This window comes from Corvus hawaiiensis, chromosome 9 (genome assembly GCF_020740725.1).
Source record: "Corvus hawaiiensis isolate bCorHaw1 chromosome 9, bCorHaw1.pri.cur, whole genome shotgun sequence".
Classification (NCBI taxonomy): domain Eukaryota; kingdom Metazoa; phylum Chordata; class Aves; order Passeriformes; family Corvidae; genus Corvus; species Corvus hawaiiensis.
This window is the reverse complement of record NC_063221.1, coordinates 6,884,795-7,167,858: the sequence shown is the minus strand read 5'-3', so window position 1 is coordinate 7,167,858 and position 283,064 is coordinate 6,884,795. Positions and strand designations below refer to the sequence as shown.

Below are 283,064 nucleotides of genomic sequence, written 5' to 3'. Positions count from 1 at the left end.
TAAATTTTGACTGAATACAGGGCGGCTGGCTTAGGCCAAGCAAACTGAACATCTGGAGCCACCACAAAATTTTCCGAGCCTCTTGGAAACCGTGAGGGAGAAGACCCACAGGTGTCCTTACCTTTGAGCTCCATCCTGCCCGTCCTGCTGCTTGGTGAGAACTCTGCTGACAGCAGAGATGCTGGTTCCCCACCATGGCTGTGGAGAGAAGGAAGGCTGAGCTCCCCATCAGTGCCTTCAGCACAAGCACAGCTGTAAATCCAAAGTGCAGAGGAGGAAATCACAGAATGGTTGTGGTCAGAAGGGACCTTAAAGATCATCCAGATCCAACCCCCTGCCATGGGAAGGGACACCAAAATGTGCAAATGGCTTTGCTTTCGCCCCTAGGCACTGAACCCCCATTTCCTTTATGAGCAGAAATACAGAAGCACCTTCCTAATGAAATAAGGCAGATTTTCACCACAAAATGCAGATTTTATTTCAGAGCTGAGCACATCCACTCATTTGCACAGCCCCTGGCACCCACGCTGATACCATTTCTGGTGGCACCAGAGCATTTTGATACTGCATCAAATGAAAATGCAAGGGTTTTGTGATTTTTTTTTTTAAACCATATTCCATAAGGGGGGGGGGGGGGGGGGAGTGGGAAGAGAGGATTTAATCTAAAAGTTTCACCGTCTGAAAGTCTCGTTTATTCCTGAAATGTTAGTGCCCACTGTGCAGGGCTGACCCACGGGATTCTGGAGCAACGCTGCCGCAGCATCGCCCGTAGAGGGAGCTTCCTCGGGGAGCCGGGCAGGGCTGACACCTTTTCATCAAAAGTGTTGGGCTTCTAAAAAAAAAAAAAACAAACCAAAACTATAAGGTATTGACGTTAAAGTTCTTGTGGTTTGGGGGTTGGTTTTGGATTTGTTTGGGTTTTTTTCCCTGTCACAGCCAGCTCAGGGTTAAACCTATTGAAAATGGATGTTTTGTGAGGGGAGGAAAAAGGAATGGGGAAAGAAATACTTTGCCTAGCACTGGGTGTTTGCAATTGGTTTTTAGTTGGATTGAATCAAGCAAATGGTCACTTTTCCATTTCATTTTGTTATAATGAAAGGGGAAAGAGCACCAATATTTTAGCGAAAATAAGATTCTGCAGCCTGTGAGCCAGTGCTCACATGCTAAACAGCTTTTCAGACCTACTGGATACCACTCTGAGTTTGAAATGTGAAGCCCCACGGCTGTTTTTCTACACATTTTTAGTTTAATTTCCTTGCAAACAGGCTCCTAGGCTCCAGTTACTTCTCTGTGATTTCCCCCCTACCCTTTGGGCACAGCCACAGGATTCCCACAGCATCTGAGCCAGTGGAGGAATGTCCTTTTAATTCACCCTGTGGACAGCCCAGTTAGCATTCCAGTAAATGATTACCTCGGGGAACACTTGGACCTCAGGACTTGGCAGCCAGCTGCGAAGGCAGCCAGCGCTGGCCCTGTGTCCCTGACGGCACCAGAGAGCCGGGAAGAGGGAAGGCATTTCCTCACTCAGGTGGCCGGGCAGCACAGTTAGGCAGGGAGAATTACAGATTATTCCTGGTTTGTAGCTCCCTGATAGAGGGGAGGGGGAGAAGCACAATAAAAACATGATCAGATCATTTGTTCTGCTGTTCAAACTTCTGGACAAGGTGAGAGATAAGCACAGCTCCACCCCCCAGCTGCATTTGATCTGTTGGGCTTTGAAATTAAATATTCTCCCTGCAATAGGCATAGTAGCTGTGTCCTGGTGGAAACTGCTCCTCCAGGCTCTCCCACAGTGTGGGGTTTGGGGCTCCCTCTACTCAGCAGAATGAAAAGCCTGAGAAGTGGCTGAGACCCCTCTGGCTCCAGGTGCACCACGAGCAAGGGATGGTCTCACACCAGGTTCTTTTCTCCCTGCAAGGAGAAGCCAGAGCCCTTGTTTGCTTGGACAAGGGGACTGGAAAACACCAGGGGACCAGGCCAAGGCTGTGTCAATCAGTGACCCAGCAGGGACACAGCCCAGATGCCAACACGGCCCATCACAAAGCTGTCGTTCCCCCTCTGTAACCTGTTGCCACTTTCTTCTTCTTCTGATTCCTCTCTCTGTTCTCTCCCTTCAAAATGCTCCTGGGCTGTCAAAGTTTCCGAAAGGGGACATTCACTCCTAGATCTGGATTTATACTACAGTGTCTCCATCCGTTCTAGTGGACCTACACTTGACAAGGGCACGATGGGAAAGGGAGAATTCCATCCCTTAACCATGTACCACATTGGTTTGAGTAAATGTCAGAGCTCTCCCTGGCCCAGGCTTTTGCAGCTCTAGAATAAGGCACAACCTGCAGAACATTTCTTAATGCTGTGCACGTTTTTCACCTTTTTTCCCCAGTCCTTCCTGAAGTGGGATACTTGAGCCACTTTCCTTGTCCTGTTTGCTAGCTGACCATGTCCATTCTCACTTGCTCTTCTCTCCCTACAGAACCCCCTTTCTCTGTCAGCCAGCCTCCCCCTCTATGTATTTTAGTCCATCATCTCATTCTCCTCACCTACATGGAAGCAACATCTATTCACCTGCACCTGCCAGACCAAAACTCTCACTAAGCTTATGTCTAAAAGCCCCAAACCAACACTGCTCCAGTCACAACTTTTTTTCCCAGGTCCTTTCTCCCATATATTTGAGTTATTATGCCTGTTAGTGTGGTTCTCCAGCTCAGCTAGGCTTGTGTCAGTTGGAAACAACTTCAGCCCCATTCCACCATCCTGGGTCACAAATGAAAACATGGAGCATCACCAGATACCAGAGTTGGCCTGTGCACACTTGTTCAACAAATCCTTTCTGTACAAGTCCGAGTTTGAATTTCTGGCCACTTTTTTAGCCTCTAGAATTTCATGAAGATGAGAAAGTTATGAGACCACGCTGCCAACCACATCTGGCAAACCCAGGATGCTCAGCTTCTGCTGTTTGCCTTCTGACACCTGCTACTCAGAATCACAAAATGGTTTGGGTTGGAAGGGACATGAAAGATCACCTCATTCCAAACACCTTCCACTATCCCAGGTTGCTCAGAGCTTCATCCAACCTGGCCTTGAACACTTTCAGGGATGGTGCACCCACAGCTTCTCTGGACAAAGGCAAGGAGATCCTACTGGGCTACACAATTTCCCTTGAAGCTACATGTGTTACCTATTCTCATAGCCTTGTTTTCTCCTGGGTTTTTGTAAGTTTGACTACAGGCCCCGGTACTTTTCAAGGAACGACTGTTAGACTGAAATCTTCATAATTATCCCTTTGCTACTTTTCTCCCTTTCTAAAGGCAAGTGTATTTTTCCCTAGTACTTAATTAGGATCATAGCCGACCTTCTTAGGAGAAAACAAATGTGATGCTGCTTGTTTGGCATCATCTGCTGAGTGCTTTCCCTGTCCCCAAATACCAAACCAACACCTCTGTGGTCCTCCAGCAACTGCTGAGGTACCGCTAGAGCAGCCTCTCGTTACACTTGATGTCCCCTGCTAATTGCATCTCACCATGTGCCTTGGCTTCTCTGATCTTGTCTCTGCATGTGCATGCTGCACTTCTGTACTTGATCTTCATGGCCTGACCTACTTTTCATTTCCCCCAGGTTTCTTTCTCAGGTCTGAGCTCTCTTCCTGTGCTTCCTTTCTCCTGTAACACCATGGTCTGAACTGTGCCCACAAGAAGTTGTGACTGGCTCTTCTCTCATTAACAGCTTTTTCCCCCTCAAGATCAGCTTCCCTGAGGGCCTTACCTGGGCATGGTCAGTCAGTGCTGGAGTCCAGGAACCTCCACATAGATGCAGTGCTCTCCTTCCTCCCTCCTGACCCTCTGCACCAGTTCAGTCATTTCCCAGCAGCTCTAGGAGGGCATCTTCCACATCCCTAGCCAGCTTCTGCTGCAGAAGTAACCATCAGAAATAGGCTCTTCCCTGTTCTCCCACCCTTGGTGATGGAGACGGTCACCCACACAGCTCCAAGACTCTTCTTCCCCCAGGAACAGATATCCCACATTAAGCCAATGATGCTACCAACTCTTCACTAAAGCCTCCTTTACCCGGTGTGCTTGACCCCCATCGGTGTTTTCCTTTTAACCACCAGCTGGAGACCTCCAGGAAATCTAATCCCCCCATTTCCTGTGCCTCCATGAAAACACTTGCACCTTTGACATGGAAGACACCCCTTCTCCCTGATGCCCCTGCCTGCCTTCTCTGCCCCAGCCACATCCCTTTAGTGCTGTGATTCCAGAAACAACTTCTCCCGCTAATTGAATCCCATGGCTTTGTTGCAATCCCAAGCCCCCAGCTCCCCCCCACTCCTCTCCCATTCATCCTCCATTCAGCTCCTGGGCACAACAGCCTCATCTCTCTTTCTTGGCCCTCCTTTGATCTTGCTTTGAATAGGAGAGGTCAAGCTACATGGCCACAATTTCTTTTTTCCATCCCCACAGCCCATGGCTCCGGTGGGGACACCTGGCACACCAGACGGTGCTTCCAGCAGTGGGTCAGGGCTCGTGCTCCCCAGCAGGACTGCCAGGCTGCCTCCGTGGGGGAGCACACAGCCCTGGCCATCCCTGTCCTTAATGGGGCCCTGACACTTGGCTCTTTCTTTCCGCCTCAGCTGCGCGATTCAAGGCCCATTGAAGGCCAGAGAAAGGCTCCCATTAGCTTCAGCAGGCTCCCAGTTGGGGTTGTGAACCCCAAAGGATGAGATTTTCTACACTGAGGCTGCAGGATCAAGTCAGTAAAATGTCCTCAGCAATCAGGTGCCTGCTGGGTCCTCAAAAACAGCTCTAGGCTGTGTGTCCTGGTGCAGGAAGCAATGGGCCTGGGAGTTCTACTCTGCTCTATCTCTGCTCCACAAAAGAAATCCTTGCTAACCCCACTGGCAGCCACGAGGGCAGTGTCTCGGCCAAGAGGCAGGAAAGAGAGAAAAGAGAATTACCTTGGTTTAAATCCTCTCAGCTGCTCACACCAAAAAGATTTACCTTCCGAGACAGGATCCTGATAGTACTCGGAGCTGAATCCCCTGCCTGAAGTGTATGAGGTTTAATTACTGCGGCTTTGTTAAATCAGCTCAGCTAAGCCCCTGTGTAATTGCTTTCTTCTGGGCCCAGCAGTGGCTTATTTGAGGACAGCGCAGGCTGATTTTCAGACTACTTGAAGCTGTTCCTGTGCTGTTTATATCCCCTCATTTCTATCAGTTTAAACACTCACCTCTTGAGAAAGCACCTTGAAAGAGGTCAAGCCTCAGCCTTTGCTCTGGTTTGTTCTGGGACAAGTCAAAATGCTTATTTTTTGCTTTAAATACATGAAGCTCAGTGGGACCCCGTGCTGTTGGTGTGCCCTGGAGAGCACATGGTACCGTCAGCCCCAGGGAGGATGTGTAATGCATCCCAAAAAAGGGAAATGTCACCTGCTGATGTGACCAGGGCTCTTGGCCATGCACCATGGAGCGCACAAGAGCCACATGCCCAATCCCGTTGTGCTTCCCACCGCCCTCGTCTGGTTGGAGAGAAACCCAGGACACGTGGTACCCCGGTGATCCTTCCCTCCATCCCTGCATCCCGCGCGTTCGCGCTGGTTGCTACGGTTACGGGTGAACCGGTGCGTTTGGCAGGGTGGGAGGGGGTGGTGGACAGGAGCTGGGGTGCCGGGGCTGTGAAGGAAATGGCTTTTTTTGGGAGGGAGGAGCGTCCCCCGCTCCTCGGCAGCCCCGCAGAGCCGACCCGCTGCCGGCGCCTTGGAAATTTGCATGGAGCTGACAAGATGACAAGGTGCAAATACGCCAGGCTGCTCGGGAGTAATTTTTACGGGAGCTCTGCCTTGTGCACGTTTTTATTGCAAAGAGGGTAATCGGGCCTCTTCATTATTGAAAACATATTTACTACCCCTCGGCCGCTCTCTCCCATTTTTGCCAGCCCCTTCCTTCCCCCCTTAAGTACCCTGTCCTCCACGAGATATGATCTCATAAATTTACAGTGTACTTGCTGTCGGCAAAGTGGATGTTCAGTTTCATTTTTATTGGACTTTATGATACAGGCGGATTGCATTTTATTTGCTGCACGGCTACCAGAAGGCCTGGAACAGTCAGAAAGTGCTGGTTACAACAGGGATTTGGCCTGGGAAAAGGGCTGTGGGATGGGCTCTGCAAGACATGGATGAGCTGCCAGCGTGGAATACATATATATGCAAGCAGAAAGGCTGCAGGAGAAGGTAGAATTACAGAATGCTTTGGGTTGGAACGGACCTTTAAAGGTCATCTAGTCCACCATGGGCAGGGACACCTTCAACTAGATTGCACAGGGCTTCTACAGAAAGCTGACTTCCTCTTCTGCTGGAGATACTGCTCCACCCACCCTGCGGTCCTCTCAGTTATTTTTGAAAGGACTGGAACTGACACAGGATCATAGCTCCCCCACCAGTCAGTGTGATTAACAAGGGATATACACCTGGAGCACAGTAACAACTTCTTATCATTCACTACTTGCAGCAGCACACATTGGCTTCAGCCACTGTCTCCCGTGAAGAACTCAAACCACCACCTGTGGTGGTCAGCAACCGAAATTTAGTATATCACTCAGTTATGGTGAGAACCCATGATTCCTTTGTTCTGATGTTTGCATGTTTTCCCCTGATTGGTTAATGGTTTTCCGCCTTCCTGTTTTATGTATGAGGTTATGTATATTCATTTCCCTTCTTTAATATGTATCAATTCTAGAAAGTTCTTTGTTCTTTGATGCCCCATTGGATCCTTCCCTAAGTCCCTCCTATGTGTTGTTCCCATTGGTTCCCTTCCTGTCAATCCTATCTGCTTGCCCCTATCCCATTGGCTGTGATCCCTTTCCCCGCCTATTCTGTACCCGCTATAAAAATCCCTGGACCCTCCCACCAATTTGTCTCTTTGTTCCTGTTCACCGGAATAAGCCTGTGTAGGACACGTACGGACATAGAACACATTTTTCTTTGCCTTTGCCTGTGTGCCTGCTTAACAGCGACAGAAAGATACAGCCCCTTTTGGGTGAGGAGCTCTACTCTTTTTTATTGTGTGATGGGCATAATAAAAAGTGCTGCCTTCCAGAGGGGTTTCAGCGTTGACCTCCGGGCTTCTTTGTGACGGCACATGAGGGGTAAACCCCCTTCAGCTTCCTCTAAGCTGCAAAACCCCTCAATCACTCTTTTTTGTGGTTGGCACCCTTTCCAAAAATGCCTTTCCCAAGGCTTTCTCAGGCTAGACAGGCTTATCCAAACCCACCTGTCCAGCACTGCCCTTAGTGTGATGTTAACAGACCTTAACAAAATTGCCTGAAGCCACAGGGAACAGTAGAGATGTGCAGGACATCAGGGAGGTCAGAATCTATGGAAACACCTCCTGCAGCCAGTGCCATGCTCCAGACTTAGCCCACTGTCACTGCAAGCAGAGAATCACCTCATCCCCTTGACTTCAAACCCCTTGGAGTTAATCCTACTTGCTGCCTGGCACTCAGGCAAGACCTCCCAGCCACCGAGGGAGCCCTGGCTGGATCCTGCCCCTCAGGCAGGGGCAGAGGGAAGCCCCTGCTCCGACAGGGATCAGCTCCGGACTGACTGCCAGGCCAGCCCTGCTGTCAAACTCCCTGTGATCAACCCCTGGTTCATTATTAAAACTCTCTTGCTGGTGCACAGGGCATTTGTTATCACTCAGAGAGCCACAAGCCCTCTCAGCATCGAGTGTGTGGGCTGGCACCACATCTGTCCACAGAGGCACCTCCTTCTCCAGGGAAAAGGACTCTGCAGCCCCTTCAGCAGCTGCCCAGCAGTGTTGGGAGCCCAACTCACTTTGTATCCACCTCATCTCACCGCAGCACAAGGGAAATAATTAACTTGTGTTATTTCAGTCCGAAAAAAAGGAAGAATGTTGGTTTTTTCTTTTCCAAGGTAACAGGGAGAGGCCAAGCAAAGCACCGCAAAGCAACATAAATGATTTAGCACCCAACGATTTTGCCAGGGAAACGCTAAAGACAGAGTCTAATCCTTTCATCTAACCCTGGTCCTTCTAAAAGCTTTAAGCTAGGAGTTGACTCAGCATGTCAGTGCCAAAAAGATCCATTGACCTCAAGTTCAGTGCTGAGAAATTGAGAAATGTTCTTTTTAATGTCTATTCAATAAATACAGCATCACCCTCTCCGTGGGCTAAGCAATCCGCTTCAAATCCATTACGGCACGTTCTCGCAGACTGACAAGTTGTCCTGAGACAATAGTGGCTGCTAGATGAGGTTAACCCTTGCTGAGGGGGTGTAAATCTTTGTAGCCACAAGCCTTTTGCTCTCAGAAGTCCTTGAGAAGAGGGGAGGGGGGTATTTGAATTGATGAGGCCCAGCTGCTGCGTGAGCTCCTTGTTGGACCAAGGTGATCTGCATTAGTAAAAAATATGCCAAGTCAACCAGCAGCCATTAGAACATCTTGATGGGAAGGAGGGGAGTTCTGCTGCCCTTTGTTCCCTGGTGGACTGGTGATGTTCTCAGGCACTCATGATCCCAGTTCTGTCTGGTCATCATAGCCCATCTCATTGGCAGCAGGACCAGTACTGCTGAACCATGGTTTTCGTGGGAGGCACCACACCATGGTACTACCATCACTTGTGCTGCTCTACCAACAACCAAGAGGAGCTCACAGTGCCTGGGGAAATTTGGAGCTGACTTGGAAACCTTTGGCACAGGCACACTGAGCATGGGCTCCATGCTGGGCTCCCTCAGGGACGTCCTCTGGGCTTTGTGGCTGTGGTCTGGGCAGCACTAACCTGGCTGCATTAAATAGGAAACGGCCTCAAGTTACGCCATAGGTTTAGACTGGGTATTAGGATAAAGTTCTTCATTGAAAGGCTGATCAAGCAGTGGAACAGGCTACGCAGGGAAGTGGTGGATTCGCCATCCCTGGAAGTGATCGAATAATGCATAGATGTGGTGTTTAGGGACATGGTTTAGTGGTGGGCCTGGCAGTATTAAGTTATGGGTTGGATTCAATGATTTTAGAGGTCTTTTCTAACCTAAATAATTCTATGAAATAGCATGGTCAAGGAGAACAACAGCACAATTCACGAAGCAGCTCAGCCCACCTAGGTCCAACCACTCCTGGGAGTGGGTTGTAGCCTCAGCTCCCAAATAAATGTACCTTAACAGAATGGCTTTACCAGTGATAGCCTGGGTCTCACAGCAGCACAGATCCCTGCACAGAACATTGGACCTGCAGCTTGGGCTTTGTCCAAGAGCACATCCATGCAAGGAGTGACAGCAGTATGACACCACTTTACCCACCAGCACATGGCTGGAACCCTATTCAAGGCTAGCAAATGGAGGGTGTGTTTTTCACTGACTCCTGATTCCCAAGTCTCCCAACTGGTGCGAAGACGAGAGGAGGGTCCCTGCAGCCAGCTAGACCTTCGTTCTGATGGAAAGTCCTGGACTCTGCAGCTTCCAGCAGCAAGTCGTTAATGAAAATTATCAGCTTAGTAATGGTAATAATGCAATAATTCTGAAAGGTAAAGCTATGGGAGCACAGTCAATCTGCAGGAAATTGGAGCAGAGGCAGCAGGGGAGTCCTATGTCTCTGGGTTTATATTCAGTTACAGGTATTTTATTGTTCCCCCTTCATCCTGCCCCCCGGTTTCATGCTGTTGAGCCAAAGCTCAGCAACTCACAGCCAGGCTGGAGGCTGTGGCAGTTTTGGGGGGACAGTGGGGTGCTGCAGCAGCCACCCAGCCTTTTCAGGCTCCTCCAGCATGCCAGGGTGGAGGAGGTCACATGAGCAGGTATTTGAGGCTCTCTGCTGACTCAGGGATGCTGTCCTGCATCGTGTTTATCTGGGTCGCATTTACAAATTCTCTTTTTGGTTTTGGAGGCTGTGAGTTTCTATTTTTTCCCCTCTCTCCCTGTGTTTGGATGTGACAACGGAAGGCAGCTTTGCTGAGATCTGCAGCAGACAGAAGGCTGGGCCGTGGGTTGTGCTGGTTAATTACTGTTTGCTGGTTAACTGGATCATGTTTTCATTAGACTGCAAAACCTGTGCAGCATTCCTTGCTTGTAGAGTCTCAAAAGATACAGAATTGTTAGAAATCAGCAAAAGGCTTTTGTTTATAGAAATAAAGCTTAGATATAAACTGCACCCAAAAGTTAAAGTCTGCGTAGGCACAAAACAACACCTAGATTTTATTCCAATGTCCCTGAATTGAATTAAATTAAAAATCTCATGATTTCTTGGGGAAGAGTAGGCACACTTGAGGCTTTTGTACAGATGGGTACAGATGGGTAACCCTGGCAGCATCATCCCGCTGAGGGACTTTTGGGGCACTTGAATGCATAGACAATGTTAGTAAGGATTTCCATACTAGTATATTCTGCTCAGCACTCTTCTCCAGCACTACTTTGGAAGTATTTAAGGCTATGCCTACTTCTTCCACAGGCATAGCCTTAAATATTTGCAAAGAGCCAAGGCCCCTCGTGTAGGAGGGCAGAGCACACAGTGCTTGAAGGCTGCCCCAGCAGCATCACTCCTGTCCACATCACCATTAGGAATTGCCCCAGAAATTACACACATATCATATCCTCGTTGATCTGATCTGGTTGGATGCTCTGGCCCTGAATTTTTTTTGGTGCTCCAGGCATTGTGTGGGGAGTCCTGCCCAAAAAACCCACAGCCACCATGTGGGGAAGTTGCAGCTGCTTTAAGATAGGCTTTGAGATTGATCCCAAATCTTTCTGAAAGGTACCTAAACGTCCTGAGGGCAAAGACCACCATCACTGAGATGGTGGCATCAGAGACACTGCTGGCTGAAAGACCAACACTGAGCAGTGATATTTCAGTCCTTCCCTTTCTCTCTCCTGCCACAACAGCTAAACGGGCCATATGGTAGATATGCTAACACAACCATTTCCCTCCCAATGTTTTAAATTCTCCACGTGCACAACAATACACCATATGTATAACCAACAAGGAGCGTCCCCTAGATTTCAAGAGAGCCTGGGTCCAGCACAGCCGTGCAGCAATCAGAACTGCACATGAAAAGTCACATGCAAGGGCAGCAAGAGTCTGGATTCAAGTGCCCTGTTCAGGATTCAGTGCCCCACTTGCTAGGTGTGTACTCACAGATAACATCTGCTTAAGGTGGAAGACTTGCTTTGACCACACTCCCAGCCTCATCGTGGGAGGAGATCTCCAGGAGAGACTCCTTGAAAGGCAGGAAGCCTTCAGCTCGCTCCTGGCTGAATTTCACTGGGAGAGACAAATCAGAAAAATCGGGTACTGGACATGGCCCATTCATTTGAAGGCAGGTTGCAAGGCCGAGCTACCACCCTGTCACCAAAACTCCCTGCTCAGGTCACCTACACCGGCCAGTATTTTGTTGCTCCATAAACCCATGGCCCATTGAGCCATGTTCTGCTGAGGAGACAGGACATCTTGTTTCCACACAGGAACAGGAGACAATACCATGGTGGAGAATCAGGCGAGGGACTGTCTCCATGATGGTTCTGAGATGTAGAAAAGGACTGGGATGGCAGTGCCCAACACATCCATCTCTGCTGCCACCCTGACCCACACACCCCACAGTAGCTGCCTGCCCATGGGGCTCCTTTTTAGGACCCAGACTTTAGGAGTCTCCTCCAGGACATCTGCTGACACCACTAATTACAGGCCAGGCTGGCAGCGGCCAGCACCACAAGGATTTCTTGATTGCTTTTTTGGGGTGGGACAGGAGCTTTCCTTCTCCCTTTGTCTCCCCGGTGAAGGATGTGCTCTCGGGCTGAAGTCCTGACAATCCAAGCTGCTGAAATGAATCCTCTTCAGTCTATTTACTTGATATTTACCAAAGTCTGTGATCAACAAGAAAACACATCTCAGCAGCTCACTTGGCAAGAGAACGAATTGAGGCAGCACTGCAGCTGTCATATTTATTTCAGTGGCAAAGCAGGTCAGGAAAATTGATAAAATTAATCATACAAACTAGCAAACACCGGGAGTGAAGGAGAGGGAGAACGAAGGGGAGAGAATGAGAGTGAAGGAATGTTTGCAGCACCAGGCTGCACCTGCCTTTATTTCTTTTAATGGATTTTTTTTTTTTTAATGCGATGTCACAGATAAAATTGGTGCAAGGTACAGTGTTTTATAAGTAGGTTTGGGGAGGGGTGTTGAGATTACTACAAGCAGATGCCTATTACACCAGGGATGAGCCCTAGCCATGGAGTTTGCAAGGAAATAGGAATTCAAGGACAGAAGTGATTTTTAAGACAGTCCCCGCAGACCAGATGGGGAGGTCTTTGAGAGCAGTACCTAGAGGTGCTCTGACTGGGCTGAGGCATAGGCCAGGGCTCCAGGTGACTCCTCAAGGTGCTCCCAAGGTTGTGCTTGGGGTCATGCCCCTGTCACCTCTGGCACCTGGGTGCAGATGAGCCCAGGGCTTGTGGCAGCTGCAGAAACATTTCCCTACCCCCAGCTTTCCTCTCTCCTGCAAGTGAGCAGCTCTGGGGACATCTCACCAAACACATCCCTGCTGTTTTCTGGGCCTTGATCTCAGGAAGCACAGATGAGGCACAGCTCCAGCAAGTCCCTGTGCTCCCTGGGCAGCAGCATCTCTTCTTCTGTGGCCACTGTGCTGGGTTAATGCACCTTTACAATGAGGATTAACTCCAAGTTTGTTCTCAGAACAACTTAAGGGTCCACCTGGAGAAAGAAACTTGCAGAAGCCAAGTTATTGTTATGGGCTCCTCTTTGGGCAGGCACATGCCTCATTTCAAGCAAGGGGTAGGCAAGCCAAAAAGAGTCCGCTGACTCTGGGAACACCTTTGAGGAAGGTTTCAAACATCGAGGTTCAAGCATAAAGCCACCCCCTCCCCCCATTTCCTTAAAAGAAAATGTTTTTATCCCAAGATTTAAATTTTAAAATTTTCCATTTCAGAATGAAAAGTGCACGAGTGCATTTCTAAGATGCTACCAAATGGCATTTTGTTATTTCTACTCCTTAGTTTTCTGTCATAAAAATAGCATTCACAAAACTCAACCCAAATTCAAAAATAACATTGGTCCCTCTGAAATGTTTCCTTCTTTTCTCTTTTCTTCACTTTTCTTTTTCCTCCTTTCTTTTCTCATTGTCCCTCTCACAGACTGAAGATTATTGAAAAATACTGCCGCTCTAATTTTGCATCCTTTTTCTCTGGCTTTCCATTCTCCTCTCCCACACCTCTCCAGGCCCTCACTGCACATCCCTGTTCCTACCGTGAATTACTGTTCTCATTGCTCCAAGCACATTAAAAGTGAAGCTAATTAACCAGCAGAACAATTTGCCTAACAACGTAGTAGCTTCTCCATCACTTGCAGCCTTCAAGTCAAGCCTGAATGTCTCTCTGACAGAGCTTTAGCAGGGTGGGGGAATTTGAGGGCAAGGGTCTCAGGCCCATGGAGGGCTGCAGGACACACAAAATCACTTTAGAGACTTTGGGACACTAAACCGGGGGGTCCCACCTGCCCCTGGGGAGAGGGGCATCCATCAGCTCCAACTTGCTCATCTGATGCCTCACACCTTTGTCCTCAGCAGGGATGGGACTGCTGAGGGTGACAATGGTGACAGTGGGGGTCTTGTTGAGCCCTAGCTGAGGAGGGATGGTGAATCTAGGGAGAAGGTGACAAACCAGCCAGAAGCCACCATAAACACCAAGGCTGCCATGGAAATCGTAAGAGTTAACGAGCATTTTAGGACAGAAATCCCTCTATAAGATCTTGCTGACAAGCACTATTAAATATTCATTCTATAGACTGTGGAGACATCATTACACACATACATTCAGGCTCTCCATACTCCTGGCTCTGGCACTTGTTTTATGCAGCTCCAATGAGCTGAGGGGACCTTGGGGTGGGGGGAGGGGAGGGGGGGCAGCTGGTGCCTGCCCCCCTTAGCACAGCTGGGATCCTTAGGGGCAGGCGTGGCTTGCAAGTGAAAACCTGTCCTGGAAGCCCTGATGCTGCCCACAGGAGAGAGGCAAGAGAGTTTGGGAGATGCTGATGTTTAGTGAGCATTGTCTTCCCTGCTGAAGAGCAGCAGCAGAGATTGGAGGGATAGCCATTCCCTGGGAAGTCACTCTGATCCCCAGGAGCCACAGACCCACCAGTGACCTCCCCCCAGACATCCCCTATGGATGTGAGGGTGCCTTGCTTCCAGACCCTGCCCTGCATGCACAGGCAGAGGCAGCACTCCCTACCCTACAAACCCTGAATGAGCCCTTCCCAGCCGGTCACTCCCACTAGGGACCAGGGATGGGTCCTATGGATACCCTGGGAGATGCCACAGCCCTGCCATCAACCTCGGCACCCTCACCAGACCAATGCCACTCCCACACATCTCCTTCTCAGCTCAGAGCCACCTCTCCTGCACCTTGGGAAAGCCCATGTGCTCTCCCTGTCCAAATCCAGCTCTGCCCATGGGAGACAAAGCTTGCACACATGCCTCTGTGGGTATACATACATACACATATATGTGTGGGGTTTTTTGCACACATTTCTATGACGGTACCCTTTTTTTCCCAAACAATCCATCCATAAATGTCACCGAAAATCCCGATCTCCTTTTATTAAACCTGAAAAATATGTATAAGTGTAAATAACAAATGACTGATACAGGGAGAGGAACCAGAGCGTCTGCTGGCGTCACCCTCCCTCCCTCCCTCATGCTCTTTCCTCCTCGTGTAATTTGCATTAATAAAGAGGCTGTTCCTTGTCGGAATGTGTTTCATCCGGTTTAAAATCCCAGGGCGATCCACCAGGAACAGCTCTGGGAGAATCCGACTGTCAGAGCCGACAAGACAAATGAATCCCGGTGTCAGGAGCGTGTGGTTCAACGATGACAGATTGAGAAGAACTGTCCCCCTCTCGACAGGCGGGCTTCATTTTCAAATTAATAAATCTGAATAAAATATTTTCCCTTTCATTACGAGCCGAGCCCGGATGACAGTTCCCGTGACAGGAGGGAGTCGCAGTGTTGATGAGGAGACTTTGCATGAATTCCACCTGGGCTTCTTCGGCTTTATTTTTACCTGCAATTTCATTCCTGTTTACTTCTCTCTCCCATCCCTCCTCCCCTTGCCCTCTCTCTCATGCTCCCCCTTCCCTCCCTCTCCCTCTTCCTTCACCCACTCCCAGCCACTCTCTCCCCTTCCTCCTGCACTGCTCCCTTGCCCACTGTCCCATGGTGATTTGGGAGACGAGCCCTGGACGTCATACCTACAGCACAGGCAGCAGCAGCTCTCTCACACCTCGAACACACAGGAGTTGCACCAAGGTCTCACGGTGTCCCTGCATGAGAGCTGTTTCATTTCCACACATGCTCGGGGTGCCTCGATCCTGCTCAAACCCCACAGCCCGTGCACCTAAAGAGAATCCCCCTGAGACTTTGGTCCTCTTTACTCAGGGATGGGGCTTGGCTAGGGGACTCTGGCTCCTCCAGAGGGGCTGGTCCCAGGGCATGGGCAGCTGGGTCCCCAAGGGCTGCAAGTGTCCAGCAGCCTGGTCAGCTCCAGCTAAACCACACAGCTCCTGCCTCATTGTCTGGACAGACCCACCACCTTGCTCCTGAGCGTTTGCAGATGCAAGTTCGTTGTAACCTTTTCCTGGGCAGCTGCCTCAGGTATATAAAGTCTCCCAAGCATCTTTCTGTGAGGCAGCATCATGTCAGCCATGGTCACACACTCTGCACAACAGCATGACCCAAATCACTATTGAGCTCTGCCTCGGTGCGGGAACACGTTTCCTTCCCAACACCAGCATCCATACCCAGGAGTCCCCAGGGATGAGCAGTCTGCAGCAGCACAGTGAGGTTCCTCTGAGCTGCCCCTCAGTAGCCGTCCCCACATTTTCTGCGACTGCCGCAATACCCAAACAAGTCCTTGCTCCAGAACATGCCTTTGGATGCTGAGGGCAGGCAAACAGTCAGGCTGCAGCCAAGCAGTCTCCATTCCACCTTTGGGTCCCACAGTGACCCATAAATATGGCTGTCCTAAGGATGCCATGGGGATTATTCAATAGTGCTCCTCATGCAACCTCTGCTAGCCAGTGCTAGCCTAGGATGAGGGCTGAAGAGTCTCTTTCCACCCATGAGGGTTGTTCTGGTTTGGATAAAACTCCCAGGCCTCCCACACAAAAGTGGCTCTTTAGTTTGGATGGTGTCCTGGATCACCCAACCAAGACGTGGCATCAATGGAAAATTATACAAACCCAAAATTTTGACTGAGTGGCGGCATGGAGAGAGACTGCAGTGGGAAACAGAATGTCTGAGCTGGCTTGGGAATTGCAGTGACTCTGGGGCGCATTATGGAGAAAGAATTGGAGGCACTGTCTGATTCTTTGCAAGCCCAATATCCCCCTCCGAAGAAATTAGAAACATTCCAGCAGCTATAGCAGTGCCTGACAGTAAATTTGATTAACTTGCCCATGGAGTTAATGATATAGAGGGCCGTGTGGATTTTGTTGTAAAGAACACAGAAAAGACAGATGAGAAAATGAGAAAACAAGAAAGTAAATTTAAGCAGCTGGAAGCTTTAACAACTGGCATGATAAATCCAATAAAGAACTACTCAATAAAACCCAACCACTGGAAAACCAAACATGGGTTGGGGGGGGAGTGGTTGTGCTTTGGATTCACAACCAAAGAGGCAGCATGTTTCACTCATGGTGGGAAATGCTCCCAGGCCATTGGTTACTTGGTCCCAGAGCACATGGCAGCAACACTCCTGCTACAGCCATCCTACACCAAGCAAGGCAAAGCCAGGGACCCTTTTCCACTCTTGTTCTAGTTTTCCTTGCAGTCTCTCAGGACCAGGAGGAATCTGCCGAGGCTGATGAGAGCCTGAGGGGATTCACACCTCCCAAGCCAAACCACACTAACTCCAGAAGGCAGCGCAGCATCACAGAGGAGCTTGCCAACCAAATGCAGGCCAGGTACTGCCAAAAAGCCTGAAGTAAAACCCAACATTTGGACATCCATATTCTTAAATCCTATCTACTTTAAAATTTAATTCTGCTGAACCCTGCTGGAAGTCACAGCCAAGAGGAAAACCTCTAAGAGAATGACTGATGAGGACTCATCTCTTCCCATCTCAGTAGCAAGAGCTGTGGAGCAGCATCCCATAGCACCCTATTGTCCAACACAGAGGCAGACTTGGAGCATCACTGTATCCCAACAGACCCTGCAGATCCTTGCTGTCTGCACACAGAAGAAATTTTGCTATCCCCACACCAAGCTCATTGGTGTTCCCCAATCCAGTTAGCCACATCATTCAGAGATGAGGCACCACTACCAGCCTGGTCCACCTGCACCACTGTACTCATGCCAGGGGGAAGGCAGAGGCACGCTGTGTGTGGATCCAAGGACCAGGAGAGGAGGGAAACGGGGACCAGGGCCACCCATGCAGTACCAGATGCAGCTGGCAAGAGTCCAGCTGCTGTCTGCTCTGGTACAGCTTCCCCAGAGCTTCGCATTGCAGGGGGGTGTTGTCTGGGCACAGTCTGATTGCCTTCAGCCAAAACAACCAGCTCTGCTGGGACCAGCCCAACAGCATTTAGGCTGGGTCCATGTAGGACTACACAAATATCTCAGCCCAGCACTTCCCACCATCCATATCCTCTGCACCTTCATTCTTCCAGCCATCTGTGGCCCCAGGCAGCAGAGAACCTCCCTGTTCCCGCACAGGACATTCAGCCTGGCCTGTTGACCCAGGCTGGAATTTGGTTCTTGGGCTTGGCAGACCGATACCTGCATTGCTGCATCACCAACATACAGCTTTGATGGGTCACAGGCAACCACAAGATATTTGCTACAAGCACTAATGGAGAAAAACAGCTCCAGATGATCTCCACACATTCCCCAATGGAGCAAAGACACAGATGAAACCCATCTCCCCAGAGTCTTAAATTGCTGCTATAGCCCTAATTCCCAAGAACATCCCCTAGGTCTCACTTCAAATTTGGAATTGGATTCCCAAAAGAGGGAAGACATCATCATGAGCTGCAGACCTGCTGTAGCTGGAGACTGTCAGGGCTCTCAAGCCACATTTAGTGACCAAGGAGAGCAAAGCATCCCTTTGGAGCCTTCTCCGCATCTCCTGCCACTTTTGTGCAGCTCAGCCAACTGCAAGACCAAGTGGCTGGAAATGTGCAGAGTGCTCTGAATTGAGCTGTAAAGAATGAAGGTGAAGTTTTAAGCTGCTAGATTCATGGCTGGGATTTTTATACACACATAAAATATGAATCTCAGTTGTATACAAAGCTAAACCCATCGTGCCAAAAGGATCCCAGTCAAGCAGGCCTGTAAAATGAAATCCTCTTGGACTAATTTAAGGAGACCCAAGCAGTATAAATTCTGGCCTGCTCAAATGCAGGAAATAAAAAAAAAAATCTGACTTGAATACAGGCTTCGCTCTCACTGCGCTTGGCAGCACCAGCGTGCAAACAATGGGAACAAAAAAACAGAGTGAGAAGTTAGCTCTAGAGTTGTGAAAAACACTTTTCCAACCCCATTTATACCAGTCTGGTGGGCCTAATGAAACTTTCTTTGGTGAAAATTTAATGCAGAGATAAACTTTCCAATAAATGAGGGCTGCTTGTATTTGCTGACTCCTGGTGACTTTTCTGACCCGCACACTCACTTCCACTATGCATGGAGAAAATACTCATGAAGATGTTTCTTATAAAAGAAAATACTAACTTTTCTGCCAGTGAGTGAATCTTCACTTGCACGCCTTTATCTCCTCACAGGTCCTCTGGTTTTAGTGGACTAAGAGTCTCCTTGACAAGTCGCCTCCCTGGAGGCTGAGAAGGACTTCCTTGCCCAGCTCCTGCTGACGAGTGTGGCTGAAGGGAGGCCACAGGGCTGGAGGCACTTGCTCTGAGCCATGGCCACCATGGGTCACGTACATCAGACAGTTTATGGCCAGCCTTGGGGAGCCCATGGGTCAGCCAGCAGGGATAAGGAGTGGGTGAAATAAAGCATACACGGCTCCTTTTCTCAGGCTGGGCACTGGGGCGAGAGAAACTGAAATGACCTTGCTCAAGGTCAGAGAAGAAGCCTCTGGTCTGGGAAATGCACCCAGATCTCCCTGCAAGGGCCAGAGATAATATTATCCTTCCCAGCAAAATAAAGAGCCAGATAAAAAATATCTTATTGCAGGATTAGAAATGCCTTAGCTGAAAACACTGTCTCTTTTCTGTAGAGAGTGTGTGTGGCTGGTTTTTGGAAGGCAGGGAGGAAGAGCAGCACTCAGACTTGCCTCGGATTATCTGCCAGCTCTCAGGGACCAGAGCACATTTGTTTGGGCATGTGCCACCAGGCATGGTAGCTCCCTGCCGAGTAAAATCACCTGGAGACAACTTGGGTGAGCTCTGTTGCCATTGCTGGTGTCCCCTCAGCACCTCTGGAGTTCAAATACCCCGTGGTCTCCTCGCCTCAGTATCCTCACCACCTCTCCTGCCACAGGAGCCTTTGTCTCCCTCGTGTTCTTAGTGTCCCCCTCCCTGTGTCAGCCCCATCTCCCCATGCTGTGGAGGCCTGAAGCAACCGGGAGCACTGGGGAGCCTCTGAGTAGCTGATCAAAGGTATGAGACATCCAGCAAAGCTGTACAATAACACAGGGGACATTCCTGTGTGGCAGGATGATATGGTAGCAAGTTTTCTGGGGCTATTTTTCCAAGCTTTCTTCATTAAAAATAAAAATAAAAAACCAAAGCAAAAAAGCCGAAGCCAAGCACTAGCCAGGAAAAACCTCCTTAATGAATGCATCAGCTCCAGCTCCAAAGCTGAAGGCGACTTCCAGCCCAGCCCTTCTTTGCTCCTCAGGGCCTTGTAGAAAGATCTCCTCTTGGGCAGCCAAGTAGCAATTGGGTCACAGTGCAGGATTATCTGCTGGTAACAAGCTGCAAATGTGCTCTGGGACCAGTGATTCATTAATGCAGTTCATGGTGACATATGAACCAGAACCCGAGGGAGTCTTTATTTCTGCCCTCTCTATCCATTCAGTTGAAAGACAGGGAAAAAGGTTCCAGCCCTGCACTGATTTCGAACACTGATCAAATTAGCACTACCCTACAACCAAGGTAACTTGGTTAATCAAGGACAGCGGGGAGAAGGTGTGGTCTGAAGTGCAGCAAAACCCTTGGTCTCTGAGTAATGTTACGAGACAAATCCTTGCTGAACAACGACTGGGAGGAGAGAGGACTGGCGAGGCAGGATGGGGTTTGCAAGGAGACAGTGCTGCAGGGAACCTGTGGTGGATCCTCACATATGTCTTTTCCATCCTCCCCCAAGCTTCTCTGCATGGACCCCATGGGTGCCAGTGGTGCTTGGGCAAGTGAGCTTCACCCCAGGCACTGCCCATCAAGCACACGAAAGGAACAGCGCCCACATCAAGGGAAAACTGTGCCCACGTACATAAGTACAGCCTGCACCGATTTAACAGTCCTGTAGGAGGCTTTAAATATTTTATTTCCGGACTTTGATGCAATTTGATTCTTAACCATGATGCTTCATTGACTTTTTAATCTTATTTTTCCCCCCGACTTTGCCTCCCGCTTATCAGAGCACTGCACCAGGGTGGGCTCACAGCTGGCCACACCCAGTGCCACCTCACCAAAATCCATAGGGGCTGTCAAACTGGATGGTGATCCAGAACCATCTCAGAGTTTTGGCACCAGAGGGGCTCCCCCCACCCCCATGCCTGGCTTGGGTGCCCATTGTGCTGTCCTTTCCAAGGTGGGACCTGCAGAGGGTATAAGCTGCCAGCACCTCTCCGTCCTCTCCTGGTCTTGCAGAGGCTGCTCTCCCATTACACAGTGTCACCCTAAATAAGGCTGCAGAGGCAGAGGGGGCACCCACCTCCCTGGACACCATCCTGAGCCTTGCAGGAGGAGGAGGATGGCAGCAGGTCCACAGGGCTAAACCACACAGCTCCTCTACCCCGAGTGACCAGGGCGGGATGCACATCCCATCAATACAATGGAAAGGTTAATGGGATCATCTCCTTCCGACTCGATCACAGTAAACGTGGGATTTATAGCGGCATTAAAATACTGACCTCTATCTGTTTTATGCTGATCATTAACTAAGATTATCTCACACCAGAGATTTGCTATACCAAAGAGCACTGACATCACTAACTGCTATTAAGTGTATTATACTTAAACTCCATAAAGGGGAGCAAAAAACCCATTGTCAGCAGCATAGGGAAAGAGGCACATGACCAGGCATGCTCAGATTATATATTTAAAATAAATTTTAAAAAAGAGTTGCCTGCAGCTTCCTATGTGTGCCTGGCATTTTGTGACTGCAATATTGAGAAAAATCCCTGTAAATGTTTGCAGACTCAGAAAGAAACCCGGCTGAAGCCCCTGGAGCTAGAAGACCACAGTGGGAATGGTTCACTCTGCGTGAGCCTCATTGCAAATAAGTGCCATTGCATGGGGTGTATCAAGCAGTGGGTGAAGGCCCCTCATGTCCCCAGATGACTCAGGCTGTCCCTCCACAGCCCATCACCCACCCTGGCTCCACTTGCCGCCCTTCTCGGCTCTCCCAGTCGCAGGGCTGTTTCCGGGCAGTGGCATATTTGTTGACTTGCTCTTTTGGTGACATCTTCTTTTAATAAGGAAATCTGTCTCTTAGCAGCTTCTTGCCTAAGGCTGTGCTTAGCTAAAGTGTAAAATGTCAAACTTTAGCAAGGATGACAATAACCGTGCTGCGCGAAGAAGAGCCAACCACTATATTATTAGCTACTCGAGGGAGAGGGGAGGAATATTGACCCATTCCATGGAGGAAAAACACTAAAATCTCCCAGTCTACCCACCCACCCCCTCCCACATGGAAACCAGCCTCAAATCTGCTTCCCCGTGATCTTTCCAGCAGCCAAAGCTCATAATTAAAGCTGAAGAGCAAACAGCAAGCCCTTCCTATTTGATCAAATACATGTACATATGCAACTATAGTAGGTCAAAGTGTCTTGGATGTGCCCTTTCATCTCCCAAAATTCCCCAAAGGCAGATCAGGATGCAGATACAATGCTGGGATAACCCAGGACAGAGGGAAGTCGCTGCAAAGCCTCCAGCAGAGAATTGAGCAAAGCCCACTGGGTGTCCTGGTGGGTTGGGCAGAGGAAGGAAAGGCCAGTGGGGACAATTGCTGGCCATAACCAAGGGCAACTGCATGGAGACGGACAGCTCCCAAGGGATTGTGAGCTTTATTAGGGTTATGGGTCTTTGGGCAACACTTCCGTGCTGCTGGAGGACTCCTTTGCACTGCGTTTACCTTCACACACACTCTGATATACGTAGGTGCAGCCTTGTGAGGAGAGACAAGATAGAATTGAGCTGTGGGCTGTGGGATATGCCTGCAGAGGCACATGGCAGCACAAAGAAGCGCATGGCAGAACAAATGAGCACATGGTGGCACAGAGAGGCTTGTCTCCACTGGACCGTGGGAGGAGGAGGTGTCACACAGCAGACCCCTACCAAGAGGAGCCTGCTGGGAGCTGACAGACAAGTGAACAGTGAGTGACCACCCCATAAAAGGACATTTAGAAAGTGCGTTGCTGATGTGGCAACATGAGATAGGTCACGTAGTGAGAATTACCAAAGGAAATACTGTGCCTTGTATAAAACCAGTTCATGTGTTTGAATAAACTGTTCAGATCCCCTGCCGGTCTGGGTCCGTGCCTCAGTCACCGACACAACCTTTTGCTTTAGAGCACATGCGATTGGGACTAACATCATTTTCTCTCCAGATCTGTCCTGAGCTACAGCAGAGCAGGGCCATAAATTCGCAGCCTCAAATTTAGGAAGGGAGAGGATTTCTGTTGTAAAGATCTGAGACTGGAAAATGTTCACCATTAGACTATACTCTTCCACCAGTGGGCTGTACTGAAACAGCAACAACTGGCTTTGAGAAGATTCTTCACTTTTGGATCCAAACCTGCACCCCAGCTATGTAAGAGCATATCTGTTCCTGGCTCTGTGCAGGAATGCAGCCTCCAGATGCACAGAGGTACTGGAAGGAAAGGAGTGAAGTTTTCATTACTCCCGGATATCACACATCTGTACTCATCCTGCAAGCACAGGACCTCTTGTGATGGATGTGTCCCCCAGCGGGTGCCACTAGAACCAAGTTAGGCCTGAAACACCAAACAGTCATGGGATCTTCCTTGTCCTTTCAGATTTCCAATCCCTGGTCCAAAACAGGGCCACCCTTGGAGTGCCCCTCCACCTCTCAGATCCATAGGAAGTTCCCATCAGTGCCAGAGCTGGCAGGGAGCCCCCAGCACAGCTCTGTTCTTTTCCTTGTATTCATAGAATCATGGAATGGTTTGGGTTGAAGGGGACCTGAAAGATTATCTTGTTGCAACCCCCCTGCCTTGGGCTGGGACACCTTTCACTAGACCAGGTTGCTCAGAGTCTCATCTAGCCTGGCCTTGAACACTTCCAGGGATAGGACAACCACAGCTTCTGTAGGCAACCTGTGCCAGGGTGTCACCACACTCACAGCGAAGAATTTCTGCCATATATCCAACCTGAATTTTCCCTCTTTCTATTTGAATCCATTACTCCTTGTCCTATCTTGTATTCTTTCTCAAAACAATATTTTAGAGAAACAAAAAAACCCAAATTCTGCAGTGTACCACATCATCATCATCATCATCTCCTCCCCAGGCAAATGTGGCACCACTTGGTATTTCTGGCTTGGGTTGGAGTGTGACCACAAGCTAGCAGAAGCACAAGGATCTTATCCAAGGTATTGCCACAAATTTAGGTCCCCCCTCCTCCAACGTGCAGCAGAGCCACGGGGCCCTCCAGAGCCAATGTACAGGCTGGATGAGACAAGGTTTTCCCAGCTTTTCCTCCATTTTTTGGAGACATCTCATCAGTCTCTGGGAGAGGAAGCAATCTATTCCCTCCTCCTCTCCAGCTCAGGACCGAGGCAACCCAGGGGACTGCCTATGTGCACAACACAAAGTGCTTTGGCAGAGGCAGCACTTGTGACTCTCACCTCTCACCCAAAAGTGACCCTCACAACACTCTACGCTGCACAACAGTCCCAATGTGTAAAAAAAAAAAAAAAAAAATAATAAAAAAAAAAAAAAAATATATATATATAGTGTGTGTGTGTGTATGGTGCACACACAGGCGTGTTGTGTTTTCCCAGCTAACACGTCAGGATCTGTTTAAGCCTTGCTTTATGCTCAAATGTCACCCTGCCAGAATTCATTACATCCCATTTATTAATTAATTAAAATATATTTATACAGAACAGGCTTTATGAGACAGAGATAAAAATAACGTTTTGAGAGCTGTCCCCTGGACGGAGCGGGTGCTCTCTGATGGCAGCAGCAAGGACAGTAGCCACAGCCTTCCCTGTCAAGTGCTGACTCGCAGGGAATTGATGATATGGAAATTCAGTAATTAAGGCTGGGGGAAAAAAAAATTTAAAAAAAAATCAGAAGCAGGGTCCAGAGCTGGTGCTGGCCACGTGGCAGCTCCACAGCCCCATCCTCTACTTGCCATTGAGTGGTGGGATTATGGCATCTCCTCCCCAGGACAGTCAGAGGGACAGGCAAAGGCTGGCTCTGACACCTGTGTCACCCACCCCACACCCCAGGGCTGTGCAAAGGTGAGGAGATGCACAAGCTTCAGTAGCCCCCTCCTCACTGCCCACCAGGTACCACACTGGAGCCTGCAGCTCTGTTGCCCCTCCCTGCTGATGGCCCCAGGGCTGGAGGGGACCACTGACAGCCACAGGAGGTGACAGGCTGACCAGTGAGCTGGGGACACCAGCACAGTCACGGCGAGGGGCAATGGCTCACTCGGCCATGTTTTGTATGGGGACAAAGCTGACCCAGCCCCTTCCCCAGGGCCAGGGAAGCACGGCTGGGTGAGCCTGCCCTCAGCCACTTGGCCTCATGCGCTTTGGCTCCGTGATCCTTTTGACAGAACAACAGTGACATTTCTACTTAAAACTCTCCATGACCTTTCCCTGTGAGCCTCTTGTGCTTCACTTGTTCTGGCATCTCCTGCCTGCCACCCCCCCAGAGCACCTTGGCCTCACCCTGAGGAGAAGGGGAGGCACAGGCTCCATCCACCAAGGCCAGTCCTGGCTTTGTGGGGCCCAGCTTTACCTGTGGATTGCCAGCAGCACAGGGAGGATGAGCCAACCTCCCTGATCCAATGGTGCATTGAGGTGCATTCCTACCCCAGCGCCAGGGCTGCGGATGTAGGCGCAGGGCCAAGCAGCTACCACCTCACTGCAGCATAGTGCAGGCTTCTGCAGCATAGCCTGACCCCAGCTGGGGTCCCCATGCCACTCCTGGACATCAGCCAGCCCCCCACAGCACCCTGGTTTGCAGGCAGAGGGGCAGTGGGTGGCCAAGGCCAGCAGCAGGTCCAGCTGCCTCTTCCCAGGCGCCAGCACTGAGTGCTAATGATGCCCTGCAGCTCCTCCAGCCAAGGGATCCCTCAGCCTGTCAGTGCACATCAACTGATGTGCTCACCTGGCATATTGGCAAATGCAGGGTTTCTCCTTTGCTCTCCCAACTGCCTAGGAGATGCCACAGTATCCTTGGAACTCAGATCTGAGGAGGTGGGTGACAGATCCAGGGGTTTGAGGGAAGAGATGGCAGCGGGGGAGAACTTGTCATCAGCACCACCATCCCAAGCTCCCCAAGGACCACCCTGATTTAGCCAGAGACCAAAACACAGTATGAAAAGACCAAATGATGCTGGTAGCAGCTGTCCCAGCACCCACACTACCCAGAACAGGCAGAAGTGCCCCCAGGAGGTGCCAGTTTTTGCCCACTTGTAGGTTACTGGCGGGACGGAGATGGATGGAGACGAAGAGATCTCTATAGTCAGGTCTTGGGACACAGGCGGTTTATTGCAAAGGGCGTGGGTATAGGGGCACTGCTCAGAGCTGCCAGACTCAGCTCGGAGCAGGCCCAAGAGAGCAAGAGAGTAAACGGGTGAGAGAGAGAGAGAGAGAGAGTGTAAGAGCAAGAGTGGAAGTAAGAGCAGGAGTGGAAGTATCTGAAGTCCTGGTTACAATACAATAAATCATCTTCTGTACTGAATATTCTAATTGTCACTAACCAATCTAATACAAGATACAAATCCTATAGCATTTACATACAGCCTATAAGAGTTCTTATATTACCATAGAGTGTTACATCTTAACTTCTAAAAACTACTCTTTGGACCCCTTCTGCTGAGCTAGTAGGGTCTGCTCTGACCCTTGGACCTGCTTGCAAGCAGAGGGTATTGTTCCATCAAGAGGGGATTACCTTCAGTCGGCCATACCATTGTTTTCCAGTTGTTCAGTAACTAAGACTTGGTATTTCAAAAGTGGCTTTCATTTCGATGTTGCCTGTAGTTTTCATATTCCCAAAATCTTTTGTCAGGCAATCATATTTATAAGGCTTTCCTGTTTCATCTTCCCCAACACCCACTGACTATCAAATCGTGGTCCATCATGAGGTGCAGACCACAGCTTTGGCTGAGATAACTTGTCCCAGGTCTCCCAGGACAGAGGCAGGAGCTACAATCCTGACCTCTGTGAACAGGGCCACCTTCCTATCCATTCTTTCCCTACCCAGCTACTGCACATCCTCCTTGGAAGGACCAGGCCCTCTCCTCTGGATGTCAGCCAGCACAGCTCTGCTGACCCTGGAGGAACTCTGCCAAGCCTAGCCTGGCTGAGGACATAACCATCTATTATTTAGGTAAGGAAATATACCTGCAGGTGTAAATGGAAGTAAATCCACCCTACTTTTTAAGCAGGCAAATATATCTCAGCAGCTCCTTACTGGACACTGACCAGAAATAGTAGCAGCAATGAGACTCCTGAGCCTCCAGCTCTCACCTTCCCTTAAAGCAGCAGGGAAGCAGAGGGAGGGAAAGCATTGATGGAACAAGCAGCCCTCACCCACAGCAGCAGCACAGACTTGTGGCTGTCTGGACATCAGCAAGAACCAAACATCCAGCCTCACCTGCCATCCCTGTCCCACCCTGTGGGGAATTTTTGGGGGATTTCTGGCAAGAAGTGCAGCCCTGAGCCTGTGGAAACCAAGCAGCCAAGAGGTTCTCTCTTGCCTCAGAGCGTCCTCCATCACCTGATGGAATATCACACCTTGGGCGAGAACACACTGTCCCCTTCACACAGCCCAGCCACCCCAGTGCACCCCCAACCCTTCCTTGCACCTAGCACAGCCTTCCCAATTCCCACCAAGAGCCCTTTTTCGCTGCACAGGGATGTCTGCAAACCATTCGTCACCACCGGGGCTGGCAAGGCAAGGAAACCACACGCACGAGGGAAGAGCTTCCCTGACTCAAATGAGTCTCATTTTTTGAAGGGCAAATTTCCTTACTCTGCCCACTCAGTCTTGACAAGGACAGCAGGAGACCCACCACATGAATACTAATGGCAGTGACAGTGGGGACACGTGAGGATGGGGAGTGCCTAGGCTGGGCACTGCCGGCAGAACAGCAGGAAGACCAGGAATGAGAAGCATCACAGGTGCTGCTGTGGGGGCTGCTGGGACCCCCAGAACAGCACCCAGAGAGCAAGGGATGCAGGCAGCACCCCAGCAGCAGCCAGGAGGTCACATCGAGACATTAGGAATGCTGCATCAGGTCCCCCTCTGGAGCAGAGGATGCCAAAGCGTTACACTCTCCCCAACACCATCTGTGGCCTTGACCCCTTGGGCCCCCCCCAAACTGCTTCGATATCCCTTGTGCTGAATTCTTATTCAACTTCAAACTGACAAACTGTTTTTAATCTTTTCCTTCCATCCAGCTTGGAGATTGGGAAGCAAAAATCAATACAGGCTGGCAGGTGATCAAGTTGCTTGACAGTGGCGCTGAGGAAAGAAACAGAGAGAGGGGGGCAGAGGGGGGGGCGAGGACAGGCTGGAGGATGGGGAGGACCAAGCACCTGTATTGCAGCCCACAGCTGGGAAGGTCCCACTTGTCCCCATCTCTAGTGGAGTTGCTTGCAAAAGCAGCTGGTGTGAGGGTGCTGGGTGCCCATGTGCAGCTGGTGGGGTGGAAGGAGAGGGCATGGCAATGCCACGTTGCTCCTATTCCTCCAGGATCGCCAGCACTGTGTGCCTAGGGCCCCATTTACCAGCAGGGTTTGACCACACAGCTGGTTCCTGGCCACAGTCCTCATCAGGGACCCCCAAAATGCCTCCCCACCTCTCATCTCCTGCAGCCTGGTGACAGCATCACCTCAGGGAGCCTCTTGGCACCTTTAAATGTGGATTTGAAGTGCTGCTCCAAGATGCCTTGGGCATCAGGAGAGCAGCACTTATTTCCCAAGCCTACCTGGGTGTTGTTTGGTTCCCAGCCCAAGAGGGTTGCCCAGGCTGGGAGGGGAGAAATCACAACAAACTGTAAATTTCTCAAAAAATTCAGCCATTGTCCTTCCTGTAGCTTCTGCTCCTGCCATATCCCAACCTGGTCCCCACCACTCTCCTTCCTCCAGTGCCCCAGAGCTGAGAAGGGTGAGGGAGGCCAGAGCTCCCAGGCAAGGAGCTGCTCCAGGGCTGTTTGACGGATGCAGAAGGACCCAGCACCCAAAGAGGGGCAGCAGTCACAGAAGCACCCAGTGACCCCCCAAGGATGGGATGGCAGCACCAGCCCAGGGTCAAGGATAAAACCCCATGGAGCTACCCAGAGGGAGCAATGGCTCTCCAGCCCCAGGGAATGAGCAGGACAGGGCTGGCCTCCTCCATCTGCATGCCTCCGCCTCAGCTGCCTCCTGGCATTTCCCGAAGCCATGGGCTGGCTCCCGGAGCCAACAGAGCCCCCGAGAGCAGAGTTGACATTTGAAAACGATCAGTTTAGGAACTTCCCCCGCTGCTTTCCTTCGCGTCCCCCTTCCTATTGTAACTGTTCCTCTGAGCTTTCATCGTCTAACTCTGTAAATCTCCGGGAAATACGGCTGTGTTTCTGTTGTCAGTTCTGATCAGAGGGATGCCAGCAGGGTGAGGGAAGTGGGGAGGAAGGGGAGGGGGAAGAGAGAGGGGAAAAAAAAGATTGCCTGGGGCCCCACACAGAGCTGGCATGCAAATGAGTGCCAGCTCCATAAAAATAGCCGCAGCAGTCACATTTTATTACAACCGAATTATTGGACCTGGGTTACTGGGAACTGGCACTGGGGAAGGCGAGAGAGGGAAGGGAAGAGAGGGAGAAAGGGTCAGGCATCATTTATTCTAAATATTTGAACTTTGAGAGTGCCAGAGTGTGTTTTCCCCCTCTGATCCATGGATATGCCTGACACTGCTGGGGTGCTGGATGTGCCACAGCCTCCCTCAGCTGTGCCACACTCTCACGGCCTGTGCAGCACCAGCAAAACACACCCAGGGCCTTTCAGCCCTCTTGGGTTTCCCACCCACCCCTCCAGACTGGCACCAGTTTGCAGCAGGGACACCCACTGCAGGCATTCGCAGAGGAACTGAAAGTATTGCACAAGACAGAGGGGGGCCAAGGTTATGGCCAGGTGAGTTTGGTGGTGGCTCCTTGTCCTGGTGATGAGGGGATGGCCAAGTGACATTGGAACCCCTGGTATAAGGACGTGCTGGAGCAGGTGCTGCTCTCATCCACACCCCAAGGGCAGCAGCAGAGTCAGGTCTCTGTTACTGCCCTGTCCAGGGCTCTGGGCACCCCCCTGCCCTGCAAGCACCTGTTTAGTCAGCATTTCCCAAGCAGGGACACTGCTCAGGGAACTGACTTTGTCACCACCACAGCCACCCTCCCCAGCACTTGAACAGAGATGTGATGAACCAGGCCCAGTTTTCCTTCTGAGGGCAATCGCAGGAGGAATGAGAGGGAAAAAAAGAACCTCAGGACAAGCTGCAGACTTTGGAAAGAGCACCTGCATGCACATGAGTCCCAGGTTCTTCCAAACTAGAGCAACCCAAAACATTCCTTGTGGCTTTTCCACCCCCACCACACCTGCCTAACTGGGGTATTTTTGGTTGCATTTCTTGCAGGAACAGCCCAGCCCTGCCAAAGCCGAGGCCAGGCTGGGAGAGGCAACGCCCTCCTCAGGACAGAAATTCCTGCAGGGATTTCTGGAGCCCGGCACTGCTCAGGCTTGCAGAGGAGCTTGGCAGGGACACAGAACTCCTTAAATGCACTGCCTCCCAGTGCTCCAGAGAAAACTGGGTCAGGATGTTCTAAAGACAGGAGCTCAGTGCTCACCTCCCTCCTGTAGGGAGCAGCATCCCCAGCAGGGTGGGAGGTGAGCAGGGATGGTGGGACTCTGCCATCGGAAAAGCCAGACACTATGGAGCAGTGGGAGAGGGGATGTGATAAACTCTTCCTCTCTGCAGCCAGAGGTGCTCCAAGGATGGCTGGTGCTTCTAGGAGAGCCACTACCCACCCAGCAATTCCCTGCAGGCACTCTCCCTCCTACCCAGCTCAGCAGTCCAGCACACCCCAAAACCCCTTTGCCATTTATTATTTTTTTTAAATTAAAACAAATAGATAAATTGGAAAACTCTGAGGCTGTGCTTAGGGCTCATCCCTGCCCTCCTACCCCAGCTGATGCCACCCACCCCATTCCTTCAGTATTGTGGCAGTCAGCAGCTGCATATGACAGCACAGGGCAAGGCTATGGGATATAGAGAAAGGATCTGCCATCCTGGAAATGTTTTCCTAGTTTATTTGTCATCACTCTCCTTTTTTCTCCTCCCACTCCCTAGTGTTGCAGATGTCTCCAGTCATCTTTAGATTTTCACCAAAAAAAAAAAAAAAAAAAAAAAAAAAAAAAAAAAAAAAAAAAATTACCACCAGCAAATCTCTGTCTGTGATGCCAAAACCTTCATTCCCGAGTGCATCTGTTTGGGGGAAGCCTCAATTTTATAAAAGTCCCTTTCCTGCAAAATTCAAAGGAGAGGGGAGGGGAGGGGAGGGGAGGGGAGGGGAGGGGAGGGGAGGGGAGGGGAGGGGAGCTCCACCCTGGGCCTTACAGTTGGAAAAGCTGGGGTTTGGAGCCAATTTGGAGAAGGTCTGGCTGAAATGCCCAGGGCTCATCATCTTGCTGATGCTGCAGGAGCAGGAGAGATGCCAGCCAGCTCCTGTTATCACCTCTGTGGGACTGGCTTGTGATTAAAGGCATCTGAGTTGCAAAGCACAGAGTGAGCAACATATGGACAGGAGCAAAGGACTGCTTTCCCAGCCTTGCATCTCCAGACTGTAACTGCATTTGCAAGAGGATCCCAGAGCCACAGTGCAGTTCTTATTCAGTGCTATTAAACTTCATTAACTGATATATTGTTTCATGTTGACTCAACAACTCTTAAACCCTCTTCCGAGGGACTTCCTTGAACATGCCGTAAATTGCCAGTAACTGCCTTCCATCAGAAGCAAACTGCTCCAGCCCTGGCATGGTCCCACTCCCCACCCCGGGATGCAGAGGCACTGCTGGCAGTGATTCTTCTGTGAGCTCCTGTATTTATCCTCCTGCAGCCCAGGGGAGGCAACTAGAGACTCAGGGACTGCAAAAAAATCCACTCTCCTGACTTTCCTCCAAACAGGGATGAAACCTCCCCAGCAAGTTCTAGATCTGCAGTAGAGGAAAAACTCCAAACAATTCTTCTCCCAGTGATCAAAGCACTTCTTTGCCACAGAATTGACAGCTCTGCTTCCAGCTGAATGCTTTCAAGCTTCGCATTGTCTTATGTAAACTATAATCCAAAATGATCTCAAATCCGAAATAAATTCAAGCTTTTGGGCCCAAACCCAAATGGGTCATTTTGGCATCATATAATTCTGATTTTTAGCATTTCTTCCACCATTCTCCACCCCAAATTAAAATGTTAGTGAGGCTGACCCCCTTTCAGAGAGCTCTTTGACTTTGATACTGTGGCATACACAGATGGAATGTATTTCTGCATATTCCAAGACACTCTGGGATGGCTTTGTTCATGTAATTATTCAGATAAGCTAACCTGAAACCAAGAGTGTGAGCAAGTCCTTTGCCAAATCTGAGCGACTTTGCTTTCAAAGCATTGGTAGGTGCTTCTCCCATCACAGGTGACAACTGCCATGTCCCCAAGTTGTCCCCAGTGGGCAGTGGGTGCCTAGGGGGAGGCGAGGAAAGGGGGATAGCACATAACCTAGTGCTTGGCTTTACCCCCTTTCAGTTTGAGGAGGAACAGCACACACAGGGAGGGATGCTAAGGCTGAGATTTGGCATTGGCGAGAGGGCTGGATGGAGAAGCTTACACTGAGTGTGGCAGTGAGTCAGAGCCGTGTTTGACACGGGTGGGTGAGGCAGAAGGGAGGCTCACCTCTGCCATGGGGTCCCCTTTATGGCTGCAAAGCCGGCCACCGACACAGCCCGAATGGCAGCGACCACTAGTGGGGCACCTCCACTGCAAAGCAGAGCGCTTGTTCCCCTCCCCGTCCTCTAAAACTGAGCATGCTTCAGGGGCAATTTCCGAGTGACTCCGAGGTCACCAGAGGATGGCTTTACTTTTGATGATGAGGCAGGGCCAGGGTAGTATCAGGCAGGATAATAGCAGGGCTGCATGAGTGGCAGGTGGGCCAGCGCGCTGTCCATTTACTGCGTGCCTCAGCCAAGTGCTGGCTGCAATTATCTCAGGCCACTGTATCATCAGAAAGCACCTTTCTGCTGAAATTATAACATGTCACTTTTAATTATGCTAATTGTTAATAGGGATTCTAATTTTGGGTTCATTTTTCACTGTTTAAAAAAAAAAAAAATAGGTGAGGCAGCCCAGGTTTTTCTGCCTTCCCTGGGATTTCTCCTGGCATTGCTAATTGAAACGTCCCCCCACACTGCTCCACGCTGACAGTGGTTTTGCCCCTTGTCACAAAATCAATGGTCTTCTTTTGCCTACCCCATGCCGGCTTCTCTCTGGCTGCCAGGGCTCCTTTTCCCACTTGCCGGCTCCCTCGGATCATCAGGGTTAAATGATCTTTTCGTACCGCCCAGCCAGACTGTCAGGAGGCATTGAGTGACTTTTGAAAATGAACCATGTTAAGTGGACTTGATGGGGGTTACAACCGCCATTATTGCTATCACCACTGTGATAAAATGGAGCCGTAATGATGGGGGAAGGTACTTATCACTGTCTTTTGGAGATCACTTAAGATGGTTTGGGTCTGAAGCTTCTCACTGGAGATAAATGGAATGTATGGAAGACAAATGGCACCAGGACACAGCCTCCCTCCACAGAAGGGACACAAGACAGGAGCGACCCTGCTGTGGTGGTCACACGAAATGATTAAACAACCAAAAGACATGTTGCCTTTTCCTTCAGGAGCCACCAGAGGAGGTGATCAAAGCCACCTGTGCAACAAGGTTCTCCCAGGTGCCTGCTGGCAGCTGGGTGAGCAGAACCAGGATGGGAAAGAAATGGGAAATCAGCCTCTCACATTGCAGCCTGCCTGTGGGAAGCAGCAGTGATGATATCCCAGAGCTGACCTGGAAAACCAGGTGGTGTTTCCTGGCTCTATCCTTACCCAGTCCCTGACCAAGCTGTGGTGGGACACCAAGGAGCCCCTTCCCTTCTCTCCACTGGGTTCTTCCCCGTTCACCCTGCCCAGGGCTGGACCACGAGCAACACTACACCCAGAGTCAGCATCCAGCCCTACAGCACTCTCTGTCCTTTCTCTTACCCCATCCCCAGAACAGGGGGGATTTTAGCTTCATCAAAAGGAGTACAGCAAATCCCACACCCCCTTGCTTCAGCACACAGCTGGATCTGCAGCACGAGAGCCCCAGAAAAGGCATTTGTACAACACAGAGTGCACATTAAAGAATTTCCCATGTGGCATTGCTAGCGACAGATGCAGCAGGATGAGACCTTTGGTGTGTTTATTACTGTTGGTACTATTGCACATCAGACAGAGCCAAACCTGAGCTGCTCCTAAACTCTGGGGGTCTCAAAGCCCCAGTTAAAGCAGCTCAAAGCAGCCCCTATTGCCCAGCCCAGTGCCAGCAAAGAGGGCTCACACCCTGCTCCCAATCAGAGAAATATAAATTACACCAAATGCTCTTCCACATCCAAGCAGGGAATCCAACAGTTTTTAACAGGCAAGGAAAATATCACATGCTTGGAAAACACTAGTCAAGTATCATGCACCAGAGCAATAGGAACCCAAGCAGCATTACCAAAACATCCCCCTCTCCAAACAAGCAGCACCCCACAACAACCCCCCCATCCCCACAATACCCCACTCACAGTTTGTAATGCACAAGCAGGAAAATGATCCCTGTGGGGCCGATGGCTCTGCTCCCCCAGGTCTCCAATAGCTGCACAGAGAAGCTCCCTGGGCACAGAGCACCCTCAGGGCACACCTCACTGCCATAAAGAAGGGGAAGCAGAAAAAACCAGGAAGCCACCAAGAGCTCCCTATATCACCTTCTCACCACCTTCCTCCTTCCAGCTGCTTCAGCTGAGTTGCTTTATATCACTTCAGTATCACTTAATTGAGATACAGGTGGTTCCCTTCTCTTGCTGGCCACCTGGCAGCTAAGTTGCCTTCTCCATGTCCTGGAAGCATGGGAGAAGACACCTCCAAGTCCAGGCCACCCCAGAAGCACCATTCCCAGTGAGAGTCCTGGCTGCTATTGCAAGGGAAAGAGAGATGGTGGATGAGGCAGGGATGCCGACCAAGTCAGCAGATCCTACATGACTGGGCAGAGCAGATCCCCCTCAGGCCACCCTGCTCCCCATTACCATCAGTGTTTCGTGAATGTGGAGGTTTCCCCTGCGAAGACATAAAAGGAGCCCCTCTGCAAAAGGAGGAGCCTTCGGGCAGGGAGAAGGGCTGAGGAAGGATAAATAACGAGAATAATCTGTCTGGGGAAGTTAGAAAGGGGCAAGAGCTGAAGAAAAAGACATTTTCTGGGAGTTTCAAAAACTCATCAACCCAAGTCTTGTCACGCTGGCTGTGTCAGCTCTGGTTGGGTGTGAGGCTGAGATGTTGGTCTCGGGGTACCTGGTTCCTGCAGCCCCCACTGACCCCCCTTTCCCTGTCATGGCATTGGTAGCACTACTGGCAATATTGACAGCCAGAAGGATTTCTCATTTCCCACAGCCCCACAAGGTAAATTAAAAAAAGGAAAAGTCAAAGCTATCTCTGGCTGCTCGCACTCAGGGAGTCCCAACTCAATACATCTTGGTTACTCACAAAAGATGCTTAGTAATAAGCTAGAAAGGCAAAGTTAGTCCTGCAGGCTGTGGGGTCACCGGTTAAAGGATCGCTTACTTTCCAAAGACTTTGTGGAGTCAAGTGCCTGGACAAAACCAGGAGCTCTGGCTGCTCCTACAAACTCTTTCCCATGAGGGTATTTTGTAATGCCACATGTAAAGCTGTAGAGATAAACCAATATTTGCCTCACTCAGCTCCAAGATCCCCACTGTATGAACACCACCTTCCAGGCCTGTGCAAATATGGCAAAAATTCCACTTTAGCTGCAAGCCAGGCACAAGAAAAGCTGCAGCCAGAAACCATGGAAAGTCTGTGAAATTTTATCCACCACAAAATTCTGTTTCCAGACCGACTTCAAGGCAGCAGAGCCTGCACAAGTCATACTGGTGGCCATGTGCCTTTTCTTCAAGCAAGAGTTTCCTGCTGTTTTCTAACCTCAAGGCAACAGAGAAACATCCATCCTTTCACCAGCTTTATTTCCATCCCAGATGAAGAGCTGATCCTCCTTCTTTTTTTTTTTTTTTTTGGTGTCTCAGTGTCTCTGAAGTGCTGCCTTCCACCGGTGCTGGTGGGAAGCAGCTCGCCCAGGGACAGCCAGATGCCACTTCGCCAGGGATCTGCAGGAAAAACCCAGCTGGAAGCTGGCTGTACACACTGGATTGTTCAGCACAAGGGCTGTGGAGCAGGAGCTGCCCAGCCTGACAGCCCTGGCCAGTTTTGTTTTGAGGCACGGACCAAATACGTGGTTTGGCAAACCAAGAAAGCTGTGAGGACAGAAGAGGGCTTTTGCTTTTGAGCAGCATTTGGGTGTCCCACACTGGGTGTCAAATTATCTCCATGTTATGAGCCTGGTAAAATATTTTGCTACAAAGACTGTTGCTTGCATCAAAACTCACAACAAAACAGTGTTTCCCATATATTGATGTGAGTTCCCCATTCCACAAAATCCCAACTAGGAAAGATCCCCCAGTCTTCGGCCCCAGTTATCCAAACATGGGTCATTTAGCCATAGAAATACTCTACTTTCCTTTTTTTTCTTCTCTCTACACAACAACAGAGGAGGAAAAGAGCTCTTAGAAAGCCAAACAATTTAAAGGTTTGCCTTCCACTAGTGAACTGGGCGGAGGAGGGTAGAAAACAGGGTGAAGGAAACTATAGGGCTGTTCAGAAGAAAGGAGGCGGCACCACAGCCACCCTGAGTTGCAGACAGGTGCCTGTACAGCCCCTCTGCAGACCAGCCTGGGCAAGTTGATACCAGGCAGAAGTTGAACCATAAACATGCAGCCCAATGCACAGACCTTTATGTGTTTCCAGAGACCCTTTTCATGATAAAAATGGTTGTCCCAAAAGGTTTAAATCTCACATGAGTGAAAGCAGGAGCTGAAGACCTGGAAGAGCTGGTGGATGTCATCCCATGGGGACTGCACCACAACATTATGGTCTCACTGGACCTCTGCTGGGTGGTCCTCACTAAACCCATGACCTCTGTGTGGCACAGAATATCCAGCAGCAACAGCATCTCCTCCTCCCCAGGACCACTAGTAGCCAGCTTCACAGAGCTCCTTCTGCAAGGGACTGGTACAGCTCTGACAGAAGCATACCACTGGCCCACCAGTCATCTGCCTCCCAGCATTTTGTTTATTTTCCCCCTGCCACCCAAAACTCGGCTGCAGAGCAAAACGCATCCAAAGCGCTGAGGCTGTGATTTTCATGACACCACTGCCTGGCTCATTTCTCTGCTGTCCTCTCAGTTTTGTGAAGGTTAAAGGCATCCTTCCTCAGCGACTGTCAGGCTGTTACCTGGGCTGGAACCGGCTGCCCGAGCTCCATGAGGAATATTTTATGCAGATTCTCCGCTGCACCTCGGATGGCTCATCAGTAACCACCCTGCTGCTGTGGCTTTATTTCCTCTGAGCCCACCTTTTGCATCCGCACTGCTTCTCCCCAGCCCAGCTTCATTTTTACAGGTGTAAAACTGTGAGTATCCACATGCAAGGAATGTAAAGACTCCCTTGGGTTGATGCAAGGAGGAGTTGCTGTGTGCAAGGGGCTTTTTGGGAGAGACTGGGGAGAGCTGGTTTGGAAAGAGATGTGTTTTTTCCTCTGGAAGACAGGAAAATCAGGAGACTCCTGTTACTCTTCTTCAGAGTTCTAGTCCCAGCACTCTCCTCCCAAAAACCATGTCAGGACAGAAAATATCCCGGCTCTCTCTGCCTTCCCCTTGGGAGCTTCCAGGCAGGCACAAAGAGAGCCACAGGCAGCACTGGTCTCTGGGCCTCCTTCCCTTGCCAGAGGGGTGTGTGAAGAAAACAAGGGGAGAGTCCAGCTTGCTTGGGCAGGTGGCCTGGCAAGCCAAATGACAGCCTGTTGTCACCCCAGCTGGCTGCATGTTTTTTGGGTGGGAGCTCACCTCAGCACAGCAGCTTGAGCACCAGCCCAGGTTGGAGGAGGTGGGGGACATGCACCCACCAACATCCCCACAGGCCCACTCCACCTCTCTGAGTACCAGGGCAGAGTGTGACACTTGGGAGGCTTCCCACTAAATGCTGATTATAAATGTCATGATTTCAGGGGGGAAAGAAAACAGCTGGATTCATCAGACAGCAGCACTGGCAGCTAAAAAAATACCATCTTTTAATGTGTGAGCTGAGTACAGAGAGTGGCAGAATAAACAGGAGACCCTGTGGTAACATTTTTACAAGTCCCCTGGCTGACTGTTAGAGCCCTTTAACTAAAACATGACTGAGTGTCCCCGTTTCGGGATCTCAGCAGCACACCCAGCTCCTCCAGGGATCAACAGGCTTCAGCAACAGATGGATCTAGGCAACAAAGCTCACGTCTAGATGGAAACTCAGCAGGACTTGCTTTTGGACCCGTCCCCACCTCTGCTTTTAAACTGCACTGGCATGAGAGGCTGTGCTCCTTTGGCCATGCTTCCTCACAGCCATAAATCCAATTTTATGGCACCCAGTCCAAGGCTGAAAACAATGCAGAGCACTGAACAGATATAAACTCTTTCTGCTGCTTCACAAGATCTCCAAAGGGGCCAGAAGACTTTCTGCTGAATCAGGTATTGTTTTGTGCTCCTGCCGTTGGCAGGGAGCCAGGTGCACACCATATTGTAGGAGCCGGGTAGTTTGGCAAAAATGCGATCATGTGCTCACCCCTGATTCAGTCCCAATTTCTCCCATGGGGTGAGTGGTAATGTGCAGATCTGGTATTAATTAGTGGGAAACCACAGCCCCAGGCTGTGATCTGTCATCCTCTTTTGGAGGCAGCTTGTGCCTGCTAACAGCTTCCCCACCCAGGGCTCCCCCAGCCCGCCCCTCTCTCTCCTGACAGTCACCACCCCAGGTCTGGGGGATACCCCTGCTCTCCCATGTCGACCAAAGACGAAGATAACCCAGTGCCTTGTCTCTGAGAGCCACTAAAGCTGTGCTCCTGCTCCCAGGAATGTCTGCACCCTGTGGGATTTCCTCTTCTGTCTGGGAGCAGGCTTGGGAGCATCAGCATTTCTGAGCTCTTGCCCAGGTCCCCATCCATGGCACAGCATCTCCAAATGAGCTAAAGCTCACACTACCCTGCTGATAGCTCAGACAACAGAGCCCAGGCAGTGCCGAGTGCTTTGGAAAAATATCTCCCAGGCTCCAGCAGAAAAGACAGCACTGATACCCAGCGTGCCAGAGATTATGCAATTTACTGAGTCAATTGTCTTTTTTCCAAGGACAAACATGTGTGATAGAAGATCTCCAGATCTGCTGGCACGCTGTGAGCTCTGGGCCATCAGCCCTTTCACTGTCTCAATTCATCTGTCAGTAAACCACCATGCCCATTAAGGCTGGAGAAATGGAAAGGGATGTTCGTGGTCCACTCAGCAAGGATTAAATACCTTGTTGCACAAATGATGGTTACCCAAGATTTCCCTGTAGAAATGCTGGAATTCTTGTCTCCAGCACATGCTGCCCTCCTAAGAGAAGCAGGAGAGACAATAAGCAGCAACGATATTATTTGGTACCAGAAAGCCCTTGCAAGAGGTGATGTAAACAGGATAGGATCTCACTGCTTCAGGAAAAGTGTGGGAAACTTTGTTTCGGCGCTGTGTGGGAAAACCATACAGTGCCGAAACAAAGAGGGAATTTCCTTCAACACATTGGGAAGACACAAGATGCCTGCTTGGTAAAGGTCAATCAGTGGTGTTCAGCTTTGTCCCATTAAGAAGAAGTCCAGAAGAAAAGAATTTGCCTTCCAGCCCAGCTGGCAGCTCTTCAGGACTTGGTGGAAAGGCTACAGGGGAACACGAGAGGGACAGAGAAATCTCAGCTTTTTGCAGGACACCTCCTGGTCTTCGTCTCCTCCCTGGCTGCCCCTTAACCTTCAGCATGAGCTGCCACCAGGTGATGCTGAGGATAAACCTCGGGGAAATTCAAAGAAAGAACAGGCATTTTAAGGGGGAAGAACATCCAGGGTTGTCACATATGAAGAAATATTTTTGGAAGGATGCAAACCCTCTCAGGGTTACACTACAGGGCTGGAGCACCTCTGCTGTGGAGACAGGCTGAGCGTTGGGGTTGTTCAGCCTGGAGAAGAGAAGGCTCCAGGAGGAACTCAGGGACCCTTCCAACCCCTAAAGGGGCTACAAGAGAGCTGGAGAGGGACTTGTGACAAGGGCCTGGAGTGACAGGACAAAGGGGAATGGCTTTGACCTGGAAGAGGGTGGGTTTAGATTAGGTATCAGGGAGAAATTTGTCCCTGTGGGGGTGGTGAGGCCCTGGCACAGGTTGCTCAGAGAAGCTGTGGCTGCCCCATCTCTGGAAGTGTCCAAGGCCAGGTTGGATGGGGCTTGGAGCAGCCTGGGCTAGTGGAAGGTGTCCCTGCCCATGGGAGAGAGGTTGTAATGAGATGGTCTTTGAGGTCTCTTCCAAACCAAACCATTCTCTGATTCTAATATTATCCCATAACAGCAGCCCAGGATGGATTTGGCAGAAGGAAGGGTAGAGGGATAAATTATCCATTAGGTGCTCATTCTGGGGCAGTTTGGTTTTGTTACTCCTTTATTTGTTTGTTTTTAACAGCTTCCTCTAGGGCACATTCCTGGTACTTGCTGGAGAGGAGACAGAGCAGCAGGAATTTCTCACAGCTGAGCCTCACCTTCGATGCCATCATTTCCCATAGCCACCTTTGCAGAGCCCTAAGCAGCTCCCCTGCCCAGGGCTGGAATGAAAACAAAGTGTAAATTGGAAGCCAGACCTCAGTCAGGCCCTGGGCCTGGGACTCACTTCCTCGATGTCTCCGGGAAATTTGTTACAGCAGGGAAGCAAGGCAAGAGAAACTCGGGATGGTATTGATTTGCCTGTAACCTAAACCCCAGGCCCTGCCCTTTCCACTGCAAAGTGCTTAGGGGAAAAAAAAACAGGAGTGGATTTTTTGTGTGTGTGTGAGTGCATAGCAAAACAGCTAATTTAAAACAATTATGCAACAGCTAATTAAAATCATCTCTGCGTCCTAGGAAGGCAACTGGCCAGGTACTCAGCATGAAGCATTCAGCTTTTCGGAGCAGTGCCTTGTTAAAGGCCTTCATCCCGTGATGGCAGCGGCTGGACCCATCCCGGTGTGCCTGTGGAGAGTGGCTGATGGCCTTCCCGGCCTCAGCCATGTGAGTCCTCCCTCTTTCTCCCTCTCCTCCTGCCCGCCTCAGCACTGCGATGTACCTGAGGCACCGGCTGTGCTTTATGAAGTCTAAAATTTTAAACTGGTTGTGTCTTTCCATGCAAACTCATTAGACACTATTTACACCCGCTGCAGCTGTGCAGAGAGAGGTTTTGAACTCTGGCATTCTACAGTAGGCTTTGTTTCTCATTTACATTTGCATATTAAAGTGTTTTCCTGAAATAGGCTATTGAAATTAATTCAGGATTAATTGGTGTCTTTATCTCATTAGGACAATCTAATTTAAGGATGATGAAATTGTTTAGCCTCCCGTTTGCATAATTAGATTGCTTTGAATTGCTGTCATTATTGTGCTCTTTAGCATCATCTGTAGGCCTCAAACAGACAAGAGTTTCAACCTCATAAAGACCAATCATGTGTTACAGCAGAAAGCTGTTAACCCCTTTTAACCCAAACTCCCTCCAGTGCTGCTGCACAATGGGGTGGGTGCTCTGTGGCACAGTGGGACGCAGAGGTCTCCACATGCCTGTCACAGGGCATCCCCTCTTCCCCTGGACACGTTGGGGCAGCGAGGGGCAGCCCCAGGAGCTGCTAGCGGACAGCCCTGTTTCACCTGGCCTTCCCATGGGAAGGACAGCAGCTCTCCCAGAGGGTGGTGGAACCCTTCACAGTCACCTGGGATCCATGGGCCGCTCCTCCCAAGGGGCTGAGCAGAGCCAAAAGTGCTTGCTCTCCCTCTTATGCCGCTGAAAAGGGCTGGTGGGAGCATGCCCAAGGACTGCCCGATCCCATCCCTCCAGCATGGCCTTAGGAAAATCCCTTGGGCTGATGGCAAAGACAGCTGGGGATGGCTGGGCTTCCCCTCCATTGGAGCTGGGGCTGCAAGGAGTGCTGGTGGCCACCGGTACCATGGTGTTTTGTCCCCTCCGAGGAGTTACCAAGCTCCATCTCCTTCTTGTACAGTTTAGAGGCCGTTGCTGAACCTCCAGCTGAGGAGCATCTCCTGAAGATGTCCTGGCCCAACATGCAGCCCTGGTACCAACACACTCCTTCTGCTTCCAATATTTCTTCTCTCCCCTCTGTGCTTACCTGGATGCTAAAAGGAGAGAGCAGACCTGCACAGCCCTGTGCCATGGGAGCATGCATGTGCAGAAATACCACCAGTACCCACATGGGCTGGGGAGGAGCAAAGGAAAGAGAATGACAGAATTGTTTGGATTGGAAGGGACATCTGGGGATCATCCAGTCCAACCCCCCTGCCCAGGCAGGGTTACCCAGAGCAGGTGACACAGGAATGCACCCAGGTGGGTTTGGGATATCTCCAGATATCCCTCCAGAGAGGGAGACTCCACAACCTGCCTGAGCAGCTGTTCCAGTGCTCTGCCACCCTAAATGTAAAGAAGTTCTTCCTCATGTTGAGGTGGAATTTCTTGTGGTTTAGTTAATGGCCATTGCCCCTCATAGCTGTAAGAAGCAGCTGTAAGGCCAGATTTCCATGCTGGGGCTGCAATCACGATGTGGATTCCCTGCTGCTCAGCGTGTGCCCCAAAACATCAGCAGTGAATGTGCACCAAGGGGGACACAAGGACTGGGGTTTGCAAGGGTAGTGTGTGTGTGTGTGTGTGTGTGTGTTGGGGGGGGTATGAGGGGTGTTAGGGGTGTGTGTGTGTGTACAGGAGACATTAGAGACCTGCAGCTGTCCTGAGGACCCTCACAGCCCATGAGGGACACATTGCCTGCAAACAGCTCTCCACCTGCTTTCCAGTGCCACTTTCCCCTGCCCCATCTCCCTGCCTACCCAGGGGATTTGGGGACCCATGGGCTGGAGCCACCTGAAAACTAGCATCCCAGTCAGCAGCAGGTCCTGGCAGAGGGTACCAGCTCAGCATCCCAAGCTAAGACCTCACTTCCCCATGAGTCTCTCCATTACAAAACAGCCTGTTCAGCCACACAAATGATCCAAAATGTGCATCTCAGAAGTCTTTTTACATGACAAAGCATCCCACAGCATTGTAACCGGCTTCCTTGCTAGCAAGGAGGACCACGGCCTTGTGCATTCCCCCGCTGTACCAGCCCAAACTGTCTTTCCAGATGGCTGCCAGAAGCCAATAGCCACCAGAGCGCCTGCATCCAGTCCTGGAGATGCTCCCCAGGCACTGAGAGCAGGAAGGGGGTCGAGATGGCAGCTCGGTGGTGGCTCCTGGGGCCACTCTCCGTCTGTCCTGGCCCAGCTCAAGGCGAGAGTCCTGCTTCTCATTAGCGGACGGCTGACTCCGGAGGCGGGGGCTGTGCCAGGCAGGCTGTTTCACCAGTCGCTTCACGTATCCGAACATCTGGTTGTGTCTCATCACAGTGCAAATTTATGACCCTGGAAACAACATGTTGATGATGCACTGGGAAGAGGAGCCGGAGATGCAATCCCATGTCCAGAGCAGGGACTAGGGGAATCACCACGCAAGGACTTGGGCGGGGGGAAGAGGTGAGGAAGGGCAGGCCTGCAATTCCACAGGCAGTGGGGGGGTGCAGGGAGGGGGACAGACTCCTGATGGTGCAGCACAGCAATATTTGTCACTCTCAATCTCTCTCCTTTGGGAAAAACAAATGCAAATTCAGCAGCAGCCAACTTTGCACAAGTTCATCTCGATGAATTCCCAACTTCAAACCAGCCAACAGGCAGGAAAGCTTAAAGAAAACAGATGAAAGATTTCATTTGAATGCTTTGAAAGGGGACGTTTCCATTTGCAGTGACTGTCCAGTTACACTTTCCATTTTATGGTTAAAATTATACAGACTTCTAAAATTATTTGAAATGGAAATTACAAGATCATATTTCAGGTCCTCCAAAGGGAGCTTTGTTTGCCAAGGATAAGTAAATGTTTCATTATTTTTTCCAGAGATCAAATATATCAGTTGAACCAGAACATAGCGGGACTTGGGAAGTCTTGTTTGCAGGTTCACACCAAAGATGTTTCAAGTTTTCAGCTTAGCCCCAACAAGTGTTTTTAGCTATGTTGCTTTGTTGCTGCAGTGGAAAAGAAAGAAAACTGGCTCTTGCCATCACAGTTAGGCAACCAAAGAAGAAAAATAAAACCCTAAGAGTCAGTGCAAAAGAAAGGGCTTAGTGTGGGAGAACTAAAGAAAGCTTGCCTGAACCTTTCTGCAGACTATTTTTTAGACCCTTGGTGCTGTTATCAGGTCTTTTAATATATGGGAGAGGACAATCCCTGTATGATGCCATATACACATATAGAGGTGTCTAGCATAGAGAAAAACAGGAAAAAGGATGCTGTTCAAGAGAGGGATGACGTTTCCTCCTTAGCTGTCCAACAGCTCCACAGCACGAGCGCCACCTGGGAAGAGATAAGCAACCAAAGATCACACTGGACCATGGGCGAAGGAGATTCAAACTGCTGCAAAAAATGCCACTGCTCCTCAAACAAGATCGAGCACAAGTGGAGCAAGCCTGGAAAGGAGAGGTGAGGATGCCTGGAGGTCTGGGAAACACAACAAACTTGGACAGGAGACACGATACAAACACACCTTGAATGTACCAGTGGTTCTTCTTCATGTCATCAGTGGGAGATGCCTAAGAATTCATAGCCCAAACAAGCTCCAGAAAAGCAGAGATGAGCCCTCAGGAAAAGCTGCTGGTGGTGGGCACGCAGCAGCCTGGGCACACAGGCTGAAGTATCCACAGCATGGCAGACACCTGGAAGCAGCACCAATACACTTCCCACCACCTTCCATCGTGGCCTGTTTGTGAAACCATGTGGCTTTACCATGGACACACAGGTCCAGGTAGAGAAATCCAAGTGGAATAGCCCAGCTCCGACTGGTTTCACAGCCTGTGGTGTGGGCAGCTGTGGGGAGCACTAGCACAGCTCACCAGAAGCCTGGCTTAACTTCTCCCAGTACCCTGGCATGGAGGTCTTAAGCAAGGACAAATTGATCTTCCCCTGTTCTCTCCAGAGCAGTTGGTCTCCAGAGAACAGCTTTCCTTCCCTTGCTTTGGAATTGCTACAGGCAGAGGAGACATGGCCTGTACTGCAGGCTGCTCAGGAAGCAAAGGCTGTGTAGGAACAACAGCTATCCAAAGGACAAAGCATGCCTCTGGCATCTGCTGGAGCATTGGGATCCTGACAGCAGCAGCAGCAGCAACCACAACTCTTGCCACAAGTCAGAAAAGGGTTCAGGAGCCTTTGACCAGAGACCTACAAGAGCTTTAAATGCTCTTTGGTGGAGGTGCCGGATGCTGTCAGGAAACGTAAGCTGGGTAAAAGATAGAGTAAATGTGCTGGTATGGAGTAGCCAGCTTTGAGCTCCAAGTCAAGTTGTGACCAGTAGTAAACTGCAGTTAATACAGGTTGCCCAGAGAAGTGGTGGATGCTCCATCCCTGGAAAGATTCAAGGCCAGGTTACACAGAGATTCCTTACGAATTGAAGATGTCCGTGGTCATTGCAGTGGGGTTGGAATGAGATCTCTAAGGTTCCTTCCGACCCAAGCTGTTCTGTGATTCTGTGATGTGCAACCAGTATCCACGAACAAAACAATGGGGCTGTGAGGAAGAGCCCAGGGGGGGCTCACCATCCATCAGTGGCCCAATACAAACCTCCGCTGTGGATGACGACTTCCCCACATCCCGGCTCCAGGCATACTGCTAGATGAGGAGCACAATGCCATGGATTTGGAGGGACCACACCATCCCTTGCCTCACCCAGAGCCTGTCTTGGGGGTTTAGCAGGGGCCAGACACAGATTTATAGCTCCCACTTCTGTCAAGCCCATGAGCTTCAGCCTGTGTCTGTGTGGTTCAGGTCTTGTTCCCAAGAGGTCTTTGTTAGCAGAGTTCAACAACAGATCTCTATGTTTGCTTGTAGGATGCTTTTTAGAAAGAAAAAAAATGAAAAAGGAAAAGAAAAAAAAAAAAAAAGCAAAAACCATAACCCTCCAGGGGAGTGAAGTAAAACATTTTCTTCAGTCTTGAGAGTTTGAAAGAAAAATGCAAAACAACCAATTTCTAAACAAAAAGTCTCTTCAAATTAGAAAAATCAGGCAGTCCCCTTAAGCAATGTTGAAATAAAATCTTAGAACTTTTTTTAGATCCCTGCAGATATGCACGTATCCATACTTACGGATGCTGCTTTTACCCCACATTAAGGGACCCAGCAAAACCCATCCAAACAAGGAGAGCTCCTCGATCCTCCCAGCTCACATCAGGGGAAATATGCTCCCACACTCCACTCAGGTCTCATCAGTGCAAGGGAAGGGTCTGGAAATGCCAGTCCTGACTGCAGCAGGGTGATTTACGCCATCAGCCAGAGTGGAGGGAGACTGAGTCCTACCCTGGAACCCACAGGCTCTCTCCTGCCAGAAAGGGAGCTGCCCAGGCGGGAGCCACAGCTCAGTGATGTGCCCAAGGACCACAAACCCATTGATCTTTTCCTGACCATGCCAGCACCCAGGCAGGTGCCCCCAGGAGTGTCTCCAGCCCCTCACAGTGCCCAGAGCTGGGGATGAGCACACTGAGCTGCAGCCCTGGCATTCAGTCCATGGCTCCTGACCCTTGCGGGTTATCGGTCCCATAATGTTTCCGAGTGTCAATCAGGCCTCTCCTTTGATCACTGTTATAATCAGATACAGCACTTCAGCATGGATTATTAAGTTTTAACAGTTGACACATCATTTCTGATACCATAATCTGGCAGCACTTTACAATAAGTGACAGGTCCTCACTAACTCCTTTTGTATTCACTGTAGCAACGTTAATCATGAGTGATGAACTTTGCGTATTCATATGGATGTAATAGGCAGTTCCCAAGGACTGAGACTGTAATTTAGCTTTAACCTAATGGGCACTGATTGTAACAATAAGTAATTATGTCAGCTAAATGCAGTGTTGATGGCAATTGATGACAGCAGAGAAAGCCACGACACCATTTTGGAACTAAGCTTGGAATAGTCATTTGTAAAGCCATAACGGCCAAGACTGGGAACAATGTGTCCTCTCCTGTGTATCCTATCATCCAGCTACCTTCAGCCTGGTGAGAACAGTCCCAGCTGTGACAAACACCCTGTCAGCTCCCTGTTTTACTGCTCTGGCAGCTAATTTCAGGGTAGCCAAAATTCCAGCCCGCTACCTGGATGGGATCAGTGGTGCCCTGAAGCTCAAGAAAAAGAAGAGAGGCACCTCATCTAAAATGGGATGTTGGGATCAATCCCCTGGATCACCTTCAGGTCCTTTAGGGCAAATCACACCAGGGGACACATGGCCAACATCTGGTAATATCACCTTTCCACAGCTGCAGAGCCTGGCTCAGTCTCCAAACAGCAAAGCGAGGCCAAGCTGCAGAGGACCTGAGCCCACTGCTGAGCCCAGAGGCAGCTGAATCCAGCAGATGTACAATTAGGATGTACAATTAGGATATACAGTTAGATGTACCCTTCTCAGGCCTGAGAATGTGCTCCATAACCTAAACCACAGCATAAGTACATCCAGAGAAAGATGCTCTTCCATTACCCAGAAGGGCTGGTGTGACCTCTTTTTGGGTTAGAGAGAAAAATGAGGATGGGATGTTTTTAAGCCAGAATATTTGGATTTGAATTGTTTTCTTTAGGAAGGGGAAGCATGGCAAAGTCATAATAATAATTCTGTTAATGACAGGAGTAAGACTGTAAGTGCTGGTATCATCTTGAAAGAGTGTTTTGTGCTGCCAATAAGAATCCTGCTTCACTGCAATCATTAATGTGGTCAAAAAATGCTTGGAAAACACAAAGTAGTGATAATGAGGTAGAAAGGACATCTTCAAAGAAACAGTTTTGGGGGGCTCCCTCAGGATGATGTCCCTATCCCTTTAAAAAACACACAGCTTAATGCCTCAGAGTATCTATTTATTTACTATTTTAATTAATTTCTTAAATTCAAAAGAATTTTTTTTTTTTTTTTGGTTGAGAGTAGATGAATGAGTTTAAGAGAGGTTGGAAAAATGCCTCCTGGTGTTCCATTAAGCTTGAGGCAGTCATTAAAATGGTCCTTAGCATGGATAACAGTGAGCTGTGGGCAGGCAGCTGCCTGCAGGCCTTGCTTTTACCCCATGGATGAGAACAGCCGGAAAGGGCCATGCTGGACTTGAGGCTCTTGCATGATGCTTTTGGCATCACAGGTCTCTGTGATAGGGAAAAATATTCTAGGATATTTTTCCTCGAATCTTGGAATGGTTTGGTTTGGAAGGGACCTGAAAGCTCATCCAGTTACAACCCTCTGCTATGGGTGGGGACATTTTCCACCAGACCAGATTGTTCCATCCAACCTGGCCTTAAACCCTTCCAGGGATGGGGCAGCCACAGATTCTCTGGGCAACATGTGCCAGGGCCTCGTCTCCCTCAGAGGAAAAAATTTCTTCCTAACATAACATCCAGTCTAAACTACTCTCTGTCAGTTTAAAGCCATTTTTCTTGCCTGTGTGGGCATCCACATGCAATGCCAGAGCCCAGCTCAGGGCACACAGGAGAGAGACTCCTGGGGAAGCTTGAGAGCACAGATGAGATAGATCTCGTGACTGTACTTTTAGAGCTTAAAATCTACCCAGCAAAAGGCAGCAGGGCAATGCTGTGCTTGCAGAGGCACATGTGAGGTGGGAGCTGAGTCCTGGCAGCCCCAGCCCTAAGGAGAGGCAGCCCAGCAGTACTTCCATTTGCTCAGGGAGTGGGAGCAGAGCCATGATGGCATGAGCCAAGTTTTTCAGCAGAGTGGATGCATCAGCAAGGTTTTGATATCCTCCTGGGACCCCAAGATGTGTGAGGTCTGCACTTTTAAATGGGCAATTTGTTGTGGTTTTGTCCCAGAGGTTGCCTTGTGGAAGGGGGACATCGCAAGAACCACAGTGCAGATGTCAGGCAGCTTTGTGGGAGAGAAGGTCCCACTAGTGGGGAAACCATCATGGAAGGCATCACATCTGAGGAGAAACCACCTGAAACCTCACAAAGATCCTAAAGTACTGACATCCTCACTCATTGTGGGACTGACCGAGTATCAGCCTGAAGCACCTGCCACAGAGGGTGGTGTCAGTACAGCAAAAACCACAGACAAATTATGATGCTTTCTCTTGACGACCAGGTTCAAAGCCAAAAACAGTGGCCTTAAGTCCCTGATTTCAAGAGGTTGGGTAAAATACCCAAGGCAAAGAAGCTGTTATTGCTGAAAATGCAGTGGGGATGTGTAAGCTACGGGCAAAAATGCCTCCCAGTAATTGCAGATGTGCTGTCAGGGGGTTGCACTGCTCCTGATACCACACAACCAGCTGAGCTAGAGCAAGCAGCAGCAGCCCTCACCAGCATCAGCCTCCCAGGAGATGGGAAGATGAGAAGGGGTGCTGCTGGCAGCAGATCAGCATGCTGATGATGGAGAAGACAACATTCCCCACCTCGCCAGCCAGCCCCACCGCTGAAAGGGGCTTTCATCACTGTTGTAATCAGTGCTGAAATGTACTGCCACACACAGCCACTGAGACCAGGGCATGAGAGGAGCTGGGGAAAATACGGGATGGGCCCTTGAAAGTGACAAACTTGGAGAAAATCACGGGAGCGAGGTCTACAGGGGGAATGATAAGGGGGCGTGGACTCCAGTGGTAACGTGGAGACTGGCACATCCAGCGTCCCTCCTGTAGCAATCACCTACCTCAAACATACGCTCTCTGCAGCAACTCCTTACTACAGACACACTCGGCTGGGATGCAAGTCCCCATCCCAAAATAAAGCAAGGCCAGACTAGGCCCTAGAAGAATCAGAGGCTGCTGACAGTAGCTTGCTCCTGCTGGGATTAAGGGGACCTCTTGGCACAAGCAGAGCAGGAGCATCATGCCCAGCCCTGGTGCTGGGGCACGTCGGGCAGCAGCATTCACAGCCACAAGGGCATTTAAGCATCTCTAAATGAGCTTGGGGGCATAAGGGGGCAATACCTGCAGCTCAGTGCTCCTGAAGGCATGCCAAGGGACATCCCTATGGCTGGTGCAAGTTGGCAGTGCTGTCAATTCACCCCCTTTACCCCAGCTCAGAGTGTCTGTGATTACAGAGCATCTGCACTGCCAGCATTAGTCAACACCTTGCAGGTCTGACTGCACCCAAAAAGTGTCAGCGTCGGAGCTGCTCCTCAAATGGCTACAAAGTCACTCCCTGCCTCCCCCACGGCCTTGGCAGGTGATGCTGGTGGAGGGGGGCCCAATTACTGCTTGTCACTGCCCTGGCCCGGTGCGGGTGTCAGGCCAGTGTCAGAGCTGTGACACACACCATGACAGAGCTGTGACACTCACCATGACAGAGTTGTGACACACACCGTGACACTGCTGACGTGATGCAGGGGAGCAGGGGGTGATTGGCAGCCTGAGGCAAGCAGTGCCCAAAGCAGGATCCGTCTGCAATTAGCAGTGCCAGAGAATTTCCCCTCCCCACGCGAGGGAGGAGTGGAGACAGCAGCTCCTTGTGCAGGGATGCTGAGCACCATCAGGATTCCTGCCCCAGTCAGGCTCCGGATGAGGAGCTGCCATGTGGGGAGCGGATGGCTTGGCTGGTCCCAGGGAGGTGGACAGTAAATCCCGACTGGCAGCAGCCTCGGAGCCCAGCACTAATGACACCAGCTTGTCACAAGCTCTACTGTCCCCTGTGCAGCAGATGTGACAGCCCCAAAGTAAGCAGGTACCCACCATGTCCCTGCTTCCTCTCACACAAAAGTGACAACTGGGACAGGTAGTACAAATCCAGGCCAAATCCTTGACAGAGATCTGATGGCTGGAGCTGACTCAGGATGCTCTTACCCCCCTGCCGGCTTCCTTTCTGATAAATAGCCACCCCAGCGGGAAGGACAGCCGGCCAGAGCATGCCCCCAAGTGCTGGCAAGAGAGCCCAACACCCCATCCTCACTTCCCTTCAGCTGCCCCAAAGGGTCCCTTCTCTTGCACTCTCAGAGGGGAAATTGAGGCAGGGCTCAGCATCCTCTCCCAGCTACCCCATCTCTGCAGCGGTGCTGTTGGCCAGGCACAGGGAGCCAGCCTTGGAGCACTGACACAGCCCATGTCCAACACCATCCTCTGGCCACCCACAGGTCTTCCTCCCAGGCAGTTTTCAGCCAGCTAAAGCCAAACCTCTCTGCCCTCACAAGCCCTTCTTGGTGCTCCTTTTCTGACTGCAACCCCTCATTTACTCCGTAGCCCAAATTACACCATAGAAATCAGAGCTGTGGTGGTTACTCTTAAATAAGAAAGCAGCAATAGCATCAAGTTGCCAGTGGCTGGGATGGGGTCACTAGAGCTGCTCTGCCAGCTCAGCAGCTGGTGTACAGGGATGGGTGAAGGATGGGCAACAGCCTTAAGATCAGCAGCAGTGGAGGGTCCTTGCTGCTCTGTGCAGCCAAATCCTGCCCAGTGCCAGCTGGGATGCTGAGCAGCCCTGTGCCCCAGCTGCATCCCCTCTGCTCACAGGGCTCTCTCTTTGTGAGCCATGAGATCAGGGGAGTGCTCTTTCCTCCTGATTTGGGTGGATCTGGTCAGTCACAGACCCATGACTGAAACTGACCCTCCCTTTCCCATAAACCTCCCCTTCTGCTGCTCAAACACCTGTAAACTCTGGTTAGTTCAGAGCAGCAAAGCCTTCTGCACCAAGCGTTCACATCTCCTCTCTCATTACTGACCTGAATTCTTCTTTCACTTCAAATTGGAGCAGCAGACAATTTTTAAGGCCAGCTCTAGACTCTCTCATCCCTCTTTCATTCTGTGTCTGCTCCAGCTCTTCCTTCCTGGGAAAGCTCTGAGGGTATTTCTTCTCCCATGGGTCTGTAGCAAGCCGTCATTTGGTACCAGGAGGAGAGAGCTGGATTTCCATCATGGTATCACGTTGTTTCCAATTCAAGGCCTGAACTTCTGCTCTTCTGCCTTAAACGCAGGAGATACAGCTTAGAGCCAAGGAGAGGATGCCTACCCAAATAATTAGCTTCTAAAAGGCACATGAAAGGAAACAGAGGGTCAGAAGCACTGGGGGGGGTGTGAGAAAATCCCCCTTCCAGGCAAGAGCTGCACTACTGGGGGTCACATCCTCATGGGTCACAGGAGGTGTTGGCTGGTGCCACTGCCCCCACTGTGCTGGGGATAAATAAGGAACTTTAATCTCCAGGAATTCACACAAAAAGCTAGAAGTTAGGGTGAGCTCAAAGGCAAAGCTTGTCATTCTCACATAAAACCTCATTCTCCCCACTTTTGCTTCCCTGCAGTCCATCTCCCAGCTTACAAACCTCTTGGCCAGCGTGGACCCTGCTGAGATGACACCAGGTTTCCAGCAAGGGGGACACTCCTCTAGTGTAGGGCAAGCAGCTGAGACACTGTCAGGAGAGACAAAGGCACTGGCAAACTTTGAGAAATGCCTCTCATTATTTACAGAATGACACAAGAAAACTTCAGACTGAAACAAGAAAGGCAATTAGTTTCCTGTATGGAAACAAAGAGACATCTGTGCCAAGTATGCTAACATATACACAAGGGGCAGGTATACAGTACATGAGGAATTTCTTCCAGCTGCAAATCCACCCCCAAATTCTCAAGTCAATCTTGAGTACTACGATGCTCAGCAATCCTCTTAAAAGTGTCCAGATGCTTTAATAACTTAATTCTAATCTTCTCAGACACCATTTTCCATTTAACTGCTGAAGCACTGGAATAAGACAGAGGGGTCAGGTCTGAAGATTGGGGAGCAGCAGGTCTGTTTTGGAAGTCTGAGAAGCCCAGTCCAATTATGCTGGTCCCAAAGTCACCACGGGCCATGCAGAGTGTGCCATGCACTATGTGGACACAGTGACGGTGAGCAGGTTTATGTGCCACAGGGCACAGTCTCCTGCCTGCACTGCTGGGACTCAGCCACAGTGGTGTTGGATTCAAGGCTGGACCTTGCAAACAGAATCATGGAATGGTTTGGGTAGGAAGGAAAATGAAAGATCACCTTGTTTCAACCCCCCTGCCATGGTCAGGGACAGCTTCCACTAGACCAGGCTGCTCCAAGCCCCATCCAACCTGGCCTTGAACACTTCCAGGAATGGGGCAGTCCCAGCTTTTCTGGGCAACCGGTGCCAGGGCCCCATCACTCTCATAGGGAAGCAATTCTTCCCAATATCCAATCTAAATGTGTTCTCCCTCAGTTTAAAGCCATTCCCCCTTGTCCTGTCACTCCACACTGTTGTAAATGAACTTCCCTGGTGGATTGGGCTGTTGGGTACATAGTTCAGGCTGGGCCAGATGCCTCCAGACCCCACCAAAACAGCTTGGCTTTGTGCTAAAAGTGCTAAAAGAGCTGGAGGTCTCCTTTCCCTGAGCAGCTTGATTACAGCAACCTTTTCCCAGAGGGCTGCATGTTTTGGGGGGTGAGGTATCCACCAGGAGGCTGAGGCAGTTGCTGGAACAGGCTCCCTGGAGTGGTTCCTACTCAGCATCCTCAGAAGAATGCAATGTTCTGCTGGACCAAGCTACAGCCAGCCTGGTGAAGTGTTACAGACAGTCCCACTTTCAAGGAGAGTTTGTGCTGGAGACCTCTGGGGATCCCTTCCAAACAACACCTCAATGAGTCTGCTTGGCTTCTTCAGGAACTGTAGCGACAGGACAGGGAGAACGGCTTCACACAGAAAGAGGGTAGGTTTAGATTGGATATTAGGAAGAAATTCTTCCCTGTGAGGGTGGTGAGACCCTGGCATAGCTGCCCAGAGAGTCTGTGGCTGCCCCATCCCTGGAAGTGCTCAAGGCCAGGCTGGACAGGGCTTTGAACAACCTGGTCTCATGGGAGGTGTCCCTGCACATGGCAGCGGGGTGGAAGGAAACCATCTTTAAGGTTCCCTTGCAATCCAAACTATTCTGTGATTCTAAAAGCAGCTCCCCTCCACGCTGTGCTGGGCAGACCTGGCGCAGCCTTTGTTGCACATCACCTCCCACCCCACACACCTCCAGCTCCCGCTCCCAACAGGTTCCTCCAGAATTCCTGTCTCAGCCAGCTACCTTTCAGACAACACTTTCTCAAGATTGTTTTAAACAAAGGGAAGAAATTTTGGTGACACTTTAATACATAAAGTGCCTCTCATTTTCTCTGTGCCAAAAAGAAGAGCTTTCTAACACACTTCCTGAGTTAACATCAGGTGTTAAACAGACGTATGCATTGTTTTAGCAAGAGCCCACGTTCTATAATAGGCTTTCTCTCTTAACAGCTTGATATAGCCTCTTCCATTAAGCATTTATTGCTAATGCTTTGTAAAGTGTAACATGCTATATATGCTATCAAAGAATGGAGCTGGCATGTACTCACCCCTGAGTAATGAAACACTTATGAACGGAACCGTAGGTTAAAGAGGTGTGAATTAAGTTTAATCTCAAGGAGATCATTTAGAGCTCTGCCACTGTATCCCAGCATGCTGTCAGCAGGCGAACTGGGATCCCAGCCCCTGGGGAACCCTTCTTACCTTTGCTTTGGAGAAGTCCTTGGTGAAAGTGCTCCCAAAGCAAGAGTTTGCCTAAATACTACCAGGCTGATGGAGATCTTGAGCTCTTCCTCAAAGGGACTCCCAGAGAGGCACATACCCTGGTTATTGACTCTCTAATAATTTAATAAAAACCCCAATCATTAGGAACCCTTTTAGATGACATACACCTCTGGCTGAGCGTTATCATATTTTTTCCTTATTATTCAATAAAAAGAAAATTAACCTTTTTTTTAAAAAATTGAGCAAATTACCTTCCCCTGGCAAGTAGCTGGGGTTTTTACACAGTCCTTGCCTAGATAAGGGCACAAGGAGGAATAACTTGATACGACAGGGTACAGCCATAAAAGAAAGTGGTGTCAAGACTGTTCCGTTGGAAAGAGAAATCATCTTGATCTCTCCCCTCCTGCTGGTCTCATCCTCCCAGGGATCTATTTATATTCACGATGCTGCACAGCAAGTCCTGCCTTTGCTCCTTTTCCCCACAAAAGCAAGCCCCAGAGCTCCAAAGCCATTGCCCTGCAAACCCTACAGCAGGATCTTGGCATAAGGCAGGAATGGGACTTTTGGTTGGTGCAAGGGATTCACCTTTTTCACACCCAACTGTCCTCTGGCATTCGGTGGCAATGGGATGACCAACTTGTGTGCATGTCCCTGAGGATTTATATGTACTGAAGTGGGACTGACCTTAGGCTGGTTGGGAGATGGTGTATTCAGTTAGGGATAACTCCGTTTTCATGGGGCAAGGATGAAGAATATTCTGGTCTTCAGCAGCACTTGCCAAGCTCACAATGCTGGGCTTTTGTCCTCCATCATGAAATTCGGTACCACTGGCTTTTTCCAGTGTCAGAGCTAAGTGACAAACCCAAAACCTCAATGACATCTCTGGGGTGAAACAAACGGCAAGGCATTTTGGATGGTCTGGGCTCTGATACCCAATTCAAAATGCTTCTGAACAAAAGAACTCTGAATGCCTGGATCTCCCCCATGAAAAAACCCTCAGGTTCTTGAAGAGGCTTCTGTGTGGTGAAGAAGTCAAGTCCTGTGTCTGTTTGGTCTTCCTCGATATTACTGGTGGTTGTCTTGGTGAGAGTTCAAAACGAAAACACCCACTGTGGGCTGTATCAGGCTCCCCCCAGCCCAGCCAGCCCTTGTGCACCCAAGATGTGTCACCTTAGGACACTCTGCATCTTGGGAGGGAAGAGAAATGAGGAGCAGCCATGTGGCTTCCACAGAGCCGAAGAGCAGCACAGGCTTCAGGGACAAAAAACCTCAAAGGGCTCATGAAGTTTCTAGTTGTGTCCCCTGACACAGGGATGGCCGCAATTCAAGAGTGATACCGCAACTGGGGTCCCACACATACACACACCAAGACTCTCCTGGGTTCAGCAGCATTGGGATACTCCTGTTATGCACATGTGCTCAGCTGCTGAAGTGAAACAGGGCGCCTGAGTTAATCCAGAGACAGAGCACACTTGGAAGAGATGGAGAGGTTGAACCCTCTCACCGCATGCAAAACCCCTTCACAGTTTGAAACCATGTAAAAGAAGAGACCTCCACAGGCTCCTTGTCCTAGAAGTCAGATCAAAAATGAATAGTTGTATGTGTTCCCCCTCTTTAGATGATGCATTTTCTAAACTTCTTCCAAGTGTTTCCAAATAAACAGAGGAAAAAGTTCATCCCAGGCTGATGTACCAGTGTTCATAACACTCATGGCAGGCCCTTGCAGAGCCTCTTGGCCCACCGGGCCCTGCATGGGCACAGAGGACCCCATAAAATCTCCCTGGCTGTCGCTCCTCGAGCCCAGCAAGGGTCTTGGTGAGGGATCCATGGAGTTTCCCTCACAACAGTCTCCTTTCTTCCCGGTGCCCGTGGTTCCCTTTGTGTTTACGATAACACAGGGATGCTTTATTGCATTTCGCCCGCCCGCTGCCATGGCAACCAGCAGTTGCTGCTTGCTGTAAAAATAACCCTCCTTCTTTGATAGATTTCACTTGAGTGAAAATAACCCTTAAAAATAGGTTGAAATTTCCATACTAACTCTTCCAGGAGGTTTCAGGGAGGCGAGAATGAATTCCTTCAGCCTTGGCACCAAGCTCTCACAGAGGAGCCCATGAGGATGCTTTTTGGGAGCCCCCACTAGCCAGGTCCCCCAGGGTTATGGTGGTGCTGATGACATAGAAGCCTGGAATTGTTTGGATTTGAAGGGACATTAAAAATCACCTAATTCCAACCATTTTGCCATGGGCAGGGACACTTTTTGCTAGACTCAGGGCCCCATCCAACCTGGCCTTGAACATTCCAAGGGATGGGGCATGCACAGATTCTCTGGGAAACCTATGCCAGGGCCTCACCACTCTCACAGGGCAGAATCTTTCCCTGAACCTATTCTCTTCCAGTTTGAAATCAATCCCCCTTGTCCTTTCTCTAAATACGTTTGTAAAAAGTCCCTCTCCATCTTTCTTGTAGGCTTTCTTCAGGTACTGGGAGGCCAAAACTAGGTCACCCCAAATCCTTCAGTTTTCCAGGCTGAGCAATCCCAATTATCTCAACCTTTCCTCATAGGAGAGGTGCTCCACCCCTCTAATCATCTCAGTGGCCTTCCCTGGACTCAGCCCAACAGGGGCAATGTCCTTCCTGTGCTGGGGACCCCAGACCCCTGAGCTGGATGCAGCACTACAAGTGGAAATATGTACATAGGAAAAGGGCTATGTCCACTACCATGGCCCATGGTGCCATTTTTGCACAGCACATCAATGGATGGGCCAGTGGATGTGGTGGACTTTCTGGGCTTCTTGTTATTTACTGCAAAGAGAAGAGGTGGTGTCCCCTCATTAGCTGTTTGGGGACCTAGTTGGGATAAAGCTCAGCTTCATCTTCTCAGCTCCTGTGCGCCATGGCCTCAAAAAAAAGGCTTTTCCCTTCTCCAAGGCACAGGGACCATGGGAGCTGGTGCTCTCCATCAGCACATTTTGCCACTGGCCATCAGGAAAGCTTCAGCATGGGTTTGGGATAGATAGATCAGAATGCATTAACAGCCAGAACTGGATCTCTCCCCCAAAAAAAGCTCTGCTCATGCCTGGGAGAGCTGTAATGGCCATCTCTCCACAGGCTGCATGCCCAGGCTCCTGGGGCAGCAATGCTGTGAGATTCATGGCTGATGCTGATGCTGATCCTGGGAGAGGTTCAAGTCTCCCTCCTTTGCTTCCAAGCACCTGTACTGGTCCGAGCCAGCAGAAAGGTACCCAGAGCACTGCTCCTGGATCAATGAGGGTGTTGCTCTCACACATGCTCTTGACTCATCCTCAGCCCAGAAGGTCTTTTTTTTCTCTTCTGGCTCATTTCTTTCCTTTTTGTTCTCCCAAACATTCAACTACTCTACCTCCAAATAAAAGCCAATTCACATTTTAGAGGTGGTCCCTGATTCCTCCCATGAGTTTAGGTGAGTCGAACCATAAGAAGTGGAGTAATGAGATTATGATTAAAAGCACACCTTGATAGTGGAGCATCCATCAAGCTGTCATAGAAATCGTATCTCGGAGGCTGCTCTCATCAATCTGACCTTTCAATTATTACCCAGAGTTCATGACTCTAAGTGTATATAATGCCTACCTCAAATCTGGGAACACACGCCTTTGTTTTTTTGGCTTGCCTTCTGCATGGCTGTTCGAGGTCCCCTTCACTGGCACATCAGCGACACTTTATGATGCAAATTAGCTTAAATTAGCTCTTCCCTCACCCAAAAGTTTGGTAACAAGATCAAAACACTACCAGGGCACCTGAAGGCAGCTGTTTGAAATTTTTATCAGTATAATTTTTGCTTTTTCTCAGCTATTTTAAAGCCAGTAGCCACTAAGGCTAACTCCAGGAGTGCTCTCAGCCCACACCCTGCTTTGCCTCGTGTCCCTACTGAGAGAGGAGGCTGCTCCATCTGTGCCACAGCACTTCTCCAACAGGGAAGGCCCCTCCAATCCAGCCAGGACAAGCTCACCCAGGAATCAGCACAGATGATATTTTCTGCCCAAACACCACTGGAAAATCTTGGTTTTGCGAGCTACACCCCAGCTAACCCAGTATTTCAGGAGCAAGATGGAGTCTAATTCAGCTTTCCATTGGCATCATTGGAGAATTCCTCTGCATATCTCTAGGACCAGAGCACCACTCACCTCCAACCAGCTCTATGTATCACACCCCACCATCTGTCCAGTCTGGGGGTTCTCAGGCTGAGATAAGACACAACTTGCTTGGCACCAGCTTGGCACCTCGTTGGGTCCAAGTGAATTTCCATAGGCCACAGAGTTACCAAGCAATGAAATCCTGCCTGAGCCTTTTGTACAGTAACACATGTAGGACATAGGGCTGTCCACAGGGAATGCCTGGCACCTGGGAATGGTGCATCCTCCGGCTCCATGCCAGCTCTGCTAACAGAAGAACAAGAAAGAGCTGGCTCTTCCTACACAGCAAGTTAGGAAGTTGTTTCTAGACTGAATAAAACAAATGAAGCCATTTGCTTTATTGTTTTCCTCCAAAGAAACTATCTGGTTTTTTATAAAGGTAAACTTCCCTGCTTTTCCTGTTTGTGACTTTTCACAAACAAGAAATCGTAGCACACACATTACAGAAGAAAAGAAATCCCTGGTTGGTAGAGAAAAGACAGAGGAAATAGATATGCCTTGATTTGGGATGTTTGACAAATCAGGCCCTGAAGATATTTTCTGGTGTTTGTATTATTGTAGGGTCTGTGCAGCTTTCTTGTATGAGTAACTATGGAATGGAAGATCTTTTGCAAAAATCTCTGTACTGCTCAGGCGCCTGAACTGTGGGAATTTCCACAAGTGCCTGGAAACCAACACCAGACTTCCAGTGTGACCTACAATTCTGCAGCAAAGCTGTTCAGGTGAGGCCAGGTGAGACCAGGAGAGAGTCAAAGACACTCTCAAAAGAGGGAGCAGCTTTCAGCAGTGACCCTGAGGCCAACACAGCATTAGGGCATTTCTCTGCTAACACCTGGTAATCCACACATCCCTTCCCAGTGAAGATGAGGGTGGATCCCACACCTCCCTCCATCGCAGCCCAGCCCAGCTAGCATCACTGCAGACTCATTGCTAAGCCACTGCCATTACTGGCAAACCAGACAAGTTTTCAAGGGAAAAAACACTTAGCAACATTTCAGGCACAACTCTGTTTTGAAAGCTTTACAAAAGCCTAATTTGTTGAAAGAGTAAAGGCAAACAGTAATGCATCCCCAGTGCCCCAGCTCAATGGTGGGGACAGTTGTCCTTCAGCTTCAAGATGAGCACAGGACAAGGATTCATCAGCCACGCAGCCATCACAGTCTCTTTTTTGACATAACTCTTGTCACCAGTCCCATTATGCTGCACTGCAGAGCTCTGAGAACTATCTCACCAAGTCAGTTTAAATATCTCCATAGCATGGGTTTCCCAAAAGCCACCCAAGAGATCCCATCTAGCTGAGCGACCACATGTCTCTCCCTCGTGGTGCTCAAAATGAGCCTCAAGAAGCTGAGCCCAGAACTCACAGTCCAGCTCCTTGTGCCTTGCAAACCTAACCCCCCTGCAGAGGGTTCAGTCTTGTTTCTAGAAGCCCAATGCAGGTTCCCCTCTGTCTGAGGACAAGGCCAGAGAGCCACACACCACTGTCCTTTCTCTCCTCTCTGGCAGCCACATCAACAAGCAGTCTGGAGGCCACTACATCTGCAGTGCAGCCACTGCAGGATCCAGGTTGCTCTCTCCCAGCCTGGCCTCCACACGTCTCATGCCAGCAGAATCTGATGACAGCACCAGCTGGAGCTTCTCTGTCATGAAAAGGAAATGAAACCTGCAAAAGGCCCACTTCCATTTTCCCATTCTCCCTCTGAGACCAAGCCTTCACTCTAAGGAGTGAAGTCTCTGCTGTTTTAGGGAAAAACATTTCATTTACATCTCCGTAATATCCCAAAAGGAAGAGGCTAGTTACAATTATCAACCCTGGCTGCTACACAGAACAAGCTGATGGGCCCATGAGTGTGTCTGACCAAGCAGTGTCCACCTCACCCATACCAAAACCTGTCACTGGAGAAAGGTAGCCCCTTTGGCTGGGCTGGGAGGGGGAGGAGAGGCCACCAGTTGTGCTCCTAGTGAGAGGAAAGTTCCCACTCTCCGAGGAGCAGAGGGGCCGGCACACTCCCACTTCACCTCTGCCCTTAAAACAATACTTAATGCCTCCCTTAAGGTGGTAACTGCAGTCAAGCTGTGCTGTCAGGAATGCTCTAATCCTGTGCTAATTTATTTTATCAAATTAAAAAATGAGCATCCATGGAACACCAGAGACCTCCTGTTCTCAGGGTCCCAGCAGAAAGCTGCATGATCCCTTTGTAAAGAGGGTTGGGGAGGGTTGTTGCTTTGCTTCTTTTTTTTGCCAAGAATATAAAATTAATAAAACAGGATTAAGGGAGATATGGTTTTAACCGATTCCTTAATCCCAGAGAATAATTAATGAGAGCAATGCACCACTTGGCTTGACTCTCCCCACATTTGAATAATAAATAGCATCCCCCCCCAAAAAAAAAAAAAAGGAGGAAAAAGGAACAAGAAGGTTGAGCTGTAAATTCTTAATACAAAGAACTTTTGCCATATGTATGTGTGCATCGCCTTGTGGTCTTGGATCTAGAAAATACAGATTATAAGGAAAGCAGAGACCAGTTTTGGCCACACACAGATGTGTTTAAGCCAAGATTTACGGGAATCTCCACACCTTTAAGAAACAAAATACCACTAAAAGTCTGCATAAATTGCCCATGCTAAGCTCTGCATGCAAACATCAGCCAAGACTGACTTGGGTGCCACAATCCCAGTGCAACGTACCAGCCTCAGTCAGAGCCACTCACTCTTAATATTCCAACCTGCTTAAAATACAGAATCTGAACTCCTGTGACATTCATCTTCATATTCCCAACAACACCATGTGCCAAGGGCAGGGCTGGCCTACTACAGGAACAGCTCTGTAAAGATGTGCAGATGGGATTTAGGCCACTGGACTTGAACCACTGAATAGCTGTTTAAGTACAAGGCTACCTGTAGGGTCTTCTAGTCAACAGAGCAAGGGGTGTGGGGTCCTCCAGCTTAGGCACCTATTTTATGATGGGAGGAACCATCTTTTAGAAGGACAAGGAACCCTCTGAGGGGTACATCTTAAATTCAAATGTATCCCTACTGTCTTGCCTTGGAGATGGAACATGGCTTCCTAGGGCTTACTCCAAGAGTTCCCGGAGACCACCATGTTTCATAATTGTCTCTCAGTTCCTGGCCACTGCTCACCTGCCCTGAGGAGCTGTTCTTCTGAGGAGTCCCAGCATGCAGAAGGAAGTTTACCATCACACAGCTTCTCAAAGGATGGTCTCACCACTCTTTAATAATCTTCTTGACTCCAAGGGGAAACAAGGATCTCTTGAGGAGTAATTTTTTAACTGATAAATAGATACCAATAGTGGACCTATGTCAGACTTTCACGTGACATCACCTTGACCTAGACAAGACAAGGGCAGCCCCATTTAGGGGTAGGAAGCCCTGGATCCTAGAAGAGCATCTTAGTTTTGGAGGCCCACACCAGCTGACGGGGCAGGAGGTCAGGGACATAAGGAGGCACATCTGAATAAACACAGTCCCATCCCTGCCTGCAGCCCTTGTTAAGGCCGGCCTCTGCTTTGAACTCCTTCGTGATGAAATGATTAATGAATGCTGTGCAGACCTCTTCCCTTCCTTCCCCTGCTTTCACCTGCCACACAGAGCAATACCAAACGAGGTGATCATGACAAACACAGCTCTAATTCTTTATTAATATTAATCAGAGGCAACCTTTCCATTGACACCAGAACCCGTGCATGTGTTGGCAGGGAGGGGATAATACCATGGCAGTGACATTTCTTGGGTAGGCAATTTTATTTTATTTTTTTTTTTATCTCGCACCTTCCCTTCCCCCCCTTTAATATGGGCAAGTGATACCTTGTACAAACAGAGGAAGAAAGAAGCTGATTAAATAGCAGAGTTGGAGCATAATGAAAGAAAAAGCCCACTGCAAACATCTGCTGATTGTTTTAAACAGGAGGCACCGGGAGGTGGATTTCAGGTGATACCATGGTGGCTTCTCTCATAATCCCAGCTAAGGCAGCATTAGGGCTTTGGAGCTCAGGGTGAATTTCATCCAGTCCCTGCTGGCAAGGAAAGAGGCTTAGGCAGGATAGCAAACCTCAGTCCCATCTCGGAGCAGGGCTGGGAGAACCACAAAGACACACCATAAAGCTGCCCTGAGACAAAAGGGGCCCTTTCCTTGTGCCACCACACCAAAGGGGAAGTATTATGGGTAGCAGTGTGGACACAGCCATCTCACCGACACACATTCCTACACAGCAAGTTAGGAAGTTGTTTCTAGACTGAATAAAACAAATGAAGCCATTTGCTTCATTGCTGTTCACGTGTGGCTCAAGACAGGAAGCAGAAGATGAAGGTCCCTGGTCACCTACAAGAGGTGCACCTTTCCAGCTGGAGGTGGGTTCACATGAGCAGCCACTTGCTGGGATCCGCACTGGTGAATGAGAGATCACTTTGGGTTGGAAAGGACCTTTGAAAGTCACCTAAACATTAGATTTGCAGGGTGAGAAAAGCTGTTTGTGGGAGAAGCCATCCAATCCATAAGGATGGAGACAACCATGTCCCCTCCTTACCCTAGGGGAGCTGGGCACTTTTCTCCAGCTGGGAGGATGGTCACTGAGCACAGGCAAGACCTACAGGTTTCCTTTGCCGCCCAGTTGTTGATTTTCCAGCTTTCCCCATCCTAATAGCCAAGGGACTGCAGGGAGATCTGTACCGAGAGAAGCCCCTGATTCTCGGCTAAGTGCAACTTCCCTCTCTCTGTCTCTTAAAACAAATAGATTTTCATTGAAATCAACATATCTTTCTGAATTGAATAGGTTTTCATGGGGACAATAAATTTCTTCAAAACAATGCATTTTTATTACAACATATTTTTGTTCAAACCAATACTTTTTGACAACCAGATATTAATGACCAGGCCAAAGCCATAAATTTGCCTCAAACTATGTGTTTACTCATGGAAGGAAATAATTTTTCTCATACAAATACATTTTTATTTGAATCAATCCTCTTTTTTTCCACCCCCAAAAATCAGATACACTTCTGGGAAGGAAGGGGGAAAGCTGCGTACCCAGGAAAGCCCCTTCACTTTGACAGGTATTGAGTGCTTGTGAGGATTGTCTCACTCCCACCTTCCAAAGCCCAGAAGCTCCAGAGGTCACGTGAAGCTTAAAACATAAACTTTTTTTCCATTGCCAACGTACCCACATTGTCACCCAGCTTCAGGCAGGTCCTGCAGAAAAAAAGGTTATGTCTCACTCCCCTTGTTTTGCTGTTTGCTGTTTGAAGTTGTGTTTGCAGAACCCAGTTAAATAATCCAGAGCAGGGCAGAGATGCTCAGGAAGGGCTGTCCATGCCTTGGACTCCTCCATCCACTTTGAGGAAGCTTTTTGTTGCTCTTGGTTTTGGGAATTTTTTTCATCTGAGATGGCTGCTGCAAGGCCCTGGGGACACACACACGGGTCAGATATGTCTCATTAGTCCTGTGTCTTTCCTTGCAACCCACCTCTCAAACCTCCTTGAAGCCCATGTGAGAGACCTGAGCCCCCTGTGTGGGGTCCAGCCCACCAGGGATGTTGGTCCTGCACATCCCTGGCCCCGAAGAGCCCAATCCTGCTCCAGCAGTGAGGGCCTGAGAGGTGCAGGAGGAATGGGGACAAGGGGTTGGCATCAGGGCTGTGTTTGCTGGAGTTGCAAAGGCTTTGGCTGCTACTTTTGCAACTAATTCAAAGCCTAAGCAGGAGCAAATCCCTCATCTCCTCCAGATCCTGTTTCCCCAGCTGACCATCCATACCAGACACATCCCCCCACTTCAGCAGCTGCCCACACTCACGCGCACCTGAGCCCTAATCGAGAAAAATCATGTTTTGGTGGCAAGTAGCTGCATTCAACTGCTTTGAGCCACATTTCCAAGCCTGGACCTGAGTCAGAGCCTGGGGATCCCAGGCAGTCGGAACATTAGGGGCTGACAAGGGTTCATTTCCCGTGGCCCCTGTTGGCCACTCTTTGTTGAGCTTCCCCAGCCCATGTAAACATGCTAATTGCTTGGGCTCAGCACAGGGCTGGATTCCGTGCTGTTTGTTTTCCATTGAATAGGATTAGGGATTCTGACACCAATGATTAATCGCCGTGCTGCAGACGGCTGACGAGCCCGGGGAAGGCGTCCTCTCTGAGCGGAGAGCATGCACAATCTCTGCCAAGCAGCTGCCACTGACTTCTATCTAACCCTCTGCATCTTGCCCTTTATCCTCCCTCTTCTACCAAAATGTCTCATATTCACCAAGCCAACCCCAGGCTCCCAGGGAGCAGTGGGAGAGGGGCCCTGGGCATCCCCTGCCCTGCTGTCAGCCACCTCGATGCCCCATCCTCTGTGCCACTTCCTACACCAGCTTATCCCTCCATCCCGTGTTGCAAAAACCCTCCCAACACACTGCAATGCTTCAGCCAGCCCTTCTCATACTTCCTATTAATGGCCAGGGAGATTCACAAAATTTTTCCAGCTGTCATCACCAGGGCACAGAAACATCACATAGCAGCCACGTCTCTTCACCAAGCAACGTAAAGGCACCAAATGCCCCACCAGTGCCCCTCAATGGGCACAGGGCACCCAGCACTGGCCCCCAGGCCCCTTCCAAGTCCAAAGGATGTCCAGGGATCTGAGCAAGGCAGAGAAGAGCAATGGGAGCACTGAATGCCTTTGCCACCTCTACCCTCTGCTCATGGCTGCAGAAACATTTCTGTGTTCCCATTTTGCCCAGCAGCAGGTGAAGAAGGGATAGAGCAGAAGAGGTGGGAGAGGAGAAAGGCTGGAGAAAGCGGCCTTACAGGAGGCAAACCTCAAATAGTTGCAACCATTGAGATTACCTCTACTCCTGACCTTGCAGAAGGAGTGCTGGAGGCAAATCCACCCATCTCTGCTGGTGCCTTGTGCAACATACTGTCACTCAGACAAGTGATGTTCATAATGGGTTTGTGGGAAAGGCCTGGCCTGCCTTTCCATCTGTACCTTCTGCTGACTCCCCTCTCCAGCACTGCCTCCCCATACGACATTCCCTTGAATTATTTAGACTGGTAAATCTTCCTGCATCTCACATCTTTAGTCCATCTGTTAGCTGGGGCTTTGCCTTTATAGGAACTGTCCTTTATGCATGCCGGCATCTGTCAACAGTACACTTGCCTCTTTTATTCATGATCTTCCGTGGGAGATGGTACAAGCTGCAGAAATGCCTCATTTCTGGTATGCATTTCATTTTAATGGAAGATTACATGACTGGGGCCCATTTTATTACTTCTTGCCCTGCACATTCATCCATCACAAGCCCCATTTGCTGAGCCTGCACTGGGACAGCAGCCATCAGCCTGCTCACGTTGGATTCCTCCCATGCTGCTCTCTCCCCCCCTTCAGGATGGGGAGGAAGCACATTTTGTTCAAGGAGGGGAAGGACAGCAAGGGGAACTGATCCACCACGGGGCTTGGAGTTAAGTCAGGGTGGTGGCTAAGCCCAGTAGTTCTGGGAATCAGGCCTGGGAATCCAGGGGTCTCACCCCAACATGTATCTCCTATACCTGTGTTCAGCTTCACACAGTCCCTTCCCAATCCACACCACCAATGGGTGTTGGGGTGCGGCTGCTGAATACCTCAGGGCTCCTTGGAAACACTCCACACCCCCAAATAAACACACACAAGTTCCTTAGCTCCCTTCCTCAAGCCATCCATGATTCCCTGCACATCCCACTCCCACCTTGCACACACACACACGCTGCTCACATGCAGCACCGGGAGCAGCATAAATAAAATCAATGTGAACCAGCAGTGGTAATTAAACTGCCGGTGGTATTTGCAGCCTCTCTCTCCTGTAAGGAAGGTTGCATGCAATTAGTGAAAACATTTTGGACTGGGAACAGTGCCAGTTTGCTCTGTCCTTTCTTTCAACTCCCACAGAAACCCAAGGACCCCTGATTATGCTCCAGACTGCAAAAATAAAACCCCAGTAAAAACATTCCACTTCTACATTGTGGTTCCCTGAATTAAGGGTTTACTGTGACCTGAGACAGCAAGCAGGGTCAGAGGGGCCAGAAATGGAGGTGACCTCCTCAGAGATGTGGGGACTTCCCCAGCCCACAGTCCTCAGGCAGCATGAGACACAGGTGGCCATTTTAACCCAGAAAACAGTGTCTGTCCTCAAAAATCCCAGCCATGAGACTTTGCACTAAGGAGAATTTCTTCTCCATCTTGTTCAGATGAGATTTCAACATTTTCACTAAAGACTTGCTCCAAAAGTTAGGGCAACCCTGGTGTCTTGATGGGGTTCAGACAACACTTTTAGTTTAACTTGGTTAGAAAATGGAACTTACATGAAGTAATATGAGCCAGTCCTCAGCTGAGACTCCAAGTCAGTCCTTGGTGGGCTTCGAAGCATGGAAAACCTGAACAATAATCATTCAAAGCATGGAAAACCTGAACCATAATCATCACTGTTGGCTGGGATGCCAGTTCTGGCTGGGAAAGAAAAATGAACAGCTTTTGGATGACAAGGAACCCTATGGAAAAGCCAGTATTCTTGAGCAACCTACAATATTAGTACATACTAAAAAAATAGGAAAAAATTGCCATAAATAACGTGCTAACTACCACAGCAGAAATTCAGGGGGAGAGAGCCCAGACATGCCTGGAGAAGAAATATGTCAGGCAACTGTCTCCAAACCAACTGGGATGAGCTGGAAGAGGCCAAGCATCTCCTGCAGACGGGGAAAGAGCCCTTGCCAGAAGCTGCTCCCACGCACACGCACGGTGCTTCAGAGTCAGTGGGGAAACCTGTGAGCGAGAGCTCCTCGCCCAGCAGCCAGGAGGAAACAGCACCACGTGTGTCCCATATGGCAGGAGAAACTGGGAAGAGTCTGGGCAAGCAGCTACAGCAGAGACTGAGGGAAGCAGACAACACATTTCATCGGGTTGCTCAGCTAAATGGTCACAGTAACTTCCACCTAATGTTCAAAACAACCTTAACTCTGCCCCTATTTCACACCCAGTAACCCCCTCTAGTAGCTGCTCTCCGTATTGTCCAACCTGATGGCATAACTCAGCAATTTCCTTTCAGGAATCAATGAGAACAAATGAAAATTTAATACATTCTCCAGACAACCCAACTCCTTTCTCTCCCCCATGGTAAATAAATAATGTGCTAGTCAAATGATGGATGGAGTGCTCAGAAACTGGTGGCCGAGTGCTATTAGGGGTCGGGGAGGATGGTGGAGATGTGGTCTAGCACAGGATGACGTGGTGGCCATGGCTGATTTCAGCACATAAAGAAACCAGGAGCGAGAGGGGAGGCACAGGGAAGTGTCTGGTTGATGCAGGAAGGGAGCATGGAGCAGGCTGGGCTGTCTTGTTAGGGCTTATACACAGGGCTTATTTGGTTTCTCCACATGACTAAATCCAAACCCTGGTGCTGTCAATGAGGAAAAAACCAAGTGAAATTCCTTTTGTCTTCAGCCAGGTTTGGGTCAGGAGATTTGGCTGGATGAGGATGTGAGATTTTGGCTTATCTGGCAGCAAGTGGCTGGACAAGGCAGAGAATGGTCTGAGGGATCTTCAGCCAGCACAACAGAGGGACAACCGAATGCAGATGCACTGCATGTCTCTCAGAGCCAACAGGAAAGGTGGAAAAATGGAGCTAAAAACTAAGGAGGGGAGACCTGACTGCAACATCACCTGGACAGGGAAGAGGTAAAGTTTCTTACTTGCTCCCCAGGTTGGGTGACCTTTTACAACCTGTGTCCTGGAACACATGCTTGTCTAGGAATTGTATCTCACCTCAAATGAAATGTAGAGGTTTGCCTTTTCCCTTTGGGCTGTCAGATGTGTCCCTGGAGCTCCACAGAACATGGCCATGTGGAGTCAAGACAGGGCTGTTGGAGATGAAGCTGGGATGCACTAGCAGGACCTGCTGGAGAAACAACTGTCAACCTGCAGCTCCCAAAGTGTGTGGTGGACAGGACAGATGGTGGCTGCCAGGGACATTAACCTGGGGCAGATCTCCACATCTTCACCAGGACAGGACATTGCACTCATTAACTTGTAATAATCCACACCTTCAAGCCCAGGTTTGGAGCTCAGGTCTAGGAACCTGAGGGAGCAGTACTGACTTCATTTCTCACTGCAAGCCACTGAGCAAACACAACATCTGTACCTCCCAGAGGCCAGGTCCCAGGTGGTGTGTGTGGTCCTCCTCGCATCCCCCTCTCTTGCACCACACAGCTCTGGCTTCTGATCCCCTTGAACTTCAGGATGCACAAACAGTGCCTGCATTGCCTCGTCCCACAGCTGTGCTTATCTCCCAAGCCGACTGTGTACCTCCTTATCTCTGGGGAGAGCCTCTGTGTAAATATTGCTGTAAATTCTTTGGCTTCCCTTCCAAGTAGCGCTGTTCTTTAATGCCTTCCTTGTAAGACCTGCTTGCCCTACCCCAAGCCATTAGCTGTAACAGGACATTAATACGGAGGGGGTTTGGTATCTCTCAGGGATGTTGACCTCTTTCACTAGAAGCAAGGCACCCATTACAGAGCAATGATAAATCACAAGCCTTCCACTCCTTCCCCAGCAGGCACTTCTTTGCATGCATAAATACAAACAAGAGGCGCCCTCGCTCCCTGCATTAACTCAGGCAACACCCAAAAGCTTTGTCAAGCCTGGGGCCAGCTTGTCCCCTCAGGTCTCCCTCACCTCTGTGCATCCTCACAGAGCAAGGCACCCTCCAGCCTCTGGGTCCCAGTGTGGTCTTCCTTTGTGCAGGTCATAGCTACATCCATGTGTAGCTCCAGAATCAGTGAGCCAGAGCATCAACTCTTGAAACCATGGTGCTGCCAGAGACATCACAGTTGTTCACACAGCACCAGGTGGACAGACACCCAGTGGGCCAGGGAAGGACAAAAATCATCACTGTTTTCCTTCACAGTGGGACAGCACCTCCCCATCACCTCTGCCAGCCAGGCTGTCTGAGAGCAGAGACTCTACCCAAAGCTTCCCAAAGAAGGCAGCATTTCTCCAGACAGCCCATTTTTTGTTATATTAAGGAGCTGTTGTGTTCAATGTTGAGCACGAGCTTTGCCCATTGAGCTGACCAAGCACAGAAGACACAGCAGGCCTCATGACCTGCACAGGGAGTGGGACACACTAACAGAAACCTTTGGATGTCACCAGAGCTGGGCTGCCACCATCCCTGTCCCCAAGCTCATAGAATCATAGAATATCCTGAATTGGAAGGGATCCACAAGGATCATCAAAGTGCAACTCCTGGCCCTCCACAGGACTACCTCAAGAATCACAAGCTCTACTCCACCTGAACCAACCTCAGACTCACAACTACAAGCCAGAAAAGAGTCTTACAGATACCAGGCCTCCAGAAATTTTCCTGACATTCTTTAACATGTTTTTCTACCGTGACAGTCAGTTCTTAAAAACCTTCTTCCATTCCTCTCTTTTTTTTTTTTTTGGCATAAAATCAAAAATACACTTGGAGACCTTGCTGGCTTGAACCTTCAGATTCAGACTTTGAGAGCTGACAACCCTGTTTTCACTATTGTTTTTTAAGCAAGGAGGAAAAAGAAGCACCAAGCACCAAAAGCAAGAAATTTGGCTGAAAATTGACATGTTCGGAGAAAAATTCTGCTCTGGCAGGAAAAAAAAAAAAAAAATCAACATCTGTTTGTCAGAGAATTGCTTTTGACAGGAAACTATTGACCAGGTCTAACAAGCAGGGTTGGACCTGTTGGAGTAGGAGCATGGGTTTCCTCATCCATCCCGCAGTCTGTAGTGCAGGAGTGCTGAGTCCAGCCAGCTCCTGTCTGCATTAGCAGCCAATTTGCTCTCAGACCTTCATGGAGGAGCTGGAAAGCTGGAGAGCATCTGAGCCATGCACATCCTTGTCCAGGGTTGTGCTCCCGTGCAGCAGCTCCGATCAGGGAATGGAGTGTGTTCCTGGCATGCCCTCCTCTGCACTCATAAACAGCCTCTTGCAGCCACCTCTGCTCATCCTTTAATTACATTAAGGCAAGATTTCTGCTGAGCCCAGCACAAAGCTGGATGCCTGGTGGTGCGAGGAGAAGCAGGTGTTCCTCCTGGTCCTGGCTCTGCTCACCCCATCCTGGTGTTCTGCCTCAGTTTCCCTGGTTTGACAAGTGTTCCTCACCCTCACACAATGTTGCTGTGCTCTGCTTGCAGCTAAATACTAACCCACCCTCACAGCAAATTTTTTTGCTTAGTTTGAACAAACAAATTAAAAAGCCCCAAATTATCACCAGCTGATTCAGAGCAACAAGTCTGGTCGGAGCAGATTGAAGGGTTGGATCTAAACTGCTGGGAATGAATGAATCCCCTCCATTCCTGCACTGTGTCCAGGCACAGCTGTTTCCTTGGCTGTTGTTCTACTTTGGACTCTGGCTGCCACATTTAAAACTTCTCTGCTTTTCCATGCTCACCTCCTTCCTGGCAGCTCAAGGGCTTTCGCTCCCTGGGGCTATCATTAATCGGTTGTGATTAGAGGTCAGCTATAACCCTTTCACAGCAGCCCCTTGACTTCACTCTCACCCTAGGGAATGCACTCAGGGACAGAGAAAGAAGCATGTTGAAATATGGCTTTTTTTCCCCCCTTCCTTACTGTAAAGCCCTCACTGTCATCAGAGTAAGGAGCTGTTCACACTTGTGACACAAAGCCAGGAAATCAAGGCTCTCTTACTCCAGACTCTGCAGCTGGTTAATGACCTTGGGCAAAGGGCTCCATTTCTCTGTGCCTTAGTTTTCAGTGATACTTTAAAAAAAAAATATGGGGGAAGAGAAGGATTGTATTTCTAATAAGGGCACTGGCTCCAAAGATGAGACCTAGAGGGCAAAGTCTGACTGTGACACCATTAGCAAGCCATGTCACCAGCTCTTGGTAGCAGAGAGAGTTTCCAAGGAAGGTGCTTTCCAGCCTAAATGAAATGGGAAGGCACAGGCTGAAGGTGAGAGCTGGGCTGGGCAAGGCTCATCAGCCCTGCACCAAACATGGTGGTCACTGAACCACACAGAAAATGGGGTGGGGACAATGGGAATTCACTGTAGGATCAAGCTCCATCTAAGTCACTTTTTACAGGAGCATACATGTGCAACATGGGCAGATCACAACAGCCTTTTTGCAGTCCAAGCAGCCCTGTAGGGGCAAACATGACTTCAATTATGTGTGATAAAGGCCGTCTGGTATGGTGGGATCTGCTCTCAACCTGCAGCTGCCTGACCATGAAACCTGTTTGCTCCCAGTACATTTCCATTCCCTGTCCCACCTGGAGCAATTTAGCAGAGGAAGATCTCTCTCCCAAGGAGCAACACAACAAGACCCAGGCTTCAGTAAGGCATTAATGCCATATAAATAACCATGGAGCCATCAGAGGTGCAAATCCGCTTTGCTGTTCTACATGATAACACCCTTATAAAGGGACAGCTCATTTGGCAGGTTATTCCCTGCCAGGATGAAGGGAATGATAAGGACATCGGCTAACCTGTTGGTAAATGATGGGAGGTGGATTCCACACAAGCCCATAAAATTAATCCCTACAGATCAATCTTTCCTCACCTATTTTTCTGCAATTGCCTGGCAGGCAAAAATATGCACAAGTGATGATGAGGTATATCCAATCTTCTCCTAGTAGGATATGGGTTTCCATTCAAGCCCAAGACTTCAGGATGTCCATAAAGGCAACTCTCCAGCCTAGTGTAAAAGAGAGCCTTTAGCATCTCATTATGCAGAGGGGTAAATTATGCCATAGTAAGTCATCAATTCTTCTCGTCTCTACTGGACAAGGATGGCTGAGAGGACCTGGCAATGAGGACCATGTTGGGAAGGATGAGAAAAAGAAGCCAGTCAGAGACATTGGTTTAGGACATGCTGTCTGCCTCTGTGGCTTTCTCAGCTGTGGCCCCAAAAACCATCAAAGCATGCTGCTGCCAGGTCACAGCATGAGGATGCAGCAAGAGTGACATTGTCATACACATACAGGTGTGATGTCACCTATATATATGTTCAGCTGTCCAGACAGATCTTTAGTGGGTAAAAACTTGTAGGTTTTAGACCAAACCCATGGAAAACTGGACCTTTATCAGGAGCTTTGTTCCTGCTGGACATTTAAAATGGCGCCACTGAGCGGGAGCCATCACCATTCCCACTGAGGGATGAGTGAAACAGCAGGTACAACTGGGGCCGGGTAACAGAGCTGGGAAATTATGTCCTGAGTTACACAGAACATTCAAATCCTTTTTATGTGGACACCTCTGAGTGCTGCTGCAGGCAGCAGAGGAGCTCAGAAGCAGGGTTAGCAGTGGGTAGGAATGCCACTTGATCCAAGCACAAGTGCAAGGACTTTAAAGATGAATTTGTACCTGGGACAAGTTCACATTGGCTTCAGAAAAATATCAGGCGTGGTACCTGCCAGAGCCAGGGATCCTCTTCAAGAGATGGGGAAGCCTTCAGCATGCAGTCAAGCAGAACACTCCTTCTAGAGGTATTAAAGCTGTAAATAAATTAATTCACATGTCACTGGTGGCTGAGAAGTTTGGGGAGAGAGTCAGGGATCAAGTGGCATAGGCACAACATGGGGCAGAGCCAGGATGGCTCTGGATCCTGGAAGTCTCCCCTCCTCCTTCTCAAAAGGAGCAGAGAAAGGAGGGACTGTGGCAGGCAGCACAATGGCTGAGGACCAGGCAGAAGAGCCCCATGAAGGGGATAAGAAAAAGGCCAGAGGGGACTAAAGTGGACAAGGAGTGAATAAAAGGTGCTTGGACAGGCTGGGAAAGGGAGGCTGGTTGCAAACCACACCTGGAAAGCCAGACCAGCCCAGGTTAAACTCTTACCACTCACACAGTTTTCCATGGAGATATATTCCCAGTTGCTGAAGTCAGAGACTATGGGTTGTAGGAAGCATCCCACAGATTTCGGAGGTTTCTTGGCTATAGCTCTGCTCAACAATACCTGTTTTGCTGGAAGAAAAAAGCACAAAAAGCAAAGGCTGCTGCATGTTCTTTCCCAGTAGCATGCAAGTATTCAGCCATCTGTAAACATCTGGAAGCTGGTGGAGTTCAGCACTAGATGTACTTTCCCAAAAGAAGAGGACAAAAGTGACACGGTTTTGTGAAAAATGAGGGCATTTATAATGAGATCCTTCTGGAAATCATTGGAACTGGGACCCCCTGGAAGCTCTTGACTGGGTTAACTCCTGTTGAAATGAGAACATCCGTGAACAAGGGCCACAGGGACCCAAACAAACAGAACTGCAAAACTCTGTGCCCACCAGCCAGAATTTGGGCTATTTAATAAAAAGTTGCTATTCTGACCACATCAAGTCCACTTACCTTTCTGGCCTGGAGACATGACTTGAGCAGGTCCTCTCACAGAGGCCACACATGGACAAGTCCTGGAGGTTGACACAGCCCCTGGATCAATTTTGAACCTGGAGGGGGACTTCAACCTCAAAGCAGCACATTTGGGTCACCTCTCCTGCTTACACTGGTACCAGTTCCTTGGCCCTGGAAAGTTAGACCCACTCTGTGTCAGACCTCAGCTTTCCAGAGCCAGGTTTGAACACTTCAGTCCCTGGAGCCTCGCCTGAGCTGTCAACGCAGTGAGGGGGAAGGAGAAATGTACTGTCAGGAAATGTAATCTCTGAAAAGTGCAGAAATCCAACTGTGGGAGGATTTACAGGAGTTCAAAACTAAGGGACGCCAGGAAAGACAGCTAAATAAACACATAGATCATGCATCTTGAAAGCTGATGTCAAGATCGTAAAAAATCAACTCGATTATAGGAGCAGACAGGTGGCGATTGGTGCAACCACTACGCGTCGTGTCCTGGAGCCTCTGGCTGGCCCTGTCCACTGGAAAGAGCACCCAGCAGATGTTTTCCTGATTATAAATGCTGTATAATTTATAATCCACAGCTTTGCACTTAAAACGATCCTGAAGCTGTGGGGAGGCCAAGGGGTAGAGAGGCCAAATCCCTCCCATCCATTAATGCAACCAGGCCCCATCACTGCCCAGTGACATGGAGAACAGGCTGCTCCCGTGATGTGTTAGGGACTGGGTGCTCTCAGCAACAAGTATGGGGGACCTTAGAACGTCAGTTTGATGCCATCGAGTTACCTGCTTTTGCATCCTGCTCCAGAGCCACCATGAACATCCACCATGTGACAGCAGCAGAGGTGTATTGCTCCTGGGAAGAGAAGTCCCTCTCGATGCTATGCCAGGCTCTGCAAAAGGCAATCAAGCTCTTTTCATCCTTTTCTCTCTCTTCAGAAGTTGTCTGAGTCTTGCCAAGATGTCCATGAGAAATTTGCAAGTGTTATGGCTCATATCACTCAGAATTTGCAGAGCAGCACCTTGAAATGGAAAATCCAGCACTTCCTCCCCCTTTAGGAAAATCACATCTAGGGGCCCACGGGGGAAAACAACGAGCTATAAAAGTGTTCTGAACATCTCTTCTCATCTTGGCACAGAACACTGCTCTGGGCTTTGCCAGCAAAGGAAATTGAGCACCTCGAATGCCTGGTTTGAGACGATAAACAGACTTGCTCCCAGCCAGCTGAAATTGCTCCAGTGATCCCTACGGCCTGATGTTCCTGGGCAGATCTCAGTGCCCCCCTTTACCAACGGCTGAAACCACATACCCTGGGCTGGGCACCCAGACTGACACTGGGATGTCAACTGCAGAGCCACGGGACATGCTCCCTGCTGGGACATGGAGGAGCACAGCCTGATGGAAGGATGTCCACCCAAGGGCCAGAAGAGCTGATGGGGTCTTGCCCAGAGCTGCCTCAGGTGGTTTCAGGCTCATGTGTGAGCAAGAGAAGACTTTTTGGGACAACAGCTGGCTCCCAAGTTACAAAGTGCTACTGCAGCTGAGCTGACAAACCCTCTGTGGGCTAGAGGGACTCCCCAGCTCAACTCCCTGCTAACCCAGCACTCCCTGCTCATATGGCCACATTCCCATGGGGAGAAAGTGGAGCAGATGCAGACAGCACGTCCTGGCTTGCAGCACTGTCCTTCCCAAAGGAGATCCCACTGAGGCTGGGAAAGACGCTGGAAACACGCCGAGGGCCAGGGAAAGGCTGCCCGCCCAGGTGGGGCTCAGCCCGAGCCCCCCAGCCGGGCTTCCCTGCTGCCGGCAGCCCAAGCCAGCAGTCTCTGACCCCCCTCTAGTGGCTATAAAACATAGCCAAGTTCACGAACCCACCGCCACAGCCACCTGCTCTGAGCGCCAAGCAGGCTCTGGGTGCTGGCACCCCGGGCTGGGGGGCAACTGGCCCCGGCAAGGCGAGGGCAAAGCTCTGGACCAGGAGAGCGATGGGATGCCCAGCTCAGTTCCATCTCCCAGCCCAAACCCACCCTCCAGCCCCGCTGCGGGGAGGATGCTGAGACATGGAGAGAAGGTGGTGCCAGGGCTATATTCCATCCTATGCCCTCCATTTATTAATAAATAAAGAAATAATAATCTAAAAGCAAAGATCCCCCTCCAAGTCCCCACAGAGTGGTGGAAGAGGCCACCAGAGGCAATCTCCCTCCACACTGTAGAGCAAGGCTCTGCCCTTGCTCTGGAGCACAGGACACACCTGAGGGGAGCAGACACACCTGAGGGCTACCTGCACAGCAAGGCTGGGAGCAACCGTGCCCCTGCTCCACCCCAGAGGCACAGACTTCACCAGGGACAGATTTTCAGCCACTGTCAGCTGGGACAGGACAAGGAACCAGGAAGCACTTCCTTGCTGCAAGGCCCAGAGGAGATCCCACTCCCTGATCCTGAAAGGATGAGAGTCGGAGATGTAACCCTCTCATGGGAAAGCAGCAGCCCTAAGGCAACACAGCACAGAGGCAACAGCATCCCCTGAGAGCTTCTTCCTCCAGCCCCAAGGAGAAAACAGGGGAACCAGGGCGGGTTTGGAGGAGGATTTAGGTGGCAACGGGCACAGCCTCACCAGCAGGGTTGATAAGAGCATCTCTGCAGGGCTGGGATCCCAAATCCCAAAGGCTTTCCTGCTGCAGCAGTCACGCATCCACATACATCCTCCCAAAGAGGCCCATGGGCTCTGTACCCCTCCAGCCCTCCTCAAGTTCACATTGAGACAGTGCCATGAACATCGAATCACAAAATAATTGTTATAATAAGTGCTGTAAAACATGCTGGTGCTTTTTAGCTTCCCAAGGAAAGTGGCTTATGCAATTACACCGTAGGCTTGTGTGTTTCAATTGCTTTGGAACCTGTCAGCTAATTTTAACCCAATTTAGTAGAGACAGAAAACTCAGAGAGTTTTAGTTTCACTAGGCTGTCAGCTAAAGGACAGACACCTTCTTAGTGTCCTCCCTTGAGCAAGGGCTGCAGTGTGAGCTCAGCCTCTTACCAGACACCAGAGACTCCCCGTGACCTTAACAAGCAAACCAGTGCAGGAAAGGGGGGATACAAGAGCTCCCATCCCTCGCCCAATCTCATGACAAACCTGTGGAAAAGCTGCCTTTCCACCTGCCTCAACTCTAACCATTAAACCCCATCACATTTCATTTTTCTCTGGGAAGCTTAGTTCTTTTCATCCTACGTTTTTGATAAACTAAAAAAGTACAGTTTCCTTTGGCTAGTGATTACCATCAAACACCATTAAAAGAAAAACTTGAGAAGGCTTTTCACCAGAAATTAAGATGTTCTTTTTCCTCTTTTTTTCCCCCTCTTTTTAATTGCTCACTAGGGAAGGGCAAGAGAATGAACTGAGCATTTTTGGGCAAAAGTGACAAAAACTGTGATGAAATATAAGGCAATCCAGTCACATTTGGATGGAAGAAATGTTCTACCAGCTACAGAGTGTTGCCACCTGCCAAACATCTGACCTTGAAAGATCGGGCCAGGTTTAGTATGCGTGGTACAGACAGGGTTTTAATACAAGAGTTTCAGCTATATATAGGAACTCATCCATTTTCATTCTTTAAAACAAAATGCAGAAGAAAAGCCTTGGTGGAGCCCGGGTGTTTGGTAGCCAGTGTACCCTGGCAGCACTGAGAGGCTGACAATGCAGGAGAGCCCAAAGGAAGGAGCCTGGGAAACCTCTCCAGGGGACATGGTGTGAGACCATGGTTAGTGGTCAGCTCTCAAAACAATCTGCTTGTGTTTGGCTGGGGCTGTCAAGATGAAATTAATCTTGCCTGGGCAGTCAAAGTTTGGATCTACCTTCGCTAGCCTCTAATGAAAAATGCATAGTGGCAAGCATTGGAAAATCCCTGACACTCAGCACCAGAGGGTACATTTAAGTAATTTTATGAATATAGATCAATAAAACTAATGCACTTACAGCTGCTGTGTGAAGTATTCAAGCTAGAATAAAAGTCATCTTGTATTACAAAGCCCTGTATTAATTCCTTGCACCTATTGTTTTACATATTCAATTAATCTTAGTTGGCAGAGAGCAACTCATACACAGTATTAAAAGCACAAGGCACATGAGGCTGTATCAGAGAGCCCAGACATCTTCATAATCAGGAGTGAGCTTGGAGGAAGGTGCCCCTACAAGAGCCCACTGCCTGCAGGCTGGAGGATAAGACATCAGGTGGACTGGAGACATGAGAGGAAGTCTATGGCCATGCTGGGACTTCCAAATCCCTGCGTGTGTGGTGTCCAGGACAGCACATGTCTCTGGGGACTTGTTCAGAGAGGGATCTCGAAGCATCAGGAACTGCAGGAAGAAACACCTTCACAACTTAGGTGGGGATGGAATTAAGACCTGGAGCACTGGTCACTACAAGACCCGGCCATTTGCCTGTGATTCACTTCCAGTACCAGCCAGAGGAGCAGAGGAGGTGTGAGATAATCCATAAGGTTGGACTAAGAGCCTTTCTCAGCCTTTGTGGGGCTGGTTTGCCAAAATCTCTCAAATGCCAGCACATCTCACTTAGCTGCAGGGAAAAGCTATTCATTGAACAGCTATTTTAGGGATCTCCTCAGGGAATTTGGAACAGAAATCTGTTGGACATGATAAACCATTACATTAGAGGTCCAGACCATCAAACCAGTTAGTCTAAAAGCTGTCAGCCTGGACTTGCCAGCCTCTGCATTTTCAAAACCATACTTTGTGTGGACCCAAAAGCACTTCACACCACATGAATGTTGGTATTCGAGTGCCCCACACTGCTGTGAACCCAGACCAGCCTGAGAGCTGGGCAATCAAATCCAGCCATGTCTTTGGAAAGGTTAGCTCTCAGCTGGTAACTGAGGGAAGAAGAGGCAAAGAGTTCTCTAGTATCTCCCATGAGGCTACAAAGGTTTGGAGGTCTTGACTCCAGCCACACTGCCAGTCCCCTCTCAACAGAGGTACTCCAGCAAAACACCCAGCCCCAACTCATCCACCTCTGACTGTTCAGAGCATCCCCTCTGGAGGCTTTGACCAGCTCTCCAGAGGAGGAAACAGTCAGACATGTCAGGTATGTCACTGCTCTCCCCACTGCCACCACACAATTACCAAAATGGTGTCTGGGTCTCTTTCTCCAGCAAGGGTCATAACCTTTGCCAACACTGTGGCCATTGTGACATTCATTAAGCTGACAGTGCTTAACACACTGCTTGCTGTGATGAATCTGGTGTTGGAGGGCTGCTCTGTTCTGTCACTGGGCAAGAAAGAGAATGCCCTTCAAGGTGGCACTGCTGGCCCACCCTCACAGCTGCTCACCATGTATCACTCCTGACTCACCCAGCATTTTACAAACCAGCCCTGGACTGTTGACCAAAATGACAGCACACTCTACATTGGGAGCAAAACCTACTCAGTGCCTTCAGAAAAGCCCTGTACCTCAATCTTAAAAGACAAAGGAATGGTTAAAAAAATACCCAAAGAAAGCCCACTGAAAGCACAGCATCCAGTGTGATCCAGCAGACAGAGAGCACCATTGATAGAGATCTATGCTAGCCTATTAATAACACAATGCTAGGCTCGCATCTGGACTCATTTCACTTGTATATTAATCATGTACGTTCCATATAATAAGCCCTGTGTGTTGCCACAAGGTAGGACACCCTTATTCCCACATGGCAGGTTTAATGACTTTGCAAGGCTAATAAAGCCCTGCTTTCTGAAAGGATGCTGGAGTTGGGTCCCTACCAAAGTGAGGTTCTCAGAAGGTAATAAAACACCAAGGAGATGCTATCTAGTGGATTTGGAGCATTTCACTCCCTTGAAAGTCAGGTCGACAGCTGATTTAAAGTTTCCAGCTGGGTCATACAAAAGTCAACAGCGGCTCCATCCAGCCAGGTTCAGAGTTTGAATATTTATGGTGTCAATCTGAAATCCAGATAACCACAAATAATCCAAACCCATTAACTCCCCCCTTATCCAGAGAAGAAAGCTCTCTGGACGTTAATGCCCATATTTCTGGGGCTACCACGGGATCATGGGCAGAAGGCTGTTCTTTCTGTTTCTTTTTTTTTTTTATTATTATTCTTTTTTTTTTCCCTAACTGAAGGTTATGATGCAGTGATGGCGGTGTGTCAGGCAGTTCCCGCCAGATCCACCTGCCTTCCAGGAAAGCTGGAGTGGGCATCACGTGAGTGGAGCTGTTTGGAAGCACTGAGACTCTTGCATCCAGGTCAAGTCCAGTCCACCAGGGAATAGCCTGATAAATTGCCATCATCACTGCACTGCAGGGCAGGAGTGCAAGGTAATGATCCCTGCTCGCACGCTGGCCAGGGAGCTGCCCAGCACAGCCATGGGAGGAGGCACGCACATCTCCCAAGGAATGCTGCCCAGGAAGCACTCTCACCCAGGAGATGGAGCAATCCTGCTCCTTTGTCCTGCAGAAATTGGTCTGAGTGTCAGGGCATGCTCCCCTCCAGGGCTCCGCAGACATAGATCCCTGCGCCCCAGGGCTGGGCCCAGCACAGTGATGGGGTACTGCATCCCATCATGGGCAGAGCAGCTTCCCAAGGGAGGCCTAGAGGTGATGTGGGGCAACAGGAGATGCCAAGGAAAAAGGAAAAGAAAAAAAAGAACAGACAAAATGCCAAAAATAGAGGCTGCTCGCTTGGATTATCTGAGCCTGAGCAGGGCTGGCATCCCGGCAGAAGGACTTGCTGAACGGAGCTATAGAGGGAGCAGAGCACTCCTTCCCTACCCACCCACCAGCTGGATCAAGCTGAGGAATTATATTACAGTGACACACCAGCCCTTGGGGGAGGCCATGCCTGAAGCACAGTACAGATCCTTCTGCAGACATCCCGCAGAACACAGAATACTCCAGCGGGTTAGAACAAGGGTGTCATGAACAGGAATCTGCTGCAATACCCCAGACAGGAGCCATCATCCTGGGAGATCTTGGCACACTGCCTCTGGCCTCTCGGCAAAAGCTCCTGAAGAAATCAATCTCAGAGCTTTCAGTGGTGGTTTTGCATCTCTGTTGGCAACTTGGATCCACAATGTCAGCTGTTAACCCCATCTTTATGGCTTCTCCCTTGCATAAAGGCTTGGAAGAAAGTCTTTCTTTAAAGGGAAAAGAAGTGCTGCTGGTTATCTGGTGTGCTCAGGAGACCTTTGTGGGTAGGTATGCGCAAGCCCAGGAACTGGGAGCAAGCACCTGGAGCAACATACAGAGCATGTAGGAGCAGCAGCATTCCAGATTTTGACACGGCCACTACAGGGACAGCCCCACACAGATGTGTGTTGGAACAGATCTGCAACAGAGCTGCTGGTGCTTGCCAGAGCCATGAGCAGTCCAAGGCATTTGCCAAGTCCTGGGACTTGCTACAACAAGGTTGTGGATATGGCAAGCCAAAGGAATCAGCGGGATGCTGGCAAGGAGGGCAGAGCAACTTTAGATAAGAGCAGAACCAGAGTGAACTCAACAGATTATTCTGGCAAATATCTGTCCAGAAATACGCCCCTAAAGACTAGGCTGAGTTTTTCCTCTGCTGCTGGAGAAGAGTTAGTGCTCCTTGGTGGGTTTTAGGAGGATTAGTACAAGTATTAGAGTTAAAAATAGTTTTGTAACTGTCTTCATGGACATAGAGGAACATGCCTAAATATAACATTAATTTCCATATGTCATCCAAATGGCTGCTTAATAAAAGCAGGGACTGAAACAACATGACGTGCATTTTTCCCATCAACTCACGTGGGCTCCAGAGTGCATCCTATCGCACAAACAAAGCAGCTCCTGTTGGAGCTCCATCAGATGCTGTGGGCTGGAAACATTTTGCTTTTTCACCTCAGTTCAGGTGTCTGGAGTGAGGCTGCCATCCTTTTACTGCCCCTCCCTCCAAGCAGCTTTGGGAATGGGCTTTACTGATGTGATGTTGGATATTAGGAGTTTCAAAAGCTGTTTGGGGCTGTTCTAGGTACCCAAACCCAATGATAAACTGGGAGGTTTGTGCAGGTAAGATTGTGAAGACAAAGGCAGGCAGAGACTGTGCAGCACTAAATCATTCTACCCACTGCATGATTGTGAAATTACACTGAAAATCGATTCATCTGAAGAGGAAAGGAAGTTGGTTCCCTCTGTTGTAATAGCAATTTGAGATGTTGACACACATCTCTGTTTTGACAGATCTGTGGGGCAAAGTTAAGCTTGAGCGGGTGGTGGAAGTCATTCAGGGTGATAATCAACACACAATAATTACAAGGCAAAAGGGGGAGTTGGCTGGATACCTTAATTATGCATTTTCAGACTTTCTAAACATTCAAGGATCTCACTAAATCAGTCTGCTATTTTCAGAAAGGAAAATATTATTGTGCGGTTGGAATGCCAACAGAGGAGTACACAGAAATATCGGTATGCGGAGTGCAATTACACTCTGTTCCTTCTGGGCTCAGTGAGATTTAGGAGAAGAATTGCCCCTGTTCTCTCCCGCCTGCACACGAGGGCTACTGGGCTTGACCAGGGTCACCTGCTCAGCACATCAGGCTGGGGCCAAAGCAGAGAAGGGACACGTCACCTGGACCTCAGACCCTCAGGTGAGGGGTTTTACCTCGTGCTTGCAGAAGGGTCAGGCCATCCTCCGGCAGCTGAAGAGTTCAGGCTGGAGAGGACAGGCTGCCTAAACCACCATCCCAGCACTATTAAAACACCCACTTATGCCTTTTTACCAAACTCAAGGGTAAGAGAAAAACTTTCTTTCCTTCAAAACAAAAATTAAAAAACTTCACTTGGACTTAAAACCAAAGTTCCATCTTCTAACTCTTTGTTTCTACTTGAAGCTAATCCTTTGCTTCAGAACAAAATGCTGCTCCTCGAGTGAAACTAAAACATTTCAACATGCCAAAAACTTCTTCCCCAAAAGAGACTGTTTCAGGTCAAGCCAAAACATTTTTTGGACCTGCCAGCAAATTTAGCAACACAATGCTTTGTGCTGCTGTAATTAGTATGAATGGGCTTCCTTAGCACCATTGTTTCAGGAGCAGCTGTGCTGCTTTGATGAATACCCATATTTTTGTGTGTCACATGCATTTGCTATGGCCTGTTTATAAAAAGTTTCAAATCATACTGTTAGGGAGCAGAACAAAAATAATATCAGGAGCCTTGGGCGATAAATCACAAAGTGCAGACAAAGAGAGACGACAGAGATCTTGTTGTGGGACATGGGACAAGGACTCGGAAAACCCAGCTTCAGTTCTTTGCTCTGCCAAAGACTGAGCTGGGCAAGTGAAAAACTACTCTTCTGCTGGCAGGCAAAAATATCCAGAGATTAAAAAACCTGCCAGCTTGTCTATTTAAATTCTAAGTTTTTTCACCAAAGGACTGTGCTACCGACTCATTTACTGTGGAAGTAGGTAAAAAATGTTCCATTAACACACACGCATACTGTGTCTATAACCAGGGAAAAATGCAGATTCAGGAACATCGAAATACTTCTCAAATCACTCTGGATTCCTTCACATTGAAGGCTCTTCACACTGAAATATTTTAATTCTGCAAAATCAAGATGTCTAGCTGCAATATTTCTGAGCCCAGCAGCTCAGTTTTCCTCATCTTGAAATGCCTTTTCTTCAAATTCAATTAAAATTATATTTTGAAAGAAGCATTTCAGTGACAGCGCTTTTTACTAAATATCAACAAAAATATCAGTGCTATTCTATCAAAAAATCTATTAATTATCCAGAATGAAATGCTGTATTTCCTTTTGGCTTTCAGTTGAATTCTAAATCCTTAAACAGTTGTTTTTCTTCTGAACCTGGACATATTTGTAAGATTCAGACTTGCCAAGAAGACAAGCTCAACAAGACGAGGTTTGGCTTTAGCAGAGGGGCTTATGTAAAGGGAACAATAAATAATGCAAGTCAAAACCCAAAGCCAGCAGGGTGGGTTTGAGAGGTAGGAAAGAGCTTCAGGATATTGGGGACAAGAGGGGCCGCAGCATTATCCAACACATCTTTCTCCAGAAACCCAGGATCTGCAGGAAAGTCATGTAAGTCAGGGAAGATCAACAAAACTGACCAGACCAAAACATTTAAGGGCTTAAAAGAAAATAATATCAGACATCTGCTACATTGTCATGCCTCTCTTTAGGAGACAGAAAAACTTAGCAGGATGAACAGAATTACCAGCATCGTATTTTGCTTTCTAGAACAGAGGCCAACACAACCAGTGGCCACATGCGCTCATGTCCAGGGGGCAGCCTGCACAGGACTCCTTTCAGAGCATCCCTCAGAAGCACTAAACCTGTTAACAAAACTTTTAAACAAAGCACATGGCCCCCTCAGCCAAACAGCCTTGCAGCAGGATCAGTCCTGACTTCTCAATATGTACTTGGCTATCAGAAGTCCAGGTCTATCAAGTTGCAGGAAAGAGCAGCCTTGGCTTCTCTTGCCCAAGTCAATAAAATCTGCTGGCCATATTTCATGTGGGAACCTGCAGGTCTCACATGGGGCCATGGAGTCAGATACCAACCAGCAACAGGTCAGAGCTCGCGGCTCTGTCAGTCCCACATTGTAATTCCATGGAAAACACCACCAACAGCAAGAGGTCCTGCAAACTGAGGGCTGCTGGCCCACTCTTGTCAGCTACCCACCATTCCAGTCACACATCCAGGCCAGCTGCCTGCCCACTGACCCTCTGCCCTCTGCCTGGGCAATCTGTCTCCCACCTTGCATCATACCAAAACTCCCATCCAAGAAAAATCCCACCTCACATAATCAGTTTTAATTAAATTTACAGCAAGTATCTTCAGTTAAGCAGATAATTGGTTAATGACCCCCATTAAAATGAGATGCAAGCAGTACAACTGGCCAACATCCCCATGCTTCATTGAAAGGCTCTTCCACCAAGCCTTCTCCCAACACAGAAAGTTGGGATGTCAGCAGGAGGTGACAACTTTAACGGATGAGGAACCAATAAAAATAAAGGCAACCACACGGAGCATGCGGAAGTGAAGCTAACATTTCATTTCTAAGCAGGATGTTTTTTCTCAGAGAGCCCCATTAATTTCTCCAAGGTCCATGGGCCTCACTGTCTCCCATCTGTCTAGCAGGGAATGAATATAGTGCCCTGCCTTAAACGCTTGGAGACCCTAAGTCCCCTCTTTGCTCTTTGCTCAACCCACTGGCTAAGTCACTAGCCCTCTGCAATACGGACACATTAGTACTCAGCACTATGAAGGGAGTTCAAGGCTGATTCATAATTCACCTGGTCCAAAAAGACACTGGGTTTCTTAAGCCTTGGGCCATAACTTTAAAATGTAGATGCTGTCAGGAAAAAGAAAAAAAAAAAACCCAGCAGTAAAAAGCTGCGAAATTTGCACACAGCAAAATTATTCCCCTTTCTCAAGGTTCATTTGAGAAGTTACTGTAAATAGTTCCTGCAATTCACACACAAAACAACATTTCCAGAACATTAATGAACCATTTTTTAAAGCCCCCCTTAAAGTTATTCCTGGCAGAAAAGGGGAAAAGATGCAAGCTGTGGAGTCTGTGACTGCATAAGGGAAGGAGCTGTCAGATCCCATCTGTCGACGAGGAGGATAAACGACTGCACACACCTCTCCCCTGAGTTAGCTCATAGCCTGAGTCTGAGGAGAGGGAACCCGCTCGGTCACAGCTTTCAGCAGAGGAGGCAGGGATGGCAGCAAGTGGGAGTTTGATCCACATAGGTCTTCTCCCACAGTACTTCCACTCACACTTTGGGAGATAACAGGCTCTGGATTGGCTGCAAAATTAACTGGTGGGAAGGAAAACAAGTGCTCTGCATGACAACAGGGACAGCAGGGAAGTTATCCCCCATGAAAAACCACAAGTTGATGAGAGACACCCTTCTGGTGGACCTCAGTGGAGTCAGAGCCTCCCTGTGACATCCCTCCCGTGCCACCACTGAGCACAAACCAGCAGGAGAAAGGTCCAGAAGGGACCTTTCAGTCAGACTCCACAAACTCCCGGGCAGAGAAGCGTCCTTCAAAGCTCTCAGGGAAGAGACCCGAAGCCACAGAGCGGTGCAGACAAGGACAACACGGGTCAGCCCTCCAGCAGATTCCAGCAGTACTCCTCAAGACTGGCATTCCATATACTGGGATTAAGAGCCTGCGAACTGCAGCATTCCTCCACAGCTGTCTGGCTGGGAAGACCAGGAGATACCTAAAGGTCAAAGTGCTGCCAAGAAATGTAGTTAAACAAAGCCCAACGTTTCTCCAGTCAATTGCCCAGGCCTTTAAAGACAGCATTAAACTTACAGTAAGGAATTTAAAATTTGCTTTAGACCTTCTCCTTATTTTAAGAGGCTTTTCTCAGCACCAATACCATTTTATTTCAGTATCCAGCTAAAACCAGCCAACAGTAACTTGAACTTCTGGGGTGGTGAGAACTAGGGTGTCTGCAGTTCACTTTTTATTTTACTTCGGAAGTGTTTTTTGGTTTGTGGGTGTGTTGGCTTTCTGGTGGGAGTTTTTGTGGGGTTTTTTGTTTGTTTTTTACATATAATGCATATTTGACATATCTGTGAGGAGTTCTGGTGGGGTTATTATTTGTGTAACTGGCCTGCAGCCACACTTCTGCCCTCAGTGCAACAACAAAGCAGGAGTCTTATGTTCAAACAAGAGGTGGAAAAATCCTTCATCTCCTTTTCCACATGGTTGTAGTCAGCTGGAGGTGAAACCCTGGCAAGAAGAGCAGCCACAATTCACTACTTCTTTTAACATCATCTCAGCCTAGTCTGAGGTGCTATCCCAGCAATACAGAGACTGGGTTAGCAGGTCCTGGAATCCCTAGGACCTCCCAAAACCCAGAAGACATTTTCTGAAGAGATTTGCCCACTACAATCCTCCTCCTCATAAGCCAACTACATTTATCTGATAGCATTCCTTACACTGCTTTATCTACTCCCAAATAGAAAGACAGATTTCTATTTAAACAGCTCCCAGTCAAAATCCTGCTTTGGGAATCAGGCAATTTCTCTCACAAAGCTCTCTTGTGTCAAAGCTGATTTCCCAAATATTGTAGTCAGAGTGTCACAGGGTCACAGCAGGCCACCAGAGTTCCCACGTCATGGCTTTGCTGGAACAGAGACAACAAACATTTATCCCTCCTCCCTGGGCTTTTGCAGCAAGGAGAAGCAGAGCATCTCCTTCCTGATCTTCTGGCCATCCAACACCAGGTTTCTGAAAACCCTTTTGCACACAACAGACAGGATTTCGCAAGGAACACAAACAGAAATAGACTCTTCTCCCTGTTTTGAAGGTTGCCAATGAATAGAAGAGTTTGCGCTCTACTGGACTTAAAAGGAAATACTGTACCCTGTATTGCATTACCAAACAGACACATTAATGGTTTCCCAATGGCTAGTCTACAGCCAGTTCAGCCCAGTCCCAGCTCAGATGACAGCATGGAAGACCATCTGCAACTCTGTGAACTCAGCAATTAGCCCCTGAGCCCAGGGAAGAGTTTGTCAAGATCTCATTGCAGGCAAACAATAACACAGAAACACAGCTTTGAGGGGGAGATGATTTATCAAGCTGACCACAGACATCTCCCTCATTTTTTCTTTAATAAATCCAGCCTAGCTCTTGGCCGTGCTCAGTATCTTGTCATTGCTTTCGTCTCCTTTCAGGGATGCCTCCCACCTGCAGTCTTCAGGCCCTTTGCAACGCTGAAACCATTTATTTTTTCCAACATTTCTCCATAAAGAAACCCAGACTTTATTTCCATGGAGAGGAGGGAAACTGAGGCACAGCAAGGCAAGCTCCCTGGCCTAAGGCTGGGGAAGGGGACAGGAATACCTGCTCATTTGTGATGGGCTGATTTGTACTGGTAATCTCCTCATCTGCACAAGGAGCATCAGGAGGATTTTGCTCCCTCTCGTGAATAGCTGTTTAAGAATTACTTGGATGATCTTTGCCATCAGATTTTAACCACCAAGAGTGCCTTCCTTGCGGGACTCCATGGGGCTGTTCAGGCAGCCAGCCAAGCTCCTGAGAGCCAGGCTTCGTCTGAATACACGCACTGGTTATAATGGTGGGCAGACACCAGCTTGGTTCCCATCTCATCTCCACCTCCTATCGCCAGAGTGGCATTTCTGTCTCCATTTCCATATCCCAGTGGTCCTCATAAGAGTGCAACGCAGAGCTCCAGGCTCAAATCCCTTCTGCAGTCCTTGGAGACACTCCTGGGAAGAGCCACATGTAGGTGGCCCTTTGAGGTCCAAGGGGAAAGTTCCACTTAGGCTGTCAGCTTTTGGGAGCACTAGGTATCAGCGCCACGAGGCTGCCAGCAGACATGGTTGCCTGGGCTAATTTCATGCCCATCCTCTTCCCTCTCTGCGAAATTCCAGGCAGGCCTTCCACTTTGGCTGACATTCAAAACTGTCACCTCTCTGCAGACATTAACTTGGAGGCCTCTGTCATTCCTCACATTAAAATGCTATCACAGGGAGTCAGCACAGCTTGGCTCAGCCAGCTAAGGGGCTGGCTCTGGCCACGCCACAGGGACAGCCGATTCACGCTTGACATCCATGGTCAATTTGACAGTGATGGACATGCTACTTAGGAGTCATTTGCTGATCTTGTTTCCCCAGGTGGGAGGTCGTGCCACAGAGCTGCCTTCCCTGGGGAGGAGGAGTGGTGATGCTCTCCAGCTTCTCCAGGAGCAGACACACACAGCTGGGCTGCTTCCTTGTCTGCTCACTAAGTAGGAGACAACCCACAGATCCTGCTGTGAACCCAAAATGCAGGTGCCCCATCTGCCACACAGGGAGGTGTCTTTGCTCACAGACAAGCATCTTGCCTCCCAAAAAAGTCATGTATGTTTGTGTGGACATTCCCCACGTCCTTGCTGAAGTGTGTGCTCCTGGGATACCCCTTCCTGGCCAGGACAAGGAAGTCTCAGTCTTCTCAACAACTGCTTGCATTTTCTGAGCCATACATGCTGTCAAAGGCACAAGAGATGCTGTCAAGCCAAGACACACCTTGTTCTCAGACTGGGTCTGGTCATTATACCCTGACCTTCCTCATAGCAAGGGGAGGCAGGGGTGTGATGCTCATTAAGCTCTAAATCAGTATTTAATGGACACATCATCCTCCTTGTTGCAGGTCATGTCTCTGTCTTGGAGGTGCCCACCCTAACACTGTATTCTCCTCTGAGCAGGCAACAATCACAATCACAGCCTCAAGGGAACAGTGCTCCAAAAAGGAGCAGGCTTTTTAAACCTTCACCTTCCAAAGGAGCCCCAGGCATCACCACTGGTGCACCCAGCCCTAGGACGGCTAGTCATGGCATATTGTTGACTTCAGGGCTTTGGGTCCTTTTGCATGATTTTCACACAGACAGGGCAGCAGACTCAGCAGATGCTTAACCCAAACTCAACCACACTCCCCTTTTGCCTGAAGGCCTCCCACCACCTGATGCCCAAGCATGTTACTGCCATAGCTCTCTCTTTGTTCCCAGCAACTCAGGGACAGTGACAGTCTTCAGTACCTCTGCAGGCATCTCTACAAACAAAGCCCACCTGCAGCTCAGGGGGTGCCAGCTTGGTCATTCTGGTGCAAAAATTCCAATTAAACCATGCTAAATTAAACTGAACTAAAATACACAGGGAACTAGGTAAAGGTGCATTGAAAATACAAGTTTCCATACAGGCATGAAGTCACCAGAGCTATGGCTTCCTGCATCTTTATACCACAGGAGAGGACAAAGCACTTTTTTTTTTTTGATGTACAGAGCAATTTACAGTCTAATCACCTAAAAACTCCCTTCCAGTTCTTACTGCCCTAGCACAGTGTCATTGGTAACACACTCAAATCCCAGGGCTGCGAAAGATAATCAGGGCAGGGGAACTCGGCCAGCTACCACTGGGAACCACTTCCCAGCCCTTCCCAGTTTTGGGAAGCCTGAGTTGAGCCCCATCCTAAACACCCTGTAAAACAGATGTCTTATGCAGCATGCCCAGAAGGCCTTCCCCCAAAACTAGGCACTTTTGGATCAGACAAAGGGAGCAAATTCCAGCATCCTCCAGCCCTTGCAGTGAACATGGCTCCTTTGAAAGTGAAGCTTGGAGAGTGCCTGTCCCCACAGCTGTGGCTGCCTGGCTCTGGAACAGTGGCACACTATTTAAGTCACTGATGCCACCTGTCTCTGATGAAGGAGATTGAGGAGATTTATTCCCCCCAGAGATGCCCACAGAGTTGATCCAAGCCCTCAAAGACTTTCTTTCTTTCTCAAAGGTGATCAAGCACCAAGGGCACAGCAACAACATCCTTACCCAGGGTGGTTTGGTCTCTTCCCTGGCCTCCTGTCAGCAGAGATGACACAGCTGGGTGGGAAGGGACCCACTGACAGACAAGTCACAGACCTTTTGCCTTCCAAGCAAAGCCCCAGGCCCTGACTCTGCTACTGCTCCGTGGCTCTGGGACAGCCTGGCTCTGCTCCACCACCCCCATCCCCAGCCAAGGCAGGACAGGACCACACTCGCCTCCCAGTTACTTTTCAGTCCTTTTATGGGGAAGATCATTTTATAGCAGGGTCTGGTAGAGTACTCAGCTTTCCCTTCCAGACTCCAGCAGAAAGAACTTGACCTGTGTCCTCGGACCCTCTTAGTCATCGGGCTGAGCCGCCTCTCCCCTCCTCCCACCACCCTCCTCTTTTATGGAATAGCAGCAGCAGCAGAGCATGGGGTGAGAAGTCAAGGGAAGGACAACTTGACTGATGGAGCTCAGGTTGCAGGGTCAGCGCAAGGCATCGTGATCTGGGCTCAGACAAAGCCATTTCCTCTGTGATTTTATCCACTGTGATTTTTATCTTTCGTCTGTTCACACGTCATGCCACCTGGACATAATACAGAGCAAGCTGAGCGCTCGGCTCCACACTTAACCCCTTCCCTGCTTCCCAGGAAAGCGGGAGGCCCCAGGCACGGCTCAATTCTGCACTTGTGGCTTTCCCTGGCAACAAGAGGCTTTTCTTTACGGGCCCTTTTTATTGCCTGGAACATCTGTATGTGGCAGGTTTATCCTTCTCTGCTGACCCCATGAACCACATTATGATTTATCCACATATTTCACATTCTCAACAGCATTCATGAGATGAGATTTTTGGTATTTGTTTTAGGAGACACACTGGTTTTGGTTCCTGCTCTAAGCCATGTGAGCACAGTCCTGGCAGTTTGCAGGATGGGCTCCTCAAGTGATAGTGCAGACATGAAAGGCAGGCAGAAACAATTTCCTCTTACTACACCAAAGATGTTCCTTAGCAAAGCTGCTTACACAGGGCTGGAGTAATGAAGACCAGCCCTCTGCTCCAAAGAGCCCAAACCAAACCCATGGGTGGAATTAGGTGGTGTTTGACGTGAGCACAGGTGTTCAGGCCAAGCTACACCAAGTTAGACCAAGAGCAAAGAGCATTTTGAAGGTCTACAGGGAAATTGGCAAAAATCCCCCTGCCAAAGTCTCAGCCGTTGGACATGTCAGATCTAAAACTCTTCAAGAGGCAGATGAAAACCATACCCCTGTTCTGTAGGTGAGGACCAGCACAAAGAAGGAAGCAGAAGAAAGGAATATTAAATCCATTACCTCTCCCAAAGCTGTAGCATATGATACCTCACTAACCATTTCATCACCAGATATCAGCTCACCTCCTCAGTCTGGGTGAGAGTCCAAGCATCTTCATGTGACATCCATCGACCTTCCTTTCAGGTCCATGGAGCATCAAATCCCATGGTCCAAACAGGACGCAGCTCAGCAGGAGTCACATGGGAGACCCAGCCTGTAAAGAAACAGTAGAGAAACCTGCAGGAAGCCTGGTGACCCACAGCACACAAACCACTGTTCTCCTCCAGAGAGGACTCACCTTCCCAGCCCTCTGCCTTTCCTGGCTCCTCCAAAGAGCAGCGGGCTGGCTCCCGCATCCGTCTGATTCCACTGCCATAAATTACCACCGGATGGGACAAAAGTAGAAACTGCTTTGAGCAGTGGATATTTTAAGGCGCTTATGGGGGGTTTTTTTGTTGTGGCTTGGTGTTTTTTCCCAAGTTTCCTTATTTGTTTCCTTTCTTGCTCCAGATATGATAACAGGAGAGATAGATAAATGACAGGGAGTTTCCATCTAGAAAGTCCGGGGGAAAAATACAAAGTGCAGCCAACCACAAAAGCTGTCCAGGTCTTGAGGTTATTTTTATTTTAATTTCTGGATTCTTAAAACCAGTTACCTCACTTTTTGAAGTAGACAAAAATATATGGATAAAACAACACATTCTCAAATAAAAGCCTCTTGGCTCTCATGTGTGGTTGTCAACTAAGCAATCTATGGGTGGCAAGGTGCAACATTTCTAATGTCACTTTCACACCAAGTTAAAGCATCTTAGAAGCAGCTCTAACAAGTTACAGTTCGGGTTCCCTTTCAGGAGGACTGTGGCAGAGGACAGGAATGACTTGGTTTTTCAATAAAATGTACGCACAATGAACACATTAATTTCAAAAGGTTAAGTAATTCTCATGCAGAAAGTCAAGTCTCTTCTGACATTAAGAGACTCCTTTATTTAGGACAGTCCCTACGTCAAAGCCAGGTAGATATAGTGGGAAGGATCTGTCCATAAATGCCCAGCTCTCATACACTCCCAAAGCAACTGCTCTTAGCTACTGTCAAGAGGAGTTTGCTGTATCAGAGATGATCCATCCAATTTGGCAGTTCTGATTTTTCTTACAGGCATAGAGAGCCAGGCACACAACTGACTTCAAGAGAAATGGGCCCACTTGGCTCCAGCTCAGTGTTCAACCCGTGGTGCATCAGCTCTTTGAGACAGGGACTTTTTGCCCCATGCCTCCACTCCACACAGCACAGGGGGATACCCAGCCTTGAGAGCTCCCACCAAGTTTGCACATGCCCAGGTGTGTGGAACTCAACTGCAGAATAAGGGCTGTAGTAGAAGCTTTACCTCACACCAAAACTTCACACAAACTCCGATATGCCACAAAATGAAAACAACTCTTTGCCCCTTGTTCAGGAAACTGAACACATAAAGAAATTTGGTGTTGTCATACCTACTTCAACACTGTCTTCAGTCAATTCCCCTCGACATCTCCCCTCTCCTTGAACAGTTTGCATCAGTCACTCACTCTGTGGCTTTGCCCTTGTAGCACATTTCCAGAGACAGAAAGAATCCTGCCACTCTGCTCTGCTGAGGACACAGACAACTGATGTCACTTGTAGGTGTTCAAGCAACCTGCATTCAAAATGTCCATTCCCAGACATGCTTCTCTCCACACACAGAGAAAATCACCCTGAAAAAAAACCAGACAACAAGAACACTCAAAGCCTCTCCTTCTGGACTGTGCCACAGTCACTTTCCCTCCCACCACTTCTTCCTAAAACGACCTTTCTGGATTTTTAAGAACTCTGTGCTTCCAAGACATCCACAGAAACCAAATCCAGGTTTTCGTGGGAAGAATCACATTGTGCCACCAGGCTGGAGGTAGCAAATTCTGCTGTGCCTGCATGTGGACAACACCCCTGCAGAGAACAGTCAGTGAAGCCAACCTCAGACCATCAAACCATTGCTCTTCCCAGCAAGCTGCCAAGGGAGCCCTCCAGCCACATAAATTTTGGGGTGCCCTTGTTCTGTGGTCAGCCCCAGTCAAAGACATCTTATCACCAGCCATTTCCCCATGTGGCACAAATTCATATCCCTATCATTAAAGAGACACATGGTTTATTTACTCATTACCATATCCAGCTGTTGGCTTTTCTTCTCCCCGTATTTCAGGGTAAGTAGTGATTTGACATAAATAATACCCCATTCAGCTATGGCTTGAAAGATATTGTAAATATAAAAAAAGTCTTCAGCTCCAATAGCTCTTTCCAAGTGCTCAGTCCAAATCCTACTTAGTATGAGAGTGGGGGGAGGTCGGGAAAGAGAAAACCCAACACCATTACCTAAATAGCCCCATTAAAAATGAGCCCAGAGTGAGTTACGGCTTTATTAAACAGATGACATTACATCAGGAATGATGAATCATAATGTTTCTTTTCGGGATTACAATGCTGTATAACCTCTTCAGCTGTAATTGTTCGCCTCCTATTCCCAGCCACCACCAGGTGTGGTGGCCCCTGTCCCCATCACATCAATGCCAACACTGAGAACCTGTGAGCATCTCATTCTCAAAGGCTCACAAATTGTTACAAGGAAAGGGACAGAGGGGGACAATCCCATCGGGAAGTCCGAAGGGGATCCTGGTTTTTGTTCCCAGCCCTGGATGGGCAGGGATGCCTTCCCAGGAAAGCACGGGGTGTTTCTCCATGTTTCTAGGCAGGAGGGGGTTTGGATTCTCAGACTCACCCTCTTGCCTTGATTTGTCCTGTGTCAGAGCTGAGCAGGGTGAAGCGACAAGAGGGATCTGTGGTGGGAACCAGATTTCAGAGTTGTGCATCTGTGCTGGTTTCAGCTGGGGTAGAGTTTTGTTTCACAGTGGCTGGTACAGGGCTGTGTTTAGATTTGTGCTGAACACAGAGATGTTTTCGTTGTGGCTGGGCAGGGCTTGCACAGAGCTGAGGCCTTTTCTGCTTTTTATATGGCCATGCTGGTGAGGGGACATGGGGGGCTGGTAGGAGACCAGGACAGGTGACCCCAACTGACCAAAGGGATATTCCAGACCGTGTGACATCACGCTCAGCATATAAGGTGGGGGGAAGGTGTTTTTAGGGTCTATTTTTACTTCTCACCATCCTCCTCTGATTTTGTTAGTAACAAATCCAATGCATATCTCTAATTCGAGTCTGTTTTGCCCATGATGGTATTTGGTGAGTGACCTTTCCCAGACCTCAACTCATGAACCCTTTGTTGTATTTTCTCTCCCCTGTCCAGTTGCAGAGGGGAGTGAGAGAGAGGCTTTGGTAGGTGTCTGGCACCCACCCAGGGTCAGCCCACCACAGCATCTCAAGGCTTTTAATACCCAATTCCCTTGCAAGCTGAGGGCTGCACTGAGGCATGTAGCTGGGATTTCAGGAACAACAGAAGTACGGGAAATTGCACCATGAAAGATGACTGGGACCATGCAGGGTACAGCAAAAGGCTGTAAGAGAAACGACTCCAGACTGAAGCAAGACACAACCTTCTGGTACATGCACTGCTCTGCTGGTTCCCCCACTAGAACAGGAGATCCCCACTCCCAAAACACCACACATCAATCTGGCTGCTCACTGCCTATGTCCTTTGCTCTTCATCAGCTCCTTCAATCCCTCCATCTCTTTCCCTGTGTGTTTAAATCCACATTGCCCCCAAGGCAGGTCACACACATGGATCAGAGAGAAGAGCCCTTCTGAAGATGGACTCTCCTCCTCGTGTCAGTCCTTGCAAGATTGATGGAGGCACCCATTAGGAAAAAACCCAGGGTGGGTTCCCAGTGGGCACCGCCATGGCCCAAAACCACCACATGAAATGTTTTTGACATTTTGGTCTTCCCATCCTTCTCCCAAGGTTTGCCTGCTACCTATAAATAACCAGGAGAGCATGACATCCCAGCTCCCAGATAAAGCACTGCCACGCCACAGCTCTGCGCAAGCCAACGGCTTCTATTTTTGTATCTTTGGTGAGAACCACGTGTCAGCTTTTGACAACACACACAAGGGAGAAAAAAAACAAAAAAGCCCCAGCACTCAGATCTCCACTCCCCCTCCACCTTCTGCTCAGGCAGACCTCAGACAAACGCCCGGCAGCCCCATCTGCTCGTCACCTGCTGGCATTTGGGTAGCAGCTACGTCAAACGCCCGGCTCGCGTTCTCACATGTAGGAGTTTGCTGTCTGAGCGATGAGGCTGTCTGTGCTCTCATTGTGCTTTGCCATCCAGAAGGTTTTTTGGGAGCCTTTACAAAATGCTGTATGCCAGTAGCTCTTATGTAAGTTATCAACCTCTTTGCTCCATTTTACAGACTGGGGAACTGAGAGAAGGCAGAGATACCTGTGACTTCCTGCATCCCCAACCCTCTAGCCCTCTGCCCTGCCAAAACTCCTCCTCTTGCTTTGGATTATTCCTCATTTTCACAACTGTAGCTGAATCTGAAATGAAAAATTTAAAAAAAAAACAAAAACCAACATCCAACAATAAAAACTTGCCAAGGGAGGTTGAGCTCTGGCTTTGGCCCATGGAAAGGTCCAGGTCTCTTTGCAACCCTGATCACATTGCAGGAGGCCAGGGACCAGGACTCCTCACCTGCCTTGGCACCAGCAGGACCCTTTCAGTCTGCTCCAAACAGACACACCTCTCTTCCCTTAAGTCTTGGTTCGACCTCTTACCCTCACCACAAAATACCAAGTCCTAAAAAAACCCAGAGGTACATCCCTAGAAAAGAATCACTAACATGATAAGAGATCAAGCAGTCAAGGTCTCAGCTGGATTCCTACCCTAGATGAGCAGCAGCATTTACAGAAATCTGTGACTGAGCATAACAACAAAAAGAAAAACAAATCCAGCAACTATAAAGTTGTTAAGTGGATAACTTAAGTTCAGCTTTCACACATTAAAATCAACAATGGCAATCATTTCTCTTTCCGCTGTAATTGTTGTAACAGAATTGACTCTAATCTTACAGAATAAAAAATACCCACCCCAGATTTCACTCCAGTCTGGAAGTGAGTCAGCTCTCAAACCTCAGTGAGAAAGAAAGGCACTTGCTAGGAAGGATGTGGGGAAATAGAGGGTTAGACTCACCAGACTCCTCTTGGGTCACGCTAAAATTACTACAATTTAAGTTAATGAATAGATTTCCTTTTGTTCCAGCCCAGCTTCACTCTGCAGTGTTACAGCCCTTATCCCAAGCTGGAAGCAAGAGCTATTCAGATAAAACAAAGCCCAGCTTCCCTTTAGCATTACCACCAAGACTTCTTCATAATAATATTTATAAAATAGCTATTAAGGTGGGAGGGGATAGTAAAACCATGTCAGTAAAAGGCACTCAGGTTATAAAATACCAGGCATTAAATCCGCCCTGCAACACAAAATCCCTTCCCACCCACGTGTTTGCTTGTTTCAAAGCATCTCTAAAGGCAGGGCTGCATCCTGCTTATTCTTTGGGATCTCTGGCTCATCCAGGCTGTGGAGTAAGCAAAGGGGTCCGTGAGGCTCTGCTGCTGCATCTCGACATCTCTTACAGTGCTGCTCCAGTGTCTGCTCAGACCCATTTGGCACTAATTGCAGGGGCCATTTGGGCCAGGGCACATCCACTTGGACTGTCCCCAGCTCCCAACAGAGCAGAGAGAGTCAACCAGGCACTGCTCTGAGCTCCCCAGGGCAAAGAGGGAGGCAGTCACAGAGGTCACAGCAGAACCACAGGCCACCAGGGCAATGGGCCTTGCTCCCTGGCAGGCTGGGTTTGGCACCATCAGTGCTTCTTCCAGGAAGCAAGAAAGCGTTTTTGTGCTGCTTTTGGCAAGAAGAGTTTTCCAAGGACAATCTCATGGGTAGCACTTCCCAGCAGACTGCAGCAGCAGAAGATAGTTCAACCTGGAAAGTACATCTGCCCTCTGATGCCTCCCAATCCTACATACCCACCTCCACCAAAAGGCAGGCTACCTGGCTGCTCCAGATCACTGGGAGGCATTAACCTCCTGGGGAGGTGTTAGCAGTCAGGGCAAGAAGCTAATAAGGTGGAGACTTCCCCCAAAAGGTTAATTTGCTGGAACTGAGCATCAGTGCCATCACCAGGACAGTGAGAGGGAATAAAAAGCACACAGCCAGCCAGCCAGCCATCTCACTGCCAGCCACTCAGGACCACCACACAAACATGAAGTGAAAGCACAAGACCAAGAGGTCAGGCTGCAGATCTGCCCATCCAGTGAGGCAGGACCACAGCAGCATCTCTGCCAGGAAAGTTTTCTGGGCATTTTTCAAGTCTGCAAGGTCCTGATAATCCCAAACCAAGAAGTATCATCTCATTGCAGAAACCTTATGCTGGTCTCCAGCATAATCTCAGCTCTGGAGTTGACCCAGCAAAGACTCATGATGGGAACACACGGAGTGGGGCTGCAAGGACCAGCAAGCCAAGGGCCTGGGAGGGAAGGCTACACCTACAGCCTGCACTAACATTCCCTGGCTTTTTCCAGCATCTTAAAGGTAAGGAGGGAGTGGGAAAGGGGATTTGAGAGAACAGAAAGAACCACTGTATTTATCCAGGCTGACACCTCGAAGAGCACCAGCCAGAGCATCTCATCTCTAACTCATGTGCCCACCAAGCATTGACACTAATAGGACAACAGCTGAGCAATTAAAAGGAGGAGCAACAAGGAGATATCAAGTCAAAAAGGCTCATGGACAAGAGACAGAAAGCCCTAATTTCTGCTTGTTTGCTTTGGTGAGTGAAATACTGTCAGGCACATACCATTCTCAGGAAAAACTACATTTCTGCCACAACCAATTAATGCCTCTTTCTTAGGAGACTGGAATCTTCCTGCCTTTTTGCTGCACCAGGTTTTTTCATGGACCTTATAGAAAGGGTGTCAGAATTTGGAGTGCACAGCATCCATCTGTACAGAGAAATGTCTGAGACAAGCCACTGTCCTGTGCTAACTCTCATTTAAAGACTGTTCACAAACTGTGGGAAACAATCATTTACAGCCCCTTTGCTAGGGATAGAGGCAGGGGGAAATACAGAGGAAAGCCTCTGAATCAGGAGGCAAACATCATCTCCCTGAGGTCTTATTTACACGCTTCCCCAGCAGAGTTAACAGGCAGGACACTGTGGTTGTACTGGTTTGGGGGCCCCAGCTATAATTACTTCAAAATCCCTGTGCATGGGAGTATTCACCTGTAGCTCTGAAAGTCCTGGGCAGCCCTGGGGCCTATGGCTGGTAAGAGGGCCGTGGGGGGAGCAGGGCTGCAGGTTTGGCCAGGTGTCTCTTCTAACACATCATTTAGATGGGCAATGGGAAAAAGCATGCAGCAAGCAAAAGCCCACTCCAGCCAGGCAGGACTAATGCCCCTTACATCCAGCCCAGAGCCTGTTAACCACCATTCTAACAAATCCCTCTGAGGTCTTGCAGGAAAATCACAGCTAAAAGCCACTGAGGACAAGGTCAGGAAGGAAACTCAAGGGCAGGGAGGAGGGGCAGCCAGTAAACATGGACAGACTGAAGAGCTGGACATCAAACCTGGTGTATGGCAGCAACTGAGAAGAAGAAAAGCAGGACTGGAGGCTATGTGTCCAGTCATTGCTTTCTCTAGATTAAAAAATGTAAATTCCCTGTGTACTGGTCTGCCTTGGAGATACCAAGAATAACAGGAGGCAATTAGGAGTAACGGAGTCACAATGATGGCAGCAACAGGCAAATGTCTTCGGGAAAAGAGCAGGTTTGGGTGAGAGGCACAAATCCCCCTCTTTTAAAGATTCATGGGAACAGGTGTCTGGTCCAGCTCCCAGTTTATTTCTCTGCCAGTTCAATGCTTCCTCTCAGGCAGTGGTCATACCAATTTAATCTGGGTTAATAGAATCACTTGCACACTCAAGGGAGACATTGCTGGGAAGCAGCACAGGCAGTGTGACCCATGGGCCTTGGAAAGCGATGGACACACATGGCTTTAGAGCCAGACGTGTGCTTTGCAGCTGGATCCCTAACAAGTGGATCACTGGAAAATACCTTCCAGTGATCCGCTGCCCTGCGCTCCACAAACACAGCCCATGATAGAGCAACACCACATGGACAGCCCATGGCAACACCCCCATTTCCACCCCAGCCACGAAGTTTAAACGGAGAAGAAACCCAAGATTTAGACAAGAGCAGCCACAGCAAGAGAAGGGAAATGCTAGGAAACATTGGACACCTGAAAAAAAAGTACTGGGGGAATGAAAACCCCCAGCAACCTGGAAAGCAGGCGTGAAGGAAATCTGAAAAGTAGGAGATACAGAAGCGCTGGTGAGAAGGAGATGGAGTTACATGGAGGCAACTGGGTTATAGGCAATCTTACATCAGTTTATGAAAATATCCCATTAATCTTCATAGCACAATCTTAATTGCAAAATCTTTCATCAGCCTTGTTATTTGTGCACCTGTCACTGGAGACAGTTGGAGTTGTTTTGTCGTCATTTCTCACACTAATTAGAGGGGCTTGGGGTGGTTTGAGGGGTGGGGTGGGGAGGGGAGGGGGGGGCTGTTGTTTTTTAAATTGTCCTCAAGCATGGCTCAGCTTCATGGTAACGCTGCCAATTAAGGTCCTGCCCTGTGCAGGGCTTGTAAGCCTGCTAGGCACGTTGCACAGGACTAGAGGGGTTGTTTTAATTAAATACCCCCAGACTAGTAGGGAAATATTTAGAGCAATTTAACAATCTGCTGCAGAGTTCTTAAGCCTCCAATATATCTGCTTAATGTTCTTTGGGCATTTGATAATATCCCTACCTTATCTAATTCTGTTTAAATTTAAAGAGATGCATCTAAGCTGGTGAAGTAGCGAGCGCTTATTAACGCACTGGTTATTAAAACATATTTGAGATGTCATCACCAGTGAGCAGTCCCAGCAGCAGGCAGGGGACTTGGAGCCTGCAGATATATTTCTTTCTTAACTGGGGCTGCCCAAGGACAAGACCCAGTGGTTTCCCCACAAGCTCTGCTGTCATTACACCAGTAGTTCCCAGCCTGCTTCCCCTGCCTGTGGAAGGGAAGGTGGTGGCCTTCCAGTGTAATTAGTCAGAGCTACTGGCTGCTTATTTTCAAGTCTATTTTCCAGGTCTGCAGTTACTGAGGCTGGGGCATTTTTAAAGAACTGGATATTTTGTTTTCTCAATTTAATTAAAGTTGTGTTTTCTTCTGCTCAGCCAGCTCTTCATAACTCAGTGGTCCACAGAAAATCGTTTGCTTGAGGACAGCCTACAAGGCCAGAAAGACTATTTTGCAAGGTTTCAGCCCAACTACGCTTACATAATCCATATGTTTGTAGTCTGGCTGCCCTGTATTTGGTAGTCTCCTTACCTCAATTGGATGCATCCATGCTTTCCTATCTCTCCTCTTTTGCCTCCAAATCAGGCAGCTTCAGCGCACTTCAGAGTGGTGCCACTCAAAACTCTGATTAGGGCAGGTCCCAAAATGCTGCTATCACGGACAAGAAGAGGTTGTTATAGAACACACAACTCTCCACTATACAAAGGGAGAGTCAAGCCAACAATTTAAGCTCCTGTGCAAAATGGCCTCCAGGCAAAACAAACAATTTTCAGGACATGAACAGCAAGTCACTCTTAAATCCCATGAAAATGAACAGCCCAGACTATTTCACAAGCACTAACCCACCCAATTTTAAAGTACCTTCAACTGCTGAGGCTGGAAATAACAGCTGTTTAAAGAGAGGGAAAAACTCCGCCAGACAATTTTAAACAAGAAAACGCATCTGGGAGAAATCTGCCTGCCCAACAAGACAGGTGTTCTGAAGAGCTAAGGCCATGATGCCTTGAAGGTTTAATGTCAGCATCTTCAGATGAGAGAGGTTCTCCATATATCTTGTTCAAGCAAGAGTATCTCAGCTTCTTACCTTAAAGGCTGATTTTCATCATAAGTCTGGTGCTCTGCTTTTGGCCACCGTGTTTTGAGACAGAAATGGACCATTTGGAGAGAGTGAGCCCAGAGGTGACACATCTGTCACACACATTGCAGAGGAGCACAGCCATCCTAGTTGGTCCTCACTGATCTGAGAGCAGCTTTCAAACAGCCCCCTAGAAACATGAAGGAAAATGTTTCCTCAGCCATAGCCACCACAGAACATAAACAACAGGCTAAAAATTGAGGCAAAGGAGAAAAGCAAACAAAAAACCCAACACACTTTATATGTTTGTTACATTATTCTTGTTAGAAGTCCTAGAAGAGGCTGAGTAACCTGTATCCCCAAGGGTCCTTAAAAACAGATTAGTACAGCAGTGACAGAGGTAGAGATGATCTTACCTTGGGGCAGGGAGAGAGATTCACACAACCTTGGCAAGGTCCTTCAGATGCTTGTGAAGCACCAGTGACACCAAGCTCTAGCCCATCCCCTCTTTTCCCCACTGCAAGGGTCTGGTTATGGCACCAGTCAGAGGAGTCTGTACACCAAAAAACAAGCTAAAACCAGGGACAGAGACTCCATAACCACAGTCCAGCAGAAGCAGCATTCTGGCCTGCCAGGCTTGTTGGTCTCGGGTGAACAAAGTGAACCCATCCCATATCCCCAGAACCCCAAAACCCCAGCCCTCTTCCATAGTCTCCGCTCCAGACTGGGATGACAGATGACAAGAGAGGACCAAACAGAGCAGATATTTTTATTGGTTTTTCCTTTGTTCCTCATCTCTCAGACACTGGTGTCATTTAGGATTTTTTGTGGAGGAGACACATCAGCACAGTGACGGATCCTGTCTGGTCCCATCAGCACCACGGCGGCATGTCCCCAGAGTAACACGAGAGAACTGCCATTCCTGCAGGGAAGGATGCTCAGCAGGAGGTGTCAGCCCGGGAAACAGAACAATTGTTTCTCTCCCATCAGTTCAGTGGCACTTGGAAACTTTCAGGATGGGGGGGGAAGGCCAAGTCTGAACCCAGAGGTGTGCCAAGGACTTGCTCTGAAGGCCATGGAGCAGACTTCACACCCCGGCATCGTCACCATCTCATTCCTGCCAAGGGAAAATGAGTAAGTGTACTTCAAGTGGCTGTTTCCTACAGGATGTGCCCTGCGGGGTAAGGAACGGAACTTCTGAGCCCTCCTCCCACTAGGTGACACTTCTCACTACACTCCCTCATCACCTGTGTGTGCAGAGCTGCTGTCACAAATCATGGGGTTACTTAGACTCTTAAAAAAAACCAAAAACATGCTTACAATGCTATTTCCTTAATTCTCAATAAAGGATCCTATTTGCTTCCTTCTCCATAAGTCACCTCTGGCTGAGCAGTGTGGGAGCAGGATGGAAGAGATGGCGTCAGTTAACACTCCAGTGCTTTGTAGCCAACACAGCCTTGGCTGTAGCAGATGTTCACATCCTTTATTCCATTAGAGGACTTCTGATTCTCCGTGGCCATGTGGAGAAAAGCCTGGTGGAGTCTGGCCATGCTGTTCTGCTGGCCGGGCAAACAGGGATCTGAGATGCAGAAAGGCTGAGCTATGCGCCAGACGCATGAACAAGCTGAAGAGCACCAGCTCTCCAGACACCCAGCCACCAGATCATCCCTGTTCCCCATCCTGAAGATCTTAGCTGGGGCTGCAGGTATAATTTTATACAGCACATGGGGAAAACTGCCTGTGAAAAATCATCTCTGCAATTGTCTTAGTGGGATAGGAGCAGGGTTCTGGGCTCTCTCCCAGTGCAACAAAGCAGGAAGCACCAGTTTTGAGTACACTTGTATTACGACGGCACATTCAGTCTCATCTCTGCAGCTTAGATCTACCCAGGCCTTGTCTTTTGCCAGCAGGAGATGCCACGACACAGCTCTTCAGCTGGTGGGATGCGCTTGGAGGAGCTGCTCGCAAACAGCAGGCTCAGAGGGATGAACCAGCAGAGGCATGCACAGAGCAAGTGATAATTTCCGTGCTGTGCAATTACAACTGGGAAGAAGTAAACCTCTGGTGCACAAACCTGCCAACAGTTTACTGCCGACAAGGAAACAAAACCGACAGTTGACACTGGAACAGCTACTGATACCCTGTAATCATCTTAAAAATAGACTCTTTGCAAACCTGCTTGTTAGTAGTGAGAACATACGCTCTTTTTAAGGGGGGGGGGGGGGGGGGGGGGGCGGAGAGGAGAGAAACCTCTCAGTATCGCCAAAGCAACATTTGCATTAGCCAGAGCACGTGTTTGGTGAAGCTGAGGCTGGAAGCTTCCCAGAACCTGGTCCCGTGCTGCTGGGTGACTACGGCACAGTGAGATCCTGTGTTGCTACAGCACATTTTGCACCATCAAGAATTCTTCATCCTCTGAGCCCAGCAGCCAGTGCTACACAGCTATTGCAGACCGCCACCTTATTCCATCTTACTGCACATATCTGCTCCCCAGGCTCCTGGTGCACAGCTTTTACTCATGGTGGGTCCTCCCCATGGCTCCTTGTAACCACAGACCCGAGGACCCCAGCTGCTTTACCCCTGACCAAGGTGGACAGAGGAACACCAGAGCCAAGGGCTCTGGAGTCTTGTTCCAGCCTGGAGCATTGTCCATCATGCAGAGCTGCATGACAGCACAACCCTGACCCAGGGAAAGTGCCACAAGTAAGGTGTTCCCATAAAAGATAGCACAGCTCAGGACTAATCCAGAGTCCACCAAAATAGGGACTGGAACCACAATCTGGTCTATTCTAAGTTGGTTTAGTTTCTTGATTCCAGCTTGATTTTGTTGAATCTCTTAGAAGACAGAGCATCCACCCAGATAGACAGGCCTGGTTTTCTTCCTAACACATTCAGCACAAAATTCCCTCACCCACAAGTTTCTGTCCCCTCTGTGCTCAGCACATCAGCACTATACAAGAGAGAGGGACACGTTCCCTCATAAGTGGATTTCATTTTGGTATGAGCCATTTAGAGATTATATCCACTTCAATTTGGGCAGGGATCCAAGGTTAACCTCCCTGCTCTTGTTAACAGAGTTTTTCTTGCAAAAGCCCATCAGCTCAGTTTTACATCTTATTTGGGACAGTCAGGGCAATGTTCCACTGGGCACCAGGATGAGGGGAGAGGAAAGGCAGATCTTGGGGAGCTCTGTGACTGCTAGAGCTGAGAGCAGTTTCCCAGGATTCCTGGACACACATCCCTGGTCTCCTCTGTCTGCCACTCATGACTACAGACATTGCAGACTGTTATTGTACAGCCCTAAGGTCACCTTGGAGACTTTTTGGTGTCTCCATGTGGGCAGGAAGGAAAATCTTTGCCAAACAGGTACAACACACAGCATGAGGGTGGCACCCTCCATCCAGGATCACAGCAGCACACAAAGACACTTGATTGTTTAAAATTCACATTTATGCAAAACATGGTTTCTCAGTTCCTGGAAGTCACATCCATTTCTAGGGGGATGCTACTCTTTCAGGGTCAGGTCAGCCAATGTACACTTTCCTGCCTTGCAATCCCCTTGGGAAGACTGCAGGCTGTGCCTGCACACAACAGTGTGCCCAAGCAGCAACTGCAGAGTCAATCCTGAGGACCGCCCTAACACAAAAACTATTTCAGAAATTTCAGCATTTCAGGCACAGCAGGCTCAAGAGTTCATCTGAAAGTTATGGACTATGGAAAGCTGGTCTTCAACAGTCTGGCTTCTCCAGCCACTTTGCAATATTCCAAAAAGGAGAATGGGACCACGGTCCGGGTAAAAAGGAGCAGTCTTGGCTGCAAGAGCTGCCAGTCTGGAGAGGATCTGGTAGCACACCAGCAGCCACCTTGCCATGGGGAGACTCTTTCCTGCATAACCGCAGCACCTGAGCAGGAAGGAAGCTCCTTCACCCAGGGCAAGGGTCCTAACAGCTTCCACCGAGATGCTCTCAGATCAGCTCCCAACAGTCAATACCTCCAGCATGAATTATTAATCCATATGTCATTCGCCCTTGGAAACTGATACATCCACACCACACAGGAAGAAAGCTTTTAGCAATACGCCCGTGTCAGCAAGCCTGGGGTGAGCTTGCCAGGCACTTCCTCACACCTCCCTGACGAGCTGCTGGGAGCCAGCAGGAGGCACCCATGGTGGTGTTCCCGCTGCCATCTCCAGCATGGAGCTGTGCTGGCCCCGCCACTCCCAGATCCAGCTCCGTGCGCGGCTGTGTGAGCCCAGCACATCCACCTGTCACGCGAGCCACTCGCTTGGAAAATTATTCTGCCAGAGCATCACCGAGGACACCTTGCCAAGTAAAATATCAAACAACATCAGCCGGTGTTTACTTGCTCCAGTGCAGATACTACACATTTATTATTTACACTTTGCAGCATATTTTTGGAGTTATGTCAGTAAGACTGAGGGTTATCAAGTGATCTGTTTGCAGTCTGTCAAAAGCTGCCATGATTCCAGGGAATTTCAGGACAGGGATTTACCTTTTCACATTGGCCTAATCCACAACACAAGATGGGAAATGTTGGGATTTGCAGAACCTCAAACTGAGTTTGTGTCCCTTGCCTTCTCTGCTTCCTGCACAAAGGTTCTCCAATGGGAACCAGTCCCGGGGGGAAAAAAAGGCTTCTGAAATAATGTAACAACAAAGTGTAGATCTTCTCCCTCAGTCCCAAGCATTTGAAGAGATGGTTGGGTGGATTTTTATAGACTGTTCCAACTGCACTGAAAACAAGACAGAAGTGGGAAAGAAAGGCCAAGCTGAACATGTCCTAATCCCTGGTCATGCTTGGAGATGGATGAATCAAAGTTGGTGCATTGGGTACCAGGTTTAACTGAGGAGATCCTGTTTACTACTCATTTGTGGTGATCAAAAAGAAGATGCAAATATTTCCCAGGTAGCACCTCTAGCTTTGCTCTTCTCCTGAGTACAGGAGTTGTTCATGTGATGCTGCTAGCTGCATCAAGGTGGGCCAGAGCCATCCTGGCATCATGGCTGCCCATCTCTCCCTGAGCTGGAGGTCAGCTCTCCCACACAGCACCCCAACAGAAGGATGCAGCACATCCAGCCTGGAGAAACTTGGGAAAGACCAGCTGGGGACTCCCTACACACAGGGAACACAGATGGGTCTGGAGAGTGTGTCATGGCTGCCCCACCTGCAGATGTCACCTCGTGTCCTAGCCAGTATTTTCTCCCATCTTTTCTGCTGTCTTTTGCCAGAGGCGGGGAAAACAATGAGCATTACCAACTCAGCCATGGCATAAGCTCATTATCTCCCTTCCTAAGAGTTTCTTAACAGTAAATTTAGAAGTATCTTCCACAGAACCTGAACATATTTTAAATGTCTTCTTTTGAACTGCTTCTTGAAATGAAATTTTACACTAGAGCTAGAGGAAACAACTTCAGAGGAGCCCACTGGAAGGCATACACTCTGGTAACACAGACCACCCACTATTTTCCTTTTCCAAACCTGGATGCGATGGACCATTGAGTGCCAAAGAACAGTGATTATCATGAGGAGCTTAAGAGATTGTTCAAGGGCTTAGTATAATAGCCAGACTCCAGGTGGCAAGGCATGTATCACACCTGCAGCAGCAGCTCTCTGATATAGAAAGATCAGAATCACAGAATATCCTGAGTTGGAAGGGACCCAACGAGGATCATCAAGTCCAACTCTTAGCCCTGCCAGGACAGCCCCAAGAATCCCACCCTGTGCCTGAGAGCACTGTCCAAATGCTTCTTGAGTTCTAGCAGCCTTGGAGCTGTGACCCTGGGGATCCTGCTCCAGGGCCCAGTCACCCTCTAGGTGAAAAAGCTTTTTCTAATGTCCAACCTAAACCAAGCCATTCTCACACTTTTGATTACCAGAAGTGCCTCCATAGTTCTGGCTGAGAGATCAAAGCATCCAGACACACATCCACACAAAGCCACCAGGTATTTTAGCAGCTGCGATCTGCTGCAACTCCCATTTCCACCATGGGAAATACTTAAGATTTGGTTTCTGAAAAGCCCTTTTTTCATCACTTCTTGAGCTGGGCTGGTTCTAGAATTCAGCCCAGCTCTGCAGTTCAGCAGCAGAGATCTGAATTCTTGGCCTAGTAATGAGTGCCAAGGCAGTTGTTTTCATCTTATTCAGTCAACAGGAACACGGAAATCAATTTTTCCCAATCTCAGTTATGGCTAGAAATCCATTCCTTTTAGGCCAGCTACAAGATTAATCTACTGAATGGTTTGCAGGCGTTTTGCTGACATACTAACATCTGAAGAATACATTATGCTTCCCCCCTCCTAGTATAGCATTAGTGCCTTTTTTTTTTCCCGTAAACATCTTTGTTCGGGAATCCATGAGACAGGATGTGGAAATGCATGTCTGCCTTGCAAACAAGCCTCACGTCTGCAAAGTTTCTGCACTTAAATTGTCGGAGCTTGGTGACTTCAGGAAAAGAGCACAGACGCCTTGTGCTGCACAAGATGTACCAGCAACACAAAGCATGAGCTGACCTGCCTCTTCACAGCCAATGCTGAACAAAGGAGCAGCAAATATAAATGAAATAAATTATATATATTCCAATTTCAGTGGAAGCCTTGACTTAAAGACCTGCCACTCTAACAATTAGTCTCCTCTATTGGCTCCACAGCATCAGGACATGCGTGTAAAAAGCTGTCTCACAGCTACCACTGCAGCAGTCTCATGCAATTCTGTCACCCCAAAAAGGGGGTTCTTGGCCACAGTTTGTTCTCTTCTCATAGAAAAAGGAGAATCTCATCTCTTCTGGTCCTTACTTGGGGCTCCAGAAAGTTTCTTGCCCTGTTCTCAGCAGGATTGCAAGACACTCTGCAAACTTTCTGTAAGAGTGTGTTACAATTAGTGACATTGCTGAATTTTAATTTTTCCACCTGTTTTACAGACATGGAAATAGAAGCAAGCTTCCTTATTTCATCATCTTCCTAAAAGCACTGTACTTTCAACACTAGAACTTTTCCAATTCCCAAGGAGTTGTTTCCCACCCAAACCTGGGATACACCACTCTCTGTTCCAATATCTGCACTTGCCCATAAAGATCTAAATTTCCACTTTTCCAATATCACAGCTTTTCCACACCCAGACTCCAAATATCAGGATTGTTTGTAGAACATTCCACATGTGATGTATTTCAGGCCAAAGGCTAAGATTTGTTTTAAAATGTTCTTCACAAAATTTGATCTGGGCAGCAATATCATAATGGTTTTGGAAGAACAGAGAAGGATAAAGCAATTATATCCCACACAGCAGGACAGCAGAAAGTGAGTGCATCCATCTCACCACAGCTGTCCTTTCTTCCTGCAGCAACCTGGGTCCAACAGAGTGTACAGGTCTATTTCCCACTGCTGGGGAGGGCAGTACAGGTATTTCTGAGTCAGAAAATACTCCCTGTTCTATAATGTGTTCATCCGGCCAGAAGGAATATATCTAGTTGTGAAGATATTATAGCCCTGCTTGCTTACCCACAAAAAGACCCAATGCTCCAGGGCCACAGGGAGGGAGCAGAGCTGCTCCAGATCTGTCCCCACACCTGGACACCCCAGTGATGCAGGCAGCAGTGGAAACCTCAGCATGTTTACAGGACAGCACTTAAAATGCCATAGATACAACCGAGAAAAGATAGCAGAACAACAGCACCAACCACTCAACAGCCATTCCTCTTAGCAACTGATCCATGCTTCAAAATATTCTGTGTACACAGACTTAATGTCTAAATAGTACTACATTCACCTGGAGCATCACATTGTCCACTAAGATCTACTCTAAAGAGCTTTCAAGCTGCCCATGAAATATGGTGACCTTCTTCCCCCAGCTGATCTTTCCCCTCTGTTTCTGTATAATTCACCTGCTGGGCCGGGGCTAAAACAATACGTTGAAGCTAGGAGCAAGTCTCCAAAAACAGATTTATCTCAACAGAGATAAATCTCTGCACTTGCAGCAGTGTATTTACTCAGGTGCCCTCTGCATGGTCTCCAGCTGCCACCAGCAAGACATGGTCAACAGGTGAGTCCCTCCAAACAGCATGAAATAGGTTGGTTCTGACTATTTCCTGCAAGATTTTGTTGCCTGTACCAGGATGTGGTCACCAGTCACAAGCATGAAGGCCTCTGCACCATTCTGGGAAGCAATCCCTGTTGTAGGGAGAGCATTGTGCAACACACCCATGCTGTGTGCTGCCTGGAGGGGAGCAGGTGCTGAAGGGCTCCTTTGTGTTACCACACAGCACCACTAGAGAGCTTCCATCACGTTCTCTCATCTTGCCAGGACATCCAAGACAGATCCATAGTAACTGAATAATCAATTAATCCTCCTGTAGAGCCCCATTTACATAATGAAAACGCAGCCTCCCAATATACCACTATTTTTCAGTTGTCTAGACCAATATATCTGTCCTGTAGTTGGAGGGGGGAAGCCTAACACAGCTTCCATTATGGGTGGCAGAGTTCCAGCTGACATCACGTGGTGGCAATAAAACTTCTATTGATTTCATGTAAGCATTTAACCCTAGCAGAGCACATATTCCTTCAACAGCCCACAGCGGACTCTGGGTCCAGCAACCCAGACTGAATTACAGTTGCACCTCACATGGAGCCTGGGGAATCTCTCCTCTTTCTCTCCAGCTCCCCAGGAAGCCATAGAGAGGCAGAGAGCAGACAGGCTTCACTGCACATCCTGAAAAGTGGCAACAAGTTTGGATTTCTCAGTTCGGTACCTGCAGCTTATCTCAGACCACAGAGGAAGGTCCCACCCTACAGCTCTCAATGAGAAACAAATCAGCTGTAATTCTAGATCCAGCTCGTTTAGCAAACGAGGACCTGGGGTTGAGGTCTGTCCTCAAAAGTCTGCTCCCAGACTGAAGACTGGGACAAGTGGTGCTGAATAATCCCCTTTCCCCACTTCACACATTACTGGCAAAGCACAAGTAGCCAGTGGAGGCTTTAGAGCTGAATTAAAGCCCTTACACTTCCTTCAGCTTTCACCAGCAAATAGGATATGAAGAGCAAACAACCAGTATCTCACAACAGGGCCCACTTGCTGGTCCTGGCTCCTAGTCAAACACGACTGGCTGCAGAGGGGCCAAGAGCAGAGGAGGCTGAGGTTCAGCTGCAGCCCCTGGTCCTGCCACAGACTTCTGCAGGTCAACAGGCAAAGCATTTTGCACTTAACTCCAAACCTACAAAGTTAGTGCAAGACTCTTCATTAATCTCAGACCAGATGGAAAGAGAACAAAATGTCTGGCCAGCACTGCCAACAGCACTGCTGGGCCACTGCACATAAAGAGACAAAGCTGTGTCAAACCTTCTCCTGGGCAACACAGTCCTGCCCATGAGAAGTCCTGCATGAGAAGCCTTGAACCAGCATGCAAGGCTCCCATCACATCAGAAATAGCACTGTATTCCTGCATTTCCATAAGAGCATGGTTTAAGGGAACATGTTCTGCCCTCCTCTGCTTGCTACAGGTTGTCTCTCCAGCCTTTGGAAGTCCAGGCAAACTCATGCATCTGGCCTGAGGGTTCACATTGTTCTTTATGAATGACACAGCCACCTAACACAGCCTCAGGGACTTCTGGCCATTCCCATGACCAGGCGCACACACGAATCAGCTGCACCAGCACCAGGATCTCTGGTTCTCCTGATCGTCCAAACAGAGCCTACATGGTGCTTTCATGAAACAAACTGAACACATCTCTGCTCTGGCCCAAGTGAGCTCTAGGCCTGTTTCTTCTCTTTGTCCTTTGAGGAGCCCTGCCCCACTTGACTTTCACCATCCCTCCTGCTCTTCAAAATGTGAATTCCAATTTTTGCTGTAAAAGGTCCCTCCAGTTGCTCTCTGAGCTCCCAGGGGGGATCAAAGTCTTAATTAGATTTCCAGGGCTAACTCCCTGTATCCTCAGCACAGAGGAGACCACTAGGAACCATATCACTAGGAACAGCACTAAGAAAAAAGCAGGAATTCCCTGCTTCCAGGGCATCCCAAAGCATCAACTATGAAGAGAGCCCTGGGCTACTGTGATCTTATTCTACTCACACAGGAGCACTAAGGCCTGGAGTTTTTCATTTGTCAGGGGCACAGCACTGCCCAAGGATGACAGTGAGCAAGTCAGTTAGCCTTGGCAGCCCTGTGTGTCCCAGGCACAAGATTTGGTACAGACTCCAAAGCCTGGGATGCCAATATCTTCCTAGACAGCAGCGATGCTTCCCTGTACTTCTGTCAATGCTTTCCCTGCTTTGCCCCTCACACCCTACATCCCTGGGGACCTTGGCAAGCACAAAGGCAGCTCCTCCTTCACACGTCTCAGAGCGGCTGCCTCACACAACAACTTTCTCCACAGGTCTGGAGCTCTGGAGAACAGCCTACATCTGGTGTGACGCCATGTTCGGAGTCATCTCCGCTCCAAAAGGACAGCCTGAGCCAAGCTCATGTTATCAGCACCAAGAGCATGTTCCCCACTTCCTAAACATTGCATCAGAGCACGCGGCATCAGGAGAGTTTGGGAATGCGCCGAGGCTGCCTCTGCATATGTGTGTTAGAGGACACGCACGCATACCGTCTGGAAGCTCCAAGGAAGGCCATCTGCCTTTCATCGCCAACTGGTGACGGTCGGAGATTCTCCCTCCCTGTCACTGTGGCTACTGCACGCTGAGCTGTGCCCTGCTCCACAGCGTGCTCCAGAGCCATCTTCTGGCCGAATGGATAACAGTCCTGGAGAACAGCAAGAATGGAAAATAAATAAAAAACCCCTTAACGAACCCGAACATCACCCTCCAAATCCCGGCCCTTTGATTTACAGACGCCTTGCCCTCCATATCAAGTTTCAGCATCACTCCAAACAGAGGCACTACCCTGCTCCCAGTTCCTAACCATGGCCCCAAATCCAGTACAGGGCTGGGATTGTACTCTTGGAGACAGTTTTACCTGTGGTGCCGCCTGCCTTGCCACCCTGGTTCCAGTGCTGGCATGCCTGGTGTTCCTCTGTTCACCCCAGCTTCCACCGAGGTGTCCCCCAGTCACCAACAGGCAGATGGACACAGGAAACGTGGCAGGCACAAGCAAAGTAAAATACTGAGACAGAAGCAGAACTCCTGCACTCAGGCACAGAAAGGTTGGCACTCTCCTTACCCCATCACTTCCCCCCTTTGTGTCCCACTTGCAATTGGCTCATGGGCAGCAGAAACCCACCCTGCTCTCCCCAGCTTAAAATATTCTGTTTCAGCCTCTTCTGCATCTGTCTACACCAGGGTTCTTCCTGCTCTACAGAAGGTCCATGCCATTCCTTTACCAAGCTCAAGTCACACTGGGACAGCCAGGAGCTGCTAGAAGGACAGAGAGGACCACACACCTGGTCCTTGGTCCAGCAATACAGAACAGGAAATTTTTCTCCCAGTCCATAGCACGGCCAGAACCTGCTATTTGATTAGGCTTGTTTTCCAGCAAGGCTGTACAAAACATCCAGGCAACTGAGCTGCCTCAGGGAGAGCAAGATGCAGTTCACGTGGCCAAGTGTCCTCCCCCAGCACTGCCAAAGGCAGGTAAAAGTGCTCCTCCCAGGACCTTTCACTCTGTTGACAGAAAATGCCCTTCACAGTTGATGCAGCTTTGCACAACGAAGGGTGCATTACCCAGCTCTGTAGACAGAGACCAATTAAAGCACAGATTCAAACTCTAAGCCAAGGTTGCACTGTCAAAGACAGCTGATAAAACATCAGATTGAACCTTATAAAAAGATTTTCCCTCTGTAAAGGTGTTAACATCAGTTAAAGGAAGGGTTACAGCAATTTACAGTGATCTCTAACCTGGGTTTCTTTCCTCTCAACCTTCTTGCTTGCTGCCATTTCCAGCTCATCTAGCATAAAAAAGAATATCCCCAACATGAGACGGAACTGAGGTGGCAACCAGACTCAAGAGGTCTGGTGAGAGGAGACCAGAACAGCTACAACCCCACAGGAGGGAAACCCAGAGGCAGCCAGCAGTGCACCCACCAGGTACCCTTCAAACAGGTAAAAAAGCACCAGGAGAGAGCAGTGCAGTCAAGAATGACACTGCAGTCCTTAGGATGTAAAATCCCTTCCCATGTTGCAGCATGTTGACCTGACAACATGCCATCAGAATTTTAAATTATGTATCCGAGCACTCTTCTCCCTGTCAGTGAGTGTTTGAACCTGAAGCAGAGCCGGCAGCAGCGAGGAGCAGACAGGAGAGGTAATTACCCACAGCCTCCTCCAAGAGCTGACAGAAAGCAGGCCCCGTGCTGGAGATCCTGGCCTCATTATAGGCTCTCCTGGAGGCTGCAGCTGCTCCTCTCTACGGTCAGACGTGAGTCACAGCATTTGGGAGGAGAGAGGAATGCTCCCACAGGCTCCCCCAGGGTCCTTAATGGCCACGCGGTCCATCAGCCATAGCACAACCACAGCCACGCCAGTGTTTGAAGCCAGAGCCCTGGTGCTGCACTCAAGCTTCAGCAGCTGAGCAAAAACCAGACGTGAAGCTGGCTTGTTCATCACTGTGGCATTTCTAATTAGGGAAGGGGCTTTTTCCTGACTCAATGTGTGCTTTAGAGCTAACATAAGTGATGGAGCAAACTCTCACTCCTTCCCTCTTTCTCATTGATGGCAGCAAGACAAACACTGTGGGATTCCACAGTATCAATTTCTGCAGCAGTGGAAAAGACATTTTGCTCCAAGAGAGCTGCCACTCCAGAAAATCCAGGGTCTCCATGCTTCTCAAACATTGCCTACACGGAGCAGGGTCTCCCTGTGGTCCACAAATCCCCATCCCATGGCAAGGAAGGCGATTTGCAACAGCACAGTCCAGCAAAGGATAAGACAACTTCACTGGGGTCTCTTCCATGTGCTTCTCTAATGGCTTCTCCTGGCAGTGACCCTTGCTGACCTGACAGTCTCAGGGGACAAGAAAGTAATTCTAGCTCCATTCTCCCAAGCTGCTGCTGCCCATCTTCCCAGCCATGTGTGCACAGGGAGTTTGGGGAACCCACATGATGGATTGCTGTCCAAGGGGCACTGAGCCTCTCCATTTGATGGAGAGACTGCTGGCTTGACATGAACTGCAGACCCAGACAGCAAAAGGTGACCTCTTCCAGACCCCTCAGCCCCTTCTTAGGAAAGGCTTGGCCCAGGAAAGCAAATATCCAGAACAGAAAGGGAGGGGAGAGAAATACATCAATGACCACGTGCTGCATGGGTGTGAAAAAAGCCCTGTGCCCATCTACTCCAGGGGAAGGGACAAAAAGCATGTGAAGCCCCTTGAACATCAAAACAGAGGTACAGTGGTGATGGAGAACTTGCAATACCTGATTTCCTTCAGTGCTACCTGCCCTCCTGGCTGGTGGCCCAGGCTGAGCCACGACGGAGTAACCGATGGGGGACACAGCACACCTCTCTCAGTGAAGTGATGCTGCACAGCTGTGACAGGTCTAGTGCTTCCCATGAAGCCAGGAATTACTATCTTTACCTCTAAAAGGTCCACTATTAACCAGCAGCTTCCTTTGGGAAAATATAGGGCTTACAAAACCAAAACCTGAAGCATCGGTTGTTGTCTCCCTAGCACAGCAAGCAAACCTGGGCTCACAGTGCTGACACTGCCTGTCCTTGGATCCTGGGAGTCCAGGGCAGAGGAAAGATGTGTCAGGCTGTTCCCTCCCCACTCCCAAGGAAAAAGACAGGAGGGAAATGTGTATGAATCAAAAGGGTAATGTTGGCACATTATAGGCAGCAAGTTTAATGACACCTAATCATAATGCTACAGAATTTTGGAAGGCATATAAACCCTTGGGCTTCCAATGACCTTTGAAAGACAGAGAAGAACAGGAATAAGTCCCCCCTGCAGCTGCCTGCTCTACAGTTTCCTCCACCTTCTACTAAACCACACAGGGCTGGAGCCATCACAAACACCAGACTGAATCAAATGGATCTTGGTGCAACTCCCGCCATGCCTTCACACCTAAACAATTAACATGGCAAATAATTTCCTTCCTGACAGGCCTTTACTCAGTTGAGAGCCATTTTCTGCCACCTCTCCTCTTCCCAGTTCTTTACCTCAGCCTTTTTTCCAGTACAAGCCAAATTCTTTTGGCAGCTTGGGACCTGAGCTCCAGGTACAGTGTTGTGCACAGTAACAGATTTCCCACTGAGCTCAAGGGAGTAGGCTCAGACTCCAGATGCCTCCAACAAAGCCTCATATTTCTCTCCACCACATGTCCCATGAGGATCTGTTAACACAGGCAGCTCCTGTGCCATCCTGGTTGGGGCTGTGCTTGAGGAGCCTTAAAATGGAGCATAAACTCCCACCTCGCCCTAAAGGGATCGGTGGGAAATTTCACACAGGGTTACTTTTAATGCTTTAAATATTCTGTGAGGTTTGTGTTCAATTTCTCATCATAAAGTTTTAATGGGAACTCCTTGAAATTGCCAGCTCTTCTGATGCGTCTTCAGACAGAAACTGTCTGTCTCTGCAAAACTTGGTGAGGTGCATCCTGGTTATATTTATCTGGGGTGCTGTCTAACAGTTTTTAGTTTAAAAAAGAAAGCACATCAGATATGCAAGGTTTAGCAACATTTTTAACAAGGATGTGTCAACATTCGTCCCACACTTGCAAGCCTGATAGCCTAAATCCTTGGTGGAGGATTATATATATTTGAAAAAGGTGATTTTATTGTTGTCTCCTGCAATGGGAGACAGGGAGTTGAGGACATCCAGGCTCAGCTCTGCACTGCCACAGGCTAAAACCCACTCCCCTACAGATCACTCAGCTCTCTGCCATAAAACTCTTGGAAACACCAGGGAACAAAAAACTTTGTGGAAAAAGCTCACTGCTATGCTCCCTAATAAGCTCCCAAAAGTGAATCCATGTCTTCTCCCCTGACACCAAGGTGTTGCCAGCATGAGCAGAGCTGTGAGAGGAGAATTTCTAAGAAGCAGTGGGCAGCTTTTCTTAGCACATTCTTACTGTTCAGGGCTGGATCTGCACACAAAATTTAGTCCTAAACAATCAGGGTCTTCAGATAAAAGCAGAGACAAGGAAAAGAATTTTAAGAATTGGAAAAAGGAAAAAAAAAGGAAATGGAAAATGGAGGAGGGGGAATAACTAGAAACCAACCTATCAGCTCACCATAAGTGTCAAGTGTGCAGATCATGCAAAAAAAAATTTACTTATCGAATGAATTTTGTAAAATAGAAACAGAAGCGATGATTCCTGCTCTGAGAGGGGATTTCTGAGCCCTTGCACATTATTCTCTGGATTTGACCCTGCTTCTCACATGCTATAGGACAGTACATCTGCTCTACTCACTCAGCCTGCACAGGATCTCTCTTCCAGCAGCCTCTGCCCCCAGGGAACAGCCACAGCTCCCAGCAGAGACCACTGAGCTACAGAAATGAAAGAGTCACAGAATCACAGCATGGCCTGGCTAGGAAGGGACCTCAGAGATAATCTAATTACCTAGATGGACAGGAACACCTTCCACTAGACCAGGTTGCTCAGAGCAACCCATCAGAGCACCCATCCATCCAGCATGGCCTTAAACACTTCCAGGGATGAGGCAAGAACAGTCTCCACAGTTCTTCCTTGGGCAGGAACATCACAAGGGCACAGCTGGACTGCAGCATCACTTCTCATCTTGCCCCTACCAGCACAGCGGTAGCCTCAGCTAGGGAGGGGGATTTTCTGGTCTCTATCTACCCACTGACCCTGCTCAGTGTTGATTCCCCCCAAATTAAGTAGTCTTTAGCTGCCTGGGCAGCAGATTGGGGTGCACTTCATCCTTCATCCTTGGACAACTCCCAGTCCAGGCAGTGGGGGCTGCCTTCCCAGAGCAGAGCTGCATTTCTCCTGCTTCTTCCCTCTTTTCACCACAAACACTTCATGCAAATCCAATCTCTCTTTGGCTGGCTCCTGCTGTGCTGCAGAGGGTTGGGGAAGGGGAGGAGAGGGGAAGAGGTGGAAAGGAGGGGGGAAGAGGATGGAGCCTTGCTCGCTATCAGCTGCTCAGAAGAGCAGAGCAGAGACAAGATTGATGATGCTCTCTGGATATAAGATCTCCTCCTTGTGAAAAGCTGCTTATGAGGCCTGATAGACTTGTCATCTCTTAATAAACATCGCTGATATGTCGGTGAGGAGAAAGCAGGAGTGAGGGGAGGACACACAGAAAGGCTGCTGACAATTTACTTAGAACACTGCTCCCCTCTCACCTTGGCCTCTACTTGCAATTCCCTCTTCCCAGAGGGAACATTCCCAGTCCAGCCTCACCAGTACCTGCCATCCCACCAGAGCCCAGGAACAGGCTGGACCCAGCACCTGGGCATTTCCAGTGAAACAATTCCTTTCCCTGTAAGGCCTTGGTATACACATGGTCCTAAACCATGAAGCCATAAGGATTTTCAAACAACTTCCACAGTAGTTACAGGAGCAGATCCCAGTGGGACAGAGTGCAAGGGAGGCATTTCATCAGCACCTTGCAGAGTTCAAAGCTGTTTCATTGCTGTTGTGCTCCTTTTCTGAACTGCTCTCCAAATGTAAGTGGCCCAGCTCTTGCTCACATGGCTGTAAATCAGAGGGACTTGCCTGCACTCAGGAAACACACCCCTTGCTTTTATTTAACTTCTGTCAAGCAGCAAGGAAAATTTTAATGCCTCAAGTAGGCATCTGTCCTACCCTGTTCCAACAATGACAGTCACAGGTAGCAAGTGTGGTGTTATCACCAGGAGCTTGTTGGAATACAAAAAACCCACATAAGGCATGCAGGTTTTGTGTGACTACAGCCACATTTCCCCTGCATATCTGGCTCAGTTTGTATTTAATCAAGCTATGCATGGTTAAAAATCCTCCAGAGCATTAGCAGGTGCTTAGTGGTGCTGTGTAAGGGCAGAGCTAAGGAATAACTTGCTGTAAGCACCGCTAACATAAGTGTTCATGGCTCCCTGTGGGGCTGAGAATGGCTGCAAACCAGCTTATCTGCCCCAGGCTTGCAGATGCCCAGAGAGGTTCCTACAGAGACCCCATCAGAAGCAGCCTGGCTAGAAGGCAGGTCCTGAGCATGTCACAGCTCTTCCCTTGCCAGGCTCAGACCTGTCCACAGCTACAGGGATGGTTCAGCAGAGCAGGAGGACAATGGGCTCCTCTGCATGTTTGGGCCAGCACAGCTCCCAAGGAGGAGCGGCAGCTCCCTTCCTGCAGCCAGGCAGGCTGCTGCTGGGAATGCCTTTGGTCCCTCCAAGGTTTCTACTACTCACTCTCCTCCCTAAAGCCTGCCCCAGCACACTGAAGCTTCACAGTATGCTTCATCCCACACTATTTCTCTGTAAAACAGCACCATGCAGTGATTTTCCCTGTCTTACACAAATTCCTTCATCACTTTATTATCGTGGAATAGTTTGGGTTGGAAGGGACCCAGAAAGGCCACCTAGTCCATCCTCCCTTCAATGAACAGGGACGTCCTCAGCTTGCTCAGAGCCTGTCCAGCCGGACCTTGAACTCTTCCAGGGATGGGGCAGCCTGTGCCAGTGTTTTATTCTGGACAGCCTGTGCCAGTGTTTTATCACCCTCCTTGTAAAAAAAATTCTTCTCAAACAACTTCTGAGATAAACTCATTGAGCTACAAGGACTCTCTATATCTGCAGCACCAATACTAATATAGTTAGCTAGTTAAGTCCTTTCAGGGCTTGGATTAATTTTTGTTCAAAACTCAGTATATTTCTCACCATGGAATCTGTGTTTGCAGAAACCCAAAACCAGTTGCATTTCTTCCCAAAAACTTAATTTAGGACCAGATTTCCAAGGGCTGAATTCATCATCTGTAAACATCCATGCTAAATGAGCACAGGAATGACTACCGGGCAGAAGAAACAAATATATTTCTCCCTGTTTTGCACATGACCTTTCTACCATATCTCCCAGGAGAGAGATGTCAGGCCTCCCTCCTCCCCAGAATTAGAGACCCACAAGGAATGAGTTTCTCAAGGCTGGAGCCCACAGCTCAGATTAGACCAGGACAGTCTCAATTTGATTAAAAAGGAAAACAACCCCCTCTCCAAAAGGTCAAAGTGCAGCCCTGGCATTTCCTGCTCTCAGCAGCCCATAACAAACCATTGTCTCCAGCGTCACCTTCTCAATCAAAAGGGCACTTCAGCACTTAAAACCCTCCTCCTCTGCCGCCCAAAGAAAATCAGAGGGATTTTTTGCAACATCCAGTTCCCAGGTCGGCATTCAGACATTGGAGTGGGATCACTCCAGGGACCTGGAGTGTCCCTGCCTGCCTGCAGGAACATCAGGTCACGCTCAGCTCATCTGACTGCAGGTTCCCCACCTTACAAGACAATTCTTGGACAGCCAACACACCATACCCACCTATAAATACACATTGTGACTCTCTAGATCATATTTTAATTTAAAAAAAGCTTATTTTGCAGCTACTGCATGTACACAGACATCTCTTACTTGCCTGGCACCTCAGCCCAGATCCATGAAATAGCAGTTCCACAGCACTTTCAATTAGATAAAATTTCAGGTGCCTAATGCAACATTCCTAAATCCTCCTTATTTCGTTGTCTTAAATTATTTCAGGAGCTTTTTTTTACCCAGCTTCAGTGGCTGGTGGCAGGTGAACACATGAGAATCATAATAATTGTGATAAAGGATAATTATAAGTTTCTAAACTCTGTGGCTATGAAATCCTGGAAACCAGCAACAAATGGAAGGTCTCCAGCTGAATTTTCCTTAAATTTCACTCCCCCACATAGCCCCCAGTGGCCCCTCTCCTCAACTTAGGACACGGAGCTCAGCTGGAGTTTCAGATTCATTTACAGATGCTTGCTTCATTGGGATTTTTCACTGCACTGGAAAAGTGATGTTTAATTCAAAATCCCTGCAAAATCACATACATTTTGTAGTCTTTCCTGCTATTTCCTCTCCAAAAAAATAACACTGAAAATAGAGGGTAAGAGGTTTTCACAAACACAGAAGGAAAAAAAGGTTTGCTGAGGCTATAGACAATAAAGAGCCAATTAACTACCTCATCCAAGAAACTGAATTGCTGGCCATTAAAAAAAGATAGCATCAATCTAAACTCTGCCACCATGATTAAAAACTTAAGGTACACTATATACATTTTCTGCTCAGCACTTAACCTAATGGTTATAATGAGGATATCTAAGTGACTGAGGATATTGTTTGGTCAGAGGGTCACCACAGAGCCAGACAGATAGAGCATAACTAAAAAATACGAGGGTATTTTCACATCACACTGTACAAGTTGTCTTCAAATACAAATAGAGGCACGGAAGGAAAAAAATTGCTACACCATTTAGAAATTCATCACATTCATATACATTTAAATAAACAACAAAAATACAATGAGGAAAAACAGGATTCATGAATGATTAAGAGATTGAGGGTAGTATAAAATTTGGTATTTGGGAAGACTACTTAAAAAAAAAGTATACCTGAATAGAAGCTAGAAAAAGAACCCACAAAGGGGAGGAGGCATTATTCACACTGGGGGGAAGGAAGGAAGGAAGGAAGGAAGGAAGGAAGGAAGGGAGGAAGGGAGGAAGGGAGGAAGGGAGGAAGGGAGGAAGGGAGGAAGGGAGGAAGGGAGGAAGGGAGGAAGGGAGGAAGGGAGGAAGGGAGGAAGGGAGGGAGGGAGGGAGGGAGGGAGGGAGGGAGGGAGGGAGGAAGGGAGGGAGGAAGGAAGGAAGGGAGGGAGGGAGGGAGGGAGGGAGGGGAGGAAGGATTTGGAGGAAGGATTTGGAGGAAAAGAGAGTCTTGGAGGTCTACAGACAGCTGGGGGGATGTATTTCTCCAGCACAACCCTACTTGAACAGCAAAACTCTCAGAAATACAGGATTGGAGCCCTTTGAAAGCTGCCTCCAGCTCACAGCAGCAAAGATTAAAACCCCAGCAGTTCCCATCCATAACTCTCCCCGTTTGGCAGGGGCATCACAGCACTGCAAACACAGAGACAAACGGAAGGTGTCAGTTTAGTAATTTCCCAGCTCTGCAGTGAGCGGCACGGAAAATATGTGAACCTCTATTTCATCCTCTACATCATATCCATACTCAGATCTCCAGCAAGAGAGAAATCAAGCATTTCTTCCCTGTGAGGGTGGTGAGGCAGTGGCACTGGGTGCCCAGAAAAGCTGTGGGTGCCCCATCCCCAGGAGTGTCCAAGGCCAGGTTGGACAGGGCTTGGAGCAGCCTGGGATAGTGGAAGGTGTCCCTGCCCATGGCAGGGGGGTGGAACAAGATAATATTTAAGTTCCCTTCCAGCCCAAACCATTCTATGATTCTATGAACTAAGCTGTTCTAGTTTTTGAAAGACAGGGATAGGAATGTAATGCAAGGAGCATTTTAGAATACATGTTGAAATACCAAGTGGAGGGTGGAACAAAGCTAATGAACTCAAAAGAAGACATCTGAACAAGTAGTTCATTACCCAGATTCCAGCATGCTCAAAAATCATAGATCATTTGCTTTCACCTAAATGTCTATTATCTCTGATTTGTTTGGGTTGATTTTTTACATAGAAAGGCATTATCCCTTCTAAGATCTCCTGACAAAGATTTAATGCTGCCATTTTTTGTGGTTTAACTCAGCCCCACACAGCCTCTCACTCACTCCCACTTGGTGGGGTGGGGGAGAGGACTGAAAGGATAAAAGTGAGAAAACTTGTGGATTGAGATAAAGACAGTTTCATAGGGAAAGCAAACCACACGTGAGAAACGAGGAGTCCATTCACCATTCCCCAATGGGCAGGCAGGTGTTCAGCCATCCCCAGGAAAGCAGGGCTTCATCACATGTGTTTTTGGGAAGACAAACACCATCACTCTGCTGAACGCCTCTCCTTTTTCTTCCCCAGCTTTATATCATCAAATATACGGTATGAAACATCCTTTGGGTCACTTGGGGTCAGCTGTCCCAGCTGTGTCCCCTCCCAGCTCCTTGTGCACCCCAGGACTCCTCACTGGTGGGGCAGTCCAAGGAGCAGCAAAGGCCTTGGATCTGTGTAAGCTCTGCTCAGCAGAAACAAAAACATCACATCATCATCAACATATCCAAAACACAACCCCATACTAGCCACTGTGAAGAAAACTAACTCCATCCCAGCCAAAACTAGCACGCCATTTTGTATCCTTTCATAGATAAGGAAATACCTCCTTCATCATCTTAGCAAAAATCTCTCCCCCCTCCCCTGCTGACACAGTGTAATTCTCCAAATCTGCAGTTTCAAGTGAAAGTGAATCTGATTTTGACTCAGGGTCCAGATGGGTCTAGCTGTAAAGATATTGTCATGTGAAAGATTAGGCACTAGCTTAGACAAAGAGGTGTTCAGCTGCAAGCTTAATAGCCTCTGAAACAGCAACTGCCACCAAAGAGCTTCCAGGTACTGATATTGCTATCCATAATAACCACAGGATTGCAACAGATGATGGAAAGGCTGGAAACTCCCCGTGGGATTCAGTGCACTGCACAGAAAGCTGCTAACCCCAGATAGAGCTCTGAGTCCTTGCAGGTTGCCTTTGTCCACACAGTGACAGTCAGAGTGGAGTTTGCTCTGGGGCATCAGAGGGGTGGGATGCTGTGCAGGGACCATGGTGCAGGTGACCTGCAGCTCCTCAGGGCTGGGGACCTGGGGCACAGGTACCTGCTGTGCTTTCACCTGGCAAACACAAGGCACAGAAAATGCAGAAGCAGAGTTAATCCCTCCCATCCAACCCACTGACCACCCAGTGCTCTCCTTATGACTCTCACCCTTGCACAAGCTCAGCGCTTACATGGCCAAAGCAAAATTAGGGGGTATTAGTGAAGGAGAGATGGAAAATCAGCAGTTGTGGCACCGGCCCTGGAATGGAATTGTCACCTCCTGCCCAGAAACCCCAGAATAGGTCCCAGTTTAGGGGCTGGGAAGAATCCCACTGTACACACTGAATTAGCCTCCTGGCCCCTGCAGCTCAGAGTCATCACACAGGACATTCTTCCTGGAAACCCTGCATCCCAAGTTTGGGGAGGCCAGTTACACCCAAGTCACTGCCCTGAGATCCTAACTCTGCATCCAGCTTAGCCAAAATGAGCTTGGTCTGGTGGTGCAACAGAGAAGCCACAATGCCCATATGCCCTCGACATGACCACAAATTTGAAAGCGAGTCCTTCCTCCCCCTCAGTGGAGACACAAACCTAAACTCTTTGAAGCAGTGGTGAATAGACTCAGTGAGTGCACCTGGACAGGTTCTGCTGGACATGAAGTTTGTCAGATAGGGGCCAGAAGTGTCAAATGAAGCCCATCAGGACCCACAAACCAGGAGCTGGTGCAGCAAGCCAAGCTGAGACTCCCTTCCAAAAATCCCAAACTACCACCATGACACCAATAGTTCTGTGTTAAAAAAAAACTCTTCCGCCTGTTGAAGAAATACTGCAAAGGGAGAAACTTCTCTGGCACTTGCCACAGCTCCTCCAAGGAGAATGAGCATCCTCAGGGATGAAACAAGGTCTGTGGACAACAGGAAAAACTCCGTGTACCTGTAAAATACCAGAGAATCCAGTATAACCACCTCACACAGGTAAACTGCACCTACCAATGGAGAGAGCTCAAACCGGCAGATGCCTCAGCGTCCCTTTCACTTCATCCTAGGAAATCCTCCTGGCTGGTGCTCCTCCTGCTTCCCTGAAAAAATGCCAAGCTGGGAGCTAAGAGCTGGGTTTCCAGGGTATCCCAGGCACGCCATCCGTCACTGGAAAGACACATTCCTTCAGTGCACAGCAGAGGCACAGATGTGACCCGTGATTCCCATGTTACCATAACTCACCCAGCCCCACCAACACCCCCCTGCCCACCCCACATCCCCATTTGTTTCACGCGAAGTGTCACTGCCCAGCCCCATGGAAAACAAATGTCCAGAGGGAGGGGGATGTTAAGGGATCTCCTTTCTTTACCTCAGGTTAATTAATCTGTTCTGCTTGGTAAGGAGCAGAGCCCTGAGTAGCAAGTCATACATTACACACAGAATTATGGAGTTCAGCAATATTCCCTGCCACAGCCATGCAGGTAGAGCTGGGAACCACTAAATTAACAGTGGCAACCATTTGCAGTAGGCAAACACCGTGGCTTTGGGAAACAACAACAAGAAGACAGTATTTCTAGGAAATGCTACAGCAGAGCCAAAACCTGCCGAGCTTCAGATGAGGACTGTTTTCCTTGTTATCCATCTTGCCTCATGTCCAAGAAGCCAAAAAGGATCAGGCTGAAGGTAGACTCTTATTTTTTTTTCTTGGTGGATCATGCAAATACAACATTACTATGGACTTACACCACACCAACACATACACAAGTGTAGTTGAGTGGTTTTTAAATAGACAGCAGGAAGAAAGTTTAGCTTCCCTAAGTTCAGTTTAGGAAACCAGATCTGATGAAATGTGGGGTAAACTTTGTGCAACTCTTCTTTGTTGCAATAGGTAATGAATAGATAATGGGATTTAAGGGCACTGAAAAGGTCACCTGCGTCATCTCCTTGCCCTAAAACAGGAGCCATAAACCATCTCCATGCTTCCCCGCGTGCACACTTTTGTATTTGTGGAGCATCCAGCACAAAAGAGCTCCTTGCTGATGGACACTTTGATGATTTAAGTGTTAAATAACAGATAGGTGCTATTTATGTGGAAATTATTTGTGTTGGGACAGAGACAAGAAAGCAACATTTTCTCCAGTGCCTCTGCCTGCCTCACCTGTGCTCTTGCTGCTCATCCATCTCCCAGGATTGCCTGGAACATTGCACATTGTAGGAGCATTTTCAAACAGCTCACATTTTCTTTAGAAAGTCAACCTGTTCAGTAATGGCTCATTCTGCTCCTCCCACCCCCTGCTACAATACCCTCTTGGGACCAAGAGGGGAGAAGATTCAGCCTGCACTGGAAAACAGCTTTATGTACATTAAAATATCACCACTTGCGAGTCTGATGCCATTGCAACCTGCAAAGCCAGAAATAGCAGCTTTTTCCCAGGGGAATAGAGAAGGACAAATTTCCAGCCTCCCAGAAGGGCTCAAGGAAGGCAGGTGCACTTAGTCCTGCAGTAACACAATCTGCAACAGCAAAAATTTTACAAAAATATGGAAAAACATTGGTTGAGGTCATTTTATTTTATATAATGTCCTTGTACACCTGTACAATGAACCTCCAGCTCAAAGATTAAAATAAAACATTTTACAGAGACGAAAGTAATAATCCCACATCTATCATTTTCCAAAACACTGAAAAAACTTGATGAAGCATTTGGTGGTGTCAAGTACCTCTGCAGGGTCCTTGGGTAGGAAACAAAGAAATCATGGAATTATTTGGGTTGGAAGGCACCTTAAAACTCATCTCATTCCAACCCCCTGCCATGGGCAGGGACACCTTGCTCTACGACCTCGTATCCCAGAGCCTCATCCAAACTGGCTTTAAACATTTCCGGGGATGGGCAGTATTTCCCTGCAATCAGCCATCATCTCAAAATGTCAAACAAAAAAAATTGTTTCATTACCTCCTTTCCCACATTAATCAAAATCAACATTACAATTTTCAAACAAAACCAGTTTTTCTGTCCACAAAGGTGCAAATTCCTGGCTCTGCCACAATCATCCCCTACAACTCAGTCAAACCATTCCAGCCCGGATATGCGGAGGCTTAGGCATTTCCAAACTTATGCAAAGAATTGGGACAACCAGGCGGACATCTCCAAAAACCGTCTGGTGTCTTGTAGAATTAGAAGATGATGGCAAGAGTGCAGCCCATCCCTCCCAGAGGTTAGAGAGGACAGGGAGTTGTCACAGACTATCAATAGAGCTGTTGACAGTGGGAACAGGGATGAGAAAAACAAGGATGAGTCTTGCACAGGCTTTTCCTCCCCACACTGAAGGAATTGCATAGGGAATGTGGGTGTAGATCCTCCTGTATTTACAGAATCATATCCCAAAAAGCTGGTGTGCAACAAAGTGACCCACAGCATCCGGGGCACAAGGAGCAGCTCACTCTCTTCCCTCAGGGGCCACAGTGAGGGAAAAGCCAGCAAAATTGCCTGTTCCCAATGAGGAGGGACACTTCAGGAGGTCATTGGTTACTCCAGCCACTCTGAGACACAAATGGAGGGCAAATCAAAGCAAGCCCTCAGTTCACCCCTTCCCCTGTTGCTTTCCAGCCCTTGTGGCCCCCCAGGAAAGTACTGGCAGACCAGCAGCTTTCTCCAGCCCTGTGACAGGAGACAGATCAGGACTGCCAAGAACTGACACCTATCACAGTTCTCATACACAAAGCTTTGGAGATTTTTTTGAGATCTACATGGCTATAGGAGCAGCAGGCAGGCCCACAGAGGGATGTGCCATGTGACTACATCACCTTTGGGGAAGATTTTACTGTTCTTTGCCCCAGGAAACCTGGAGGGGACAGGGCTCTTTCAACACCTCAGCAACTGAGCTAAATGAAGCAGCCAGAGTTTTAGGCAGGAAGCAGCCAAAAGAGTCCCAGGAGTTAAGACCAAGAGCTACTAACTCCAGATATCTGATCTGCCTCTCAGTGCCATCACAGCAGCACACAGTTTTTCATTTTGCTGGCAAGATGAGAGCCTCAGAGAAGCCAAGCAAAGAGAAAAGTATTTCACTGAGCAGAAACCACTCTTGTATGGCTTTCAGTGACCTTCCCAGTCCTCCCAGAGACACTCAGGTGTGCACACACAGGCACACAGACACCCCATCACTCTGCCACAGCTGGGGTTGTTCCCCTTTTGGCAGCCCCTGGATCCGAGCTGATGGAAAATGCGCTGGATGCAAGAGGAGTGCACAGTGGCACTCCTGCAGAACAGGAGCAGGATGCAGTGGTGGCAGCAGCAGCAGCAGGAAGCACCAAATTCCCATTTAAATAAAATGCCAAAAGGCAGTCAGCGAAAGTGACATTTATGGTGTTACTACAAATGCATTCAGTGGGAAGCTGAGTAGCAGAAGCAGGTTGGGGGGAAAAAACAAGCTGTAGTGAAAACTGCCATCTGTATATTGTGCCCCATTTTTAATATTCTGTATTCTCATAAAAAGTGTTGTTTCTGTCACTATTCAATCTCCCAAACTCACACGGAACACTGTTAAAAGTCAGCAGTGTGTGAAATGGTATTTTAAAATAAATGAAACCCGCTCGCAAAGCTGCGGAGGAATATTGCAATGCCAGGGTGCTGACAGACAGGCATTGAAAAGTAACAACCGTTATCATCTTAAAGCAAAGCGGATTAAATAAAAACCCACAGCTAGTGGTGCATTACCAAGTCTGATATTGACACAGCTGCCGTGGTGGTTATTTTTCATTGTCTCATCAAGACAAAGCATCACGGGATATCAATCTTCCCTCTGTCAGGCCATGCCTGCTGTAAAGTTTTTCGTTTACATTTTCATTATATCCCTTTTATCTCAGCTGCCAGCAAAATATATATATATATGTATTTTATATATATACACATGCATCTACATATATATATATGTGTGTGTTATATATTTGTGTGTGTGTGTGTGTGTGTGTGTGTATCTGTAAGTGTGCATGTATGGATGTACTTTTGGGAATGTTGAGACTGGTTGACCTTCCACATTGCCAAGACACAGCCTCCAGCCAGGATGATCCCCATGCTCCCAAGAAAAAGCCAACCCCTATTTGGTGGGCTGCAAGGACTGGGTTTGATCCCCTCCAGCTGGAGATGGGGCAGTGGTGAGCCGGTAAAGGTATGATCCCCTGTGGGCTTTCTAGACAAGAAATCCAACCCACACAGCTGCCAGTGCTGTCTAAAAACACCCCTTCCTGTAACCACATTTTGCTGGGTGGACCAGCCACATCTGTTCTGCTATCGAGCTCAATTTGGGGCACGGAGAAGAGGAAGAAAATGAAGCAGAAATTGTAATCCTCCTTGGAGGGCACTCGATGTCTCCTCAATAGCAGGAGCTGTTACATTTCCCCCTAGCTCTGCAGGTTGATCTCTGCACCTGATCATTCCACATGCTTCTGTCCATATTCAACTTCTCCAGCTTTGCAGCACCACCCAAGCGTTTTCAGGAGGCTCACAGGCAAGCCTTGCCAGGGCAGAGAAGTCCTCCCGAGTATCCCAGAGGCCCACAGAGCCCACCTGAAAACACAGCCTAACCTTTCACTCCCACTAGCAACCCTGCTCTTTCAAGGCATGAGACAGAGCCAGCTGTTTGCAGCTGGCCACAGCATTCCTCAGAGCAACAGGGACTGCAGATAAAAAAAAAAAAAAAAAAAAGTGTCTTCCCTTATTAATAAGAGAGCTCCATCTTCCAAACCTATTTCAAATAGCTGATGTGGCTGCTCTCTCTGCTTATGATTTAATTAATTACAGCCTATGACATTTCTCGCTCTTCCGTCTCCTCAGAGGCGGCTCAGCGCTGCCAGGTACAGCCCTTTAAGAGTAGGAACTCTGGGAAACGTAGTTCCCAGAGGGAACACAGGGCTAAAGCAGCCACAGGGGGCTGGTGGTGCCCTGGGAGAGCTACAAAAGGGGCAGGAAAAACAGCGAAGCTCCTTGGAAAGGGGCTGCAAACGGGCAAGTGTCGAAGTGACCACCACCAAAACCGTGTGCCTCGCTCCTGTGACCCTCTGATCATCTGGCTGTGGGCTGGCAGTGCAGAATAACACCGCCCCCCGCCCCCCCCTTCCTCAGCTCCCAAGTAACCACCAAATCCTCAGGAAGGTTGGACACACACCTTTGCACCAGTCCACACGTGTTGTCTGTGGTTACAGCCCCCTGTGCTGAGTAGCAGGAGGGAAACATCGATTACACCTTCACTAAGCCAGGAAGGGGCTCTCTGCACTGGCCCGGAAGGTTTTTCCCCATCCAGGCAGGGATTACCTCCAGAAAGCTCATCAGCATCACTGGCACTTGTCCTGAGGTCAAGCCTTTGCTGCTGAAAACCGCAGTGCAAAGTAAAGCAATTCCTCCTCCCACCTTCTGTTCCCTGCCTCAGTTTCCCCAGCACTGTGGGCAGTGTCCCTGGGCACTCCACGATCCCTCTCCTGCTGTATCTCCCGGGATGCCTGCACCACTCTTCCTCACTGTAAACCCCCTGGCACAAACGTCCATCCCACTGAAGGGTCTCTACAACCCTGGGATGTGCGTCATTTATCCTGCTGCCAGAAGCATTCCCTCTCCATCCCCCTAAATGTTTCCTTCTTCCGAACAATAACCAGCCTTCCCAAGGTGTTTTCATTTAAAGAGAGGATCATTAACCCCTACAAAAGGAATACTTCTGGCAGTTCAGTCATGCTCCAGCTCTCACTGCATCACTCCGGGGTCACCTGTGTTCGTATCCACTTGCACCCAGCTCAAATTCGACCCCCAGATAAAGCCCCTCCAGCCTGGGGGCCCAGAGCAGCAGCATTTACACCTTCTCCACAGCACTCGGCACAGCAAAGGGTTACACCCGCTCTTCCAGCAGCGTTCCCTCTCTCTCCCTCTCTTCGAGCAGCAGCAATTGCCATTCTGCATCCTTAATAGCAGCGTAATCAAAAGTTATGATGCATTTTTCAGTAATCACAAGAAATGATCCCCACTTAGCGTTAAGTAAAGCAAATTTGCCACTGGAAGGATTAAAAAAAAAAAAGGGAGAAGAAAAAGAAGAAGTCAAAAGCATTTCAATTTTCATTTGAAACGAATGAGTCAGAGTCAATTTGGTAAAGCAGTTAACAGCAGCTGTGCTCCCCTTCCCAGCCCCTTAACAGGTACAATTTGCTTTTAACAAACAACCTCGCAGAGGTCTCTGGCACCATGTTAACACAGTGGCATTCAACCCCTCTTGCTGTTGTGTATTTAAATTGGGTAATAGAGTCAGGCAGAGGAGATCCACCATGAATCTTAAGAAGTGCAATTTGACAGCATCTTAAAAAAAAAAAAAGTGGGGAGAGCCTTTATTAAAAAAATAATAAATGAGTTTGAGAACAGCTTTTGTTGGGTTACTGCAAAGCAGCATATTAAAAACAACGGAAGTCCTAGAAAGCCCCAGCATGATGGCAAGATCCCAGCAAGTTTGGTCCCAAACTTGGGGTTCTGAGCACTCAGGGCACCTCCACAAAGAGCTCTGCAAAGCAGGGCAAGACATTTGGCAGCCAAAGCACCCCCAGCCTGGGTGTATTTGGGGTACTTTGCCCCACACCAAGAGCTTCAGTGGAAGGCTGTGTGTCAGAAAAGAAGAAAAACAACAAAACCAAAACACAACAGACCTGCACACCCATGCTAAGGTTGCCCTAACCCCTCAGGGCATCCCAGACCATCCCATAATAAAAGCAGTTGCTTGCAGAGAGGGGAGCCCCTGGGCTGGAATGAAAAGTAGAGATATATGATGAGCTTTCAGCACCCCTTCTTGTCCCTCCTGACCCCAGAGCAGCCCTGTCCTTCCCTCACCCCCAAGTCAGGCCCTTGACAATGTCCTCACCCCACTTTTGGTCCAGACAGTCATCTTCTCTCATTACTTTCCAGGCTCCTGAGCTTTGTGGGGTATTACAGGAGGTCAATGAAAAATTCATATTCTCAGTCAGTAATTGGCATTTTTGTTTCCTTTTTATTTAGAGGAAGGATGTGAGTGGGGCAGGCAGCAGGGTGAGTGGGTATCTTCTGCCGGTTATTAAGATGAAGTCTCTCATATTGCTCCTGGCCACTATACTCAGGTGCTTTTCTAAGCAAGCCCTGTAATCCTGCATATTTAAATCTGAAAGCATTCCTGGTACTTTCATTAGAGGGACAAGTAATGAAAGCAGACTGGACCCACACAATTATTACAGTGTAATCCGCTGGAAATGAAGTCAATCCAATCACCCAGCATTCTGCTTTCTTCTCATTTTTTCAACTTCAAGTAAGTGCTTCCCAAATTCCAGCTGAAGTTACTGTTACGATCAATAGCACAAGGGCTCTCAATATAAGACTCAATAAATATGATGCTTGCAAGTGCTCCCCTATTGATCCCAGGCTGGTCTGAAACCCCAGCCAGCACTGGCACCAACCACAGCATTAGCAAGGAAGATGAATGCAAAACTGGGGGATGGCAGCGAACTAAAAGGAGCAGCAGACCTCTTTAAAGATAACCAAGGAAAAGAGAAACCCCTGGAAGCACGAGATGTTCTCCAAAAACCAAAATCTGCCTGGCTGCAATCCACACTGTTGGATTTTCCATCCGTGAGCATGAGACCAGGATTTCACCCACCCAACTCATGGAAAGAAACTCAGCTCAGCCACCCTCAAGGCCCTACCCCACAGAGCTGCGGCCGGGCGGCTCTTCCCACTCCAGCTCTCCCTCCTGCTCATGGCAAGCTTGCTGTCAGCCAGCAAACAGATTGCTCCAGCCAGCACGACCAAGGCTTGCCATGATTAGATCTATTAATGCAGTGCATCTGATTCACCTCCAAGGCCCCCGCGCTCGGTGACAAATAGGGATGGGCTTCCCTGCTTTGCTGAGCAGGGCCCTTCGGTGCTGACCTCCTGCTCGGAGCCCCGACAGGCAGGAGCAGCAGGGACCAGGAGAACAGCAACCCTGTGGGCTGGGGGATTCCTGGGAAGAGCCCCAGCAAGGATAGATTGACAGCTGTCAATCACAGGTGGTGGTCCCAAAGATTATGCCCCAGCAGGTCCTTCTCAGTTGGAGGATATAAAGAGGTCTTTATCTCCTGCCCTTCCTGCAATCTCCTCCAGTCAGGATTGTCCCCAGTCCCACCAAAGAGATCACTCTACTGGCCCAGTCCCTCATGCCTGATGCCAGCAAAGGCCCTTGCAATTCCATATGTTCCCATTTACTGCTGCTTGGGGTCCACATTTCCCTGAGGTCAGAGGAGGATCTGTTCCTCTGGACTTGTCACCTCCTCCAGGATCATCTCTCCTAACCCATGTCCCTCAGCAAGGACAGCCACCCACTGGTAATTCTCCGGGACATGGGTTTCCCTTGAGCTTCTGTGACTCCAATCCCAGGCCCAGGTCCTCCTGGTACCACCTGTTCCAGAGGGTGGTAAGGCACTGGAGGAGGCTACCAAGAAAAGTTGTGGATGTTCCATCCCTGGAAGTGCTTCAGGCCAGATTGTATGGGGGTTTGAGCAACCTGGTCTAGTGGAACACATCCCTGCTCATGGGAATTGGAACTAGGTGATCCTTAAGGTGCCTTCCAACACAAACCATTCCATCATTCCACAGTACCACAGCCTGTCCCATGGCTGTTTTCTCAGAGCAGGGGGAGCATTGCCCTGTGCTTTCTCTGCTCAACATCCCCTTGTACTTCCTCAGCACCTGCCTCCAGATGCCCTTTGTCTATCACTTCACACACTGAAAACCAGAGAGATCACAATTTTAGCACCTCGACCAAAGATGCAAAACTTTCCATGACAAAGTGAAACCCTCCCCATATCCTACCCCACCCCAATCTGCTACCTGACTTGAAGAGATCAGCCAGGCCCCACTGCAGCCTTCAGGACTGATTTACCTGGGATGAGGCTTTCCTGCCTTAACCTGCTTCCCCGCCTTAACCTGCTTCCCCAGCCCCACACCTTGCCCTGCAAAGCTTGTGGCTCTCCTGCCATGCCCTTGGCAGGAGAGAAAAGCCAGACAGGCATCTCTCCAGTGTCGTCTGCTTGTCAGCCAGGGTGACGTCTCCTCGCCAGCAGCTGCAGCCCAGGGTTTGGGCAGGGGGGAGGCACACAGGCAATCTGAAGGTGGACACTTAGCACATTTATTACCTGCTTATTAGCTACCAGGCTCCCATTATGATGAATTGGCTGAGTGATGGCTCCCGCCAGCTCCCAGTGCTCAGCAAGGCTCTCTAATTCTATTTTGCACAAGCTGGGCCAAGGCAAAATTGTTTCCAAGAGGAAGGAATAACCAGTTGTTTTTCTCCTGCATCCAAAACAATCTGACCCTCTGCACAATCTCAGCAGGACCTTTTCTGCATGCACACTTGTCTTTCCTCCTAACCACATGCATGGTTTAGATTAGATATTAGAAAGATATTAGGTTTAGATTAGATATTAGGAAGAAGTTGATCCCTGTGAGGGAGGTGAGGCACTGGCACAGGTTGCCCATAGTAGCTGTGGCTGCCCCATCCCTGGAAGGGTTCAAGGCCAGTTTGGATGGAGCTTGGAGCAACCTGGTCTAGTGGAAGGTGTCCCTGCCCATGACAGTTTTACCCTGTACAAAAGGACTTGTGCCGAGCTCTGCAGTTCAATACCTCATCCATGAGCCTCCCAGTGGAAAAACTGCAGATGGGAACAGGTATCACAAGGTTAAAAAGTCAGTAGATGGTGCAAAGGCTTTTCTGGGAATGGAGAAAGCCTTGAAAGACATTCCAGAAAACTGAAACCCAAAGAGATGATTTTGCAAAGCAAAATTATAAGGAAATTATTGATTGTTTCACAGAACCACTGCTCAGCTCTTTTAAAGGCTGTAGTGAAAGTCACAGTCAACAGGCTGATGGCTTTGGGTGCCTCTCCCAAGGGCTGTCATTACTTTTATGATAATTTCTTCCGTGTTCCTCAGTTCTGTAGAAACCTGTTCCAGTATCCTTTATCCCTCCCTCAGGCCAAATTAAAAACCGCATGCAGGGGCAGAAAGTTCAAAGAATAAGAAAGCTGCATTCTCACCCAGCCACTCCCAGACTTAGTGCTTTACACATTCTTGTGCTTTTTCTGCTACATTTGATCAATGAAAGCAACCCCTGCATGCCGAGTCCAGCAGAAATGGCCAAGCTTTGCTAAGTAGAGGTATTTCATCACCCATTCACCTCTGTTGGCAGGAAAGACATTCCCATGCTGTAATTTCACAAGTGGCACCAACTGCCGGGAGGCACTGACTGAGGGGAGGCAGCACTTGTCCTGAATGACACAGGGCAATGCTTTGGTCGAGGGACACTGGCTGTGAGGTGGTTTGTGACCCTTGAAGGTTGGCACGTGTCAGTTCTTGGTGGCCAAACTGCCTGCAAACCAAGCAGAGTCACTTCTCATGTGAACAGTCCAGAGACAACTGCTCAGGGGCTTTTACCTCCCTCCAGCTTTACCTGCCGACGTCCTGTGGACTCTTTTCCATCAGGTCCCCACTTCACCATTCCAAAGGAATATTCACACAGACGGGATGAGGACCCTCATTCCCAGAGAGCTGAGCGCAGAGAGGTTGCTGTGAGTGAGATGAACACCTGCCCCCCTTAGAGATGGGCTCCATGCTCCAAGTTTCCCTCCCCTTCCATCACTGAAGGGCCCCGAGCCCCAGCCCCCGGGAGGGCCCCACATTCTACATATCCCTGCTGAACAGTTACACATTTCTACTGTGTTCCTCAGGCAGACGACTCTGCTACCAGCAAGCAGGAGAGGAGCTGCCATCTGGGACTGCATGTGCTTCCCAGACAGATGGCTGCCTATTCTCGTCGTGTTTTATTTCGAGCAATGGTTCATACAGCAACAGCGCTAGTGTGAAAATGGGATGTGACAAGATGCGTATTACTTACACCTTCTGGAAAGTTCAGATAAAACCAAGATGTACAGAATGTAAGAACCAATATAATTAGGTAATTAAGAGAAATGAAAGCCCCCTGGTTTAATGCTGTATTGTGCTCGTGTGTGTTACAGACTATATGTGTGTGTGTGATATGGAACATACATATGTATGGTTCCATATTTAAGCGTGTACAGAATGCAAAGCCAATGAGAAATAACGAACATATACATCCAGCCACTAAATAAGCACAGCTACCTGCTCCAGCAGGCTTTTCAGACAGAACTGCTGACAACCACACACTGTTCACACTTTACACGTGGCAGGAAATTCCCTCTGTCGTGCTGGAGCAGGACACAGGGCAAGGTCCTGGTTCTGCCCATGTTCCTCAAACATTTTTTCCTCCATTCTGCTTTGCAGAACACCAACATCTAGAAGTGTCATCAGAAAGAAGAGCAGCATCACATGCACAAGCTCTTACTGATTAAGTTGGGATCATTGCCAGGAATTCAACTCTGGGCAGTATAGGGACACACATCCACAGAGAGCTTGACACATTCCCAAGTACATAGGAGTGGGGAAACACAGCTATAAACCCCATTTCCAAGTTGTTTTGCAGCTCAGGTTGCAATGAAGGCCCGAACTCAACATGTTAAAAGCCCCTGGTCACACATGTGGAGCCTGCTGGAAGCTGACTTCCCTCCCACATGGGAGCCCTGAGAAGTTCAGCTCAACAACTCACATCTCCCACATACAGGTCCTCATGCAAACTCGAAGAGGAGGAAAAAGATGGCAAGAGAAGAATTCAGGACAAAATTACCTGTCCCCTGGCTGCCTAAAGGCACAAGTTCAGGTGTAATGAGCTTCTGGAAGAGGCTGCTGCTGTGCTCAGGCACATCTGAGGCTGCTCTTTCCTCATGTTCTGCTTCTTCAGCCAGCCCCAAGAGCAGTGAGGGTTCATCTCATTTTGCACCATGTGAGACACTGTAGGACTTGGACAGAAGAGCAAATGAAAGAAAGGTATTAATTGAGCCACATCTCAACATACAAATTTCACCCAATAAGGTCCTGTGCTCATGGCCCCACAGCCCAGCTCCTAAAAAGCTCAAGAAAAGCAGAGATGTCCTCTAAAACAGCAATGAGGAGCTGTGCCTATAGTCAAAGTTTGTCATAATGGGCTAATGCAGAGCAGCTGCTGGTAAGAGACCCAAATGAGGTGTAGCATACTGAGGTTATCAGCATATAAAGTCCCTGGCCCTGCAAAGTTATTATCAGGCAGGCAAGAGAAAATTATGCAGCTCTCCTAACATTAACTGCAAGACTGGGGCTCAGTAAGGGGTGGGTGGCAGCCAACACAGGATCCTGGGCCTGTATGCACAAATTTCCTGTACAGGGACACAAAATCATACTCTGAGATGAGCCTGGGGATGCAGAACAGGGAAAATTCAGCTGAGAAGCAAGAGATAAACCAAACAGGTCAAATCACTTGCTGCAGGCAGGGATCCAAGGATCCTGATCAGACCAGCAAGTGAAAAACCTGCCACCTCCATGCCCCCATAACTAACTCTGACTCAGCAAATGGGTTTTTTGTAGTTTCAGTTCCCAAAGTACAGCGAAAAGGACGTTGCATAGAAACCAGACCGTGTTTGGAGAGTTTTGGCAACTCTGTCTTTTCATCACTTTGCAGCTCCCTGGGTGTCACTCAAAGTGGAAACCTTCAATCCGGTTCCCCTTAGGTGTAGATGTGTTTTCACACTTCTGCCAAGGCAGGTACTTTCTGTACTGCTGATGGTTAATTACTTGAGGATGAATCACAGTGCTCAGCAGGGAGGTGGGGCAGGCAGAGTTGGCTGAGCAAGTCTGGAGTGGGAAAGAAAACATCTCTGCATCAGGAGGGTGGGCACACGTGTACAAGATTTGCGAGGAATAAATTCAGAGAGGAACCGCAATAAATCTCCCAGCCTGGCCACTGCGGTGGGAGTTTCTTTTCCTCCCTCCCCACAACAGGGAAATTCTGCTCTTTCCATGGGGGGTGGGAAGTGGCACAGGGCTGCATTGAAATGTAAATTCACTCAAATTATTAAGCACAAGAGAGCAGCTCCTGCCAGCCCTTTGTTCCGCAGTCAGAATGTGTAATCTAGAAGAATAAATATAGTCAGATATCCGCTAAACAAAGAGACCCGGGGCCATGCATATTCAGCGACCCTCTCCCCCAGGACATCTCTCCCCGCTTTATCAGGAAGGCTCTTTCTGCAGTCAACAACTGTAGATCAAAATGCCCTCATTAACTAGGGCTGAGCTGGAAACCTCTTGCTGCTTCATACTGAGGGTGGGTTCCTTTATTTCTCTCCAGAAGAGATCTTCCTAGCCCCTGGTTTCCTCCCCTGTCCCTTTTCCATCCCGGGAGGACAGGGCAGGGTTGTCCCTGAAGCCCATGGGTACTGCACTCCCATCAGAGATGGGGTGGCTGCAGGACAAAGTCCCAGAGTCCAGGAGCTGTGGTGGCTCCAAAAATTGTCTTACACTTAGCTGCCATGCTCATCCCTTTTCCAGCTAGGAGAACACCCCCAAGAGAGGGCAGGCCGACTACAGGTCTACACAGGTGCCCCAAAGAGGGCAAAAGCCACCAAATATACCCCCCCCCCCCCCCCCCCCCCCCCCGCCACTTCAGAACATTCTACCTGGACAGACTGATGACCTGGAGACTCACAGAGATGCTTTTTTTAAAAATGACCACCCAGAGAAACCATTTCAAATGTTTTTTCCCCACAAGCTCCTCACTCCCTGCAGCCACCACAGGAGCTCCAGGTCCAACAGCCTTTGCAGAACTGCAAGTTCACACTGTGCTGTGATGACCAAGGATGTCTTAAAGCGTCCACTCTCTGTTCATATGGGGGCAGGTGACCACATTGGCACAAAGCCATGCTGGTGACAGGCTGGGAGGGACAGCCACAGCTTCCTACAGCCCTTCCAGCAGCACTGGGGAGCAGAATATGGAGCGGGCAGCCAAGGATTGTCTCTGCCCAAGCCACAAGGAGACGTGGCTGGAGGGGAATAAAGCACCACGGGAGGAAAAGAGGGTGCTCTCCCCACCACCTAAACACGGCTTCTAATCTCCAGTGCTGTCAGTCTCCCACCTGTCACTACCACTAAGCCTGCTGCAAGATTTAAAAATGAGGTGGAAGAGGAGGGGAAAAGAAAAACAAAAATCAATTTGGCTGGTTTTGAGTTATATCAATATAATAAACCCTGAGTGTCCTGCTTTTGGATGCAGTTTTTGCTTCCAATAACTCAGCAATATATTCATTAAACAAAGAGAGGTAAAAGCAGCAAGCCATTAAAAATAAAGCACCAGGAGAGGGAAGGCCATACAGGCTGTAAATATCTTTGACTCCTTTTCAACCTCCATTTCCTTATCCCTTCTCATTCACTAATTGACCTCTGGATCCTGCTTCTCAGAACTGTTTTCATCGCTGCACTTTGTCCTTCAACCACAGATGCAACAAAGGATCTCAGGCTCTCTCTAAATGCAGAATAACCCATACACCTCCAAAGCAGGAGACAAAGTCCATTTCCCTCATTAACAGGGGTGCTGTGATCCAACACCTCCTGCACAAGGCTACAAAACCTCCAGTATCAAAGACCAGGTGTCCCAGGTGAAAAAATACACCCAGTTTTAATCTGTTTATGTGCTGGGCACAGACCTTCTACACATGAAACCCTACCTTCTGGTGTTTCAGCTTCATTGCACAAAGTCCACCCATAACTGTAGAGACAGGCTCTTCTTTCTCATCCATATGGAGACATTCTGGTCACAGGGCACTGCTCCCTTTCCTGGCCCAGGGAGGGCTGAACTCCATGTGGCAGCCACCAGAGCCTCACATACTGATCCCAACTGAGGGCCAGCACACACACTGGTACCAAACCATCTGGAAAGGAGGCTCTCTGCATAACCATGGAAGCCCTGAAAAGGTTGATCCTATTACATGTAGACCCTCCAAGCTTAATTCTAGGATCACCAACTTCCCAGCATAGCTCTCAGAAGAATTAATGCTCTGACCCAGCATCTGAAGTTTTTCTTACCTTGCCCAGTCTAAGGGCTTTAACTCCCAAATTAAATACTAATTCCAATCACATACCACAGCAGTGATTCAGAAGACAGCACCTGGCTGGCTCTGCACCCTCCAAAAGCCTCCCCAACAGCTGGGATAGGTCTCACACTGGCAGAGAGGGAAGTGGTTACTCAGCAGGACACTCAGCTCCATCTCCGCAGCATCTGGTTCTTCTCTGGAGCTCATCACCCTCTGCGTGGTCTCATTTCTTCACAAGTTTCAGCAGCATCTCAGAGCATCATCTAACATGACAACAAAACAGCAAGTGAGGCTTCCCTCACATTTCCTCTAATTAGGAAAACTGCTTGCTGGGGGAGGCAGGCTTCAGTTTGGTAAGGGCATATGGGTTTTCCTGCCCCATAACCAAAGTGATGAGATTCCTCTATTCCTTGCCTGCAGGCACTCAGAATGCCACTTTTCCTCCTTTCCCTGGGATTTAAAAGAGCAGCCTTCTCATGGTCTCAATCCCTCCCAAAGCTCACAGCATATGGCAGTTTGGAAGGAAATTGGGTTAAGAGCATAAAGGTTATTACAGGAGTTTTGCTAAGTACTGGCTAGGCAAGGGAAGCTACATGCAAAGGACAGCCTGGGGATGTCACAGACCTTGCTGGGCCTTGGAGAACAGAAAGCAGGGCCAGGAACTCTGTATCTTACACCTCTTTGACGAGTTATTTGCATCCAGTCCCTGCCAATGCTGAGCAGCAGAACAAAGAGCTCAAACAAGCTCCTCTCCCTGTATTCTCTGAGGAAAAAGATGTTCATTGCAAGGAGGGACAAAGGATGGTGCACCCCTCAGGTTCAACAACCTCTGCAGTGCTCCAGGCTGGAGGCAGAGTGGCTGGAAAGGACCTGGGGGTGCTGTTTGACAGCAGCTGAACATGAGCCCAGGTGTGGCCAAGAAGGCCAAGAGCACCTGGCCTGTACCAGCCATAGTGTGACCAGCAGGACCAGGGCAGTGACCATCCCTCTGTGCTGGACACTGGTGAGGCCACACCTCGAATCCTGTGTCCAGTTCTGGGCCCCTCATTGCAAGAGGGACATTGAGGGGCTGGAGCGTGTCCAGAGAAGGGAACAGAGCTGGGGAAAGGTTTGGAGCACAAGTCTTGTGAGGAGCAGCTGAGAAAGCTGGTGGGGCTCAGCCTGGAGAAAAGGAGGCTCTGGGGGGACCTTCTCACTCTCTACAACCACCTGAAAGGAGGCTGTGGCCAGGTGGGGGTTGGTCTCTTCTCCTAAGAACAAGCAATACAAGGAGAGGAGATGGCCTAAGTCACAGCAGAGGAGGTTTAGGTTGGATATTAGAAAAAACTTCTTCACCCAAAGGGTGATCAGGTACTGGAACAGGCTTCTCAGGGAAGTGATGGAATCACCAACCCTGAATATATTAAAAAAACCATGTGGATGTACCACTTGTGGACATTGTTTAGTGCTGGGTGAGTGGTTGGATGTGGTCTTAGAGGTCTTTTCCAACTGTAATGATGCTATGATCCCTGGAGGTCCTTATTCCCCACATGGCCCAAGGCTGATGGGAAATTCCATGCAACCTCTCCCCTCAGGCACAGCACAGGACATTGGACATCTCTGCTTTTATGGGTTTTTCTCCTTCCTTGGGCTGGACTGACTAAAGTCATCCAGGTGTCAAGCACTTGCCACATCCAGCAGCTTTCACAGAACAAGCCCATTTTTAACTACAAATCAGCTAATTTAAAGGAAAGTGCCACTTTCTTCCCCTAATACCACAGGTCTTCCCTCACTGTGATTTTATAATGGTGCAAGCTTAGCCGAATATAAGTCAGAAGCAAAAGAGAGCAGAATCTGGCCTCAGCTACTTGTATTTTGCCCCCTAAACAAAGCCACATTTAATCAGGGATCTCCTTTTCCACCTACTCATCACTGGTACTAGAAGACATTTTCAGAACTACACAGCACTTGGACAGTTTCACACAAGATTTCTTACACTGTATTTTTCAGGGGAGTCCAAAAGTTCATCAAATGCTCCTTTATCCCCAGACACCCTCTGATCCATACACAGGTGTGTGAACTCACACACAGATCTGACACGAAACCATTAGAGAGGAAAAAAAATAATTCAGAGTCTCTCAGTTTGACTCATCAGTGAATATTAATTTCTATTGTCATGCAGTTGACATGTAAATCAACTGGATCATTAACTCAGACCTTTTGTGCAGTAACATTACACGGTGTTGCAAGTTATTTAGACACCACGGTGTTTACTGCACTCCCACTGCTTTGAACACAGAGTTCTGCTCCCAAGGAAAGAGGGGCTAAATGGGTCCACACAAATACAGATAATTCTCTATGAGACTGTCCTGGCTGTCCATATTTGCCAAAGCAAGCGCACCATGCCAAACTTGCTAGCCAAATAGTGCCTTCTGCTGGAACTGTAGGATTGTAGGATTAATGGCAGTCCTGTTTCTGCCAAGACAAAGGTATCCACATTAAGTTTACAGGTCTAGGCAAAAGGCTGAAGTTTTAACTAAGGATTTGTGGCCCTGCAGAGAATAGGCTGCAGTTTCAGGGAGTGAACAGATCTGTATCGATTTACAACATCAAAAGGCTCAGATCTTGTCTCTTTCATATCTATAAATAATAAGTATTGACTATAATAAACCAATTTAGAACAAACTGCTGGATCTCAGGCTGCTGTGAATACTGAATTAGTGGAGTGATGTGAAGCACAGCCTGTTTACTTCCCAGGTTGTTGCTTCCACAGATGTCCCATCTTGCCAAAGGTTTCTGATCATCCTTCTGAAGAAAGGCACAAGCATCCACAATCTCTGCTGGAAGTTCTGATTTTCTCCAGAGAGAAGTTAAACTCCAGGGTGTTTCCAAGTAGTAAGGAATGCTGGCGTAAGATGTGAGTTCGCCTGGGCAACTTGCAGCAAGTTCAGACCTATGGGATTTTATGGGGATTCATAAAAGGAGCTGAGGATTTTCATCCAACTCTCCTTGTCTGGGAATGGCCTAGGTGCAGACATGCCCACAGCAGGGTCAGGATCAGCAGGGCTTGGTGGGGCAGCTCTGCCATCCCCATCACATTGCCTTGGCTGCTGCTCAGCACTACCTGCCTTTGTCCTCTCACAGGCATCCCCAGGGCTAAACAGAGAGAACTCTGCTCTCAACGAGGCTCTGCCAGGGACCAGGGATGAACGAAACAGAGGAGCTGCAGATTGAGCTGGAGGGTTAGTTGCAGGATGTGTTGGTAGGTGAGCAGGGCAAGAAGGAACTGCAGAGAACAGAGCTCAAACACACCGTCCCGAGCTACACCTCCTCAGCCCCTCGCTTGAGCAGCCTCGTGCTGGCCTTTTGAAAGCACGGTCTTTTTGTAGTGGAAAAGCAGCCTGAGGTGTCTCAGGGCTGGACACATTAGAGGGAAGGTGGCCCTGGAGAGTCACAGGGGCTCCATTTCCAGTTCAACAGCGACCTCTGCTCTCGGCAGCCCGAAGCGCAGGTGTCTCTGATCAGCTCGGTTTAGGGACACCTTCGGATAGATCACTTTGGTCTGTTTATCTATGGGGAATAAGGACACATCTTTCACACGTGGGCAGCCACCGTGACCTTCAAATCCCATCAGATGGAGCCCAGGGCTCCACAGCCCCGGCAGTTGCTAAAGCATCCTAGGATTTACCTTTTCCTACTTGGCTGATATTTAACCAGATGCCAAGAGAGACAAGGACACCTGGTTTCTAAATGGATTGTTTTCAGCATGCCCCAAGAGGAATATAGATATATATGCACTCTCTCATACACACGAGTCTTGCATGGAATCTCTGGAACAGAGCCGTGTAACCAAGGAAAAGCAAAAGGAAGGTTCAGCTTCTAAACCTGCCAACTGCCCCTTGGGTGCTGGGGGCATTAATAGGGGTGGTGGGACTGCTGAAATTCCATGGCACAGCACTGGAATACCACATGCAACAAGTCAGTTTGAGCTCTCCAGCCTGTAGAACCATTTCCAATATACCAAGGCTGAAAGATCTGCCTCAGCTCCTCAAAACAGAGCATCCTTAGTTCTCAGCTCTCCCTCCTCTGCCGGTCTCAACTCACACTCCCACATCTCAAGATCTGGGATGTCCAGGACTCTCCTAATACTTCACAAAACATCAAGCCAGATCACAGCTTACACCTATGAGAGTTCCCCACCCACAGCAGCAGCGGATCCCATAGAAAATCCCAACTATGCCATGCCAGGGGTCCAGCACTAAAGATCATCTGTCAGGCTGCAGAAATCAGTGACAGTTCTCACTCTAGCATTTCACTCAAAGACACACAGTCCGTAAGAGCCTGGCATGCTACAGAACACCTTCCCTGTGTGTTCTGCTTGGGAGTGATCCACAGGAGCTGGGATTCAAGAAGAATGTGGTTTTCAGACCCTCTGAGGGTTGGCAGACTAAATGGATCCCTCCCACTGGGAACTGAAGGATGCATGTGCCCATGGCAGCACTTTCAGCTGTGCCTCCCCACCCCAATAAACCCACACAGAGCAGCAGATCCACCCCAGACTCTTCAAACACTGCAGTGTCCAGGAAGAAAAAGGGCAGGTCCAAAAAGCCCCAAGCACTGGAAAAATGTATTTTGGGCTAAACTAAGACAGCAAAGTGAGAATCCTGCACTTTTCAAGCTCCAGAGATATTTTACAAGCTCCCCAAAATATTAATAACAAGCTGAATATCCTAATGCTGTTAGGTAAAACAGCTTTTAGGACTGCAGTGTTCTCCACGCAGGAAAGCTCCGCTCTGCTCCTGCTTTCTCCATGCCCATTCACACTGCTGCAAGTCATTGAGACAATTCTTAGAAAAAGCAGCAAAGAAAATGAAGGTCAGTTTAAAATACCCTCTCAGCTGTAGATTAAAAAAAAAAATCAAGCTAAAAATAACTGTTTTGAGCAAGACAGAAGACCTATTAAGCAACTTTAAAATTGCTGCAGCCAAGAGTGTCCAAAGCTTGGACAGATGTTGGCAGAAAAGAGAAAATATATCTCTAGCTCCTGAGGACTGTGTGTGCTCACCCCACATACAGATATAGATATATATATTTTTTAAAAAACCCAAAACATTTATAAACATTACCTTAACTATAAATTAATGTATTGGTGTCTATAGGAAGTATTCACATTAACTTTAATAAATAATTTGCACAAAGTCTGTCCCTTTTTCACAACTTAGTGTGGTTTATTCCTGCTCTGTTTATATGCTCAGTATAGTCCCATTTGTGTTCACAGGGCTGCACCTGCATCCACACCCCATTCACACAGTGCTCCAGAACCCAAAGGCAGAGAGCTCCAATAGATGAAGCTGCCATTCACCCAAAAATATTTATGCACAGACTTCTGTGTATTTTTATATACATCTCTATCTAAAGATCCTACATATACAAAGTCCTTACACTGGATATATTCGTGAAATCAGGGATATTAACCCTTCTCTCCTGTTTTGTCCAAGGGATGGTTTGCCAGGTCTGCCAGCCATTTCTCGATCAAACATTTCTAACACAAACAGCACACAACATCAGTAAATAAGCCGTGCTCAGCAAAAGTGATCTGACTACAGTCTGTAATTTCTTCTGGGGCAAAATCTGCCCATCACCACCCCATCACTCCTGTCTCTGTCCCCAAACACAAGTGACGTGGGTATTTGCGCTCCAGGCAGCCTTGAACTCCAACCAAGGGCCCAGAAGCAAAAGTCGCAGCATCACTTCAGCCTTTCAGAGTTCCCCAGCCAAGGTAAGAATGTTCTGCTTCACCACAACCAGAGGTGGTCGTGCCCTTGTGTCCACAGCCCTCACACTCTGTAATGGGGACAGGTGTGGGTGCATTAGCATCCATTCCATTTTCAGCACTTAGACTTCATAACTCTTCCCATTTTGTCACTCTTAATATTTATAAGACATCTAGAAAATGATAGATTTTCCTTTGGACCCCTTGTCATTCACAGTTGCTTATCTCCTGGGGGGCAATCAACAGATTTATAACAGCCCATAAAAGTTGTTACCAAAAGTACAGTTTCTTTGTGTGTGATCATTTCTAATACCTCTCAGGCACGATAGCAATTACTGACAAAAGTCAGCCTCTGTTAATAGAGTTTATCTCAGTTCATCATATATCCTTTGTCAGTGGAAGCATTTTGACAAGCCTGGGGTTAATTAAAACCAAGAAGACAATAAAATACACCTAATCAAACATTACAGGTACAGAAATCAATTAGCAGATTTATGGCACTTTGGAGCCCTCTATAACGTGCAAAATTCAAAGAAACTGTCAGTTCCATCCCCCCCAAGACAGTGTAATTGAATTTCTAATTGAAACTATTTTTCAATAGGTAACACAATCCACAAAGTTTGATTTGCATTAAAGTGGCATCTGCAGAGGACAGAAGAATCTAAAAAAATAAAGAAATCCTAGGCTGCTCCTGTTATTACCAGCAATAATTATTATTATTTGCGTATTTAAAATTTTGCTAAAGCCCTTTAGAACCAATGGAGGGGCCAAGTCTTTAGCCAACACAGCTCTAGACTCCAAGATTTCTGTAGGAAGAGTTCATTTGGATGAAAAGGGGGAAGAAGAAAATTCAGGTTGGGCAGAAATGAGAAATAAGATGGGCAGAAAACAGTTTGGGCCTGGTGATCAGCAGGACAAAGCCCAAGTGATGATGGTCCATCCTTAAGGGATGGATACTGGGACCAGTGTGTGGGACAGAGCATCCCAGCAAGTAGGGAACATCGGAACAGAGGGACAAGCTGTGTGCTGGAGGATGCTGACAAGAGTTTGGTGACATTCCAATTACCTTCACTGGGATATTCGGCTTTTGTCTCTGGGTGCAAATCTTCACACAGACAGAGCAGCTATTGCCAGTTTGGGCACAGTGCCCACACTGATCTTCACAGAAGCAGCACAGTTCAGGTCGGAAAGGACTTTTCAGGAGATCACCCAGCTCCAAACTAGATCTCAACAAGAATAACAAAATAGGTTCTAAAATTCCAGAGAAACAGTGTTGTTCACCAGAATTTCTCTCTGAAATGCAATGAGACAGAAAGCATAAGCGTGCACAGCTATACAGCCTAATTGCATACAGTACTGCTCAGTCTATATTATCTATATTTTACACTGCTTCATTTCTTCTGCTGCTCATAAGACACAGCTAGGAGCTATCTCCCGGTAATTTACTGGGAAATGGGAAAGACTAGAAATGAAAAGTCAGGAGAAATGAAGATACAAGGTCAACAGAAATCTTTCCAGCACTTGCATCTCTTTCAGTGTGGTGAACCAGATTAACCTCTGATTTCAGCACTCAAATATCCAGAATCCAATATAAACAAAAGTATGTTATTTAAAATGAAATATTAACTATTTGCTTAACTTGTAGTAAAATGTTAATTAAATTTTAATGTTATACAATGAAACAAAAGAAAAAAAAATTATTGAAATATTGCAAGTCCAAACTCTATTTTGATGGGTTCTGCTTAGTGAGAACCTCAGCAGGAAGAAAAGCAGAAGATATCAGATTTTAAAAACAAAACTCTGGATAACAGATAACAGCAAAGAGAAAATAATGAATCAATAGTAAAATGGGGCTTTCTAGTGATTTTCTCCTGTTTTAAGGAAACTGGGCAAATGCACAAAGCTCTCAAATTCCACCCAGTTCTGTTTTTCCACCCAGCAGCATCTCATCTGGAAGAAAAGCACTTGCAGAGAACATATCCACAGGAGCTTCACAAAGCACTAAACCTTATCCCAGAGAGGAAGGGCATTCCAGGCAACTGCCTTTGCAGGATAAATCAATAAGCAAGGCACAGGGACAGGGATCTTCTCACAGGGAAAACAGCCACCTGTAATAGAGATCTACTTTACAGAGGAGAGACTCCCCACATTACCAAAGACAGCTTTTCATCTGGATAGCACTCACTGTGAAATTAAATCCTGGCACATTTGGGAAATGGTCCATGGAGAGGTGATTAATTCTATTAGAGGATGTGGAGGGAACGCATTCTTATTTCCTTTGTTAAGGAACAGAACAAGAATCCGGAATTCAGACTATAACAGAGCAAATCCTTGAAATTGTCGCTGCCATGGACAGGTTACTATTACAGGTCTGTGCCTGTAGGAAGTGACATCAACCTCTGCATTTCCCAACATTTTGGAAGTGTGAAGGCTTTGCTCTGGCTCTTCCTCCCCTCCCATAGTGGCTGCATGGAGAGCTACCTGCAACTGAGCATTGCCTGCTGCCACAGACCTCACCGGCCTTATTTCAATAGCATGAAGGAAAGGATCGATCTGGTTTTGCAACCTACACTGTCTACCAGTTCAAAGGTTGTAGTGATCCCAGTATGCCCTCTGGAAGGGAATTGATCTCAGATGGCAGGAAGCATGGAAGTATCATCTTACCATCAACTCTATGAAGGGAGATGTTTTCTGGTTTAGTTGTTTTTTTTCTGATTTTTCTTTCTTTTTTTTTTCCAGTTTTGGTTGTTTGTTGTTGGGGTTTTTTTTATTTTAGTTTATTTTTCTTCCTCATCTTTCATTCCCATCCACTACAAGTACCTCTTTTTGCTTACACTGCTCCTTATATACACTGCTTGTTCCAAAAGAATTGGAAGATTTCTGGCACTGAGAAATCAAACCTTTCCCCTGGCCATCACCAGAAACAGCTTTCAGTGCCAGCCCCCACTGGAATTTGCTGCCAAAGCAGAATGAAAAGGTAGCAGGGAACAGGAGTTGAGAGTAAAAGCAGGTGGATTTGGAGGACCAAAGGACACATCCAGAGGGTTCCAGGTCCTTTCCTGGCAGGCTGATAGGTGAGAATTGAAGGTTATGATTAAGGTTTTCCTGGTATAGTCTCAATTCTCCCCTGCTGCAAGTGAAGTTTAATTTTCTCCCTCTGTAAGGCTTGTCATTATTTATCCCCCAGATCATGATTTCCCAGTTCTTTCCCCATTCTTGGCTTTTGAAATGCAGGCTGCAAGGCTGGATACGTTCTGCCGGCCTTCACCAAGTACCACTGATGCCATGATGATTTTTTTGCCTTTTCTTTTATACCCCTTTTATAGCTTTTTACAACTGCTGTATTCTTCGTGCTTTTTGCCTGCATTCTTGGACTTGTTTGTCAAGCTAAGAGACTAAACATTTTAGAAGCTTCATAGCTAGGGATCAGTGTGCCCCAGACTCCAAGGTCCTTTCCAGAACACATTTTGTAAATTAAGATAGAACCATCCAGGGGAAGCTTCCCTGGGGGGGGGGCCTCATTCGAGCCTCTCATTGGGGGATTTTTTATGGATATGCTAATTATTAAGACCTATACTGTTAGACCAGATCTTTTGTGGGTGTGCATGGAGGTGCAATCGACCTGGACGTGTGCACCTAAGGCTCCTTAAAATAAATACCAAGGTAAAATCCCTTTTTCCCTTCTAACCGTGTTCAACTCTTGGTTTTAAAACCAGGAAAAGGCATCAGCACAGAGCAGTCATATCTCTCCCCCGACCCCACAACTTGCTCCTGACACTCTTATTAATGCTTCCAAGAACAAGATTTCTGTTTAAAGGTGTGTCACTGACTCACTGTGATTCACTCTGAAGCCAAATCCTTCCCTGCAGTACTACTTATCTAGGCAGCTGTTTCTCATTTTTTTAATCAGATGTTTCCTCCTTAAAGGTAGCATTTGTCAGGAATTTCATCTTATTGATTTCTAACCATTCCTGCTGTATAGATAATATTGAACCCAAAGCCTTCTCTGCAGACTGCTGGTAAACTCGCACCTCACAGCATCTTCCTTAGGCATCGCAAGGGATTATTTCCTGTATGAGCCAAGGTATTTGTGGAGGAGAACTGAACTCAGTGCAGAGAATTTGCAGAACTAGGGTAATTTTTTTTTTAATTTTTTAAAAATTTAAAAATCACTCTCTGACAGTAAGCCGAGGACAACTGTTCTCTGAGAAATGTTCCTCCAATAAATGTGATCCCACTTGCTAAGCAAATTCAGTTTATGCTGATTTTACAGTGGTGTCCTCAAGAATAACAACAACTGCAGTCAATAATTGCACCAACTGCCCCTTCACACACCCACCCAGCAGCCATGCAGCCCAGAGGAAAGATTCCTTTTGGATGACCCACACTCCAAGGAGAGAGGCCCAAAGTGCTTCCTTGTCCCACCCAAATGATAATAGCTTGATCCTTCCTATCTGGCATTTCAAAAGCCTTCAGAATCCCAATTGCGCTGACCTTTCCACACCCAAACCATTGCATTCCAACCCAGGACAAACCTCTGGTTTTTAATTTTATTTCATAGAATCACAGCCTGGTTTGGGTTGGAAGGGACCTGAAAGGTCATCCAGTTCCAACCCATGGGCAAGGACACCTTCCACTATCCCAGGTTTCTCCAAGCCCTGTCCAACCTGGCCTTGGACACTTCCAGGGATCCAGGGGCAGCCACAGCTTCTCTGGGTAACCTGTGCTAGGGCCTCACCACCCTCACAGGAAATAATTTCTTCCTAACATCCAATCTAAACCTACTTTCTCTCAGTTTAAAGCCATCTGACAGCAGCACAGAGTGCCAGCACAGCAAACCCTGACCAGCTGACACACCTCCACTGACACAGGGCAGGACAGCTCAGACAGAGCCAACACGTGCTCTGCAATATGTTCACTGCTGGTTTAGAGCAGCAGATTACACCAATGCCCCATTCAGAAGATGTCAGACTGTGTTGGCGCATGGTCACAATGTGTTGTTACATGGCAATTTCCCCCTCAGCCCAAATATCTCTAGCTCACGTTCTGGCCAGCCACTGCAAGGTAATCCCAGGCAGAAAAAAATCCCAAATTCGTTCCCTGTTGAGTCTGTGTACAACTTAAATCTGTCTTATTTTTTCGCCTTGTATTTCAGCTTTTTGCCTGGCTGCAAGGAGACAGAGGTTTAAGAGGAATACATTAAAAAATGCTTTCTTAACACTAACTGCAAATTCACCCATCTCCTCAGCACTGATACATTTTCCTTCAAAAGTTTGCATCCTTTGACATCTTTGCAGTCCCTCCATGTTCCTGCTGCTGTTTCTCAGCAATAGATAAGAAAACTTCAAAACCTTGCTCTGCAATAATGAGATTCAAAAGAAAAGATTTTTTTTCCCAATCTTTCTACATAAAAAGGCCTGAATCAGAGCCCAGAAGTGCACAAGTATTACTCATGTCATTGACACTAAGAAAAGGGGAGCTGTGAATAAAAAATGTTAAAAATTAACACAAGGAGCATTGTTTGCATATCAGAAAAATTAATCTACATAGAGAAGTGTAAGAGCCTGCAATTCAGAAAGCAAAGAATTAGGACAGCCCAGCTGAGAATAATTTTCTAGCCAGTTAATTTAATTGCATAAATCATTCCTTTGTTAGCAATAAAGAGATATAATTAAAATGAGATTGCTTCTCATTTCTATTCTCTGGAAACTAAAGGAATTGATTTTGGGGAAAGCATTCTTCCAAATACCAGATCGGCAAATTACATTTACCTTTTTAGAAAGGCTAAATTATTTTGAGCTAATATCATGGAGGGTTTAATTAATTATAGATCTGCCATATGATCTTAAAGAAATAATTTACTTAATGCCCACAGAACAGAAGTTTCTAAGTGCATGTATCCCTCTGATGGATGGTGTGCAGATTTTTACAAACAGGTCACAAGTTGAACAGGTGGCTGTCAGGATAAATAGCAGGAAATATAATAAATGTTTAAAGATAGGGCATGGTTTTTTAAGAGACATTAAAGCACTGCTTCCTATTTGTTGGGACACACCTGGATTACTGGTCTTTGAACCCCTCTGAAGTGGGTTTCTTTTAAATATTGTAATGATAGTTTTCTGTTTACAAATCTTCAGGGCTCAATAAGCAGCAACAGGTTAATAACAGAACAGTCAGACAGAAAAAAAACAAAACATGAAGTCCACCAATTAAACAGAATATTGCTTTTGCTGAATATTGCAGGGGTTAGCTACTGCCAGTCCTTTAACAAGGCTGTAACAAACACATCAGACAGAAGAAATTCTTGGCTGTGAGGGTGGTGAGGCCGTGGCACAGGCTGCCCAGAGAAGCTGTGGCTGCCCCTGGATCCCTGGAAGTGTTCAAGGCGAGGTTGGATGGGGCTTGGAGAAACCTGGGACAGTGGAAGGTGTCCTTGCCCATGGCAGGGGTTTTGGAGCACGATAAGCTTTTAGGTTCCTTCCAACCCAAACCATTCCATGATTCTATGGTGATATACTCAAAATCCTTTGGGATAACTGCCTTCTCTTACCACCCTCTCTTTGTAACTACTTACTATGCAGGGGACCCCAGAAACTGGGAAAATTCTGCCTCTTCCACCCCCTTTCCCCCCTCAAGGGCAGCCCCTCTTGTAAAGCCTCCTCTGCCCTTCCTGCCAGGGGGTACACCAGAGGCAAGGATGAAGCAAAGGCTGGTACTGATATGGGCAGAAGGCAGGGAACAGTATCCATTTCCTCTCTGTTGTTCAAAGATGAGGTCTCTCACATCCACTCTCTCCACTTCTCTCCTCTGAACAGACACTCCTCTCTACATATTTGAGACCAATAGCCATCTCACGAACATTTGTCATGCTGCCCACTCTCTCAATTGTCCTTTTTGTCAGGCAAAAGCTGCCACCCTTCCACCTTCCTCCACAAGAAACCTCTGCTGCTATTACTGTATCCCGCAGCCGTAGGAAGGAGAGGAGAGAGATCCAGCAGGCAGGAATTGTGCAGCAAGATTGATTTCTTTAATTATTTTACAAACTCTTTTATAGACTTTTTTCTTCATAGTCTAATTGGACAAAGGATCAGCCACCCCCTGGGTGGATTGGCTAGAAATCCTAAACATCCATTGTCAAAATATTTTCTACTGTACCATAAACATAGTTCTACAAGGTCACAGGGTGTTCATAGTTTATAGAACTTCTGCAAATATCTTCGTGAGAGAGAAGCAAGAAAATTCTTGCTAGCAGCAATATTGTATCCACATCCTGCCACCAAGGATTCCCATTCCTCATACCTGGGGCTTTTTAACTGGCAGAACACCAGGTACAAATTTAAGTCAGGTACAAATTTAAGTGAGGCTACTTTGATGAACTCTCCAAACAGTCACAGAAAATCTTCCACAGATCTCAGGCAGAAGCTCCCCAGGATCAGAACACCTGGTAAGTCTTTCCTACACACAAAAGCTACCCCTGCCTCATAAGCTCTTCCTTTTCTGTGTGCTTTGGAACAGAACAGGAGCAGCCTTGTCTCTGGAATATCATTCCCCATGAAGACCACCACGGTTTAGTGACAGCACACCCATCACTAGGGAGTGTGCTGTGGAGGAGACATGCAAGTCAAGAAAGAAGGCTTTGCATTCAAGAGTTAAATAGAAGATAGATTAGATCTCATCATCTGAGTTTTCCAGGAAAAGTATTGTGTTGCTATGGAAACCCCAACATAACCTGGGTTTTCCCTCCTTTTGTTTGTTCATTTTCTACAAACACTGGCCTCTCCCAGTCCTCTCTAGTTGGACTTGCAGCTTACAAAAACAGTGATTTTTTTTTTCCTCTAATGTCCATTTCTCCTTGCAAGTACACTTTTCAGTGATTGCCTTTCACAATATCACTGTCCCAGCCTCCAGACTCTCCCTTTGCAGTAAGGACTGTTTGATGTGCTACCTATGAGCAACTCAGATCCTGAGGGAGGGACATTAAAGCTCATCTCATTCCAACCCCTCTGCCATGGGCAGGGACATCTCCCACTATCCCGAGTTGCTCTGATTCCTGGGCACCCTGGCCTTCAACACTTCCGGGCAAGGGGCAGCCACAGCTTCTCTGGGCATCCTATTCCAGTCATGGACACACAAAGAACATAAACTTGGTCTCTCCCTTACAAGACATCAGTGCAGTTTTTAAAAACTGCTACTGGATTTTGCCACTCTGGAGTCACCTCACTATTACGGGGCAACAGATTGTAGTATCCAAACTTTTTTGGGTTGAAGAAACAGAAGTGTGCTGCAGCAGTGCTGATACATACCCCCACAGGCTGTCTTGCATCCACTGACATCAAGTCCACCATAACTGATATTCTGCAAGCATTTTTATGAAAATGTTAGCACTAACCTATACCACAAATAAGGAGAGTCCCTTGACAGTCAGAGAAGAGAGATCAACTCAATGTGAAATGCTATGAATTTTATCTTGTCACAGTTTCCCCATTTACAGCATCTCAAGAAACAGCGTTCCCTTGTTAGCTTCAGAAAAAGGATTTTGCAGGCAACAAGGATTTGGATTTTCAGCTCAAAGTTTTCTTTGGTTTTATTCTCAGGTATCTCTAGCCATTTATTTTACTGCATTGTAATAAGGATTGCCTTTACCGAGTCTGATGGAAAGACCAAGAGAATCTTTCCAAAACATGCTCTAGATACAAGAGACTTCAACACATAGGAGCATTTATCTATCAGATTTCTTTATTCTGCACCTCACAACCTCATGATTTACACACACTTGAGCCTTTCATACTCCCTCCTATTCCCCGGCACAAATAACAGTGAATAGACTCCCAAGGGCAGGCTCCATCTCCTTCCTCCAGAGTAGCTCCTACTTCAGCAGCATCAAGGATCATATCCTTAGCTGGAAACATCTGTCAGTAAGTTTTAACGTGTAGCTTACCTGGTCACCTGGTCCTGGCTAGTCCTAGAATATATGACTATCAAGCTGCAAAGCTGTTATCCTGAAGCTGAAGATTCAGGTTTCCTTTGGCTTCCTCAGCAGAGCTGTGGCAGAAATGGAACATGAATTCATGGCCACTGTCCATGCCAACATCCCCACCAAGTGGCCAGCACACAAGCTCCTCTTTCAGCTCATCCCACTGCCTCAGCAGGAGGGTCCAGGTGAAAATACAAACCTGGCTCACCTAACCTCACCCAAAACCTAAATACAATCTGGCTTCTGAGACAACTCTTTCCAGCCACACTCTGGAGTAAAGGCAAAACAGAGCAGGGATAAAGAGGTTTCCTTCCTTCCTTCCTTTACACTGGGAAAAAGGTGTCACACAGCCTCTTAAAGTTTTGTTTGTGTTCACATGCTGTGCCAAGCCATAATCCACCTACTTCCCACCTTAGCCACTATTATTTTTTCTGCTTGCAGAATTTATAAACTTGCTTACAGAATATTGTTAATAACTCCACATATTTCAAACAAATGTGGCCAGCCCAACCAGTACAACATAAATTTGATACAAGCTTGATGTTGTATACAAAATACTGAAGGAAAAAAAAAAAAAAAACAAAACTAACTACACCTTTAAACAGTAGTTAAGAAAGAATTTAAAAAAAAAAAAAACGAAAAAGAAAATATTGACTAACACTGCCCTCTTGAGGGAAAAGGAGCTGTATTGCCTCAGCAAAGCCATTCTCCCTTCCCTACCCTTCAGGCCACACTAAACTCCCCCCACTGCCTTGCCATATGGTTCAAGGTGGGTGGAAATTTTTGAAAAGCAGCAGTAGACTCACACGTAGGAATCAATTATCTCTAGATAAAATATACTTTGGTTATGTTTTATTTTTAAGTATTTCAGGTACAAATAGACAGGTGACTGTGGAAGCACAAGAACTTATTGGAAATAAAATTCTGATTTCCAGGGACAGGTTTTTTGTTTCTTCATGAATTGCAGCCTTGTATTTTACCCAACAGATGGTGTGGCAAAATTCCTAGGAGTAGGAACCAGAACCCAGCTTTTTCTTTGTCCTGCAAATTCCTCATCACTGGAAGCAAGCATCATTGCTCTAGCCTAAGAATTTTTATCTGCTGGCTGGAATAATCCCTTGTAGTATCTATTGGAAGCTTTTGGGAATCTCTTTCCCCAGTGCTGCTGCAATATCCAGGCTGTCAGCGCAGCCTCCAACAAGTCTTTATAAGAAAGGAGATACTACTGCAATATTTCAAAGTGTAGTTTTGGGACTTTATGACAGGGTTTAGTGGTGGAGTGGACAGTGCTGGGTTAATGGCTGGACTTGAGCTTAGAGGGCTTTTCCAACCTAAACAATTCTGTTACAGTATTAAAAACAAACAAAAAAAAAGCTTAAAGCAAAACTTTAGAAGGGTCTGATGCCTCTAGAAGAGCTCTAGAAGAAACAAGCACCTGCTGCTCCTAACTGACTTGCTAGCACCTCTGTCTAGTAAGACATGAAGAACTAAAATTTTAAAGATAGCTTGAATCATCCTCCTCCTTTCATCATAAAAGACTGCTCATAGCACACATTCCTGCAAATGTACACTTTTTTCAATTGAAATGTTATGCCAAGTGAGTTAGGGGAGTGGAGAAGGAAAAAACCCAAGAGAAAAAGGGTTAAATATCCTTATATCAAGGAGTGTAAAAATCAACATTTTATTTTTCCAAATAATTAAAACCACCGTGGCACACTGAGTGCCATCACAAGTTAAGGCAAAAAACATCAACCTACAGTTTTTAAGAGCATCCTAACACAGACTGATGAACACAGATGAGGGTTCAATACCCCACAAAGTGACATAATGAGTTCAAGCATTGAGAGAAAGTGTACTGTTAACTAAAAATATATTAAAATGATACTTCTGAGTGTTTACAGTTACAAACATTTATGATGAGAGTAACTTGGCATTTAGATGGATGCTACTGCTCTGTCAGGATTTCATCTTAATTGAATAATGGTGGTAGAGTAGCACCTGTTACTGACTTATCTTGAACATTCAAGACAGACCAAGGCAACAGATGTTCCCAGATCAAAGTCTGCAGAAGAGTTTCTACAAATGCAGGGTCCTGTCTAAAATGTTGAGCAGTTTGGTGTTAGCAAGACTTGCAGTATTATCACTAAAACCAGGTGCTGACTGAAACAATAGAAACGGAGTGTTTTCTTATCCATCAGCAAACTCATGACATCAGGATGCCTGGAAAGCAAAACGTGTTCTGACATGGTTTTTGAGAAAGCTAGATTTGCCTGGAATTGTCATCCCTCCCATGCAAAGCAGAAGCTCTTGAGTTCAGGTATGAGCACAAACATAATGAAAGTGGGATACAAGTGCACACAGGCTTAAGAACTACTTCCAGAAGACTGAATGCTGAACAGCCCTCTCCTTATTTCATCAACTTTTTCTGCTCTTGAGGCTGCATAACTCTTTACTGCCTTAAGGAGAGATTCATGACACTTCTCCAATATAGCCTTCCAAATTAGGTGTATTTCCTAGAAAGAGAAGAAGGAAAAAAAATTCCATCAGCAAAATTAAGTCCTTATCAAAGATGAATGTTGAGTGGTCTGGTGGACTCAAATTATTCCAATGGTATCTCATCCATGGCTTAAAGAAGCAGAATTCACAAAACAAAGGGGAGGCTGTTTAGAGGATCATTGCACTGTCCACACTACAACAGGAATGTAAGAAGATTCGTTTGGGGGGAGGAAAAAAAACCTCACCTTGGCTTTCATTGCTTTTTCTTCAGCATCCTCCTTCAGCTGCTCAATTTCGCCCTTCATCTGCTTGATTTCCTTGCGGATGGCCATCACTTTGTCATATACAGCACCCCTCTTCTCCTGGACTTTGTTAAAATGTCTAAAGGTGAGAGAAAAAGTTAGTACTGAGCCTTTTGACCAATTCCAGATTAAACTTAAGCCCACCATGAGCAAAACTTGCATTTTATGAGCATAAAACCATCAGCTTCCAGAAGCAATGATATACAGAATTTACTTTTTCAGAAATTAATGCAATTTTTAAACTAAAACAACTTAGATACAAGAAGTGAAATTCCAAGTGGAGTTAGAGGATTATGTTGAAGATCCTTAGTTGCTTCCAATCAAGGCAACTCAAGTGACCTCAGTGGAGCCAGCCCAACAGACAGCTGGACATTGCCCTCCTGTCTTTGAGTGGTGCAGGTTAAAGCAATACAGCTGCACTTGATGTTCCAGCATAACTCAATGTCACACACTTTCCTTAGCCAAAGAGCTCATCCCACAAACCTAAAGCTCCAGTCCCATACATCTACATGTTATCTGCAACACCCAGTCCATCATTTCACTGCATCCCAAAGACCAAATTACATTTCCCCAGCTTGTAGGAAAATTCAGATGGCTCCAGCTGTGAGCTGCCATGTCACCAGCAAAGGCTGAGTGTTGGAACAGGAGACTGACCTAAAGTGCAAAAACACCTACCAGGTCACACCAAGCATTTGTACAATAATGACACCTAGAATTGTAGCAGCGTTTCTGGGAAGAATAGGTGAAATAACCCATACTTGGTAGGAGCCCATATACACCTTCCTACCTCAATGGATTAGTCAGGACACATTCTCTTATTCACCAGCAAAAACTCCTTTTCAACCAAGGTTACCTCCCTTCCTCTCTTGCTTATCAAAGCATCTAATTTTATCACTCAAGGGAAATACCTGACACATTAAAAACAGAAATTGGCAGCAACCTTTGACAAAAAGGAGCATTAGATCATATTGTTTTCATCCCTTAATTAAAAGCTACTATTCACAGAATCATTTAAGTTGGAAAAGACCTCTGAGATCAAGTCCAACCTATGGCCAAACACCACCTTGTCACTTCAAGCATGGCACTTAGTTTTTCCTTAAACACCTTCCTGGGCGACCCATTCTAAGGTATAATCACCCTTTCTGTCAAGAAATTCTTCTCGATGTCCAGCCTATTTTCCTTCCAAATAATCTCCTTTAGCTGGTACAATACACTAAGTGCCATTCTGCACACCACATAAACCCTAAGCATGACTAAATCTTACTCAACTCTCTCAGCCATGTGGAAGAAGCTCCCTTCCATCACAGCTAATCCACTCAGCCAACGCTTTTCTCTATTCCCTTTCCTATCTGTGTACAAGAAAATTATTTTAAAATAAATTTTCTCTGTAACAGTTCATCACTAACCTCACAGTGAAGCCAGGACCTTACAGGGCTGCAGTTTGATCCTGCAAACACAGCCCTGAAAGCCTTCAGCATATCGGAGGAAAGAAGAGGGGCTGGGAGGCTTTGATCAAATGACACTTTTCCTTTTGTTTTAGAAGCATCATGTCAGGATAATGCTCCTCTGAGATGTGAGCCCCATATCCCCATGGGTCTTGAACATCTTTGATAATGAGCAAAAGTGGCAAGGGAAATTATGAAAAATTCATGAAAGGCAAATGGGGCTTTGTTGAAGTCTGATAAGTTGGAAAATTATCCCAATGTGACATTCTCTTTAAGAAGATAAAAGAATCAAGAATAAGCATTATAAATTAAATTAGTGCTCCAATAAAAGAATTGCTGTCAAGTCACATTGCAATTACTGATTTGAGACCCCAGCTCCCTGCCTGCAGCATTACTGGTCTTCATACAGAGCTGTCCCACACTGCTCATTTTCTCCTTACTGCTAAGCTGTGTGTTTGTAGCAGACATGAACTTTGGCAGCACATAACAAAGACATAAAGCAGCATCAGGAAGAAACATCAACTCCTCCGTACTCAGGCACAGTGCACTTGTGCTGCTCAACATCTTCACGCATCTTTTTAATCTTTATCTCAGCTGTAGAAAGTCTCTCATGTTTTGCAGTGACCATTCTCTTTAATGACATTTCATCTGTCTTGGCCTTTTTCAGCTCTACCTGAGCACTCTCAATTTGGTCCTCCAGATTTCTGACCTAGAATACAGAAGTATAGAAATAAATGAAAGAGAAATAATCCCCCCCTCCCCCCCCCTTAATTTATCAAGACAGCATACCCTGTAAATGTACTAAGATTAGAACTAGCTGGCTGCTGTTTGAAGATCTGACTGCCAACTCATCCTCCCAGTTCACTAGTCTTTATCTGATTATAAATACATCCAAATGGACAAGACCCCATCCCTTAGGATGACTTTCAGAAGTGACTGTGACTTCTGCTATAGCTTTTTGCCAAAGGTAATTTGAACATATGCTATATATATACACCCAAAAAGACTCCATACCGTTTTTCAAATGCTCCTAACAACTGCATTCTCCCAAAACCTGGTAGCAAATAGCAAGGTACTGTATTGTGACAAACATTTCATCAGAGAATGTCTGGCCTTAGTAATATTAATAAAGTTAAAGGCACTTAAGATGTCACTCTTCCTGAAGCAACAATTTTTTGTTCTTAGTTTCCACTCTCAAGGCAGAAGAAACTCAATTTCACTTTTATTTTCCCATCATTTCCTACCAGCAACTCCAAGACAGTTCCAACTACTTTAGGTCAGGTTTCTATGGCAACAAAGGCTTTGACTATTCAAAGTGGTCAATAGGTAGTGCATAGTACATTAGCTAGTGCCACCCAGCAAAGCAGCAGCAATGTTTTATTGACATTTTTAATAAAAATATTGGAAGCTTCAAAATGTTGTACTTTACAGGGAAGAGGAGAGAGGGGAACATTGCTTAGACATCAAATTCTCCCTAACAGGATATAACTTGGATAATACAAACCTCTGATAATATACTGGCCAGTCTCTCCACATTTGCTCCATGTCCTTCCATCTTCTTTTGGTATGACTGCACCTCCAGTTGGCATGATGGCAGAACCTCAACTAGGTCTCTGTAACCTTCATATTTCTCAATAACTTCTTGCTGTAAAGAGAAAAAAATACTTAATAAATAGCTTTAGAGTTCTTTTATATAGAACTAAAGCATATTGACTTTTGAACCCTTCCCTCATTGTTTAAAGACACTAGAAGTAATATTCAAGAGTTAGTGAAATGAGCTCTTTACTTTGCTAAAAAAAATTTTTTAAAAAGCCATTTCTTTGGAAGCACAGAAGAAAAGGTGACATGCTAGTGGTTTACACTGAACTAACCAGTTTTTTCCAAGAGCTTTCAGAAAAAAAAAGCAGTACTGTGAAAAAACTCTACACTGGTAAAACAAGAGTTATGTAAAGCTTTGTACCTGAAATCACAGCAATCAAGTTTAGACCTTTGGAGCAAAAATACCTTCAGAGGCAAAGTGCAAACTTCACTGATATGTGAGCAATCATAAACCACAATAATGAGTGGATATTATAATTAAAAAAAACCTAGGAAGGGAACTCAGTGTTCAGCATATTAGTGGAGACAGCCATCAATTCCAGAAACATGAATGACAACAGAAGCACTATGAAGCACACATTCTAAATCCAAAGGTATTTGGAAGCTGACAAAATACTGTTTGCTCTTGAGAGCAAACAGACAGACAGGTATAGATTCAAGAGTTCTACACCTAGTTTTACAAGTGACTGCAATCCTGCTTTTTAAAAGGAAAAAAAAAAAAAAAGGCCATCAAAAATAAACCACCACTTCCACCACAAACCTTCAGTTTTCTCTGAAGCTGTGCTTTCATTTCAGACTAACCACTGTCCTGCTGATGTTTTGCCATCATTCAAGAAGCAGTTGTAGATGATGACACTCCAGTAAAACATGCTTTTTCTAACAGAATACCTCCTTATGTGGACAGAGGAAAACCTCACCTTAGATCTCTTCAATTTCTTAACAGTCTCTTTCATCAGTTCTTTGGAATTTTTCAGTTCTTCTGGACTCTCCACAATTTTGGATTTCAGCTGCTCTTGTTCTTCTTTCAAAGTAGCCATAGTCACTTTAAGCTCATTCTAGTTAATAAAACACTGTCAGTATTAGTGATTAGGTGAACAAAGAGGAATTGTGTAGCAAAGTTTGCCATGATCTTATGACTAGACAGGTTTTTGGTGTGTAGTAATTTCTCATTAGGAAGTTCTAAAAATAAATTCTTCTAAACAGCATTAACAAATCAAAGCAATTAACAGCCCATTTTGCTTCCCAGATTTGCTTACAGTGGTGCATAAGAACAGCAGCTAACTAGTATTTTCCACAAAGAGCCTGCCAGCTAATCCTAGAATGGTTTGCATTGGAAGGGACCTTAAAGATCATCTAATTCCAACCCCCTGCCATGGGCAGGGACACCTCCCACTGTCCCAGGTTGCTCCAAGCCCCCTCCAGCCTGGCATATTACCAGCAGCTCTCTCCCTCAGAACTCCTCACCTAGGGAAACTGAGGCAGTCACTGCAGTGTTCCAGAGCCAGCTCTATCAACATGGGAGAAGAGCAACAAGTTTCCTGTAAGGCCTCTCAAAACCTGCTGTTTTGCCTCTTTAGCCCACTCTGTGCATGCAAGGTAAACCCACAGCATCTCAGAAGTCCAGATTACTAGTGACTTAATTCCAAGAATAACCTGATCCTAAAAAGAGAGGTGATCTCTCAGTTGATCTGAGATGGAAGCTGCAGCCAGCACCCACACAGAGGTGTACTCACCAGTTTTCGGGTGCTCTCAGCAATATCCGTCTTCTTCTGAGAAATCACTTCTTGCAAAGCTGTCTGAAAAAAAGCACCAAGCTTTTTTGTAGGATCTCTACAGCTGCTACCTGCCTTATCCCTTCTATCATAGACCTGTCTACAGGAGAAATCCCATTTTGGGGTCCTTTGGAATGCCATAACCAGCAGACAAAACTGCAGTCTGTAAGATTTCAAAGCCTGGAAAGGAGGATATTGTGATCAAAGCCACTGGAAGCACTAGGGATGCAGCCAGCAGTGGGTAACTAGGATTAGGGATAAGAGACTGGCCATCCCTATTCTCATTGACCCTGGCAGTACTATACCCCCACAACTTTCTTTGCCAGAGGCCCTGTTCTTCAAGGAAAAGTCTAATTTAATGTAAGGTCCCAAATAATAGTCAAACACATGGTTAATAATATTAACAGTAGAGACATGACTTGACATAGAAAATAATAATCTGTGGTCAGGATTTTTTGTTTTCTCCCAAAGGAGCTAAAAAGGTTATCTATGAGATCTGAGAAGCAAATTTCCATTGCTGAAAAGTTACCTCTGCAATTAACCCTACTCTTTTTGCCAGGCATTCCCTCGGGTGACCCTTCTTAGGCCTCGTTTCTCACCATGGCTCACCTCCAGTTCTAATTCTTTGAATTCACATGGAAAACAAAGAGGAACATACCTGCGTTCCTGTTTGGAAGTGTGATGTGTATCTCCCAAGTCATTGCAGAAATGCATTTCAAAAAAAGAGTCAAATATACGTTTGTATTCCCCAAGTCTGATTTAAAGCACATTTCACATTCCTTACAGTGAAACAAGGAGGGGTCTGACAGCATTTTGTTAAAACGGCCATTGTTTTAAATCAGAAAAGTCCCTTTTATCTACTTAGGTAGAGGGAAGGGAATAAAATCAAGAGAAGTGAGGAACCCATATCAGCTTTTCAGAGAAATACAGAACAAAATCCTACTTGTTTCCGACGACAGTCCTGCCTTAGCAGCTGCTCCAGCTCCCGAATGCTCTCTGTGAGCTGTTTGACCTCTGCCTGGTGTTCAACTGGGACTGTGCTAAGGGAAAAAAAGATATTGGACAGCTTCAGCAACATTTTAGCCCAGTCAGAGTAAATAAGACAATCACTGTCTCCACATAGTTTACAGCCAGTAACTTTAGTAATCAGAGCAAGACAATCTCAAATTAATACATCTTATTTTCCTTTTCTTATAAGATTTTGCAGTTGAAGGATAATCTAAAGAGCTATTTCAGGAAGAAGTGGCACAAACATAACAGAGGACTAAGTTTAAAGATCATGTTAAGCAAAGCATGAAAGTACAACACTTACCAATTCCAGTGGTGATTTTCATTTATGAAATTTGCATATTACCTGTCATACAAATAGCTTATATTCGTGTAGACCTATCCTAGCTAGAGAACCCCCTGTGTAGCACACACCAAGAGCAGCTGTCAGAAAAAAACCACTTTGTTTTGAAAGCTCTCTTGGAAACCAGCCATTTCTTCATCCTATTATCCACAAGCAAAAACAAAACTTAATGGTGCAAAGACACAGGCAGTAGGGCTAAATGGCCTGAAACAGAGATTGTGGCAAACATATCAAATAACTAAGGAAGACAACTTTACTTATCTATTAAGTTAAAGATGGAAGATGTTGAAACAGCTGTTGAAGGGGTAAAGACACATCACTAAAAACTAACTAAGAGCAAAAAGTTTCACCCTAGTCCTCAATATACAAATACAGGATTCCCTCAAAACAACCATACACTGTAAAAGTAATTTTTTTTCTCTTCCAGAAGAGAATAAACACCCCCAGCTCCCTCAGCTGTCCCTCATCAGACTTGTGCTCCAGACCTTTCCCAGCTTCATTGTCATTCTCTGGACACACTCCAGCCCCTCAATGTCCCTCTTTGTCTAGTGAGGGGCCCAGAATGGGACACAGCACTCAGGGTGTGGCCTCACCAGTGCTCAGCACAGGGGGATGGTCACTGCCCTGGGCCTGCTGGCCACACTTGCTGATACAGGCCAGGTGCCATTGGCCTTCTTGGCCACCTGGGCACACTGCTGCATCTTGTTCAGCTGCTGTCAACCAGCACCCCCAGGTCCTTTTCTGCTGAGCCACTTTCCAGCCCCTCTTCTCCAAGCCTGTAGCATTGAACCAAGTTATCATGACCCAAGAACACTCTACACTCAGACTTGTTGAGCCTCACACAACTGGCCAACTGATCCAGCCTGAGCAGGAAAGGCAAGCAGTGCCTCTCACAGTGCTTACTCCTCACACTCACTTCAGTTTCTCCAGTTTCATTGCTGCCTCCCGATTCACAGCCTCCAGTTGTTGGTGTTTCTCCATAGCTGATTTCTGTAAGTTAAATATTTAATTTTAGACCAGTGTAGTTTCTCTCTGGGCTTCTATAAGAGCCTTGGTCATCATTATTTCACATGAAATGCACCATCTCTGAACTACTGAGACATTCAGAAGAGAAGCCACCTACAATTGTTGCACCCAATTTTTCTCAAAACAATCCAATGTGTCAATCCTTCACTTACCAGGCTAAAGTATCAAATAAGTTATTGGGGAAAAAAAAACCTTTCAGTAATATCCTAACTAATAATCAGTACCTTCCTGCATTACTTGGTGTGGTAATTTTACATTCAACATCCCAACATGTTACATAAACCTGAAGTTGAATCACAACCTTCATGCTGCTAATTCAAGGTTAATATCAATTATACTTTTATAGGTATCTGGAATGAAACAGCATGCAGTCTTACATAGTTCAGTTGTAGCTCCAAGTATACCTCACGCCGGAATTCCTGGAAGTTGACAAAGTTGAGGATGCCACTCAAGAAGCGAACAGTTCTCTTTGTTTCTGAAATAGGAATTGCAAGAGCTCACTGAGCTGGTTTCCACAAGCATTGCAATTGCTTCAGAAAAGCTGGGCAAAGCGTAATTCAGAGGAGACAGAAATTACAAAACACAATCCAAATCAGCTCTTCCCCCATTCAGCTTGCAAAGATTTCAGACTACACAAAAACTAGCACCAAGCTGATTACAAACTCTGAGCAATTCTGTGTAATTTAACAAATTAATAATGGCACCTGGGAGAAAAGGCTGTTAACACACAGCCTCCCATTAAAACAGAAGCCAGAGAGAAAGAATGTCAGTCTTGAACTACAGCTCTGAAGAGAGCCTCTCTGTAGCTATCAGCCTAACTGAAAGCAGCAATTTGAACTGCAGAGACCTTTTGGCTTTATTCCAAGCAAACTTTCTGAAAGATGATTACAAAAGCTTTGAATGTCTTAGACAAGACAGATCCAGAAGTGACAGGGTTCTTTAGAGTAGCCTTTTCCAAGTTGTTTGTGTTGTAGCAGAATCACCACAACTGGGTATTGAAAGGAATGGAGCATAGGCATCAGCGTAAGAAATCCTAAAGCATTCCAGAGCCATCAGGGTAATTTTCATCACCATCTATTATTACACCGTTGTAAGTATGTCATAGCCCATCTCCAGATCACCAGTTCAACAGACTCATAGCATTCAAAACTGCCCTCAGTTATTGACCTGCATCAGCCCACAAAAGGGATAAGAACTGCTCATTTGAACCAGTTTGTTTAAGGGTCAGAAGAGCAGCAGGAAATCAGGGACACCAGATGCCCGAAGAGAAAAAACACCTGGAATATCAAGCAACACCCAGTACCCCAGGAAACACAAGGATTACAAGGCACTTGCTTACTTGGGTTTAAAATATCAGCAATTTGAAAGTCATTAATCCGGCACATTGGCAGCAAGTGCTCCCTGCAAGGAAACAAAACAACCTCAGCTGCAGTGACCATGACTCAGGTTTTGTGACCACCACTCAGTTCTCATCCTATTCTCGTCTGTTACAAAACAGATCTTGTCCTCTCATCCCAGAGCATTTGCCCAGCAAGCACAAGACAAGCATCTTCTACTTACATGTGAATATACAAATTACAGACAGGTAGAAAGCCTTCATAGATCTGTGGGTACATTATGTCAATGTTGACTGGCATCTAAAGAGTAAAAAGAGAGTCAGTGCATAAGTAGAGAATACTTAAAACAAAAATTACACAGCATTTTTCACAGCATAAAATAATTCCAATAGATTAGAGGACGATCTTCCCATCCACAGGGAATACATATTAAAGGCTGAAAAATGTCATCAAGTTAGTTAGCACACAATTTTAAGTGTCAACTTTGCTGGAAAAGATATAAAAAGACAATAATAACTAAAGAAGCAACATTACAAACTCTGGAACTCAATCTAAACTCTGTTCCAATTTGTTCATAACTTGTGCAGCACAACAGTCTCTGCATTATACAGCTACCAGCAAGAGGCTCCTTCTTTAAACACCCCAAAATTGACATACTCAACTGCTTTATGAAGAAGTCAGGAGAATGTAGTGGTACACTGTCCCCTTTCTCTGATATTTTAAACCTCATAGAACAGCATGGCAGCTGATGTCACTGCCTGGGAAGAACAGAGTTATCTTGTGTACATACGCTCTTCCCTTTCAGTTTATCCAGAAATCCCATGAGAAAAAATCATCTCACTTTCAGGGATCAGTTCTTGCCTAACAGTAGCTAAATTAACTGTTAGTCAACGAGGTATCAGCCTCTCCTTACTTTCCTCTCAGTTAACGCAGGCGTGGACATGATCAAACATCAAAAGCAACATTTACATTCCTTCCAGATCAGTCCAACCTCCTCCAGCCATGGCCAAAGGCAGATGCCCAACAGCCCAGGATGGATTTTCAAGGCTGGTCATGGCATCCCTCCAAAAGTTTGTCCAGTCCCTCCTATACCTTACAGACATTTCTGGCACCCTCAGCATCCCAAAGAACAGGTGAGTCCAATATTCTTTTCCTTTAATATCCCATCACCCCTGCCACAGGCAGCCCTACCATGAAGAAGTGCTCCGGGCGGATCCCATACACTTTCTGCAGGATTCTCATGTAAATCAGGTGTAAAATGTCAAGCTGCAGGAAGAGAGGATATGAATCAGTATTCCATATGTTTGATTACTCAGGGCTCCCAGACCAGGCCATGAAAGCATTCAGCTTTTAACACATGAAGGCTGATTTCACTGAGCCACCACAACAAACAAGTTTCACTTTCCAACATTTTGCAGTTCAAGCATTACTTGCTCATAATTCAGTTTTAAGGCACAGCAGTCAGCTGGGACAATTACAGCCCTGACTGTGTACACCAGGCATTGGTTTTCATTACACTGCTGCTTCCTGAGCAGTTTCCAAACCAAGCAATGCCAAAAACCTAAAAAAAGTCACAGAAATCATAATCCTGTAGCAATGAGTGCCCTTCATTAGATTATTAAAATGAAGAGGAAACAAATCACTTATAAGCTAAACAGCTTTTCATTTATAGCACTAATCCATGATCAGTTTTGCTTCTTAAAAACCATCTAAACAAGCAGGGCCAGAACCTTCCCACCGCAGGCTCAAACACAAGGAACAACAGCACTAGTAATCACTCCGAGGCATCAATTCCACTTTAAAGCCACTTTTCTTCCGCCGGGGACACTCGCTAACATTAAATGCTCAGAGAGATGAAAGGGGATGAAGCAGGGAGGAGTTTAAAAGCAGAGCTTCGTTTAAAAGCACTAAATTGATCAGGCGAACTAATGGAACTATGCGACTTTACCAGACACCGTTATTCCCACAGAGCTAGGAAAGACAGGCCGGGTGCTGCTGGTGACACCACCGCGCTTCCCGGCGAGGCCCGAGCGGCGAGGTAGAGCCCTGAGACTCCTCCGAGCCCAACGCCACACCGTTCCACCCAACCCCGTGGTTACACGGAGCGGGGCAGCACGTCCGTCCCACACGGGAGCGGGCGGCCTACGGAGCCGCCCTGCACCCCCCTCACGCACCTTGGTGTTGCCGAACACGTCGCCCTTAACCAGGTTCCGGGCCTCGGCGCCCTCCAGGATGTGCGAGCGGAGGTAACTGATGATGTCGTCGGGGCTGTAGCGGGGGAAGGTCATAGTCTCCATAGCGGCAGTAGGGACGGGGCGGCGACACAACGGCAGCACTGGCGCGCGCCCACCACTTGAATCCGCCGCGGCCCACGCCCGCCCCTTGCCGACCTATCAGAAGCCGCGCCGTCACTTCGGGCGGGGCTTGGTGCGTTCGCGCCTTCCCCTGGCCTATCCGCGGGCAGCGCTATCGCGAGAGGGCGTGGCTTGGCAGGCCCCGCCCCGCCGCCGCCGTTGGCCATGAGGGGAAGGGCGGGGTGAGGCGGTGGCGTCCTTTCTCTTCCTTCGGCCGCGGCTCTCAAGGCCTCCGGAAGTTATAGGATCGCTGGAAGGAGCCTTAAAGCTCACCTAGTTTTCCCCTGACATAGGCAGGGACACCTTCCACTATCCCAGACTGCTCCAAGCCCCGTCCAACCTGGCCTTGAACACTTCCAGGGATGGGGCAGCCACAGCTTCTCTGGGCAACCTGTGCCTCATCACCTTCCCCGGGGAGAATTTCTCCCTAACATCCGTTCTAAACCTGCCCTCTGTCAGTTTAAACCCATTCCCTCTTGTCCTGTCATTACCTGCCTGTGTAATGAGTCACTCTTCCTCTTTTCCATAAACCCTTTAGGTGAGGTCTCCCCAGAATCTTCTCCAAGTTGCACGGCCCCAACTCAGCCTGTCCCCATACCAGAGTTGCTCCAGCCCTCTGAGCATCTTCATGGCTTCTCTGGACTTGCTCCAACATCTCCACATCTTGTGCCGAGGTCCCCAGACCTGGACACGCTACTCCAGATGGGATAAAACCTCCTAGCTCCAGAAAGGAGACAATGCCAACCCAACACTGCGCAGGACTCTTGCCTAACCAGTAGCAGTGAGCACCTCTTGCAGTGTGACACCATTTCTGACAAAATTTGGGCTGTTCACACTCTCCCTACACAGTTCTGATGCTCCCATGCCACGCACAGCTTCCCGCACCTCCACTCAGCTGGAAGCAGGTCAGCAAGGACACGGCACTGTCCCCAAAAACAGGCAGCTTCTGCAAGCCACTGACATCACTGAGGTGTCACCTGGCACCGAGTGTGAGACAGAGATGCTCCAGCCACTGTTCCACACTTGCTGATGTAAAAGCCAGGCTCGGTTTCCAGCTGGGCTCTCTGCCAAGAGCTCAGGTGAACCACAGACACAAAGTGCTTCCTCACAGCCTTGCAGCTTCTCCGCATAGCTGTGAGGGCAGTGCAGCTTCCATAGGGCTGCTTGAAGTCCAGAAGGGCTAAGTGGCCTGGAAGGTCTCAAACCATGTCTTCTTCAGGTAGACCATGGTCCCTGAGCCTCATGTTTCTTTTGGGTATGGCATCAGAGGGGATCAACTGCCCAAGCAGGTGTAGCTGTCAGTACCTGGAGGTGAACTGCACTGGACAGCAGTTGCAAGAGTTCCCTGTGGACATCCCTCTGGACACCACGCAGCTGATTCTGGCAGCAAACAATGTCTCATACCTGCCAGCAGTGGAATTGAGCTTCCTGGCTGATTTGGTCTATCTGGACTGCAGAAAGAATCTCTTGGGGGATGACCTGGATTTCACTTTCACTGGCTTGGCCAAGCTTGTCTATCTGGACCTCAACTTCAACAACCTCACACAGGTCACCTTCAGCACCTTCTCCCACCTCCTCAGCTTGGTGGTGCTGAAGATCTCAGACAATCGCAACCTTGTGGCCATCAAGAAGGATGCTTTTGCCAACAACACCTGGCTAAGGCACCTGGATGTGAGCCGGACGGGCCTAACCTTCCTGGACACCAGCACTGTCCGGGACTTGCCCAGCCTGAGGCTTCTGGGACTCAGTGACAACCTGTGGCACTGCAACTGTTCCTTTTTGGAATTCATCACCTGGATGATGGAGAGCAATGTGCATTTTCCAGGTGAGGGCTGTGTGAGCAGGACCTCTCTCTTCCCTGCTCCCACAGATCTGTGTGGAACAGAGAGGGCCCTCTGTTCTCTTTCCCAAAAGTTCAGCTCATGGAGCTGTGCCACTGCATGTCAGTTGTGGGTCCCATTTTCTGCTGTCACACAAACCAGGGATGGGAACAGCTGGGTTACACACACTCCACACATGAAGGGTCACACTTGTTCACATCCCCAGGGTAGCCAGGGAGGTGTAACCTGTAGCTGGGACACTGCTGCTTCTCTAAAACACCTGGATCCCGCCTCAGGTGTCCCTGTGCCTGCACAGCACCCCATGGCTGTAATGCCAATAACAAGGAGCCCAACACAGCTCCAGGGAGATGTGCACTGGGAAAATCATTGTTCTGAATTTCCTGCCTTGTCTCTACCCCAAAATCAGCTCTTTCCCATCATACTGAGAGATTCTATAACTGAGCCTTGGAGAGGCCAAGGCAGGGTAATCACCAGTTCCCTTTCCCATAGAAACACTGGTCCTAAGGGTAATGTTTTGCTTTGCAGCTGCAGCACATGAACTTGGTTGTTCCAAACTGGAAAGAGACACAGCACAACACACATGAACAAAGAAAGCTTGGTTTCAGTAATGCAGGGCACAATGGTGAGAGCTTGAAAACGTCTGTCCACTGAATAAGAAAGGGCCACAAAAGAGCCCAAGGGGAAAAAAAGGAAGGGCAAACAGAAGCTGGTGTTAGGACAGAATTTAATTAAAGACATCTTAGTGTCTTTATTAGATATAGTAAGCTACTTATAGAAATAAAGTGGGGTTTTTTCCACATACAGGTTACAGGCAATTATGGAACAGTGGAACAAAGCACAGCTCGCAACCGTGAGATTAGAGATAACCCACTGAACCCTGCAACAGGAGAATGAAGCTCATTGCAGGCTGTTGGGGAGGATAGGAATGTGAAAGGCAGCCTTAAATTGAGAGTTGTTCCAGGCCAAAGGGACACTGGGACAGAGCCCTGGAATCTGCAGCAAGCAGACCCCAGCCTGGCCTTTAGAAAGGCTACTGACCTTCAGAAATGCCTGTGCACCAGAGTTTTGAACTCAGCTGGATCTGTGCAGCCTGGGGGCTGACACAAAGCTGCCCAAGTTTGGATAGATTTGGGTAACAGAGAGATAAAAGCTCTGCAGTTTTACACAGGGCCAGGAGAAGGAATAGCATGAACAACCACAGCAGCGTTACCACTCAGTCATATACAATACAGTGTAACTGCAATATAAACCCCCCATGCCTTGTTCCCCTCCACCACTCCCATTCTGTCCTGTCCATCAAGCAGTGCCCAGCCTGTGGCTCCCTCTCCCTCAGTCTCTTCCATCCTGTCCATCAAGCAGTGCCCAGCCTGTGCCCACCACAGTGACCGTGTCTGTAGGGTTCAAAATCTGCAGAGGAAGGAGAGGGCCATGGCTAAGGCACACCCTGCTTCCACAGCCACCACATTCATCCTTCACTAACCTGAAAGGGAAACATATATTTCAACAGTACATAGTTGAAATAACAACCACACCCTATCATATTGCAATATCCACAGTGATCTGTTTTATCACTGCAGATATTGCAATATGACAGGGTATGGTTGTTATTTCAGTGGAACTGAACCACTGATGAGTTGCTTCTGCTTCCCTCACACACCAGGTAAGGCTGTGCCTAACTGCAAACCACCCTCGTTGTCAAACACACAGCAGCCTCATTATTCCAGCATGATTTAGGCTGTATCACTTCAGAAGGTGTTTGAGATTTTTAAAAAAAACAAACACAGGTGCTCTAATATGAAGGTGAAATAGTTCAATCAGCAGAGATGAGCAGGGCAGGGACAGCAGTTTGCCACAGTGGCATAATCCAGCAGGCAATATTTTCCTATGGAGCCAACACTGCAGAAAATATTCTGGCAACCTGGGAATTCTGGTTTAGCACAGGTTTGGCATGAGTTTGGCTGTCAGATTTTACCCAAGCCATGGGGGGGGGGGGGGGGGAGCGTGAAGTCTGCAGATATTCTTCAGGCTTTTAGCAAGCACTAACATAATTTTTCTACCAGGGCTCCTGTTCATGAAATTATGATACAGGCTAGAGAGTCCTGCTTCTGCTTGTCTCTCTGCAGATGCTGACAATTTCACCTGCTACACCCCAGCAGACCTGCGTGCCCTAAGGATGCCAGCAGTGGAGGCACAGCTCCACTTCAGCTGCCTGACCCAGCCGTATAAGCAAGATTATGTCTTTCTGTGCCTTGTTGGCTTCTGCATATTCTGTGCTGGCACCATGGCAGCCTGGCTGGCTGGCGTCTGTGGTGTCACCTACAAGGTCCACGCCTCAAAGGAGAAGGAGGAGGAGGAGGAGGCGGAGGAGGCGGCGGCGGAGGAGGCGGAGGTGGCGGCGGAGGAGGCGGAGGAAGAAGACACAGCCACTTAGGATCAGCCCTTCTGAAGTCCCACCGTGGGAACCAAAGGCAGGCCTTTCCTGCCTGATTTCTGACATGTTGTCCCACCCTAGGTTTTTTGTTTTGTTGTTGTTGGGGGTTTTTTTTGTTGGGTTTTTTTGAAGTGAAATAAAACTGCAAGAGAAGGAAGTAATCTGTGCTACAGTTTCACTTGCTGTGCTCTACCCAGTCTTCTGTCACTGGGACTCAGGACAATTGCAAAATATTAATTTTGTGGAGGTGTGAGAGGTGTGCATAGTGCCAGGCCCTTCCACTTCCACCCTACCTTGAGACCACAGAAAAGTAGGGACATAAGGACTGGCTTGAAAAGGTACTAAAATATGGGAAAGGCCCTGGCACTGTGCTGTAGCCAAGGACATCACCAGGCACTTCCTGGCCAAAAAACCCAGCAGGGCTTACTGTGATCAGCCTACACAGCTGGAGCCCCAGGGAATCCAAGAACTTTCTACTGTGGAAAGGCAAAGAGATTAAAACCAGGATTTTTAGGAGCCCAGGATCCCACTGGTTCTTCCTTTCTTTCCCATTACACTGGTGACAGCAAAATAACCCTCTGTGCTCCTGCAGCCAGACCACCTGTGCCTTCACTGTTTTATGAACATTCACTGCACTGGAAAGTCCAGCTCTGGTTTTGTGTCACATCACCCTAAAACTGGAATGTTTTATAAAGTAAAAATATTGCTTACACACTCTCCAAATATTCTTGGAAACGGCTTGTGTGTCCATGCCAAAGCGTCAGGGTTGCATCTACAAGGGAAATGTAAGATGCATCTACAGGGAAACATAAGATCCTTCTTTCCACTAGCGCTGGGAATTGCCAAGGGAAGTATCTGCTTACATGACCCAGCACAGCAACTCCACGTGTGCAACACTGGCTGCTTCAGCCGACACTGCAGGGTCTGGTGAGATAACAGGGGAAACCAGGAGATTTCAGCAAGCACGGTGTGAATTACCAAACTTAGAGGCATTAAACTGTAGATTGCGAATCAAAGCTAAGAGCTCTTAGCTATAATTGGTATGGCAAAAAGGGCATGGGAAAAACGGTGAGGATGTCTGTATGCTGGGGACACAGGCAGAGCTGCTGGGGCACACCGGCGTGCCAAATCCCTTCGCAGATCCACATGAATCCCTATCCCACTCTTCTCTCGCAGCAGTGAGACTGATCGCGCCTGGCCGTGCCTCGGCCCCGCCTGCGGGCGGGACGGCCCCGCGGCCGCCCCCGGCTCCGTCCCCCTGCCCGGCTCCGTCCCGCAGCTCCTGGGCTGCTCCGCGCTGTGCTGAGGGTGAGTGCGGGCCGGGCACCCCAGCTCGTCCCTTCGGGAGCGGGGCCGGGGGGCAGGGGGATGCTGCCAGGGCATGGTTACTCAGGTTGTCCCGATGGAAAAATGGAGGAAGCGCTGTGGACATCTCCAAGTCGGGGATGCTCCGGGGGAAGGGGGCTGCGGGACGAGCAGGGCGCGGGGCTCAGCCTGTCCCCCGCACGGGAAGCTCCGGCGGAGCCTGGCCCCGCCTGGCTGGGGAGGGCTCAGCCCTGGGAGCGAACGGGGATACGGGGCGACAAAGGGCTCTGCTGGCTCGAAAGGCTGAGTTTACATCGGGTAATCCAGTCCGAATCCACGCGTGGGACTGTTAGGAGCCTTAATGCGCTTTGCTGACTCATAGTACCTGCAGTACTGTGGCAGAGTTGGGAAGGACCCTTTTTCTGCTGCCTCTCTGTGCTGCGTCATGCTCCAAAATCTCGTGTCTGTGGCTCCTGCCGGAAACATCGCAGTGTGAAAGGTAGAAACTGAGTTTTCTGCACCGTGACGGTGCCTGTCAGCAAAACCCTTGCAGCTGCGGGCAAAGGTTACTGAAACGCTCCAGGCACCACAATCCGGAAACGACCGCGAGAGTCCTGGTGGCTTTGGAGTGCTTTATATCGCTCCAAATTACGAGAGCAAAGGCTTGAGGTACACTTTTATATGTAGTGTAAGAGTAGCAGTTTTATGACAAACCCAGTTTAATGCTTTGCAGTGCTCTTTGCTCCCAAAATAAACCCCCAGATCAGTGCTAGAAGATAAAATGCCTGGTTATCCAACAACCTTGTAATTTGAAGGGGGAAGTGTGACCACCAACATGCTCTACATGTTCTGTTTTCAGTGTGTCACCTGTCAGGTGCTAACCTCAATTACAGGTGCATGCAGCTGACTTTTCTTCATTACTTCAGGGTTTTAGTATTCTTACTGATAGTTGTTTGCCACACTTCCTGGTGGACAAAGCCAGCTGTTGTCCTCACCTCACTCCATTGATGATAATCCCATTGCAGATGAGAACTAAAACCTTCTAGTCCCCAAAGATCCCTTGTGAGGGGTGCTGGCACTGCTGCAATAGGAAGACTTTACATCAGGTCCATGAGGTGGCCTGTTTTTCCCCACACTGACAGATTGTGCTGGAGGGACAGTGCAGGAGACACCAAAACCTCACTACATCGTGGAGGCACCATCTGGAGACAGGCACCAGCTGGGGTTTGATTGGGAGAATTATCTTGGTGCTGGAGGGAGGTCTCTGCTGTCCTCTGCTGTGCTCTGTCATGCAGCACCTTCTAGGGTCACCCGGGCAGGTGTCTGAGGTTCGGGGTTGTGCAAGATGGTTGTGGGGAAGGGCCCTTTGCTTTCTGGCAGCCTGGAGGGAGCCAGAGAGCTCGTGTAGAGCAGGGCTGGCTGATGGGGGCAGGTCTGGCAGATGGGGAGCAGGAAAGAGGGAGAACGTGGAATGTGGGGCAGCATGGCAGAGGCTGCAGGATGCACCTTCTGCCCCATGCTTCTGTCTCAGGCCTGCATGAGGGAGCACAGAACCATTAAATAAAAGCCACACAGGCCCTGGCGTCCCCTGGCCACTGGTGCAGATGTTTGTAAATGCCAGTAGCTGTGTGTTGTTGGAGCTGTTCACCAGTTTATGACTCTGAGAGGGTTCCTGGGAGCTGCAGGGCTGAGCATCGGTCATCTGGCCAGTGGCTCTTTACCCAACAGGTTCACTTATCATTGCTGTGGTGGTGGGTTTTATTAGTATTTTATATAAGGATGACCTTAGCAGTACAAATTAATCATTCATGTAGCCCAGCTCCTTCCAGCTCAGGGGATTTCTGAGCCAGGCTCTATTATAATTCCCAACTTACCTCTTATTCCCAGAACTTGCCCAATTTCCTGTTGAATTTATGAGAACTGCCTGCATTCACAATGTCCCTTGGCAAGGAGTTCCACAGGTCTGGTTCCCACTGCATGAAGAAACATCCCTCTTAGGGAACAGGCTGGAAATAAACTGATTTCATTTGATGGTCCCTAGCTCTGGGGCTGGAAAGGCCCATGAGTTTCTGCCCAGGCTGGACTAGGGTTCTCCAGACACCACTTCCCACCAATGCTTAGGTGATTTTAAGGCTTGCTTGACAGGAACTATGCAGAGAACTCCTGGTTTGTGGAGGCTCCAGGAGGCACAAATTCCCTCAGCCACCATTTCTCTCTTCCTTCAGCCAGTCCCTGTTCTGGGAGCTCTTGGGGTCCAAGCTCAGCAACTCTTCCATGCACGCATATTGTGTGTTGCCACTTCCCCAAAATATTCACAGGCTCCCTTTCTCTGGCAGCACCACGATGGCTGTTCTCTCCAAGGAGTATGGCTATGTCATGCTGACCGGGGCCGCCAGCTTCATCCTGGTCATGCACCTTGCCATTAAGGTGGGCAAGGCCCGCAAGAAATACAGCGTGGAGGTGAGTGCTCAGGCTGAGGGGATGGCAAGGTTGGAGCCAGTCTGCTGACAATCTAGGTGACACCTTGCTCAGTTTGGGGTGACCTGCTGATGTTTCCTGTCCCACCACACAGATGCAGAAGGGATGGAGCTGCCATGGCTCTCCAGAAAGCATAACAGAGCTCAGAATTTGGGACGTCAGGTGCTTGGCACCAAGCTGAAAGCATGTGGCTTTGAGCTTGGCAGCACTGATGGGCAAGAAACTGCTTGGCCCTTTTGCCTTGCAAGTAAGACTTGATGCAGCACTGGCGGGAAGGGATCATAGTGGCACAAAAGTGACAGGAGTGTTTCTCAAACTCAGGGGGAGCACGTGTGAGTCACAAGAAGTCTTTCAAGTGACCTTCCCTCAGCATGCATTGGGGAGCCTTTAAGCCAGGCAGAGCTCTGGGCTGGGTGGGGACAGTTGTGAGTCAGGGCCGTGGCATGCAGAGGCTGCTGTGCCACTTGGCTTCAGCCACTGCTCTTTCACCACTTCACTGACAGAAGTGACAAGAAGGGGTGGGCACAAGGACAGTTCCAGCTGCCTGTTGGGGTGATCCCATTCCTGCTGCATCAAGTCAAGACTGGAGCAAATGTACCCAGTGCATGTGGTGCTGGATTTGAGGCCTGGGGAGGTCTCTGCAGCCAGGCAGCAGCTCCAGGAAGGCGGTGACCTTGAACACGGCTTTTGTGGGCCCCAGGGCAGGGACAGGCTCTAACCTGTCACTGCAGGTTGGTCTTGCAAGCACTCGGACAGCCCCGCACTCCTGGGAAAAGGAGCTGCAGGTCACACTTGCTGATGCTTTGCTGCTGGTTTATTTTTTGGCAGTATCCAACCATGTACAGCACAGACCCTGAACACGGGCAGATATTCAACTGCATCCAGCGCGCACACCAGAACACGTAAGTGACATCTTTGAACAGGGGCCTTGGAACACACAGGGCTGAGGAGCAGGGCCCACAGCCCCAGAGGTGCTGCTGCCATTGCTTTGATGCTTAGCAGTAAGGCCATGCTGGCTCTTTCCGCTGTCTTAAACTATGGGATGGTGGTGTGAAGCCATCCCAGTTCTCAGCAACTTGCTTCCATGGGTAGATCTTAAGACATGAGGAATGTTGTTTCCAGAAGGTGCTGATCTGGTGTGCTGCCCATGTCTCCCTGGGGAGAGGCCAAAGTCCACCCAGCTCCTGTGGACAGGCTGCAAAGCACATCAGAGGGTGCTGGGAGGCACAACTTCTGGGGAATGTTTAGAGTGGCTTAGGGAACAAAATGGAAAGAGTGGGTGGGTGACCTGGGAGAGAGGCACAGGCTGGGAGGAAGGTCCTAAAACTCTGTGTGTGCTCAGATCCCTTCTTTCCTCAGCCACAGCATTGAGCACAGAGACTTGTAAAGAGCCCAAAATGCCCTTGGCACGGGTTGTTTGCAGCCTCTGCCCTTCTGGATTTTCCTCTTTGTAAGCAACGTGAGCACAAACACAACCTCTTCACTTTTATTTTCAGATTGGAAGTCTACCCTGCCTTCCTGTTCTTTTTAGGCACTGGTGGACTCTATCACCCGGTAAGTGATGCAGATCTCTGCTCTGGCTCCCTTACCTGGAAAGGGTGGGGGGCAGGAGGCCAAGACAGCCCCTTCAGTAGCCATGTCACACTTAACAGCAGTGCCCCTTCTGGAAATTTAGCTGTAGAATGTCCTCTGCAGGAGAACCACAAGTAATGAACTCATTACTGCTGTTTCAGCTATTAGAGCCCTTTCCTTCCCCTAAAGGTGCCTTGTTAGACAAAGCAAAGCATTTGCAGCCTCCAGTTACTGAGTGGGAAGGATCCCTCCAGCCCAGTTTTTCCAAGCCCTGCCAAAGGAGGTCAACAAAAGCCTAGATTATTTTTAACTGAAAGATGCAGACAACTTGGGAGGAGGCAGGCACATGGGAGAGGCCAAATCCAGTAGCTTTATCTTTGCCATCAAAAGACAAATTAGGTCCTTCCTGAAGACAGACTCCTTTTCCAAGAAGGAAGGAAGCAGCATAGGCACATCTGGCAAATGGGAGCCACATTGGAGCAAGCTCTTAATTAAGAGTCAAGGTGGAAGTTTGGAACACCTGGTGGAGGCAGTGGAGCAGGGCTTGGAGCAGCAGCTGCCTCCACAATCCTGGCCCTTGCTCTGGCTCACTAACTGGTCAAGGCTGAAATGAGATTCAGCACCTGGTTGCCTGCACAACTTTGCTCAAGCCTCCAAAGCCTTTAATGCTTCTCCTTTCTCTGCAGCGGGTTGCCACAGGGCTTGGTGTCGCCTGGATCGTTGGGAGACTCCTTTATGCCTATGGCTACTATACAGGAGGTAGGTCTGTACCCTGCCGCACACAGAGGGTGCTTGGAAGCTCAGATCTTCTACAGTGACCTCAAGACTCTTTGCTCCCAGTCAGGCGTGGAGGAAAGGGTGCAGGTCTGCAGGCTGCCCAACACTGCAGCATGCTCTTCCTGCTGTTGGGAAGAGCTCTCATCCAATAGGGATGCCTAACCTAAGAGGCCTGAGCTGGTGCCTGCTGGTTTGCCCCTGGGGATTTACCTTTAGTTCCTGCTCCCTCTTCAGTTTCCAGGGTGGGCTTTCAGTGAACTGACAAATCCTGCCTTTTTTTCCAGATCCCAAAAACCGAAGGAGAGGGGCCCTTGGCTCCGTGGCACTCCTTGGGCTGGTGGGCACGGGTGTGTATTCGGCCTGCCAGCACCTAGGCTGGGTCTGCCACCGGGAGTGCTGAGAAGCTAAAGGGAATTTTCTTGTTTTCTTTTAGAACACTTGGCTTCCTGTGTTTTTTCCCTTTTCTTACTCAATAAAAGGAAGTTGTCAATTCTGTATTTTCATTCTAAAGTTACAGAGGGTTTTCTTAAGAAGCTCTGCAGAACGCTAGAACTACTCTGGTTTTGTAGGACTACAGAAATCTGTCTGTCAGGCAGGGGTGTTCTTTCTAGCTTTTATGATTTTGGTGATCAAAAAGCCACCTTGCATCTCATTTAACCCATACAGCAGCAGCCCCATTTCTGGACCCATCAATTCATGTCACTCTGAGAAGATGTTCCAGAGTTAGTATTTATTTAATTGCTAGAAAGAGACAAACATTTAAAGTTGTTGCTTCATCATGTTTATAAAGAACAGTAAACTTACAGGAAAAAAGTGAGATAGCTTTCACTATTCTGTGCTGGAGCTTGCCACCACTCTTGTATGGAGGTGATTCTCAGGGCCATGCCTGGCCCAGGCAGCATCAGCCAACTCTCCCCACAATGTTTTGTCCCACTTGTAAGTAAGGTACAGATAGAAAAAAACAAAATTTGCAGTAACCAAGGGTCTAGAGGGAATAAACAATGCTACAGTTAAGGCTTTTATGTAGTCATAGAATAGAGAGGGTCTATAGCTACAGGATGTCAATGTGTCTAAGAGCTTATATGTGTATTGAGTGGGGTCCTACCTGTTAAGAAGCCAGAACTGAAGTTGATGGAAGGTGGAAGGCAATGGGAATCAAGGCACACAGCGTGGGAAGCCTGGCCCTGGCCTGGGCCACTAACAAGCCTCTGGTAAAACCTCTGTGGCTGCAGGAGCTGCTGCCAAAAGCCAGATTGGTGCCTCCTGCTCTGAGCTTCCCATTGTCCACCAGACTGGTGAGAGCTGAGCCCTGTGTGTACATCCCCCCCTTGCAGGAGCAGGGTGGCTAAATGCTGCTCCAGCTCTGCTTCCCCCTGGGCACTGACGACTGTAGGGTACTTTATTGCTGTGTACATGATCCACATCTCTGGCTGGCAGGGAAGAGCTGCCTGATGCTCCCCTGCGCAGGCCCCAGAGCCACTAAAATGCAGACTCCACATCACCCATCTCCACGCACACCGTCTTCAACTGCGAGTAGTACTCGATGGCTGCCCGGCCGTTCTCCCTGCCAAATCCTGCAGGGAAGAGCTGGAGTGAGGACACAGCTCCAGGCAGTGCCAGGGGCCACTCACAGCTCCTGTAGCTGGCATGTACTGGGGGAGGTCACACAGAGCTCACCTGAGAACTTGTATCCTCCAAAAGGCAGCTCCACAGGGCTGACGTTGTAGTTGTTGATGAAGCACATCCCGGCCTTAAGAGCAGCCACTACCCTGTGAGCCTTCTGGATATCCCTGCAGGAAAACGGCAATTCAGCTGGATCCCCTCCTTCCCTGCCTGGTAATATCCACTGGAGAAAGGCCAGCAGGCCACACTGGTTTTTGAAGTCCAACCTGCCCTACTCTCTCTTTGCCTGCTTGAAGGAGGTGGCTCCAGCTCCCAAGGACACTCCAACTGCATTCAGTTTGGGAGGGCAGGACAAGGACACCAGCAATGCAGAGTGGGGCAAGTAGCCAACAGCAGCACAGCAGGCTCCTGGTGCATCCTGGAGATGCAGGCAGCAGGCCAAGCCAGGCTGGGAGGACCCCAAAGGACAGCTGGGCCCACCCAACACTTCAGGAAAAACTGGGAGATGTGCAGTCATTTACAATTTTCCCTTTTGGAAATCACCTGCTTCAGCTTTTCTGGAAGAGGATACCCATGCGCATGCTAAGGCACTGCAAGAGGAGCAGCAAATCACCACAGTATTTGCCCTCCCTAAAATGATTTCACAACACTGCCCAGTCATACCTGGTGAAGACACCACCTGCCAGGCCAAATTTGGTGGCATTGGCTCTCTCCACAACCTCTTCCTCCGTGTCAAATGGCAGGATGGCCATGACAGGCCCAAAGATCTCTTCCTTCACACACGTCATGTCATCCTTGCAGTTCCCTGGAAGCATGGCAGAGCACAAGTGCTTCAGGAGGAAGAGCAGCAGCACAGCCTGTGCATTCAGCAGCCCACACAGCCTTGGAGACAGCACCCAGCACTGCACGGCCTCCCTGCAGAACAGCCAGGCACACCCTGCATCTCAAAAGCACCGACTGCATCATTCCTGTCAGGCCCCCCAACAGCAGATTTCCCTGGATGCAGTTCTTGGAAGCCTCAGCTCTCTCTAGTGCCCCCATCCAAGTGCCAGTCCACACTGGGGACATCACAGAGCCAGGTTACACTGAACTCAGCATTCTCAGGAGAAATTCCACAACAGCCATGGTACCATGAGTGAGATGGATCATACCTAACACACAGGGGCGCATGTAGTAGCCGTTCTTCAGCTTCGGGTCATCTGGCACATATGGGTCCCCACCACACAGCACCTCTGCCCCCTGGAAAAGAGCCAGGAGAGGAAGGGATGCAGGCACATCCAGGAGCATCCTGCTTAGCTGCCACAGCTCTGGCTGGCCCTTAGCCTATCCCAACAGACCGTGCTAAGAAGTTTGTCCCTATCTTTCTCATAAGCCCCTGTTGCAGTGGGGATCCTGCAACATACATATACCAAACCAGGAGTCCCGTGGAAAGGAAATATATATGGACAGACAGATTCTTGATAGCTGTTTCAGAGAGATGTTTATTTCTCCAGCCGCATGGCCGGAGCTCTGCCCAGGAACTGTTCCAGTCACGGGACCAAGGGTCCTTCTGCCCGCGCAGGGAACACAAACCAACCAACGGGAACGAGGCTGAGCAGGGGCAGGGAAACCCCGTGTCTGTGCCCTCAGGGCCCCTCTCCCAGGGCTACACGGCGGGGGAGGGACCCCAACACCTCACCCGTTTTATTTTAATAAAAGGAGAATGAAAACAACTGGATAAACATAACAAGAACAGTTTCAAAACAAAACAAGCCACCCTCCTGAGCCTTTAAATGTCTAAACAGATTCTCTGGAACATCTTAGGGCTGACAGAAGGGAGACAGAACTCTCTGAGCATGCTTTGTGGGGAAACTGAGGCAGGAGAGGGTTTAACTTCTTCCCTCCCCCTTTTCATCCCCCACTCGGCATTGGAAAGGGATTTTTGGGGAAACAATTGGCAAAAGCATGGTTTTGTGAGGAAAACCATGGATGAAAAAACGGATTGGGAATACACTGGGGGTAATAGGACATAGGGTAAAAGGGAAAGGTGGGATTAGGAAAGGGAGACTGTAGGGGGGACTTACAATGGAGATATTGTCTAACATGACTACGATTTTTTGCATATATACTGCCTTTTACAGGAACACCATCAGGCCCAGTGACCTGCGATGCTTGTAACCCTTTTCTACCTTGTATAATTTTGAATTCCACCACCTCTCCATCTCCCAAGCTTGGGATGCATTTTTCAGGGTTATTCTTTTTAATAGCAGTTCTATGCACGAATATGTCTTGCTGGTTGCCAACAGACCGTGCTAAGAAGTTTGTCCCTATCTTTCTCATAAGCCCCTTTTACTGAAATGCTGCCATCAGGTGTCCCCAGAGCCTTCTCCTTTTCAGGCTGAACTACCCCAAGTCTCAGCCTTTCCTCACAGTGAGGTGCATTTTTCCTGTGCTGAGGGGATTCCAGAGCTGGTTGCAGTACTTGAAGTGGGGTCTCACCAGAGCATGTCAGAGGGGCAGAAAGAATTCCCCTTCACCTGCTGCCCACACTGCTTTGGATGCAGCCCAGGACATGGGTGGTTTCTGGGTGCCAGCACACACGGATGGGGCATGTCCAGCCTCTCATCCACCAGCACTCCCAAGCCCTTCCTGGCAAGGCTGCTTCATCCGCTCATCCCCCAGCCTGGATTGATACCAGGGGTTGCTCTGACCCAGGTGCAGCACCTTGTACTTGGCTCAAATCACCTCCCTGTCCTCCATGTGCCTTAACACAACTTCTAGGAGGATCAGTTCCATGATCTTCCCACAGTCACAGAGGTGAGGCTGACAGGTCTGTAATTCTCAGGGTCCTCCTGTCCACCCTTTTTGAAAATGGGTGAAGTGTTTTTCCTTTTCCAGTCACTAGGGACTTCACCTGACTGCCAGGACTTTTCAAGTACCATGGAGAATGGCTGAGCAACTACATCAGCCAATTCTCTCTGGACCCTGGGATGCATCCCATCAGATCCCACAGACTTATGTATCTAGTGGTCCAAAACACCCATTGAGTAATTCAAAAACAACCAAAAAACCCAGCTTAACTGGGAAGGCACAGGGCACAAAAGCAGCTGGCAGTGTGTTTGTCTAACAACAGAGACATTTCAGGGCAGTCACAAGGCAGCATCACAATCTCACCTGCTCCTTCGCCTGCTTGATAAAGCCCTGCACACGATTCAGGTGGGGCAGGTTGATGAGGGCTCCCATCCGTGTGTCTTCCAGAAGAGGGTCTCCAATTTTGATTTTCTGGGTGCATTTCACCACCTCCTTTGTGAAGGTATCCAGGATCTTCCTCTCCACGAACACTCGGGTGCCATTGCAGCACACCTAGGACACAGGACAGGCAGCTGAGAATAGGAAACACAGCACTCCACAGTCCTTCCCTGCTTGGGTCCTGCTCCAGAGGCTCTTGGAAAAGCCCCTCCACAGCTGCTACAACAGCTAACTTGTCCCTGGGGACAAGGAACACAAGATTACCCTGGGGCTGTGACTGCACTGAACAGTCCTTGCTGGACACTGGTTCTGATGCCACCAGGTGGCAAAAACGCATCAGGTCACCAGTAGCAGAGACCTTGAACTGACTTCTGAATTCCCAGAAATGACCCGGCTGAGCAAATTTGCCAACAGGATTACACAAAACCTGCAGTACATGTGCATATCCCAAACTTGGGAAGGACAGAACCCTGTTCTCAGACTCAGCACACCAGGCTGTAACCTGCTGCCCCTCCAAGGGACACCAGCATGGCTTCCCCTGACCTATGAGTGCCAGACTGGTGCTCAGGGCACAGGAGCAGCTGTGCTGAGCTGGGTACTGGGTGTCAGAGAGACTCCATGTCTGGGAAGGACAGGGCACTGGCTAAGGCAACACTGCTGGGACACCCTGCACTGGCTCCTGCAAGGGCATCCCTTCTGACACTGCACAGGGAAGGGTGTGGCAAGATGGGAGCTTCAGGGCATCCCTCACTATATGAGGTCAGGCCCAATCCTGACAACACCCTGCCTCCCTGGGAAGGAGCACTCCTGCCCCACAGACACACACCTCACCCTGAGTAAGGAAGTTAGCCATGAGAGCTCCCTTCACAGCATTATCCAGATCAGAGTCCGAAAAGATGATAAGGGGGGATTTGCCCCCCAGCTCCAGGGTGACTGGCTTGATCCCTTTAGCTGCCATCTCCATGATCTGAGTGGAACAAGGACAGAAGAGATAAGTGACCCACTGGCCAAGGGGAGGCTGGTGGGGAGAGGCAAGAGTCCCAAAAAGGAGAGTTCCTGCAGGACCATTCACCAACAAGAGAAGCAGCATGAAGGGCAAGCTGGGTTTCCTATATGTGCTTAGTTCAGACTGAGGACAGCGTCAGAGGGTTTGGGTTTTTTTTTTTTCATGGATAAAACCAAAAAAACCTGGAGTAGCATTTGCAGGAAGTCTTGTGCTCAGTGTAAGCTGCAGGCGGCTGTAGCTGCATCTGTTGTCATTGCACCCAACAGGTACACACATGTAGGGAGCATTCAAGGGACAACATTTCCCTTCCTTCAACTCAGAATTTATTTCCAAAAGTCTTTTTTTAATTTTGGAATAATAAATTAAGGGTGAGAAACTCACAGGAACTATTCTCTTGCTTAGAAACAGTAGGTTGCATGCAGCTTTAGTGCTCTATTGCAGCCAGAAACACATTTTCCCAGTGCTGCTGTTCTGTGTACTGTCCTCCTGATATCAACATCCACCTGAGCAGCTCAGGGACTTCACTGTAACTAGGGGCTAAGCAAGTGAAGCTGACCAAGGGGTTTCTCTCCCAAGCCCATGCCCGGCAGGTTAACTGGATCCCCAGCATGACCCTGTACGTACTGCAAGCTCCATGCTCGGCCCCAAAAATGCTGACTTGCACCCCACCTCTACAAGCTTCATGCAGAAAAGCTCAAGGAGGTATTAACTACAGACCCTTTGTTTCAAGGTGCCTTTACCTTCATGCCAGTTGGCACACTGCCAGTGAAAGAGATTTTGGCCACATCTGGATGCTGGCAGAGGAACTGGCCCGTGGCTGCCCCACCCTGCACCACGTTGAAGAGCCCCTTGGGCACTCCGGCCTCTGTGAAGATCTCTGCCAACCTCACCACAGAAATGGGGGTGAAGGGTGAAGGCTTGAAGACCATTGCATTGCCTAAGGACACAGGCAAGGTGAGGTTAACACCCAAACTGCTTCAGGGAAGAAACAAAAATAATCCCCACCCCACACAGTGAGTTTGTCTCAACAGATCCCAGATGTTTCCCCCAGGAGAGAGGGAAACACTTTCAGCTGATCACTGCAACTAGCAAAAGGATGCCCTTCTTGCTGGGGAGAGGGCTGGGGGAGATGGAGCTGCTGGTCTTGCCCTGCAGAGATTTCCAGAGACCTTCCCCATCTGGTAAAAACCAAGCTACCAAAAAAGCAAAGCTTTTCCTGATGCACTCCTAACCTCTTGACATATGATATGTTCCTCCTTTCATTTCCCTTCCCTTTCTGCCAGAGTAACAGCCTGGACATTCTGCTTATCCTTCAACACTTCAAGGTAATCGTCGATTTCATCCTGCAAACCACTCTCCCCCACAGGATCACTTGGCTTTGAAGAGACACTTGTGCGGGCAGAAAGTCTCCATTACCGCAAGCCAAGGCCGGGCCAGACTTCCAGCAGGCAATCTGGAAAGGGTAATTCCAGGCTCCAATCCCAACACACACCCCAAGCGGTTCTCTCCGAGTGTACCCAAAGGATCCCCCAGGAAGCTGGACGTGTTCACCTGCAAAGAAACAGCCAGAAGGTAGAAAAGAGCAAAGCCCCTTCCTGTCTGATCAGAGCCACCAGGGGTCATATCTGGCTCTGCCTGGGAACGGAGACACAGTTTTACCCCAGAAAGCTCACAGAGGGTGTGAGTGCCCACAGATCATGGCAGCATTGGGTGGAGACCTCTCAAAATCCTTCCAACGTCTTCAGGAAAAGGAATGGTCCACCTCTTAGAGAAATCAGCAGCAAAGATGGTTTTGTGCCATTGGAGTTACCAGCAAATGTGGGACAGAGAGCAAAAAGCAAACTCCAGTAACATCCTCACCTGCCAGAGATCCTGCCAGCCCTGCGTAATACTCCAGGCACTGCCAGGATATGTCTATGTCCGCTCTGGCTTCAAAGATGGATTTCCCATTGTTGATGGTCTCCATGGTGGCAATTTCCTCTCTCTGCTCCTGTGAGAGGCACAGGACAGAAACAACGTTAGAGAAGCCCAGAGCAGAACTCCACAAGACAGCCACTTCCCAAGCACACAAGTCCCAAACAAGATCCTGCCATGAGAAACGGTCATCTCCAAAAGGGAGACATTTCCAACTGCTGTTTATCGATTTCCCCATGATGACTGAGTGCAGGGAAATGTCAAAGGGAAAGCCTCTGGGGTTCACTGCTGGTCCAGTCTTGTTTAACATCCCTGTTTATCTAAAAGATGAACAAACATGAACTTAGAAGCCAGCTGGCAAACAATGATTAGAATTCGCAGAACTAAACTGGGAAGAGCAAATATCAAGATGAGGATGGAACCAGAGGCCAGGGAAAAGGGACAAAGCAATTCAGCTGGGAAGCATCCTTTAACAGACCAGCTCCCAGGCAGAAATATTACCCTGCTCTGGAAGTCTGGCAAAAGCAGAAGTTTGGCATAAAGAAAAGTTTTCTCATGACTGATTCACACTGGGGAAAGGAGGTCTGGGTTCTTACAGATCTGTGCCTTGATGGAGATTAACTCTGATGCCCAAGCACCTGTTATCTCAATAAGGAGTCTGTGTTAAAGCTCACTTATGTGTATCCTCCCCCATGTGTATTATGTGATAGATAAAAACCAGTATTGCTACTTTCTCTTATTGCCAGGACACATTCCAGTCATGTAACAACAGCCTCTGACAAGCCAAAAGTTCAGCAATGCCACTTATGCAATTTCAGCTTTGAAACTGTGTGCAGTGAAATTTAATCTTTGGAGCTGTTAAAAGAATCACAAACCCTGCAATATGTCAACTGGATGGCTTCAGTTTTATGTCTTCTAACAGAATTAAGCTGAGAAAGCACACACTGGCCTTGAATCCAGTGATAAGACCAAAGCTGCATGCATGGGTGCTGACTCCAGTGATAAGAGCAAAGCCCTACCTGAGGCAGCTTCTCTTCTGGCCAAAGGTGGGTTTTAACTCCTGAGCAACTCCTGGAACTCTGGAAGTCCTGCTGAAGCCCCCAAGAGCAACAATAACCCACAAGGAAGCTCAGAGACAGAACTAACCCTCTCCCCCACAACATACCCGAATAATTCTGGCAGCCTCCAGCATCACCCGGCATCGCTCCATGCCCGACATTTGACTCCATATTTTAAAGGCAGCCTTTGCACTCTGCACAGCCAGATCAACTTCCTTCTCTCCAGAGCAGGGCAGCTTGCACAGCACACGACCTGGGCACGTTTTAAACAAGGAATAAATGAGATGGAAGTCTCAGAAAAGGGGCCCAGAACGCAGTTTATCTTGCACCAAACCCCACATACTTCAGTCAAGCCACCTATACCAGGCACAGAGTTTCACCGATGGCTCCCACTGAAACCCACTGATTTGTAATCAGCCATAGAAGAAGTGCTGCAATTCAGGTGGTCTGAATTAAAAGAGCGGCCATTCTCCACAGTCGTGTTCTGGTAACTAATTAGCTCCAGTTGTTACAAAATTCCTGGGTTTCCCAGTTGAGTTTGTTACACTTCTACCACCCTCTTCAGGACTCTCGTTACACATTCCTCAGGATGGTTAAACACTTGGAGTGATTTTGCTGAACACTACATACCGATAACTATAATTATATAATTTTAGAGAGATTTAAATCGTGGGGTTTTGCCAAAATCTGCCATCACTGCATTTTGTGTCTGATTGAGAGCTGATTTCTACAGTAAAGAGTGATGATGGGCAAACGCTGTAAGCAGAGCGCAGCCACTACAGCAGGGTGGCTCAGGAGCAGCAGGGCGTGCAGGACACCCGCACAGGTGGCACCCAGGTGACCTGAGGGAAAGCCGAGGACACCAGGCCCTGCAGGCACACAGGCTCTCCCTGCCCCTGGGCGCGGCGTTCCCCCGGTACCTGTGGCCGGCTCGAACACCTCCTCCAGCTGCCCGCCGTCGGCGGGGTGGACGCGGGCGCCCGCGCGGTAGTTGAGGGGCTGCTGGACGGTGACGGTGCCGGTGGCGGAGCTCATGGCGAGGCCGGGAGCGAGTGAGCGCAGCCGGGGGAGTAGGAGAAGAAAGCTCGGCAGCCGGGACTGTGCCAACATCGGCGAGATCCCGTGAGGCGCCGCGGCCGAGAGGCACCGCCTCTTCCACCGACGCCTTTTCACCGTCAGCGCCGCGAGGCCCGCCCCACCCGGGGCGTGCCAGCTGCGAGGCAGCTGATCCCGCGGCCCGCAGGAGCCTCCACCATCCAATTAAGAGACATTGTTAACATAAATGAACATGCTTATGCTGTTTATTTCTCAGAAACAAAGGTCGCGTTATCTTCCGAGAGAAGGTTGGATGAACGAACAACTGCTGGTGGAATACTCCAAATGGATGATGATTTCAATACTGCAGAGCCTGGTTTTGGACAGGTGATGCCTGGTGCAGAATTCCGACTTGTTACCTCCCCAAGGCAGTCTTGTTGCACTGGTCAGGCTTTCTGTGAGGGCTGTGCTTCAGGAGAACTTCCCTGCCTGGGGTGGGGGGCCAAGAAAGCCTCCTGCCTGCTTGGTTGCAGCCCGGGAAGGAGCAAGGCCAAGCATCTTCTGGATGTTCTGCAAGAACAACAAAGAGCAGGATATCATCACACCATGGTGAAGGAAACAAAGAGGAATACCAACTCTGCTCACAGAATAGCTGGGGTTGGAAGGAACTTCTGCACACCATCCAGTCCAACCTCCCCAGCCAAGGCAGGGTCACCTGGAGCAGGTGACAGGAACGTGTCCAGGCAGGTTTTGAATGTCTCCAGAGAGGGAGACTCCACACTCTCCCTGAGCAGCTGTTCCAGTGCTCTGCCACCCTCATTGTAAAGAAGTTCTTCCTCATGTTGAGGTGGAACTTCTTGTTGTTTAGTTCATGGCCATTGCTCCTCATCCTGTTGCTGGGCACCACTGAAGAGTCTGGCACTATCCTCTTAAAACCAACCGTTGAGATATTTATATAATGAGATCCCCTCTCAGTCTTTTCTTTGGACTAAACAGGCCCAGCTTCTTTAGTCTCTTCTCATTAGAGATGTTCCAGACCCCAAATCATCTTTGTGGTCTCTGGATTCTCTCCAGTAGCACAAGTAAAACCTCCCCACTTGTTTCAACAGAGTCAGGTTGTCACTCACATAGTCCTATCCATCTGGCTACTGTATAATGAACCTCTCTCCCTATATGTTCAAAACAGCTCAGCATGGAGCCAGACAGCCACCCACAAGAGAGAGCTGGGCCATTCCTCCCCACCGCAACAAAAGCCTCTGAACAGCAAATGCATATTTTGGATGAAGATTCTTTCCCATTTCCAACTACACACCCCACAGTCAGCTGTCTTTACACACACGATTAACATACAGTATCATTGCAATTTAACTGCAGTGCAGGTTCCCAACACCTGCCCAAGGGCAGACCCCACAGCACTTGGTTTTCCCAAATTCCAAAAAGCGCTGTTGGTGGTGGCCATGGGAGCTGGAGGCTCTGCAGGCTGGCAAGGAAGGCTCTCTCCTAATGCAGCCAGAATTTGGGGCAGCAGCAGGGCAACCACAGTGAGTGCCAAGTGCAAGTCAGGAGCTTAGTCCCAGAATTAACATGAATGCCAGTGCTGCACACAGAACAATGGGGCGCTGGAGACATGCAGCATAACAGGACATATGGAGCAAACCCCAAAACCTGACTATTGGAATGACCTCCCAAGCAGGGTGTTTCAGTGGAAAACAACAAACAGGGGAAGATTTAATTGGCAGAGCCAGGCATAAGCCAAAAACTCACAGTAGAATATTTAAATTTGAATGGTTTTTTTGATTTTTGTGAATTTCCTTTAAATTTCACAACAGTGCAACTACAAAGAGCCATCAGTTCTTTCAGCTTCATCTTTCACTGTAAGGAACTCCAGCTCAAGATGCTGCTCCTGCAATGCTGGCAAACATGGACATCTGATGCAGGGGAAAGAAGAAAACAACTGTGTCCTCCTTGTGTCACCACCTGATTGCTGGCTATCGAGACAACAAAAGGAGGAAGGAGGATTCTCTTCAAACCTGAGGATTCTCTCCAAAAAAACTGTCAGGATAGGTCAGACTGCAAGGTCACAGAGCTCTTGCACTTCTTTATCATGGAAGGAGCATAAACTAAAACAAACAAACAAACAAAAAAAACCACAAAAAAACCCCCCAAAACAACAACAACAAAAAACCCTCCACAAAACCAGATCATTTTTCAATTCCACAGTAGCTAAAATAAAATAAAATCAAATCAGGATTGATTCCAGCTGGAGATTATGAAAAGGAAGGTTTCAGCCCACAAATAAGGAACACATGAAGAGGAATTGCATCAGGTTTAGTCCATGGCATACAAAAGCCAGCCACTGGTTGATGTTCAGCAACTGAATATGTATGAGAGCATTAACTCCATCCTGTGGTTCCTCTTAGTGGTTCTTTGACCAAGACACGGACAGGAAAGAGGAAACGAGCAGTCAAGGGACAGACCCAGCAACACCAGAGGGTGCTGCAGAGCCAGGACAGGACTGGTGTCCTGTCAGCTTCCTACCGGCTCATCCGCGGAGCAGATATCCTAGCAGGGATCCATGGAACCGAGAAAGTGTGCACTGCCTCCTCCCTGCTCCTTTATGCACGAAGAGAGAGGAGAACTGGGGTGCTAAAGTTTCTTCCAACTGCTTGAAGAGGAAGAGAGATGACTGTCTGTCTGTCTGAATTCCAGACTACCGACATTGTCCAGCATTACCCTTCCATGCAGTCTCCCTCCCTGCTCTGGAAGGCAGAAAGCATCACACACTACCTCCAAAGGAAGTTTTGCTGGACAGCAATCCTGAAGTCTACACAGCTGGAAACACCAGGGATGGGTCAAGGTCCAGCAGAAACTTTATCCCACCTGCTGTGGGCCATGTTGGACAAGGAAATCTGCGGAGTCTACTTCCAACACAAGCACGACCATCACCCTCAGGAGCAGGGAGGGAAGAGTAAGATTTAAGGATCGAAATCCCTCATTTGAATTCTCCTGATCTTTCCTCAAATGAGAGCAAGAAGGACAGGAGCTGCTCCTACTTTTGTCTTCAAATCCACAAGGGACCTCAGACAAGGCAGCAAGTGGCTCCCTGCTCTAAGACCAGGCTCTGTAGGAAAATGCAATCCTGGCAGTAGGGATAATTGCTGGCTCCCCCTCCCACTGGGAACACATTTCAGTGAGAAGCAGCCTAATCTACAGTTCAGATGCATGTGAAAAGGAAGTGAAGAGCAGCAAAAGCCCGAGGAACAGCAGCATATCCCTCTTCCCAAACAGCACAGGTGAAGGCTGGGAGCTCAGAACCAGGAGCAGGGACAGAGGATGTAACCCTGACACTGCACCTCCCACCCAGACCAGCAGCAGACTTTCCCAGCTGAAACCCAACAGCTCAAGGACCCTTGGAAGGCCTCTCCCAGCAACCCTCCTCTCTCCAAACAGGAAGGCAGGAGGAACTAGGGGACAGGATTTACGTGCCAGGGAGAGCTGGGAACAGTGCAAAGGAAGTTACTCACTGCGAGGTGACTATTTTCGGAGATGATGGCCAGGTCACAGGCAGCAAAGCTTCCCAGTGTTTGAAGAGTTTATCATCCCCACATGAAGAGAGTCCCTGATGCTGCTCCTGCCTGTCCCACTAATGTCAGTTTAATCACTGCCCAGGCAGTCTCCCACCCCCACAGACTCCCCTGCATTTCCCACCAGGTCGCTGGTTTTTCATACACACAGGAGTTCCTGCTCTACCTCTGAGCTCCACAGGAACATCTCTCTTCCTTGTCTTTGATGGTTTCCCAGGCAGCTCCAGGATTTAAGGAAAGACTGAGGGACTATGGTCTCCTTGCTTTGTTCACAACCTGTTCCCTGATTTTTGAAACACCTCCACTTCTCTTCTTCTGTCAGCAGCATGAAGCCAGACACCAACTCCCACACCAGTTGTCCTCCCTTGGGCCAGCACCTGTTTTGAAGCCAACCTGGCAAGATTTCCCCTTCTGCACACAGTGAAATACAAAGGATCACAAAGCCTTCACCTCCAAGGTCATTGAAAGCACTAAGGTGCAAGTCTTTGGCACCATTTTAAGCCCTTAATTACTTTCTTGCCCTCTCCCCCTGGCCTGTCACAGCTTCGAAGTCCTCTTCCCAATGCTGTTATCACCTAGGTTCTTTCAAATAGGAATAAAGCCAAGAGCAGGATGCCAGCAGCAATCACAGCTTCAGTTCTGACCTCTTGTGCAAACTAACATATCCCTGCCCTTCCCTCCAGGTAGTAAGGAGGAAGAAGCTGAGCTGCCTGACAGCAGGAGAAGTGCAGGAATTGTTAACCATGATCATGTAGATAAGGCAGCACTATGAAGACTGCAGTCTCACACCCTTCTCCAAAGCAATAAACTCACTCCCCTCTTCCACAGGGACATCAGCAGGAACTCTCAAGCACAAGGGCAATTTTTTCCCAGAATTTTAATGGAAAGCCCAACCCACTGCAAAGAGCTTGGCATTTCTGCCCCTCAGTTCATGCTGCCCAGCTATTTCACCATATAAAACATCAGGAAATGCCTGAACTAACCACAGGAATTATATTTTTGGACAAAAAATTGAGGGATTTTTCAGCAACAGAGTCCCCCAATCAACCCAATGGGTGCAGAAAAATCTTGCTACCACTGCTAATTAATTTGCTATCATGATCTGCAACACTTAAAAGAAAGGACTTTCCATGTAACAGATAACACAGAGCAGCACCAGCCAAGATTGCCTGAAGGAACAGCATCAGACCAAAGCATCCCAGGAATTCTGGAAGGTGATCCTAAGAGCTAAATATATCTCAGTGCTTTCAAAGCAGCAAACACTGCTCTAGTTACTGCGAAGTGAAAGTTTGTCTTGCAGCAAACAGAGCAAGGAAGCCCCTGCCTGTCCTTTGGTGAAGCTTGGCCTCCTTGGAGCAAGGAGTGCCCAGATGAACCTCCAGGTGATCCTTTCAGCATAAATAATTCTACAGTTCATTATCTGCTTTTGCATAGGACCAGATTGGGATTCATTTCAGCACAAGTACCCAATACAAAGGGCTATGGAAAATTCCACTCACCAGCATGCAGTTTGTGACTAAAGGAATTCTGTGCTATGGAGCTGCTCTGTCAAGCTCACCCCAGCTTCTGGCATTACTTTTACACCACTTTCCTTTGGTGATCTGCTTTTAATCTTTCTAAGTCCCCTAGTCTAAGATTCCTTGGCACCCCTGAGGAAAAGCAACAAGTGGGTCAAGGAGAAAAGCAGCAAGAAGTCAGGAAGTGAATCAAAGAAAAGGGAAATACAAATACAGAAGAGAAGGTAATTTGCAGCTAGTTGCACCAGCATTCATCCAGAGTCTATTAACTTATCCCCAGCCCCCAAGGGGGAACTGGAAAACAAAACAGACTTCTTGTTCCACTGTGAAGGCCCTCTTGTCCTCACCAGACATTCTTGCTACTTGAGCTGCCAGTGAACCTTCCTGAACGGATCCCTTATCCTCACTGATATCCTCACCCTCTTCCAAAAGACGGGACTATGGAGCTTTGCTGGAGAGCTCTGTGGAGCACACTCTCAGCTTACCATACCAGACCCCCTCTCTGTGTCACGTCCCTAATGCTGGGAGAGACTTGACACCAAAGGTACAGTTCTTAAGACTGAAAAAAAATCAGGCATCCAGCAAAAACAGGAAGGACAAACCCAAAAGAGGAGCTTTAACTCTTTCCTCACTTTTCTAGCAACTTTATGGACTGATGAAACTTTTATAGAGCTGCAAGCCACCTAGGAAGTTTCGCCTTAAGATGCTGCTGTTTGTAAAGATGCACATATTGCTGTAAAAGTTGTAATTACTAAGAAGTAGGATTTAGATCAGCTTCTGATGGAGACAATCTCTTAGTATGGCAATCCACAAAGTTATCACACAAGTCAGGAATCCATTTCTGCCAACTCTGTCCTAGAGCCCTGGTGCATGTCTCCAGAGCCAAGTCTTCCAAGCCTGTCCAGGACAGCGACTGTTTTAAAGATCCCACCCAGAATTGCTTTGAATATGAGGCACAGAAATGAAGACAAAGAAACCACAAACAGATCCAAGATTATACATGCAATACTCCTCTTCCTGGATGGGGGTGTGCTTTTCCTGCTCCAGGGAAAGTGTACTCACCTGTCTGATTGACATAGTGCAGAGAATGTAGAGGAAGATGAAGGAGCAGTCAGTGTAATCCTCACCCAGGAGGTTGCGGTGGGAGAGACCTTGGATGTACGAGAGGGGGATAAACGGAAGCTTTGCCACCACTCGGCCATCAAATCTGAAAAAGAGAGCACTGGATCACCACTGGAGACAGCAAAAGAGCTTTTGGATACAGAAAGAACAAGTGAGCATCTTCAACAGGCCACCAGAGCAGGTAAGACCACATGGAAGGCTAAAAAACCTTGCTGCCTTCTCCAGCCCCTCTCCATAGACTACACCAGGGAGGATAAAGACATCTCTCTCTCCAAGCCCTCCACACTCAACCATCCACAGGGTAGGATTCCCTCAGGAACAGTCTTCCCATAATCAAAGTGTTTCCTAGTGATTTAAGTGATCAACTGGATAAGCTGCTGGTTCATGAAATCTTGGTGTTTTGCAATTTTCTGGTGCATTTTATTTCAAAGTCAGATTTAGCAGATCACCTCCCAGACCACAGACAGCACTTCAATAAAAGATGAACGACTGTCACCCTGCTGTATTGCAGTTACTGCAACCAGACAGACCCTTTGCTCAAGCAAAACAGCAGTTTTTAAGCAGAGCGTGAATCAGACACCTTTTCCTTCCCTGGAGCAGCTGTGCTCCTCAGGATGCACAAGAGAGCCAGCAGCAGAACACTTAATATTCCCAGTTTCTCTGCATTAGCTCTGGAAACGAAGGCAGTGCAGAGGCAGGATGATACTGCATATTCCTAGCAGCATGTCCTGCTCCTGGAATCCCTCCAGGTCCACATTCCAGGGCATTGGGCAGAGTGTGAATTTTGGCCAGTTTGCAAAGATTTCTCCCCCAAGCCAGACAGTCGACCCAATCTTTTGATGTAGATGTGTGTGATGCCTCATCAGCATGTGCATATTTGGATGCTATTTTCTCTGCGTGTGCTAATTTTCAAACAGGTGTTTCTTGTTTCAAGAGATCCTAAATGAGCCTTCTTTCCTGTGGAGATGCATTCACACAGCCACGGCTCAAACACACGCCAGCTTTGTTTACATCTCACAGGCAGTTTGGCAAAAGAGCTTGAAACGGATGTTTATCTCCCTGGAACATCCCCCAGTGGCTTAAAATTCTGCGTTATTCCTGCTGTGAGAATGACAAGTACTTCAGCAGTAGCACCCTGAGGTACCTGCTTTTAATTCCAGCAGGTTTTCACAGTTATGAAGAGGTACTGGAATGTACAACTCTTAGTGTAAGGCAGAGAAGTGATTGCATTAAGAAGTTCCTGGCAATGCAGCCAGAGAAAATTGAGACACATAGAAGGCAAGTCCTCGCCTGGGAGAAATCCATAGTGGCTTGGAGGCCACTGCTGCTGCAGATCTCACTGTCATAATGAATCTTTTAAGCCACAAGTCACTCAGCTGTTTGTCTTGGGCACAGCACTCTGCTCCTTGGGTTTAAACCAGCCTTGCTGACACGTCCATATCCTTCCAGCACGGTCCAACCTGCTGCCCCGTTACTACCAACACTCCAGGAATGACAGCAGATCATCCCAGTGATTTCCATTTTGGCTAAGGTGGCACTTGGCAATAGTGAGATGCTCAGCCAGAGTAGCAGCATCTGCAAAATACCTATCCAAAGCGTGGCACATCATGCTGCTTCCACACAATTCCTACTCCTTTTTTCCCAGAAGCCATGAACTCATTCAAGTGAAGGAAAAGCAGCAAATGTGGCTACAGCCATTGCAGATGTCAGCCACCCTTTTCCTCGTTTTCCTACCACACCCACAGTGCCTCCATAGATACCCCAAACAGGAGTAGCTTCCCAGAGGGAGCCTAGGAACCTCCTGAATCCTTAAGTGAGCAACAAGCAGCTGCTCTTCACACTATGTCAAGAGACTGGACAGTACAGGAGAACCAGCACCAGCCATTCTGCCAGCTTCAGACAGGGCAGGTACCACCCACCAAAGCTGCCATTTGATGCAGATTCATTGCCTACTTTGGACTGAGACCAAGAACAAATTTTTAATTATCTAGCCCTGAAGGCCACACAGCCAAATCTTTAGATTTTAATTCCATAGCCTCAGCTATTGGCAAGAAAGCTCAATCAGAGAGCTCTCTGGATACTCCTGCTGCTCAGATTCCCTCTAAAGAAAAGAGGCAGTTAAATGAAAGATAAGCCCAAAGGTTCACATCCATTCTCTGTTCAATAGCATGGTCTCTGTGGGCAGGAATCCTCAAAAAAAGAACAAGACAAATAAACTTAATAGAAGTTTATTGGTTTCTTCTTTTTTTTAAAGTTAATATCTAAGGAAGGAGGAGCCATATAGAATTTAATCCAAATCAACTCCTTCCTAAAGTTCTTAACAAACTTACAGTTCTGTAACACTTGTTAGTCACAGAATACTCAGAACAACTGCCTCTTCCCCCTCTAGGAAAGTGGGCACAGTGGGGTAAAACATTTTTAGTTTGTTTTTCAGTTTGCTTTAGGGGCAGGTGCTGGTGCTTGTATTGTATCCAAAGAGCAAGGTAAGCACTTGGAGGCCTCAAGGGCAGCACTACAAATGCCCCCTCAGACACCTTGCTGCTCACAATGCACCTCCAGCGCTGCTCAGGACTGCAGTGAACTGAGACGTCAGTGACTCAAGACTGTACCAAAATTTTAAAGTCCTCCAGTGCTGGGTTGCTCTGCTCAGAATGCTCAGTGCTGAAGTCTAAGCTGAATAAATAAATGATCCACACAGTGGCACTTCTGTTACTATGTTACCCCATGTTTGCAATTTATCCACCCACAGATCTCCAGTGAAATAACAATTGACAGTATCCTGGGGACTGCCAGCACAGAGGCCAAAGGCTTTGGTGCCCAAGAATGTAAATTTCTGTTTGCAGGGCAAGTATATTGCCCAGATATCAAGCAGCCTCCTAAAGGTTATGCTAATAATATTCATATCATCTTCAGATTTAACTGCCAACAGTTCATATTTCAAGTGAATCAAGTTTTAAAAACCAAGCACAGCCTTTCAGATTTGCATATCTGAAACAAAGCTGTCTGTAACTGTGCAAACCAGTTTGGGGTTTTTTATCTGTTTGGTTTTTTAAACTACACCTATCCCAGGTCACTTTTAAAGCAAATGAAGCTTGGAGCCCATGCCTGGACCTGTTTATATCTGGACTGTGATTACCTCAAGTAAGGCAACAACAAACTCTGCAATTACAGCTTATTTCTAAGGGCAAGAGAGCTGACCCAATTTTGTCTGCAAGAGCATTCTTTGGTCATACCATTACAGCAAAGCCAAAGCAGCTGAAGACTGAAGATGTTTGCCTGAGATGTACCAAACTTGCCCTAATCAGGATGTTCCTATGCAGAAAGGATATTAAAGCTGTATCTAGACTGAATGCAATTTGTTCCATTTGGTTGTGTTCAGTACCCAGTGTTCCCTCTTGAGCAGAATGTGCATGGGATGACCAAACCACCACATCTTCATATGAAACATGGATCCATTTATTTATTTATGGTTCTTGGCTGGACAATGTCACTCTTAACACTTCAAGTGATGAAGGGAAGATGGAAAATATATTCACCATAAATATGTAAGAAAAAAATCCAGGAAGTCGATACTTACATGGAGTTAAACATTCCCATCAAGGCAGTGAAGCAGAAGCCAATTGCAAACATGGATTTCATCCTAACCTGCAAGCAGAAAGGTCAGAGATAATCAAAACAACAGGCCCACACTGAGGTATTATGACCTCACACCCTTAAAAACAGTCTTTGTACAGATCATGAAACCAAGAGGGAAAAAGGATGACCCAGGAGACAGAGGGGTTGTAAAAGTGACTGGAGAAGTCCCAAAGAGAAGTCAACAGCTGGGTACAAAGGCAGCCACAGTGTGGCCCACTGATGTAAAGTGCTGCTTCAGGAATCCAAAACCAAAACGTGCTCAAGAATTGTCCCGTTACCTTGCACAGGCTGGTTTTATTTTTTCCTTAAACCTATAAACCCATCAGGGGGATTCCCAGGGGATCCCCAGCAGGGAATCATTACAATGACCAGAGTTATAGGAAGCCACAAAAATTAATTCTGTGAAAAACATAATGGAGACTTATAAAGATGAAAATAGCTAAGGTTTGGCATGAGATGAGGCAGTAACTGCTGGAGAACTCTGTGGCTCATACTAAAATCTGTAGTTATTAGAGAAAATCCAGAAGGACCTTTCCAGAGGAAAAGCAGCTATGTCTGCCAAGTAAGCAAAGTCCTTCTGTTGGAAAACTGACTGAAATCTTCAGCAGCTGGGAACTGGCTTTAAATTTTCATACCATTGACAAGTCCCTGTTGTTATTCTTCAGTTTCTCTTCTTGTCTCTCTGGAAAGACAAAAACAACTGTTATAATCAGTTATGTCAACCTAGAAACCAAAGTGTTCTCATTTCCAGGAAAACTTAACCTCTTTGGCTCTCCAAACAAACAACACTTCCAAAATCAACTCCAGCTCTCTTTGCCAGACAGTAGAAAGTGAAAAACTGTACGTAGCCAACTGCTTCTCCACCACAGCAACATGCAGTAAGTCAGGCACAAAGAGAGGGGGCAGCTGGAATCACACATTCAGCACTTTTGAAAGAAATGCACCCAATGTCAGATTAGCTAAATCAACCAACTTACACAGGAGCATGAGCACTGCTGCCAGGAAATAGAGACAGTGCCCCTCTACCACAGTTCCCAAACGGAGCAGTAATCAATTTGCTGCACACCATCATAAATACATTGATTAAGTAAGGATTTCCTTTTGGAGGTCTCAAAAGCGAAAACCATGCACAGAGCTGGGAGCTGCATCTCAGCAACACCAACATCCTGCTGGTCTTAGCAATGAATTTTGCGCCCTTCTCACATCTAGGAGATTCTCCAAAGAGGAAAGAGATTTCCTACATGAAATTCAGTAATGAGTGTATTACTGTGCTTTGCAGAAAATACTTTCATTGGAAATTTAGTCTGTCCTTAAATCACCACAGACTTCAAAGATACTCAGATTTTCAAGCAGGCCTTTTCCGTGTCCCTCATTGGAGGGCTGCTCTGGCCTTCAGTATTACCCGCTATCTCTCACCTGTCCTGTCCCACACCCCCATCATTCCTTGTGCTCCTCTCAGACTGAGGATCCAGAGGGGCAGCCAGGGCTGGGAAGCAACAGCCAGCTGAAGTAAGGATGTGAATAATGAAGGAATATCCAAATAACAGCACGAGTGAAGAGGAGAGGATGCAGAAGGACTGCCAAGGGCTATCCAGCATGGGAGTTTCAAGAGATCCCCACTGAAGTTCCAGTACAAGAGGCCCACAGCTCAGAAGCTCCACAATGCTCTCCCAAGTCCCTGCTAAGCACAGGGACTCATAGTCAGTGTTACTAAAAGCAATAGCAACATCCCTACCCAATTTCTTAGAACTCTCTTTGCTATTTCCATTTGCTCCTAAATACAAACCGTCCAGACACCTGCTTCCTGATCCAGGTGGAAAGTTTTGTCTTGGGATATTTCAGCAACCACAGGCCAGCTCTTCAGGAATCACATTTGGCACAAATACTTGTTTTTTCCCCTCTGTTGCATAACTAGCCATCTATTTAGGTGGGCTAAAGGTTACATAGAGGAAAGAACACAGCCCTGATTGCCCAATATACCTGACCTATCTCTCACCTATTTCTACAGATTCAAAATGAACATATTCTGGGTGATCTACCAACTTTATATAAATGGCCTGTTCCCGCCCAGCACATACATAAACAACCTGTTAAGTACTTTGCTGGGTACTTTACAGCTGGGTAAAGGCACAGAGAAAGAGGACTGAGTTAATAAGCAGCTCCCTGGCATCCAAAATCATCTTATTCTGGTCATTGGAACACAAACCATGAGGATACAGGGATACAGATTTGCCAGGACTGGGGTTTTTGTTTTGTTTTGCTGTCCATCCAGCACTCATGTGGGCTCCTGGGATTGTCACTATTTTTTCTTCCAAAGGCACATGGACAGAGAGAGCAGTAGCAAGGTGTAAGCTAACAAAATAGCTCCTTAAACTGAAATAAGAGAAGGCTACACCAATGGCTAAAGGTGTCCTGTTCCAGCAGTGTCAAAGATGATTTAGACACAGTGTGACAACTGGTTCATTTTACTGTTAAAAATAAAGTTTTGCAAGTAGGAAACACCAAAGTAAGCTTTCCCAAGTAACCTTCCCCCACCTCCTTGTGCACATGCATGATTCAACCCTTATGAAACCAAGTAATATCATCCACACACCTTCTGTCTTACTCTATGCACCGAACAGATAGCAACTGAGGTAGGTCTGTATCACAGCTGTTACTTATCCATAAAGCCTCAGTTCAATATTTACTTTTTGTTAACTAAAATGGTAGAACTTGGAAGAACTCCAGCACAAGTAGATTTGCTGTGACAACAATGGCCCATCTTGCAGAATGATTTGACATCCAGTAAGTTACTGAGATCAGAGATTTCAAAACCATTTAACAGCTGTGAGTCATTTTCTTGAAGTCCAGTGTGACATTTAGGGTCTGATTTTTCAGAAACACCAAGAATTCATCTTTGCCTGAGCACAAATGAATACTCAAGTTACACAGCACTAGTAAAGGAAAAAAAAAAAAAAAAATCAGTGTCAGAATCTTAGGCTTGGCCAGCAAGCATCACAGCAAACAAAATCAGTGGTCACTTCCTAAGTTCTGATCTCTGTCCCTTTGTGCTTTTTCATCTGCAAAACAAGATTATTTCAGTGTATAAAAATTGGTGGAGCATCTGAAGTCCTCAGATTCTACTGTTTATTGGTTTAATCCAAGCACAAGTAAAATACTGTCTGCTAGGAACACAGCTTGGATGGTGCCCTGCAAAAAAGTCATTGTCACACTTCTTTTATTTAATGTTATCTGTAGTTGTTACATATGATCACTTTCAAAGTTGCCTTATCCATCAAGCAGTGTTCATCCCACGCAGGGATTAGTCAAGATTAAGAACTGAAATGCACAAGAGGAAACATTTTGGCTCATGTCCCTTCAGGAATCTAATGACAGCAGGTTTTCTACCTAGGAAGAACTGTTTGAAGATGTGTTTATAATTCCCAAGCTTTGTACAGATCAAATGACTAATCCAGCTACCTGGTGTTACAGAGGAATGAGGAAACCAACTCCCAGGAGCTCTCAGAACTGTTCCTGACATGATCTCTGTAATAATTTAACTGAGCTTTGCTGCATGTTGTGAGTCCTGCAGATAGCAGAACTTCCTAAAACACATGTTCCTTTAGACATCTCTTTACATTGTTCTTGCTTAGTTCAGTACTTAAAGAGTTACCCTAACCCAGAAAGAATTCAGCTTGCAGACAATGAAAAAGAATAGAAAAATAAATCACTGCCTAAAATTGAGAAAAACTAATTAATCAAACTTGAAATTAATCTAAGCACAGTTACAGTTAACATGAACACCTTCAACTCTGAAGTGTTCAAATGAAGGGGAAAAAAAAGATCCAAAATAAGAGTTCCTATAGTTACTGCAAGCTGCCAGTGCACTGCAGCAAAGAGCTTTGACATCTAGAATTAGTAACAGCCATGGATATCAAGGCTAAAATGGGAGAAAAAAATCAGGGAGCTCAGCAAGAGGTGCTGCTCCTCTCAGTGATCTGCCCATTTGATCAAAACCACCAGGAAGCTGGGTATCTCTGGCCTTGGCAGAGTAAGGCAAATGAATAAATAGCCTTGAAAGGAAGGAAAAGATAATCACTTCCATCAGTTTCTCAACTTCCCACCATTTTTGAGGCATCATTCTTACCTATCTTCTTTTTCTGCTGTCGGCCTGCTGATTCAGTTATCGTTTCCTTCTTCTTTTCCACTGCAAAATGAAAAGATATTCCATCATTTCTGCACAGTGATACCACCACTCCTTTTCCACACACCAAACATTAAGTAATTAATTCCTTTGCAGAACAGGGGCACAAAAAACAGCTAAGTATGACTAAGAACATATTCAGAATCAATAAATTATCAACTACCCAGGCTGATTACACCAATCACTTAAAAACTGTAATAAAAAAAAAAATTCAAAACCCTGGATAAGATACAAACATATTTAAAGGGTTAATTTTGAACTCTGTCAAGAGCCCATTACATTGTGGACTGAGCAGTCTGGGGACAATTTTGGCTCAACTGACCCTTGCTGATTTGTCATTAGTATTAACAGTACTTTTGATTCAGCAAGTGGAATGAAAAGAGCTTTGTGGCAAGCTCTGTTCCCAATTATCTGCAGTGGGAAGCAGAATACAGGAAAGCCTGTGTTCTCATACATCCCTTCTTCACAGGCAGGCACTCTCAAGGGAAATGCTGTCCAAGCAGTCAGCCACAGCCTCTCCACTCTTCAATTAATTAGTACTGAAGTATTTCCAATATTTTAAAGTAGGAGCCTAAGTTCAAAGGTACTAAAACCCCAAATCAGACATGCACCAAGCACCTGCAACCAACCACCACTGCAGCAAACCAGGCTAACAGAGCCAGCACAGGGAACTGGGAACACAGTAAATGTGCTGCTCAGCTGCAAATGAGGTTCTGAGACAGCAAAAAGGGCTTTTTCAGGAAGCAAGAGACATTTTTCATCAAGACCTATAACAAGAGTACTCCAAGAAGCAAGGATAATGAAGCATGACCCTGGTCTAACAACAGATAGCAGCCTTTTTTTACTTTAAACTCTTTACATTTATGCAAACTGCATGTACCATATCTACTCTACCAGCAAAGAGCCTTGGCTCATCGTTAGCTCACAGACACCTGAGTGCTAGGGCTCCCCTCCCTCATGAAGTAATAGCTCAACACAAACCCTCCAGCCCTGATTTCACAGAGGAAATGAAGACAGCCAACCTTCCAAGCCACACCAGGATCTGTAGTGCTGCCTTACAAAATGCCCGTGTGTCAGTCACAACTGCTCAGAAAATCACACCAGCCCAGACAAGTCACCTAAACATCACCCCCCCATGGCAATGGAGTGAGACACAATTGCTTTTCCCAAAGAACATGAATATCTCTTGTGGGCAGGCTAGCACAGTGAGGAAAACAGGGAGCTTGTGTCCCTTGGGAATACTGGAGAGAGGTGTCAGATGACACAATGCACCCAGTGCTCACAGAACACTGTCTCTAAAACCTTCCTTATGCCAAATCCAGATGGGGAAACCTGATCAGTCCATCCTCCCTGGTCCACATAACCCCATGGCCCCAGCTCTAAACAATGCTATTAAGCCTTATGCCAACCACGAGGAACTCCCAACCCCAATTTCCTTAGGACTGTTGGGCAGTCTCTAAAGCCTGTCCGTGGGAACCTTAATGTCAACACATCAGAAATTCCAGGGACAGCCTTCAGCCTTGCAAGTTTACCCCCACATTTACCCAGAACAATCCCTACATCGGCCTCAGACAATGCTGAGCCTCTGCCTAGGAAGGAGAGGACAGGAAGAGATGAAACTAAGGAGTAACAATGTCTGCTCAAGCACACTGCTCAAGCACACTGCTCAGCCCCTTTGTTTTTGCCAAACGACTCTCACGGGAGAGCCTGAAGATCTTAAATGTGTTTTTTCCTGTTTCAGATGTGTTAGATAACAGTTGAAAGGTGGGGTTCAAGTGGTCCACTTAGCAAGTTGTAAGCCCTCAGGTCAGCCAGCTGTCCTCAGCACAAGAGGGGAATGGAAAAAAGCAAAGCTGAATTTTTACTGACTCTTTATTCAGCTTTACCTTTTTTTTTGTTGGGGGTGAGGAATCACACAAGGAGATCAGAAACTAATTGAGATGCATGAACCTCACATCATTCCCTTCACAAATGATAGCCTAGATACCCGGAGAGCTATAAAAGCAAACAGCATTAAACTCTTACAGCAATCATTAGGCCTAGAGATTAAGCCCTGCTAACTGCTCTCAGAATTTAACAGCACAAACAAGAGAGGACACTAAGTTTGCAGCTGGGTTTCAACTCCTTCTCTAACTTGCTCTTCTGGGGCTAATTCTATCCTACACCTAGGACAAGTGGGATTCAACTGAGGCAGGCAGAGATGCAATCCCCATCTGCTACTGCTGTGGTGAAAAAAGCCCCTAATGTCGGAGCTGTAACACAAACATGACTATACTTCAGCTCCTCAGTTTATATTGCCCAGAGGAAGGCTGGAATAAGATGGGCTAGTAAGAGCAAAATGTGATAATATTGTTCTCTCATGCATTAAAAAGCACTGACACCACAATGAAACACTTCTAAGGTAAAACAGGTCTATTTTGGCCCCAGTTGTCGTGTGCTGTCTCTTACTGCTGTAACTTGGGTAGGGTGTACACAGTTGAGTTTAAAAAGCCAGAATTTCTCCTCTGCAACTTGGCTTCTGATACAGACAGGTCCATTTAAACACTCCATGCTCCCCCCTGTTTACCATTTCTCTTAATATTTGATGCAGATCTTCTGACTGCTCATCCTCAGCTCCTTTTTCCCTTCTTCCCTCATCCTTTGTTTACCCCCTCCCAGACCTCTCGGACCTCCTCTCTATGGAATGAACCTGGGACTTATTTCCTAATCAGTTCTATTTGCTTCCAGTTTACATTAGGATAATTTGTTTTTACATCAGCTGATTGCTCAGACCTTTCTATGATGGCTTTGTCTTTACTCATTCCCCACCATTAATCACCATTTTTAATCTTTACATAAAATGCTTTCCTCTCATGATATTCATTATTCAACCCCAGTTCCCTCTTCCTACAGGCCTCAAATTCTCCTCTTCACCCCTGAAAGATGGAAATTGCACCTTTGACGATATTTCAGGCATTTATTTCAGACACTGGCTACTCATGTTCAGAAAAAAAGATGCCAGTACCAATCTCTTACTCCCTCCTGTCCTCCATTGACAGGAGGGGTCATTTAGACAAGGCAAAAGGTCTTTGGCTGAGCTTCCTCCAGTAAAAGACCAGAATTAAGGACATAAACAAGCCTCTGATGAGTACTTACATTTCTTGCTCTGCTTTTCCACTTCAGCCTTTAATCTCTTGTATTTGTCTGTCCGATAAACCAGCACCCAAGTTATACCTGAAATAAACACTCAGCCAGTAACGAGGTAAGAAAAAACCTCCTGCAATAATACTGATATTAGTGAGCAAATCCATATGCATAAATTAAACTTTATGTCTATAAAACTCCGTTATAACACAACCAAGGGAACACAGAGCACCAGCAAGCTGTACCATCCCCTTTCCTTCAAATCCCCTTCCCAAGTTCCATGTAAAATGGAACTGTAAAATAAACTATGAAATGAGCTACACATTTAAACTAAAAAAACTTTTTGGTTTTTACTTTTATTGATAAACTATGTACAAAATAAACTCTACAATAAACATCTTCAGTTTCAGTTCGTGCCCAGTTCATTACCAGCTTCAGTTTCTTCATGCCCAACAAGCTGTTGCTCACTTTAAAATTACAGGTTGATTAAGGCAATAAACATCTGTGTGCTCTACATTTCCACACCTAACTAAGGCCTGAGGAATAATTTCTTCTCCTACTAGGACCTCTCTGTAAGTAGCATCACATTTTGGAAACACAAATTAGGTTTTAGGCTAGAAGAGACCTCGAGAGATTCTCCAGTCTAAATCCTTGCACTTAAACATAACAAAACCCAGTTGTGCCACAAGTGCAGAATCACTGGTTTGTGAGCACTTCACTGTCAGCCCCTACACAAAGCTTCTGGCCCCTTGTTTGGTTTTTTGGCTTTGGTTTGACAGCAGGGCCATGCTGCTGAGTCCCTGGACTCACCAGCTGCAGAGAAAGGAACCCTGTAAACACTTCTGAAGTCAGCACAGCCTCATGCTATGAAAGGCAGAGGATGTGCAAACCTTGTAACCCCAAAAGCCATGCACCAGGGCTCCTAGAAGGCCAGATTCCACCGGGGATTCTCCCTGCCCTGGGATGCTCAGAGATGGTGCTTTGCAGCTGTGGGATGAAGATTTGAGGACAGAATGGATAAAAGGGATTTGGGGATACACACAATGCCAGAAAGGGGACCTCTGACCTGTGACTACCGCAAAAGGCACCTATCCAACACTTCCTTAAAAAACTGCCCCTATTTCAACCATTCAAATATAAACAACCTTTTCAAGCAGCTTAAGCCACCATCATTGCAAGGTCAGGAGACTTCTTCACATCCTTCCCACAACATCTACTGGGGAAAACCACTATGTCCTCTTTCATCCTCCAACAGCCTCCCCCCCTTCTGGAGGGAACAACCCCCATTCCCACCGCTTTGCGCCAGAGGTCAGAGCTGTTCGGGGGTGATTCACTGCTGTCCTCTCGGGTGCCCGTGAGGAGGTTCAGGTGACCCCGAGCCACCGAGCCCCGTTTCACAGCCCCTTTACCCTGCTCTTCGCCCCCTCCCCAGGGCCCCCAATGCCGCCCCTTCACCCGCTCCCTGCCAGCGCTCGAAGGAGCTGCCGGCCGCCCTCCGGACACAGCCGCGCCCTCCCCGGCGCACCCTCCCCGGCTCACCCTCGGCTAGCAGCGCGGTGCAGACGGAGATGAACACGATGAGGAGGGTGTCGGCGAACATAGTGCTCATAGTGGTGCCACCACCGCCCCCGACCCGGCAACACCGCCGCGCACCCGGAAGTGCACCCGCCACCCGGAAGCCGTTTTTCCCCGCTGCCTAGCAACGCCCGGAAGCGACTACCTGCGCTCCCGGCTGGCGTTACCGGCTGCGAATGAAGCCGAGGGACCGGCGAGGGGCGGGGAAGGTGCGGCGGACGCTGCTTTGATTGGGCGAGACGGCTGTCAATCGTGGCGGCGAGGCTCTCCCCCTCAGCGAGGTTGAGGGGCGGTCGTTGTCATGGCGGTGCGGTGGTGCTGGACCCAACTCCTGCCGCAGCCTGCCCGAGTCGCGCACACTGGGACCTGGTGAGGCCGCGCCCCGTTAAAGGCTCGAGGAGGGGCTCACAGAATCAATGAGGTTGGAAAAGACCTCCACAATCATCCTTGAATCCAACCTGTGACCCAACACTACCAAGTGGCGTGTCTGGTCTTTCCTTAAACAGCTCCAGGGACGGTGACTCAAACACCGCCCTGGGTAGCCCATTCCAATGTCTAATCACCCGTTCTGTGAAGAAATTCATCCTAATGTCCGACGTAAACCTCCGCTGGTGTACTTTTGACACTGGATGTCTGGGTGTCTGCCCTCCCTGCACCTTGCCGGGATATGGTGCCTGAACCCACTTGCCAGGGAAGATGCACAATGCATTTGCTTGCAAAAAGGTTAGCTTGGAGAAGCCTTCCTGGTTTCTACAACTCTGCCCTGGCTTAATTTGCCAGTGGCATGAATGGAAGTGTTCAAGACCAACTTGGACAGGTTTCAGAGCAACTGGTCTAGTGGAAGGTGACCCTGTCCATGGCAGGGGGGTGGAAGAGATGATCTTTAGTGTCCCTTTTAACCCAAACCATTCTAAGATTCTGTGGTTCTATGAATACCCTGTTAGTGCATCTCACCAGGAGGCATTTTCTGGGGTCAGGTATTTAGGAATATCATTGCCTACCCTTTAGCAGGGGCTGTTGCTGTCCCACACATTCCTTGTACAGCCAGCAGTGGAGTACAGCATTCTGTGATTCACAGGGAAATCAATCTCCCATTGCTCATGTGTGTAAAATATTCACGGATGGGACAAGTCTATGAAGTGCATTAATGAGGACTGTGCAATAATGGCAAGGATTTGGCAGACAGACTAATTGACTTCTATTGAGGCTCCAGCAGTTACACCTGGAGCAGCAGAACTAGACCAAATCCACGGGTTGCAAAGGGGTGAGGAGACCTAGAAAGCAGAATTACAGAAAAGAAAGCAGGGCAGGCAGGGAAGGGCAGGTTTGTGCGTGCCCTTACGTAACGGAGGAGTTTGCTGTCAGTGACAGTGATACACTGTGGGATTACATGGGCAGAGCTGAGTGAAAAACAGGGAAAGGAAAAAACCTATTGCCCTTAAATTAAACACTCCATTCAGAAAGAGTGTGAGGAACTGTAGTTCAGAGAAGATAGCACAAGCAGCAAGTGAGGGCGTGAGGTCAGACAGCAAACAACCTCTCTGAGCCTGGGCCCAGGCACACGAGGAAACCAGAGAGCCACATGTTCAGACGTCACTGAGAGGTGCAGCTACACACCACAGGAAAGTCCCAGTACTGTGCCCAGACACGGGGAACTTCCTGCAACATCAGGGCAGAACTGAGAACTGGATGTCAGCAACACAGGACTCAGAGCCATCTGGGAGACAGGGATGAAACGAGGATGGATATTTCAGTTTGGGGTGAGCAGCAGGAAGATATTGACAGCTGGTGATGCATCAGGACTTGTGATATACCGAAAAAAATCTTCTCTGTGAAGGTGGTGAGGCACTGGCAAAAGTTGCCCAGAGAACTTGTGGATGCCCCATCCCTGGAAGTGTCAAGGCCAGGTTGGACAGGGCTTGGAGCAACCTGGTCTAGTGAGAGGCGTCCCTGCCCATGGCAGGGGGATTGGAATGTGATGATCTTTAAGACCCCTTCCAACTCAGTCCATTCTGTGTATCTATATTATTTTGTGCTACCTCATGCAGTTCCCTGTGCTGCATGCCATCCTCCACCCTTTCTCCCTCTCTTTAGAGCTCCCTGACTTTCCTGGTTGTGAAATGTATCAACGCGTATCAAAGCAGTATTTTGAAATAGTTTCTCTTATACTGCTGTGGGAAATGACTCACATGGTATCAGTTATTGATACGGAATGGGGTTTTTTTTGGCAGATCCAAGCCAGAAGAAGATGGTCAGTGACAAGAACAATTTTCCTCTCTGGTGTCCGTGCTTTGAACTGGAGGTAGAGGTGACAACAGGCTCTTTGTAATTTCATCCTTCAGTTTGAATCACACCAGGATCCTTATCAGCAGATCCTTTTCTCAGACAGCACACAGCATATTACCCTCAATGGCATTTCCTTTTCAAAACAGCGTTCTGTGCTTTGATCAACGTGTAAAGGACAGATGAGAGTTGGGTGCAGTCTGATTTGATCTACCAGCCTGGGATATGAGAAAAAGGAAGGCATTTGCACTATACATCGCTCTGGTTACATGAGTTAGGGGCTGGTGTAGTCTACAAGCATTCTAGATATAGAAGTGGTAATGTTTATGGACGCAACCTTGAAACCAGATTAGAGAGACACATAATCCCAGGAGATTTCATATACTGAAGTCTCCAAACTTAAACTGAACAAAAGATTCAGTTGCTTTGCACAGTGTGTAAGTGACCAGCAGCCAGTAAAAGGGTGCGTAAAATTCTCAGTTTTGAGGAAAGGTGCCATCTAAAACTAACTGGGACTTGGATTTGGTTCACTTCTAGTTCACAGCCCTGGCCTGGTTTTGAAAGAACTATTAAACTGACCTTTGCAAGTTCTCCTTGTGTTCTGTATAAATAAGCCTTGGATATCCCTAGTTCGTACCCCTCCAGGGCCCATCAAGAGGCATTTACTCATCCTTTCTCCTGCAGGTGTGTTTGCTCCTGCCACATGTCCAGCAATAAGGGGACCTGGAGGTGAAATGCCATGACGGGCATCCTACAGAGAAGCTCAGGATGGGCAGCACAGCCTGAAACAGGTGTAGCACAGCAGAGGGTTTGGACTGTCCCCAAGCAGGGCAGCAGTGAGGGCAGGCAGGAGGAGAACCAAATAACCTGAAGTTCTCACTGTCCTCAGGGGCTTTTGCCATCCAGATACAGCTGTGTCAGTGTTGGAGTAAGAAAGAAGAGCTGTGAATAGCTCCTGGGTCCCAGTGGGGTGCACAGGAGCTGTGCTCATGGTCAGTGCTTGGAAACTGGCTTGGGGCCATGGGAATCCATGGGAATTCATCCCTACAGGAAGTTCTCAACCACATATAGAACTTCCTTCCCTGGAAGTGGCTGCATGCAGTGCCATGCTCCCATGGCACTGCTGGAGAGGAATTGGGAGCAGTGGGCAGAGGGGCCATGGCTTCCCAGGACACCCTCTCAAATCCTGTGTGATGAGGGCTGGGACATGGGACCTGTCTGGCAAACATCTCCACACCTGTTTCGCTGTGTTGAAGTGGAAAGTTAAAAACCTAAGTGAAAGTTCTGGTCCTCTGAACAGGGCTGGGAGGAACTTTGGGGCATTGCTTGGGTTGTCTCCTGCCCCAAAACAGGATCAGCACTACTAAACACTTTCCATACAGGAGCATGCCTACTGCTTCTTTTTTTTCTTTTTTTAAATCCTCAGATTTAAAAGTGGAGAGTCCTTACTCTCCTTAACCTTTTCTATGATTTAACCCTTTTTACCCCTAGAAAATGTCCCTGAATTGCCCTTGTTACAGTGTTGAGCTGGCAACATTTTGTTTTAATCCCTATCTGTAAAAGAAATTTATTCCCTTCCTGTTTGAGGCAGCCTCTTATGTATTTGGAAATGGTTATTGTGTCCCCACAGCCTTACAGCCCAGCAGAGACCTTCTCCAGACTAATCACAGAAGGTTGCTGCAGTCCTTCTACAAAGCCAGACCAGGCTGTTCCAGAGTCCCCACTGGAGTCTCTCCACCAGGCCTCACCTTTCTCAAAACACAATACCTGTGGATGTATCCATCCACCCAATGGGATGTTTGCCTTTTTCACAGCAGCACTGTGAATTGACTCTTTAATCCACTCTACTCCAGATCTTTATCTGTAAAAGGCCTGGCTAGCCAGCAGGCTCCTATCTCACATTGCCACAGATCATTATCACGTTTGTCTGCATGGACTTGCACCCTACATGCCAATCCTTTTTTCATTTTATTGAGGTCATTTTGACTTTGAATCCTGGCCTCCAGAGCACTCACAGATCTTCCCAGACAGGTCCCACTTGCTAAAGATATAAGCATAATTTGTATTCCTGGATTTGGGTCATTAATAATAATTTATGAGTGCTCACAGGACCAGGGCCCAGGTGGGGTGGGAGATTCACAGAATCATTATGGTTGGGAAAGATCACCAAGTCCAACCATTAACCCAGCACTGTTCACCAAGAAACAGTGTCCTCAAGTGCCACATCTGCATGGTTCTTGAACATTTCCAGGAATGGTGATTTGACCATTTCCCTGGGTAGTCTGTTCCAATGCCTGACCACCCTTTGGGTGAAGAAATTTTTCCTAATATCCAATCTACCCACCCAAACCTTGGAATAAGTCGAGGATATTTCCTTTTGTCCTATCTCTTGTTACATGGGGGAAAAAGGCCGACCCCCAGCCAGCGACAACCTCCTTTCAGATGTAGAGAGTAATAAAGCTCCCCCTGAGCCTCCTTTTCTCCAGGCTGAGCCCCCCCCAGCCTTGTGCTCCAGACCCTTTCCCAGCTCCGTGGTCCTTCTCTGCATATGCTCCAGCCCCTCAATGTCTTTCTTGTCGTGAGGGGCCCAAAACTGAATCCTGTTTTCGAGGTGTGGCCTCACCAGTGTCCAGTACACGGGGACGGTCACTGTCCTGGTCCTGCTGGCCACACTATTGCTGATCTAAGCCAGGGTGCCCTTGGCCTTCTTGGCCAGCGTGGGAGACAAATAATGGAGGTTCTTCCGGGGGCTACCGTGGTGTAGTCCCAGCGCTCTGTGGGATGAAGCGGAGTGGTCAGAGGCGAAGGGAGCCGGTGAGGGGACGCAGCAGGGTCCGGCGCACGGCGCGACCGCAGCGCCTTTGTCCGCGGGCGGGCGGGAGGGCGGCGGCGCGGTGCGGGCCCGTGTGGACGCAGTGCCGCCCGCCGGCGGGCTGGGCCGGAGCATGTGCAACTGCGGCAGCACCTGGCAAGGAGCCGCAGCGCCGGGGATGTGAACCAGGCGGGGAGGAAGGCCCTTGACTCATCAGATAAATCCAGCCCCGCACTGCGAGTGAAGGCGGAGGAGGCGCGGCGGCGAGCAGCGGAGGATGGCGGGGGACAGTGAGCAGCGGCTGGAGGAGCAGGGGCAGCCCAGCGGCGGGGAGCCTTTCCTCATCGGCGTTAGCGGCGGCACGGCCAGCGGCAAGGTGCGGAGGGTCGGCGGGGAAGCCTCGCCGGGGCCGGGGAAGCTCTGTGGTGCGGTTCCCCCCACGCCGGGCGCGGCGGCCACATGGCAGCGCGGCGGGTCCGAGCGGCCGCCCCGCCACGTGCGCCGCTCTGCGGCCGGGCCGCGGGCTCGGGGTGGGCGCTGGGGCTGCGAATGGAGCCGGGGCCGGGGATGGAGCCGGGCGGGCTCGCTGGCTGCGCGGGGAAGAATGACCTGGCGGAGGGAGCGCGGCCGCCGAGGCCTCTGCCCGGGCGGCGGCCGGAGCCCCGCGGACACGTGGAGGGGGCTGCGGGGTGGGCGTGGGATTTACTCGCTCCTTCTCTCCGACCGGGACCTTGTGTCCCTCTGTGTCACCGGCGAGAGGGGGACAGCGGGCAGAGCTGGGGGCTGCGCGGAGCAAGGTGGCCCTAGCTCGGCTGGGGTAGAGGCGGCATCCCCCCTCCAGAATCATTCCCGTAGCTGTGGTCAGTGCTTTCCCCGTCCCCGTTCACCTGCACCGACCCTAGGGGCTGCCCACCGCGCAAGGCACCTCGGGGGCAATACAATTTTTTAATTTCCCCCCCACCCCACAATGGTGTCGGTCGTGCATGGGGGTGCCCTTCTGCGCCCAACTTTAGGGTAGCAGGAGCGGGAATTCTGCAGCAAATGCTGACTCACAGCGGCAGGACCTCCTGGCTGCTCTGGCGGGAGGGGCTGGCCCTTGGCAGGGGCAGGTGGGAGCGGAGCGGGGCGAGGGCTGTGGGGACGGGGCAGCCGCCCGCCTGGGCAATGCGGGTGTTTCCGGCAGGCTGCTACACCCAAACTGCAGCGCAGGGCAGCCTTACGGCTTTTCAGCGTTTTATTTCTGTTGTTTCATACAGTGTGTCTGTCTGTATTTGTTTAACCTCGCTAGGTCACTTTCTTTCTTAACAGGAAAAGAAAATTGCTTGCTTTTTTTTTTTTTTTTTCTCCTTCTTAAGAGCAGTAAAACCAGCTCCACAGCTCATCAGCGCTCGTATGCAGGGCAGCACATTCTACCTGTGTTTTTAAGAGGCGTTTTGGAGAGGATGAATAGATTTGGAAGTAGCTATACCTGTGAAATATTTCTTGTGAAGGAAACTGAATGTGGGCTGGCACAGGAGAAGGATGAGCCCTAAGTCTCCGGGTTGATCTGTATTTGGAGGGGGATCCCTTTTTCTCTTGAAGAATGGCATAGCCCAACTGCTGTACCTCAGCCCAGTGTTTTAAGCATGTCTCTGAGTACCCTATTGATTCTTGGACTGCTGTTGCTGCTGCAAGGGGGAAAAATCCAGCTATAACAGGAGAGGGATGGTGAGAGAGGATGCAATCTTCTCTAGTGGGAACCAAAGCTGGATTGTTCTTGCAGTACAGCTCCTGGTGACTCAAACATGCTGGGTTTGTCTGTTCTCTGATGCGTGGGTCTGCCTCTCTGTAGTTGTCCCAATAACATCGTGTCTGGTGCTGCTGAACTGTTACGTCCCTGAACACTCTGTCTCAGGCCCACAAGGTAAAAGCAGTGATTGCAGTACAATACACCACAGTGGTTCTCAACTTCAAAGTGAAAATGCTTAAGAGCAGCAGGCTACCTTAGGAAAAAAATAGGAAAATGGTCCTTTCTAGCAAGGGAGATGTACTAACTAGCTTTTCCTGTCTCTCAGCTTTGATTTTCCCTCCTCCAGTGGCTGCTGGCTGCAGAAAAACCTCTGTGCAATGCTGCTCGTTGAAGGGACTCCAGCAGATCGCTACAAAGTTGGTGGGAAAAGGCTGCAAGAAATACGCTAGCAAAAAACCCCAAGTAACAGAAAGAAAGGACCTGGGACTTGTGCCTACAGCCCCTCAGATTCAGGTTTGGTGAAGCTGCAAGGCAGGGGTGTGGGGGGCTGTCCCTCACCTGACTGGTGACAGTGCCCTGTGCCGGGTGCCACAGCACGCTCCCGGAAAGCAGCAGTGGGGCTGATGTGGTTTGCTTAGCTCAGGGCTTGCCTGCAGCCAAAATCTAGTCCAGGCGCTACTGTGCCCATGTGCTGGCTCTGGGTGAAAACTGAATGCTAGCAGGAAAGTAAAGCAGGCACCTTTCCCACTGGGAAAGTGACAAATCCATCTGACTCGCCTTGACACCAATTGAGGGTTGTTGTCGCAACACACCCCTTTGGCAGCACACCAGCCCAAAGATAATGGAGGGAATTTGCCTTCCAAGGCCCCCCCCCCCCCCCAGCTCCTCCCACTGCTGCTTTTGGGTCTGACATAGGGATAATAGGCTCCACAGTCCCCTCCATCCCTCTTGCTGTACCAGCACAGTCAGGCTCTGGAAGGATGGGATCGTGTTTCGCAGCTTGCCACAACTTATGTCTTGTGTCCTGTGGTGCCCAGGGGAAGCTGCTGTTGGAAGTGGCTGGCCTTCCCAAAGAGCTGGGGCGTTTTTGGCTGATGTTCCTTAAAGGCAAATCTGTGAGAACTCAAGTTCAAAGGCTGAGTGCTCTTCCCTAGTGAGCAAAAGAGGCTTGAGCAACTTTGGCCACTCAAATAGGGGTAGAATCCTGAGTGCTTTCTTGGGTTTTGGCTCTGGAACGAAATGTGGACTGTGTTGGGAGCACAACTGAGGAGCCACAGAGGTCCTGGGGAGTCTGGGGTGCTGCAGCCTGTGCAAGGGCAGTGCAAGCTGCACGATGGCTGTTTTGAGTCAGCTCAGCTGCGACAGGCTCTTCAAAAAAGCTTGCTGTCCCCTAAAATCCAAGCACTGTGTGGCCTGGGCAAAGGTTGCTGCAGTTTCCTGGGGTGGAGATGAGTTGGCATTAAGACCCCCATCCTGTATCAAACCTGAAGAGGACTGCAGCTGCCTCATTTCCTCAGAGGGATTCCCAAGGCTGGTTGTCGCATTTTTTTTTTATCCTATCTGTTCTCAAGTGTTCTGCTAGAGTTCTTGTTTCCCTCTTACACCCATGGCCTTTGCGCTAACAGCTTCTTCCCTTGCTCCTGCAAGAGATTCCTGACTACCAAGGGCTCTGCAGCGTACAAGGCAGGCAGCCAGGCTGTGGGCTGGAGGAAAGGTCAGCAAACTGATGGCTGAGATGAGCTGGGAACTGCTGGGATACCTCCTTTAAGTTCTTCTGTGTCCTCACTTCAGCTTAGCTGCTGGGACCTTGCAGCTCTGCCAGCAGTGCTGAAGCAGCTTGCTCCCAGCAGTAGTGGTGGCATCTGGTGCTGGTGTGGCTGCAGGGGTGGGGAGAGCTCTTTAAGCTCAGGCTGAAGCATTAATTGTTGTCCCCACGTGAAGTGAAGTGCTGATTGCTGCCTTCCAACAGGAGCTTGTAAGAAAAGACAGATTTTTAAAGGGCTGATTGCTTTGGTTGGCTGCTCATCCCTCAAATTATAGTGGGAGCTGAATATGGTTGCTGCTGCAGCCCTGTAGTTATATCATTTGGGTCTTGAGTTAGCACATCAAGTTCCCAATGTCTGTTTGAACATACAGCCTCAGAGCTTCCGGCCTGCAGAGCACCAAGATTGCAGCCTGTGTTCAGCCAGGTGTGCTCTTCACTTATTCCACTAGGCACTTTGAACACTGGGAAGGCTGGCTGAGGCTGGAATTGCCCAGCCAGGGTGGAACAGCCAGTGCTGGCCCCCAGGAAAGGAATGGTCTGAGCCGCATGAAGCAGTTCCATCTCTGCGTGGAACTTCTTTTGTGACAGAGCTCTGTTGTCTACCACAGCAAGGGCTGAGGTCCCCCACAGCAGCCTGGGGGTCACTGCCAAAATGTCATCACCTAGATGGCTGGCAAAGAAGCCCAGAGGAGATCTGGGAATGTCTCCCCCACAGAAGTGGGACTAACAGGAATTGCAGCCCTGTGCCAGTTCAACTCCATTTCCTGGTGACGTTCATTCATGGCTGGCAGGAGCCCTGCATCACAAGGTCTGACTTGTTCAACACTGGTGTCAACGTGTGCTAGAGACTTGTCAAACTTTCTAGTAGAACGTTGTTTTGTGCCAGCCCCAGTCAGACTGATCCATAGGACATTTTGATGGGTCAGCCGTTTCCTGTTACTGATAGAATATGTGCTCATTGTGGAGCCTGCTTACCAAAGTCCTGTGGGCTCAGCCAGCTCTGGGCTGTGGAGTTTGCAGCATGGGCTCGAGAAAAATATCCTGTGCCTAAAACCAGAGGATTGGGAGGGATTGTGTTAAAGGGTTTGTTTTCCTCCCTGCATGTAATCTGTGTTTAGAGCCTCTGTGTGTGCCTGTTTATGCTCCAGCCTGGGATTGCTGATCACATGCACCGTGTTCCAGGGTGAGTCAATAGAAACCTGGCTATCCCACTCCTGCACTGGTTGGCCTGTGGCTCACAAAGGGAAAGTCAGGGATGGTGAACCTGCCTGGGAATGCTCTGGGTGGAGGCCCTGGCTTTTGGTTCAAGAACAGTAAATTTCCAGTCCCAGTGTTGCCATACATATGTGCTCCCATTAGGACTGGAAAGGATGGTGTGGGTCATGAACTGGCTGTCTGTAGTCACAGGCAGACATTTGATAGATGCTCTGGGACCCTTCCCAGTTTGATGTCTGTTCTGTGTGTCATCCCAGTCCAAGCACTTCCTGGTACTTTATAATTACCATAACCTTCAGGAACAGACCAACATCTGTAACTCGTGTGCTGCAGGAGATAAGCTGGACTTAAGGGCAGCATGCTATAGAGGACAGCAGAGAAATTAAACTAATAAATACAGTTGTTCCTTATGTTTGATCTGAGAGAAAATCCTGTCAGACCACAAAACTGGAGACTGTTTTATCCGCAAAGGTATGATGAGGACACCCCAACCAGGCTGCTGCAGATGCAAAGCCATCGCTAGCTCCTGCCAAGCCTGCTCACAATCAGATCCTGCAGGAAGGGCGTTATGGCAGTGGTGTCCCTGGAGATAACCTCTGGGCTCCTCTCCCAGGTGGGATGTGACTGCTGCAGCCTGTCCTTGTTCCTGGTTGTGTTGTGGGCCAAGGGCATTGCTCTGTTGGGGAGGACTGTCCTCATGAGCAGCAGCTTGGCTTGGGGCGAGCAGCCTGCTGTGGTGGCAGGAGGCTGTGCCTCTTCCCACACTGGAGCCCAGCATGTGCCTCTCCTTTTGTTTGGCACAACCCTTTTCCTTCTCCTGAGGGATCTGACAGCTTCAGTGTTTCTTTAGGGCTGGAATCACTGGATCTGGCTAAGTCATTTTTACTGAGTGTCTCATCTAGAGTCCCTGGGAAAATGGGAGGTCCTCCGTGCAGTTGGAATGGGAACTTGAACATCCCTCTGCAGTGCCAGGTTCCTTGGGGATGGACAGACTGCTCTCAGCATGTGGGTTTTAGCATATCCACCTGCACAGGGCTTAGGAGTTCCTGCTAGCCCAGGACAGGCCTTGCCTTCCAGGGGCAGAAGCACTGCCACAGCAAACCTGGGGCTGGAAGCATCTGCTGTGCATCTGCCGTGTCCTGCCTGGCCCCTTCTCGTGGTGGTTCCTGGTGGTTGACTGTGGCACTGTCCATCAGCTCTCTCCTTAATACCCATCAGAAGTTGTAATTCACTGTCTGATCAAAGCTACTCAAGAGGGATTGTGGGATAATCTGCATAATAATGTCAGGGAATTAGTCAACTGCTGAAGAATATCTGAGCAGCTGGCTATAGGCTATGAATGAATGTGACTTAAATATGTAATTAATATGTTCCAAGTAAATATCAGGGGTAGGCCTCCAAACACCCATCTGTTGAGTTTCTTCCCCTGTGTACCACCTCTCTCCTTTTGGAAAAATATGTTGGATTTCTTTCCCCAGGTACCCTCTGCATCTTCCCAGCAGAATAAAGCTGTACTTCTTCCTTGAACACTGGCTGTTTGTGTGCTTGGTTCAGAGGAGGAGTCCTGCAAGGGGAGCTGCAGCCACTTCTCTTTGGGAATAACCTCTTGCTTGCGTGGTACTGTGCTGATACCTTCCTCTCCACAAGCTGTGAGGTGTGGGTTGGTTTGCACAGCTTTCCCAGGGAGTAGCTCAAGCACAAAGCCTGGGGGAGTGCAGCTCCGGGGGTTTGCTCCAACCTGGAGCTGAGTTCCCCTCACTGCAGTGTGGGGGAAGTCATGACCAATGGCAGGAGCCAGGGTCCCTCCCTGCCTGCATGCTTGGAAAGTCCTGCTTCAGTTCCATGTGGCTACCATGGGAAAGGCCTGCTTGGCAACCATGGAGGCTCAGAGGCTGCTGGGTCCTGGCTATATTTAGTTTCAACCAAGTTCTGGAGGAGGGGAAGACTTTTTCTTGAGAAAGCATTCTGTTGCTGGGAGTTCGCTGCAGCTCACCGTCAGTGTTCACTTTGGTTTGTGGCAAGGCATGCATGGATTAGGTGGATATGGAGAAGAGGCTGAGCAGAGACAAGGAGCTCTGGCACAGCTCTCATATTCTTCCAGATGAGTTGTGTCATGTAAGGCATAGCTAGTAATGGGGCTCAAATCCTAGAGCTTGTGTACTGGGATCACATCACCTTTCTCAAATCATCCTCTGTGCTCCTGGGTTTCTTGTCGAAGAAACAATTGTCTTCTTCCCTGGGAGAAGCAGTTAGGAATTGGCAAAAGAAGGAATCTGAGCCCAGGCTGCCCCTTCAAGTGGGTGCTAAGTGCATGTTGTCAGCATGTGTCCCCTGCATCCAGACTGACTGGTGCACGTAGGCACAGTACTTTGGAGTCATGCTCTGTTCTTGCTCTTACTGGACATCCGTGGTCTCCCCAAAACCTCGCTGTGCTAATTTCCAGTTATTTGTGGCTCTTTCACAGTCACACATATATGCTGTGCTGCTTTGGGAGAAAAGGGTTTAAGCAGGGAATATGTCATTTATTTGGGGGGACACTTCCTGAGGCTGGGAGTTTCTGTTCCCATTGTGTTGGGGAGTTTCCAAGCTCTGTCTTTCTGGTTTTTCTTCCTTCTTGACAGTGGGTGTTTATCAACCAAGGGCAAAAACTGCCTGTCCAGCTGTAGGAGTTGTTCAGATTGGCATCAGGGACTGCCCCTCGTGAGACATTGTTTCTATCACAAATGATAGTGGGAAAAGGAAAAACCTTCTCTTGGACCTTGCTGAGGTTCACTGCCCTACTAAGGGAAGCTGAACACAGCCCTGGAATGGGCTAAGGCAAGCTGAACATGCCCTGTCCCCATGTCCTGCTGCACTTAATGCAGGTATAATATGTGAGCAGTGCCTGGCCCACACCTGCAGGACCAAGGTGACATGTGTGTCTCTTCCCAGAGCTGGGAGGTGACATCCCTGCTCACCCAGGCAGTATGGTATGCTGAAACTGAGATTGGTCCTCAGAGCAGGATGTCCTTGTGGTTGTCTTTCTCCACTACTTTTGCCAGCTCTCCAGAGCCCACCAGGGAAAAGGGAGAGTCCATAGTGTCTGCCAGGTTGCTTTTTCCAAGAGGTGCCATCCGCCCCAGAGCCCTGGATGGCAAATGCAGCTGGGATACAATCTGTTCCTCATCTAGAAACCTGGAGGGGAGGACGTGTTCCTGTCTCCAGCTGTGCTTTGGGGTACTTTCTCCTTGGGCTTTTTTCACTAGCAGGTGTCTCAAATTGTGAGGTGTGGAGCTAGAGGGTGATTTTCAGAGCTGGTGGAGGCTCTTCTCCACCTTCCAGAATCCATAGACCCGGGATTAGTGTGCATAAGGAAGACTGGCACCATTTGTCTGATGCTCTCAAATGATTTTACTGCCAATACACATGCTGACGTCCAAGGGGAGAGTGAATGCAAATCCCTGGGTTGCTTCACTGATCCAAAGGAAAGGAGTCCCTCCCCTGGGCTGGGGAAAGCAGCTTCTGGTGCAAATCCACGTGGAACCTGGGGACCTGCCTGGGTGGCTGTGCTGAAAGGTGGTTTATTCTTAATGGCAAAGGGCCTGGGAAGTTTGGTGTCCTCAGCAGCTGTGGCCAAGGCTGAACCCTGCTGTGCTGTGTCCTGTTGCTGCACGGCAAAGTGGTGTCTGGGAGTGAGTGGGCAGGAAAAGTGGAGGAGAGGCACTGAACACACCCTGGTTTTGCAAAACTTATGGGATACAGCTGGATAAGCTGTAGGGCTGATGCAGGCCAGAGAAGGATGTGGGGAGTGGGAGAACAGAGGAAATGGAGAGTGGGCTCTGGCTTTGTCTGCATGTGCCAAAGGGCAAGTGACTGGAACGGACTTGCAGGGCTTTGTTCTGGGTGGGAGCACCTTGCTGCAGGGCAGGGCTGCCAGCATGGCTCAGAAAGCACGACTTGCCAGCTGGGAGAGGCAGGAGAAGAAGGTGGGATGCTCAGGACACCCCATCCCTGACCCAAAACCTAAATTGGTGCCCAGGCCAGCCTAGGGTGCTGTGGGTGAGCTGGAGCCAGTTCTCTCTGCAGCAGAGCTGTGTGTGAGCTTCTCCAGCCAGGCTGGGGATGACTCACAGCCCAGTGGTCTCAGCCAAGTCAGGTCAGCCTGGCCTGGAGGGAAGAGATGGTCTCTGGAGACAGAAATACTGTCAAATCTTCCAGCTTCTCAGGCAAACAGCCTTGCCCTCTGCCTGCTGGGCTGACCTCCTCTGCCGGGCATGCATTCCCCTCCCTGTTCCCTCTCACCAGTGCTGTCTTCAGCTCTGCAGCTGGAGGTTGGCAACCAAGTATGGAACAGATGGTTGAGCCATCCAGGAGGTGGGAGCATGGAAAGAGCCACTGGTAGGCTGGGGTAGGGAGGTTGGGGCAAGCATGCCCCTCTTTGCAAGGCAGAGGGCTCAGCAGAGCATTTGTGGTGTCCGGGGCCAGGAGCAGCTCAGCGGGGCATTTGCAGCCAGTGTGATTCCCTTGAGTCAGAGCAGCTCACTTTGGCACCAGGAACAGCTGCTTTGCCCCAAGCAGTAGATGCCATGGGGCAGGAGCAGAGCACTCTCCAGCTGGCCTGGCCTTGGCTCTCACTGGTTGGGGCAGTGCTGGCTGCCAGGCAGTGGTACAGTTACCACCAGTGCATTGCACAGTAGCCAAGGACTCCCGTGACTAAGGAGAAGGGACTGGAGCAGGCTTTGGGATTTGTCCCCCAAGCTGTGCTCTGGGTCATGTTGCAATGGCAGCCACACAGCCGGTGCCAGCAGAGCTGGTGCCTGCCACCCTCTCCCAGCCTGCTCCATGTGGAGTGTGAGGTGCCTGGTCCCTGTGCCAGCAGCATTCAGCAGCCAGGGCCACGTGGCTCCTCAGCCACTGACCCTGAGCCTTGCTGTGCCAACAGGTACCAGGATATGCTTGCTCCTCCCAGCCCTGGCAGCTGTGGCAGAGATCCCTGATAAAGTCCCAAGGCTCTCTTCTTCATGTCTTCTCATCCTGGGCTTTGTTTGCTCTTCTCTGAGGACTCTCTCACGCTGTGGTGGGGTTTCTGTACTGGACCAGAGCGGGGGGAACCAAGGCTGCTTTCTCAGGGGGAAGGCTCAGCTCTAGTGCCCCATGCAGCTCTGCTCCACAGGGAGCTGCCTGGCAGGCTGGATGGAGTGCCTGGGGCCCCTGGGCATGTGGCTGAACCCAGGCAGGAGCCAACTGTTTTTCTGCTGCCACTTCTGCCTAGAATAGGAACTGTGGGCAGGCTATAGGAGCAGAGGAGAGGGTGGCAGGCAGCAAATTTGGTGCAGCTGTCACACTAAAGGGTACCATGGGGATGCCTCTGGAGCACTTTTCCCTCAGTGGCTTTGGGCTGTGCCTTTGGGAAAACCACAGACTCTTGGCTAGAGGTCCAGCAAGCAGGAGTGGATGTTACCTGGGGACATCCTCCCTGTGCCACTTAGATGTAACTTGCTGCTGATGTGCCTCCTTTGCTATTCCTTTCCCAGTCATCAGTGTGCTCCAAGATTGTCCAGCTGCTGGGCCAGAACGAGGTGGACTATCGACAGAAGCAGGTGGTGATCGTGAGCCAAGACAGCTTCTACCGGGTGCTCACCTCAGAGCAGAAATCCAAAGCACTCAAAGGCCAGTTCAATTTTGACCACCCAGGTGAATGGAGAACAGCACTGGGGCTGCCATGCACTGTGGGGAGAGGGCTGGAGTGGGATCCCCAGCTCCAGCAGCAAAGAGCCTGCGTGGACACTGGGGCTCTGAGTCCACATGGGACAGGAGTGGGTGGCTTACTTAAGCTCTTGTGGAGCTGGATGCATCCCTGGCAGGGTGGACCACCTGTGTCCCCCCCATCTCTCTTGGGAAAGAAATGGGGTGGAGTGTCTGGAATGAGAAAGAGCAAGTTATAAACCCTCAAACTCCTTAAGACCCTCCTCTTCCTGCAAAAACATCCCCCAGTTTGAACACAGTTTTCATAGAATCATCAAATAGTTTGTGTTAGAAGGAACGTTAAAAGTCATCTTGCTCCAACACCCTTCACTAGAGCAAGCTGCAAAGGAACGAATTGGTTTTTGGTGCAGCTGAGGCCCAGAGAGATCTGGCCTGGCAGAGTCCCTGGAGCCAGCAGCTTTGTGTTCCTCCTTCAAGGAGGGAACCAGCTGTGCAGCTGCTCTGCAAAGCCTTCCACCAAGGAGACCCTGCCCTGTTACTACAACAGGGGCTCTTTGAACCATCTCCAGGCTTGATGGGGAAATTCCAGAGCTGCTGTCCCTTCATCCCCATGAGGACAATGGCCAGAGGCAGTGAGCACTGAGCAAACAGAGCCTTCTCTGTCTGGCAGGTCAGTGCTGGAACACTGCTCCAGTCTCTCCAAGGGCTGGAGCCCTGGAGGAGATGCCTTCCTGTGCCTGGGCTATCAGCACTGCTGTACAAGGACAGTATTGATCTCTGCAGGTCACATCCCAGGCTGCTGCAGAGCCATGGAGCCCTGTGGCTCCAGGAGAGCTGGGCCTTGCCTCATCCCTGGGGAGGTGCAGGGCTTTCCTCCAAAGTCTGTGCTGTCTTTCCCCAGTGCGAGGTGCCCATGACTCTGGCTTGGGTGAAGCTCAGCATCTGGTGGGTGGAAGAGGTTGCAAAGCTGCCTCGGGTAACATTTCCTCTCTCCTCAGATGCCTTTGACAACGAGCTGATCGTGAAAACACTCAAAGAGATCACAGAAGGGAAGACGGTCCAGATTCCTGTCTATGACTTTGTCTCCCACTCCAGGTCTAACAGCCGCTCCTGCCTTGCCATGCCTCTGCTGATGCCCTGTGGCATCACACACAGCCCTGCCCTCCCCAAACTCCTGCCCTCTGCTTGGGTGCCTAACCTGCCGGCACAAAGTTTCCATCCTAACTCCTCCAGCCCCTGGGTTAGGGCATCCCAGGCAGATACAGGCACAGGCTAAGGGTCTGGAAAGCTGCGTAGCCATGCACTGACATCCAGCAACATCCAGGCATCAGCACAGTGGTGTTACGACCCCCCTTCTCTTCCCCCATCCATGCCTTCTCTCCTCATAAACTCAGTGTTTGCAGCTTTAACAAGTACTCCAGCCTCAAACACCCAGCCAGGAAAGGGGGAGGACAACAGTTCTTGCTCCTGTAACACTCCCCTTGCATGTGTTCAGCTTGTTTTTGCATGCCTGTGTTGATTGTGGATGGTGTGGCTCTGCTCTGTTTCCCACAAAAGCACTATGCTGTCAGGGAAGTGTTGCCTGGTTCCCAGGGAAGCAGAGCTGGCTGTACAGGTTGCTGTGCATAGGCTTTGCTGGGCTTTCTGGCTTGGCACATAACACTTGTGAGCAGCAGCAGCTGGCCGAGGTAGGGGGAGAAGGACTAGTGTGCTTCCGGCTTTGCTGTTTATCCTTCCAGGAAGCGTACGTATGCCTTGGATTCCCTTCACAGTGGTGGGGTAGGTCTGCCCTCTCCTTGGTCACCCCCCTGGTGCAGCAGTGGTGTCCCAGGGTTGGAGCAGTGCTTAGGAGCACTGCTGTTTCCCCTCACCTCTCTTTTGTTCCCCACCTTCCCCCAACCCATTTTGACTGTGCTTCCCCCTGCCAGGAAAGAGGAGACGGTGACCGTGTACCCAGCTGACGTGGTACTCTTCGAAGGCATTCTGGCCTTCTACAGCCAGGAGGTGCGGGATCTCTTCCGCATGAAGCTCTTCGTGGACACGGACGCAGACACCCGACTGTCCCGCAGAGGTGAGGCAGGGACAGAAATACCCCTTAACTGATCTGGGCGGGTGGTCACAGAGGCAGGTGACGGTGACCAGGGCAGAACTGGAGTTGGCACAAAGCTGTGAAGAGCTGGAGAGCTTTTCCTCTGCAGTGCAGTGTCACTAGGGCAGCTTGTGGCAGTGGGAGAGCACCTGGCTCTGTTTCTCTTGGGATTCAGTGGGATTTTTGCTGCCTTGGCTGGGATTCCTCCTTTGATGTACGCAGCAGTGTGACTACTGAGCATGCCGTGTCCTTGTGTGGCTCCGTGGCACCAGCCCAGTGCCAGCAGCTGAGCAGCAGCTGCTGCGAGTCAGCAGATGCCAGCAGGGAAGGGTGCCGTGGGCAGGGCAAAGCATCTGGACGGTTCAGTCAGGAGGCAGTGCCTGATAGATCCATGCAGCACCTGGGGTCTGGATGTGCTCCGAGGATGGCATTTGGGCCATGGTGTCCACCGTGGGTGGTGTAGATGGGAGGTCTGGCTGTATGTTTGTGCAACCCAGTGTGGAGCCTTTATGTGGCAGCTGGTGCTGGGGTGATGGTTTGGGGGCAAAGAGCCCTAGAAACTAGAGTATCCCTCTAGGACTCCCCGTGTCCTGCTGGCTTGGCTGTGGGTTGCCAGCTGACATGGGAGGGACATCCACTTTGCATGGCCTGCATGACTTGAGATGACCTTCATTTCAAAGAGTGGGGTCACTGATATAGCACCTCCTGGGTGACTAAAAAACCATTTGGGGACTCTTGGGGCAGAATTCACTTCTGTCTGAACTATTCCTACTCCTGCCTGGCTCTGACAGGCTCCAGAGGGTGCCTGGGGATGCAGAAGATGACTTAGAGGAGCAGTTCCTTCCAGAGCTCTGTGCTGTGACGAGGGGAGTGCGTCTCAGTGCTTCAGTCTGGGACCGTTGTGTGCATGGGACTGTTCCACTCTGCAGTGGAGCTGGTCTTGCCTGTGCTCCTGCTGTCAGACACATCCAGAGCCTCCTCAGCTGCTGGGATGTCATCAGCACTGATTAACATCTCCTTTTTACGAATTCCTCTTGACCCTACCTACTGTTCTTGCATGACTCATCCAGGGAGGTGACAGCACAGTCATTGCAGGGAGATGTATTAGCAGGTCACAGATATGCACTTGCAGGATCCCAAAATGTGAGCCCTAATCCCTTAAACTGTGCTGTGCAAGAGCTCGGGGCCACACCTGGCCACAGGGTAGGACACTGTCATGGTGTGACCCCAGCCAGCAACTCAGCCCCATGCAGCTCCTTGTTCAACCTCCCCTGGTGGGAGAGAATCAGAAGGGTAAGAGTGAGAAAACTTGTGGGTTGAGACAAAGACAGTTTAATAAGTAAAGCAGAAGCACAAGCCAAGCAAAATGAGGAATTTTTCACCACTTCCCATGGGCAGGCAGGTGTTCAGCCATCCCCAGGAAAGCAGGGCTCCATCGTGTGTAATGGTTCATTCACTTTGAATGTCTTGCCTTCCTCCTTCTTCCCCCAGCTTTATATCATGTATATGGTATGGAACATCCCTTGGGTCAGTTGGGGTCAGCTGTCCCAGCTGTGTCCCCTCCCCCCACTGGTGGGGTGGGGTGAGGAGCAGCAAAGGCCTTGGATCTGTGGAAGCACTGCTCAGCAATAACAAAAACATCCCTGTGTTATCAATGCTGTTTTTAGCACAACTCCAAAACACAGCCCCATACCAGCCACTGTGAAGAAAATTAACTCTATTAATAAACTCCCAACCAAATCCAGCACATTCTCCACCCCTTATTCCAAACCACTTAAATGATGCTCAGGTCCCACACTATCCAGTACATTCTCATTACCCACCACTCCTCTTCCCATGCTTTGGTGTAACACACATATATCAAGCCCCTATTTTATGGACCACCCCAGCAACACATCCTCCAAGTGTCCACTGAATTAATTTAATCCCTGACTTTGGACTCCATCTGTTCTGGTGGTCATTCTGGACAGGAGAAGCAGGTGAGGAGGGTGGAGTTTTTGGGTCACTGCTCACCCCACTGCTCACTCACACTGCTTCTTGTAAGGCTTGTACTTCTCCCACCCACCATCAATCACTTGCAAAAGGGCAGCTTTGCTGATTGCTGTGCTGTTGTCCCCTAGTAACTGCAGCTCATTGTTCTGCTGATAGGAATCTGGCCATTTCCCTGCCATCAGCAGTTGGTAGGACCACTGGAGCACCAAATGTGTTTACTGTATGTCTGCCTGTCCTTTCTGGGAAAGCAGAGCCTGTGTATGAGGTGCCAAAGGTATAATAATGTCCCTGGAGCATAGCTGGAGGCAGCTCTTATTAAAAGTTGGGATCTTGCATTGTGATGTGGCCCTGAGTCATCTTTCCATAGACGAAGTCCTAAAGGGTGGCACCAATTGGGTTTTCAGCTAGGCAGCAGCAGGAGATGAGGTTCCTGGAAATGCAGCTGACAGCTGAGTTAATCAGTAGTGCTGGGGTTCAGTATGTGCAACTCACACTGTACCCATCTCAGCACCTCTCCCCAGAAATTGTGCTAGCAGAGTGCAAGGGGCAAGGTCTGCCAGGTACCTCAAACAGGCATCCATGGGGATCAGGGACCTGATTCTGGCTAAGGTCCCTTGCTGCCCTGTCCTTGGCTGGTTTCCCTAAAACAGAGACCAGGTCCAGTGTCACATGCATGTTTTGGGTCCAGTTTGAGTCTGGACCCGCTGGCTTCAAAGGGGTACCGATCTGTCCTTGGGATATTTGCCTGCCCTGTAAGCAATCCCTCTGGATAGGGTGTGCAGTCTTAGCCTGGGCTGTTGGGACCTGCTGCTTTGGGGGCAGGTACAAGACAGCAGGTGTTTGACTTGTGTTTGTGTGGGGGGTGATTGTGCTGCTGTGGTGTGCCCTGGGAAGAGGCAGGAGAGCTTTGCCCTGTCAAACCTAGCCCCCGCACAGCTCACAGGCCTCCTGCACCCTGAAGTGGCCAACAAATAAGGTGTGGGACTTGGGAAACAAAAGTGTTTTAGTTTTCTTGCCTCTTTTTCTGTATTGTTTGAGCTGGGGCTCACTCCTGCTCTCTGGAGAAGCTGGCTAGAGCAGCCTGGTTCCTGGAGCTGGCACCCATCCTGCTGCCAGCCCTTTTCCCCCATCACTTCCCCCATGCAGGGCTGTGAAAGGCCATGCTGTGAAGCTGCTGGCCGAGGGCAAACAGAGCCATGGGGACAGTGCCAGACCAGCAGTGTCCTGGCCCCAAGAGCACACGGGCAGTGGCTGCTGAGCAGGTCACGCAGGCTGGTAGTGCCATGCCTTGGCTCTGCCTGGGACATGGGGGAAGGCTCACTCCAAACCCAGTGGCAGGTACTTACATGCTGGGGAAAAGCCAGCAGCCCCTTGGGAACAGCCGAGAGCCATCTGCTCAGCCGCAGGGCTATTTTGGCTCTTCCCCACGGATTGAATTCCTGCCGAACTGGGGCACTTGTCCGCACTGAAGTGGCTTCAGACTGGAGATGGCACTAGCCCAAATAACTTATGCAAACAGGGTGAAAGGCCTGAGTGACAGGACAAGCAGGAGGCCAGTTTGCTCTCCTGCCTCCAGGCTTCCTCCTGAGCTGACCTGCCCCAAGCACCCCATCAGCCTCTGGTTCACCTGCTCGGCTGGGGACAGCACAAGGAGCCTGGCAGAGCTGTGCAGGTGGGTGGGTTTTACTCTCCTCACCTCTACAGACCTGAGTTAAACTGTGCCTTAATGTGTGTGTGTGGGTGAACCCCACTGCTTTTCTATTCTTTGGGCACCTCTGCACTGGGATGACTGAGAGAATACCCAGTCAGGCAGGACAAAGTGACAGGAGAGAGGCAAAGGCTGAGGCTGGGAACACTCAGGACTGAGCTGGCACTGGTTACAGCTGGAATGCGCATGCAGAGCTGAGAAGGGTGGGAGGCCAAGAAAAGCCTTTGGTCAGGTCAGCCAGCTCTTGGCTCCCACAAAAACTTGGAAGCAGGTTAAAAGCATACACTGGGCTGGGATGTGCTCGGACATACGGGCAGCAGCTTCCAGGAATGGCAATCTCAGACAGAATATCTGGGTGACTGGCCAAAGGCTGTACTGAAGGGAAAGGGGGTGAAGAGATTTGTGCCTCAGCTCCTGACTGTGCCTTACATCTTCCCGTCAGTGCTACGAGACATCAGTGAGCGAGGCCGGGACCTGGAGCAGATCCTATCTCAGTACATCACCTTCGTCAAGCCCGCCTTCGAGGAGTTCTGCTTGCCGGTAAGTCAGAGGAGTGACACCTATGTGAGTGCTGAAAGTGCCTCGTCTCCTCAGAGAGGAGCGCTTTGTGCCCAGAGCTCAGATGCCCAGAGCTTTGGTGCCCTTCTCCCTCCCTGCAGGCTCTGGCCAAGGCAGGGGTGCCAGTGCTGGCCGGGGCAGAATGTGATGGGGACTATTTATACAGCCACTGCCTTCCTGGTGAGATCATCCTTCCCTTCTGGAAGGCAGCATGGCCAGAGAAATCCCTCCCTGTGCAGGGGCTGACAAACCACTGGGCAGCTCAGCCTGGGAGGGAAGATCCTTGGCTGTATTAAGCTGGGGAATGGGAGGTGGCTGCTCCCAGGCAGTGTTTGCTGTGTCTGCCTTTTGGGCTGTCCTGCCTGTCCTTTTCACCCTGCAGTGCTGCTGGCTTCATGCCTGGGAGAACAAGGAAGCTTCTTCCTTCTCTCTGTGGAGTGGGATGTGGCCTTGCAGGTTGTATTTCGTGGCTGGTGATTGGCCAGGGTGGAGAAAGGCCTGCCTGGAGAAAGGAAGTTCCTTCAGGAGCTGGTAACAGAGGCAAGGCTCCCTGGCAGACAGGGGCTGTGTATGTGGGAATCTACTGCAGTCTTGCAGATGTGCATGGAAATAGCACGTTTGCAGGATCAGCCATTGTACACCTTTCCTGGCTCTCATGGAGAGGAGCCTGTGCCTTGGTTCTCAAGGCTTTTCAAGCAGATGTGGTAGTCACACGAGGAATTTTTTTTATTCTGGAGGAAGTGAACCAGCAGAGTCCTGAAACCTGGGAACTGCTGGCCAGCACCACAGGTAGGAGTGAAACTGTGCCTCCCACCTTAGGAGAATTCCTATGCTGGTCTATCTGGTCAGCTCTGACCTTTTCCTTAAGAGGGATTGATTCTGTGCTACAAGATATTTTCCTGGCTTTTGCATGGCTCCCTTTTTTCAGTCTCACTAAATTGTGGCCCTGGGGACCAATTCCTAAGTCCAGAAAGGCTTTTCCTGAGAGGCAGGCCCAGCTTGCAAGGCTCCTCTTCTTGCAAATTCCTAGCAAGATAAATCCAGTTTTTCAAAGCAGCAGACGCTGCATCAGGCTCTTCTGATGAAGAGTCTGTAGGAGAATGAAGTGTGAAACAAGGAGGGCACAAAACTGCCTTGTTTCTATCCACAGCTTTGCAATGGTCTGCTCTCGCTTCCAACCTGGTGGTTGGCTCTGCTGCAGAGCAACTGCAGGCTCAGCACCCACTGTTGCTGTTATTTGACTCCTAAAGCAGCTCTGGGCCAAGTGGTCCAGTACTGAAATGGTCTGGCATATCCTGGTGATTTTTGATATGTCTGGAAGCCCTTGGAGGTGTCATGTGACATCCATCACCGCATCTGGCTTGGTGGAGCTTGGCTGTCAGCTGTAAAATTGACACAAATGGGGAGGAAACTGAGACTGGCACCTACAGGTGAAACTAGGACAGGACTGGTGTCCTGAATCACATCTTCTTTGCAAGTGATATGGTAGGGAGTTCTCCCCTCTTCCCAGGTAGATTTTGTGGCTGCGCTTAGGCGCACCAACTCGTGCTGTTGTAGCAAGTCTGGATGGATTCAGGAGGAAGGGTTTTCCCAAGAGCATCAGCTGCTGGAGTCTTGTGATTATGAGGGTTCTTAATTGCAGGTTTTGTTTGGGTGCCTCTTACTGGCTTCTGTATGAGCTCATGAAAATGGAATCAGGACACGAAGCATGGCCCTTGAAACATGGAGCAGAACACAAATAAGACCACCCAAAATGTATTATCAGCAATGACATACCTCCTAGTGGGTTTGGGTTTGGCAAGGGGAGGGCAAGGACCTGGCCCAGGGAGCAGGGACAATGCCCCAGCCTGGTGTATCTCCACTTTCCCTGTAACACAGTGCTCTCTCTCCTTCCAGACCAAAAAATATGCTGATGTGATCATTCCCAGAGGAGCAGATAATGAAGGTAAGGACCCAGACCCTGCTGTTCTGACCTGGCAGCCAGCTTTGGGCAGCCAGCTGTCGCAGTAGAGTTAGGTTGGAGGTAGCAGGACCTGCCACAGAGGGGACTCAGGCCACTGCCACCCGAGAGAGGGCTGTTACCACAGGTGTGCTAAGATGGGCCTGTTCCCTTTGGTCCTGCTTGGAGCATTAGTGACTAGGAGTTTGTGTTCCTCTGATCTGTTGGCCTGAGAGCCCATCTATGTGCACTGCCTCCAGGCAAACTCTTGGTTCATCCCACACAAAAGGGATTGTGCAACTGGGACAGCCAGGTCTCCACCTGGCTGCAGTCAGCCTCACCATACTGGCTTGAGGGGTAGAGGGATCAGGTCCCAGGGGGGCAACTGCTTCCAGCAAGATTGGGATAGGAAGGGAGACCAGTGGGAGGGACAGCAGGGGCACCAGCTCTGCCTTGACTCTGGTTGATTTGCAGTGATCCTAACATCGTCTCTCCCCCTTCTACTCACAGTGGCCATAAACCTGATAGTGCAGCACATCCAGGACATTCTTAACGGAGGACTCAGCAAACGCCAGAGCAACGGGTACCTGAATGGCTACACTCCCCCGCGCCAGCGACAGCCCTCAGAGTCCAGCAGCCGGCCCCACTGACCCAGGCAGAGGCGTGAGGCCACGGCCAGGCCGCTGGGCACTGCCACGGCCCCTCTGTACATACTGTCCACTCATTCCCCCCTTATCTATTTAAGAAACCAGATGGAGACGAATGCCTTTAATTTTGTATGTTCGAATTGCCGAATGAGAAGCAGCCAGTTGCTCAGGAGCCTGGACTACCCTCAGCTCCCGGCCTTGCTCAATAACTCCTCCAGCATGGAACTGGCTATAAATCTCTATAAATATAGAATTGCTCTATTTTTGTGTAAATGCAGAATAACGTAAAATTACTTGCCGTAAGGTATTTGCCAGGCTCAGTATTGCTGGGAGGGACTGGGAAAGGGGGTCCTGAGAGGTGATGGTGTGAGGATCTTCACCTCAAAGGTGGTAAAGAAGGAAGAGCATTCAACAGCTGCTTTAGTATCACTGTGGTGTCCATCCTGGGGAAGGGCAGTGGCAGCTTGAGTGTGGGCTGAGTGTTACACCTGGGCTGGGATTGTCTCTTCCTGCCATTGTTTTCAGGTCTGAGCAGCCTGGTTTTGGCTGGCAGGTGCTGCACAATGCCTCTGGCAGCTGGGAGAATGATGTGGAGTATCTCCCCCTGACTCTCTGCAGCTCCAGGTCTCAGCCTTTAAACAGCATGCCATTCTGTGCCTGACACTCCTTCCCACCACAGGTGTGGGGCTGCCGTCACACCCTCCAGTGAGGACCTGGAAGGTGGTGCTGGGTATGTGGCCATGTAAACACGGCCTTTTTAGCAGTCTCAATGCCTGGCTTGTGTGGGGGCAGCACACGGATGGATACCTTTAGCCCCTCTGGAGCTTGGTGGCCATGTCTGGTGGCACTGTTAGTTGACCCTGGGCTGACCTGCCTGGAGGTTGGCTTGCAGGTCAGAGGTGTGTCTCATTCCTCACTTGGATTGGTTTTGCTCTTGTATGCGGGATTTTGGGATGAGGTATGGTTACAGGAGAACCAGCCTCTTCTAAAAGAAAGGGGCAGTGGCTGATAAAAGGCAGCTGCTGAGCTGCCTGTCTGAAGGGCTCCGTAGTGAGTGGTCCCTGGGCTGCCTCACATCCCCATGTGGGACATCCACAGGTCCCATCTGGGTAGTGTGAAACTGGGTGCCCAGCAGTCCTCTGCTCCCTGTTTTCAGAGCATGCTCTTGCCTGTCCTGTGTCCCTTTCACTGTCCTGGAGGAGGACAGTGTCCCAAGGGCTGGCCAGGCAGTGCTCTTCCTTGCCTAGGGTGAGACTTAGTCTCCCCATACCTGGTAGTGCTACAACAGCTGTGTCCAGAGATGCCTGGTGGTGTTAGGGATGCCCGGAGAGGCTCCCTGCAGGGTGGGGCAGTTTGGCTGGGGCAGGAGCTTGGTGGGAGCCAGTGGGAGGGGGTTTGGTGGGATGGTAGCTAGGAAAGATCCTTTGACCAGTGCTGCTAAGACTGACTTGCACTCCCAAACCCAAAATTTCACAGACATCCCACAAAGCCTGGAGCAGGGACCCTTAGCCTTGCTCCCTCATGGTTTTTCCAGTCTTTCCAGAGCATTGGTTTTGCTCTGTGGTTAAGGGTTTAACGGACCATGCTCCATTGCTCTCCAGTCTGATGTAAGCTGGGACAAGCTTTCGTCTTTGAGAGAGCAAGAAAGGATACACCTCCCCGCAGTGACTGCTGCTGGGACAGACTCATTCCTTCTTGCTCTGTGATGAGGCAGTCTTTTATCCCCCTCCCTGTCTGCCAGCATTCCTCCAGGCATGTCGGCTTTGCCATGACCAAGGGCTGGCACTGCCTAATTCTGTGTAGGTAAGAGGGACCAAAGCCCTGCAGAACTGGTGAGGCTTCTCAGAGCTTATGCAGAAGACAAGATAAAATATTGACCTCCTCTCCCTGGTGAATAAAGACAGAATAAATGGATGCTGGTGTTGTCTCCTGTTTGGTGCTGCATGGTGCTGATTGCAGTCCCAGGATGGAAGCAGACTTGGCCAATCTTGACTTAGTTTTGCAAGTCTAAGCCAGACCTGGAGCAAAGCTGCTGGCACAGATCAGTGCTTTGGTGAGGAAGGAGGCAGCAGCTCTGGCTTTTGGCTGATCTCCCCCACTGTAAGGCCCAAAAAACTCACTTGACGAGGCTTTTAAAAGGGCTGTTGGTTGTTTGTGTGCTCTGCATTAGATGCGCAGGAGAAATACTGACAAGAAAATCTTGAGAGGTCAAAACAACCAAAAAGACCTTACTGGCCAATTTAGAAGATCAAAGAACTTAGGCAAAAGGTTTAGAGCAGCACTCAGTCAACATAAAACACTTACCAGAGCATTGAATTGGCCCATTCAACTTTGCAAACTTTAAGCTCATTTCATTTCAAGTTATTCATGAATTCCAAGAGGGAATTGTAGGAAGAAGAAAGAAAGAAAAGATATAGAAAAGGACACATACAGTTACCCACACCCTGGGTTCCAGGGTGTTTGATCTGATAGATTCTCCAAGAGGAGGTAGGGTCAAGACCTGTGCTCACCTCGAGTTCAGCTCAAGTTCAGGCTCCTTAGCCTTCCTGGGCCTTTGCCCCAGGTGGGTTTTCCAGTCATTTGGCCACTTGGGAGCTCCAGGGTTAGGGGCTCCAGGGGGCAGGTGTGGAGCATTGCCTCTGGTGTGCCAGGGATTGGCAGGCACTGCAGGGCTGGGGTACAGACTAGGGATGGGGGATGTGCACGGCAAGGCATTACCTCACCAGGGCAAGGCCTGACCTGCCCCTTCTCCCACACACATGCACCCCAAAACGTCTCGAGACATCAAACTTTCACACCCACTCTTAGCAAGTCCTGATGCACATGTTGCTTGGGGTGCTGTTGTGAAACCCCTCTGCTCTCAAAACAGCAGAGGTGGAGAAGTTCAGCCCTTGCTGGTAAGTATCTTGAATAAATGACAGTCAAGTGGGTTTCATCAAAAGACCTCATAGGCAGGGTGGCATTAGCACCAGGGGGGTGTCAGGCAAGGCGGGGGGACTGCTTTTAGCAAAGGGCTAAATCAGTTTGTGGCAAAACACTTGATGTCAGCATGGATGCACAAAGAGAAAGTCAGGCTTAAACGACCTGATAACCCTGTGAAGAAATGAGTGGCTTGGTAGGTGAGGGAAGAGCAGGGCATGTTGTCTACCCTGGCATGAGTCAGGCATTTGATAGGATCTCCTGTAATGTTCCTCATGGTGTTGATGTATGGGCTGGATAAAACCAGAGGTAGATGGAAAACTGGCTGAATGACTGGTTCCAGAGTGTGGTGATCGGTGGTATGAGGTCTGGTTGAAGATCAGTCACTTGTGTGACTAGGTCCGGCCCCTCTGACATCTTCACTGAAGATCTGCATGATGGAGAAATGGGCTGACAGAAACATTTTTATGTTCAGCAAAGGGAATTGCAATGTCCTGCACTTGGGGTTAAATGATCCCATGTGCCAGTACATGCTGGGGACATCCGCAATGCACAGAGAAGGCTGTGGGGGTCCTGCTTGTCCAGGAGCCTGAGAGCAGAGGGCTAATGGTATCCTGGGCTGCTTTAGGGGAAGTGTTGGGTTAGGGTGATCCTTCCCCTCTGCTCGGGTGAGGCCATACCTGAATGCTGTGTCCAGTTCTGGGCTCTCCAGTACAGGAGCTACAGGTGAGAATCCATTGAAGGGTCATGAAGAGGATGTAGGGATTGGAACATCTCTCCTGTGGGGAAAGATGAAGAGATGTGGGATTGTTCAGACTGGAGGAGGCTGAGGGGGAATCTTGTTAATGTATATAAATAGCAGGAGAGAAGGTGAAAAGACAGAGCCAGTGGTTGGACATGGACACAACCTGAAAAAGAAGGGGTTCCCCCTGAACATCAGGAAACATCTGCTGGGAGAGTAACGGAGCTTTGGCACAGCTTGTTCAGAGGTGTTGTGGAGTCTCTTTCTTGGAGATACTAAAATTGCAGAAGTTCATGGGCAACTGGTTTGAGATAACCCCACCTGAGCATGGGCTTGGACAAACTGAGCTGCCAGGAGCCTTCCAGCCTCAGCCAGTCTGTGAATTTGAAAGATTTTTAAATCTCATGGTTCAGCTGGGAGAGAAGCTGGTGCCAGCTTTATCCCTTCTCCTATCTTGGCTCTAAGCCATGTCCCTCCTCAAGGGGACATCCAAACTCTTTCTGCCGCCTTCCTCTGGTAGTGCTGGTGATGGAACTCTTGCAGGTAAAGGTGATGCAAAAGCCTGGTGGCCCCAAGCATCTGGTTTTGGTCCTGAGCATCACCATGGTTTTCGCCCTTGTCTTGTACAGCTGGGAACATAGGAAGGTTCACTTTGCCTAGCAGTCTGTCCTCATCCCTGGAAATGATAGGGCCAGGCCTTACCTGCACCCCACAAACCCGTCCCTTCCTGTGTGACTGGTTTTGATTGCTTGCCCATCTCTGTTTTTTCTGCACATTTCTCCAGATGCTGAGGGCAATATAAGCCAGGCCCAGGATGCCCATGGTTTTCCAGGCCCTGTAGAGCAGCCAGGACGTGTCCACCTGGGCAAGGTAGTCCCAAAGCTGGCCCAGAGGGTAGGGCAGGTCAGAGGCCACGCTCTTCACGACAAGGGGTGGGTTTTTTGTGCCCCAGGAATGATGGCCTCCTCCTGGAATGTAGCATCTGTGGGGTCCCTCCCAGCCATGGATGCCTGCTCTCTCCCACCCCAATTCTCCCATGTTTCCTAGAGCACACATTCTGGAAGCTCATAGACAGCAGCCTGGCTGACACCCCTGCCTTCCATGCTGCCCCTTCCCTGGGTGCCCTTGGTACCGAAAGGACACGTGCCACAGGAACAATAAACTTTATTGATATGAACCGTGCAAGAAGATTTCAAAAGTCGGCTGCTCCCAGCAGGAATTTTGCTGAATTTCACAGGCATGTCTGATGCACAGGCATGCTCTGTCTGTCATATTTGGGAAGATGGAGCCCTGGCCTTTGGGATACCTGTGGGCCCTGGGAACACCTTTGGGAAGGTGGCAAAGGGGACAGGCAAGAGGAAGAGGGCATAGGCAGTGGAGGAGCCCCTACCACAGGAGCCTTTGGTGGGCTGAGGCACCTTGTGACTGGTTGTCATCCTGGAGGCATGCTGTCTGGATGAAAACACTCCAGTTGGCATTGTTATCCAGCCACTTCCAAACACCTGCTCCTCTTCCAGGTGCAATGTTGCAATCACACCAGCCTTGGAGGTTCTAACGACTAAGGAACCCAATGGGCCATGGGCAGGCACTGGGCACTGCCACCTTACAGGGACACATGAGCAAAGTGGTCACACCTATGTTAAGAGGAAAGCCAGAAGTTCAAAGAATCATAGAATACCCTGAGTTGGAACAGATCCACAAGGATCATCTAAATCCAACTTCTGGCCCTGCACAGAATCACATAATGGGTCAGACTGGAAGGGAGCACAGCAGGTGGGTCCCACCTCCCTGCTCAAGCAGGGCCATCCCAGAACATGGCACTGCATTGTATCCAGGTGGGTCTGGGATATCTCCCATGAAGATGACTGCACGACCTCTCTGGGCAATTTGTTCCAGTGCTTGATCACTGCACAGTAAACTTCTTCCTTGTATTCAGGTGGAACTTCCCATATATCTCATCCCAGTAGAGCCTGGCTCTGTCATCTTGGCATCTCCCCTTTAGATATTTATACACATTAACAAGGTCTCATGCACAGGACAGCCCAAGAATCACACCAGGTGCCAAGTTCAGGCACATTGAGAAATGCATTACCCCTTGAGAATGAGAAGTGCCATTAAACTGGAATTGTGGAGGGATAGGGGGACTAGGGAAGTGATCATCCCTTTGTACTCAGTACTGGTGAGGCTGCACCTCAAGTGCTGCGTTCAGTTCTGGGCCCCTCACTGTAAAAAAGACACTGAGGTGCTGGAGTGTGTCCAGCAAAGGGCAACAAGGCTTGTGAAGGGTCTAAAATACACATGAGGAACAGCTGAGGTAGCTGGGGGTGTTTAGCCTGGAGAAGAGGAGGCTTAGGGGGGGACCTCATCGCTATCTGCAACCACCTGACAGCAGGCTGTAACCAGGTGGGGTCGGTCTCTTCTGCCGGGCCTGCAGTGGGAGGACGAGAGGCAATGGCCCAGCGGAGATAGGGGAGATTCAGATTAGGTATTAGAAAAAAAATCCACTGTCAAGAGCGGTCAGGCATTGGAAGGCCAGGGTTGCCCAGGCAGGTGTTGGAGTCACCATCCCCGGAGGTGCTTAAAGGGCGTGTGGATCTGGCGCTGGGTGATGTGGTTTAGTGGTTCAAGTGGCATTGCTGGGTGGACAATTTGACTTGTTTCATCTTAAAGGTCTCTTCCAACCTTGACGATTCTATGATTCTGTGACAGGACCCACGGGGCCCCGTGCATGCGGCGGCTCTGCCCCCTCGCTGGGACACGAGCTCTAGGACACAGCCACACCACTGGTAACCGGGTGGAACCGCGGCGGGGCCGAGCATCCCCGGTGCACGGCAGTGGCGCTCCAGTTGCGCGGCGGGGCCGGGCCGTGCTGCGGAGGGGGGGCGGCTCCGGGGGCGGAAGGGGCGGGCGCGGCTTGGCGGTGGTTGGCGGGGGCCGGGCCTCTTCCTGCGGCTGAGGACGCGCTCGGGCGGTGCTTCGAGATCGCGGCTCGGCGGTGGTGACGAGCCCGCGCCCGGCGTGAGTGAGGCGGCTCTGCAGGCCGGGGCGGCCGCCCGGCGCTGGGCCGGCCGGGGGGCGCGGGGCGGGCCGGGGAGCGCTGCCCTGCCCGGGACTGCCGTGGCCTGGGCCCTCCGCTCCCGGGCGGGCTGGGGCAGCGTGGGCTCCTTGGCTCGGCTCGGCTTGGCTCGGGGTGGCTCTTGGGCCGGGCCCGGCGCTCGGGGCAGGGTGAGAAGGGGAGCGGTGCCCGTCCCGCAGGAGCTGCCGCTGGGAGAGCCGAGTTGTGCCGCGGGCTCCAGGGCCACGCTTTGCCGGGAGAGCCGTGCCTCAGCCTGTTGCTGCCCCGCGGACAGCGCGGAGCACCGCGGCTTAAATGTCTTTATTTTGTGTCTGTGGATGTGTGTGTGTGTTCCCCCCCTCCCCGGCTTTTAATGTGGGTTTAAGGGGATTAAATCTGATGCAATCAAGGGGCTAAGAATAGCCTTGTCCACGTTCCCTTGCATGTGCAAAGTGCTCCGAGGGGCTGCTCCGTGCTACTGGCTTGCAGCGGGACAGCTGGCGGTCCCCGCGGCGGGATGCGGGGATGCGCGGTTTCCCGGGAGCATGCTGGGCAGCTGGAGCTCGCATTGGAATTGGTATGCGGTGCCCTAACCGGGAGAAATTGCCTTTCTTTATTTGCAGGGAGCTGTGAATCTGAGCAATTTGCAAGTGTGGCAGACAGCAAGTCTGAGCTTATTCTTCATTAACTGGCGAACTGCTCCACTTGTGTGTCTGGGATAATGCTCCTACAGAGTGTTGCATGTAAAATAAGGTTCTTCTTCACGTAGCCAAATAGAGCTATAACCGTTCTGTAGTTTAATTTAAATTGTGCCAAAAATATTTTGCTTCATGTTGGATGCAGGGCTCCCATCTGACAGTCTTCCAAAAATGATCTTATTCTTCCTAAATTTAATTTTTTTCTCTTTTAAATGCTGCGCGTGTTTATTTTAAGGTTTACTTCATTCTCATTTGGTCATTGCTTTTCCCATAGTTCAGTGGTTTCCCGTTTCTCACTCCATTTCTGGAGGGGTAGAAGCCTGTGACTATCAGTGTGGAAGCAGAACACCTTTCTGTTCTTTTAATAGATTTTTTTTTTTTTTTTACAAAAAGTTAAGCTTATTGCTTTGAATAATTAAATTAAATGAATTAAATGTAATCCTAAGTGAATAGCTATCGAAAATGAAATTTAGGCAAGCAATGCCCTTGTAAAAAGGGTTAATTTACATTAGAATTAGAATTTAGTGGTTGAATGTGAAAGGCCTGTGCAGTTTGCAGCTGTTATTACTCTCAGAAAATGAATATTTGGAGTGGAAGTGTGGTGAGCATCAGGCAGCATCGTTCATCTTTGCAGATGTGGTAGCATTATTAGCATCCCTCTTACCTCTGGGGCACAGTTATCTTCAATTTCCAGACAGAAGTTTTATCTTCTATCAAATTCTGGCTCTGCAGTGTAGCTGTTGAGCAGTGCTGTGCTGTTTATTAGGTTCCAGCCTGCCTTAAATCTCTGCTAAATGTGGGAGGGAGAGATACCTCGTGGCTCCAAGCAAGGAGCTAGAGTGAGCACCCTGTTACTTCAGATATTTTTTCCTTTGATAGAATAGTTTTAAGGATTCAGGGAGGCAGGCAGTTTGCTAACTTTATAGTGTGTGTGTTCTGTTTGCTAAAGAATCTTTGTGCAGCTGTGGTGAAAATATTTTTAATGTTGTTGTTTTCTTCTGCTTTATCCTCTGCAATCCAGGTGTTGTTAATCTGGGCTGTGAATTTGTAACTGGGTAAGAGCTTGACGGCATATTAGTACGTGGTTGTGGGCAGCTCTGTTCTCTTAGAGGGAGACTGAAGAAGGGAAAGAAGGTTCTCTTGCTTCAGAAATCACCTTTTTTTCTCTTTTTTTTTTCTCTTGGATCAGGTCTTGAAGTGTAGGGTGAAGGTTTCTCTTCACAGTGCATGGACGGAAAGCCAATGCGCAGGTAAGACACAAAAACAATTGTTCTTCTCTTCCCCAAATAGGATAAATCATATGAGTTGGTTTTGTACGTGCCTGGACTGTAAAATGTTGTGTGCTTTTGGATTTTTTTTTTAAAAAGCCTGGTTATGGGGAATTGGGAAATAAATCATTCCCCTTTAGTCCTTTCTTAAATGTATTTAGTTTTCAATATTTACAAGACCAGATGTCTTTCAGGAAGAGTATGGAAGATAAGTTACTGTAATTCTCCATCCCCTTTTCCACTTCCCCCATTTACTGTCATATTTAAAACTCAACATTTAATTACTTAGGTATTCAAACTGTGTAAAATAGACTGCCCGAGAATAAATTTAAACTTGATTTCCAAGGGGCAATATTTTTCCCTTAAAGAAAGACATTTGGTGAGATTTTGGGTGAAAAGGAGATTTCCTTTTCTAATTGTGGATGCCAGCTGCCTCGTTCTAATGAGCTGAAGACAGCTGAAGTATAATTCAGGGGAGTTCTTGCTGGGGTTGTGTCAAAAACATTCTATCTCATATAGAGAAAAGGTTTTCAGTAATAAAACAGTAATTCAGCACGATGACAGGTTTGCAAACAGGGTTTCCTGCTAGTTCTTGTTAATTTTCCCTGTTTGATGGCAATCCCACGGCAAAATTTAGCAGCAGATATATTTCTGTACATGATACAGGCTGTGTGGAAGCGAAGTTGCCTGAAGTTCTTAATCTCTGAATGATTGGTCTGTTTGTGCTCTTTGGGATGTTGAAAGTAGGAAAACTTTATTGTGGGTAATTCTGTAAAACACTCGTGTAAGAGAAGGCAAGGCTTTTAACCATAGATGAATATATAGAGCATTTTTGGCTATACAAACCATTAGCCTGGCTTCTGTGTAAACCCTTGAAGAATGGCACGATGTTGTTTTAATTAAATGAACTTCTCAAGCGCAGCAAAAAAGGCTGGTGCTGCTGCTGCAGTTCAGGAATGAGTAAACCTGGGACATGATAGGGGCATCACTTAGCCCGGGTGTTGTGCTGCATTTTTGCCAAGATAAGAAATGTCGTTTGGTCAATGAGGAGCTGTATGTGACTTTTACAGTGAATTCCTTTTTCTCCAAGATGGATTAATTAGCAGATGAGCTCTCTTTCACCACAGTCTTCTTCAGTGGAAGTTGTTTAAATCTTAACCAACATAAACTGACAGCTTTTCAGGTTTTGATGTTGTGCTCCATTTATCAAGATGTTTTTGCAAAATGACATAAAATTGGTGAGTAGCTTGGCTTGTGTTCTTGTTTCTTCCCTACTTTTTGTGTTTCTAGTGGGGAAATTGAGGTTCTAAACTCGTTTCCATGCCTGCTGTTTTCTGTGTGTTGCACTGAGGCAGAGAATTCACATGCTGGAGTTAGTGTGTCTGTTTGTGGGTTTGTGGCCTTGGACTTGGTATTGTGGAAGTTCTCTCTGCCACTCAGACAGTTTTAGTTTTAGTGGTGGGCAGCAGCACAGAGCTGAAGAAGTAGAGGTTTTTTATTATTGCTGCAGCCTAGCCTGACAAGCACATCTCTGCTGTGCGCTGTGGACTTCAGTTCTTGAATACACTTGCCTGTTTTAAGGCCCTCAGTGTGGGTTGTTAATTTTTTTTGTTTGTTCTCCTATTGCCTGTCTTAGAAGAAAATGATAAAAGGTTCCTGGTTGGATTTTGGACACAGATCTTCCTATGAGCTCTAGCTAAGCAGATAGCAGAGCACTTTCTTTTATCCTTTTACTCAGGGTTCTGAAGCCAATTTACCACCCCACGTGAGGGTTGTGGTAGGCCCTGCACAAAGAGGGGAGTGGGGCTTGGCCAGTAGTGGGTTAATAAACACGGTGAGATGGTATCAAATGTGTACAGCATTCAGAGGGGAGGAGGAACAGCTTGAACAGACAAGGAATTCCAGCTATTCCTGTCAAGATTATAGTAGGGAATACACATTGCTGTATCCTGCTGCAAACAGGATTTACTCTGCATTAGGAATGAAGGGGTAGTTGGGGCAGGCTGTTCTTGCTCACTGTCAGGGAGAAGCAAGAGGATGTGGCTTTGCTGAAGGGAAAAACAAGGCAGCAGGGACTTCTCAGTGAAGAGCATGGTCTCACAGCACCCAGACAAGGAGGGCAGAGAAGATCTGATGGCCGGGGCCAGTCAGGAGTCCTGTACTCTTCAGCAGGTCTGTAGGGGTGAGGAAGGAAGCAGGGAAGTCAGCTCAGAATCGGTGGGTGCACAGTCAGGTGCAGACATGTCTTTAACATAGCTCAGGCATGAGGGCTTGAGCAGCTCCCAAACAAATTGGGAAAGCTCTCTCAGTTCTTTCTCACCCGGCTTTTCCTGGCAGCCTTTTCCCAGGTTACAGCACTGCTGTATCAGAGCAGGCTTGAGCAGCCAGGCCCCGCCAGAGGAAGGAGGCTTCAGATCCTGATAGTGAGCTCGGGAGCTTATCCAACTACTTGGACATACCTCTTGCCCAAAACAAACTACAAAAGGCTCAGGATGGTTTTGGAAAACTCCAGTGATGACTTCCTCTTTCAGAGTATGGGCATCCTCATGGGTGAAACTGAGTTTTCTGGGCTTGGTCAGTGAAAATCAAACTAAACAATGTAAATAGGGGCAAATATACCAGATCCTTGCTGTTTTCCTTTTGTGTAAAATAGTATTTGTCAGGTTTATCTGCTTGTTTGCGTAACTCTGTTGAGAAAGCTTACTGAAACCTTGCTTGCTAGGCAAGAAAATTAATCAGCGGTATTTTTCCTGATAATCAGACTTTTAGTAACTTAATTCCTAGAGTGCTGATTGCCACAGTAAAGCATTTCCATTTACTTGGTTGGCATGTTGTGGTGGTGACTTCTGTTGCCAAAGGCTGGGCCAAATCAATGGCCCTTGTTCTTGCAGGTCTATAATGAGTATAGGAAATATTTCTTAATTTCAAATCAAGGCATTGGCAGAAATCACTACCAATTTGGTTTGCTATTTTTATTTGCTACTAAAATCTCTTGCTAATGAAATCCACTCCAGCAATATATGATTCTAGGATTTCAGTTGATGTGTTTAGCCTGAGACTTGTGTTTCGTAAGCCTTGGGTCAGCCTGTTGTTTTCTGCTGAACTGTGTTAAAGCTTTTTGTTTGTAAACCTGTGCTAAAACACACATTATCTTAAAAAAATGCAGATTTGAAAGTTAAGGTGCCCTATGACAGCTCTATGGGAGAGAATTTTCCTTAGGTGTGTGTTACTAGGTATTTTTTTTGAACTTTGGAAGGAGCTGCTGTAAGGATGGATGTCTCATAGATGCCCCTGTTAATGAATGGAGTTTTCGGCACTGGCACAGCAGAATAAAATGGAGGCGGAGCAGCCTGTTTATTAAGCTGACTTAGTGTTGCAGACTGCCTGTGTTCCCATTTGTACTTCTCAGCATTGTGATACAAAAACTGATCCTTTGTCAGTCCTTTCTTAATCCCATTGTATTTGCTGATTTCCCCAGCCCTGCATTTTGATGGAAGCTAATCCTGGAATATCTGCATAGCTGGGTGTGAATGTTTTATCTGAGCATACACATTTCCTCTGGATCCTCAGCCCTCCTTAATCACCCTGGGTATTCAGGAGCAGCTCTGAGCTCTGTGTGGGGGGAGGCAGCTCCCCTGCCATGTGAGAATCAAGTGCTGCCTTCTGTATTTCACACCTCTAAGCTACTGACTCATCACTTCATTCTCTATGCATATATATGCATAATGCACACATAATGCAGTGGAATCATGATCCTCATGGAGACACAAGCCATCAGACATGTCCTTTAAATTCACACTTCTGTGCCTGTGTGTAGCAGCAACCCACCAAGCTTCACATCAAGCATCTGGGTGGAAATTCCTAAGCCAATTGATCACTGGCTTCTGCATCACCCAGAGATAAGTTTTGTGTGAATCAGGAATGCTCGTTTGGTTGTTACTCTTTTTCCCATCCATTCAGTCTTCTTTAATCATTAACCAGCACTTTCTCTCCAGGAGGAAGGAGGCTAGGTACGATGCAGGCTCTCCGATAAATGCTGATGGGAACAATGCAGGAATGACTCCAGTTCTTGCTAACCAGACTCCTTTTCAGTGAATTAAAGATGTGTTCAGCAGTGCCTCATTTGGGCAGAAAAATCCTGATCTGCCCTGGCTAGGGAAGTCTAGGGTTATTGCCTAAATCTGGCTAAGTAATCCCATGGCATAAAATGGTACATCCCATTGCCCTGTGTTGGCAGGGAGTCTTGGATGGTGAGGTTGGGAGGAATATTGTGTATTCCTTCTGGCAGCCTTAATCTAATCTATCTGTACTTAGAACTCTTGCCACTCTGTGATCTGCTTTAGGGCTGCTTTTAGTGAGAGATGTCTTTGAGGAAAACCTACAGGTGTCACAGAGGGGTTGTGTGCTTCCCAAAAGGATGTCCTGTCGTGGATGTGCTCCAGCTCTTCTGATCTGTAGGTACGTGAAATGGGTTTTTATTTGAAGAACACTTCTTCTGTGCTTTGACTGACAGCCTTGTCAAATCAAACTGTCCAGAATTGTAGTAGCATGTGTCTTAAAAGACCTCTTATTGTGTTCTTTTTTGCCTTCCAAGGCTTGGTTTGACATAGTTCAGAGCACCTAATGCACAATAAAATCAACTTAGCTTGCTTAGTAAGTGCCAAACTCTGCAGGGGAATGTTTGTCACCACCTTTCTCCATCTCTTGGTAGAGGGATTAAATTACTTACTAGCTGGCCTTGACTGCTAAGGACTATGAAAATAAGTCAATTAGGTAAATTAATCTTCAGCCAAGGTTTCTTGAGGTTTTTGTAGGGTACCATTAATTGTGGTTTGTGTGTATTGCTGCAAGGGGAGCTTACTTTATGCATTGTTTGTGAGGAACTTGGCAGAGCTTTGAGAATGATTGTCAAACCGCAAAAAGGTGAATTTAGGTTGTGAGGGACAGGAGTGGGTGGAGGAGAGTGAGAGGCAGTGTAACAGCAGAAGGATTTATCAGAGGTGTCAGGAAAGCAGAACGGTGATGGGTGTAAAAAAGATGGAGTAGGGATAAAAATCCAAAGCATTTAAGGTGCAGAAGCTGAGCAGTAGGAAGCAGCAAAACCCAGAGGGGAGCCCCAGCTAGATCTTTGTAACTTAAGATAAGAGGAAGAGGTAATGGTCTAAAACATCTGAATATGATCATCAAGGAGATGGTGTGGAGGGAATGGGAAAACAGGCTAAGATGCAAGTGAATAATTTGAACTGCTGCAAAGAGACTGGTTTCCCAGTGCTTAGAAAATGCATTTGACATAATAATGAGGGGAAAAGATGTGAGGTCTTTTTTTTTTCTAATTCTTTCCTTCAAGCCTGCTGCAAATTACATTGAGCCATGGCAAAGCCAAACTTCTTTTTTTTTTTTCACTCTTAGTATGAACAGTGAGGTAGTGACAGCTCACAAATGCCAGTGCACCAGGGAAAAACTGGTAGTGGACAGCATGTTTTGGGTCTTTCAGTACATCTCTGATGGCCATAAACCATCAGTATTCTGATATTTTGCTCAATATGCTTTAACTGCTCTAAATGATAGTTTTCCTTTGATGTGGGAAGAGGCAGCAGTTTCCTGATTTTTCTTTAATTGCATGTGGAACTGTGAAGATACTATGTTTTCTCTCTGTGCCAGTAACTTAGTTTACTTATTAAGACATTCTTTGCCTCTAGAGTTACCTTCCTGACTTTATGTTCTTCCTTTTTTGGTAGGTTGATAGTGGTGAATACTTGGATTGTTTTTACTTTTTCCGGTTTGGTTTGGTTTCACTTGCGTTCTTCAGTCCTTAGTATGGCCTTTCTTGCGGAAGATTAGCCTTCCTTGGGAAGGAGTGTCAGGGAAGGTGGATTGAGTTAGGAGCCTCTATAACTCAAAAATAACTGAAGAGGTGATAATTAAATGGGTATTCTGTGAACCTGAAAGATACTCATGGTAGTTTGCAGGCCATCTTGAGCTCCTGAAGTCTGTGTGACAGTTTAGTGTGTTCCAACGTTACAGTGATGAGTAGCCCCATTAAAAACGTAGGTAGAAGAACAGAGAAGTTTGGTTAAATCATGGAGCTGGAATTCTTTGCAGTGGAAATTCATCTCCAGCTCTGTCAAAGAAAACTCCAGTGCATGACAGCAGGCAAGTCAGCTAATCTGTGCTTTGAGTCACTCTGTGAAATGGGGATAATGTGCCTTTACCACACAAGGCTATGGTGAGGTTCAGCTCATAAATATGCATGTGTAGCTGGATATTACGGCTGTGTGTCATAGAAAGCATATAAAAGTAGCAATAAATTGAAGCCTGCTGCAAGTTGGCATTTGTTTACTTCTAAGCAAGCTTTGGTTGGAGATGGATTCCTCTTTCATGCAGTCACGTGCTTGTTTTCATGTCCCAGCATGGACTTACAGGCACTGCTTGTGCTAGGTGCGAGCTGTGGAGCTTTGGAGCGCAGCTGGTGGTGGGATCCCTGACCATGGTCCTGTGTTATTATCTCTTGCACTGCAGGTGTACCAGCACTCGCCCAGGAGAGACCGGAATGGACGTGACCAGCCGCTGCACCCTCGGAGATCCCAACAAGCTGCCTGAAGGGGTGCCGCAGCCCGCGCGCATGCCCTACATCTCCGACAAGCACCCGCGGCAGACCCTGGAGGTCATCAACCTGCTGCGAAAGCACCGGGAACTCTGCGATGTGGTGCTGGTAGTGGGGGCCAAGAAGATCTACGCCCACAGGGTGATCCTGTCAGCCTGCAGCCCCTACTTCCGAGCCATGTTCACTGGGGAGCTGGCGGAGTCGCGGCAGACGGAAGTCGTGATCAGGGACATCGATGAACGGGCCATGGAGCTGCTCATCGACTTTGCCTACACCTCGCAGATCACTGTGGAAGAGGGAAATGTCCAGACCTTGTTGCCAGCTGCTTGCCTTCTCCAGCTGGCTGAGATCCAGGAGGCCTGCTGTGAGTTCCTCAAGAGACAGTTGGACCCTTCCAATTGCCTGGGCATCCGGGCTTTTGCTGACACTCACTCTTGCCGTGAATTGCTGAGGATTGCTGACAAATTCACACAGCACAACTTCCAGGAGGTGAGAAGCTGGCGTGCTGGAATTGGGATGTAAAATGTGTCAACATGGCCTGTGAGAGCTTTGAGCAACTCTCATTTTGTCCTTTCCAAATCCTGCCTTTACACCTGCTCTGTGCCCTGATAGTGATGGGTGCCAGATGTTACGTGGGGAAGAAAGAGGAAAGAGTTACTGGCGGGACTGTGTTTTACTGGTGGTTTGTATATGATCCACAGCATTTGTTCCCTGAAAGATGTGTGGTGAGTGCTATGTGGGAGGCAAAGTTGTGGGTGCAGTTGGATTTGGTATTGAATCTGTTGTGCCTGCACAATGGTATGACATGCCACTCCTCTTTCAGAAATATTCTGGATTCTACATGGTTGGAGGGGAAGCAGGTGTTAGGACAGCACATCAGTAGAACCAAAAATATTTAATGCTGAGCTCTGGAATTGGAGAAGCGGGTGTTTGGGGGAGCATGAGGCTGCCTCAGGGGAGTCTTCAAATCCCTTGTTGTAGCAGAACTAGGGTTTTGCATCTATTATTCAGCAGAAGTTGTCTGAAAGTAATTCAGATGTGTAATATTGTAGCTGACCTTTATAAACTCAAGTTTCTCATCCTTTGTTAATTCTGCCTAGATGATTTTTGGGGGAAAAAATGCCAGCAGCTGGTACAGAGAAGGATCAGCATAATAATTAAGGATTGTGTGAGCAGTAGTCAGAGAAGAGTGGGTCTTGACTGAACTCTTGCAGGAAGGAGCTCAACCCTTTTAAATAATGTCTTTCCTGAGCCTTGCTTGGAAGCGCAGGAATTTGTGTGTATTTTGGAAGCAGCTGCTGTGTGGGAGGTATGTAGGAGCATGCTCAGTGTGAAGGTCTGGTCCCCTGCTAGAGAGAGTCTTCTCTTGCCTCTTGCAGAAACTGCACTCTGCTCTGCCTTGGAACAGGTAGCCTACTGCAGAGAAATCTCCTCTTCCCACCAGCTTCACAGGGAGATCCCTTCCAAAGGGAGGAACTCCAGGAACCCCTGGTGCTAATTTAGCTTCCCCAGAGAAGCAGCAGTATGGAGGTGCTGTGAGTGATGGCAGCTTGTCTCTCTTTTTTTTTTTTTTTTTTTTTTTTTCCCCCTTCTGACATGCAAGAAGCAGATTAGAATTGTGTTTGTTTCAGTCAGGTAGTACTTAATTAAAATCTGAGCAAAAGCAACACAATAGAACATGACTCTTGGACACAGTGAAGATGATTCTTGGTATCTAACTGTGGACACATCATCAGTTTACTCATAAGCTGAAATTAAATACATTTTTTCTAACCAAATAGAATTTGCTGTTTAAGATGAGTTTGTTTTTTGTAGAACTTGGTGGTTTCCCAAATCCCTACATTTTAGCTGGCCACTTCATGTGCTTTGTGCTTGCTCTGCGCGTCTGGGTTTTTTTGAGGGAGCAAGATGCTGTCCAGATAGTTGTTTATTTTCAGTGCTTGGTTGTTTTACTAGTTATTAGATCTTATTACATGAGTAGGGCGTGCTTACAAGCCTCTACATAACATTTTAGCAGCCTGACAGTTTTGTTTTAAAATGTTTTAGCATTAATACATGCAGCTGACTGTTAAAGAGCTGCTTGCTATGGGCTTCTTTTCTTTTGCAGCACCTTGAAGACAGCTTTCTGTCTTCCTTATCCCTGTTAAAGCACATGAAGGCAAAAGAGAACACTCCTTCTCAAAGATGAAGCAAATTATAATTTACTTAACTTAACCACAGCCTCTGGAAAACAGAGGCTTAGATTAGAGCACTATTTCTTTGGCCTGGGCAGGTTTTGGTGTCCATTTCAGTGTCCCAGAAGTTTTGCAGCTCTTCATCCTTAATAACAACTTCTTTTGCTTCTACTGTTTCTCTGCAGACGTCAGTGATGCTGCTGGTTGGGATTGTATTCCGTTCTGACAATATTTTCTACCTGGAGACTGGATTGGTGGTCCCTGGGGGAAGCCAGGGACTTGTCTATTTAACCATCCTCCACTGTGGAGGTTGAAAACTGATAAAAAATTTGCCTTCTTGTGTGGAGGCTGTGTGGTCATCGTTCCTCCAAGCTGGCAGAAAGGAACGTGAGCTGGGAATTTCCTGGATGGCAACATGAAATATTAAGCAGTAGGCACCAGGCCAACCCATGCAGCTACTTTGAATGCAGTTTGAATTGTTCCATGTCCTCTGCTGTGCTAACCTCTACTTCTAATAATTTTTATGTGTATTGGTGCATTACAGCATTAACTTCTTGGTTAAATGTTTTTCCATTTTTTTCCGTTCCTCCCAATCCTAGTGGATCTTGTGCATGTATGTGAAATGGTTCTGTTAACAACTCCATTGTACAAGAGCAGCGTTTGTATTTAATTTTTTTTTTCATCTCTTGACATTTGTGTGAAGGGAAAAATTATATTTATGGGTGGATAACGTGTGCTTTTATCAACAGACAGAAATTGCACTCTGCATTGTATAGTCTGACATTAATTCTCTCTGTTTGTAAAAGCACTGATGTACAGGAATGCTGCAGAGGAAATGAAATCCAGCCAATTCTTGTCTGCTTAGCAAGTCAGTCAAATAGTTCATTAATATTAGTCGGTTAATTAGGAGTGTCCTGATAATTAAGCTAAAATAAGCCAAAGGATTTTAAATAATGATTTGTTTTACCATGTAAACTACCAAGTTGCATAGTAGTAATAATTTGGTTTAAAGAGGTACTTCGAGTGCTTTGAATTTTGTGAGGCCATCAATTCAACTGGGTGTCCTGAGGGTCAAAGGGAGAGACTGGATGAGCACCTTTAACTCAGGAATTTCCACAACTGTTTTCAGGCTCTGCAGCTGCATTTGTAAACTGTCAAACTAAAGTTTACGCATAAGCTTGTCTTTGTAGGAGGGAGGGCAACTATGGAAAAAAACTGGTGAAGATCTTTAATGACCAACCCAGTTCCTACTTGAAGGCTGAAGGGATGTGTGGGCCAACCTTGTTGTGGCCTTTACTGTCCCTGAAAGCTCAGGGGACCCAAGAACCAAGTCTGGTAACTGATCTCATTATCTGCTCTGTTATTTTTTAACAGTATTTTCTGTTGTCAATAACTTTGCAATCCCTACATATTTGTTCAGTGCTCTTAAATAACTTCTTCAGGTAATTTAAAGGACTGCATAGCTGACTGCTGTTGAGATGATCATGTCAAAGAGTGTTTTTCTTTAATTTATGCAGCAAATCATGAAATAAGTCATGGAATTCTAATGTGGTCACAGATGATAAGGATAAGCCAACATTCAGTTATTTTCTGTCCCTCAACCTTTTGGAAATTGCAGGCTACAGACTGGGGATGCTTGTAGGGAAGGTGAGCTGGCAGTTATCAGTCAGGCCATTTCTTAAGTTTAAATTTTGATTCTTGTACCCTTCCCATCTTAACTGGTGTCTGTGCAGGAGCTGTGGTGGTGTGTGAGCTCCCAGGGCAGTCTGACTGCCTCATGCTGTGTGAGAAGTCCTCCAGCAGCAGCCAAGGTGTCCTGAGAAACTTGATTGCTGTCTTGGATGCCTTGAAGGAATTAATGTTTTTGTCAGTGGCTTGACTTTCACAAGAGATCAGTCCTTAGGGGCTCTGGAGGCTCTGATTCCCTCTTTAGTTCATCTTGACTATTGCATACTTCATGTGTATATTTAGAGCAAATGAAAGAGGCAGGATCAGATGAATCTCCTGAAATATTTTCTGTTCTGCCACAAATCAGGCTTTGTTTTCTCTGCAATGCCTCTGTTAACTTGTTTGAGACTCTTATTTCTGTGGTCTGTTTTGGTTTCCTTGTGAATCTCTGTACTCCAGTGCTGCTTTTTAGTCATGGATTTATTGCAGTTTTATTTCTGCTTTATGTATTAGACACAGCAAATGAGGAGACTGATTTTAAAGAAAGGCTTTGTTTTTCCTGAATTTTGAAACCTGATCAGTGTCTTTTGTGGTTTAACCCTTTAAAAGTTAAAGGGTGTAAAATTCCCTGTCACTTGCATGCCCATCTAGAAATGTCTTGTTGTGTTGCTGGGGGCTGCACTCTGCCCCGTGCAGCAAACCCTTCATGTGTGTTGGTGTTGGAACTGACGGGGATTTGGCTTTTTACTGGGTCAGTCCATGAAGTGCTGGAGTGGTGTGTGGCTCTGATATTTTGTCCTTACTCTCTTCCTTTTTCCTCTGCCTTTCCCAGGTGATGGAGAGTGAGGAGTTCATGCTGCTTCCTGCCAACCAGCTCATAGACATCATATCCAGTGATGAGTTAAACGTGCGCAGTGAAGAGCAAGTGTTCAACGCTGTGATGGCCTGGGTGAAATACAGCATTCAGGAGAGAAGACCCCAGCTGTCACAGGTAATCTTGGCCACAGGCTGCTTTATCCAGGGGGATATCCAGGGAGAAGAATGAGGGATGGTAGGGTGGTGCCACAGCACTTCTGAATGGTGTAAAGCCACCAAAATTCTCTCTGACTCCCACCTGTACTAGGTGGCTTGCACCGTCCCTTCATCTAGGCTGGAAGCTGCACTGGCCACAGCCTTCATTAGGGGCTTTGTTGGATTGTTCCCAGGTAGGACTTGCCAAACGAGCTCACTCAAGCAGTCTGTCCAGACAAGCTTGCCTGCACCGCTTTGAGAGTCGTATCAAAACCACAGTGGAGAAGAAAAAGCTTGTCTTGCTTTGCAGTGCTTCTTTAAGCTCTGCTGCTTGATTTGTGCCTCAGCTCTCATGATGTTACAGTGGAGCTTGTCAGAATGGTTTTGCTGGAATGTGATGCTTCATCGAAGCCAAGGCATTTCACAGAGCAGAACCCATTCTGACAAAGCTGTCAGCCCCAAAGCCTCTGAAGTCTCGGGCTGGCTGATCAAAAGAGGTGAGTGTCTGCCTGCCTCAGTGTTTCTCCTGTGGAAAGAGACATTAAATGCAACTTTATTTACTGGAAAGCTTTTGAAGATGGTTTTAAGTAAGCAAACCAAACTGGAAAAACCTGCTCTTCTCCAGGCAGCTTTTATGCTTTTATAACAGTTCTAAACCCTTGTGAAAGACATGCTGTTTCTTATTGTTCATTTACTCTGCAATACCACTCAGGTTTAAGAGAGCTAAGTGGTTGATAAAACCACTAACTTAATTAGCATTCTGGCAGATGTGTTGACATCTGTAATTTTCTAAAGGTTTCCAGCTGTGACCTTGTTTTCAGCTGTTAGTAGAGCCAGTTGATTGTCCCTTTTCAAAGACTGATTTTCTTCTGGGTATCTAAACTGGGATATTGAAAAGGCAAATGTGCTGTGAGACAAGCTGCATTTAACTAAAATTCTGTTGTTTTCCATTTGCCTGCCTGCGTCTCTTTGGGTGTCTGTGGTTTACCATAGATGTTTTGGTTTGTGTTTTAGGTCCTGCAGCATGTCCGTCTGCCCCTGCTGAGTCCCAAGTTTCTTGTGGGTACAGTGGGTTCTGATCCACTCATTAAAAGCGATGAGGAATGCAGGTAAATCTCCTCAGCCATCTACAGAATTAGATAATGTTGTCCTCTGAAACTGTGCTCATTTGTCACTGGTAAATGGGTGATGCCTCACAATTTCATCTTTGGCAACTGGGAGGATAGGAGAAGCAAGAACACTTGTTTTCTATTTGCATAATAGTCACTGGCATGCCCTGGAAGTGGTTTTGTTCTTTCAAGTTTTCAGTGTAATAGCAAACTTTGAGTGTGCAGTTTGACTGTTGGTAAAAAACCTTTCAGTGTATTGTTTTTCATTTTGCCTTTTTTTTCCCCATCTAGTCATGGCTTTTTATTGTAGGTTAGCTCTTGCATGTCTTTCATGGTGATCTCAGTGGGATCTAAAGTAGCTTTTCTGTGTAGAATGTCTGCACTTTGATAACTGAATTGGAGTCTGGGATTAGAGTCTGCTCTTTCCCACACAGATAACTCAGGGAAGTTATCATTTTCTCCTCTTATGTTATGAGTCTCACCTTTCTGGTTCTACAGAGTTCTGTATCATCCACAAAGCACATGATTTATCTTGTGCATATTGTAAAGAAGTTCAGGGCATAGGCTAAATTGTTCTCTTCCTGAATAAGCATTCATGCTGGGGGAATTCCACATTCATAGAGGGAAGGAGGACTTTTTTGTTCTTTTTTGTTTTATTCAAGGGTTTGGAGTATTAGAATTAGTCCAGGTGGCAAGTAATGAATGGATGGACAGTGTGAGCTGGCCAGAACTGATGGAGAAAATTTTCATCAGAAGGGTACTATCTCCATCTGTTGGTCATGTGTGTATTACGTATTTGTGTGCTTTCCAACTCCTGTTCTGTTGTGAGGCAAAATCACTGACTGTTAAGTTTTAGATTGAGGCAGATTGGGTGTTTCTTTTCTGCACAGTAAGCCTGACAAATCTCTTGTCACAGTTTTTTTTATCAGTCTTTTTATAGCAAGCTGTATCTGTTATTAACTCTGGCCAAATACTGGTACTGATTTGCTTCTGTCACTGTGTCAGTGGCTTGTAAACCAATGACTATTTAGGTGTCAGTCTACGTTTAACTGGAGCTGTTTATGCTGTTCTCATGTGACTTGTGAATACCTGAGATGCATGACTAGTGCTGGCTGCTCTTCCCATCAGTTCTGATTCACCTCTTCTCCTGAGACTGAGCTCTGAGGGTTAATATTTTCCCGTCTTGCATAGGGATCTGGTGGATGAAGCCAAAAACTACCTGCTGCTGCCCCAAGAGCGGCCACTGATGCAGGGACCGCGAACAAGGCCACGCAAACCCATCCGCTGTGGAGAGGTACTCTTTGCAGGTGTGTGTTTCTGCAGGTGTGTGTGTGGTGTCAGCAGGAGATGGTGGAGGGTCTAGAGGGTCATATGAGGAGTGGCTGAGGTCACTTGGTCTGTTCTGCCTGAAGAAGAGACTGAGAGGAGAGCTCATCACAGTTTACAACTTCCTTGTGAGGGGGAGAGGAGGGGCTGACACTGATCTCAGCTCTCTGGTAACCAGCAATAGAACCTGAGGGAATGGCCTGAAGCTGTGTCAGGGAGGCTTAAGTTGGATATTAGGTAAAGGCTCTTCAACCAGAGCAGAATCTGGCATTGGAACTGACTCCCCAGGGCAGTGGTCACAGCACCAAGCCTGACAGAGCTCAAGAAGCATTTGGACAATACTCGCAGGCACATGGTGGGATTCTTGGGGCTTTGCTATGCAGGGCCAGGAGCTGGACTTTGATCCTTCCAACTCAGGATGTTCTGATTCTATGTATTTTTCCCACCAGCTTAGGCCAGGAGACTCCAGGCAGGATTTTGTGGTGGTGGTGTTCCCATAAAGCCAGTATTCACAACCTATTTCTGATGTGACCTGTGCATTAATATTTGAAAGTTTGAATTAACTTACACTTCCCTACTTGCGTGATTTCTTTGGTGCTGTGTATGCCACAGTATTTCCAAACTTCAGTTAACGCTCTTGAAAATCTCATTCTGTTTTGTAATTACAAACCTCAGAAGGAGTGACTTAGAGATGGGTTAAGGCTGCAAGAGTGATTTGTGCCAGGAGCACACACAGTATGTGAGCTTGGTGAGTATTTTTGTGACCCTGTTTTTTGTGTTTGGCTGTAGTGGGGGGCTGGTGCAGCGGGGACGCGATTTCCAGCGTGGAGCGCTATGACCCCCAAACTAACGAGTGGAGGATGGTGGCTTCCATGAGCAAGAGGCGCTGTGGCGTCGGGGTCAGCGTCCTGGATGACCTCCTCTATGCTGTGGGAGGCCATGATGGCTCCTCTTACCTTAACAGTGTAGAAAGGTAGGTCTCCATAAGGCCCCTGTGCAGAACTTCAGCTCTGAATGTTTAAACCTGGGTGCAGCCTCTTAGGAATGAGTTCATTTTGCCGAGTGTGTTCTCATTTCCTCCTCCCTTGCACACCCCTGGTGCAAAACACTTTGTGTCACTTTATCCCGAGCTTAATGTGACGAGCCAAAGCCTCTGGTATAAGGAAGGAATCTCTAGGAGATGGGTCTGGATGTAATTGGTGGGAGGAGTGGTGATCCTGGTTAACCTTCTTTGCAATTGCGGGTTTGTTTTTAGCGTTGTTGAGGAAGGTGAGGTTACAGTGAGCATTTCTTAGATGCTGAGGGAAAGATCCTGGAATTTTATTGTGAAGTGGCAACTGGAGAATTAAGGAACATTAGAAGAAGGAAAATAGGTCAGTTTTAGGCATGTGAAAGATTAAAGTCAAACAAGTTTTACCAAGCTTCCTGTTTCTGGGAGCTGCATAGGGCAATTCCCATGCCTGAAAGCCACATGACTCAAGCTCTCCTACTGCTCTAAATCCTGGCCCTGTAACAAATCCAATGAGCTGTACAAATACCTCCTCCCATCTCAAGACTCCCCTTCTTCCCACCTCTCTCCTTGAATGCTTCCAACTTCACAAATTATGAGCCTAGCCTTATATCTCCCACGTCCTGCACTTCCTTGCTATGCACGTATTTCTTTGTCTCTGGATTCCCAAGTCCATTTGGTTCCTTCATATTTTATCTGGAAGTGTGGGTCCCAGTGCTGGCTGAGTTCCTGTATGAACTGCAGGGAACAGAGCAGAGTTAACTCTGGCTGCTGCTCTTTGCTGCAAGTTACCACATGCCAGCCAGTCTCTCTCAGGAACCTGAGCCTTTGATCTTCAGCTTGATTCATTCCAACCTGCAGTTTGAACATACCTGGAGTAACATGTACTGGATGCATTATATCACTTCAGGGCTTTTATCCAACTTAAAAAGAGCTGTGTTGCAGTTGAAGCTCAGGATAGGCAAGTTTCACAGCCTTAGTAGCTCCCAAGCATGGGAGAGTCTGAAGCAGACCTAGGCAGGTAATTTGTGCTGTTTGGTGTGTTTTTCCAGGTATGATCCAAAGACCAATCAGTGGAGCAGTGATGTGGCTCCCACCAGCACCTGCAGGACCAGTGTTGGGGTAGCAGTTCTTGGAGGTTACCTCTATGCTGTGGGTGGCCAAGATGGTGTCTCTTGTCTCAACATCGTGGAAAGGTACTTTTTAATTACAAAAAGAAAAAAAAAAAGTGGGGCACAGTGAGAAAGAAGGTCTCTTAGAGGGTGCAGCTGATGCAGACAAGCTGGAGAGAAGATAGGAACTGTACAAATCTTACAGGGATTTTTGTTTGGAGAGAATAAAGTCAGTATTCCTGCCCCTTTGTGAAGATGTCAGCACTTCAACAAGCTCTGGTGTTTATTATTTTGCCAGGTATGATCCGAAAGAAAACAAATGGACTCGAGTGGCTTCCATGAGCACCAGGCGCCTGGGAGTGGCGGTGGCTGTGCTGGGAGGCTTCCTCTATGCTGTGGGAGGCTCTGATGGAACATCTCCCCTCAATACTGGTATGCCTTTTGCTGTCCCTTAATCCCAGTCAGCGCTCGTCCTGGTACTGGGGAGCCCTTCATGTCCCCAGATGGCTGTTGAATATCTTAGTGATCAGTTTGTGGAGATTTTTGCTTCTTTAAATATTGTTTTGCCGTACAATAATTCACTCTCCAGGTTTGTGAGCCCCTATTACCTGGTTGCGTGTCATATTTTTACTTTCTCAGTGCTGTGTTTGGCAGTATGTCCTGAATATGAGGCTTTGATTGTTTGCATAGCAGTTGCAAACACTTTTTTTTTTTTTTTTTTAAATTCCTGCAGCAGCCATTTTCTGCTGTAGGAAGGAAAGTGCCAAAGGTAAAACTGCTGCAGGTCAATTTGTAGCATTGCCAGCTCCCTCTTGAGTGTAGATCTGAATGTGATTGATTGTGTAGGGCTGAAGACAGGAGAGAGACTAGCAAGAGTTCTTTAGAAGGATAGAGAGAGCAAACAGGGTCATGGCATTTTTGGTGTGTGGTAGTTGGGTTCAAAAGTGCTGTACCCACTGCCTGCCAACCCTGTTGACCAAAGACCTTCCTTCCCTCTACAGTGGAACGCTACAACCCCCAGGAGAACCGCTGGCACACGATTGCCCCCATGGGCACGAGGAGAAAGCACCTGGGCTGTGCCGTGTACCAGGACATGATCTATGCTGTGGGAGGCAGGGATGACACCACAGAGCTCAGCAGTGCTGAGCGGTACAACCCACGCACCAACCAGTGGTCTCCCGTGGTCGCCATGACGTCCCGGCGGAGTGGAGTGAGTGGAGCTTGATGGGCTTGTCCATGCCACGCATCACCATGTGGGGAGAGCACAGGGTGGAGTGTCAGTCTGCTTGTGGGGAAAGCACAGGGCAGGGTGTCATTGCAGTCTTGTGGTTAGGCCACAGGGCAGTGTCAGTTTTGTTGTGGGGAGAGCACAGGATGAAGTGTCAGTCTCCTCATAAGGCTCTCCTGCTTTCTCTGCATCTTCACCTCTTTACTGTGAGGGAAAAAAGTTTGCAAAAACTCTCCAGCACGACTGGAGAGTAGAGGATGAAGAGATAGTCAAGCCATCCCACAGACAGGTGTTTAGGATGGGGAAATGAGTCATTTGAGAGTGTTTTTAAATATTTTTGGCCTCTTACATGCAGTCAACTAAGCCTGAAGCAAAGGAGCTTTTAGGTGACATAGCCGTATTTGGTGTGAGATACCATTAAAGAATGCTATCAAAATTAGTACCTGGATCTCTCTGGATGAATTTGGAGGTGAAAACACCCACTTGCTCAGAGGAAAAAGCTGGGAAACTGGGTGTGTGTTTAGATACATATTTCCAGCAAACATTGCCTTGAGGTGTGTGTGGGAACAGGGTTCCTGGGCTTTCACTTAGGCTGTTACCACTCCTCAGTGAATCCTGTGAGTGGCAGTGTGTTCCCATCAACTGCTGATCGTGGTGGTTTCTTGTGAACAGCAGATTGCTACAGTGTTTTCAGGTGTCATGATGTTTGGACAGATGCAAATTATATGAATGTTTATCATTGGATATTAGATTATGTAGTGAAGAGAGGATTAATTCTATCTGTGTTAGTGTTTCAGTGTCTGGTGAGGCAAGTATGAATCGCAGTTTGAGCAACTACTGGTTTTGGAGGCAGAGAGCACGTATTTATTTCCATTCTCCGAGCACAGAGTATGCTGTCCAACACTGTCCACTTTAGTTTCTGATTAGACATTGACCTTTTATAAGCTATTTCTGTATTTGCTTTCTGTAGAAACTGCTAAACACATGCAGCTGTATCTGCAGCTCTTCTGCATCTTCCGATTTCCTCAAAGCCAAAACAAGGACAATTTTACATTGTGTACCTTCACTTTTCTCTGTTATACTCCATGTTTACCACTGGAAGTGATCATGGTTTTGATGTTCCAATGTTTTTGTGCTTCTGCAGAAAGGCTAAATAGAAAGTCTGGAGGCCAAGGTGCTTACAGATGGTCCAAGCCCCAGCCTGAGAGGTTTGGGACCAGGGGCTTACCTGTGGTTCTGCTACTTTAGCCAAATATTGTGGGCTGGTAGATATTCTGGTGCATACATGTCACACTTGGGTAAGAATTTCAGTCCAGAGCATAAGTTTTTGTATGAAAAAGGTTTAGATTCTCATGTATTTATCATCATTCAAATGGTTCTACTTCTTCTAGCTGGCAATAAGGTAATTCTCTATTCTGAGATACATATTTAACCTTCCATGGTTCATTTTTTAGGGTATTTTATTTGTGCCATGCCCTAAAGAAAAAAAACCCCAACCCTCTCCTGCAGACTGCCTTTCACCAAACATGGTTATTAAATCCTTTTATTAACGTTTTCATTATAACCCTTTTTTTCAGGACATCCCAGCTAAGTAGCTACTGTCTGATGGCTGTTTTGCAGGTTGGCCTGGCCGTGGTGAATGGACAGCTAATGGCAGTGGGGGGCTTTGATGGCACAACGTACCTGAAGACCATTGAGGTGTTTGATCCAGATGCTAACACATGGAGGTAATTTGAATTTGGGAGACAATCAAATAGTGGAATCTAGCTGGAGCTGTCCCAGGCAAATTAGGAATGTGGTACACACCATAACAGAGAACTCGGGTAGGGTAGAATCATCACAGTGCTCACTTTGTGGCTTGTTGCCTTGCATGAAAGTATAAGAAAGAATCACATCTTGAAAAATATCTCAGTGTTCCACTTCTGTTCTTTTTGGGCTGAGTCTCTCCTGCTTCCCAATAAAACTGAGCTTGTCCTTAGCAGAAGGAACTCACAGCCACCATGTAGAATTTGGCCTGTTCACTTCTTGATTTCAAGCTGAGGCAATGATTCCTGAATCCTTTTGGCAGAGCTGAAACACTTCAAGCATATGATGTTATTCCCCTTAAGATCAGCAAGATTCAGCCACTGGAAGAATGTCCAAGCTGAGACAAATAATATGAAATTGCTGATCAAAATATATACTGAGCAGAAAAGAAAGAGGGAAAATAGCCTTTCTAGTCATAACTATACTTAAAAACAATTGCTTGTGTATTTATTCCCAAATGTAATTAGCATAAAGTATCAAGCTCCTATGGCTATTCTTGCTTCTGTGGTCATCTGGCAAGGGGAATAGAAAGAAATTAATGTCCTTATTCTTACTAGTGATAGTAGTAGTTTAACCCTTCACTGATAAAAAAAGCTGTCATAAGCAGCATAGCTCACCTTGTTTGATGAGCTATGGATCCACAGGATCTTTTGAACTGCTGAGGAAACCAGCTGAGTAGAGAATAGTACATACATCAGATTCCTAAGTGCAATGGTTTCAGCTACTCCCTGTGACAGTAATGGGATGTCCAGAGTTAGGAGTTACTGCCTGGCAGACATTCATACAGTTTGGGAGATTATTCAAAGTATTGTTAGCTTGTGGTTTTTTTCTCCACTGAATTCAATACAGCTGACCAGCTTCTGTGGTCTTCCCTTTCTTTTGTTTCTTGCCCCATGAAGATATTTTTTATTTGTGCAGCTTGACTGAGAAACTATTCCGACGCAATTTGGCTTTAACAAATCGCACTGGTAGAAGCTGTTTGGAGAACTTGCTTCTCCTATTTCTGCCAGCAGACTCCAGTGGCACAGAGGGGAATATGCAGCTGGAGTATGTAGGGATCCAATATCCCTATGAAATGCAGACACCACTGCAGTCAACAGATGGTGCTTGGGATGTGTCATATCTTGGTTGTATCAGCTGAATGTAGGGGTTTAGAAATATAAATTAAATTAGTTGAATTATGAGGACTAAGCCTAGTCATGTGTTACCCAAAACGTAGCCTAAGGTCAGCTACAGCCTACAAAGTATTTTTCTATCTTGCACATTACCAGAGAGGGAGAAGGAAGTATTTATTTGAGTAACAGAAATTTGGTGTCAAAACAAGTGTCGCTGTTGTCCGCAGGGACGGCAAGATGAACGACACAGAAGTCAAGTACAGGATAGAATGGGATTATTTAATTAATTACAGACTCGTTTATATAGCTTTGTTTGCAAGAGTGGTATAATATTATTGGGTGCTTGACCATCCACCTCCCAGAGTGATTGGCTGAACGGTACGACACTCATTTCAAAATATTTTTCCCAGTGTGGAAAACAGGACTGTGCATAACAAGTTTGCACCTGTGAGATAAAGTCTTGGTTTACAAAACCGTCTACACTGTTTTCAGCTAGCTTGTGTGAGAAAGGAGACTTTCACAAGCAGCTGTAAAAAGTAGGAAAATTTCTCTGCCAGCTTTTTTAGCATCTACAAAAAAGCAGCAGTTTCTGTTCTGAGAGAGAAAGGCATGAGCAAATACAGCTGTTAACTTCTGAAGTGTGTGAGATGGGTGCTACACAACTTCTTCTTCACAGCCCACTTTAAGCAGGCATTAATAATGGTCTAGTTGTGCTTACGTGGCCTGGTTCAGTCCCCATGGCACCTCCCAAGTGTGCTCCAAAGGGTTGGTGTCCTCATGGAGGATGTGATCCAGTGTGTGACGCTGGAATGTTGTCTCCATAGGTTGTACGGCGGGATGAACTACCGGCGGCTGGGTGGAGGCGTGGGGGTTATCAAAATGACACACTGTGAATCCCATATATGGTAAGCTTCCAGAGGGAGGGAGTCCCCTGGCTTCTCATTCCTAGAAAAACTGAAGAGACTTGTTGACACTGGACCTCTTTGCAGCTCTAGTATGCACGGTCTAGATCCAATGTAACTCTTTGCCGGTGAACTCCTTCTATGGAATTATAAAAATGGACTTCTGTGAGTGTGCCCAGCGGGAGACCACGTTGTCAGACTCCAGGGAACCACTGGACAAAAGTAGAAGTGTTCCTTATGTCCGTGTTTTTTCTAAATAGTTCTACATTTTTTGAATAAACCAAACTGTTAACAGTTATTGTAGCGTAAAGGATGGTGATGTAGAGCCTACACTCTGTACTTAGGAGTCTGACCAGGAGGAGGGAGCAGTGGGTGTGGCAGCTGTTTGGTGGGTGAAAGAGAAAAAGTGATACAGAAAACAATGTTTTTGCCTTATTTACAAAGAGCTTCAAAAAAAAGTGCTTGACCTGCAAGATGCCACCTTTGCACAGAGTATATTTATTTTTTCATTTGATTTGTATCATGTATTTCCTTTGTATCGCTCACAGCGATGATTCCAGCTTTTTATATACATCTCTATGTGTGCATATATATATATGTATTTTATATATATATGTATATGTGTGATTTGAATTTCAACCAGCTGGTGGTTTGGGCAGGGCTGTGTCCTGCCAGCTACTGTGGTTCCAACCCTTGTGGTATGATTTGAGGTCTCTTAGAGGAGAGCTGTGGGATGGGTACCCTGAGCGTCTTTTCAGAATTGAGCCTCTAATCTCTCGATTGAATCAGTGAAGCGCCCAAAAAGGGTGAGAGGAAAAAGGTTTCAAACGATGCCTTTTTACTGTACAAAAGTTCAGCTTTTGTCTCTCCCCTGTATGTGAACCTGTGCTGGTTTGAAGGTAAACTAGCTGGAGAAATTAACCCCCACACAAATACCTTGCAAGAGATTTCAAGTCAGAGTTACAATTTAATAGAAAGATTATAATAAATGCAGTGAATACAGAAAGTCTGGCTTAAAACCTCCAGAGTACAACCTGACATCCTGTTGGTCAGAGTGGCGGTAGCAGTCCCAATTAAACGGTGGTTGCAGTCCCAGTGGAGTGATGGATGTGGTCTTGTCAAAAGCAGTGGTCCTGTGAAAAGGTCTGGTCCTTCTCTGGATGTCCAGTGGTGGTGGCTGTGTCCAAGTCCCCAAACCCCCAGATTCTATACCCTCCAAGTCCAGGCAGGAATGTTCAGTCCCTCCCTCAGGGCAGGGAGTTTCACAGTGGAACAATGTAATCCTATGAGTCATAGGACATTTTGGGGAGTCCTTGATGACCCATTGGCAGAGATGACCCCCCTTAGGCTGGGTGTAGTTGTCACTTTGTGAAGACAAAGAGAACACTACCCAGCTCACAGCTGTTACAAATGGCCCACCATTAATACTTCATCAGGAATAGTGTAGATGGGTGTAGAATACATGGTTTGGCTACACCCATACTGGTACTTTCTCCTGTAACCACTGACAGAACCTAAAACCAACCAGTTATAGCTCACTTCTAAAAGCCATTTTCCTCCTGTTGCCTGCTCGATACCAGTTCTTGTCTGACGCAGGGTGCAGGTATCACGTGTTAATGCTGGCTTCTTGTGTTCTTGCTGGAAGGGCAGACCCGCAGCCAGCCTCTTCCTGCTGAAAAGCTTAGACCAGCCTCACCTCAGCTGCCCTCTTGTCTGTCTCTAGAATTCCTACCATGAGACAGTACAATCTCTTTGAGTGATTTTTGTGCACTTTGCCTGTGTATGGTTAGAGCAGAAAAAGGTGTGAGGCTCATTTAAGAGTTTGGAGAGGAAGGGCTGTTTGCTAGCACTGTGAATAACTGTGGAATCTCCCCGGGGGGGGGCAGAGGAGGGAAGAACTCAAGACTCAACAGTTCTGTTTGTACTGTAATTTCTATTGAGTATGGAAGAATGACCTTTTGTACCTGATCTAACTGTGGACCTTGCCAAATCTGATTTTGAAAAAGAGGACTGTAAATTCTTGAGATGAAGAAAGGATTGCTGACATCTTAAGTTAACTTCTTAGTTTGATTCATGTAACTCAGACTTTAATGTGCTTGAATATAGTAAAAAATACATTACAGTCATAAATGGGACATTAAAAGGTTTTTAAAAGCTCCTTTCCCCCTAAAGGTCGGTATTCTTGTGTTTACATATGAAGATCATTTGCACCTTTACAAGGAAAACAAGTATTCTGTAAACAAATGTTTACATGTATCATTTATGCTTTTTTCTAGCATGAGTAACTTGTATAAATAGTGCTATCTTAATAAATTTCTTCTATGCTGTTCTTGTTTAGTTCCTTGGGGTGAAAGCAGTGAGGGGTGTTTTTCCGTGGTTTATGTGGAGGGGTTTTTTTGTGGATGCTGGAAGGTTTTGCCCAGATAAGTCCAAGTAAAAGAGGCTGAAAACTCTGCTGTTTATTGTTACCCTGCACATCATTCAGAACCAGCTTTTCTGGAAAGAAGCATCTGTACTATCTGGCTAAATCTTATCTCTGCTCACTTAGGGCATTTATCAGTGAGGACAACACAAGGAAGAGGTTAAAAGAGTCTATAAGAATTCAGCTTTTTAGAGATTATTTATGCGCATTTGTTGAAAAGAGCTGAGCATTAGATTTAAAACTTAGCCCTGGGTTTAACAGTCCGGTTTTCAAATCAAATACAGGTGCCAGTTATTTCCAGACCTTGTACTCCTTTGTCCAGTGCTCTTCTGACTCCAGATATCAAACTTTGTCTGAGATATTTCAAAAAAGGAAACTACAGCACCAGAAGTTCTTTAAGATAGTTTAAGTGGCTGCTGAGCTGCCAAGACCTTCAGAAGATCACTTAGCTGCTTCTACCAGGGTAAGAGTTACCACATACTTCAACCCTAACATGCAAAAATAATCCACCTTCAACTAGTAAAGAATCTGAAACCAAGTGCGTGTTTCTTTGTCTAATTCTGGAAAGAGGTTAGGAACTAGGCATTCAGTTATGTCATGTTAGGCAGTTTTACACTGGGAAAAGAAACAACATCCCTATTTAGGAGAAAGTCATAGCACAAATCAGCTCCTAGAGATGCTACAGAAGTGTGAAGCAAGAAACTAGATTTGGAATTTTGCTGCAGAAATATTTAATAAGTAACAAGTGGTGGTTTGGTCAGGTAAGCTGTAGTTGTAAATAAGCTCCATGCAAGCATATATTTAATTAGACACAGGTGGTCTTTCCTTAAGACAAAAGATGGAAAATATTTTCTTTATTTAGTACTGTATTACAAAAAGTCTTAGCAGGTGCTACTTTCTGCTCCTTAAATGTCTAGCCAGACACTGTGCACTGTACCTCTGAACTCCCACCCATTCCAGAAGGGAGGGATCCAACATAAAATTATAGCACACAGCTCCAACCCTGAGAGATCTCTGGCTTACAGGATTACATCCAAGATTAGAAACATCAGGACAAAGCCTAGTAACTATCAAGCTTATCCACAGACCTCACTTTCCTATCTATCAACTTGCCTGGGAGGACCAACAGGCTGACAAGTGCCTTGTGTCCAATCTCATGCCCAACTGGAACACAGATGAACATTATCACCAACTACCCTTAAGAAGCTAAAAAGGGAGTTAGAAACCTGGATTTTTTTGACCTGGATTGTAGAGCATGCACCCTTTCTCAGGTGTGCTGAATTTTGCATTTAGACTAGCCCAAGAGTAGTCACAGTTTAGCCAAGGCCAAAGTCTGTGTATCTTAGGCTGCCCAGTGAAAACCAACTTGCTCTCTGAAACAACAGAAATACCTGTCAGTAAGTTGCATCAAGCATTTGCATCGTTTGTCTCTGAGCTGATACCTGCACGTAAATAAAATGAGTGACTCTGAGAAAACAAAGCTGCTCAGGAAGCTGTCACAAGTTTGCATTGCAGCCCTTCTTCAGGGCCAAATGTCTGCTTCACTTTGCTGTGCATGGCATGGAGTTACACAGCCAAGTGCTGGAGTTACAGTCCGACTTTGGACAGCCAGAATGAGAGGAAAGAAGATGCTGCATGAATGAGTTTCCTGGTGGTTTCTCAGCACAGACTGTCCAACAGGAAGCCTTTTTAGTATGAAGAGTTACTGAAATGGCTCTCACTGTATCTGAGAGATTGCGAGTTCAGTCAATAGCATCAGCACTCCAGGCAGGTGTTGGCTGTGTAGAATCTACAAGAAAGAGAAAAAAGCCTGTCAAAACAACAATTGCAGTTGCCAGATTTCCACACCCTGAAATCCTGGTTGCAAGGAAACTACCAAGTGTTCTCTGTGTTTATTCATCTGCTCTGTTGTTGCTTTTCAGGTACCTATACTTTTCCCATACTGAATATATATGACTTGAACTCTATCCCATTATGAAAAGCTGTAACTGAATTTACACAATGCCCATTCCACAAGAGCACCCTTCAGAAAGCCTGAGAAATCTTTTCATACTTGCCTGCAACAGAAAAAGTTGTTTCAGATAGTTTTAAGCTATTACAGACAAAAACAAGCAGTGTAACACTACCATGTGCCAAGGCTTATCACAGGGTAAATTTAAACAATTACATTTACACAAACTGTTCTTTAACTCAGAAGAAAATATTGTGTTGCTTTAATGTTCTATGGTTTTAAGGACATTATATATACCTCTGTAGAAAGACCAGCACCTTTATGAAAAGGGTTATGTGTGAAGTCTTCTGCCTGTGTCTTAATGACTACAATACTAGAAAGCTAGTGAACTTTTTTAAAGTTTGGGATCTTTTTAAGTCCAAAAGAAGATTTTTTTATGGCCTAAGAAACTTTCCTGTTCATATCACAGCTAATACACCTATTTCTGGCCCGACAAGTAGCTTCTGCTGCAACAGAAAAAAAATCCTGTGCTGGCAGCTGCCCCAACTCCAGAGCCAAGTATGACTATGAAAGCTCAGGAGTTTAACAACTCCTTGTAGGAAATCATGCAAAAGAAACATGAGACCTTCAGGTACAGCTATTTTATTTGGCCAGCATTAGGACAACCTGCTACTTAGAGCCTCACCTTTACAATCCCATCACAGTGTGCCGAGGCAACCGCTGTCGAAACCTTCACCAGCTTTGTAGCTGACAGATGGATCTTGAAGTGCCTGTGGAAGTGGGCGTAAAGGCAGTCCATGAAGACATCCACCTCGTCTTGGGTGATCTCTCCTGGTGTTTTTTGGACCGTGTCCCACAGAGCTTTGGCATCCTCTGGGTGAATGGCGTATGAAATATCTAGGGGCTGAGACAGGTGGGGCACGGAGAAGACAAGTTCCACAGCAGAGGCGGCTCTGTCCAGTTTGCAGCCAGCCCACATGGCCACCATCCAGCTGAGATTCAGGGGGCTGATGGCCAGGCGGCGGAAGCAGCAGTCAAAAGTCTTCTGGAACCAGCTTCCAACCATGGACGTGTAGCTCTCAGCCCCGTGGGTCAGGAACAGGGGCAAACAGGTAAAGTCCTCCGGCACATTCTCAGAAAGGTCATCTCCATACACAGAGCAAAACCAGCCCAACCACACCAGTTTGTCTTCAAAGTTCCTGGAGGAAGCTCCTGACCTCAAAGAGAGCTGGGATTGGGAAAAGAAGCATTTGAATGCTGTAGAGCAAGTATGGCTTTTTTTTCTTCAACTAAAAATAGATTTTGATTTATAGTTTTAAGTGTTTGGTAGAAGTGGGTTATTTTTTCTTAGGACCTTGCATGCAACACTGTTTTCTGTCAAACACATACAGTTACTCAGTCTATCTATTACATCCCTAAAAGTTGAATGCAATTCTGTTGAAAACAGCAGAAAAAGCATTTTTAACTTCCTTAGGAACAGTCCTGAGATCTGAGTTTATGCTGCTTAACTCCTATGGTACATCCTACAACCATTGCTACAATGAACTTGACATTTCAGTAGCATATTTCATTTGAGGCAAAGCAGTTTAGAAATATTAATGAGACCTGAGCTCTGACCAGGAAGTGGGATTATGCCAGCTTTATCCAGGAAGTTAAATAACCCGTCCAAGTCCTGGCAGTAAATTGACTGCTGAACTAAAACATCAGACAGAGATTGCTCTGTATAGTCTTATTCTGATGCTGTTAAGAAGTTGAACTCAAACTTGCAAGTAACTGTATGCATTGCTTAGGGGATCACAGAATCAATTAGGTTGGAAAAGACCTCTGAGGTCATCAAGTCCAGCCTTGGACAAACACCACCTCATCATTAGAGCAGGGTTTTGACTGAGTCACATCTGGTCTTTCCTTAAACACCTCCAGGGATGGTGACTCCACCACCTCCCAGGGCAGCCAATTCCAATGTCTAATCATCCTTTCTGTGAAGAAATTCTTCCTAATGTCCAACCTAAACCTCCCCTGGCACAGCTTAAGACTATAAAATGTTCTAGTTAAAAATAGAGAGGATTCAGGTTCATTAAATCACAGTGGATGCTACAGTAATTATTCCATACAGCTAGGTTTAATTTTGGGGTTTTCTTTCAAGACAGAGCGTTTTATCACAGCAAAACCAGCCCATAAAACGCCAGTCTCGACCAAACCTGCTGGGCAGCCCCCTCACCTGCACGAGGACGGCAGGCTGGTCCTGCTCGCTGCCCCTGAGGTCGGCAAGGCTGGACACGGCCACCTTGATGTCCAGCTCGACGCCCACCTCCACCGCCAGCCCCTTCTGCTTCTCGGCGGCGATGAAGGCGCTGAGCAGCCGCGCGTAGTCCCTGAGGCGGGCGCGGCGGAAGCGGTACAGGGGGGTCACGCTGTACAGCGTCCAGGCTTTGTGCAGCAGAAACGCTGTTTCCGGCGGATCGACGTTTTCCTAGGGAAGGAAAAGAAAGAAGAAAAGAAAAGAGAAAAGAAAAGAGAAAAGAAAAGAGAAAAGAAAAGAGAAAAGAAAAGAGTTAAAGCCCGCTTTTCCCGTGCGTGGAGAGCGGGACAGCGCCGCTGAGGGGACAGAGAGGCGCCTCCGCCCCGTCTACCCAGCCACGCCGTACCTGCGAGCACGACGCCGGCACGATGAGGCGGCCGCTGGGGCTGATCCCGAGGCGGCTGTGGATCCGTCCGAAGGGCAGAACCCGGGAGAGCCGCCTGAGGCTGGGCAGAGTCCGCGCCGCACCATCTTCTGTCGGCTCCTCCGCCATGGCCGCCATCGCCCGCCAGCGCCCGCCAGCGCCGTTCGAACTTCCTTCCCGTCGGCCCCCGCGGGAGGGGCGCGCCCCCGCCGCCATCTTTGAGGCGGGCAGGAGGGGGCGAAGGAGGTGGTGGTGACGGCAGAGCTGATTTCCTCTTTTCCCCTCCAGAGCCCTTATTTTTCACTTCACGCAGGTCTGTGGCGCCTCTCCCGTTTTTCTGGCTGAGGGGCGGCTGCGGGATGGCGCTCCCCCAGTTGCTGGCGCGGGCGCTGCACCGGGTGGCCTCTGCCGCCACACCCGCGGCTCCAGGTGAGGAGGGAGCGCTGGTCTCATCCCCTCGGGATTTGGGTTTCTTTTCTCCCGGGATAGAGGTCAGGGTAGTCCGCACAGTCGATTAATATCGCATTCGCGGCAAGATTTTTTTCCCCTGTATCACTTTATTAAGTTTCTTCTCTAAATGTCTTTTAATTCTAAAGGCTGTGATGAAGGTAGTGAGATTGGCTCATAGAATTATTTATATATGTCCAGGTAATGGCATCCTTCAGGCTTCTCCTTACAAGCTGAACCTCTTGCACATTCTGTAAATGGTGTGCTTAGTTCTATAACTTCAGCCATGATTACAGGCACATGGGCAAAGCTTTCTGTAATTGTGCTTCAGGCCTTTTTCCAGTTGTTTCAGGTAGAAAGTGTTTCATTTACACCTGCATGGTGGGTGTCTGCTCCGTGTATGTTTCAGTCTTGGTTTGTTAAGCCCTGTTCTGCTGTGTCTCCACCAGGAACTGCAGTGACAGGACAAGGGGGAATGGCTTCGAACTGAAGGAGGGCAGGTTTAGATTGGATATTGGGAAGAAATTCTTCCCTGTGAGGGTGGTGAAGCCCTGGCACAGCTGCCCAGAGAAGCTGTGGCTGCCGCATCCCTGGAAGTGTTCAAGGCCAGGCTGGATGGGGCTCTGAACAACCTGGTCTAGTGGAAGGTGTCCCAGCCCATGGCAGGGGAGTGGAATGAGATGAGATTTAAGGTCCTTCAAACCCAAACTATTTTATGATTCTAGATTTAAATGTGAAATTGTCAGCATCCCTCAGGATTGTTCTGTGACTTTTCCTTCTCTTGCTCCTGAAATTTGCAGAGCAACAGCTTGCAACAAGGCTGTGTTCAAGTATCTTTATGAAAGTTTGACTGAGAAACATAAATAATCACTATTTAAAATACATTCAGACTACCTTCATTTCATGTTTATGGCATAGTGTCTTAGTGCAGCTCTATATATGAAGTAATTTCTCTGTCTATGTATAAATTGTATTGGGAGGGGAAGCTCAATTATTTTATCTCATCTGCAAAAGCCATGAGAGATTTATTTTTTATTTTTTATTTAAGACTTCAACAGTTTTGTCACTCGGACCAACACGTGTGGAGAGCTGCGTTCTGCTCATGTGGGACAGAAGGTGACCCTTTATGGATGGGTTCAATATCAAAGGTAAGTACAAACCATGATGAAAATGGACATGATTATTGCCAGATCCAGTGTAAGCTGTTTTTCATCCAGCATTGCTCTCCAGTGATGGTCTGCACAGGTTTTTTGATTTTAAGAGGTCCTGAGCATCTCATCTTTGAGCAATTGTGGATGGGGATCCAGGAAAAAGAGTTAGGATTATTGCAATGTGATCATTGTGATCTTGTTTTTAAGGACACCAGAGCACGTCCCATTGGACAGTTTCTTGATGGATAAAGTACAATGGCAGCTGTCTCTACTGCAGCTAAAGAGATCAAGATTTATGGTTCTGAGTCTGGCAGTGTGGATTGTTCATGCAGAATTTTTTATGGGACAGGTGTTCTCCTTCTTGACTTATGATTGGATGGGTTTTTTGTTGTTTTTATTCCACATGAGCTTTAGCTTTACTGCTCATTTAATTGTTTTTAGCTGAGTGATGCTTCCCAGCAGGAAAATTCATGTGTCCCTGCTCTGTGTGCATTAAAATTCAAGTTAAAATCCTGCCTCTCCTGGTTATTTGCACATTGTCTGAGGCTGGTCACAATGTGAAACAAATTCCTCAGGTTAGGTTCAGGTGTGGGAAAAGTGTCTGTACATTCAGTACTTGAAATGCTTTGAGATGAATTGCAGGGTATTGAAAGTAGTCAGGTGCCATATGCTTTAAAAAGTAGAAACTACTAAATTTGTGAAAAAAATGTTTCTCCTTTTGTGTTTTTCATGGATCAGACAAGGCCTATTTCTGGTTTTGAGGGATTTCCAGGGACTGACCCAGATCATCATTCCTCAGGATGAGGTAAAATATGAGTCTGTGTTTTTATTTTTCCTTTGGTAGCTTGGCTCCAGCAGACACAGAGAGAAGGAAGGACTTCGTCAAACAGAGTGCTCTGACTCTCAAGTAGATTGAAGTGTCATGAGAGCCCTGACCTGACAGTGCAACCGAAACATCAGTGTTGTTTCCTCTGGCTTCAGAGTGATTTTGAATTGAGGTGCTTGGCCACAGTGCATTTGTCCTGTCTTTGAATTTCTGTGAGACTCTGTCATCTCCCTACAGGCACATTCCCATGTGAAGGAGCTCCTGTCCAACGCCCCAGTGGAGTCTGTGGTGCGAGTGACTGGGATAGTGTCCTCTCGGCCCCTGGGGCAGGAGAATCCGGTGAGGATGAGGGAGCTCTCTGGGCTTTTATTCTTTGGAGGAAACAGCGCTGGATGGTGGGATTATGGTGGGGTTTGTGTCAGAGCGTTGCCACGGGTTCTGGTTATGTGACAGCCCATCCTCAGATAGTGTGGGGTGACTGCTATGTCATATAACTTAGCAGAACCTCAAAGCACATTACAGGCACCCACAAATTAAACTGGATCCCAGCCCTTTGCAAGGATAATGCTGCCTTTTCCAGGCTTTTGAAGTGTGGGTGGGAATTTCTTTTGCTTGAAAATAAATATTGTCATTTCAAGTTCCACAGCATGTGATGACCTCTTTGTTATACAAATAGATTTTGCTGGTCTCCTTATATAGGAAACAGAGGTTGAATAATTCCTTAATGTTCTGCATTCCTCAGCTGTCATTGTAATCAGCTGTAGATTGATCTTTCAGGATTGTACATGTATCTGGCAGGTCTAAACAGAAGACTTGTATTTATGATCATAACTCCTTTTTGCTCTGACCACTTGTAGATGTCCACTTAAAATCCAGGCTTCAATCAATGCCTTTATTTCTTTTATTGGTTTATCGTTTTGTTGGAAAGTTGTATGTCCTTTTCCCTGGTAAATAGCAAGAGTCCTGCAGGGTCAAGTGAACTTTGCTGTGCCTCAGTGCTATGTGAGGGGAGCTGTCTGCCCACCCGTGGGATAGAATCAAAAGAAGACCAGTTCTGAGAACTGGTGTTTAGAACTGGAAGTTCTGAGAAGTTCCTCATAATTTGCCTTTTTTTGAGTCGTATTAAGGGGTGCTGCTGATAATGCTCACTGAAACCTACGCTGTGTGGTTTTACAGAGGGTAATGTGTTTAGAGACCAGTGTGCTACTGGAAAAGAACCTGCCATCTTTGCTGAGGTGACGTGTTTTTCTGAGAAGGGAAATCTAGGAGAAATCTGTCCTTGGGAGAAGCTCTCTGACTTATATAGTGTGTTAGAAGGCAGGGACGGTAATCACATTGTTTCTTTTTTTCCCTTTCACCATCTTTGAAATACCTTTGTCCAGCTGTTTTGAGTTTAATTCTTTTCTTGCCTTTTTGTTCTAGAAAATGCCAACAGGGGATATTGAAGTGAAGGCAGAGACTGCAGAGATCCTAAACTCCTGCAAGAAGCTGCCTTTTGAAATCAAGGATTTTATCAAGGTGTCTGTGTTTTTCTTTTCTTTTTCTTATCAAAGTGGTGGCTTTTCATTAAATTTGGAATTTGGCAAGGGTGATGGCAGAGCATCTGAGAACTGAGTCTGGTTCTCCCCACTTGACTTGGGGGAATGATAGTATTTAAAATAAGGGTGCTGTTTGTTTGCTGTGAGGATGTATTTCCAATTAGAACTAAGCAGAAAACAAGGCTTGAATGCTCCCAGTTTCAATACCACTGGAAGAACTGATGGTGAAGGGAAGAGTGAAAGAAATGGGACTATGCTGGGTTTTTTGAGTGTGAAACAAGGCTGTTTTATTTGACTCATGGAATCACAGAATGGTTTGGGTTGGAAAGAGCCTTAAAGATGATCTTGTTCCAAACCCCCTGCTATGGGTAGGGATTCCACCCACTGGACCAGGTTGCTCAGAGCTCCATCTAACCTGGCCTTGAACACTTCCAGGGATGGGGCAGCCACAACTTTTTTGGTCAGTTTAGTTTTTTGTTTAAAGTGATTGCTATATTTGTGTGGGTTGTGGGTAATGGGCACATTGTGACAACCGAGTACCATCCCTTTTTAGCTTCTCCCTTTTTTTCTGTGGCTTTAGGAGCACCCTCACTGGACATGCAATTTGAATTTTGTCTCTTAATCCTAATTCTCTCTCCTCCTCAGAAATCAGAGGCCTTACGGATGCAGTATCGGTACCTGGACTTGCGCAGCTTCCGGCTGCAGTCCAACCTGCGGCTGAGGTCTCAGATGGTGATGAGGATGCGGGAGTATCTCTGCAATCTCCATGGTGAGGGAACTGCTTTGAGGACAGTGTGCAGCAAACAACATTTCAGCTCTCCCTGCTGCTATTTCCTAGGGCTGGGAGAGATTCCTAACCAACTTGCTACTCCAAACTGGTCCCACTTAATAAGGACATGTCTGCTTGTGGTGGGGTCTTTAGTGGGATGTTGTCAGGCCTGAAGAGCAAAGTATGTTGAATTTTCTTGGCATGCTGCAAGCTAGTTGTTTCAAATTAGCTCATTCCGATGAAAAAAGACTCTTTGCAGGTAGTTTCCCTCTTTTGGTCACCCAGTTGAGGCATGTCAGAGAGATGGATTTCTTTTAGAGCTTTTGCTTCTCTTAAAATCAGGAAGTGCTTTTTGGAAAATCAGTGCCTAGTTCAGAATGGATAGAGAATTAACACATTTTCAGCCTGTTTGGAGTCCTCTGTCGTCAACAGTTCTGGCAGGACATCAGGGTAACTCAGAGCCTTTAGATCTGTCATTACAGGAACAATTGTTATAAGTAGTAAAGTGTGTAGGTTTTGGAGAGGCTCCATGATGTGTTAGGTGACCTGTTTTGCTGACTAACCCTGCTGTAGCCTACTCATATTAGTTCTCCCTCCTCTCAGCATGTTCTGTGTTTGTTCTCCAGGGTTCGTGGATGTAGAAACTCCAACTCTGTTTAAAAGAACCCCAGGGGTATGTATGTGATGCTTTTTGGCCTCCTGCAGCTGCACAGTCAGGGCTGAATCATTGTCAGTTGCCACTCAGCTTTCCTTGCTTTTCCCTTGGTAAATAACAGCTTGTGGAACTTCTGATATGATCCTTGGATCCTTTTAAAAGTAGAGGGAGAGAAAGGGGAGAGGTGATAACTTGCGTCTTAATTTTGAACCTTCAAACAAAATAGCTTCTGCCTTGTAGAGCACATGTTGAATGTAAGTCTATCCTGGGATTATAAACACAAGAAACTTTGAAGCACTGTGTTTCCAGCATTTATGTCTTAACCAGTAGGTTACTGTAGCGGTCCTACTCGAGTAAATTTAATTTCTGATCTTATATTCCTTTCTTTCACTTCAAAAATAGTCAGAGCAGAGAGCTGTAGCTGAGGAGTTGTTGATGCAGCTATCCTGGAGTTCTTGCATTTAAACCCATGTCTTGGGTGGTGTATTATGCAGTAGTCTCTCAGAAAATATCTCCTTTGGGATATTTTGGACCAAGTTGGTTAACGAATTTTAAGTGTAGTGTACAAACAGCCATTTCCTCTCAAGTGGGATTTCATAATGGGGAAAATACGTCCTTTCCTCTTGCACTTCCAATGTGTGTTCTGTCAGGAATTGGGGCCACTTACTTGCTGAACTCTGTAAATTTTCTTTCTGATGCCAGGGAGCCAAAGAATTCCTTGTGCCCTCGAGGGAACCAGGCAAATTCTACTCCCTGCCACAGAGTCCTCAGCAGTTCAAGCAGCTCCTCATGGTTGGAGGCCTGGACAGGTAAGAGTTTCTTGGATTCCTGTTCTCTGCATGTCCTCTCTGGGGTTTGATTGCATTATCTGTGAAATTTTAGATAATTCCCCCAAAAACTTACTGCTAAGGGTTTGTGTTTTGAAGAGGGATCCTTAAATAAATCCTTATGGTCAGATGAAGTATATGCTTTTGGAAAGCTAAAATCTTCACTGCTGTTTTAAATGCAAACCTGATCTGCCTGAAGGACAGAAAATCTAATGTGTGATAAAAGCTTCTCCAGCCTACAAAAGTAGTTGAGGTGAGGCTGCGCAGGCTGAGCATGACTGAGACAAGGAAAAGCATGTCAGGGTGCCCAAGTGCAAAGCTTTTAACTGGGCTTGCTTCTCCAAACCAAATGGATGGACAGAGAGACAGGCAATTATTCACACAGTGAACTGCAGGCCAGGTCTTGTGTGAGAATTTTGCCTGGCTGTTAGTAGAGTCCTGGAGTGGAGTAGAAGGTGGGGAAAAGAATTGAGTGTGCTGCCCTTGGGGGACAGCTCACCTGGCAGTCTCCATGTGCCTCTGGAAGATATGGCTGGAGATGGATACAGCTGCTGATAGAGTTGCTTCCACTCAAAATTCCATTCTTTTGAAGGGATGGGAACAAAGATCATCTGCTGTGGGAATGGAGGAAATGTGGGAAACTCTCTGGTATCTTTTTTCCTTATCTTTTGTATGATCTGTTCTATAGCCACAGTTCAGTTCAGGGTACTTTAAATTGTTATCTAAATCAAAGTGTTACTGCAGGTACTTCCAGGTCGCTCGCTGCTACCGGGATGAGGGTTCACGGCCTGACAGGCAGCCGGAATTCACCCAGGTAACCAGCCCATGCTGCCTTTCTCCCTGCTTCTCAACCCAAGTGGCTTGTAGCTGTTTTCCCTTCTGGAGGCTTAGTCTGTGCTAGTCTGGTGCTGCTTGGCGGTACAGAGTTGTTTGGTGTGTGTTTCATAGACACAGGCCTTGGAAATTGGTGTGGGATTGACTGAGCGGTTCCTGTCCTTGGCTGTGCAGCATCCCAGGTGCAGATGTAGGAATTGCGCTGCAGCAGTTGATACAATTTGATGTTGCATTTGATGATACAATCTCCTGTCCTGCTAGGTCAGGCATCCCATGAGTTAGCCTGGTGTCCTTGTCCTCACTACCTCATTCACTGTCTGAGGAGGCTGTTGCCTGAGTCATCAGGCAACAGCTCTGAGTTACCCTGATGTACTGCCAGAACTGTTGATGACAGAGGACTCCAAACAGGCTGAAAATGTGTTAATTCTCTATCCATTCTGAACTAGGCACTGATTTTCCAAAAAGCACATTCCCAGCCTGATGAAGTCATGCTGTGATGTCATTTCGTGCATTGTTTCTCGTTTTGCTGGCTTTGTACTCACAAGTAGCAGTGTGAAAGCAAAACCTGTAGCTAATGTGGAATTCCCTCCCTTGTTCTCTGTTTTAAGATAGATATAGAGATGTCATTTGTAGATCGGGCTGGGATCCAGAGGCTGATAGAGGGCCTCCTGCAACATTCCTGGCCTGAGGAAAGAGCCTTGATTATGACTCCTTTCCCTTCCATGACATACGAGGAGGCACTGGCTGAGTATGGGACTGATAAACCAGACACTCGCTTTGGGATGAAGGTGAGGGTTTGCCCATTGGAAACTTGCTTTCAGCTTTTCCTTTCAGTCAGTGTTTTAATAACCTTTGGATCATGGATACATGGTTGGCTTGAGTTCTGAGTGCTGTAATTTACCCAAGGTGTCTGTCCCATCATTGCTGCTTTGTGCAGTCTGTTGAAGAAGAGAGGATTTGATCAGTTGACTGTGAAAAATGTATGTTCTAATAAAATTTTATTTTGAAGATAATGTAGTATTAGGGAGCAATGCATCTTGACTGTTTAAGGAGCAAAAGCTCCTAAAAGGGAATAGTGTTGAAGATGTTAAGACACAAGTGCAGGATTTTTGCTTTGTATGCCTACCACCAGTGCTTTTTCCTGTGCTTTTACCTTTCTCAGATCATGGATATCGGTGATGTTTTACGAGGATCAGACATTCACTTTGTGCAGAATGCTCTCAGTTACCCACATGGCTCCATCAAAGCCATTTGTATCCCTCAGGGCGTGGTAAGTGATGCTCTTACATCCTGTTTATGTGGAATAAATAAAATGCCAATTTGAATTCCATTGTTGCTGTGGACAGGTTCCTTGCTATTACTGGTGTTCTCAAGGGAACTTGGGATTGGTTGTAATCCATGTCAGGTTGGGCTGAGTAGTGTTAGAAGGATAAGACAACAGGAAGAGTATTTTATCCTTAGGAAGAGAAGGAAAAGAATGGAGCTGCAAGATCCCATGAGGATAGGGAACCCTCTCGGGGTTTCACCTTGCTTTTTGTCACCTTTTTGATGTGCATCTCAGTAATAAATTGTGCCTGGTGACAGGAGACTGGGTATGGCACAGCTCTGGAATAGGCAGAGAAGGGTCAGGTGCTTCCATGCCCTTCTCCTGTTTGCTTTAGCTGCATTTTTGGGTACAATTCATGTCTTGTAATGAGAGTGTCATGGACCAAATCCAAGGCTGACAATAGATGTGGAAGATCTTTGACACAGCCGTTCATTTTGGCAAGGAAACAGATTTAATTCTGGCTGTAGGCGTCTTTGTAGCTTGGACAGTATAGAAAAAACAAATCCTCTAAATATTGAGTTTTATTTGGGGAACAGGAATTTGTGGCCATGGTTTCTCTTGGGATTCCTTTCATTTTGGCACAAAGTGCAAGTTAGGGGCTTCCCACGAGAGGGCACTGAGGTGTGTGTTTGAGCAACACAAAAGTGGCATCTAGACCCACCCTAAACACTGGAGTAGATGAAAAAAATCAAGATCTTGATGCAGGTCCTCATTTGCTGCATGGCTTTGCATGCAAGAGTCAGCCCGGTTGATTTTTCTCTGCTCTTCCTCCAGATTGAGCTCTGACTTCCCCATCGACAGTGTGGTGGTGTAACCTTGTTTCTGCAGGCTGGAGGCAGTGATTTGACCCTGCTGACCAGATACATTTGTCTGTGAGCTGGGAAAAGAAATGTAGACCTAGAGGGGTCTCTTCCTGAAAGGAGCAGTCAGAGCAGGCACCCAGTTACAGCCCAGTGCTGAGGACCCTGTCCTGTTCCACAGCCCTCATAAGAACTTGAACTAGAAACAAAAGAATTTGAGAAGTTTGGAAACAGCTTAGTCAGTAAATTTGATACCTAGTCAAGTTTTCCAGGCTGATCTTTGCCGTCTCTTCTCTTGCTCTTTTCCCAGAGGTATCTTACAAATAAAGACTTGGAGTCATTAAAGGAGTCTGCAAAATCCCAGTTTAACCAGGTGAGACAGAAACTTTCCTGAGGCATAGGAAAGGGTGAGTAACAAAGTATGATAAAGGCAGAGGAAGGTAGAAGAGCAGTTTTTATTAGCTGCGAGTCAGTGCCTGAGCATATAATGCTTCAAGGCAAGAAAGGGCAGTACCGCACTGAACATACCCGTACCTTTCTCTAGGAAATCATGCAAATTATCTGCAGACCTGATGGAAGATTGAAGTCTCTGCTTACCAAGTTCCTTGGTGAGAAGGAGCAGTCAGAGCTTATCCGAGCACTGAACATGCAGGAGGATGATGTGGTGCTGCTGGCAGCTGGAGAACACAAGCAAGTGGTAGGAGGCATTTCTTAGGTGGCTGTGTGAGTTGAATGTTGCTGATGATGATTTTGATGTTATCTGACCTTAGTCTGATTCTTATTAAAATAGGTCATCATCTAATTTTCTGTTTCTCTGGAACAGCAGCTATAGCAACAGCAAATAAAGCATGAAATGTACCTATTACTTTTATCGCCCTCAGTCAAATTCTGGGCAGATTGTAACTGAAATGAAGGCTGAAATATAAAAAACCCTGCAACAAATCAGTGCCTTCTTTTCTCTTAACTTCATTTTTAAAGCATCAAACAGATTGGAAAATGAGGTCAACTAGGTAATTGTATCTCCCATAAGTGGATGACTTAGTCGCAGCAGTGGTAGGAGATTCTATCCCTACCCTTCTCTTTATTCTTGCCAGCAGATGTTGCCTTCCAGGCACTGTTTTATTATAAGGTGTCATGCTTTGCTTGATAGCCAAAATTTTGTTGTATTCTCTTCTATGCCTTCATTTCTCTGTCTGCAAAGTGTGGATCTTACATGGCCTCCCCCAGTTAATCCACACATGTGGAGCTGGAGATTATTCTAAAATAGTCCTGAAGATGAAATAGCTGGAGAACAATGGACTTTCAAGCTCCTTACTTGGTCTCTGTCAAACCCTGGCACTGCTTCTGCCTCAGCAGGAAGGTGATATATTTCAGGATATGAGGCAAAAGTGTTCAAGGCAACAATTCATTACAGCTGCTGCTGTTTGCGGTACTTCTTTATGGAACGCTTTTACTGGTTGGTGTTTGAGTGACTTCCCTGATGGTAAATTCACCTTGTCTCATCTCTCCCTTCTTTGTTGTAGTGCTCTGCGTTAGGAGCCCTACGGTTGTTCAGTGCCAACCTCCTGGAGGCAGCTGGGCTGGCACTCCGTGATCCCACAGCCTTTCACTTCCTCTGGGTGGTGGATTTCCCCCTTTTCCTCCCCAAGGCCAAGAATCCCACTGAACTGGAATCTGCTCATCACCCCTTCACTGCCCCTCATCCTTCAGATGCCAGCCTCCTGTATTCTGATCCCACAAAGGTAACCAACTTCATGCCTGCCATGCTGGCTCTTTTACAACTGCTCACATGGAAAACCAGGCAAGCAGCAGCTGAGTTCAGTGTAAAAAGAGATGATGTTTCATGGGACTGACTGACTGCATGAGGAAGACATAGATCTGTTGGAATGGGTCCAGAGGAGGCTGCTAAGATGATCAAAGGGTTGGAGCACTTCTGCTATGATGAAAGGCTGAAGGAGCTGAGGTTGTTCAGCCTGGAGAAGAGTAGGCTCAGGAGCAGCATTAGAGGCCCTTCCAGTGCTTAAAGAGGCTACAAGAGAGCTGGAGAGGGATGTCTTGCAGGGGCAAGCAGTGATAGGACAAGAGGAAATGGTTTTAAACTGAAAGAGGGTAGACTTAGATTGGTATTAGGAACAAAAATCTTCCCTGTGAGGCACTGGGACAGGTTGCCCAGAGCATCTGTGGCTGCCCCATCCCTGGCAGTGTTCAAAGCCAGGCTGATGGAGCTTGGAGCAACCACGTCTAGTGGAAGGTGTCTCTGCCCGTGGCAGAGAGTTGGAACTAGAGGATCTTTAAGGTCCCTCCCAACCCAAACCATTGTGTGATTCTATGATCTTGTACGTGTCTGGAAGAGATAGCTTCCTGATTGCTGCAAATAGCAAGTATTCACGTGTGCCCCAACAAAAGGAGCTTATAGGAAACAGAAGTCTTACATTCTGACCCATCCCATTTGCTTCAGGTTTGATGAACTTTTCAAAAGGATTTGTACTCCTCCCACATCAGTCAGAGGCAGTCCATGCCTCCAGCAGGACTGGTACCTGAATTGCAATGTACCCCTGAGGGAACAGTTTTATAGAGTTTCATGGCTTCATTCCCAGTGTCTTTGCCATCTTTGTGCAGGTTGTTTTTACATGCAGCTGTGAGCTCCAGTCTCACCAAGGTGCCTGTTCCTGTCTCTGTAGGTCCGTAGCCAGCACTACGACCTTGTGCTGAACGGCAGTGAGGTTGGAGGTGGCTCCATCAGAATTCACAGTGCAGAACAACAGCGTTTTGTGCTGGAGAAAGTGCTGAAGGTAACACCTACAGATGCCTCTAACGCTCTCTTGGAGATTTAAAAGCACTAATTAATTTAAGTATTAATTGCATATTCTGAAAGAAACACTCCTGTGCTTCTCAGATAGAGACATAACTCCTAGCCCTGACCAATGGATGCTTTCATTGTACCTTTGTGGATACAAAAATGCTGCCAGCAAGAATTTTCTTGCTATTTTCTAAGTCCGTGAGAGACTTTTCTCTCTCACAGAAGATAGTAGCAGAGTTCTATAAACAATGAAACACCTGCAGCCTTGAAAAGTATTGTTTGTAGTACAGTAGAAAAATATTTTGACAATGAATGTTTTAGGATTTTAGCCAATCACCACCAAGGGGTGGCTGATCCTTGGTCCAATTAGACTATGAAGAAAAAGTCTATAAAAGAGTTTGTAAAATAATTAAATAAATCAATCTTGCTGCACAATTCCTGCCTGCTGGATCTTCTCTCCTCCTCCCTACATCTGCGGGACACGGTAATATTTTACGGCGTTAACATACCTTCATCTTGTGTTGCTTATAGGAAGAGCATTGCTTGTCCAGTGACACCTCTAAATGTAATTTTGCAGGAGGATTCAGAGGTGCTTTCCCATCTGATTGAGGCTTTGGAATTTGGAGCTCCACCTCATGGAGGAATTGCTTTAGGTAAGTGGTCTGTAGCTCTGCAGATGCAGGTGTTTAGGGGTTTTTTTTGTGCATACTAAATCCCGGGAACAAGGCTCATGGTTGTTAGGAAAAGCCTTAGTGCTTCAACTCTGCAGCAGGTTTGTGGAAAGAAACAGAGGTCTGGTCACCAAGTGCAGAAAGTTGGGGTGTTCTCCTCAGAGTCACAGTGGGATTTAGGTCTTATGTAAGGACACTGGTGTCTCTAAGGATGATCCTTATCTGCTGATCTGCACACCCTATATTCAGTAAGGTTAGGTCAATTTTGTTCTCATTCTTATGCAGCCAGAGCAGGAGCCCTGTGCTGCTTGCCTGGAGGCATGGGACAGCATGGGATTTCGTGTTTCACATCCTTTCCCTCTACTGCAGTCTCACTTCCCTTCTTTCTCATCTCTTTTGCTTACTAATTCAGGTAATTCCAGGGTTTGGGTTTTTCCCTAGAACCATGCAAGTTTGTGGTTAAAGAAAGAGGGGAAAAAAATCCAACCAACCGACAACACCCTCCCTACACTCACCAAAATAAAAAAGCCTACAAAAAACAATGATGTTTTAACCTGTGATATTCCAGTTTGACTTTCCTCCATCCAGTCACCCAGAGACTTTTGTTCCTCTTGAATTCTTAGTGGTTGTAATCCTTCCAAACTGGTTAATGCAAAGCTCTGAGCTGTAAAGCAGAACTGTGCCAGTGTCCTGCCATTCAGCTGCCCAGATTTTGTTATGCTGTGTTTGCTGTCTGCATCCTGCAGCCCTTGGTGGGTTACAGAACTTCCTGCAATATTGAAAAGCTTTATTTTGGTAGACATTTCTGCTCTTGAGGCAAATCTGTTTCTGTGCTACCAGCTGAGATTAATTTTTTTCCTCCCTTACTTGCTTCACTCTTTCTCTTCAAGCTCAGTGATATTACCTCCTCAATCTTTCTGATTTTTCTGACTCAGGGGAGGTAATACAGAGCCATAACTCAAGTGTTTCACCAATTTGTTTTCTGCTTGTAGGACTTGACAGGCTGATCTCTCTCATCGTTGACGCTCCAAGTATCCGAGATGTCATAGCCTTTCCAAAATCCTTCAGGGGACGAGACCTGATGGGCAGTGCTCCAGACTATGTCACTCCAGAAGAACTAGAGCCGTATCACATTCAGGTTTCCTGGCCTCTTGAAGAAAAAGAGACAAAGAAAAACTGACCTCAAGCCAGTGATGTAAGCTGATCTGATCAACGAGAGGTAGTTACAGCTTCTAAAGGCCAGGATTCAGTTCAGAAAGTATCAGCTGTTGTGGCAGGATGAGGGACAGTCCAACACTATGGTACTATGGCAGTTTCAAGATGGAGTGGGAAGTAGATAAGGGGTCTTCCTGGTAGGAATTCACCTTTGGGAGGTAATGGGAAAGAGATGTAAAAAAGCAAAAGAATGTCGTTTTAGCATAGGATATTGAAACTTTGCTTTAGGGTGTCATACTGGAGGAAAGTGGGTTTTTTCCAATCCTCACTTCTTACATGTCCTTTGTAAAGTATTCCTCCTCCTATCTGGAGGAGATAGTCAGCTCCCTGGCAGGATGGTTTGTATTCCTGATGATCATTAAATCATGTCACCTGAGGACCATGGCAATAAAACTGTGCTGGACCAGGAGCTCTGGGCACTGCACAGCCAAATTTCAGTGCAGCCAGCAACTTGTCTCATGTTGGAGGGTACCAGATCATGCAGAACTTTGCCGTGGGGAGTTCACATTCAGCTGTTTTCCCTTCAAAGGAGAGGGAGAGAAGCATTGATGATGTTTGCAACAGTTGTCCTCATAATACTCCTCAAAGAGGTGTTGATCTCTCTTTGGGGGCCTGTTGCCCTTGTGCTTTCAGCACAGTCATTCAGGAGTTTGTATGTTTATAAATAAAGTTTACCTGGCAGTGTGGTTTTGGCTGAATGTAGCTTTGGGCTTTCTCTACAACAGCAAGCCGCCAGGTTTTTTTTGTGATCTCCTCCAGGAGATGCTAAGAAATCTGGCAGCATAGCTGTGTTCCCAGTCTCCTGTGACCTTTGCCTGTCCTGCAAACCTGCTGCTGCAGTGGTGAGGGATGCAGCAGCAAGTTCCTCCCAGGCTTGTTCATCCCTATCCCATACCAGAACATCCACAGGGCAGGGGTGACTGTTCTGAGGAGAGGTGAAGAAGCTGAGGAAAAGAGATTAGTTGATGAAGACAGGAAGATGGTGCAAGAAAAGGGAGAGCTCCTGTGTCCCAGATGGGAAGGGCAGCAGGAGACATGTACCAGGGGAAGTGCTTGAGGACAGAAGGAAGACTGCAGTTCTTGTCTGAACTGATACTGACCTCCAGCCTTCTGCTAGAGAGCCTGTCCTGCAGGTTCTGTCAGATCCTTGTCTGCTCTAAGGGTTAGCCACTATTTCAGTCTCCACATCATGGGATAACATTTCATGGTGGTGTACACAGTTGTTGTTTTTTAAATACTGAACTGTTCTGCTGATAAGAATCAGTAAGGCAAGCAGCTCTTCTCCTTAAGGGTGATTTTTTGGGGTTTTTTTGAGTACCACACATAGAAATTGACACTAGGGCTGACTTGCTGCTGCATTGCAGATTATAAGATGATGGAGTTACATGTGTAAAAGAAAACTTAAATACTTTCTTTGCTTCTGGCATGATTGTTATTTTCAGTCTCAGAGCTGGTTAAGTATTA

General features: G+C 48.0%; 9 protein-coding genes and 2 long non-coding RNA genes across 17 annotated transcripts in view; 5 read left to right on the top strand and 6 right to left on the bottom strand.

The window, feature by feature from the left end:
- Window positions 1-394, bottom strand: part of LOC125330462 — an 18,336-nt gene extending 17,942 nt beyond the window's left edge. For both annotated transcript variants that reach the window (XR_007205547.1, XR_007205546.1), the window contains exon 1: window positions 122-394. This is a non-coding gene — a long non-coding RNA (uncharacterized LOC125330462). The remainder of the gene's footprint in view (window positions 1-121) is intronic.
- Window positions 395-62,336: 61,942 nt separating this feature from the next.
- LOC125330489 lies at window positions 62,337-154,337 on the bottom strand. The gene is made up of 13 exons (XR_007205564.1): window positions 153,811-154,337; window positions 135,850-136,021; window positions 101,502-101,682; window positions 100,949-101,068; window positions 93,039-93,278; window positions 91,849-92,103; window positions 91,634-91,764; window positions 73,430-73,555; window positions 73,005-73,089; window positions 72,156-72,290; window positions 68,363-68,492; window positions 66,904-67,048; window positions 62,337-63,992 (listed from the first exon to the last, which is right to left on the bottom strand). It is a non-coding gene; the product is annotated as an uncharacterized LOC125330489 (long non-coding RNA).
- Window positions 154,338-155,488: 1,151 nt separating this feature from the next.
- Window positions 155,489-167,564, bottom strand: NUF2 (NUF2 component of NDC80 kinetochore complex). The gene is made up of 13 exons (XM_048313476.1): window positions 167,349-167,564; window positions 166,366-166,440; window positions 165,398-165,474; window positions 165,177-165,238; window positions 164,215-164,312; window positions 163,728-163,801; window positions 162,404-162,500; window positions 161,422-161,484; window positions 160,606-160,743; window positions 159,594-159,734; window positions 158,623-158,798; window positions 156,588-156,723; window positions 155,489-156,359 (listed from the first exon to the last, which is right to left on the bottom strand). The coding sequence occupies exons 1-13, from the start codon at window positions 167,469-167,471 to the stop codon at window positions 156,210-156,212; spliced, it is 1,410 nt and encodes a 469-aa protein (XP_048169433.1). The 5' UTR covers window positions 167,472-167,564; the 3' UTR covers window positions 155,489-156,209.
- Window positions 167,565-168,719: 1,155 nt separating this feature from the next.
- LRRC52 (leucine rich repeat containing 52) lies at window positions 168,720-171,800 on the top strand. The gene is made up of 2 exons (XM_048312927.1): window positions 168,720-169,353; window positions 171,493-171,800. Exons 1-2 carry the CDS (start codon window positions 168,735-168,737, stop codon window positions 171,798-171,800), a joined length of 927 nt encoding a protein of 308 aa, XP_048168884.1. The 5' UTR covers window positions 168,720-168,734.
- A 1,202-nt stretch (window positions 171,801-173,002) lies between these two features.
- MGST3 (microsomal glutathione S-transferase 3) lies at window positions 173,003-178,429 on the top strand. Its single transcript, XM_048312585.1, has 6 exons — window positions 173,003-173,108; window positions 175,442-175,565; window positions 176,412-176,485; window positions 177,080-177,137; window positions 177,842-177,914; window positions 178,217-178,429. Exons 2-6 carry the CDS (start codon window positions 175,449-175,451, stop codon window positions 178,330-178,332), a joined length of 438 nt encoding a protein of 145 aa, XP_048168542.1. The 5' UTR covers window positions 173,003-173,108; window positions 175,442-175,448; the 3' UTR covers window positions 178,333-178,429.
- A 214-nt stretch (window positions 178,430-178,643) lies between these two features.
- On the bottom strand, window positions 178,644-187,918 carry ALDH9A1 (aldehyde dehydrogenase 9 family member A1). The gene is made up of 11 exons (XM_048312582.1): window positions 187,682-187,918; window positions 186,869-187,014; window positions 185,650-185,779; window positions 185,206-185,340; window positions 184,530-184,726; window positions 183,610-183,750; window positions 182,709-182,897; window positions 180,707-180,794; window positions 180,219-180,360; window positions 179,610-179,722; window positions 178,644-179,506 (listed from the first exon to the last, which is right to left on the bottom strand). Exons 1-11 carry the CDS (start codon window positions 187,869-187,871, stop codon window positions 179,412-179,414), a joined length of 1,566 nt encoding a protein of 521 aa, XP_048168539.1. The 5' UTR covers window positions 187,872-187,918; the 3' UTR covers window positions 178,644-179,411.
- A 126-nt stretch (window positions 187,919-188,044) lies between these two features.
- Window positions 188,045-206,649, bottom strand: TMCO1 (transmembrane and coiled-coil domains 1). Its single transcript, XM_048312584.1, has 7 exons — window positions 206,501-206,649; window positions 204,974-205,051; window positions 201,782-201,841; window positions 198,291-198,337; window positions 197,597-197,664; window positions 193,960-194,104; window positions 188,045-188,366 (listed from the first exon to the last, which is right to left on the bottom strand). The coding sequence occupies exons 1-7, from the start codon at window positions 206,568-206,570 to the stop codon at window positions 188,268-188,270; spliced, it is 567 nt and encodes a 188-aa protein (XP_048168541.1). The 5' UTR covers window positions 206,571-206,649; the 3' UTR covers window positions 188,045-188,267.
- A 5,074-nt stretch (window positions 206,650-211,723) lies between these two features.
- On the top strand, window positions 211,724-232,872 carry UCK2 (uridine-cytidine kinase 2). Its single transcript, XM_048312836.1, has 7 exons — window positions 211,724-212,007; window positions 221,854-222,013; window positions 223,024-223,120; window positions 223,954-224,096; window positions 228,257-228,354; window positions 230,269-230,317; window positions 230,822-232,872. The coding sequence occupies exons 1-7, from the start codon at window positions 211,909-211,911 to the stop codon at window positions 230,959-230,961; spliced, it is 786 nt and encodes a 261-aa protein (XP_048168793.1). The 5' UTR covers window positions 211,724-211,908; the 3' UTR covers window positions 230,962-232,872.
- A 4,682-nt stretch (window positions 232,873-237,554) lies between these two features.
- On the top strand, window positions 237,555-263,033 carry KLHL20 (kelch like family member 20). 4 transcript variants are annotated; one of them, XM_048312630.1, is made up of 14 exons: window positions 237,851-238,251; window positions 239,562-239,622; window positions 243,984-244,098; window positions 246,160-246,733; window positions 250,919-251,077; window positions 252,112-252,206; window positions 253,398-253,513; window positions 254,322-254,505; window positions 255,594-255,737; window positions 255,952-256,085; window positions 256,655-256,863; window positions 258,502-258,608; window positions 260,627-260,707; window positions 260,792-263,033. In XM_048312630.1, exons 1-14 carry the CDS (start codon window positions 238,192-238,194, stop codon window positions 260,820-260,822), a joined length of 2,070 nt encoding a protein of 689 aa, XP_048168587.1. In that variant the 5' UTR covers window positions 237,851-238,191; the 3' UTR covers window positions 260,823-263,033. The 4 variants fall into 4 exon arrangements, with proteins under 4 accessions (XP_048168590.1, XP_048168587.1, XP_048168588.1 ...); XM_048312633.1 differs by lacking the exons at window positions 237,851-238,251; window positions 243,984-244,098 and adding exons at window positions 237,555-237,637; window positions 238,298-239,427 and having other exon boundaries at window positions 260,627-263,033; XM_048312631.1 differs by having other exon boundaries at window positions 260,627-263,033.
- Window positions 263,034-263,645: 612 nt separating this feature from the next.
- Window positions 263,646-267,972, bottom strand: CENPL (centromere protein L; the record flags this gene model as incomplete). The annotated part of the gene is given in 5 exon segments (XM_048312926.1): window positions 263,646-264,915; window positions 265,763-266,305; window positions 267,296-267,547; window positions 267,723-267,899; window positions 267,901-267,972. Coding segments are annotated over 5 exon segments (1,116 nt in total), but the record flags the coding sequence as incomplete, so codon positions are not given.
- On the top strand, window positions 267,931-282,286 carry DARS2 (aspartyl-tRNA synthetase 2, mitochondrial). 3 transcript variants are annotated; one of them, XM_048312636.1, is made up of 17 exons: window positions 267,931-268,169; window positions 269,236-269,335; window positions 270,077-270,143; window positions 270,402-270,503; window positions 271,587-271,682; window positions 272,348-272,471; window positions 273,098-273,144; window positions 273,829-273,935; window positions 274,698-274,767; window positions 275,396-275,575; window positions 275,950-276,057; window positions 277,228-277,287; window positions 277,459-277,611; window positions 278,438-278,656; window positions 279,596-279,706; window positions 280,292-280,367; window positions 281,378-282,286. In XM_048312636.1, the coding sequence occupies exons 1-17, from the start codon at window positions 268,100-268,102 to the stop codon at window positions 281,563-281,565; spliced, it is 1,878 nt and encodes a 625-aa protein (XP_048168593.1). In that variant the 5' UTR covers window positions 267,931-268,099; the 3' UTR covers window positions 281,566-282,286. The 3 variants fall into 3 exon arrangements, with proteins under 3 accessions (XP_048168593.1, XP_048168594.1, XP_048168592.1); XM_048312637.1 differs by having other exon boundaries at window positions 277,225-277,287; window positions 280,246-280,367; window positions 281,378-281,461; XM_048312635.1 differs by having other exon boundaries at window positions 267,932-268,169; window positions 277,225-277,287.
- Window positions 282,287-283,064: the final 778 nt, after the last annotated feature.

Coding starts and splice junctions, on each gene's coding strand:
- NUF2 (XM_048313476.1), bottom strand. CDS start 167,471: ATGGAGACTATGACCTTCCCCCGCTACAGCCCCGACGACATCATCAGT. Junction 165,239..165,397: donor TGTAATTTGTATATTCACAT/GTAAGTAGAAGA, acceptor GTTTCCTTGCAG/GGAGCACTTGCTGCCAATGT. Junction 163,802..164,214: donor TGGAGCTACAACTGAACTAT/GTAAGACTGCAT, acceptor TTTAACTTACAG/AAATCAGCTATGGAGAAACA.
- LRRC52 (XM_048312927.1), top strand. CDS start 168,735: ATGTCTTCTTCAGGTAGACCATGGTCCCTGAGCCTCATGTTTCTTTTG. Junction 169,354..171,492: donor GAGCAATGTGCATTTTCCAG/GTGAGGGCTGTG, acceptor GTCTCTCTGCAG/ATGCTGACAATTTCACCTGC.
- MGST3 (XM_048312585.1), top strand. CDS start 175,449: ATGGCTGTTCTCTCCAAGGAGTATGGCTATGTCATGCTGACCGGGGCC. Junction 176,486..177,079: donor CAGCGCGCACACCAGAACAC/GTAAGTGACATC, acceptor TTTTATTTTCAG/ATTGGAAGTCTACCCTGCCT. Junction 177,915..178,216: donor CTATGGCTACTATACAGGAG/GTAGGTCTGTAC, acceptor CTTTTTTTCCAG/ATCCCAAAAACCGAAGGAGA.
- ALDH9A1 (XM_048312582.1), bottom strand. CDS start 187,871: ATGTTGGCACAGTCCCGGCTGCCGAGCTTTCTTCTCCTACTCCCCCGG. Junction 185,780..186,868: donor AGGCTGCCAGAATTATTCGG/GTATGTTGTGGG, acceptor TGCCTCTCACAG/GAGCAGAGAGAGGAAATTGC. Junction 184,727..185,205: donor TGGCCCGGCCTTGGCTTGCG/GTAATGGAGACT, acceptor CTGTGTCCTTAG/GCAATGCAATGGTCTTCAAG.
- TMCO1 (XM_048312584.1), bottom strand. CDS start 206,570: ATGAGCACTATGTTCGCCGACACCCTCCTCATCGTGTTCATCTCCGTC. Junction 201,842..204,973: donor GGAAAAGCAGAGCAAGAAAT/GTAAGTACTCAT, acceptor TTCATTTTGCAG/TGGAAAAGAAGAAGGAAACG. Junction 188,367..193,959: donor GCACTATGTCAATCAGACAG/GTGAGTACACTT, acceptor TTGTTCTTGCAG/AACATCCAGAAGATGCTTGG.
- UCK2 (XM_048312836.1), top strand. CDS start 211,909: ATGGCGGGGGACAGTGAGCAGCGGCTGGAGGAGCAGGGGCAGCCCAGC. Junction 222,014..223,023: donor GTTCAATTTTGACCACCCAG/GTGAATGGAGAA, acceptor CTCTCTCCTCAG/ATGCCTTTGACAACGAGCTG. Junction 224,097..228,256: donor CACCCGACTGTCCCGCAGAG/GTGAGGCAGGGA, acceptor TCTTCCCGTCAG/TGCTACGAGACATCAGTGAG.
- KLHL20 (XM_048312630.1), top strand. CDS start 238,192: ATGCGGGGATGCGCGGTTTCCCGGGAGCATGCTGGGCAGCTGGAGCTC. Junction 256,864..258,501: donor TGACGTCCCGGCGGAGTGGA/GTGAGTGGAGCT, acceptor GCTGTTTTGCAG/GTTGGCCTGGCCGTGGTGAA. Junction 258,609..260,626: donor CCAGATGCTAACACATGGAG/GTAATTTGAATT, acceptor TTGTCTCCATAG/GTTGTACGGCGGGATGAACT.
- DARS2 (XM_048312635.1), top strand. CDS start 268,100: ATGGCGCTCCCCCAGTTGCTGGCGCGGGCGCTGCACCGGGTGGCCTCT. Junction 269,336..270,076: donor GGATGGGTTCAATATCAAAG/GTAAGTACAAAC, acceptor TTCATGGATCAG/ACAAGGCCTATTTCTGGTTT. Junction 277,288..277,458: donor CAAAATCCCAGTTTAACCAG/GTGAGACAGAAA, acceptor ACCTTTCTCTAG/GAAATCATGCAAATTATCTG.